This window comes from Gorilla gorilla, chromosome 2, assembly GCF_029281585.2.
Source record: "Gorilla gorilla gorilla isolate KB3781 chromosome 2, NHGRI_mGorGor1-v2.1_pri, whole genome shotgun sequence".
NCBI classification, from domain to species: domain Eukaryota; kingdom Metazoa; phylum Chordata; class Mammalia; order Primates; family Hominidae; genus Gorilla; species Gorilla gorilla.
In genome coordinates, this window is record NC_086017.1 from 175,539,897 (window position 1) to 175,801,151 (window position 261,255).

General features: G+C 34.6%; 1 long non-coding RNA gene across 4 annotated transcripts; it reads left to right on the plus strand.

Annotated features, from left to right (window-relative positions):
* Positions 1-13,903: 13,903 nt before the first annotated feature.
* Positions 13,904-185,671, plus strand: LOC129532553 (uncharacterized). Of its 4 annotated transcripts, XR_010132709.1 has the most exons (7): positions 13,904-13,986; positions 78,462-78,517; positions 99,248-99,355; positions 144,397-144,487; positions 171,547-171,783; positions 173,368-173,444; positions 184,931-185,671. It is a non-coding gene; the product is annotated as an uncharacterized lncRNA (long non-coding RNA). The 4 variants fall into 4 exon arrangements; XR_010132708.1 differs by lacking the exons at positions 13,904-13,986; positions 78,462-78,517 and adding an exon at positions 14,447-14,765; XR_008678314.2 differs by lacking the exons at positions 13,904-13,986; positions 78,462-78,517; positions 144,397-144,487 and adding an exon at positions 14,561-14,765.
* Positions 185,672-261,255: the final 75,584 nt, after the last annotated feature.

Genomic DNA, 261,255 nt, shown 5'->3' on the forward strand with positions numbered 1-261,255 from the left:
CTCCAGTTAATTCTTTTTATAACTCTATGTTATGTCTGTTAATAACCAACTACCAAATCACACCAGGAATAAAACTGTAATCAAATTTAGACATTCTGATGCTTGTGATAGCAAGGAGATAGCTGCCTTTGGGAAACTCTGAAGTGTCTTAATAAGGTGTTAGGAATAGCTTATTTTAGGATTTGGCTTTGTGTTAAGTGATTTTAGGGAAGGATTAAGGAATTGAGGGTCAGTCTGGGTGTGTAATTATTCAGAGGCAGAGATAATTCTATGATTGAGTGTCTTAAAGAAACTTGCTGATGAAGCTGGAATAATAGAAGGAGACTGAAATTCTAATCGCTTAGGAAGCATAAGTAATCCAAGTTAGCATGAAAATATATGTTTGGTCATTTATATAGTTTGCACTGTGACCTTGCTTTTAATTTGTGCTCAGGCATGATGACTCCCTTAATCATTGTCACTAGTGACCTTATCTGAGGTTGGTGATCTGTGAGAATGATTAGGTTCATCAGAAGTACACCAAGACCTAGCTGTTCCTGTTATACAAGGTCCTGGCTGTCAGCAGCTGCTTTTCTATTGAAAGTGTGCGACTATTATTCTAATAGTTTTAAGTTAAACACTGAGGCTTAAAGAAGCACTGAAATTTTAATTCTATTAGCAATCTGATAACTTCATTTTGGTTTTTCATTTAAGAGAGAATATCAACATTTCAAATAATTACAGAAAATTTATAAATTTGTTATCTTAGACTTTAAAATTGTATATTTATATACATACACATGTGTATATATATATATATACACACACACGTGTATATACGTATATATACACACACACGTGTATATACGTATATATACACACGCACCTGTGTATATACGTATATATACACACAAAATGTCATGCATCATTTAATGATGGGGATACTTTTAGAGAAATGCATTGTTAGGTAATTTAGTGCTGTGGGAACATCATAGAGTATACTTCTAGAAACCTAGGTGGTTATAGCCTACTACAGGCCTATAGCCTATTGTTCCTAGGTTACAAACCTTTACAGCACATTACTGTACTGAATACTGTAAACATTTGTAACACAATTGTAAATATTTGCATATCTAAATACATCTAAGCATAGAACAGATACAGTAAAAATAAAGTATTATAATCTTATGGGACTACCATCTTATATGCAGTCTGATGTTGACTGAAACATTATTATGCAGCACATGAATATATACATATCCAGAGCTTCGAAATATAAGAAGTAGTAACTACTATAGTTTAAAGAAAAATGGACAAATTCATAATTATATTTAGATGTTGTAATATTTCTTTTCTAGTAACTGGTAGAACAAGTAAGAGAAAAATCAGTATGTATATAGGTGTCTTGAACTTCACTATCTATCAATTTGACCTAATTTATGTTTATAGAACACATCAATAACAACTGAATGAATATATGTTTTTCTCAAGAACACATGAAACATTCACCAAGGTAGACCATATTCTGGGCCATTAAACAAACTTTGGCAAATTTTAAATAACACAAATTATACAAAGTATCTTCTTAGTCAATAGCAAGTTTGAACAAAAGCCAATACAAAGATAACTAGAAAATCTCAAAGTAACTGGGAATTGTACTGCAAATTTCTACATAATCTATGGGTCAAAGAGTACATCTCAAAAGAAAATTTAAAAATTGAAGTGAATGAAAAGTTAAAATACAACATAATAAAATTTGTGGAATGTAGCAAAGACATATGTTACAGAGAAATGTATAACAGTGAATACTTATTTAAAAAGCAAGACTGAAATAAGTATGCTAAACTTTATCCTTCACGTACTAAAAAAATAATTAAATAGGAAGTTTAAGTAAGGTAATAAGAATAATTAGAATACATGTAAATAAAATTGTAAACAGAATAATAACAGAAAAATCAGTGAGACAAAAAGTAGTTCTTTAAGATCAATAAAATTGACAAATGTCTAGCCAAACTGACCGTGGTGGGAAAACTCTAATGACCCCCTAGATTTTTACCTCCTGGTGTTTACACCCTTGTATAATTCTCTCCTCTTTAGTGTGGATGGCACCTACAATTTGCTTCTAATCAATATGATCTTGCAAATGGGATAAGATTTCACTCCCATATTTACAGTAGGTTATGCAAATCTCTGTTTTGGTAGCAAAGATTCTCCTTGCTAACTTCATGAAATATGTGGCCACATTGAGGAAATCCATGTGGCAAGAAACTGTAGACATCCTCTTGGAGGTGCAGGCAGTCTCTAGAAGCTGAGAGCTGCCTTAACTGGAAGTCAGCAAGGAACTGGGGAACCTAAAACCTACAGTCACAAGACAATAAATTCTACCAACATCCTAAGTGAGCTTAGGAGAGGATTTTTCTCCACTTGAGCCTCCAGATAAGTACACAACCCAGTGATATGTTGATTGTAATCTTGTGAGATCTTAAGCAGAGGATCCACTTCAGCTATACTCAGAACCCTGACCCATGGCAACAGGGAATAATACGTGTGTGTTTTTTAAGCCTCCATATTTGTGACAAGTTTTTACAAAGGAATAGAACATTGATGCACTGAACAAGAGAAATAGAGAGAAGACATATATTACCATTACCAGGACTGCAAGAATGGATCACTATTGATGCTGACTTTAAAGTGATAATAAGCAATTACTATAAACAATTCTATGCCCATACACTTGACAACTTAGATTAGACTAAACTAACTCATTCCCTGAAAGACAGAAACAACTATAAAAATCCACTCAAGAAACAATAGATAATCTGAACAGCTCTACATCTACTAAAGAATCAGACTTGTAATAAAAAAACCTCCAGGACCATATGGCTTTATTGGCAATCCCACCAACCATTTAAGAAAGAAAAAAATAACCATTCTATACAATATTTTTAAGTAAGTAGAAGAGTAAAGAATATTTCACAACTCATTGTATGAGGCCAGCATTTTGCTAATACCAAAGACAGGCAAAGACATCATAAGGAAAAAAAAAACACCTCAAAAAACTGCAGATCAAGATCCCTGATGAACATAAAGATACAATAATTACTAAAATATTAAAATTGAAATCATCAGCATATATACTCACACACACATATATGCACACATATGTGTGTATATATACACATAACATGTATGTGTGTAAAATTATACATTATGACTATGTATAGTTTACCATAAGAATTCCAAGCTGTTTAACAATCAAAATCAATAGATATAATTCAAATATAATTTATTTACAAAAGTAAATAAGAAAAGCCATATGATAATCTCAATAAATGCAAAAAAGCATTTGACAGCTAGTCATGATAAATATTCTCCATAAACAATAAGTAGAAATGTAAAAACCCTAAACCTAAGTAATATAATCTAGACAATGAAGTATAACCCAGCAATTAATTAGAATTAATTATTGATTGATGCAATAATAAGGATTGATCTTAAATGCATTTTGCAAGGTATAAGAAATCAGATGCATAAGCTTACATATCATCTGGTGCCTTTATATGATTTTTGGGCAAAATCAAAATTATTGGGATGAAAAACATGTCAGTGTTTGCCAGGGATTGGATTACCAGGAAGTTGACTATAAAGGGACTGCACAAAGAAATGTTTAGTCTGATGAAACTTTTATGGATAGTGTAGTTTTGGTGGACGCATCTCTTTGTGGTGGACACACATTCTTTACATTTGTCAAAACCATAATAATTACATTTGTCATGTAGGCAAATTACATTTGTCATAACCAGTAATAAATGTTTATGCAAATATATATCTATATATCTATATATCTATATATATATCTCACAGTGGAATGTGGGAAGAGCCAGTATGGATTAAAAACTGTAGTAATTGTATTTAACTGTATTTCAAGTATATTAGATAATCTTTTTTTTTTTTTTTTTTGAATCAAATTTTTATTTATTTTATTTTATTTTTTTTATTTTTTATTTTTATTATACTTTAAGTTTTAGGGTACATGTGCACATTGTGCAGGTTAGTTACATATGTATACATGTGCCATGCTGGTTGTATATCTCCCAATGCTATCCCTCCCCCCTCCCCCCACCCCACAACAGTCCCCAGAGTGTGATACCAAAGTGGCTAGGGAAAAAGGAAGCTGAAATAAATAGCAGGAAAACAATGTTTTGGCAAGAGATTGTGAGGTGAAAGCAAAAACTAAAATGTACATAGAAGCTGTAGTATAGTTGATAATATCTTTCTCATTGTGGTACAGATTAGAAAACCTGACACTATGTATAAATTAGGGTTAAATAAATAAGTGCACACATTGTAGATAATGAGGTCCAGGTTTCTCAATGTCAAAGAAAAAGTTACAATAATAATTAAGTCAAGAAGGCTAGAATTAACCCTGTTTTGCTGGAATCGTCTAAGATATTAGTAAAACTCGTATTTTATATATATACATACGAAGACTAATACCAGTATATATGTATAAGTGAATTAGCATGTATTAACACACAATCTCTATATGTTGAGCATATCTATACATAATATATAATAGTTTCACATTTTATAATACTTAGTATACTAAGTATGGAAGTATATGTATCATATTATATATAATGTACATAACATATGAAATAGTGATATAAATACATATGTATGTATGTGTGTGTATGTACATATTTTCTAGCTTTTGTCTATTTAAAGGTACATGAAGTTATGACATCTGAGTAACTTTGATCACATCTACTACCTAGATCTTGGTTTCTAATACCATCCTCCAAGAAAGGAAGCCAACGTTAATTCCAGGACTGGTACAGAAAAATTATAAGATTAGCCTGGAACATTATCTACTACTACAATATGTAAGTGAAAAAAAAAGTGTCATATCAAAAGGACATAGAAGCCCACATAAAGGAGCAGAAACCATTTCAATAAATAAATAAATAATAATAGTACAGGCTTATAAACCAAAAAAAAATTGATGATGTTTATTGATACAAATACATGAGATAATATTTTTTAAATGTATAGAGCAGACAAATCTTTGAAGCTCTGAAAATGCTTTTCTAAAAATTTTTTACATTAATTTTTAGCATCCACCAATGGATTTAACTGGCAGCAATTATTACTCTGTTGTAATGGTTTTCTATCATAAAAGGAAAATAAATCTTGGAACCCAAAATCACTAAGCCATTACTAAGTTATGTTGATACCATGTATATGAGAAAGGCATTCTTCCAAAAAGTTCATAATTCCAGTCTAATAATAAAAAAAATCTCAGAAACCTGTACTGGGAGATGTTCTACTACATACATGACTGGTAATCTTCAAAATGGTGAAGAACATAAAAGACAAGGAATAAACTAGACAGTATCACAGAATGGAGGACTAAGACATAGCAACTAAGTGCAATGTAGATATATGCATGGATTAGATTCTGGACTTGAAAAAGAACATTTGTGGAAAAACGGGTCACTTCTGACTAAAATCTGTAGTTTAATTAGTAGTATTATGCCAACTTTCATTTCTCTTTTGATAAATGTATCAAAATAAATTTTTATACAAAGTATTTACATAATGGAGGTTGAGTTAAGGGTATGTGAGAACTCTCTGTAGTGTCTTTGCAGCTCTGCTGTAAGTATAGTAGGTTTGCAGTACCATTATAATTATTTGTCTTTATAAAAAAGTGTTGCTGAGTGAGATGAATATGTTTTCTAGTCATGTTGTTACTTATTTGCAAAATGCAGAGTCTCATAGTACCCCTAAAGCTTGTATGATTTAAGATAATATTCTCTTATATTGAATATACTGATTTTATTATAAACAATGTAAAGTAGCTTTCAGCGTAGGTCACTTCGTCTTCTGAGTTAGGAAGAGGTACCTTCAGCCCCAGGTCTCACACCCAGTTGTAATTCAAATGCCGGCATGAATATTTCCAGAAATTTTTAGGTCTTTGGATACTGATAGTACAGGTCAACAGCTAATAACCACCTAAAGAAAAGCTCAGTTGATTGGAATCTCTTTCCTCTACTGGAGCCATAAGTAGAGGGATAAAACTCTTAATAATCAGATGGTATAAAGTTCTGTACTATTACTGACTCTGAGTTTTCTTTTCCTATAGAGAAAATGAGGGTTTGGATGTGAAATTAGGTCTAGAGCTGGGCAGTCAAGCTCGTTGGTTTATATGGGACATGCAGGCTTTGGGTTAAGCATTACTGTTTTATGTAATAATTATATTTTGGTTATTAAAGATTAAGGTGCACAGCATTTTAATGAAAATCTATGTATTCATTTGTATTATTTTAGAGATTCTGGAGTAGAAACAATGTAGGATTTAAGTTAAAATAGTTTTAAGATTGAGACACATCTCTTTTGTTTAATATAGGGAGCCCTTTAGTAGGAACCTTACGCATTTCAGTTCCAGGTTTCTTATATGTAAACTGTGTGAAATAGTACCTAATGTAAAGTATTTTGGTAAATATTAATTGGTAGACTATTTTTGAATGTCAATCTATTTGATTTTATCTCATGTACTTCAGCTGTGGACTGAAGATTCATAATACACTTCACAAGATCAATGTACTAGAGTTCATTAGATTTTTCACAAAGCAACTGGAGCAACTGGGGCAGGGGGGTGACACCATCCCAAGCGGTGTATTAGAACATCAATCTTTAACTTATGTATCACTCTTTCTACAAGGAAAATTTGGTGAAACTATGGTGAAGTATATGTATTGGACTATCTAATTTCACTTGTGGTGGTGCTTTTTTTAATAAACTTTTTTAAATTTTTATTTTAGGTTCAGGGATACATGTGCAGGTTTGTTATATAGATAAAATGTGTGTCATGTGGGTTTGGTGTACAGATTATTTAGTAACCCAGGTAATAAGTATAGTACCCTTTAGGCAGTTTTTCTGATACTCTCTCTCCAACTCTCCATCATCAAGTAAGCCCCAATGTCAGTTGTTCCCCTCTTAGTGTCCATGTGTCCTCATTGTTTAACTCCCACTTATAAGTGAGAACATGAGGTATTTGGTTTTCTGTTCCTGCATTAATTTGCTTAGAATAATGGCTTCCACCTCCATGCATGTTACTGCAAAGGGCATAATCTTGTATTTTATTTATGGTTGCATAGTATTCCATGGTATATATGTACTAAATTTTTTAATCCAGTATATCAAAGATGAGAATTTAGATTGATTCCATGTCTTTGCTATTGTGAATATTGCTGTGATGAACATACACATGCATTGCGTGTTAATGGTAGAATAATTTCTATTTTCTTGGGTATATGCCCAATAATGGGTTTGCTGGGTCGAATGGTAATTCAGTTTTAAGCTCTGTGAGAAATAGCCACACTGCTTTCCACAATGGCTGAACTAATTTACACTCCCACCAGCAGTGCATAAGCATTCCGTTTTCTCTGCAACCTTGCCAGCATCTGTTATTGTTTGATTTTTTAATAGCCACTGTGACTGGTGTAAGATGATATCTTATGGAGATTTGGATTTGCATTTCTCTGGTGATTAGTGCTGTTCAGCATTTTTTCATATGCTTCTTAGGCACATGTGTGTCTTCTTTTGAAAGATACCTGTTGCTGTCCTTTGTCCACTTTTTAATGGGGTTGTTTTTTCTCTTAAATTTGTCTAAAATCCTTATGGATTCTGAATATTAGAGCTGTGTCAGATGCACAGTTTGCACATATTTTCTCCCATTCTGTAGGTTGTCTGTTTACTCTACTGATAGTTTATTTTGCCATGGAGAAGGTCTTTAGTTTAATTATGTTCCATTTGTCAATTTTTGTTTTTATTGTGATTGCTTTTGGTGTCTTGGTCATGAAATCTACCCTGTTTCCACAATGGTATGTTCTAGGTTTTCTTCCATGGTTTTAATAGGTTTAGGTTTTACATTTAAGTGTTTATTCCATCTTGAGATGATTTTTGTATATGGTATAAAGTAGTGGCCCAGTTTCAATCTTCTGCATATGGCCGCTGGCTATCCCAGCAATGTTTATTGAATAGGGAGTCCTTTTCCCATTGCTTGTTTTTGTCAGCTTTGTCAAAGATCAGATTTTTGTAAGTGTATAGCATTATTTCTGAGATCTCTATTCTGTTTCATTGATCTATACATCTGTTTTTGTATCTTCACCATGCTGTTTTAGTTACTATAGCCTTGTAGTATAGTTTGAAGTAAGGTAATATAATACCTCTAGCTTTGTTCTTTTTGCTTAAGATTGCCATGGCTATTCAGACTCTTTTTTGGTTTCATATGAATTTTTACTTTTTTTTTCTAGTTGTGTGAAGAATGTCATTAGGAATTTAATGCAAGTAGCATTGAATCTCTAAATTTTTTGGGCAGTATGGTCATTTTAAAAATATCAGTTCTTCCTATCTATGAGCATGGAATATTTTTCCTTTTGTTTCTGCCATCTCTGTTTTTCTTGAGGAGTGTTTTGCAATTCTCCTTGTAGAGATCTTTTACCTCCCTGGTTAGCTGTATTCCTAGGTGTGTGTGTGGCAGTTGTGAATGGGAATGCATGCCTGATTTGGCTCTCAGCTTGCATGTTGTTGGATATAGAAATGTTACTAATTTTTCTATATAGATTGTGTATACTGAAATTGCTGAAGTTGTTTATCAGATCAGGGAGCTTTCAGGCTGAGATTAGGGGTTTTTCTAAATATAGAATCAAGTCATCTGCAAACAGGGATAGTTTGACTCCCTCTCTTCCTATTTGGGTGCCTTTCATTTACTTATATTGCCCGATTGCTCTGGCTAGGACTTCCAATAATATGTTAAACAGGAGTGGTGAGAGGGCGCATTCTTGTCTTCTGCCAGTTTTCTACTGGAATGCTTCCAGCTTTTGCCCGTTCAGTATAAGGGCTATGGGCTTGTCATAGATGGCTCTTATTATTTTGAAATATGTTCCTTCACTACCTAGCTTACTGAGAGCTTTTAAAATTAAGAAATGCTAAATTTTTGAAAGCCTTTTCTGCATCTATTGAGATAATCATGTGGTTTTTGTTTTTAGTTCTGTTTATGTGATGAATAAGATTTATTGGTTTGCATATATTGAACCAACGTTGCATCCCAGGGATAAAACCTACTTGATTGCAGTGGATTAGCTTTTGATGTGCTGCAGGATTTAGTTTGCTAGTATTTTGTTGAGGATTTTTGAATCTATGTTCATCAAGGACATTGGCCTGAAGTTTTCTGTTAACGTTGCTGTGCCTCTGCCAGGTTTTGGTATCAGGATGGTGCTGGCTTCACAGAATGAGTTGAAGAGCAGTTCCTTCTACTAATCTTTTTGAAATAGTTTAGTAGAAATGGCACTAGCTGTTCTTTATACATATGGTAGAATTCAGTTCTGAATCTGTCTGGTCCTGGGCTTTTATTGGTTGACAAGCATTTTTACTAATTCAGTTTCAAAACTTGTTAATGGCTTGTTTGGGTATTCAATGTCTTCCTGGTTCAGTATTGTGAGGTGGTATGTGTCAGGAATTTATCTATTTCTTCCAGATTTTCTAATTTGTTTGTCTAGAAGTGTTCATAGTAGCCTCTGCTGGTTATCTGTGTTTATGTGGGGTTGGTGGTAATGTCCTCTTTGTCATTTTCAATTGTCTTTATTTGGATCTTCTCTCTTGTTTTATTAGTCTAGCTAGTGGTCTAACTACTTTAATAACTTTTTCAAAGAACCAAGTCCTAGATTCACTGATGTTTGGTTTGTTTTTTCCTGTCTCGATTACCTTCAGTTCAGGTCTAATTTTAGTTATTTCTTGTCTTCTGCTAGCTTTGGGGTTGATATGCTCTTGCTTTTTTAATTTTTCCAGTTGTGACGTTAGGTGGGTTAAATTGAGATCTTTTTAACTTTTTGATGTGGGCAATCAGTGCTATAAACTACCCTATTAACACTGCATAGGTGTGTCTCAGAGATTCTGTTATGTCATATCTTGGTTCTTATTAGTTTCAAATAACTTATTGATTTCTGCCTTAATTACATTGTTTAACCTAAGAGTCATTTAGGAGTTGGTCATTCAATTTCCATGTAATTGTGTGGTTTTGAGTTAATTTCTTAATCTTGAAATCTAATTTGATTGTGCTGTGGCCTGAGAAACTATTCATTATGATTTCAGTTCTTTTGCATTTGTTGAGGAGTGTTTTACTTGTGATTATGTAATCAATTTTAGAGTCAGTGCCATGTGGCAATAAGAAGAATGTACATTTTCTTGGTTTTAGGTGGAGGGTTCTGTAGATACCTATCAGGCCCACTTGATCCAGAGCTGAGTTCAAGTCCTGAATATCTTTGTTAATTTTCTGCCTCAATGATCTGTCTAATACTGTCAGGGAGGTGTTGAAATCTCCCAGTATTATTGTGTGAGAATCTATGTCTCCTCATAGATCTCTAAGAATATGCTTTATGAATCTGTGTGCTCCTGTATTGGATGAGTATATATTTAGAATAATTAGGTTTTCTTGTTGAATTGAACCCCTTACCATTGATATAGTTTGGCTCTGTATCCCCACCCAAATCTCATGTTGAATTATAATTCCCAATGTTGAAGGAGATACCTCTTGGAAGGTGATGGGATCATGGGGGTGGATTTTCCCCTTGCTATTCTCATGATAGTGAGTGAGTTCTCATGAGATCTGGTGGTTTATAGTCTGTGACACTTTCTCCTTCACTCTCTATCTCTCCTATCACCATGTGAAGGTGTCCTTGCTTCCCCTTTACCTTCCACCATGAGTAAGTATCCTAAGGCCTCTTCAGCTACACCTCCTGTACAGCCTGTGGAACTGTGAGCCAATTAAACCTCTTTTCTTCACAAATTACCGAGTCTCAGGTAGTTATTCATAGCAGTATGAGAACAGACTAATACAGAAAATTGGTACCAGAGAAGTAGGCTCTTTCTATCAAGATACCTGAAAATGTGGAAACAGCTTTGAAACTGGGTAACAGGTGGAGGTTGGAACAATTTGGAGGGCTCAGAAGAAGATAGGAATATGAGGGAAGGTTTGGAACTTTCTAGAGACTTGTTAAATGGTTTTGACCAAAATGCTGATAGTGATATGGACAGTAAAGTCCAGGCTGAGGTAGTCTTGAATGGATATAAAGAACTCTTTGGGAACTTGAGTAAAGGTCACTCTTGCTATGCTTTAGCAAAGAAACTGGTGGCCTTGTGACCCTGTTCTAGAGATCTGCAGAACTTTGAACTTGAGAGATGATTTAAGATACCTGGTGGAAAAGATTTCTAAACAGCAAAGCATTCAAAAGGTGATGTAGCATTCTAATAGCATACACTCATACAAACGAACGAAGAGATTAGCTGAAACTGGAACTTATATTTAAAAGGGAAGCAGAGCATAAAAGTTTGGAAAATTTGCAGTGTGACCATGTGATAGAAAAGGAAAACTTATTTTGGGGGGAGAAATTTAAGCCAGCTGCTAAAATTTGCATAAGTAAAGAAGAATCTAATGTTAATAGCTAAGACAATTGGGAAAATGCCTCCAACTCCAAAGTATTTCACAGATCTTTGCAGTAGCCCCTCCCATCACAGGTCTGAATGCCTAGGAGAGAAAAATGGTTTCCTGGGCCAGGATCAGGGCCCTGCCGCTCTGTGCAAGTTCATGACATGGTGCCCTCTGTCCCAGCCACTCCAGCTCCAGCTGTGGCTAAAAGGGGCAAAGGTACAGCTCAGGACGTTGTACCCTCAGAGGGTGTGAATCCCAAGGTTTGGTGGCTTCCACTTGGTGTTGGACCTGCAGGTGCACAGAAGGCAAGAGCTGATGTTTGAGGGCCTCTGCCTAGATTTCAGAGGATATATGGAATGCCTGGATGTCCATGCAGAAGTCTGTTGCAGAAGTGGAGCCCTCATGGAGAACCTCTTCTAGGGTAGCACAGAGGGGAAATATGGGATTGGAACTCCCACACAGAGTCCCCACTGGAGCACTGCCTAGTGGAGCTGTGAGAAGAAGGCCACCATCCTCCAGACCCCAGAATGGTGGAGCCACCAACAGCTTGCACTGTGAACCTGGAAAAGTCACAGGAACTCTATGCTAGCCCATGAAAGCAGCTCCACAAGCTGTACCCTGCAAGCTGCAGGATTGGAGCTACTCAAGGCTGTGAGAGCCCATTCGTTGAATCGGCATGCCCTAGATGTGAGACATGGAGTCAAAAGGGATTATTTTGGAATTTTAGATTTAATGACTTCCTAGTTTTTAGACTGGCATGGGACCTGAAGTCCCTTTGTTTTGACCAATTTTTTAAATTTGGAATGGGAGGATTTACCTAATGCCTGTACTTCCATTGTATGTTGGAAGTAACTAACTTGTTTTTTTTATTTTACAGGCTCATAGGTGGAAGGGACTTGCCATGTCTCAGATGAGATTTGGACTTGGACTTTTGAGTTAACGCTGGAATAAGTTAAGACTTTGGGGAACTGTTGGAAAGGCATGATTGTCTTTTGAGATGTGAGAAGGACATGAGATTTGGGAGGGACCAGGAGGACAGTAATATGGTTTTTCTCTGTGTCCCCACACAAATTTCATGTTGAATTGTAATTCCCAATGTCAGGAGATGAATGTAGTGGGAGGTGATTGGAGCATGGAGGCAGATTTCTCCCTGCTATTCTCATTATAGTGAGGAGTTATTTTGACATATGATGGTTTTAAAGTATTTGGCACTTTCTTTTTCACTGTTTTTCTCTTCTATTGCCATGTGAATATGCTCTTGCTTCCCCTTCACCTTCCATTATGATAGTAATTTTCCTGAGGCCTTCTCAGCCTCCTGTGTGGGCTGTGGAACTGTGAATAAATTAAACCTCTTTTCTTTATAAATGACCCAGTCTCAGGTAGTTCTTTATAGCAACGTGAGAATAGACTAATACAAACATTATGTCATGCCTTTCTTTTTTTTTTTTTTTAATCTTTTTTTGTTTAAAGTCTGTTTGGTCTGAAATTAGGATTATAACCTCTGATTTTGTCTGTTTTCCATTTGTTTGATAGATTATTTCCATCAAATTATTTTCAGCCTATGCATGTTATTTCATGGGAGATGGGTCTCTGGAAGATAGCATACAATTGAGTGTTGCTTCTTTATCTAGCTTGTCACTCTGTGTCTTTTAATTGGGGAATTTATCCCATTTACATTTAAGGTTAGTACTGATATGTGTGGATTTGATCCTTTCATTGTGTTCTTAGCTAGTTATTATACACCAACTGGTTTGTGTGGTTGCTTTACAGTATCACTGATCTGTGTACTTAAATTTGTTTTTGTAGTGGCTGATGATAATCTTTTCTTTTTGTATTTAGCAAAATACACCTCTTTTAAGGCAGATCTGGTGGCAATAAATTCCCTCAGCATTTGCTTGTCTGAAAAGAATCTTCTTTCTCCACTTATGAAGCTCAGTTTGGCTGCAATAAAATTCTTGTTTGAAAATTTTTCTTTAAGAATGTTGAATATAGGCACCCAATCTCTTCTGGCTTGTAGAGTTTCTGCTGAAAGTTCCACTGTTAGGTTGATGGAGTTTCCTTAGTAGGTGGCTTGTCCCTTCTCTTTAGCTGCCTTTAATAGTTTTTTTCTTTCATTTTGACCTTGAAGAATTTGATGATTATGTGTCTTAGGAATGGTCTTCTTATATAATAGCGTGCAGGCATTCTCTGCATTTCCTGAATTTGAATGTTGGCCTCTCTAGTGAGATTGAGAAAGCTTTCATGAACAATAACCTGAAATATGTTTTCCAAGTTGCTTGCTTCCTCCCTGTCTCCTTCACATAAACCAATGAGTTGTAGATTTGTTCTCTTTGCCTAATCTCCTATCTCTTGGAGATTTTGTTCATTCTTTTTATTTTTTTTTCTTCAATCTTGTCTGACTGGGTTATTTTAGAGAGCCAGCCTTTGAGCTTTGTGATTCTTTCCTTGGCTTGGTCTGTTGTGCTGTTAATATTCACATTATGCAATTCTTGGAGTGTGTTTTTCAGCTCTATCAGGTCAGTTTGTTCTTTTTTAAAAAATGTTTATTTTATTTAACAGCTCCTGTTTCATTTTATTATAATTCTTAGCTTCCTTGGATTGGGTTTCGACATTCTTCTGAATCTTGATGATCTTTGTCATTTTGGCCATTTCAGCCTGCTAAAGAACCCCTGGTGGGAAATTAGTGTGTTCATTTGGAGGAAAGAAGCCACGATGCCTTTTTGAGTTGTAAGAGTTCTTGTTTTTTTTCTTTCTCATCAGTGTGGGCTGGTGTTCCTTTAACTAGGGTATAAATTGATTACAGTCAGTAGATTTCTTTTCTGTGTGTTTTCAGAGGGCCAAGGCTTTGTTCAGAGTCTTTATTTGCAGTGAAATTTTTGTCCTGGGTTTCACAGGGAGGTATATTAGCAGAGTATTTGGTGTTGATGTTTTGGGCCGTGACCCAGTAGGTGGTGCTTAAGCATAATTTCCAGTAGGTAGGCTGTTGCTCAGTCATGTGGCTCTTCACAGTTGTATCTGTGCTCCCTCTTAGTGCTCTGAAATCTTGGGCTCCTCTCCCTCTTGATTGCTGGCTGAAAATCTTGGCTTGGCACTCCCAAGCTGCACACCACAGCTCTGGGACAATCTCAAGCTTTATATCCCTTCCCATCTTGGAGGAATCAGAGGAAGGAAAGTTAGCAGTGGTTGTGACAGAGGGTTTTTCACTTGTCTCTTGGAGCTCCACCTCAGAAAGACGCAGAGCTGCTATCAATCAGTGTGATTGGCCTAGGATGGGGCAGCTGTGCTGTGAGACCAAGTAAGTGGGGCCCTGCCTTGCAACAAATAGCGGGGGTGGGTGGGGCTTGGGGAGACAGACTGGCCTCTTTTCTTTAGGGTTACTACAGCTTGTTGGAGGTGTGGTTAAAGCACTCAGAGTCTTTGCTCCTTCCTCTGCCTGAGGGCAGAAACGGCAGTACCACTACAGGAACAGTGGCAGAGGGGCTTTCAGTTGCCTCTGGGAGCTGCACCTCAGAGAAACACAGAGCCACTGCTACTGGGAATGTTCAGCCAGGGGATGGGGCAGCTGCTCTGCTGGCCCGAGCTGCAGCCTCTGTTTGTTAGAGAGTGGGGGATCAAAGGCACACAGGGATGAGATACTGGGCTCCTCTTTCTGTGGTAACTGTGGTATGCTGGAAGCTTGGGTGAAGCCCTTGGGCTCTTTGTTTCTTTCCCAGACTAAGGACAACAGGGGCAACAGGGGGAAAACCATGGCTGTGGCAGTGGCAGAGGGGCTGTTGGTTGCCTCTGGGAGTCCCTCCCTAGGGAAACACAGAGTCACTACCAGTGAGTATGCTCATCACTGGTGGGGTGACTGCTCTGTGGTCCCAAGCCAGTGACCCTGCCTGTTGGACAGTCAAGGGTGGGGAACTCACTGGAAAGAGAGATTGGATTCCTCTCTGTATGATGGCTATGATGTGCTAGAGCGTGATGCTTTTGATCCTCCAGGAGACTGCTTAACTAAACATTTAATCTGGCTAAACTGGTAGTTCCAGCAGTGCGTTATTTAGGTAAATGGCCAAGAGGAAAGGAGGAAGTTGGGTTTTTTTGCTAACTCCATTCTTTTTTCTCCATCTTGTGCTACTTGGCAATGAATCCTCAAGATGCATCTGATTTCTTATATAAGTTGTAATATTTGTCAAATGGGAAAAGCTAGAGAGTCAAGACCCTTAACTCTTTTTGAATAGGAACTTGAAATTTTTGAGCTACAAGTGATGCATGGATGACAGTAATGTGTGGATGATGCACTCTGCTAGTTAGTGGTGACAGCACTGACATCTCTTCTGGGGAGGAAGAACCTCACAAGTGCTTTGATTATCTTTAATACTGGCTCAGTAGGTAGAGGAATCTCTTGCCTTTTTGCCTCTTCTGCCAATGTTAGATTACAAAAATGTAGTAGTATGTTTTGTTGGCAAAGTGAAAGCTGACTGTTTAAAGAAATGTTAATATTAATAACTGAAAACCTAACATCATTATGAAGTCATCAGTAAATTTTATTGCAAAAGCAATGACAGTGACCAATAACTATGGTGGTTGCTTTGGTATTCTGGGAGGAGGGCAACTGGGCTGCAATTCAGAAGTTAGAGTGGACTTAAGTTAGTCATGCTTAGAGATCTTGTGATGTGGAAAGAAAGCTCTAGAGAAAAGAGTCTGTCTAGCATGATTACTACCAGGTGAAGGCAACAAGAAAGCAGCCATTCTTTCATCTCCTCCAGCTGGGAACAGACTCCGATGTGGTAGAGGCTGTTAGCTATACCAGGAATGAAGCAGGAAAGTGAGGATGTAATTTTGGTTATTACTCCACAACAGGGATCAATAGAAGTTCAGGAATTTGCAGAGGATTACAAAAATGGGCAGAAATAGCTTATATATTTAAGACATATTAGACATTAAGAGAAATTGACACCTAAAGAGATTATTATAGTATGTTATTTAAAGTGGCAAAACTAGGCGTGGAGTATCATGGGACAATAGAGAAAAAGTTTCTTGCCTAACGTGTTAGGCAAGTGTTGGGCGATGTGTTAAAAGACAGGCTTTTTGATGAAAGTCTCAACAAGGAGATTAATATGAGCACAAGTACAGGTGTGAAATAGTATGCTGTATGTGTGAAGAATTTGGAGGAGTTCTGGATAGCTAGGCTGTGAAGTTTAAGACTAACAGCAGTAGACAATGATTCTGGAGAGAAAGAAAGTTGTGATCAGTGAGATATTCTCTATCTTGTTTGAATAAATGGACAATTTAGTATCATTATTTTATAAAACTGATTTATAATTTTTTAACACAAAACATTATTTCTTTTATATTTATTGAAGTCTTATTCCTCCAGTAGAGAAGTTTTTTTAATAGTATGATAACTTGATCTTATGTCCTCATTTTATCATGTAATCTTCAGTATTTTCCACTATTTGTCAGAAACTAAAGGATTAAATAACTGTCAATTTCTTAAAATGAAGCTGGAAATATTTCAAAAACCCAAGTCTGCTCCCTCAACTTATTTTATATTATTAAACTAACACCATTTCTGTTAGTAGACTGCTTGCTGAAAATCATCTGTCAGTGATATGTTCTAAAATCTGGATGCTCGTGATAAATTGACACAATTGAGTGTCAAACATGCCAACATTTCAGTGAGCAAAATGTACTGGAATATTATATGTGTCAATTTATTGCTTCTCTAGAAATAGATTGAAAATGAAGTGTTAGAAATAAAGAAGAAAGTGTTTATCTACACATTTGGCATGCTCAGTGTTTTTCTTTTCATCTTTTAAATTTCATAGTTTCCAAGAAGTGCAGAAATGTGAAAAGAATTATTTTTGTACAACTTGGAGTAATAAATATGCATGAGCACTTTTCCAATTATGTGAAAATTGCTTTTTGTAATTTATTTCAGATTTTGTATTAAAGTGTTATAATTACGAGATTACATGTGAATAAACTGGCTGTACATAAATGTTTTCCCATGTCAATTGAGAAATATAAGCATGTTGAGCAGAATTTTCACAAATTATATCTAGCATAATTTATGAAAAAATGCAGCACATATATTTATAAGCATAAAATATATGTATATTTCCAAAAATAGAAAACTCACTCACTTGAGTTTTGCACAACTTAAGTCAATTTGTACTGCATTTCTCTTTTCTCAAGTGGGGCTCCTTTAACTCCAAGGAGATAATAAAGAAAGATTAAAGTCAAAAATGTAATTCATTGGAATGATATGGATGTATCTCATGAGACCTGATGTCTTAATTGCAATGAGGCTTTTGAAAAGTCTGACTCCAGGAACTAGCAAGCCATGAGGAATCAAGGATATTGCTCTTTTTTTACTCACTCTTAATCTAGATCTTGTTCTCTCTCACTATCTCTGCTTCTCAGTATTCCTCTTTATCTAAAGTTATAAGATTTCTTTTTCTGCCTCTTTTGTCTTATCTGTTTCCATGTTCTCTATTTCAGGCCCAGCATTTCTCCTACAAGACTTTGTTGTTCACGGTCTTTGGGGAGTGGTTAGAAACATTAGGGTCCAGTTTAAATTCCAGAAAGGAACTCTCTCTTGTTGGCATGGCTGGTGAGATATCAATCACAGTTCAGTTCCCCATGATTCTGACAGAGGGCTATGTGGATGTAGGAGAGAGGCTTCTAAAAAAAATAGCTGATTATACATCAGTTATACATCCTTGAGAAGGAGATGTGGGACTGGGAAGAAAATGATCAAAGGAAAAATATTTGTCATTTCTTGAAAGTGTAATATTTCTTGGAATTCTTCATGTAAAGAGTGAGGTTGAAGGGGATATATATTTTTAGAGGCTGAAAGTAATTTTTTTTTTCTAGAATTTTCGGTTTATATGTTTTACATGCCAGGGTAGGGCTCATATGATTTCCCAACAGATCTTTCTGCATAATGATATTATAGAATACTATTTTTCCTCCCCTAATGGTGAAGAAAGATAAAACCATTTGGAATCTTATAGGCCTAAGTTTGAATATTGACTTTAATTTACCAGTGTTTGAATGTGAAAAATATTACATTCTCTGTGCTTATGCTTTCTAGTTTATAAAATGAGGAAAAGTAAACCTAACTCATAGGATTTGTATGTTGACTAAATAAACACTCTATCTCTATTATTATAGTACTTCACGTTTAGCAAGTGAGTACTGTGCACTCAATTTTCTTGGCATTCATTTATTTGATCTATTAAATAATACAACATAGGTACAGATCTAGCATATACTATCTACTGTATAAGCGCAAGCTATAATCAATTCCGATTTACCTGTGGTGATTTAATCTGTTTCTAAATTAATTCTGTTTTGAAGAATAGCAAATTTTTTAGAATAAATAAAGTTAGAAAAAAATTAGTGTATACACCTATGTATAAAAATATATTCCATTGCTTGGAGATGCCATTTTGCCAAAAGCTAATATGCTTCTGTTTACCAATCTGGTATGGAACCTAGTAACTAAAAAATAAGATGTCAAGCAATATATAAACTGGTTAATATTAAACAAAGGCTAACATTATATTAACGAGAAAAATGCATTATAAAAATAACTTAAATTTTAATATAGAATAGAATACAATTTAATATTAAATATAGTATTTTATAGCCTTTTCTATTTTGAAAAACAACAAAAATTGAAATAATCTTCATACATTCAGAAGGCAATGCTAGATAAATTTATTTAAAAATGATGTATTAAACACAAAGTAACTCATGAATATGAAAATCTTTTAATGGAATTTTTTAACAGAATGGTAAATTTGGTATATATTTTGGGTGGTTTGTCAAATTCATACAATTCATAGAAGAATATGGAATTTGAGGCAATTAAGTTATGGTAGGTCTCATTTATTACCTGCTAACAGTCATAAAACGTCATTTCTCTGACTTCCCAGGGGAGAGACATTGATGGATTCTAAGACAAATTTTCCTTTCTGAGGAAAAGAAAGGTGCAAGAACACCACCATTCCTTTCCTGTCTGGACCATTTGCATTTTATAACAAAATACAATTGTGTGAGAATATGATAATGCCAAGACCAGCAATATGAAAAAAACAAGCCCAGATACAAAATGTGTTCTATTAAAATCAGCAAAGATATTAAATGCAAGTCCACACATAGTCAAGTGAATGCTTGGAAATGTTGGAACAGCTTACATCCTTAATCAGGTTGAGATGTTAAAACAACCATGAAAAGACTACTGTCTGTTTCTCATGTGAAATAACTAATTTTTTTTATTGTGGTGAATAAACACAGCACAACTCTTGCCATCTTAACCACTTTTAAGTTCAGTGACATTAAATACATTCATAACGTTGTGCAACCCTAACTACCATCCATCTCCATAACTCTTTTTATCTTGTAAAACTAAAACTCTAGACTCATAAAAACAATAACTCCCCATTCTCCACTCTCCCCAGCCCCTGACTGTCAGCATTCTGGCTCTATGATTTTGGCTTTGCTGCGTACCTCATATAAGTGGAGTCGTACAGTATTGATCTTTTTGTGATTGGGTTATTTCACTTAGCATAATATCCTCAAGGTTCATCCACATTGCAGCATATGTCAGAATTTCTTTTCTTTTTAAGGCTGAATAATATTCTATGTATGTATATAGCACATTTTGCTAATCCACTCATCAGTTAATGGACACTTGGTTTGCTTTCACATTTTAACTGTTGTGAAATTCTGCTATGAACATGAGTATACAAATATCTCTTCAAGGCGCTGCTTTCAATTTTGGGGGGGATATAGCCAGAAGTGGAATTGCTACATGATATAGTAATCCTAGTTTTAATTTTTTTTAGGAACTGCCGTACTGTTTTCCACAGTGGCTGAACCATTTTACATTTCCACCAACGGTGCCCACACACACGAGTTCCAGTTGCCTTATATCCTTGCTGATATTTGCTACTTTCTGGCTTTTTGGTAGCAGTCATTCTAATGAGTGTGAGGTGGTATCTGATTGTAGTTTTGATTTGCAACATGATTAGTGATCTTGAGCATCTTGTCACGTACGTCCTGGACGTTTGTATACCTTCTTTGGAGAAATGTCTATTCAAGATATTTGCCCATTTTTTTAAGTGAGTTATTTGTTTTCTTGCTGAGTTTTAAGAGTTCTCTTCAAATTCTGAATATTAATACCTTATAGATATAAAATTCACAACTATTTTCTGTCATTTTGCTGGTTGCCTTTTTATTATGCTGGTAGTGTCTTTTGACAAATATTTTTTAAAAATGTCATAGGGCCGGGCGCGGTGGCTCACGCCTGTAATCCCAGCACTTTGGGAGGCCGAGACGGGCGGATCATGAGGTCAGGAGATCGAGACCATCCTGGCTAACATGGTAAAACCCCGTCTCTACTAATAATACCAAAAAAAAAAAAAAAAAAAATTAGCCGGGCGTGGTGGCAGGCGCCTGTAGTCCCAGCTACTCGGGAGGCTGAGGTAGGAGAATGGCATGAACCCGGGAGGCGGAGCTTGCAGTGAGTCGAGATTGTGCCACTGCACTACAGCCTGGGAGACAGAGTGAGACTCTGTCTCAAAAAAAAAAAAAAAGTTATAAATTCCAATTTGTCCAATTTTTCTTTTGTTGCATGTGTCTTTTGTGTCATATCTGTTAACTCATTTCCAAATCTAGTATTGTGAGGTTTTTGCCCTATGTTACTACCTAAGAGTTGTGTATGTTTTGGTCTTACATTTAAGTCTTTGATCTATTTTGAGTCAATTTTTGTATCTGGTTCTAGGTAAGGATCCAGTTTTATTACTTTGAAAGTGAGAATCCAGTTTTCCTGGTGCCATTTGTTGTAAAGATGGTCTTTCTTCCATTAAATGGTCTTGGCACCCTTGTCAAAACCCATATGACCATATATGAGAAGGCTTATTTCTGGGATACCTATTCTATCCCATTGGTGTGTGCATCTGTCTTTATGCTAGTTCTACACTATTTTGCAGTAAGTTTTGAAATAGAAAGTGTGAGTCCTCCAGCTTTGTTCTTCTTTTTCAAGATTGTCTCGGCTACTAGGGGTTGCTTGAGATTCCATATGAATTTAATGGTAAATTTTTCTATTCTACAAAAAATATAATTGGAATTTGATAGGAGTTGAATTGAAACTATATACCACTTTGGGCAATATTGATATCTTAAGCATTTTAAGTCTTGGCCGGGTGCGGTGTCTCACGCCTGTAATTCTAGCACTTTGGGAGGCTGAGGCAGGTGGATCACCTGAAGTCAGGAGTTTGAGACCAGCCTGTCCAACCTGGTGAAACCCTGTCTCTACTAAAAATACAAAAAATTAGCCACGCATGTTAGCAGGTGCCTGTAATACCAGCTATTCAGGAGACTGAGCTGGGAGAATCACTTGAACCCGGGACAGGGAGGCTGCAATGAGCTGAGATCACACCACTGCACTCCTGCCTTCCTAAGTTTTTGGGAATACTGATTTGGATAATAATAAAACTGGTCTTTCATGCAGCCAGTGCTATGTGAAAAACTTTTTTTCTGTTGCAATTCCTCTGTCTTGATAAGTCAGTTCTGTCTACCTATCCAGGCAAGGTGTGTCTGTTGAGTGGTAACACATGTGTTTTGTTTGTTTGTTTGTTTGTTTTTGGTAGAATTATTTTTATTCCTTTGGGTATATACCCAATAGTGGGACTGCTAGATCAAATGGTAATTCTGATTTAAATTATTTCAGAAATTGCCAAAGTGCTTTCCACAATAGCTGAACAAATTTACATTCCCAGGAGTGTATAAGTGTTTCTTTTTCTCTGCAACCTCACCAGAATCTGTTATTTTTTTACTTTTAAATAATAGCCATTCTGACTAGTGTGAGATGGTATGTCACTGTGGTTTTGATTTTTCATTTCTCTGATGGTTAGTGATGTTGAACATATGCTTGTTGGCCACAAGTATGTCATCTTTTAAAAAGTGTCTGTTCAGCCAGGCGCGGTGGCTCACACTTGTAATCCTAGCACTTTGGGAGGCCGAGGCAAGCGATTGCCTGAGGTTAGGAGTTTGAGACCAGCCTGACCAACATGGTGAAACCTTGTCTCTACTAAAATATAAAAATTAGTTGGGAGTAGTGGTGGGTGCCTGTAATCTCAGCTACTTGGGAGGCTGAGGCGGGATAATCGCTTGAACCCAGGAGGCAGAGGTTGCAGTGAGCCGAGATCGCACCACTGCCCTCCACCCTGGGTGAGAAGAGTGAAACTTTTTCTCAAAATAGTAAGTAAAAAAGTGTCTGTTCATGTCCTTTCCCCAATTTTTAATGGGACTGTTTGTTTTTTGCTTTTGAATCGTGTAAGTTTATTCTTTAAGCCACTATTAGTCATTGTTTTCATCACCTCATCTTCACCCCATTGATATGAGAGGGATATCCATCCTAGAGTTATGCAGCTGGCTGAACACTTGATACCCAACACTGAATAGATGATATAGACAACAGTCTATTAGTCACATAATCACAGTTCAGAGAGAAAGACACTGCATTTCATGCAGGGCCCCACAGAGAGTGTACTCAAGAACAGCGTGAACAACCAGGGGTTCTTGGAGGAAGGCTTGTAGTATCAAGGATTTGAGGTAATTCCTGGTTCCCATAGAGTGTGTGACTGGCTTGTTTGCATACCTATTTAAATGGCAGTAAACTGAAACCTGCTCTCTAGAGATAAATGAGAACTGCATTTGGTCTATTTGATAAGGAGGGCTGTTTGGCTAGGGGACTTTATCCACAGGAGCAGAGTATGGTAGACAACTCGTAGTTAGGCCATTTGAGATCCTCTCAATTTTCCCAGATGTAAAAGCAACATATAATATTAAACTGTAATTTTAGTCCTCATGCCATGGCCACATATTCTGTTACTTGCAAGTGAAAGTGCCCTAAGTAATAGACGTGCTGATGAAGTGGCTTAATTAGCTTTCATTGAACCTGGCTTTGAGAGTTTTACCAAAAAGGATATGAAGATGTAATTTGATGGAGAAGACATTTAAAGTGATAGTAAATACCCATATATGTCTTTTTGGCCACTCACCAAAAGTTCAGAAGATCATTTATTCAGTAATAAAAATAGATTATGTAGGCTTAGCTTAAATATTTAACAAAAAAGAACAATCTACCAACAAGAAAAACAGCCAATTATATTTTAGCAAAAATTACACTTGTACCACTTTTATACTTCTAGATGGTATTTGTAGACGGAAAAATGTGTTTTTAAATATTTTGCATAGTTTTAACTAAAGAACTTTGTAGTAAATTCATTTTTATTTTACTTTCACTTGCTTTATTTGACCAGGATTTAGGTATTATATTAAATAAAATTATATATTCTTGCTCTTATATCCTTTCTTCCACCACCCTATTATACAAATTCCTAGATAATTTAATTATGTAATAATTATTGTATCAGATGTTTTAGGTGTTTGGCTACAAGTTCCCCTACTACATTCTTTTAGGATTTCTCGTTTGTAATTTCCCCTCTTATTTTCCAGCTTCTAGTAAAAGGCCTAAAAATGGCTGCCATTGTATGTGACTCTATCTTTCCTTCTACAACTGCTTATGTGAATTTCTGACTTCCTGCATGTATCCAACCTAGAAACTCTATTTAAAATTTAAAGTTTTGCCTGTCAACTTGAATACTGTGCTTCTGAGTGACTCTTCTTGATATTGATAGCACTATCAATTTTACTCCCTGTCCCCCTGCTCGGTTCCAACCGCCTGCCACTCAGACCAGTGACTTAGTCCTCTACATTTCATGACCATTGCAGAGTTTAATTATTCAATTCTGGCTGAGCATTCCTTTACTCTCATTTTCTTAACAGCTGACCTGATGAGACTCTATCTATTTTTAGATCAACTGAATTCTGGTAGTTTCATCTTGATCTCGTGACTATTATTAGGTGAGGCAAGAAGGAGGAGAAAAAGAATACCATACAGCCAGATTATTCTTACTGCTTTTAGTGAGTGAATTCTTGAAAAAGTACTTTCATTGTTAATTTTGCCAAGGATATTTAATCTAATAATTGGAAGGACAAAACTAAGTAAAAAATTATTCATACAATATAAACAGTTTAGTGACTTCCAGTGTTTGCCAAGGAGTATATTAAATTCCTGTTAATACTGCAGAACTCATTATTTTAAATGGGCATACAGATTTGGAATTTACATGAAAATAGAAAAAGGAAATTTGGTCATCATTAATGTGGCTTGGGCAACCCTAACTACAATTAGTTTAAATATATAATTAAAATGCATTCTTTCTAATAAAACAAAAAGTATTTTAGCATCAAAGGCCAAATTTCAGCAGATATTGTAAAGTTTCAGAATGTTCAAATGAGGTATGCATATTCTGTTCTTTTATTGCATTTAAAATTTTGACTTCAAATCAAGCGTTTGAAGAGATTATATATATATAAACCTACATATATATATATGTGTGTCTCAAAATTATGAAAATAAAGATCAAACAAAGGTTGAACAATTTAAACTTTTTTTCTCTAAAACATATACATTCAGATGTAAATTCAGGGTAATTTTTTTTTTTTTAGAAAAATGATATATTTTATTTGTTACCATGTCCAAAATATCATCATTTCAATATGAAATTAGTGTTTTTTTAATTAAATCTTTTTTTCTTTTTCAACATATATCTTAGATTCTTGGGTACATGTGCAGGCTTGTTACAAAGGTATATTGTGTGATGCTGGGGTTTGGAGTACAATTGAACCTGTCACCCAGGAAGTGATCATAGTACCCAATAGGTAGTTTTTCAGCCCTTGTCTCCCTCTTCCCTTCTCCTGTTGTATTCTCCAATGTCTATTGTTCCCATCTTTATGTCCATGTGTACCCAATATTTACCTCCCACTTATAAGTGAGAGCATGTGGTATTTGGTTTTCAGGTTGTGCATTAGTTTACTTAGGATAATCACCTCCAGCTGTATTCAATGTTGCTGCAAATAACATACTTTCATTATTTTCTATGGTGCATATGTATCGCATTTTCTTTAATCCTCCACTGATGAGCACCTGAGTTGGTTTCATGTCTTTGCTATTGTGAATAGTGCTACGATGAGCATATGGATACCTGTATTTTCAGTATAGTAATTTATTTTCCTTTGAGTATATACCCAGTAATGAGATTACTGTGTCAAATGGTAGTTCAACCATGTTCTTTGAAAAATATCCAAACTGCTCTCCATAGTGGCTGCACTAATTTATACTCCCACCAGCAGTGTATAAGCATTCCATTTTCTCTGCAACCTAGCCAGCATCTATTATTGTTTGACTTTTTAACAAAGCCATTCTCACTGGTGTGAGATAGTATATCATTGTGATTTTGATTTGCATTTCTCTAATGATTATGATGCTGACCACTTTTTGGTATGTTTGTTGGCCACTTGGATGTCCTCATTTAAGAAGTGTCTGTTTGTATCTTTTGACCACTTTTAAATGGGGTTATTTGTTTTTTCATTGTTTATTTGTTTAGTTCCTTTTAGATTCTGGATAGTAGGCCTATGTCAGATGCATAGTTTGCAAATATTTTCTTCCATACTGTAGGTTGTCTGTTTACTCTGTCAATAGTTTCTCTTGCTGTGTGGAAGTTCTTTACTTTAATTAGGTCCTACTCATGAATTTTTGTTGTTGTTGCAATTGCTTTTGAAGAGGGCCATAAATTATTTTCCAAGGCTGATGTGAGAAAGTTATTTTCAAGGTTTTCTTCTGGAATTATATAGTTTGAGAATGTATACTTAAGTCTTTAATCTATCTTGAGTTAATTTTTCTATATGGTGGCAGGGGCCTGAATGTCACCCTGAATGTCTGGTTAACATTTTTAATAAATGATATTAATGCCTCACTAGCAAATACAAATAGACTAATAAATATTAAGTTGATATTTATAAACTGTTTTTTACTTTTCTGCCAATATTTTAGACATAGGAGTTTAAATTTTAAGAAGATATTAAAATATTATAAAATATTCCAGTTTTGCCAATACCTTGAAATTGATTAATCACATTATGAATGGTTTTGACATATAAACAAAGAAATTTTGTAAATGAACTCTTTTCTCCCTCCTCCAAAAATTTAAAAAATGCCAGATTGTTATAGAAACATGGTGTCTGATTCTCCTATAAGCACAAATGCTCTTTCACACTTGGGTGCTTGTTCAAGTCTAGAAACTTTGGCTCAACCTGCAGGCACAGGCTGCCGGAAGAAAAGGCTTAGAAGCCTGTGGTAGAAGTCAGCAAACTTAGGGTGACTGGAGAAGAATTGCCTACTCAGTTCCTTAATTGGTGGCCAATGAATGACAGTAACTTACTATAGTTATTCAGTTATACCAACATTGACAGGACTTTCCCACAGTTATCAAGCAAATAAAACACAATATTTTATGGAATTTTTGGCTTAGAATTATTAAATTTGATTAATTTTATAGATTTTTTCTCATCTTATTTTATCTTAAATTGAAATGTAAAGAAATCACAATATAATTTTTATCTATCAAATAATAATCTTGAGATATTTAGTTGGGTCTAATAAATTTAATGTACTGTTTATTTTTTTATTTGAATAGTTGCCCAATTTGAGCAATTATACTTTGTAAAGAAAATATGAAATCTTAGGAACAAAATATGTTGTCTTGTATCTTTCAGCATTTTATTTAAATAAAATTCCATTTACTTGGCAATCATACAAAGCTAAGCTATTTCGATTCACTTTCCCTCCGTTTATCACTTTATCCGTTTCTTTTTTGTTTCTTCATTTCTTCCTTCTTTCATCTATTTTTAATTGTTTTATTCACAATTTCAGATCATTTTACAAATAATCTTTAGATGCCAATATTGAAAGCAAATTCACAGTCTAGACATATTAGAAATTTACCTAGTAGAACTGTATTTGTTTCCACTAAATGGAATTAATGTACAGCAATATTCAGTCTTGTGCATTGGAAGAGAAACATATTCAGGAATTAATATTTAAATAGAATATCTGAATTGTGGCAGATTTTGCTGTTATTTTTATATTTTAGTGTTGTGGTAAACATGTATTATTTTCTTTACTTTAAAATTCTGGTTTTCTAAAAGTTGAAATAATGGTATAGAAAAATTTACCATTTGAAGTATAATGTCTATTTTCAATGTTATAGTTTCTATGAAACAGTGAAACCTTCAGATTAAAAATTTTGATCCAGGTGCTATGGCTCATGCCTGTAATCCCAGCACTTTGGGAGGCTGAGGCGGGTGGGTCACCTGAGGTCAGGAGTTCGAGACCAGCCTGGCCAACATGATGAAACCACATCTCTACTAAAAATACAAAAACTAGCTGGGTGTGGTGGTGGGTGCCTGTAATCTCAGCTACTCTGGAAGCTGATGCAGGAGAATTTCTTGAACCTAGGAGGCAAAGGTTGCAGTGAGCTGAGATCGCACCATTGCACTCCAGCATGGGGAACAAGAGTGAAACTCTGTTTTAAAAGATTTGATGTATATATTTCTTATATTGTTTTATAAGTAAACTAAACCAACATAAGCATATTTAGGCAAAATGGTTTTAAAATCATGTGCATAGATATGTTAATGCTATGAAAATTGATCGCTTGATTTATAAAAGCTTTCTGAAACTAAATGAAATTGAATTAAATTTATATTTAAGCAATATATTATAATATTTCATAATATTACATTTATTATGCAGTCATATTATAATTCAAGTGGGCATAGGGCAATTACATAGAGATTTGTACAATGGATTTGAGAAAGCAACAGAGCTTGAACAGGGTAGTAATTTTACTATTTGGACTCCATATTTTTCAGCTATCCCAACATACACATGTATCTATCAACTGAAAAATGTAGCTGGACAAAACTGTAATATTCTAAGGTTCTACAGCTCTGGCTGTAATACTAGTTATCATTCTCTTTGTTATTGACAACAAATATAGTCTCTGTCTCAGTTAAAGATTCCTTTCATTGCTGTCTGAATTTGTTGTTTATAATTTGTCTCTTTGGCTTAACTGGAGAGATTATTTCTCTCTCAAGGCCAATGCTATTTCTTACTACTTGTTTATGACATATCGCATTGGAATCAGATCCTCATCATATTGCTCAAGTGAGTCAGCAGATTGGCTTGTTTGGATGATTATGGAAGTGGGTAAAATATGGGATGGCATTTAATCTGGTAAAAATGGAGTTAAGAGTGGTGTAAAAGGAAACTAAATCCTGGGGCCCCAAAATCCTTAAGCTAAAGGGAGAAGTCAAGCTGGGAACTGCTCCCATTCTATTCGAAGTCACCCCTCTGCTCACTGAGATAAATGTGTGTCTGATTGCCTCATTTGGAGAGCCTAATCAGAAATGCAAAAGAATGCAGTGATTTTCATTTTATCTACTTATGACCTGGAAGCCCTCTCCCCACTTCAAGTTGTCTCACCTTTGCCTTGAGTTGTCCCACCTTTCCAGACTGAACCACTGTACATCTCAAACATACTAATTGATGTTTCATATCTCCCTAAAATGTATAAAATCAAGCTGTGCCCCTACCACCTTGGGCAGTTGTCCTCAGGACCTCCTGAGGCTGTGTCATGCGAGCCTGTCCTCAATATTGGCAAAATAAACTTTCTAAATTAACTGTGACCTGTCTTAGATTTTCTGGGTTTACATTTTGGTAACCACGAAGGGATTCTGAGTGGAGATGCCCATGACCTTTGACAAATCTTCTATTGCTTGAAACCAGGATGAGCTAACTTTATGGCTCAAACCAATAGGACAAATTGCTGAGGTCTGAGAGCACCCCCTTCATAGAATCCCTGATCTTCCAAAATTTGGTTGAGATCTAAAGTTCATCTTGCTGTACAACTCCTCCCACCCACCCTTATTTTTTTGAGATGGAGTCTTGCTCTGTTGCCCAGGCTGGAGTGCAGTGGCATGATCTTGGCTCACTGCAACCTCTGCCTGCTGGGTTCAAGTGATTCTCCTGCCTCAGCCTCCCAAGTAGCTGGGATTACAGGCACATGCCACCACGCCTGGCACATTTTTGTATTTTCAATAGATACAGAGTTTCACCATGTTGGCCAGGCTGGTCTTCAACTCCTGACCTCAAGTGATCCACCCGCCTTGGTCTCCCAAAATTCTAGAATTACAAGCCCTCCTCTTTTTTCTTGGAATTTTACTTACTTCCAACGATGAAGGCAAGATTTCCTGTTTCCATGATGATGGAAGGCAGGCAACTCCTTTAAAGAGTTTGAGCTCACTCCCAGCAGGGAAGACGAGTTTGAGTTTTTTGTTTGGAAAGATGAAATTTTGTAGGGATTAATTTTTGTTTTAATAAATTATAAGATATTTTAATTTTTTAACCCGAAGTTTAACTTTTATTGCATCTTGCTGTTTTTGGTTTTCTCTCCCCTTTTAAAGGGCTTGAAATATTAATGCTCTCCTTCAACTGATTTTCAGCTAATTATGTTTTTTTTTTCCTCAAGTTCTATTGGTTGTGGCCTGATGCTAACAATGTTTCCTTAAAGGTCTGAAGGAATTGAATTATTCCAGCATAATATTCTGTGCAGTGCATAAGGTCATTTATTTTGCCTTTTGGTAACTAGTCTAACAGATTTTATGTTTTATCAGAACAATTTCTAGATCACTAGTATTAACTTTTGGTTTGCTTAGGAAAAAAACTGAGATTTTTTAAAAAATTAATTAAGGTTATTACATCCATGTATCTTTATGTGCTTTTAAAGTACTTGTGACATTGAGTTACAGGGCTTTGACTTCTGGGTCTAAAAAGGATTCCAAGTCCTGCTAATTCTTAAACACTGATAGCAATTAAAGCCTCTTCTTCAGGCCTGGTAGAAGATGCCAATCAAAATAAACTGCATTCCTGAGACCAGGAATTAAAGCTATTCAATTCCTCAGGGACCAAGGACTATCATGGAAGAGGTGTGCTGTGAGATTGTAAGGGCAGATATTGAAAAAGAGAATAAGTTCAGCTTCTCTATAAGTTAATCATTAATGTCAAAGGCACACTGATGTAAGATCAGCATATGGGCCCCTGTTTCAGATTAACAAGTTTTTCTTTAAGCATTAACTGACTCCTTAATAAATGTTATAAGAGTTATAAAGGGCTTATGGAAGTTATACCATATAATCAAGAATAAAATTTTATCAGTTGTTTATAAAATTTTGAAAAACAAATTTAATTGTCTTCATGCTGCTTTTATTAGGCCTTATTGTTTTGAAAATTAAGTCTACTCTCTCAAAGAATGAAGGATTTCACCTTTTTTCAAAATCCTTGAGTTCTGACTTTGGCCAATTAAACGACTTATTTTACAAAGACCTGTGATATCAAGTGTTTTAAAGCTTTGATATTTGGCAAACTTTCCAAAGTCAAATTATAAATTATGTCTTTTTCTGATCTAATTAATCTTTTAAGATATTAGGTTTCCTAAAGCCCAAAAAATGACATACTTTGGTTTATTTGGTAGAAAAATTATATAGGAAACATTGTCAAATATAAAATGGTGTTTTATTTTCTTTGGGCTGTATTTGTATGAATGTTATTGGTATGTGTTCCAAAATTATGAAAAACTCCTATAAGTCTGACAAGACTTAATGTACATTATCACTAATAATTATAATTGTTATGTTAAATTATGTGTGCCACAGCAGTAACAAATTTTCTTGTCAACTGTGTCCTTGATTACGGCTGTCCTAAAACTTTTCATCGTCCACCTACAATTGTTGTCTTTTATTGGTCCTCTTTAGAAAGTGATTTTATAATCTGCTATAAAACTCTAACATATACTCTCAAATACAAGTTTCTGATAAGTTTGGAGATTGTGACATCAGAAGAGAAAAAAACTTTACAACTCATGAAGAACTGAAATGTTCATGAATATCAAGCAGAACAGGAATTAACTACAGGGACTGATCTAATAGAAGACTGAAGTAATCTTGTTGACTTTTTGCTTAAAACGTTGCTGATCCTTTGTTTTGTTTCTTCAGAGTCAAGTAAACTTCTTTTGAGCTATTGACAGCTTTTAATGATTTAGTATACACTTAGGAACAAAATTTAGAACATATTCATTTCTCTGTTCCTGATTTCTCCAGAATTTGGAAACTATTTGTGAGTATTCTTAACTTATGGCAACACAGTTATTCACATAAGTGCAATAAGAATCTGTTTTCATTTATAACGGGACACAATTGGAGAAACTGATTATTTTACCAAGGCTTTGACTGGAATGGTGTGCTTTCCTTTAAAGGATAAGACTTAACTTACAGAGCAAACAGAAGGCCCTTGAGAAAACTGGCCTAATACCTTGTCTACACCATCCCTGTACAGGGTTTCTGCACTGTGTTAAGTAAGGAATGTCACTTTCTGACAGGCCCAGGAGCCCCATATTTATCTTGGAACCTCAAGAGGAGAAGAATTCGCCCAACTAACAGGTTGATACAAATGTACAAATATGATGGTACAAGTTCATGGCTGGGATCAGCTTTTAAAAAATCTTATCTGAGACTCCTTCTATAAAACAAGGTTTCATCAAAGCCAATTTAAAAGCCTATGTAAAAAAAATAATTATTCTTGCTGCACCATATACGAATAATCAGGCAATGTAAAATAAAACAAATCAGTCCTACCATGATTTGTCTTTAGTCAAAATGGGAAACTGGAGAGAGAAAAAAAATGTTTTAAAAACTATAGTACATCTGTTTTAGATTCTAGTTTTACCTGTTTTTCAATTTTTATTGTTTTCTACAGTTTGGACCAAATTCAAATTTTTCTTGGCTACAAGAATTCAAAATAATGTTTTCAATTTTTTTCCTTCTTCCCCCCTCATTTTTCGTAATTTGGAGTCACTGAAACCCAACCTGTGCTTTTGTAATGCCCTGCAAACTGAAGCTAGACAAATGAACTTCAGAAGAAAATAACAGCAACCTGTTTACATACAGAAACCATTTCATACCTGCCTACTGATGTATGAACTTCAGAGTAGTGTCACCTATATTGATTTTCCAGGAATGTTCTTTTGTTTTTGTTTTTCTCCCTTCCTCCACTTAGTTTCTTTTTATAAGACATGAAACTTCACAACTTGCTAAAAATGAACTTTCCTAATAAACCATCCTAGAAATAAACCATCCTAGCCATGAAAGATCAGACAAACCTTGCAACCAGAGACTCATTTTCTCCTAAAATGCTTTCTTCAAATGATTTTTAAAAAGAGTATGGAGAAATGTGAAAGGAAAATAAATCTTGGGGACCCAAAATCACTAAGCTATAGGGAAAAGTCAAGCGGGGAACTGCTTAGGCAAACGTGCCTCCCATTTTATTCAATGTCACTCCTCTTCTCAATGAGATAAATGCATATTTGATTGCCTCATTTGGAGAGGCTAATCAGAAACTTAAAAGAATGCAACCATTTGTCTCTTATCTACCTATGATCTAGAAGCACCCTCCACACTTTGAGTTGTCCTGCCTTCTCCTCGAGTAGTCCCACCTTTCCAGACTGAACCAATGTACATCTTGTAGATAATTTATTTATGTCTCATATCTTCTTAAAATTTATAATACCAAGCTGTGCCCCTACTGCTGTAGGCACTTGTCAGCAGGATCTCCTGAGGCTGTGTCATGGGCGTGCATCCTCAACACTGACAAAATAAACTTTCTAAAATAACTGAGATTTTTCTCAGATTTTTGGGGGTCACAGTGGTGTGGTAGATTGTTTTCAAAATTTGTCACAAAATTTCTTTCATTTCCTTTAATCATATACTTAGTAATGAAAATTGCTATTGCCATTATCAAGAAGTAGAGTCTATTTTCCCTTAGTTTGAATGATGAGGATGGTTTCAGGCATGCTTTGACTAATGGAATGCAACAAGATTTTTGTAACTTTTGAACATGAAAACATCATGTTGTAAAGAAACTGGAGCAAAAGACCCTATGGAAAGACAGGTAGAGACATGCTCACCGTCTCAGTTGAACCTAGCCTCCAGCTGACAGGCAGATGAACGCAGCTACGTGAGTGAGCCCAGAGTGACCCCATTCAACCTAAAAATCATGAAAACCAATATACAGTTGTCATTTTAAGTTACACAGGTTTTTTTGGCTTGCTACGCAGCAACAGATAAATGGGAAAAGAGGACAGTAAGACACAAGGTACTTATCTAAGGTACAGTAGTGAAAGTGACAAAATCTAGAGGCTTGGTCAAATCAGGTAGAAAGGATGTTGATATAAGGAATCTTGAGGGTGCTTACATAGAAAAGTTCTATACATTCTTTAGAGATATATGGCTGTAAATAAGATTTCCATTCTTTTAGTAGGCATATATGGAGCAATCCTTAGGCGTTTGTGGGGCATTCCTTAGGCCTCTAGCAAGAATTACACAAAGGGTTGGAATTCAGGGTCTCAGTTTTAAAGAACCTAGACTGCTAACATATCTATTAGACCCATTAGGATGAGGTACGGGACACAAATCTAGTTCTTAGGTTTTATTAAGTGTGATGGGTACAAGATACTAGGTTGAGGCTCAGTGTTTACCCAAGATTTATGGAGTGAAGAATTCAGACAAGCATTTTTCTAACCCTGGGCTGTGAATCCAAAGATCCTGATCTACATTTCTACCAAAATGAATGCCTGAGACTCAGGCTTTTTTGTAAATATTTGATCAGTTCTCAAGGAAATCTTAGACCAAAAAGGAGATGGGCATGAGAGAGTAAAGAGGAGCAGTGACCCAGAGTCAGATAAAGGAAGGTAGAGACATGGAATATGCTCTTCTTATATAATCTATGTCTGATTTATGACTCTGAGTATTTTGTAAGGTATTCCAGTTTAAAAACTTAATCTCTTTTACTATTGTGTATCTTACAGAATGTTTTAAAATATCTTTTCATAAATTATAGATATTTTGGCTAAGATACCCTTTGAAGCCAATATCATCTCCTTTTAAAATGGAAAATGAGCCTCAAAAAAAAAAAAAAAAAGAACCTGAGATCAAAACACTGCAGCTCCTAGCAACAGTAGGAGCATGTGTTGCCAACACTATTAATATGTTCAATGAATATCAAAGTAAATAATGATTCAATTTTACCTTAATTGAAAAATAGTCACTAAAGCAATTGATGTACATATTTGTTATATACTACATATCTTCTAAAGATATCAGCGTATGTGATTTTAGCATGGTATTAATCTCATGAACACCAAAATAATATTTATTTTAATTATATGATTTCCTTTTAGATTTTTATAACATTAACAGTGAATCTAAAGTAATCTATCTAATTTATATCTGTACAGCTATATCTGCATAGCTATATCTATATAGCTACAGATAAATAGATTAGGTTGATAGATGAAAATGTATATACATAGACCTATATGTGTATGTAGAGAGACACTTACATACTATCAGAAGAACTTCAAATTATCAGTCAACTTAATTATTAGCTTCAGTTTTTTAAAGGCTATTTGTTTATAGCAGTTTTAAGTTCATAGCAAAATTGAGATGGTACTGACATATTTCTATGCCTTTATGCATGCATGGCATCCCACATTATCAACATCCCTCTCCAGAGTGGCATATTTGTTACAACTGATGACCCTACTTAGATATATTATTATCATCCAAAGTCCATAACTTGTATTACCGCTCATTCTTGGAATTGTACATTCTGGGGATTTGGAAAAATATATAAGGACATGTATCCACCATTACAGTTTTATACTGAGTATTTTAATGCCCTTAAATCCCTCTCTGATTTACATATTCCTCTTCCCCCCTCACTAGCCCCTGTCAACCACTATTCTTTTTACTGTTGCCATAGTTTTATCTTTTTCAGGATATCATTTATTGAAATCATAGCCTTTTCAGATTAGTTTTTTTCACTTAGTAATATGCATTTAAGTTTCCTGTACATATTTTCTTGGCTGGATCACTGATTCCTTTTTAGCATTGGATAATAATCTATTGTCTGGAGTTACCACAATATCTTTATCCATTCACCTACTGAAGGACATCTTGGTTTCTTCCAATATTTGGCAATTATGAATAAAGTGTCCATAAACATACTTGTGTAGATTTTTGCGTGGACGTAAGTTTTCAAATTCGTTGGATACATACCATGGAATATGACTGGTAGGTTGTGTGGTAAGAGCACATTTTGTTTGGTTTAGTAAGAAATCAACAAAATGTCTTTTAACATGGCTGTACCATTTTGCATCCTCAATGGCAGTGAATGAGAGTTCCTGTTGCTCCACTTGCTCACCAGTATTTGGTGCTATCAGCATTCTGGATTCTGGCCATTCTAATAGATATAATAGTATCTTATTGTTTCAATGTGCATTTTCTTTATAATATATATTAAGAAAATCTTTTCATATGTTTATTTGCCAACTGCAAGTCTTTTTTTTTTTTTGAGAGGTCTGTTAAGGTCTTTGGCCTATTTTTTTAATCCAATTGATTGTTTTATTATTGTTGAATTTAAATATTTATTTGTTTATTTTGGATAACTGTCCTTTATCAGGTATACCTTTTGCAAATTTTTTTTCAGTCATCAGCTTGTTTTATCATTCTCTTGATAGTGTCTTTTACAGAGAAAAAAATTTAATTTTAGTGAAGTTTAGATTATAAATTATATCTTTTATGGACCATACCTTTGATGTTGTATCTAAAATCCTCACCAAACTCAAGTTCTAAGTTTTTTCTTCTGTTATCTTCTAGTAGTTTTATAGTTTTGCATTTTATATTCAGGTCTGTGATCAATTTTGAGTTAATTTTTGTGGTGGGTGTAAATTTGTGTCTAGATTTTTTTTTTATTTTTTAATGTTGATGTCCAGTATTTCCAGCATTGTTGTTGAAAAGCTTGTGTTTTCTCAGTTATATATCCTTGGCTCATTTCTCAAAGATCAGTTGACTACATCTATATAGGTCTATTTCTGGATTTTCTATTGTATTCCATTGATATAGTTGTCTATTTTTTTACCACACAACATGTTCTTGATTATTTTAGCTTTGCAGTAAGTCATGAAATCAGGTAGCATTAGTCCTTTAATATTGTTCTTCTCCTTCAGTAACGTTTTGACTACTATACTTTGCTCATATTAACTTTATAATTAGTTTGTCAAAAGCCAAACAATCACATTTTGGAATTTTTATTGGGATTGTGATGAATCTATAGATTATGCCAGGAAGAATCGATGTCTTGACAATATTTAGTCTTCCTATCCATAAAAATGGAATATCTCTCCATTTTTTTTAGTTCTTTAATTTTTTTCCTTGGAGTGTTGTAGTTTTCTTCACATATATATTTTATAGATCTTATTAAATTTATATCTAAGTGTTTACTTTTTGAGTGCTATTATAAACAATAATGTGTCTTTAATTTTAAATCCCATTTGTTCATTGCCGATATATAGACAAGTGATTTAATTTTGCATATTGCTCTTGTATCCTGCAGCCTTCTTATAATCACTTATTTGTTCCAAGGGTTTTTTTTTAATAAATTATTTTAAATTTTCTCCAAAAGTAACCATGTCATCTGTGAATAATGACAGATTTATTACTTTCCAATCAACATACTTTTAATTCCTTTTTCTGATCTTATTAAAATAGTTAGGACTTCCAGTACAGTGTTGAAAATAAATGGTGAAAAGAGACATTCTTGATTTGCTCCTGTTATTAGTGGATTGGTTTGACTTTCTCATCATTAAGTATCAAGTTAGCTATAAAATTTATTGTAAATATTTTTTATCAGCTTCAAATATTTTTATCAATGCCATAAATGGGCATTGTTTTGTCAAATGCTTTTTCAGGATCTATTGATACAATCATGTGGTTTTTATTTTTTTGCTTTTGGTGTGATGGATTATGTTAATTGATTTTTGAATGCTAAACCAGCTTTACATACCTAGGACAAATCCCACTTGGTTGTGGTGTATAATATTTTATACATTGCTGGATGAAATCTGCTAATTTTTGAGATTTTTTGCATCTGTCTTCATGAGAAATATCGATCTGCAGTTTTCGTGTAATGTCTTTGATTTTTGTATTAGGATGATTCTGGCTTCACAGAATAAGTAAACATACCCCTCTGTTTCTACTTTCTGAAAGAGACTGTAGAGACATGGTATGGTTTGTGTCTTAAATGCTTGGTAGTATGCACCAATGAATTCATCTGAGCCTGGTGCTTTCTGTTTTTAATATTATCAATTATTGATTCAATTTCCTTAACAGTTATAGGCCTATACACTTTGTTCAATTCTTTTTGTGTAAGTTTTGTCAGATTGTATCTTTTAAGGAATTGGTTTATCTAGGTTATCAAGTTTGTGGGCATAGAAATGTTCATAATATTTCTTTATTAATGTTTTACTGTCTGTAGAATCTGTAGTGATGTTTTCTATTTCACTTACAATATTAGTAATTGTATCCTCTGTTTTTTTTTTGTAAAACTTGCTGAAGGCTTAATGATTTTATCGATCTTTTCAAACAACCAGCTTTTGTTTTTATTGATGTTCTCAATTGATTTTCTTCTTTCAGTTTGAGTTTTCTCTAACTTTTATTATTTTTTTTCTTCTTACCTTAAATTTAATTTGCTCTTCTTTTTCCTGTTTCCTATATGGCATTTTAGATGAGTGACTTAGACCTTTCTTCTTTTCTAACATATATATTCAATACAAAAACTTTTTTCTCTAAACATTGCTTTTAATGCATGTGAAAAATTCTAAGTTGCATTTTCATTTCTATTTAATGAAAATATTTTTAATTTATTTTGTGATTTCTTACCTGACCTATGTATTGGAGATGGTTTGTTTACTCTATACATAGCTGTGATTTTCTAGTAACTTTTTATTATTGATTTCTACTTCAATTGCATTGTAATCTGAGAGAAGACAATGTATAATTTCTAGTCTTTGAAGATTCTGAGCTATGTTATTTTCCTTCTCTAAAGAATCTATGTAAAATTTCTTGCAAGGTTGATCCACTTGCAATAAGCTTTCTCAATTTTTATTTTTCTATTTCTCTTTCAATTTTGAAGGATAATTTCACAGGGTACTGATTTTTAGGTTGCTTGGTTCTTTTATTCTCACTCTCTTTCTCTACACTAAATATTTTACTCTACTATCTTCTTGCTTGCATGGTTTCTAAGAAGAAGTTGAGTCCAATTTTTATTTTTCTTCCTATAGAGGCAATTTCTTTTCTGGTTTCTTTTAAGATATTTTTCTTTATTATTCATTTTTTTGTCATTTGAAAATGATACTCCTTGGTGCAGCATTTCATCTGCATAGTATTCTCTGAGCTTCCTGGATCTGTGGTATGGTTTATGATATTAATTCTCAGGCATTATTGCTTCAAATATTTATTCTGATTTTTTCCTCTTCTACTCTTTCTGGTAATCTCATTTTCTCTTTATATGTATGTTACATCTTTTGTAGTTGTACCACTGTTCTAAGATATTTCATTCTTTGTTCTTTTTGCTTCTCGATTTTGGAATTTTCCATTGAGATATTTTCAGCATAGGCATTTTTTCCTGAGCTGTATCCAGTCTATTAATAAGCTCATCAAAGGTGTTCTTCATTTATGTTACAGAGCTTTTAATCTCTTGCACTTATTATTGATTATTTCTTAGAATTTCTATCTCTCCGTTTACATTCCCCATCTATTTTTGCATGTTGTCTACTTTATCCATTAGAGTCCTTAGCATACTAATGACAGTGGTCTTAATTTCCCAGCCTGATAATTCTAACATCTTTTCTCATGTTTGGTTCTGATGTTTATTGTGTCTCTTCAATCTGTTTTTTGCCATTTAGTATTCCTTGTAATTTTTTCTTAACAGTTGTACATGATGTAATTGGGAAAAAACCTTCTGTAACTAGGCCTTTATTATTAGCTGGAAAAGTAGCTCTGTCCAGGGAAGCCTTCTACAGAGTTGTAATTGTTTCAGTCTTTTAGTAGGCCTATTCCTATGCCTCTGGATGGTGAACATCACAGGATTTCTCAGCCCTCCAACATCACGCTGCTGAAATTGTTCAGTATGGCTAAAGTGGACTAGAGTTGGATATTTCCCTCCCCTACACCTAGGTCAATTAGGCTATGAGAGAACTCTAGTAGGTTAAGCTCTGGTTAACTAGTTTCTCCTGAGGGAAGGCCTTATTAAGATCAGGGCACTCTGGTGTGTTTCAAAGTGGTTTCTGTTTTCCTCCCCTCCAGGATATTTTTCTCTGATATTTACTATGAGAACCCAGTCAAACTCCTAGAGGCAAAACTTGCAAAAATGTGGGGACCCCTATGACTGGGTCCTCCTGGAGTTTTTAACTTTTACACTTGTCCACACTGAATCTCCAGGAATTAATCCAGTATAGTTCAGGTTTTTCTATCCCAGCACTCCTTCCCAATTCTTCGTGGGGAGGGATCTGCTCTGATATGTTGTAATTCTCTGCGGCTACATGTCTGTCCTATTTTAGGGGCAGCAGTTTGTCCTTTGACTCACCTCTTACAGATCTAAGAAGATTTTTTGATTATTCAGTTTGTACAGCATTGTACTTGTGGTTAGGATAGAAATGACAACTTCCAAGCTTTGTTTTCCAAGTTTCTTGGTTGTGGTTTATTTCTCTGCTTTTTTTCCCTTATAAACCTACTTTGTAGGCTTGAGGTTATTTTAAGTTCCACTTTTTTTCTCTCTTTGGACACAGAACTCCCCTACAGGCTTCTTCATACTCTCCCATACTTATTTAATTATTTGATATTTATCATGTAAATGTATAACTGTTTGATGAAATGAAAAAAAATACCATCAGTGGAAGCAAAATTTATAATACTCAGATTTTGAAGGATAACAGATTATACTACATGAGAATTCTTGTTTATAGTGATGATGGCAGTGGCAGCCTGTCTGGAGCAACCACTGCCAAGACACCGGTGGCAGCAGGGGAGGTGTGGTCAAGGCTGTGCCCTCTATGGAGCCAGTGGGAGCTGAGAAGAGGCAGAAGCCCCACTGTCTTCCGAGTTGGCTGTGTGGGTGCCCCACCCTCCCAGGTGCAGCTGCAGGCACCTAGATTGACTTTGGAACAGGACATCCCTATGCTCTTGGTGGCCCAGGAAGCCCCCTCCTGTCCCCACAGGATTAGAAGTGCCTGCTCCCACTGCCTGGTCTCTCCCTGTTCCTGGCATCCACTCCAATTTTGGAACAAAGTTGAAGCCAACCATGGGCTCTGTTGTGACCCATCCAGGTATGTGCGTGCCTGAGGTGACGCAAACATACCAGCCCTCTGCCACCTTGGCCCCCTCTGGACTTTGGACACAACAAGCATAGGAGGGAGGCAAGAGGGGGTTGAGGGTGGCTTGGTGCAGGCTTCCAGGTGCCCTTCAGCACAAATAGCCTGGGTGCCATGAATGGCAGTTGATGGCATGAGGCAGAGAGGCTCCTGGGTGGAAAACAAGGGGTCTCTGGTGAAGCCCCACTTTCAAGCCAGGAACAGCGTAAAGAAGGGGGGCCAAGTTGCCAGAGTGAGAACTTAACGGTGTTTTTTCTGGGCCTGCCATGGACCAATCAGCACACAATTCCTCCCTTCTGAAGCCCATAAAAACTTTGAACTCAACCAGACTTGCAGAGACCACCTAATAACCTGCTTGCAGACCGGAGCTACCTACTCCATGTCTCTTCTCTGCTGAAGGCTGCAGAGACGACAGGAAGACCTGCCTGCAGATAAGAGCTAACCACTTCAGGTTTCCTGAGAGCTGTACTGTCGCTCAATAAAACACCTCTTTGCCTTGCTCACCTTCCAGTTGTCCAGGTACCTCATTCTTCCTGGATGCAGGACAAGAACTTGTGTCCCATTGAATGACAGGAATGAAAGAGATGTAACACAAACAGCACTGAAACACACCTTTCCCCACCCCCCCCCCCCCACCCCCATCACACTGCAGGCTATGAGAAGCAGAGAAGAGCTGTGGCCCTTTGGGGATCCCAGACCTAGGGGCTCCCCAAGCTTGGGTTGTGACACCTTCTTTAGGGCTCTGCAGTTTCTGGCATCTCCAAGCTTCTGAGTGCTACTGTGTTTCCTGGTGGCCACAGTGGAAGCCGCTTGCGGTACGCCTCGTCCTGCTGCAGCATCGCATGGAGCCATTGCCCGTGCCAGTGCCTGAAACTGCCCATCCCACTGCACCCAGCATGTCTGGCTGTGCTCGGTGGCTGGACCACACACTCGTTTACACACCCTTCACTGTTCTGTGCCTGGCTTGCCCTTGGCAGTCACAGGATCTGGGCTGGTAGTGCAAGTGGAGTGCAGCCTGCAGGGCCGAGTGGGCTGAACAAGCACAGCGGGCCTGAGCAAAATTCAGGTAAAGGCACCACTGGCCAAAGAGGTTTCCAGCTGCTGCAGCGACAACCCAAGGATGCTGTGACAGTGACATACCGTATATTCATTATCTAATTCTGCATAATAAACTTATCGCAGTTATAGTAGCTTAAAAAAAAACACATTGATTATCTGTAGGTTTCTATGGCCCAGAAATCTGGGCACAGCTTAGCTGGAGCCTCTTGCTTCAGGGTATTGCCAGTGGTGTTCACATAAGCATTCAGTTAATTCTTAGCCCCAGATATCCCACAACATTCATCTTGGATTCCTAAGGCCACTTGACAAAACACAGAGGCAAATGGATGAGCCATGAAATTAGGATTTGATCTGGCAAGTGAGCAGTAGTAAGATTCATTTATTAATTGTATCCTATTAATGGAGATGAATATTTCAATTTCTTTCAATTTCTAAATTAAGTTCATAATTAATTTTGAAAGATTTTTTTTAAATCAGAGATTTCATTAATTTGGAAAAGAATTATTTAGATTCATCCACTCAAGCTGTCATTTTACCAAAATTCTTCTGCATATGATGTTTGTAACTTTAAATAATGTATATGATGTTTTGTATGCATGTCTTTCCTCCCATACTAGATTCTACACCTCTTGCAAACTGAGTCCCAAAGTGTTCTGCACGTAACTGGTGCTCTTAAAAGTGGTAGAAAGAATGAAATAAATGTAATACAATGACTTCAGGCTATTGTATTAATGACTATTTGTAACTTTAATGTTTCAGTTTAAACATACATTGTGTTTAACAAACCATGTTTTACCTTCTTTAAACTGAGAAAATGCATTAACCTTTTTTTATTGCATGAACCTGGCACTTAATAGCACATTTCTGGCATTGTAAACAGTAGGATTAGTTTGTCATTTGAATGCCAATTTCAAGCTCCAAGTTTTCTTGTACTAAATGTGACAGCTTTGAATACACTTGTAGGTCTGTGATTCACTCACACCATGGGGATGCAATTTGGCATGTAGTAATTTCCACAGCAATAAACAAAATGAGATTCAGAAATGTAAAAGACACACACTGATAAAAATGGCATTAAAAACATCCATGCTAGTTAGTTTTAGTTTTTTGTTTTAAACTATACTCCAGAAATTTGGTTTCACCCATACAATAAACTTCCTTTTCTTATCGTTAAACTTGAGAAATATTTTGTCAAGTATTTAACAGAAAAAAATATATAAATGTTTAGGTATGACTAGGGATAAATATACTCTTGGCATCATATCAACTTTTCCCCTTGTTTTAGTTTGGCCTGTTTAATTAAGGTATAAATGATACTTTACATAAATCACTCTATCTTATAGGTGTTTTAATTCTTGGTAAAAATACAATCACATGAACAATAAATATATTAAAAATCTAGAAGAGTCAAAAATGACAAAAATGCCCCTGTATGAGCAAATAATCTTGTGGTTACATTGTGGCTATATTTAAATTCAGTAAGAGGAGAGCTACAAACATTTGACTGTGTACTTTGAACAACTTAATTACATTCTTTCTGTTTACAATATTTAGTGACTGTGCTGATGTTTGTCAAGCTTGTAATGATATTGTATTTTGAACAACATTAAAAGAACTTGTCAGAAATATTTTGAACTGAATATTGATGAATAGGATTTGAAAATCTGTAAGTTTTAAAAAGCTAACTTGTCCATTATCTGTATGTTGATTCATTAATTAATACATGTTTATTGAACCCTTAGAATGCTTCTCGTTTATAAAGTGTGTGGTAATTTTGGGAACACAAACATGTTAAGACAGAGGACTAATGGGAGAGAAGAGGCCGATAATGCTGGAGATAAGTTTGAGTTGGATTATGTTACACAGATGGCAATTGTTAGATGACATCCTGGAGGTAGCATCTCACAGCTCTCAGAAACTTTGGTTTTGTATCAGGCAGAACAAGATTAAATTACTCATCTGCCATCTATTAACCATTTTTGATATGTCAATTTACTTAATATCTCCAAGTCCTTACCTTTTCTTATACAAATGGTAAGAATTTTTTCACATCTGACCACTCTAAAATTTAAACATAGTATATTTGAGGGTTTACTATACACTAGAAACAACATTGCATAATTTTATTGAACATGATGGGGTTAATTGTGGTAATAGAAATGGCTATAATTTTGTCAGCAATGATTTTCCAGAGGGTAACTGAGAGTAGTTTTTTGAGGGTGTTCCAGATTACCTCTTGTCTTAGTCTGAGTTCTCTGAGAATCAAATACTGAGACTGGATTTAATGTACCAATATTTTATTAAGAAAATCATGATGGTCTGAATAATTATGCACCCCCCCCACCACCAAATTCATATGTTGAAAACTAATTCCCAGTGTGTTGATATTAACAAGTTGGGACATGGCTAGAACATGAGGGCATAGCTCCCATTAATGAGATTAGTGTCCTTATAAATTAAGCCCAAGAGAGCTTGTTTGCCCCCTCCACCATGTAAGGATGCAGCTCAAAAGTTCTCTCTATGAGGTACATGCTCTCATCAGCCACTAAATCTGCTGGTGCCTTGATCTTAGGTTTCCCAGCCGCCAGAACTATGGGAAATAAATGTTTGTAGTTTATAAGCCACCCTGTTTGTAGTATTTTTACTATAGCAACCTGAACAGACTTAGACAGAAATTGGCATGGAGAGTGGGGAAAAAGTGTGGAAAAAAAATGTGGAAGTGGCTTTCGAACAGGTCAATGGATGGAGATTGGAAAAGTTTTGAGACAGATGCTAGAAAAAGTCTATATTGCTGGAAATAGAATGTTAAGGGCAATTCTGGTGATGGCTCAGAAAAGGAGAGCTATAAGGAAAACTTATTTTCTTAGAGATTTTGTAGGTGGTCCTGACAGAATGTTCATAGATATATAGGCAATAAAGACCATCATGAGGAGGTCTTAGATAGAAATGAGTAACATGATATTGGATACTGTGGGAAGGGTGATACTTGTTATAAAGTGCCAAAGAACTTTACTGCATTACTTTTGTGGAGGGTAGAATTATGATTGATGAAATTGGATATTTGACTAAGAAATTTTATTTTTATTTTTAAAGACAGGGTCTCACTCTCACCCAGGCTGGAATGTAGTGGCACAATCATAATTCAAACTATAGGGTTCAAACTCCAGGGCTCAAGCAATCCTCCCACCCAAGCCTCCTGAGTAGCTAGGACTACAGGCATGCACCTGTATTTTTTTAGCCTCTTTTTAAAATAGAGATACAATCTTGATATGTTGCACAGGCTGGCCTTAAACTCCTGACTTCAAGCAATCTTTCTGCCTTGGCTTCCAAAAGAACTGGGATTATAGGCATGAGCCACTGTGCCTGGCTGACTGAGGAAATTTCTAATTTACATTTACTAATTACTAATGCATTTACAAGTAAGTAAATGTATAATATTTCCCAAGTAAGTCTTCATGCCTGTAATCCCAGTGCTTTTGTATGTGTGTATTAGTCAGGGTTCTTAAGAGAAATAGAACCAATAGGAGATAGATGGATAGATAGATAGATAGATAGATAGATAGATAGATAGATAGATAGATAGATAGATAGAATAGAGAGAGATATATAAGATAGATAGATAGATAGATAGATAGATAGATAGATAGATAGATAGATAGATAGATAGATAGATGACGGATGTGTTGACAGGGGATTTATTAGGAAATTGGCTTACGTGATTATGAAGTCTGAAAAGTCCCACAACAGGCCGTCTACAAGCCAGTGAACCAGAGAAGCCAGTAGCATGGCTCATTCAAGGTTGGAAAGAGCCATGCTTCGATGCTTATAGCGAAATGCAGAGAGAAACAACCTAAAGACAAATTTTAATCAAAATGGAAGCATATCTCAAATATTTGGCAAATTATCAGCCTGGCCATATGGTTAATAAATGAGAAGAGATGTTTGGCAGAGAATATTAGGGTGTGGCAAAGTGACTGATAAGAAAATTAGTATGGATAAGTAGAAGTCAGGTGCTATTCATCAAAAAAATGGGAGATTGACTCCAAAGGCATTTCAAAGGTTATTAGTGCTGCTTCTCACATCACAAACCATAGTGCCAGGAACTAGGGGACAAAATGATATCAAAAGAGGGTCCCTGGGCACCATGGGACCTTAGCACTTACTGACTAGTGCCACCTTAAGTATGTTTTCCCAGCATTCCAGCATAGAGCTTCTCAGCTATACAGGTGTGGCTTCAGCAGTCCTGCGTGCTGTGGACCACAGTGTTCACCCCTATAAAAACCCAGGTGGTAAATCTTGTTGGCATCCTCACAGTGCCATGTCTACAAATGCCCAGAATACCTGAGCTGGGAGCCCTTGATTTTGAATGGTTAGCCACCCAGAGCATTGGGTGATCCAGGCAAAGGGAAAGCTTTAGAGTTGGGCCACTGCAGAGAGCCCCCACTAGAGCAGTGCCCAGTAAAGATATTGAGACAGGGCTATCTGGAACTTTGGGGTCCAATCTCTGTCCTAGAGTCCTGAAAGCATGATATCAAGTAAGATTATTCTTGAGCCTGTAGATTTAATGTTTTCCCTGTTTGTTTTGGACTTACTTGGGAACTATTATACATTTACTTACTTGGGAACTGTTATACATTACTTACTTTGGGAACTGTTCTACATTTATTTTTTATTCTATTTTCCCCTTCTGGAATAGAAAGTTTATTCTATGTCTTTCCAACTACTGTACTTTGGAAGCACATAACTTTTTTGTTTTACAGGCTCAAGTCTGAAGGGAAGTTTACCCCAAGATGGCTTCTACCTTGAGCCTCACCCATATCTAATTTTAAATAAATCTCCGAACTTCAGACTTTTGAATTGGTGCTAGAATGAGTTAAGACTTTGAGGGCTGTTGAGATAAAACGAATGTGTTTTGCATGGAAGAAGGACATAAGTTTTGGGGGACCAGAGATAAAATGCTATGGTCTGAATATTTATGTCCTCTAAAAATATATTGAAAAGTAATCCCCAGCGTGATGGTAATAGAGGTCAGCCTTTGAGAGATGACTAGGTCATGAGGGCATACCCCTCCTAAACTGGATTAGTGTTTTTATAAAACAGGCCCAAAGGAGCTTATTTGTCCCTTTTAATATGTGAGCACACAATGAAAAGTTGCTGTGTATGAAGAAAAGTTCTTTGCTAGACACCCATTTTGTTGTCATCTTGATCTTGGAATTCTCAGCCCCAGAATTGTGAGAAATAGGTATTTTTTTTTTGTTATAAGCCCCAATTCATGATACTTTTGTTATAGCAACCTGAAAAGTCTGTAATAGTATGTGTGTGTATTGGTCACAGTTCTTCAGAGAAATAGAACCAGTAGGAGATAGATAGATAGATAGATAGATAGATAGATAGATAGATAGATAGATAGATAGATGACAGATGAGTTGACAAGGGATTTATTAGGAAACTGGCTCACTTGATCATGAAGGCTGAGAAGTTCCACAACAGGCCATCTGCAAGCTGGTGAATGAGAGAAACCAGTAGCATGGCTCATTCAAGGTTAAAAGGCCTGAGAACCAAATAAATCAATGATGCAATTCTCAGTTTACAACTGAAGGCTCATGAACCCCAAAAGGCCACTGGTGCAAGTCCCACAGTCCAACAGCTGGAGAATTTGGAGTTCCAATTTCCAAAGCAGGAGGAGAAGGGCATCCCATTTTAGAAGAGAGAGAAATAATTCACCTTTCCTTTGCCTTTTTGTTACATCTGGACCTCCAGGTGATTAGATGGTGCCTACCTGCACTGAAGGCAGATCTTTCCTACCATGTTCACTGAATCACACATCATTCTTTTCCAAAAACATCCTCATAGACATACTCAGAAATAATGCTTCATCGACTATCTAGAAGTCACCCTATCTAGTCAAGTCCACACCTAAAATTAACCATCACAGTGGAGAAAATGGGAAGAGAATGGGTGAAGCCTGGGAGACATATGAGACAGCATGCAAATCTGATCACAAGGAAGTGAGAAAGACAGCCTTAATATATAGGGAAAGTTCAGATGGTCTGCTGGCAGTCTCAGAGTCTAAGTCAGAGGAGTTTTATGTTTTTCAGGAAAAGGTCTGACTTAACTATTTTTACCATGCCTGGTCATTGAGGAAGAACCTTTGTAAACCTGACTGTGATGAATTTCAGAGTACAGCAGGTGATGCCATTGGTCAGCTATATTCTCCATAGTTGAAAGTCTGCAAGACCTGTTTCCTATATGGCCTCTCACCCAAAAGCAGTGTGTTGGATGGATTCAAATAAGCTATTTAGGAGGAGAAAAAAACATATTTCTTACTAATGATTTCCACTTTTCAGGGACCTTAGTAACTGGTTCCTTGAAAATTTAGTATTAAAATCTATTTCTCTTTGAGTCAATGCCAATACTATTTCCAACACATCACTCCATTTCAAAAAAAAATCCCTTATAGACTTATAATATGTTCCCATTTTAAGATTGTGTGTTTTTATTATTTATCTTTGCTATTTGAACTCCACAAAACCCATAAAGTTGATGATGGTCAAAATATCATTTGAGGAAACTGAAACTCAGTGAGCTCCTTGAAGGGATAAATGAAAGATCCAAACACCAGGGATTTGCCTTAACTCTAAGCCTGATGGTGATTCAAGTGGACCACTCTTATCTGATAGTTACAGTACCTGTGGAAAGTCTCGACAAGTAGGATGACAAAGATCAGGTCTGAAAGATATCCCCAAAGAAAAGATTATATTGTAACCTGAGTGGATGATGGGATAAAGAAGAGGAAAGAGTCAAAGACAGAGTTTTCAAGCCTGTGTGGCTGAAAGGATAAGATCACAAATAAGATCAAAGTAAATCATTCATATGTTTATGCCCCTTGGTGAGGTCAGTTTGAAAAATCATTATTTGGAAAGGAATTTTGTTGAAACCCTATGCCCTCAGCACAGTAAGTTTGAAAAGTTGTTATTTGGAGGAGATTTTATTGAAACTCCCAGAAAGAAGTCCTTTTAACCAGATTTCTTTTAGAAGCAAATATAGAGTGGATGTGGGTGAAGCTTTCTTTCCTAGGATTTTAGACCACTGTTACTTCATATTTGAAAATCAGGAAAATCACACAAAAATATTTTTATTGCTACACAAATTTATCACTTTAGTACGTTTGATGTCTAATAAGAAATCATATAAGAACAAAATTGTGAGCTATTCACACAATCTTTCCAGACTCATATGGAAAATGAGTCTACAGGACACAATGTTAACTACAAGTTCATACATAGTTATTTGCACATAATAAAAGTAGCAGAGAGTATAGAGATTATTTAAAGCTCTTCTGTTGTCAGCTTCCATTTAAAAGATGGAAATAGAACTTTATTTAGGATACCAGAACAACTAGACACAATTTAAATTTAGAGAGATATTCAAATAGGTCATAGAGACATTCTCATGACTGCTATGAAGCAGACAAGCTTGATAAATGGGCAAGGTTTGCAAATAAGTACCATTTTATTTATTTTATTTTATTTCACATTTTCTGTTAGGGAAAAAGCAGTAGCAGTAGAGAAGCTAAGTTTTGAAATTTCAAACTTTCCGTCGAGGTTTTACAAATATGTTGCCCATCTTTGTTCTGAATTGCACTGAGTTGAGTAAATTAAATAATAAAACAAAATAAACTCACATACTGCCAAATTCTGTGGAATTTCTTTCCAGCTGTTGTGTCTTTACTGAGTAATACATTATCAGTGTGATGGTGTATTTGTGGTGATAAATCACACTGTTCCATAATTAGACCATGTATCCTGGTAAAATATTAACTCAAAAACTCAGTAGTATGCTGAAGAAAAACATTTTAGAATTTCTGATTCTACGCGATTATTTTTAAAGTACATTGCACATACCATTGAGGTAAATTGTAAAATAAGGGCTCAACAATAACAAGAAATGTTCTCATACAAGCCTTCTACTTTATACCGGGAATACTTCAGAAATTTTAAAAACAGAAACTGCAATTTAGTCCTGGCTTAACAATATTTTCAGTTTTCTAAACTTGAATAATTATTCTGGAACTCAATTTTTCCACCTGTGAAGTGGAGGTAATAATGGTTACCTCAGGGTGTTATCATAAAAATACAATGAGTTTACCTGTGTGGGGGGACTTTGTACAAGAAGACGAAAAGGCAGCATCACCTTGTGCTTTATGGTTATGGCATGGGTTTACATATGGCTCTAAAACTTGCCAGCTCTATTACTTTAGGCAAATTAATTGACTTCAATGTGCCTCAGTTTTCTCATCGGTAAATAGAGTTACTATCCAAAATGTTTAGGCAGCCTAAGTGAGAAAACATTTGGAAATTTCTTAAAATAAGCCTGTTCAATATACATGCTTTCTAAATAAATGAATTAAAAAATGTGTCACAATGTATATTAGCCACCATAATGGTTAATTTTGCATGTTAACTTGACTGGACCACAGTGTGCCCAGATATTTGGCCAAATATCATTGTAAGTGTTTCTGTGCAAATATTTTTGAACGAATTTATCTTTTAATTGATAGAATGAGTAAATCAGATTGTTCTCCTTAATGTGACTGGGCCTCCTCCAATCAGCTGAAAGCCTGAATAGAACAAAAGGCTAACCCTCTTCAGAATAAGAGGGAACTCCTCTTGCCAGACTGCTTTCAAGCTAGGACATCTGTGTTTTTCTGCCTTTGCACTTGACCTAAAACATGAACTTTTCCCAAGTCTCAAGACCGCTGGCCTTTTGACTGAAATACCACCATTACCTGTCCTGGGTCTCCAGCTTGTGAACTGTAGATCTTGGAACTTATTAGCCTCCATAATCATGTGAGTTAATTCCTTATAATAAATCATTATATAGGGCCGGGCTTGGTAGCTCATGCCTCATACTTTATAGTATGACAGCTGGCACAAGAGGTCAGATCATTACCTTGTTTAACCTTGACTAGGAACATATGTCTCAGGTAATTCAAATTTTTCACCAATCTGTCCATGTACATAAAAGGGATGTAAGTATTGATTTGGGGGTTGAAAAATAAATTTTAGCAAATAAGCAAATTTGAAAATGCAGAATCCATGAATAAGGAGAATCCACTGCACTGCACTTTCGGAAGCCTAGGTGGGTGAATCACTGGAGGTCAGGAGTTTGAGACCAGCCTGGCCAACATGGTGAAACCCCATCTCTACTAAAAATACAAATAATTAGCTTAACATGGTGGTGGGCACCTTAATTCCAGCTACTCGTGAGGGGACGCTGAGGCAGGAGAATTGCTTGAACCAGGGAGGCAGAGGTTGTGGTGAGCCAAGATCACGCCACTGAACTCCAGCCTGGGCAACAGCGATGAAACTCTGCCTCAAAAAATAAAAATAAAAATAAATAAATCATATATATATCCAATTATATACATATCATTATATATAATTGATAGGGGTATGTATAGTTATATATATAATCTATAAATATAAATAGACATATATTTGAATATATATGTAAAGATTATATATAAAGATATATGTGTGTGTGTTTCTCTGGAGAACCCTGAAAAATGCAGTTAGATACATGTTCCCAACAAATAAACTGATAAACAATGATTTTTCTTATCATAAAATGTTGTGATATGTTAGAAAATGTGAAAAAATCAATACAAAGTTAAGCTGAATATGCGTGGTATCATAAAGCATGTAGTAAAAGTTACATTGTACAATTCTTACTGAGATTTTAAGATTTAAATCACTTCAAAATAACTCTACATTTATTATAGAATCAAGTAATTTGATAATTTAATTTTTGGTTTGTCATGTGTCCATATGTATTAAAATATCAGAGTAGAATGAAATTTATATACTCTTTCTTCAGTGTCTGCCTGAATTTTTATATGATATATAAAGAAAGCCATAGATATAATTATTAGGTAAATGTTTCATTTTTGTGAATTGATCAGTGATATTAGGTTTTATTAAATTTTTTACTGTGATACTTCTTATTTAAAAAATAAATAGATGTTTGAATATTTCCATAATTTTAGTGCCAACACAGTGAAATTTGGTGAGACACAGGAAAACGTAATGATGTAATAAATTTCAGCATCAGCATTTCCGCTTTAGGTCAAAGAAACTAATTTCTAATATGATTAATTCTCATTATTTGCTCTAGTTATGTTCTATAAAGTCATCACAAACACTGGGATAGCGAACACCAAATCATTGTTCACAGGGGAGATGCAGATTTAAGTTCTTGTGCACCTTTGGTCAAAATATTTTTATCAGTTAATCAATGCATAACCTTGTTTGTTGTGTTTTTTAAGACACCTTATTTTTAATATACACACACACACCATGTATGTGTACCTATGTAAATATAGAGCTTATTTTATGTACACACACACACACACAAATTGTTGAATCATTAATGTACTCATTGCTGCAACACTGTAACTCATGCCTGAACTGTTTCTTCATAAAGTCATGTCACAGCCTTTCTGCATTTAGAAATGCTAGACAGTACTTCAGCGCTATACTTGAGGTCCATTTTAAGTATCAAAATCACTAACAAAAATGTGAAAAACATGACATTAAATAGACCACACAAAGGACACTTTATAGTATGAGAGCTGGCACAAGAAGTCAGAGCATTGTCTTGTTTAACCTTGACTAGGAACATATGTATCAGGTAATTCAAATTTTTCAGCAATCTGTCTATGTACATAAAAGGGACGTAAGTATTGATTTGGGGGTTGAAAAATAAATTTTCGCCAAATAAAGCAAATTTGAAAATGCAGAATCCATGAATAAAGAGAATCCACTGCACTCTAATATTTGAAGTATTTTCAGTACTTCAGTATTTCTGTTAATAATTTGTATAGTTAACTAGGAGAGAGTTCTTTTTAACATTTTTATTTTTAATTATTTGGGGTACACATAGTTGTATATATTTATGGGGTACATGTGATGTTTTGATATATATATACAATGTATGTATCATACAATGTATTATATGTGTTGAGGCATACAGTAAGTAATGATAAAACTAGGATAGTTGGAATATCTGTCACCTAAAGCTTTATCATTTATCTGTGTTAGAGACATTCCAATTCCACTTTTTATTTAAATGTATACAATAAATTATCAACTATAGTCATCCTATTGTGCCACCATATAGTAGATCTTATTCATTCTACCTGTATTTTTGTTCCCATTACCCAACCTCACATTATCTCCAACTCAAACTGGTTCTTGTTTAGATTTCCTAGAGTATGAAGTTTAGAGGAAAAAAAAAATGAGTTAAAGTGTGCTCATAAGTAAGAAAATAGTGCAACTGTGGCATAATTTTAATGACACAGATGCAGATAAATTAATCAGAGGTGACACAACACAATAATTTACTAGAAGAATAATTCTGAACAAGTGAAATAGAGATTAAGTTTAAAATGACCAAAAAATATTATTGTGGTTTAAAATAAGTCGACTTTTGTGTCCAAGCATATTTCCAGCAGAATCTAAAAATCGGATGGTAGAGTAGGACAAAATTTTTCAAGTTTTATTCATATACAACTAGAGTGGTCAGTTTGATGTCAGTTATGAAAAAGCCTAGCTATGTCCTCTCCCATCAGGATCATACTGAAGCAAGCCTTGAGAACTATTACTAAGTCATGTAGTTTAAGTACAAAATCATTAAAGCAGTAGGCATAGGCAGATGTTTGTATGTTAATCACCAATGTTAAATTGAAAGAATTTGCCCCATTATTGTCAAATAACTAATAGGAAGGTTAGAATATTATAAAATGATGAGTTTTATAATTAGACACACCTGGCTTCAAAACCTCATAACCACTCCAGTGAAGGTGAATGATTTCAACTTCATTAATAAACTTCACTAAGTCTCACTTTCCTCCCAAGTAGTTGGATATATAGCAGAATGGTGACATTAGCCATTAGTTCTGAAGGAATATTACCTGTCTCAAAATTGTGGTTCTGCCACCTATGAGTTAGTGAGAGAAATTTATTATCTTTTCAAAATGCACCTTTCTGGTCTGTTTAAAGAATATAATGATGGGCTCACCCTGTATCAGTCCATATCCTTTGCAAATACAGAATTCATTCTAACCAGATTGGGCAAGAAGAATTCACCCTAAAAAGCTTTTGGAAACATTGAAAAGACTGAGAAGTAGACTCTACACTAGTCTGAACAGCAAGTAATTTACTATGGGACCACAGTTCTCAAACTGTGGCTATACAGAGATGCTAAATGATAACTTAAATTGTTGAGGCTACACAGTGACACGTATTGGTCATGGTGGAAATTATTCCTATTAAGTTGTTTTAACCTATATAATAGAGCGTAGTAACTGTGTTAAAGATTATACTGTACAGTCTGTATACAGACTGTACAACCGTGTATATAACACAGTGCTATGGAAATTGTGTCCCCTCAAAAGGCATTTGTTAAAATCCTAACCCCCAAAGCAATATCATTAAGATGGAGCACCACTGAAGATAATTAGGTCATAAAGGTGGAGTTTTCAGACATAGGATTAGTGTCTTTATGAAGGAGGTCCCTGAGAGCTCCTTTGTCTCGTTCACCATGTAAAGACTTGGTAAAAAGATGAGCATCTATAAACTAAGAAGCTGGCCCTCGCCAGACTTTGAATCTTTCCTCACCTTGATCCTGGACTTCCCAGACACCATAACTGTGAGAAATAAATTTATGTGTTTATAAGCCATCCAGTTTATGGTATTTTTGTTACAGCAGCATGAACAAACTAAGACACGTAGATTTTAGATTTTAAATTCCTACTGGCACTGTAAAAAAATAGTTGCCAAGAGACTAAAGGCACTATGAACTGAAAAATATTTGGGAACTTTTGTCATAGGGTTTGCAATAGCTCACAGAATCACTGGGAAGCATTAAAAAATAAAACTCTAGTCTGAGTTTTCAAGAATATTTACAAAGCCACACTGGTAAACTACCGAGGAAACTGCTGCTCCTCTCCCAAATTGGTAAGCTATCACTACCACTGTTGGCCCCAGAACCTATTCATCTATAATCCACAAGCCTTGACTCTCTCCCTAATAAACTGTGTTCTAAATTTAAGCTCCCCATGAATGCATCGGATTAGTGGACTTTAAATCATATTTAGCTCACACTATTTAAGTTTAATTAAAATTATATACAATGAAAACTTCAGTTTCTCACCCATACTAGCTCAATAGGTTCATTTAAAATTCTCCATAATCTTAGGTGGCTAGTGGCTACTGTACTGGACATGGTGCAGATATAGAACTTTTTCATCATCATGGAAAGTTCTGTTGGGCAATGCTGTTTGGTTGTACCATTAGCTATAACTGCTACAGTTTTATTTGGATTTTTTACTTATATTACATTTGTCATATTTTTTTCCTATGTTTCACATCTTAGGTCAGTCTAGAATAGAATATAATTCTATCAAGCCTTTTATATAAACTCAGATTTCTGTCTTCCTGATTCTAATTGCTCAAAAATCTTTTCTTCAGCTGCAGCTCTGACTTCACAATTTACTATTATAGATCAGGGTAGCTCAACATTAGCACTATTAACATTCTAGATTGCATAATTTTTGTCGTGGAGGCCTGTCCTTTGCAGAGACGGATATTTAACAGCATTCCTGGGCAATTCTCACTAGATTCTGGCAGCACCCTTCCCCAAATTGTAATAACCCAGATTTTTTTGAGATGTTGCCAATGCCATCTAGACAACAAAAGAGCCACTGGTATAGAAGGTCTATGCATATTGAACATAAGAAGTTCCCCTTGGATCAATCAGGCACTGAAAATTATCTATTTCAGTTACCAAAGAAGTGCTTTTTTAAAAAAATTCTCTTTCTGCTGGTTCTCTCTTCTCTCTTTCTTTCTCATGTTGTGGCCATTGTTTTTTTCTTTCTTTTTGCCAATGTACACAATTTTTAGGCTTTATACTGCAAAATATTTGCTTTGCTTAAGATATAGAAATCATGACACTGCTGTCACACAAGAAAGCTACCCCCTGGCTATACGATCTCAGGAACTTATTATTTTATAAATGCCTTCCTGTAACTTTTAATGATACATTTTTGTTCTTCCCGGAACAATCACAGCTGAGTCTGTAGAAATCGATCAAGATTTGTTAAGCAATAGAGCCTGATATTATACTTGCCACCTTTCAGCACTAAAAATATGTAATGAGGGAATGACTAAAATTGTAGATAAGCATCACATATAAGGCAGGCCAGAGGAGAATATAGTGAGCATCTAGTAGCATCTACAGATGACTGAAGGAGTTTTGGAACACTGAGTCTCAAACAAGTTGGTTATAATACAGAGCTTTTCAACCTCTATTACATATTAAAATCACTTAGTAAGCTTAGAAATTCTACCTAGACCTGCATCCACTCCCAAGATTCTGATTAAATATGTCTGGACTGGAGTTCCAGAAATATATTTTTAAGGCCCTCAGGCAATTCTAAAATATATTCAGGTTTGCTAATCTTTGCAATATAGACATCACCTCTGGAGGTTACAAAATATTGATTTGTGCGATGTGGGTTGGTTTCTATTTCAATAGACTTGGGATGTGTGCCCCAATAATAAAGGTTTATTTAATTCTTCCTATGATTATTTTATGTAATCACATTTATTAAGCACTTTCTTGGTAGAGAAAAGAAACGTAGAAGTGGAAATTTGTCTCTGTGTCAGGTTATTCAAAAGTGGGCAGGGCCCCAGTATATTGGCAGGAGGGTGGAGAAACTTGGATAATAGCAGGAGGATGATCAGTAGATGGGGCAAAAAGTAGAAGAAGGCTGCATTGGGAACCAGGGTCCAGGGCAGAACTCCAGGCCAGAAAATGAGATGGAATTAAGGGAGGACCAAAAAGGAAACTAGTAACTGGATAGAAAAGGTTCTCAGCGATTGTAACAGTAATAGAAGTTGATGATTTTCTTATGAAGAATAAGACGCAAAATTAAAAGAAGTACATGTACTAATAGGCAGCAGGGCAGAAGGCTCAGCCTTCAATTACTTTGATTTATGTCATCTCTTGATAGTAATCAGATTAAGCTTTGAGCCTGCAGGTGAGAATTAAATGATCAGTTTACAATACTGGGGGTCTTGGAATAAAATTGGGTAGAACAATAGACCGTGAACACTTTGCAGCTTTTGACATTCATGCTGCATGTATTTCTCTATTTCAAAACAGGATACTACATGTGTTTTTCAGGACCCAGATCACTTTTCATTTTGAAAATATGATGCTCATATTTTTTCACATTTTAATGAGAAGACAAGCTATTATAAATTTAGACAAAACTTGTAGATTAATTAAAGTCATTCCAATCGTAGCAAAATCATGACCTATTTACATCAGAGCACTTTTTATTTTCTTAAGTCTTCGACTAGAAACATTCAGAATCCACAAAACTCAAAGTCAATTTTGGAGTTGTTTCACATTTTCCAAAGTAGCAGTAAATATTTCCTCCCTTCAAATTGACTAATTGTACATATTAGTACATACAAGATAGGACAAAAATCTTAGAAAAAGTCTATTTACTCCTAACCAATAGCTAGTTATCAATTAAGGTCTACATTCAAAAAAACGTTTGAACAAACACATTCTGGTCACATAATAAGTGAACTGTAATCTTTATTTTAACTCAAGTTTATAACGTAATAGTCAACTCATTTCTTTTTATAAAGGTATTCTTCATATATCAAGGCTTTCACAGTTTCCAGAGCCATACAAATGTACACAGGTGTTTTATTTGATGACACACAGTTTAGGCGAGCACTTCGTCAGAGGTCCTGAGTTCAAAAGACTTGTAATTTTTCCTATTATTTTTCACGAGCTAAAGCTATTTTCCCAGAACTACTTAGTTGTTCAACTACTCAGCCTCTCCATGCTCACAGCCTTGACTTTTTTCTCTTTTTTCATAACTCCAATAACTTAAAGTATTGCACAAATGAGTAATAGTTAAGCGACATACATTTGATTCTAGCTATTAAAATTAATGACATACAGTCTCACTCTTATCTGACTAAAAAGCACTCTTTTCATCTTGCAAAGAGAAAATATCTTTCTGTCACTTGACAATTCGTATGAGAGCCCTGTTTTAATAGAAGCACAAGACGCATCCTTCCAGGTGTACATGCCTTTTTGAGAAATGATCAAATATAGTCAGCTATTAAATAGAAAATCAGCTCAAAGTTTTACAACTGTGCCTTTTAACATAAATGGCTTGAGCCTTTTACCCTTGCTGTTTGCTGTTCCTGAAAGGAGTCTGTACTTCTTTTCATGGCTGGGTTCCTCCGTGTTATTCATGTCATACAGACACACACATGTACACACAAAAAAATTGCTTCTCAGGTCCTAATCTGACTACCAAATTTATATTATATAATCTTTTTCTATTTTCTACAATCCATTGAAATTGTCTCACACTTGCATTTATTTGCTCATACTTTATTTTTTCTCTCTACTACAACTTTCCATCATAGGAATAAGGATTTTTTTTTTTTTTTTTGAGACGGAGTCTCGCTCTGTCACCCAGGCTGGAGTGCAGTGGTGCGATCTCGGCTCACTGCAAGCTCCGCCTCCCGGGTTGACGCCATTCTCCCGCCTCAGCCTCCCTAGTAGCTGGGACTACAGGCACCCGCCACTACGCCCGGCTAACTTTTTGTATTTTTAGTAGAGACGGGGTTTCACCGTGGTCTCGATCTCCTGACCTCGTGATCCGTCCGCCTCGGCCTCCCAAAGTGCTGGGATTACAGGCGTGAACCACCGCGCCCGGCCAGGAACAAGGATTTTATTTGTTCTTGTTCGCCACAAGTTTGCCAACCATCTTGCAGAGCACCAGGCACCTTAGAGACACTTAATATTTATTGAATAAATGTGAATAAGAGTATATTATCCAATTGTCTGAGTTTCAGTTTCCTCAGCTGGAAAATGGTGGTAAAGAAAATGTCTCTATCACATGATGGTTGTCAGGATTTAACAAGATATTACATCCAGGAAAAATGTTATTTGTCATTAATGATACATGTTGCAGAGTGAATGTTCAAGTGATTGTTCTCAGTGCACATGTAGAACTAGTTGCTCTCCACACAGTCATCATTAAACACTGTCCAGGAACGTTGTTTTTGAACATGAGGAGGTCTATAGACTACATATCAGAATCACCCTGGCTACTTTTCTCCATCTATGACTCAGTCTAAGAATGAAGAAAAGGAACTGTGTCTTTTAAACAAGACCGCTGGGCTACTTTATGTGCAGTAGAGTTTGAGAACCACTATCCTATATACCTTGATACCTGGACTAATGAATCTTCTAGGAATAGATTCTTTTGTAATACATTCAATCCTGTTAAATGGGAAAAAAACATCTTATCAATCATGAGCTTTGAGATTTGTACCTATTCATGAAACTTCTTTGTTCCCACTCAGGTGACAGTAAATCTGTGTAACTATTTTTTTTCACTGTACCTACTTATTTATGTATTTATTTTATTATACTTTAATTTCTAGGGTACATGTGCACAATGTGCAGGCTTGCTACATATGTATATATATGGCATGTTGGTGTGCTGCACCCATTAACTTGTCATTTACATTAGGCATATCTCCTAATGCTATCCCTCCCCCCGCCCCCACCCCACAACAGTTCCCGGTGTGTGGTGTTCCCCTTCCTATGTCCAAGTGTTCTCATTGTTCAATTCCCACCTATGAGTGAGAACATGTGGTGTTTGTTTTTTTGTCCTTGGGATAGTTTGCTGAGAATGATGGTTTCCAGCTTCATCCATATCCCTACAAAGGACATGAACTCATCTTTTTTATGGCTGCATAGTATTCCATGCTGTATATGTGCCACATTTACTTAATCCAGTCTATCACTGATGGACATTCAGGTTGGTTCCAAGTCTTTGCTATTGTGAATAATGCCACAATAAACATACATGTGCATGTGTCTTTATAGCAGCATGATTTATAATCCTTTGGGTATATACCCAGTAATGAGATGGCTGGGTCAAATGGCATTTCTAGTTCTGGATCCTTGAGGAATCACCACACTGACTTCCACAATGATTGAACTAGTTTACAGTCCCACCAACAAAAGAGCCTGCATTGCCAAGTCAATCCTAAGCCGAAAGAACAAAGCTGGAAGCATCACGCTACCTGACTTCAAACTATACTAAAAGGTTACAGTAACCAAAACAACTTGGTACTGGCACCAAAACAGAGATATAGACCAATGGAACAGAACAGAGCCCTCAGAAGTAATACCACACATCTACAGCCATCTGATCTTTGGCAAACCTGACAAAAACAAGAAATGGGGAAAGGATTCCCTATTTTATAAATGGTGCTGGGAAAACTGGCTAGCCATATGTAGAAAGCTGAAACTGAATCCCTTCCTTACACCTTATACAAAAATTAATTCGAGATGGATCAAAGACTTAAATGTTAGACCTAAAACGGTAAAAACCCTAGAAGAAAACCTAGGCAATACCATTCAGGACATAGGCATGGGCAAGGACTTCATGACTAAAACACCAAAAGCAATGGCAACAAAAGCCAAAATTGACAAATGGGATCTAATTAAACTAAGGAGCTTCTGCACAGCAAAAAATCTGTGTAACTCTTTAAACAATGTTGAAATCTTTGAAAATTACTTATTTTGAAACTACCATTTCTGTAGCTTTTTCATTGCTTATTCTTGCCTTAAACAGCAACCTTTTTCTCTGTTCAAACCCAGAATGATTTCTACCTTCTTTAAGGCTTTTTCCATATTAAAATAGTAACAAACAAAACAAAACAAAAATTCTCCTGTTCGTCTTTACACTTGACATTTTTTATTATTCTTTAACAAAAATAAGCATAAGAGTTAACATAGAAACATTATGCCTTTTATCTTTAATAATAACATAAATAAATAAATAAGCTTTTTTCCAAAGAAAAAGAACCACAGTCAACAACATATTGACAGACAAATAATTTGTTATGTGGAGGATGGATGTGGAGCGTTCTCATGCAATCAAATCAAGACTAATCCTTAGACAAATGAAATTTAACTTTTTTAAAGAGAATCTGGAAGACATTAGATTCTGTAAAAGAAAGAAATATATAGTTAAGAGTTAGAGGGCATGTAATATAAATGGTGATGGTCTCAAAAAGGAGAAACTATTTGTATTAAAGGCATCTGCATCATTTATTTCATAGCTAAACTTACTCTGTCACCTTACCCTGCCCAAAGAACATTTGTGCAAAATTTTGGAAATATTTTTGTCTTTTTCCCTCCTTTTTAACAATATATCAGTACTATATACACAACCCACCTAAATTTCACTTTCTAGAACACATCTCTAAGCCTTTTTTATTACCTATGATCATTCCCTTTCTTGGGGTGGGAATATCACTGAAACGCTGAAATTCATGAGCCTTATTAATGGAGTTCCAACTAAAGATAAAGTCACCACACTGCATAGTGTCTTCGCTACCACGTAGCAAGGCCCATCTAAGGTCTTTTGTGTTTTACTGGAGCTCAGTGACAATTTTATTTCTGAGAAAAAATCAAGAAATACAGTTATTATTAACATCAATTGTAATATATTAATATTACTCAGAGCTTATAATACATCAAGAAATATAGCTAAATTTTATACTTAATAATGACTGGGTATGCAAATACTATACAGCTTTGTGTCATATGCATCTTCTTGTATGTCTTACCTCTGGTGCATTTGATGCATAAAAATCATGTTTATTATTAGGCATAAAATCATTATGTGATATATATTTTGAATTTTGTACTTTTTAAAGTGCCCTACGTTAATAATTTATTAACCTTATGATTACAAACCCTGTTTAGTAACAAGAAAATGTAATTTTCTACCAAGAGCATAGATCTGGGACACTAATTAGACTTGCAGTTCCAAATTCAGGTTTGTTGTTTTTTGTTTTTCTCTTTTCACTCTGTCCCTAGTTGTTGGTTTGGTATTTCACTTAATCGGCAACATATGACTTGTTTTTGCTAATGTTTATTTTTTTGAAGAACATTTTCTTTTAATGTACAACTCTAATTATATAAGTTAAATAAGAGATATAAAGTACTGGTTTCCTTTTCTATATGATGAAAGAGCTATTTTTTTTCTGTTACCTATACTGCATGTATTTATAGTTTTAGTTTTTTTTAAAAAAAATTTGTTGCTCTTTCTCATTCCCTAAATTGAATATTATCATGGAAGATTGACCATAAACTATACATGAATGAAATCTCAATATCTTAGCAGGCTAATGAAACAATAACTTAATTTCCTCTGGAATAATTATTATATTACTTAACATGTTACTTAGAAACATATTCTCAGATTACACATATACTTATGCAATGTTTTTCTAAGTATTTCAAGTTGTATAACATAATTGTCAAACTATGTTAAATTGTCATTATGAGTTACATAATTGGGAATTGTAATTTTTGCATAGAAATGTGAGACTATCATAACAGAAATTTAATTTAGGCTAAAACATTCATCTCTTTTCCCATAAGATAGACTCAATAAATATGTTATGTTTTTAATTTGTTTGTGGTAATCAACAACTAAATTTGAGTAATAACAGAAATCAGTTTTTTTTAAAGACTAATGTTTTCAGTCTCAGCAATAGCATGGATATGCGAAGGTGATTTATGTAACAGCACTGCTTAGGTAATGTACAACCAGGAGTTACGAAGTAAACATGTTTCTCTGGCCACAGAAAAAAAAAAAAACACAATCCATATTCACCTATGTTCTACTTAGGAGAGGTCTTTCCTGTTTTCTGCCTGGATTTCTCTCAGTTCTATGCTCTGGGATGGTAGATGGTTCTTCCAGTTTCAGAAATAGATTTCCCCATTAAGTTAAAGTTTGTTATATCTTTTGTTTTTATTTATGCTGTATGATATCATTAATTACAGATCATAAGTTATATTGTTAGTTTTCCTCATTGATGCATGTATGTGTGTGTGTGTGTGTGTGTGTGTGTCTGTGTGTATGTTGGGAAGACATGCTGGAATACTCTGGTTTAACCCTGTTATCCTTGAGAAATCCAGAAGCCTTTTTCTCATTCTCCCTTGAGCCCAAACCAATCAGGCTTTTGGTATGATTACTTTGTTTTTATTGTTTTTCAAAATATTATTTTGGATTTAGGGAGTACATGTAATGATTTGTTACATTGATATTACATGCATAATGGTGAGGATTGGGCTTCTAGTAGACCCATAACTAAAATATCTAACATTATACTCAATATGTGATTTGTCAACCCTCCCCCTCCCCACCCTCTCCCTTTGTGGAGCCACCAATGTTCATTATCTTCATTTTATGTACATGTGTACTCCTTGTTTAGCTTCCACTTGTAAGTGAGAACATACGATATTTTATTTTCTGCTTCTGAGTTAGTTCATGTAGGATAATGGCCTCCAACTCTATCCACGTTGCTGCAAAGAAAATGATTTTATTCACTTTTATGGCTGCATAGTATTCCATAGTGTATATATACAATATTTTCTTTAGACAGTCAGCCTTTTGTGGACACTAAGTTGATTCCATGAGAAATTTGCAATTGTGAATAATGCTGTGATGAACATATGAATGCAGGTATCTTAAATATAATGATTTCCTTTCCTTTAGGTAGATATCCAGTAGTGGGATTGCTGGGTCAAATGGTAGTTCTATTTTTACTTCTTTGAGATATCTCTATACTGTTTTCCATAGAGGTTGAACTACTTTACACATCCACCAACTTGTATAAGCATGTCCTTTTCTCTGCATTCACACCAATACCTGCTGTTTTTTAACTTTCTATTAAAAGCCATCTGGGCTGGTTGCAGTGGCTGAAACCTGTAATCCCAACACTTTGGGAGGTCAAGGCAGGAGAATCCTTGAGCCCTGGAGCTCGAGACCAGCCTGGAGAACACAGTGAGAACCTGCTTCTACAAAAGAAAAATATACAAAATTAGCTGGGCATGGTTGCACACACCTGTAGTTCTAGCTACTTGAGAGGCTTAGGTGGGAGGATCACTTGAACCTGGGAGGCTGCAGTGAGCCATGATCATCCCATTGCACTCCAGCATGGGCAACAGAGTTATACCCTGTCTCAATAATACATATAATAATAAAATAGTCATCCTGTCTGGTATAAAATGATATCTCCTTGTGATTTTAATTTTCATTTCTCTGATGATTAGTGATGTTGAGCATTTTTATCATATATTTGTTGGCCATTTGTATTTCTTCTTTTGAGAAGTGTCTGTTTATGTCCTTTGCCCAGTTTTTAATGGGGTTGTTTGTTTTTTCTTTTTTTAATTTTTTTTATTATACTTTAAGTTTTAGGGTACATGTGCACAACATGCAGGTTTGTTACATATGTATACATGTGCCATGTTGGTGTGCTGCACCCATTAACTTGTCATTTAACATTAGGTATATCTCCTAACACTATCCCTCCCACCTCCCCCCACCCCACAACAGGCCCCAATGTGTGATGTTCCCCTTTCTGTGTCCCTGTGTTCTCATTGTTCAATTCCCACCTATGAGCGAGAGCATGCAGTGTTTGGTTTTTTGTCCTTGCGATGGTTTGCTGAGGATGATGGTTTCCAGCTTCATCCATATCCCTACAAAGGACATTAACTCATCCTTTTTTATGACTGCATAGTATTCCGTGTTGTATATGTGCCACATTTTCTTAATCCAGTCTATCGTTGTATATTTGGTTTGGTTCCAAGTCTTTGCTACTGTGAATAGTGCTGCAATAAACATATGTGTGCATGTGTCTTTATAGCAGCATGATTTATAATCCTTTGGGTATATACCCAGTAATGGGATTGCTGGGTCAAATGGTATTTCTAGTTCTAGATCCCTGAGGAATCACCACACTGACTTCCACAATGGTTGAACTAGTTTTTAGTCCCACCAACAGTGTAAAAGTGTTCCTATTTCTCCACATCCTCTCCAGCACCTGTTGTTACCTGACTTTTTAATGATCGCCATTCTGACTGGTGTATCATGGTATCTCATTGTGTTTTTGATTTGCATTTCTCTGATGGCAAGTGATGATGAGCATTTTTTCATGTGTCTTTTGGCTGCATAAATGTCTTCATTTGAGAAGTGTCTGTTCATATCCTTTGCCCACTTGTTGATGAGGTTTTTTGCTTTTTTCTTGTAAATTTGTTTGAGTTCATTGTAGATTCTGGATATTAACCCTTTGTGAGATGAGTAGATTGCAAACATTTTCTCCCATTCTGTAGGTTGCCTGTTCACTCTGATGGTAGTTTCTTTTGCTGTGCAGAAGCTCTTTAGTTTAATTAGATCCCATTTGTCAATTTTGGCTTTTGTTGCCATTGCTTTTGGTGTTTTAGACATGAAGTCCTTGTCCATGCCTATATCCTAAATGGTATTGCCTAGGTTTTCTTCTAGGGTTTTTATGGTTTTAGGTCTAACATTTAAGTCTTTAATCCATCTTGAATTAATTTTTGTATAAGGTGTAAGGGAGGGATCCAGTTTCAGCTTTCTACATATGGCTAGCCAGTTTTCCCAGCACCATTTATTAAATAGGGAATCCTTTCCCCATTTCTTGTTTTTGTCAGGTTTGTCAATGATCAGATAGTTGTAGATATGTGGCATTATTTCTGAGGGCTCTGTTCTGTTCCATTGGTCTATATCTCTGTTTTGGTACCAGTATCATGCTGTTTTGGTTACTGTAGCCTTGTAGTATAGTTTGAAGTCAGGTAGCGTGATGCCTCCAGCTTTGTTCTTTTGGCTTAGGATTGACTTGGCAATGCGGGCTCTTTTTTGGTTCCATGTGAACTTTAAAGTAGTTTTTTCGAATTCTGTGAAGAAAGTCATTGGTAGCTTGATGGGGATGGCATTGAATCTGTAAATTACCTTAGGCAGTATGGCCATTTTCATGATATTGATTCTTCCTACCCATGAGCATGGAATGTTCTTCCATTTGTTTGTATCCTCTTATATTTCCTTGAGCAGTGGTTTGTAGTTCTCCTTGAAGAGGTCCTTCACATCCCTTGTAAGTTGGATTGCTAGGTATTTTATTCTCTTTGAAGCAATTGTGAATGGGAGTTCACTCATGATTTGGCTCTCTGTCTGTTATTGGTGTATAAGAATGCTTGTGATTTTTGCACATTGATTTTGTATCCTGAGACTTTGCTGAAGTTGCTTATCAGCTTAAGGAGATTTTGGGCTGAGACAATGGGGTTTTCTAGATATACAATCATGTCATCTGTAAACAGGGACAATTTGACTTCCTCTTTTCCTAATTGAATACCTTTTATTTCCTTCTCCAGCCTGATTGCCCTGGCCAGAACTTCCAACACTATGTTGAATAGGAGTGGTGAGAGAGGGCATCCCTGTCTTGTGCCAGTTTGCAAAGGGAATGCTTCCAGTTTTTGCCCATTCAGTATGATATTGGCTGTGGGTTTGTCATAGATAGCTCTTATTGTTTTGAGATTCGTCCCATCAATACCTAATTTATTGAGAGTTTTTAGCATGAAGTGTTGTTGAATTTTGTCAAAGGCCTTTTCTGCATCTATTGAGATAATCATGTGGTTTTTGTAGTTGGTTCTGTTTATATGCTGGATTATTGGGTCCCCTGTAGATTATGGATATTAATCCTTTTCTGGAGGCATAGTTTGCAAATATTTTCTCCCATTCTGTGGGTTGTCTGTTTATACTGTTGATTCTTTTGCTGTGCAGAAGCTTTTTCAATTAATTAAGTCCCATTAACTTATTTTTGTTTTTGTTGCAATTGCTTTTGAGGTCATCATAAAGTGGCATAGGCCAATGACCAATATAGTCTTCCCTAGGTTTTAGTCTAGGATTTTCATCCTCAGACAAATGAAATTTCACATTTTCCTTTTAGGTCTTTAATCCTTCTTGAGTTAATTTTCATATAGTGAGAGACAGGGGTCCAGTTTCATTCTGTTACAAATGGTTACTCAGTATTCCCAGAACTATTTCTTGTTTAGGATATTCTTTCTTTGTTGTTTTTTTCAGTTACTTTATAAAAGATCAGGTTGGTTGTAGGTATGTATTTTTATTTCTGAGTTCTATATTCAGTTTTTTTTATGTATGTGTCCATTTTTTTACGAGTACCATCCTATTAGCCTTTTCTTGTGTTGCTATAAATAAATACCTGAGACTGCCTAATTTATAAAGTAACATGATTTATTTTGGGTCAGAGTTCTGCAGGCCATAAAGGAAGCATGGTACTGGCATCTGCTTCCTCTGAGTGTGTCAGGAAGCCTATAATCACAGTGAAAAGTGAAGAGGGAGCAGGTGTATAACATGGGAAGGGAAGGAGCAAAAGAAATGCCAGTGTTTTTAAAAATAAAAATAAAAACAAAATCAGCTTTCACATGAACTCATGGTGAGAACTCACTTCCCACTAGGTCCTACTACCAACATTCTGGATCACATTTCAACATGAGATTTGGAAACACACATCCAAACCATATCAACCATGCTGTTTTAGTTACTATATTCTTGTAATAACTTGGAGTCTTGCATATGATACTATAGCCTTGTATAATTTCAAGTCAGGGAGTGTGATGTCCCTGGATTTGTTCTTTTCGTTTCAGAGTGCTATGGCTATTCAGGCTCTTTTTATTTCTCCAGATAAAGTTTGGGATTGTTTTTTCTAATTCTGTGAAAAAATAGCATTGGTTATTTGATAAAAATTGTATTGAGTCTCTAGATTGCTTTCAGTAATATGATCATTTTAATGATATTGATTCTTCCTATCAATCAGCGCAGTATGTTCCTCCATTTTTTTGTATCTTCTACAGTTTATTTCATCAGTGTTTTGTAGCTTTCTATGTAGAAATCTTTTACTTCTTTTGTTAAATGTATTCCTAGGTATTCTATTTATTTGTGGCTATTGTAAATGGGATTTAGTTCTTAATTTGTTACTCAGCTTAAACATTATTGGTGTATAGAAACGCTACTGATTTTTACGCATAGGTTTAGTATCTTGGAACTTCATGGAAGTCATTTGTCAATCTAGGAGCTTTCTGGAGGAGTCTTTCGGGTTTTCTACATATATGATCATGTCAGCCGTGAACAGAGATAATTTGATTTCCTATTTTCCAGTTTGGATGTCTTTTATTTCTTTTTGCCTGGTTTCTTCGGTTAGTACTTCTAGTACTATGTTGAATAGGAATGATGAGAATGGATATCCTTATCTTGTTCCAGATATTAGGGAAAACACTTTCAACTTTTTCTCATTCATTATGACATTGGCTGTGTGTTTGTCATATATGGCTCTTATCATTTTGAGATATGTTTCTGTGTTGACTAATTTGTTGAGGGTTTTTATGAAGGCTTGTTAGATTTCATAGAAAGCTTTATCTACATCTGTTGAGATGAGAATATGGCTTTTGTTTTTAGTTATCTTTATTTGGTGAATTATGTTTATTAATTTGCATATCTTGACCCATCCTTGCATCCCTGGAATAAAGCCTACTTGATTGTGATAAATTATCTTTTCGATATACTGTTGGGTTAAGTCTGCTAGTATTTTGTTGAGTGTTTTTCATCCATGCTTATCAGGAATATTGGCCTGTAGATTGTGTGTGTGTGTGTGTGTGTGTGTGTGTGTGTGTGTGTCTTTGTTTGATTTTTAGTATCAAGGTAACAATGGATTCATAGAATGAGTTACAGAAAGATCTCTCCTCCTCAATTTTTTTGGAATAGTTTCAGTAAGATTGCTATCAGCTTTTCATTGTGTGTCTGGTAAAATTTGGCTGTAAATTTTTCCGGTCCTGAGCTTTTTTGTTGGAAGATTTTGTATTACTAATTCAATTTCGTTACTCATTATTGGTCTGTTCAGGGTTTCTATTTTCTCCTAGTTCAATCTTGGGGGGTTTCATTAATATGTTCCCAGGAATTTATCCATTTCCTCTAGGTTTTCTAGTTTATGCATATAGATATGTTCATAATGGATTCTGATGATCTTTTGCATTTCTATGGTATGGTATGGTATGGTATGGTATGGTATGGTATGGTATGGTATCAGTTGTAATATCATCTTTATCATTTCTGATTGTGCTTATTTGAATCTTCTCTCTTTTTTTTTATTGGTTAGTCTGCGTAGTAGTCTCTCAATTTTGTCCATCCTTTCAAAGAACCAACTTTTCATTTCATTCATCCTTTGTATCTTTTTTTAATCTCAATCTCATTTATTTCTGCTCTGATCTTTGTTCTGACCACTTTAGAAATATTCTCTTGTCAATAATACCTGTCACTTTCAAATTTCCACATCCAGTGAAAACTTCTAACCATGAATTCTGTACAGGGTAAAACTATCTTTTACGAATTAAGGAAAAATATAGGAATTCTCAGGTAAAGGAAAACTAATTATTTGAAGAAAACCTCTTAAAATTGGCTAAGGAAAATTTTTCAAATAGAAAGGAAATGATAAAATAAGGAATCTTGGACTATCAAATAGAAACAATGGAAAGAAGAATAAAAAGAATAGAAATATGGTACATGAAATAGACTATCTTGTTCTCCATGGGTTTTGTTCATCATATTCAATGACAGAAGCAAAAGTTTACCACCATCTAATACGCAAGATAATATTGTTTAAATGTAAGGCAAAAAGGAAAATCAAATGGAAGTAAAGTTTCCACACTTCACTGGAAGTGTTAAATGCTGATAACTGTAGGCTGCTATAAGTCATGTTTGTAAATTATACATAAGCCATGTAACACCTCACATCACCACATTAAAAATTCTACAAAGAGGTACACTCAAACCACTGTAAATGAATTAAAAATTCCTAAAAATATTCAAATAAGCTGCAGGAAGACAAAACAAATAAAGCAGAGAGATGGGAATCAGAGGAAATAGAAAACCAATAATAAGGTGGCAGAATTAGACATTAACATAACAATAATCACCTTAAATGTAAATGGTATAAGTACATCAATCAGAAAACAGAAATTCAAAGGGTGGATTTTAAACAAAATCAAAAATGTATTTTGCTTACCAGAAACTCACTTCAAACTCAACGATAAACGTAGATTGAAAGTAAAAGAATAAAAAAGATACATACATACAATCAATAAAATGTATTGGAGTGGCTACATTAATATCTAATAGACATTATAGCATTACCAGAAGGAGAAAAAAAATAAGTCAAAATGAGAAACTAGTTGAAACTATAATGAACAAAAATTTCCTAAATAAACAAAAATGATTGAAAATATTTGTTTGGAATATTTCATAGAGTATCAAGGAGGATGGATGATGAAAATTCACACCTGGATGTGTTATAAAATTTAAAATCATGAACCAAAATAATATAATAATATTCTGTGTATCTCTGTGTTGTCATAGAATTTTAGAAAAATAAAACAAGGAGATAGTTGTAAAATCTTAAGGAGAAGAAAAACTGATCACCTAAAAATAAACAACAGTCAAGTTATAATCAGATTTTCCTCTAGGACTCTAATTGCAAGCAGGCAATGGAGTAATATTTTATAAGGGTTGAAATAAAACTACTGTGTCCTGGGCTCAGGGTAAACAGCAGCTACATTGCTTGTTGCTTGCTAAATCTCAGAGGCATAAGGGTAGCAGGTGCTTGTTTTTCTTATTTCCTGATAACTTGTGGATAACTTCCTAATAACTTGATCCAAAGCTGAACTGAATGCACCAGATATCACCTTCTGTTATTATACCTTTTTATGGCATAGATGCTTGACATGAGATGACAGCAATTTAAAGCAACAACTTGGAAAAGGGTTTCTCAATCTTTGCAGAGTTGCTGTGGAAAGGAGGCCATGAATCCCAAGGGAAATTGGGATTGAGTACAACTTCTACCCCTGTGGTGAAGGCACAGCCCAGGTACAAAGCTAGCTTCTGGCCAGGCAACATCAAAGATATCAGATAAGAAAGCTTGCTTGTTTCCACAAATATTATACACAACAGAACTACCACTTGAAGATAAAAGTGAAATATTAAACATTTCTGGGAAGCAATCTTATAGTATTTAGCAGAATTAAATATTTAAATTTTTGTATTCTCATTAATCCACCAATACCATGCATTTCATATATATATCATAATTTGCCATAAACTGAGGTGTTTGAAAAAGTTGTTATGTGAAAACATCAGAACACCCTAATCAATCAATTAAAACATTTGAATTTCTTTTAAATTAAATAATAATTTTGATGTAGTTATTTTCAATTTCCAAATAAAACAAATTGCTATGGCCAAAATTTTACATTGCGGCTTTCTTATGAATTTAATCATCAACAAGGGAATGTTATTGTGTAAAAAACTACATTCAAATTAACAGTAATCATGCTTCATTTGATCAAACATTGGAAAATTTTCTGAAAGGTTATGTTGAAATGGGACTGCTGATCTTGCTAATTATGTTTTCTCTAAATTTATTAGTTTCATAAATATTGCCTAAATAATGTTAATCTTGTACCTGTTAAATTATACTTCTAATATTATTCAGATTAGTCTACCTCCTCTTTACTTTCTCACCTAATTATTAAGAAAATATGAGCATATAAAGAAGGGAGATGGTGTAATGAAATAAAAATATCTTCTGAATTAGTAATACTTGGCTAAGGGTCCAGTATGTGTAATGTGTAATTTTGAATGTGTTTTACCAGTTATCTCATGTGTGAAATGGGGATCATATGTAATTCAGAGAGTGATTACAAGGATTAACCAGAATAGGAGTCAACATACCTAATACAGTACACAGCTAGCAAAGGACTCCTCTACTCTCCTCACAAATCGCATCATGATGCCAAGACAGTTACACATGATTCAGATTCATTTTTTGACCTGAGTGTTAAAAAGTGAAACTTTTTAAACAAACACTATGAATTTGTATTAAAAATTATTAAGCTAAAATATTTGTTTTATAAATTGTATTATCAATTTGATGGCTTAGTAATTTTTTGTTTTCCACGTAAACAGTACATAAATCTGTTTCATGAAATACAAGTCAGATAGATAGCTTTGGTTTTCTAATTTTGATTAATTTTCTTTTTTATGTTTTTTCCCCTTTTTTCCTTCCTTCCTCTTCTTCTTCCTTCTTTGTCCCCTTCTTTCTTCTGTTTTCTCTCATTTTTTTCAGAAATATAAAGTAAGCCTGAAAATTCCCTTAATAACTATCTCTAAAATGTAAAACTTATAAGAAATTTGGGATTAACATTTATTATTTGCTGAGTTTTTTATGTGTCAAAATGTAGCAATCCTTGGTTATAGCAATGCTTAACTTTTGTACCACCTCTTACTCAGAGTTTCAAAATCCCTTTCATATATATTATCTCATTTATTTTATGATAATCCTATTTTCCTCCATGTGACAAATAAAGAAAATAAGCTTCAAAGATGTACAAAATAGTTTTTCAAAAGTTTTTAAATCAATTTTTCATACACTAGAAGCAAAGCTAAACTTAAGTCTTTGAATTATAATTTCACTACTTGTCAGAAATATTTCCTAGATATTATTTGATATTATTGAATTAATGATTTATTATATATTATTGCTATTATTTAATTTTCCTGTTTGAATACTTTTATACATTCTTTAAATTTTTTTAGAGTCCTGTATTTTATCTGTTTTAGGCAGATATAAAAATGTATCAAATTTTATATCTTGCTATTATTTGCAATATCATTAAAACTTTAATATGGCATCTGATTTTCTGAAGTGGTCATTTTATTTTCCTTACAATGTTATTAAATAATAGATTCTTTAGTTGCATTACAGTATTATGTAGGAAACCTTTGATGCTTGGGACAATTAGCCCATAATATGCAATGCATAGAAAGCATAAGACAACCAACCCATGAACATAAATATAAACTGTGTATTATAAAGTACATTATCTATAATAAGAAAATTGACCATAAAACTAATAACACATCATTAATCTCTGTTATTAAAGCATAACATCAATATTTTGAAAACTGCTAGTTTAAAGTAGGTATAAATTCAATGTGAATTATTACTATGCATTATTAATTCCACTCCAAACTTTTAAAGGGAAACGTACAATTTTCAATCTTCTATTTAAAATAACGTCTGAAAGAGTAAAATTAGATGATGTTTAAATTTCTTGGTAAGACATTAGGAAGTAAAGCTCTCCTCAGCAAATGTAAAAGAACAGAAATTATAACAAACTATCTCTCAGACCACAGTGCAATCAAACTAGAACTCAGGATTAAAAATCTCACTCAAAGCCGCTCAACTACATGGAAACTGAACAACCTGCTCCTGAATGACTACTGGGTACATAACGAAATGAAGGCAGAAATAAAGATGTTCTTTGAAACCAACGAGAACAAAGACACAACATACCAGAATCTCTGGGATGCATTCAAAGCAGTGTGTAGAGGGAAATTTATAGCACTAAATGCCCACGAGAGAAAGCAGGAAAGATCCAAAATTGACACCCTAACATCACAATTAAAAGAACTAGAAAAGCAAGAGCAAACACATTCAAAAGCTAGCAGAAGGCAAGAAATAACTAAAATCAGAGCAGAACTGAAGGAAATAGAGACACAAAAAACCCTTCAAAAAATCAATGAATCCAGGAGCTGGTTGTTTGAAAGGATCAACAAAATTGATAGACCTCTAGCAAGACTAATAAAGAAAAAAAGAGAGAAGAATCAAATAGACACAATAAAAAATGATAAAGGGGATATCACCACTGATCCCACAGAAATACAAACTACCATCAGAGAATACTACAAACACCTCTACGCAAATAAACTAGAAAATCTAGAAGAAATGGATACATTCCTCGACACATACACTCTCCCAAGACTAAACCAGGAAGAAGTTGAATCTCTGAATAGACCAATAACAGGAGCTGAAACTGTGGCAATAATCAATAGTTTACCAACCAAAAAGAGTCCAGGACCAGATGGATTCACAGCCGAATTCTACCAGAGGTACAAGGAGGAACTGTTACCATTCCTTCTGAAACTATTCCAATCAATAGAAAAAGAGGCAATCCTCCCTAACTCATTTTAGGAGGCCAGCATCATTCTGATACCAAAGCCGGGCAGAGACACAACCAAAAAAGAGAATTTTAGACCAATATCCTTGATGAACATTGATGCAAAAATCCTCAATAAAATACTGGCAAACCGAATCCAGCAGCACATCAAAAAGCTTATCCAGCATGATCAAGTGGGCTTCATCCCTGGGATGCAAGGCTGGTTCAATATATGCAAATCAATAAATGTAATCCAGCATATAAACAGAGCCAAAGACAAAAACCACATGATTATCTCAATAGATGCAGAAAAAGCCTTTGACAAAATTCAACAACCCTTCATGCTAAAAACTGTCAATAAATTAGGTATTGATGGGACGTATTTCAAAATAATAAGAGCTATCTATGACAAACCCACAGCCAATATCATACTGAATGGGCAAAAACTGGAAGCATTCCCTTTGAAAACTGGCACAAGACAGGGATGCCCTCTCTCACCACTCCTATTCAACATAGTGTTGGAAGTTCTGGCCAGGGCAATCAGGCAGGAGAAGGAAATAAAGGGTATTCAATTAGGAAAAGAGGAAGTCAAATTGTCCCTGTTTGCAGACGACATGATTGTTTATCTAGAAAACCCCATTGTCTCAGCCCAAAATCTCCTTAAGCTGATAAGCAACTTCAGCAAAGTCTCAGGATACAAAATCAATGTACGAAAATCACAAGCATTCTTATATACCAACAACAGACAAACAGAGAGCCAAATCATGAGTGAACTCCCATTCACAATTGCTTCAAAGAGAATAAAATACCTAGGAATCCAACTTACAAGGGATGTGAAGGACCTCTTCAAGGAGAACTGCAAACCACTGCTCAAGGAAATAAAAGAGGATACAAACAAATGGAAGAACATTCCATGCTCATGGGTAGGAAGAATCAATATCGTGAAAATGGCCATACTGCCCAAGGTCATTTACAGATTCAATGCCATCCCCATCAAGCTACCAATGACTTTCTTCACAGAATTGGAAAAAACTACTTTAAAGTTCATATGGAACCAAAAAAGAGCCCGCATTGCCAAGTCAATCCTAAGCCAAAAGAACAAAGCTGGAGGCATCACACTACCTGACTTCAAACTATACTACAAGGCTACAGTAACCAAAACAGCATGATACTGGTACCAAAACAGAGATATAGATCAATGGAACAGAACAGAGCCCTCAGAAATAATGCCGCATACCTACAACTATCTGATCTTTGACAAACCTGAGAAAAACAAGCAATGGGGAAAGGATTCCCTATTTAATAAATGGTGCTGGGAAAACTGGCTAGCCATATGTAGAAAGCTGAAACTGGATCCCTTCCTTACACCTTATACAAAAATCAATTCAAGATGGATTAAAGATTTAAACGTTAGACCTAAAACCATAAAAACCCTAGAAGAAAACCTAGGCAATACCATTCAGGACATAGGCATGGGCAAGGACTTCATGTCCAAAACACCAAAAGCAATGGCAACAAAAGACAAAATTGACAAATGGGATCTAATTAAACTAAAGAGCTTCTGCACAGCAAAAGAAACTACCATCAGAGTGAACAGGCAACCTACAACATGGGAGAAAATTTTCACAACCTACTCATCTGACAAAGGGTTAATATCCAGAATCTACAATGAACTCAAACAAATTTACAAGAAAAAAACAACCCCATCAAAAAGTGGGCGAAGGACATGAACAGACACTTCTCAAAAGAAGACATTTATGCAGCCAAAAAACACATGAAAAAATGCTCATCATCACTAGCCATCAGAGAAATGCAAATCAAAACCACTATGAGATATCATCTCACACCAGTTAGAATGGCAATCATTAAAAAGTCAGGAAACAACAGGTGCTGGAGAGGGTGTGGAGAAATAGGAACACTTTCACACTGTTGGTGGGACTGTAAACTAGTTCAACCATTGTGGAAGTCAGTGTGGCGATTCCTCAGGGATCTAGAACTAGAAATACCATTTGACCCAGCCATCCCATTACTGGGTATATACCCAAAGGACTATAAATCATGCTGCTATGAAGACACATGCACACGTATGTTTATTGCAGCATTATTCACAATAGCAAAGACTTGGAACCAACCCAAATGTCCAACAATGATAGACTGGATTAAGAAAATGTGGCACATATACACCATGGAATACTATGCAGCCATAAAAAATGATGAGTTCATGTCCTTTGTAGGGACATGGATGAAATTGGAAACCATCATTCTCAGTAAACTATCGCAAGAACAAAAAACCAAACACCGCATATTCTCACTCATAGGTGGGAATTGAACAATGAGATCACATGGACACAGGAAGGGGAATATCACACTCTGGGGACTGTTGTGGGGTGGGGGGAGGGGGGAGGGATAGCATTGGGAGATATACCTAATGCTAGATGACGAGTTAGTGGGTGCAGCGCACCAGCATGGCACATGTATACATATGTAACTAACCTGCACAATGTGCACATGTACCCTAAAACTTAAAGTATAATAATAATAAAAAAAAAAGACATTAGGCATCTAAATTTTGCAAAACTTGTAGAATATAAATGCAAATTAAAGCATTCTAAATGTAAGTATTTGTTGAGATTTAGGAAGTTTAGATCACTTATACTACTAATCGGTCTATTGTTAGCATGACACAACATCACTCTCAGGATTTCCCCTATTTTGTGAATCCTCAAGACAAGTTACAGTTTAAGGAGAAATTCAATATTATTGGGCTTTCACTTTTGAAAGTTATATAAAAAGATAAATATCTCATTTCTTATTCATATCACTTCATTATTTTTTCTTTATGAATTTTACGATTGATAGTTAGAATGTAAGAGCAGTGAATAGTCAGAGAAAAAGAGGATTGAAATGAATTTGCATTTAATAAGACAAAACAGCATTGACCAGTTTTAACTTTACTAGTAATTTATTTTAAAATCAGTTATTATCATTTTGTACTTACATGCTGAAGGCAATTTTGGGTGAGATATTTTGAAGACTTTACTATGTTTAAGTAACCATAAGCTAATCTAAATTAGTAGATATTTAATCATGGAAACAATATAGTAACATAAAAGGTTCTGGAAGACTGAGAGCTGAATGCAGTTTCTTCCCTTTTACTCTGAACTTCACAATTCCTCTATCTAGGACTCTATGGGGGTTCCATGGTATCGTGGAGTGGACTAAAGCTCTTGAGCAAATATTAAAGTGCATCTTATCTTGGAAAAAGCTGGATTCTCTGAAATAATTTGATTCATACATGAAATGTTAACACAATGAGTATGTGAATAAGTTGCCTGGGTCCTTCCTAAACCTGAAACCTTATGAGTAAGGAGACCCAGGTATATACTTCTCCTGGTGTGCCAGTTGGTGAATGGCAGCCTGTCTAATACTGTATCCCCATGCGTGCAGAGGTGGAAAATGCTTTTTATGTCATATGCACACAGTTTAGGTGGTGCTGCATCAACTGGACCAGAAGCCCAAAAAATAATTTTAAAAAATATAATAACAAAGATTTCAAGTAGCAAGACAAGAAGAGCACTTAAAGCAAAAATAACACAGACCAAGGAAAACAGAGCTGTTGGTGCTGACAAGTATCTACCAGAATAACAACAATAAAAAGCAAGTTATTATATTCAAGTGCAGTATACACATGGAAAACATTTATTTTAGAGCTAGAATGCATAAAAAATATAACTTCCCAAATGAACGATTTAGTAAATGAATTGAAGACATAATCACCGTTGAGATCAGAATTTGGCCTAAAATATCAAGTGAAACATTCAAAGCACAGAAGAAAAAAAAATATGATAAGTCAGGGACAAATAACACAATAGGAAAATATGGAAATGATATTGAAGAAGCAATTCACAGAGGAAAAAACCCAAATGGTTAATAAGCATAAGAAAAGACACTCAAACTAATTAGCAGTCAAAAATGCAAATTAAGATAACATTGAACAAATATTTCATACCCGTAAGACAGGATATTTTAAACATGGAGATGATACTTAATATAGACGAAGAATCAGAGAAAATGTATCATACATAACTATTGGTAATGTAAATGGCTATAGCAATTTTAAAAACAAAATTATTACTTCTATTAAGAAAATAAAAACATATATTGAACTCTGAGCCATCATTTCCACTTCTGAAAATCTGTTTCATAGGAATTTCTATGAGTTGAATGTCCCCACTAAACTCATGTTGAAATGTAATTGGCAATGTAATCATATTTGAAGATGGAGCCTTCAAGAGGTGATTAGGTCATGGTGGCTCTACTCTCATGAATGGATTAATGCCCTTAGCACAGTGTCCCTCATGCTTGCTGCTACCTTCTACTCTTCCACCATGGGATGATCCTTGCCCAACACCAGTGCCATGCTCTTGACTTCCCAGCCTCCAGACCCATAAGCCAAATCAACTTCTGTCCTGTATAAATTACCCAGTGTGTTGTATTCTGTTATAGCAGCAGAAAACAAAGAAAAAATGACTTTTAAAATATGTATACTTATAAAATACTTTGTTGAATTTAAAAAATATATTTTCTTTCAGAGGCCGAGGCAGGCAGATCACGAAGTCAGGAGATGGAGACCACCCTGGCTAACACGGTAAAGCCCCGTGTCTACTAAAAATACAAAAAATTAGCCAGCCGTGGTGGCAGGCACCTGTAGTCCCAGCTACTGAGGAGACTGACGCAGGAGAATGGCACGAACTTGGGAGGTGGAGCTTGCAGTGAGCCGAGACTGCCCCACTGTACTCCAGCCTGGGCGACAGAGCTAGACTCTGTCTCAAAATATATATATATTTTTTTTGAGGGTTTTTTTTTTTTAGTGCTTACTCCTGGAATTAAAGTATACATCCTATCAGAATCTACTGGAGATTGATACTGACTTAAATCTATAACTACACCTTTCCCTTTTTGTGCTACTAAAGTATTAAAGCATTATTGTCACCGACACTTCATATACAGTGTTATATGCTTTTTATGAGTATATAAAACATATACTATTTATTCCTTATATATAGTACATAACCCTTTGTTATTTTATATAATGATTATTTCATACTCACTTATATTTTCGAAGAATTTAAGAGAAGAAAGCAAAAAAAAAAAACCCATGTATTTACATGGTCTTCTATATACATTGCATGTTTATTGCTTCCAGTCATTTTCATTTTTTCCTGTGGATTTAACTTATAGTATGGCATCATTTCCTTGCTCCATTATAATTCCATGTCTTCCCTCGCATTTGCCATATTGCATTACATATTGCATAAAATATTATTATATGATTATAAGGCCTACAATACAATTTTAAATTATAATTTTATGTGATGGTTTTTAAGTCACTTAAGGAGAAGAAATAAGTTAGTATTTTTTAATGCTTATTTTTAATTTTGTGGGTACATAATAGGTATATAAATTTATGGGGTATGTGAGATGTTTTGATACAGACATGCAATGCATAATAATGACATCATGGATGATGGGGTATCCATCCCCCAAGCATTTATCCTTTGTGTTACAAACAATCCAGTTATAATCTTAGTTATTTTAAAATGTACAATTAAATTGTTATTGATGATAGCTGCTATGCTTTCAAATAGTAGGTCTTATTCCTTCTTTCTAACTATGATTTTTGGAAACATTAACCCTCTTGCATCCCTCCCCTACTCCTTCTTCAACTACCTTTTCCAGCCCCTGGTAACCATCCTGCTACTGTCTGTCTCCAAGAGTTCAGTTATTTTGATTTTTAGATTCCCCAAATAAGTGAGACCATGAATGTTTGTCTTTTTGTTCCTGGCTTATTTTCCTTAACCTAATGATCTCCAGTGTCACTCATGTTGCTGCAAATGACAGAATCTCATTCTTGTTTTATGGCCAAAAATTACTTAATTGTGTATATCTACAATATTTTCTTTCTTTATTTATTTGTTAATAAACACTTAGGTTGCTTCCAAATCTTTACTATTGTGAACAGTGCTGCAACAAACTTGGGATTGCAGATATCCCTTTCATATACTGATTTCCTTTCTTTTGGGCATATACCAAGCAGTGGTATTGCTGAATCATATGGTAGCACTATTTTTAGTTTTAGGAGGAACCTTTAAACTATTCTTTATAGTGGTTGTACTAATTTACATTCTCACCAAAAGTAAACGAGGGTTTCCTTTCTCCACATCCTCACCAGCATTTATTATTGCTATAAGCTATAAGCCATTTTCAGCTATAAGCCATTTTCACTGGGGTGAGATAATATATCATTGTAGTTTCGATTTGCATTTCTCTGATGATCAGTGATCCCAAGCACCTTTGCATATTCTTCTTTGCCATTTGTATGTCTTCTTTTGAGAAATGTCTATTTGGATCTTTTGCCCATTTTTTGAATGAGTTATTAGATTTTTTCATATAGAGTCATTTAAGCTCCTTATAAATCCTGGTTATTAATCCCTTGTCATATGAGTAATTTGCAAATATTTTCTCCCATTCTGTAAATTTTCTCTTCACTTTGTTGATTGTGTCCTTCACTGTATAGAAGTTTTTTAACTTGATATGATGTAATCTGCCCATTTTGCCTTGCTTCCCTGAGCTTCAGAAACATTACTCAAGAAATGTTTGCCCACACCAATGTCCTGGAGAATTTCCCCAATGTATTTTTGGAATTTCATAGTTTGAGGTGTTAGATTTAAGTTTTTAACCATTTTGATTTCACTTTTATATATAACAAGAGATAGGGGGTCTAGTTTAATTCTTCTGCATATGGATATCCAGTTTTCCCAGCACCATTTATTGAATACGCTGTCTTCCCATGTATGTTCTTGGCATTTTTTGTGAAAAATTAGTTCACAGTAAGTGTGTGGATTTGCTTCTGGGCCTCTGTTCTGTTCTTTTGGTGTACATGCCTGTTTTTTTGCCAGTACCATGCTGATTTGGTTATAATAGTTCTGTAGTATAATTTTAAGTCAGGTAATGTGATTCCTTCAGTTTTGTTATTTTTGCTTAGGGTAGCTTTGGCTATTCTGGGTCTTTCGTGGTTCCATATAAATTTTAGGACATTTTTTTTTTCTATTTCCATGAAGAATGTCATTGGTATTTTGATAGGGATTGCATTAAATCCGTAGATTGCTTTGGGAAGTATGTACTTTTTAACAATGTTGATTCTTCCTATTCATGAACATGGAATCTTTTTCCATTTCTTGATGTCCTATTCAATTACTTTCATTAGTGTTTTATAGTTTCTAATTATAGAACTCTTTCACTTCTTTGTTTAAGTTAATTCTTACATATTCAATTTTATTTGTGGCTATTCTTAAGGGGATTTTTTTAAATTTCTTTTTTAGATTGTTCACTATTGGTACATAGAAATGTTACTGATTTTTGTAGGTTTATTTTGTGTTCTGAAACTTTACTGAACTTGTTTATCAGAGAATTGATAAACAATTCTAATAGTATTTTTGTTGGAGTGTTTAGGTTTTTCCAAATATAAGAGTATATAGTAAACAAACAAGGATAATTTTGTCACAGGATCCTCAGGGTGTTGCTTTGCTAGCTGTACACCTCTGTGGCTGGTGGTGCCTTCTGTCCGAATATTGCTCACGCCCACTGGGCTTCTTCCACCCACTCAGCCTGGCAGGTTGTGCTCAGCCCACACTACCAGCTCGGAACCCATGCCTGCCAAAGGCAAGCCTGGTGCAGAGCAGTGAGGAGTGTGTAAGCAAGTGAGTGTGGGGTCCAGCCACTACACACAGCCAGGCACTTTGGCTGCTGTGGTGGGGCAAAGAGCTCCATGTGCTGGCTCTGTGTGAGGTTGCGGCTGGACCAGACATATCACAAGTGGCTTCTGCTGTGGGCACCAGTGTCTGGATAAGGGGAGCGCAGTGGCACTCAAAAGCTCGAAGACACCAGAAACCGTGAAGCCCAAAGAGGGTGTTGCAGCCCTGGCTCAGGGAACCCCTATGTCTGGGCTCCCCACAGGGTTGCAGCTCTTCTCTCCTTCTCATTGCCCACAATGTGATGAGTGGGGAGGCATGTTTCTGCCCTGTTTGTGCTAGAACTCTTTCAGTCCTGCTATTCAGTGGGTACCCAGTTCTTGTCCCATGTCCTGGAAGATTCCACCCAGAACTGACAGCTGAGCCCATATACTTCAGGCCATCCTTGGCTTGAAGGTGGGGCTTCACTGGAGACTTGTCCCTTTCTGTCCAGGAGCCTGTCTTCCTCCTGCTGCCATCAATCGTGTTGTCCATGATGCCCAGGCTGCTCATGAAGAGGGGTGCCTTTTGGCCTACATGAGCTGCCATCAGCACTCCCCTTTGTCTCCCTCCCATGCTCGTTGGTGTCCAAAGCCCAAAGGGGGCCAAGGTGGCAGGGGGCTGGCATGCCAGCACCACCCTGAGCACCCACAAACCTGGACAGATTAGGACAGTGCCTGGGATTGGCCTCAACTTTGCTCCGAAATCAGAGTGAGTGCTGGGAGCAGGGAGAGGCCAGGCAGTGAGAGCAGGTACTTCTGAACCTAGAGGAGCAAGAGGGCAGCTTCCTGGGCTCCCAAGAGTTCAGGGATGCCCGGGTTTGCAGCTTCAGCTGGGTGGGGCTCCTGCCCCACAACTCAGAAGGAGGTAGAACTCTCACCCAAGCAGCTCTGAAGGGTTCTGGGCTCCTGCCTGTTCTTAGCTCCTGCTGGCTCCATGGAGCATGCAGCCCTGGCTGTGCCTCCCCTGCTGCCACTGGCATCTTCACAGTGGTTGTTCCAGATGGGATGCTGCTGCTATCACTTTTACTTCTTCCTTTCCAATTTGGATGCCTTTTATTTATCTCTCTTGTCTGTTTGCTCTGGCTAGGAATTCCAGTACGATATTGAATAACAATGCTGACATTAGGCATCTTTGTTTTGTTCCAGATATTAGAGAAAAGACTTTCAGTTTTTCTCTATTCAGTATTATACTAGGTATGGGTCTGTTGTATATGGCTTTTAGTATATTCCTTCTATACCCAGTTTATTGATGATTTTATCATGAAAGGATGTTGAACTTTATCAAATACTTTTTCAGCATCAGTTGAAATGATCATATAGTTTGTGTCCTTTATTCTGTTGATATGACGTATCATGTTAATTGATTTGTGTATATCGAACTATCCTTGCAAACCAGGATAAAACCCACTTGGTCATGATAAATAATCTTTGTAATGTATTGTTGAATTTTCTTTCTAGTATTTTGTTCAGAATTTTTGCATTAATTTTCATCAGGGATATTAACCTATAGTTTGTCTTCTGGTTTTGGTATCACAGTAATACTGGTCTTGAAGAATGAGTTTGGAAATATTCCCTACTCTATACATTTTGAACAGTTTGAGTAGGACTGATATTATTTCTTCTTTGAATGTTTGGCAGAATTCAGCAGTGAAGACATTGGGTCCTGGGCTTTTCTTTACAGGGACACTTTTTATTACAGTTTTCATCTCATTACTTGTTATTGGTCTGTTCAGGTTTTGGATTTCCTCCTGGTTCAATATTGGTAGATTGTATGTGTCTAGGAATTTGTCCATTTCTTCTATATTTTCCAGTGTATTGGCATATAGTTGTTCATAGTAGCTACTAACGATCCTTTGAATTTCTACAGTCTCAGTTCTAATGTCTCCTTTTTCTTCTCTTATTTTGTTTATTTGATCTTCTCTCTTATTTTCCTTGTTAGCCTGGCTAAAGTTTTGTCAATTTTGTTTAACTCTTCAAAAAACTAACTTTTTAAAATTGGTGTTTTGTATTATTTTCTTCATTTCAATTTTGTTTATTTATGCTTTGATCCTTATTATTTCTTTTCTTCTACTAATTTTTAGTTCGGTTTGCTCTGTTTTTCTAGTTCTTAAAGATGCATCATTAGATTGTTTATTTGAAGTTTTTCTTCTTTTTAGATGTAAGCACTTATATAGCTATAAACTTTCCTCTTAGTATTGCTTTTGCTGTATCTGATAGGTTTTGGTGTGTTGTCTTTCCACTATCATTTGTTTCAATAATTTTAAAATATTTTTTAATTTTTTTCATTGACCCACTTATCATTCAGGAGCATATTGTTTAATTTCCATGTACCTGTACAGATTCCAGAATTCCTCTTGTTATTGATTTCTAGTTTTATTTGATTGTGGTCAGAGAAGATTCTTGATGTTATTCCAAAGTTTTGAATGTTTTAAGACTTGTTTTTGATGTAACATATGATCTATCCTTGAGAATGACCCATGCGCTGAGGAGAAGAATGTGTACTCTGCTGCCATTGGATAAAACGTCCTATAAATATCTTTTAGATCCATTTGGTCTGTAGTGCAGACTAAGTCCAATGTTTCTTTGTTGAGATTCTGTCTGAAAGATGTGTCCAGTGTTGAAAGTGGGTGTTGAAGTCTATATTTTTGTATTGGAGTCTCTCTCTTTAGCTCTAATATTTTCCTTATATAACTGGGTGCTGCAATGTTGGGTGCAGGCATATTTAAAATTGTTATATCCTCTTGTTGAATTGACTATTTAACATTATATATGGACTTTCTTTGTGTCTTATAGTTTTTGTCTTGACCTCTATTTTGTCTGATATATGTATAGCAACTCCTATTCTGTTTTGATTTGCATTGGCATGGGATATATTTTTTTCATCCCTATATTTTCAGTTTATGTGTGCCTTTATAGGTTACCTGTGTTTCTTGTAGGCAACAGGTCAATATGTCTCGCTTTTCTTTTTTAATCCACTCAGCCAATCCTGCAGTTTTGTTATTTGTTTTCTGATTGTTTTGTGTTCATCTCTTCCTTTTTTATTTTCTTTTTATCTTTCCCCACTGAAGGTGATTTTCTCTGGTAATATAATTTAGTTTTTTTCTTTTTATCTTTTGTGTGTCAGTCATTTTTTTTTAATTTGAGGTTATCATAAGGCTTGCAGATGCTATCTTATTACTCATTGTTTTAAGCTGACAACTTAAAACTGTTTGCAGAAGCAAGCAAGCAAAAAGGAAACTAATAAAAACACTAGGTCTTAACTTAGTACCCCTGCCTTGCTTTTTAACTTTTAGTTGTTTCTCTTTATATCTCATTGTACTCTCTCTGTCTTGAAAAGTTGTTGTAGTTATTATCTTTTATTAGTCTTTCTACTTGGGATAAAAGTAATTTACGCATCACAGTAATACAGTTATAATATTCTGTGTTTTTCTGTGTACTTACTGTTATAAGTGAGTTTTGTACCTTCAGGTGGTTATTTGTTGTTCATTAATGTCTCTTCTTAATGATTGAAATACCTCCTTTAGCATTTCTTGTAGGATGGGTCTGGTGCTGATGAAATCCCTCAGCTTTTGTTTTTCTGGGAAAGTCTTTATTTCTCCTTCATGTTTGAAACATATTGTAAACAGATATACTATTCTGGGGTAGAAGAGTTTTTATTTTCCTTCATTACTTTAAATATGTCATGCAACTCTCTCCTGGCCTATAAGGTTGCCACTGAAAAGTCTGCTGCCAGACTTTGGATCTCCATTGTATGTTGTTTGTTTCTTTTCTTTTGTTGCTTTTAGAATCCTTTCTTTTTCCTTGATCTTTGGGAGTTTGATTATTAAATGCCTTGAGGTAGTCTTTGAGTTAAATCTGCTTGTGTTCTATAACCTTCTTGTACTTGGATATTGATATCTTTCTCTAAGTTTGAGAAGTTCTCTGTTATCCATTTGAATAAACTTTCTATTCCTATGTCTTTCTCTACTTCTTTTCTAAGGCCAGTAACTCTTAGATTTGCCCTAATGAGGCTATTCTCTAGTTACTGTAGGCATGCTTCATTTTTTAAAAAAAATTTGTCTCCTCTGACTGTGTATTTTTACATTGCCTGTCTTCAAGCTCACTAAGTTTTTCTTCTGCTTGATCAGTTATGTTACTGAAAGACTCTGATGCATTCTTCAGGATGTCTATTGCATTTTTCTGCTTCAGAATTTCTGCTTGATTCTTTTAAATTGTTTATAACTCTTTGTTAAATTTGTCTGATAGAATTCTTGAATTTCCTTGAGTTTACTCAAGATAGCTATTTGTAATTATCTGTCTGAAAGGTCAGATAGCTCTCTTTCTCAAGGATTGGTCCCTCATGCCTTACTTAGTTCATTTAGAGAGGTCATTTTTTTCCTGGATTGTCTTGATGCTTGTAGATGTTTGCCTGTGTCTTGGCATTGCAGAGTTAGGTACCTATTTTAGTCTTTGTAATCTGGGCTCATTTGTATTTGTCCATCTTGGGAAGGTTTTTCAGATATTAAAAAGGACTTAGATGTTGTGATCGAAGCTGTATTTGCTATTGGGGGCACTCCAAGCCCAGTAATGCTGAGGTTCTTGCAAACTCTTACAAACACCTTCTTGATGGGCTTGGATGTGAAAGAATTATCTGAATTACTAGACTGAGACTCTTTTCTCTACCCTTACTTTCTTCCAAACAAATGGAGTCTGTGTTCTGATCCACCTGAAACTGGGGGTGGAGTGATACAATTGCACCCTTGTGGCCACCACCACTATGATTGCTAGGTCAAACCTAAAGCCAGCACAGACCTGGCTCTTGGCCAAGGCCTACTCTAACCACTCCATGGCTACTGCCTGTGTTTTATCAAGGTCCTGGGGCTCTGTAATCAGCAGGTGGCAAAGCCAGTTAAGCCTATGTTCCTCCCTTCAGGGTGGTGAGTTTCCCCAGGCCCCTGGAAGTCCAGAGGTACTATCCAGGAGCCAGGGAGTAGAATCAAAAACCTTAGAAGTCTGCTTGGTTTTCTACTGTACTATGGCTGGCGTAGCCTTCAGTCCACTAGATGCAGTTCTTTTCACTCTTCCCTTCGCTTTCCAAAGGCAAAGGAGTCTCACCCATGGCCACCACCACCACAGCCCTTGAGGAGTATTGCCAGACTATTACTGATGTTCCCTTAAGGCTCGAGGGCTCTTCTATCGGCTTGTGGTGAGTGCTTCCTGGCTTTGAACTCATCCTTCAGGGCACTGGGCTCCCCTTGGGCACAGGACAGGTCCAAAAATGCCAACAAGAAACAAGTCCTGGAATGGAGGACCACAGGAGCTTGTTTAGTGCTGTACCCCACTGTGGTCAACCTGATACTTAAAGCCAGCAAGTCTTAGGCACTCACTCAAAGCCCTTGATGTAGTACGTGGGTACTGCTGCTTGTTGTTCAGGGTCCAAGGGCTCCTCAGTGAGCAGGTGATGAGTGATGCCAGGACTGGATTCTTCCCTTCAAGGAAGCGTGTCCCTTTCTGGCCTGGGGTGTGTCTAGTAACGTCATCTGGGAGCTACGGTCTGGAAAGGGGACCTGAGGACTCTCATTACTGCCTTATGCTACTGTGTCTGATCTGCTATCCAATATTAAATACATAGTCTGCCCTGCCCTTCCTGCTCCTTTTCTCAGGTGGAAAGAAGGGGTCTTCTTTGGAGCTGCAAACTGTGCGCCTGGGATTAGGAGAGGGGTGATGCCAGCACTCCGTTAGTTACCCCAGCTGGTGTCTCATAGGCTACATGACCCATAGTCCACTTGCTCTGGGCCCAGTTCAACACTCAGACTTGCCCAGGTGTTGTAGACCTTGTGGCCTAAACAGCCTTTCAAGTTTATGTAGAGCTCTTTTAGCTCATGGCAGTGAGGCTTGAAAAAACTCAAGTTTGGACCACTTTCCTCTCAGACTAAGGCTGATTTAAATGCTCCCTTAGTGGGTAGGCATCAGCTGAGTTTGGTCCAGTTATTTTTTCTGCTATAAAGGACAGCACTGAGATCAATGCCTCACAATTACTGCACTCCTCCTCCCCTTGTACACTGAAACACTCTTCACACAATGTTGCCACTGTCAGGGGGTGGGAGAAGAGTGGCATCAGTGATTCAAGATTGTTTTTCTCAATCTCTTCGGTGTCCCTTTCAGCAATACTAAATTAAAACCAGTATTGTGAGTGTTCACTTGATTGTTGGTACTTATGAAGGTGTTTTCTGTGTAGATAGTTGTTAACGTGGTGTCCTTGCACAGGGCACAATCCAGGGAATTTTTTTTCCACCATCTTTTTTTCCCAAATTTGTGTTGTCCTTTATAATTACCTACTTTATTCTCTATACCAGTGCCCTGTGTGCCTTTACATGGCTTTGATTTACTTTCTAATATTGTCACAGAATCCTCGGGGTGTCGCTTTTCTGACTGGAAAGCTCTGTGGCTGGTGGTGCCTTTGCCTGAGTTTTGCTTGGGCCTGCTGGGATCATTGGCCTGGCAGGCTGCACTCAGCTTGTGCTATTGGTCCAGATCCCATGCCTGCCAAGGGCTACCCAGGTGAGGAGTGGCAAGGGGTATATGAGTGAGTGAGTGTGGGGTCCAGCCACTGCACACAGCCAGGCACACCATCTGCAGCCAGGTGGGCAGCTCCAGGCACCAACATGGGAGCTGACTCCCTGTGAGGTTGTGGTTGGACCAAGCATACCACAAGCAGCTTCCATGACTGGAACCAGGGAACACAGTGGCTCCCAGAAGCTTGGAGACACCAGGAACTGCAAAGCCCCAAAGAGGGTGTCACAGCCCTGGCTTGGAGATCTCTGAGGTATGGGCTCCCTGAAAAGCCACAGCCCTTTTCTCTTCCCTCCTTCTCATCACCCGCAGTGGGCAAGTGAGGGGTGTGTTTCAGTCCTGTTTATGTTACAACTCTTTCAACCCTGCCATTCAGTGAATCCTAAGTTCTTGTCTCATATCTAGGACAAGTGGAGGGTGAGCAAGGCGAAGAGGTGCTTTATTGAGCAACAGAACAGCTCAGAGGAGACCCACAGTGGGTAGCTCCACTCCACAGGCAGGACGTCCCAGTGTGTCCGGCTCTCAGCAGTGAGGAGACCCACAGTGGGTAGCTCCTCTCCACATGCAGATCATCCAATGTCTTCCTATCTCTCAGCTGAGAGGAGACCCACAGTGGGTAGCTCTTCTCCACAGGCAGGTTATATGCTGTCTTCCCAGCTCTCAGCTGAGAGAAGACCCATGATGGGTAGCTCTTCTCTTCAGGCAGGCCATTCTGACATCTGCCTGAGTCTTGCTGAGTCCAGGGTTTTTATGGGCATCAGAGAGGAGTAAGTGCATGCTGCTTGGTCCATAGGTGGCCGTGGGCAGCCTGGGAAAAGCACCATGAGTTCTCATTCCAGGCCATAGAACTGGCTTCCCAGCCGTGATGCCTCAGGCCATCCCAGGCCTGAAGATAGGGCTGTATCAGGGACCTGCCCCTTTCCACTCAGGAGCCTGTCTGCCTCCCACTGCCATCAGCCTGACATCCCCAGTGCCCAGGCTGTTTGTGCTGAGGGGGCGGGCCCGCACCAAGCTGTGTTCAGCACCCCCTTGGCCTCCCTCCCATGCTTGTTGGTGCCCAAAGTCCAGAGAGGGCCAAGGTGGTACAGTGCTGGTGTGTTAGTACTGCCATGGGTGCACACACACCTGGCTGGGTCATGACAGTGCCTGGGCTTGGCCTCAACTTTGCTCCAAAATCAGAGTGGGCACCAGCAGTGGAGAGAGGCCAGGCAGTGGGAGCAGGTATTTCCCAGCCTGTAGGCACAGGGTGGGCTTTCTGGGCCCCCGAGAGAGCAGAGATGCTGGGTTCACAGCCTAGACTGGGCAGCTGCAGGGCTCCCACCCCTTCAACTCAGAGGGGGCCAGGGCTTCTGCTTGTTCCTGGCTCCCACCGGCTTCAAGGATTGTGCTGCCCTGACTGCACCCCACCCCTGCTGCATCTGGAGTCTTTGCAGCAGCCACTCCAGAAGGGCCGCTGCTGCCATCAGTATCACTTCCTTTAACCCTGAAGAAGTAGCTTTATTTAATAATTATTTTAAGGAAGATGTGCTAGCAATAAATTCTCAATAACAAAATTATCTGTTTACTTTAAAATGTCTTTATTTGCCTTCATTTTAAATAATACTTTTGTTGGATATAAAATTATTAGTTGTCATTTATTTATTTTCTAAATTTTGGATATATTTGACCTCCATTAATTCTGATGAAAGGTATTTTTTTTGTTTTGTTTTATATTGGTCCCTTTGTACATGTTAAAGTTGTTTATCTCTTGCTACTTTTAGGTACAATTGCTCATTGTCTTTCAATGGACAATGATGTATCTAGTGGTGGTTTACTTTGTGTTTATTATACTGGGAGTTACTTGAACTTCTTGGAAATATAGATTAATATTTCATCAAATTTGGGGAGTTTTGATCCATAATTTCTTCAAATATATCTTCCGCTTATTCCTCTCTCTTCACTAATTCTGAGAAACCTATTATGTATATGTTGATACTTATGGCCACAGATCTCTGAGCTTTTGGGTTTATTTTATTCATGTACTTTTTTGTGTGTGTGATGGAGTCTTGCACTGTCTCCCAGGCTGGAGTGCAGTGGGACAATCTCAGCCCACTGCAACCTCCCCCTCCAGGGTTCAAGTAATTCTCCTACCTCAACCTCCCGAGTATCTAGGATTACAGGCACACACCACCATGCACAGGTAATTGCTGTATTTTTAGTAGAGATGGGGCTTTGTCAAGTTGGCCAGGCTGTTCTCCAACGTCTGATCTCAGGTGATCCGCCCACCTTGGCCTCCCAACATGCTGGGATTAGAGGAGTAAGCCACCACTCCCATCCAATTCATGTACTTTTATTCTACAGAAAGTATAGAAAACTTTGTACACATTGTTGATCTATCTTCAAGTTCACTGATTCTTTATGTGCCAGTTAATATCTGCTGATGAGTCATTCTAATTGAGCATCTCATTTCATTTTTTGTGCACTATCTCCAGAATTTCCATTTGGTCCTTTCTTATATTTCCTTATCTCTTTATTGATATTCTATGTTCGATGAGTAATTGTCATCTTTCTTCCATTTAATTCTCATACTTTCCTTTGGTTCTTTGGACATGTTTATGACATTTACTTTGAAGATTTTGTCTGCTAAATTCAACATGTAGATCCCTCAAAAGGCAGTTTCTATTGATTACTGTATTTCTTATATATGGAGCACTCTTTTTTTTTTGCATGTCCAATAATTTCTTATTAAAAGTCAGCTTTTTATATAATACATTGCAACGTCCATGGATTCTACTCCTCACCCCCATGCATACAATTATAAGAATACTTGTTGCTATTTTTGTTTGTTTTTAATTTGTGTAGTAACTTTCCTGGACTGTATCTGGAAGTCAGTTTCTTTTGAAGTTTGCAACTTCTAATGTTTCCACTAAGATTTTTCTTTAATTTTGATGTTTATTTTTAAGTCTATATGTTTAGGGGTTACTCATGGGTCATTATAACTTAATGGTCTGTCATTGTGTGTTCAAGGATTTTACTTAGAGATGCTGGGCAAGTAGGGCTTCCATCCTTATCTGATGAATTTCTGTGTATGTGTTTGGGAATGGTTCAAAGTTCAGGCAGGTGACAGGTCTGCCCTAGTTTATTCTGGATACACAAATGCACATTTAGCCTCACATTTAGCCAATGATGACTAACTCACTAGGGCCAGCTCCAGTAAATGTGCAGCCTTGTACATGCATGCATGCAGCTTTTCTGACCAGCCCAATAAATGGGATTTCAGCAAGATTCTCTGGCAATCTTATATCTCAGATATTCCTGTTAAATTTCAGGCTTATTTTCCTTTCTGTTGCTTCCCTCTGCCTACTTAATAACACAAGATAATCTGCAAAATAAGCCTTCCCTCATTTTTGTCACTGAAATCACTTATTTTCATCAGCACCTCTGCACATGGAATGTACATGGTTTGCTCCAGTAAAGTTGGCCTGCTCCATCAGGGAAAAAACTATTCCATTCTCTGTGGGCTGCGCTACCCTACTCTCCTGGGTAGAACTTCTTTGTCAAAGAGCTGGGGCTGAAAGCTAGAACTAGGAGTAGTTCCCTCGGTAATATGCCACAACCACTCACTGTTTTTAAATAAATGTTTCTTGATTTGGTATATGCCTTTGGTCAATGATACAGTCTCTTTAAATGGTTGTTTTGGACAACTTTGTCAGATTTTACATTTGTTTTTGGTAAGAGGATTTGCCAAGGTTCTCACTGAGGCACTCCCTTAGTCCTGCTGGCAGTCATTTTTGTTATTCAGTAAGTGGGTCAGTGCAACACACTCAAATGTGCCTGTAACATCCAAATAACCTCATTGAGTGAGGTTTTGTCAGTGATTTATAATGATAGGAGCAATATAGTGGTAGTCATGGCACAACAACTTGCACTTCATTTTGTAGGGAGTGATTCCAAAAATGAAATCTCTTAGAAATTGCACCAAGGTGGTGATGATAAGATGATTAATCTCTAATTATCTGCCAGACATATCAAGATTCATGATGTTCAATCAGTTTTCAATATAATAGATCAGCATTTTATTTTGTTGTACATCCAAGCAATTATAATTTCTAAAACTACATCATGAAAGAGAGCAAAAGAGTTGACAAGAGGCAAGAGAAGGAAGGTTTACCCCTGTTTTTGCTAGAAAAAGTAAATGGCTTCTGGTAGATTCTACAAATAGAGAAAAAAGTATTTGTCAGTTCAATAGATTTACATCAGGTAGATGAAACTGTATTGATTTGTTCCAGAAAAAATTATATATCTGGAACAGAAATTAAAATTAGAATCACCATCTGATTATGTTCACAATAATACACAATTAATCTCCAGTATTCATATGCCTTCTGATTAGGCCAAGCTGAAGTTAAACAGGCATGTGATAGAAATCACTACTTTTAATATTTTAAATAACTGGTGATTGTGGAAGTGAGACTAATCTTAGGAATTTCCCCATTATGTGATGCTATATATTTTATTTACTATTCTGGCTATTAGGAAAAGTTCTTAAGACTTTCCTTTAACCCTTCTGCTATAATAGTCCTTATTTCAAATGTTAAGTAATCAATTAGGAAATTCTGCCATTTTTCACATATTCCAATTTCAGTTAGTCATTCAGGACCATGGGGAATAAACACAGATCACATAAAAATATATTTAAGTCAAACTTTTATTTATTGCTTGAGCTTCATAAAGCTTTACTTTGGTAGATCACAGTGTCATCTTCCAAACTCTGGATTTTTTTCTTTTTCTGGCATAATTGCCTAGTAAATTACCTCAGGAATTTAAGAGAAGACCTGGAAAAAGTTTTACAGTAAATATTTGTGATAATGTTACAAGGCAATTTCTGAATTGGTCCCAGTGATTCTTTCAATCAATAGCTGAGTCTATGACTTGGTTAAAACATTTATTTTGGCCATTCGAGGCACTGCATCTCAAATTATTGACTCATTTTGTGTTCCTACTAAACATACCTAATACATTTGAAAGCTTCTCAAGTATTTTCTAGAAACATGGCCATCAATTAGCTACCATACCTCTGAAGTCAAAACCGTCAGGTTGACACTTCATCCCTGTAGTCCATTACAGTAATTGTGTAAACCATATTTCTGGTAATTAAGTACTGTCACTTAGCTTATGACACTCTGGAAGCTCATCAGTTCCATTGAAATTAGAGAGCAGGTGTCAATCACGGTGTTTCCTCTATCATTCCTGGACTACAGAGTTCAGTTTTCACAGACCTTTGCAAGGATGATGATACTCACCTCAATTATATGAACTTGCAGGGAGGAAGATACCTGCTTCCTCAAGAAATATAGCTCAGAGGTGTTTCTTCAGGAAAAGTAAAGCTACTTCAGGGTCAAATATGAGCAGTTGTATTTCTCAGCCCTCAATAAAGTTGGTGCAAAAGCAATTTTTTATCTAGCTATATAAATAGACACAAGTTGCTTCTATTTTTTTAATAGCTGTAAGAAGTTCTATGAGGATAGTTAAGGCAAAGCTTCATTAGCAAGATTTACATTTTATTTTAAGATACTGTTCTCTTTCCTCCATAACTTCATTGTAGATCAATTTATTTTTTAGTTGGCTATGAGGTAAATAATCAAGTTTATATTTTATATGAATAAACAGTTAATTATCTTCTAGATAAATTATAGTTTCATAGTATTTCTTATAATTATCAGTGCCTTTATCATCCTATGAATGCTATCCACAAAGCAGGAGCAGTAAGTTACCCCACATTAAAAGCAGTGAAAGCAGAGAGGACACATATTTTATTAAGTAGCAATCCAAAAAATAGATAATAATGAAAATTTATAAAGCATTCATGCATAGTAATGCATACATTTATTATTTAATAATGCAAACATGTTGGCCTTATATTATTTTGTCATGAATTCGTAGGGATTAATAACTGAGTTATTGAAGCACTAGCTGGTTCTTTCTCCATTCAGATACTTGTAACAAACTATGATTATCTGAAGTCTTACTCTTCATGAATATATAAAATTTTATTTATTTTGATGATCCAATAAAATACCTTATCTGACAAAATACATATCTATATACACTAATATATCAGTCTTTGACATATATGCTTGAAATAAGAAAATTTGGTTAAAAAGATAATTCAGTTAGTTATATTATTGAAAATATGTTAATCCATTCTCTTATTATGTAGTAACAAATCACACACACACACACCCATCAAGAGCTCTATCACTATGGCTATAGTTCCTGTTAATATATCTATAATAATATGTTATTTATTCATTAATTTTATTTCCTGTTATAATTAAATATTGCAATGTATTACTTAGTCATAGTTTTATTTCTTATTATAAGTAAATAAATTAGTTACAAATGACTATTCTGAGAGCTGAAAATCATTCACTAGCTTGCCACATACAGAAAAGTTAGTGAAGCAATTGCAATATTCATATCTATGAATCGGAAAATTAACGTATCCATGAGCAGAGGGATTTTTGTGTACTTTGTCTAATGTTGTACCTCAATTGTCCAGAACAGCACCTGGAATATTATACTTATTCAATAAATAGATGTCTAGGGTGTATACATGATGAATAAATGTGGCTTTTTTATTTTTAAAAAAATTTTGAAACCTCAAACTTAGAAAAGCTTCGAGTGCAATACAAACAATAAATATTTTTTCCTGAACATTTTGAGAGTAATTTCCTAACATAATGCTTTGTCATTCCTGAATAGTTTAGTATGTATTTTCTACAATGATGATCTCTCACATAGTCACTGTACAACCATCAAACTTTAAAAATTAACACTGATATATTACTAATATCTAATCCTCTTACTCCCTTCAGCTTTTACTCATTGTCCTTATATTATCCTTTATAGCTCAAATATTAGTTCATAATAATGTTACACTTTGTTAAAATGTCACCTTAGTTTCTTTGAATCAGAGATAGTTTTTTTAGCAGGTTCTTAATATATGTGACATTGACGCTTAAATATTACAAGGCACTAATTTTATAGAATGTTCTTTAGTTTGGACTTTGTCTTATTTCTTTGTGAATAGATTCAGGTTATTCATCTTTAGCAGAAACAACACAGAAGCGCCATTTTATTCTCATAGCAATCTATCTGATGGTATGTGATCTTGATTTATCTGATTACTATTGTTAAATTTAAAAATTTAAAATAATGTCTGCCAGGTTTCCTTTTGTAATATTACATTTTCCCCTCTGCAATTAATAAATTATTTAAATGTGTGTGAGAGGGTGTAATTTGAGACTCTGTAAATATTCCATTCCCTTTCAAATTTCAGTGTATATGTTTATTTGCTCATATCATCATGAAGTCATGATTTTGCATTTCGTTCAGTAGATTATCATCTGTTCATATCTGTATTAATTTCTGAGGGCTGCTGAACAAAGTACTTAAAACTAGGTGGTTTCAAACAAGAGAAATTTATTTTCTCATAATTTTGGAAGTTAGAAGTCCAAAATCAAGCCAGAAGAAGAGCCATGATTATTCTAAAGGTAAAGGAAAATCTTTCTTGCTTTTTTTTTTTTTTTTAAATTCAGTTTTTATTTTAGCTTCAGGGGGTATTTGTGCAGGTTTGTTACAAGGGAATATTACATGATGCTGAGGTTTGGGCTTCTGTTGATCCTGTCACCCAAATAGTGAACAGAGTACCTTCAATAGTGAACAGAGTACCTTCAGAAAGTTTTTCATACCTTGCCACCCTCCCTTCTTCCCTCCTATTTGAGTCTCCAGTGTCTCTTTATCCTGTCTTATGTCCATGTGTACCCAAGGTTTAGCTCCCACTTACAAGTGAAAACATGTAGTATTTGGTTTTCTGTTTCTGCATTCACTTAGGGTGATGGCCTCCAGTTGCATCCATGTTGCTGCAAAGTAGATGATTTTATTCTTCCTTACAGCTGTGGAGTATTCCATGGTGTACATGAACCACATTTTCTTTATTCAGTCCACCATTGATGGGGACCTGGGTTGATTCCATGTCTTTACTCTTGTGATTAGCACAACAATGAACATATGAGTGCATATGTCTTTTTGATAGAAGGATTTATTTTCTTTTGGGTATATACATAGCAATAAGATTCCTGGGTCGAAAGGTAGTTCTATTTTTAGTTGTTTGAGAAATCTCCATTCTGTTTTCCATAAAGGTTATACTAATTTACATCCCACCAACAGTATATAAGCATTCCTTTTTCTCTGCAGCCTTGCCAGCATCTGTTATTTTTTTGACTTTTTAACAGTAGCCACTGTGACTAGTATGAGATGGTATCAAAATGTGGTTTTGATTTGCATCTCTGATGATTAGTGATGTTGAGCATTTTTTTATGTTTGTTGGCCATCTTCTCAGTTATTCCTTCCTTCTGGTTGCTCTTAACAACCCTTGGTCTTCCTTGGCTTGTAACTACACTATTCCAATCTCAAGTTTCATCATCATATGCTTTTCTTCATTGTGTTTATCTCTTTGTGTTAACTTCTCTCCTTATAAGGACTCCACTAATCGAATTTAAGGCGCACCTTAATCTTGTTGACCTCAACTTAACCTAACTAGCTATGTCAGCAAAGACCCTATTTCCAAGTAAGTTTGCATTCTGAGGTTCCAGGAGGACATACAGTTTGGAAGGGGGATGCTATTCAACCCACCACACTATAATAATTTTTTATGGCGTTCAAATGTTCTAGATTTTGGCCAGTAGGGGCCTGTCACGCTGAATTTTGCACTCTACGACATGTTCCTATTACATTTTGAACACTTTCTTACTTTTTGGTATAAGATAAAGCAGTGTGGTCTTTTGCTGCTCTTATTGTCCTGGTTCTGGAATCTATAATTTCTTCAAGTATATCTGGTTCCTGTTTGTAGACCTTGGTATTTAGAAACTGAGATCTGACACTGGACATATTCATTGCAATTGAGTTTTGGCTGCTTCTAGATTCACTCAGTGGAATAAAAGTTATGAAATGTGTGTGCGTATGTGTGCATGTGTGTACACATGCAGACTCTCTCCTCACTTAGTCTGAGCTCAGATTCCTCACCACTACCTCCTTCAGGCTGCCATAAAGCAGGGACACTTTTCATCATGTAGCTGGGCCATGTCACCATGTAGAAGCTCTCTTAACCATGCAGGGACTCTAACATGCAAGCCATGCTACCATCCCTTGTTCTTCAGGCATGCCTTTCTCACCCTCCTTGGACTCTAACACCTTTCCTTGGGTCACAATAGCTTTCTTTTCTCCCTTGGCACAGACAACTACTTTGCTCAGCCTCACCTGATGGCTACTGGATTGAATTGTTTAAGAAAGGCAGAAGAGGAGGGAAAGAAAGGGAAATTCCCCTTTGTTTTTAATAATGTCACTGTTTTATATTTTATTTATGAAAATTTTAAGTGAACAAACTTAGCTTTGTAAATTCCCTTGATTTCATCTTTGTTTTCTATTTTCTTATTTCTTTTTAGTTTGTTTGCTTGTTTGTTTTTCAGTTAAATTCTGAGGTTGTAAAGTTAAATCATTAATTTTTAGCCTTTATTCTTATTAATATATGCATTTAGAAATAGATATTTCCCTCTAACTACCACTTCCTACAAATCACATAATTTGTATTGTAATTTGATATTTCTAAATGTTTTATTAATTGTATTAAGATGTATTTTTTTACTATGGAGATTTTTTGTTGTGTCTGAAGTTTTAGGATGTTATTTTCTTCTTTTTCTTATTCACTTCTTGCTTCAATGTATGGTGTTCACCCAACCTGTTCTAAATGGTATTATTAGAAATTTGTTTTATGGAGTTTATGAATTTATACAAATAATTAATGAAAGAATAGATATGTTCTAACTGTTGGGGTCAGACTTCTATATAAACCTATTAGATGAGGTAAATTAATTCTTTAAATTTACTGCATATTTCTTCTATGATTTAATTATCAATAATTTAAAAAGATTTTGTTCACATTTCTCACATAATAAAGGCTTGTCAATGTTTTCTTCTAATTTACTCAAATTTTACTTTATTTTATTGTTATTTACTACTTCTATCCCTACTAATGTTTTATATTTTAAAGTTTATTTTATTTGAATATACAGATTTTTTTTGGGTAATATTTATTATATATTCCTTATCCCAGACTTTGATTTTAATTTATTTTGTATTTTCTATTTATATTTAATGAAAAACAAATAACTAAATTTCTTATAAGCAAATTTGGTAACATCTGTCTTTTTTTTTTTTTTTGGTGTTTTGCTATTGAAGTTGGATGGCTTTTCAAAAAGTAAACACACTTTTGTCACCATTATCAAGATATAGAAATATTACCTGTGTCTTCATCACCATTCCCTGCCTCCTACTGCCTCTCCAAGGATAGCCAATACTCTGGTTTTTAACATTATAGATTATTTTTGCCTTTGTTTCAACATTATATAAACAATTTCAAACAGTGCATACTTTGTTTCTGACATCTTTCCTTCTAGGTTATGTTTGCAAAATTCATACACATAATTGTATATACTTATTGATTCATGTTACTGATGAATGGTATTTCAGTGTATGAATACACCACAATGAATTTATCCACTTTATTTTTGATGGACATCTGGGCAGTGTTGACTTTAGTACTCTGGAAGAAAATGAAAATTAAAACAGTAACAATCAACTTTATCTGTTTTCAGGAAAATGCAAATTAAAACTAACATTATATCATTACATATTCACCAGCATGAATAATGAATGAATGAATAAATAAATAGAAGAGAGACAGTAGTATGTACTACTACAAAGAGTATATACTGATACAACTGCTTTGGAAAATTGCTTAGCACTATACTATTTACTAGAGTTGAATGTAATCATATCCTATGACCCAGCAGTTGTACTCATATTTCACAGAAAGGTATACTTATATTCCTCAAAACACATTTATAAGAACACATATTTTATGATTTGCATATGCTTTTACTATTTTATTTTATCAGTTCTTTTTTTTTTTTTTTCTTTTTTTTTTTGAGACAGATTCTCCTGCTGTTGCCCAGACTGGAGCGCAGTGGCACGATCTTGGCTCACTGCAATCACCACCTCCCGAGTTCAATTAATTCTCCTGCATCAGGCTCCTGAGTAGCTGTGAGTACAGGCATGCATCACCATGCAAGGCTAATTTTTGTATTTTTAGTAGAAATGCGGTTTCACTGTGTTGGCCACGTAAGTTAAGTCTCAAATTCCTGACCTCAAGTGAGCCAGCCACCTCGGCCTCCCAAAGCGCTGAGATTACAGGTGTAAGCCACTGTACCCGACCACCATGATTTCTTGTGTCTGAAACCAATTGCTGGGGTAAATTCTTTAGGTTTCATTATCTGTAGATAGTTTTTACAGTCAGAGACCAATGTTTTTGTCTTCTGACTCCGTTGTTGCTTTCAAAAAGTCCACTATCATTCTAATTGTTGTTTTGCTGTACATAACTTCTTCTTTCTCTCTGGCTATTTTAAAATAGTTGCTTTGTCTTTGGTGTTCCACATTATTTATAAGTGGCTATATATTATTTTCATTATTTTTGGATAGAGTGTGCATCCTTGATCTGCAGATTCACATATTAAACAAGTTCTTAAAAAACTATTATTTCTTAAACATTGCCTCTCCTTCATTCTCTCTTGAGGACTTACAGTCAAGGTATTCTTTTTAATGTTCTTTTAAATATTTTCCAATTCATTTATTTCATATGGTGTTCTTTAGTTGTTTCTTCCAGTTCATTACTTTCCTCTTCAAGACTGCTTATATAACACTTAATTCCTAGTAATACCTCATTATCACTTAGCAACTGTGTATTTTATGTATTTAAATATTTTATGCATTTGTTATAAAACCTGTATCTGATAATTCCAAAATATGCAGTTTATAGTGAGGATCTAGGACTGTTGGTTGTTTTGGCTGACTGGCATAAATAATAAACCAATTATTTCTAGGCATAATTATTACCAGCATAAATCTTATGTTTATTGACTATGATTTTCAACTTATTGCTTTATCACAATCTGTGGATAGCCTGTGGACCAAGTTGGAAAAGTTTTCCTCCAAAACAGATGTACTTTGGCTTTTGCTAGTAAGAATTGCACCAATAATCTCAGATCACTTCAGTTCCTCTTAGGAGTATCAGCTCATTATCGGCGTTTGCATCTTTGTTTCCTCTGCGAATCACACAGGGCTGAGTGTCCTGTTAGTCAGGATATTGTCAATATTTGCAATTGAGGTAATGCTACTTCTCATTGACTGCAGTGATGTTTATAGTTTCCTGCCAATTATTTGCTTCCATCCCAAAATGTGTGTGAGTGTGAGTGTGTTTGTGTGAAAAGAAGTCAGTCTATGGAGAATTCTACTTTTAACACTAATAATGCCTCAAAATGTTTGGGCAAAATTTTCCCCCAAAATAAGCCACATTAATCTGTTTTTTTTTAAATGCATGAAAAATAAATTTGAATCAATTAAATATTTATTGTGTGTAGATTCAAAGTCAATAAGAGAACAGGTGATATGTGCTTATTACTAAACCTGTGAAGACTGTCCATGAAGAATGACACATTGGTAAATAGTGCTCCAGCTCATGCTAATTTCTCTCTCCTTGAGCACCTATTATATATAACATGTGTCCTATTTATTCTGATAATTAGTCAATTTTACCTGTACTCCTTTATTTATATTGACCATTTTTATTTTTGTGTTATATACAAGTGCATTTCAGGGATAGTGATTTAGATTACATTTAAATGGCCCAGATCTTATTGTAATTCATTTCATAAATAGTATAAATAATTATTCAGTTGACTATAACATGAATATTTTTCTGACAAATATGTCTTTCTACTAGAGTTTGCAATTATAGACACCTGTAATCATCTGTTTCCCCTAGAACTTCCATACTAAAATGGATATTTGAGGTGGAATAGCAATTAAATTCATTTTGCATTTACTAATGAGACATGGCATTCCTTATGGCTAGCATGTTGATAACATAAATATTCCTTTGTTTTCTGAATGAATAATCTTTTACAGCCTAGAAACTGGATGCTGTCCTTGGCTTGACTGTATCATGCATTGCTGGCAAACAATAAGCAGTATCTCATAAAAATCTCATCATTTTGATCTATGCCTTTTATCTCTATACTAATTGTATTACCTAATATATTGATTTATCTTCTTCAGAATAACATGCAGACATCAGCTGGGGAATACTCTAATTTTTAGAACTAGCACTCCTATTTTCTGAAGTCTGTGATGTTTTGTTTTGTATCACATATTTCATGGTTTATAATATTCTGAATCCTGAAATTGTCCTAGACTATTTCATGTGAAATATTTTAAAATACATTTAAATTGTAAAGTATTCCATTTTCATTCTGAAGAGACTAAATTTCTAATTTTTAAAAGGCAGTTTATCAGCTCACTTAAATCAAATCTAAAGAGAAACATTCGTTTTATCTTCCAGATTTAAACACAAATTTTTAAACCCATTATTACTTATGCACAGTGTAAAAGTTTTTCTCATCTGAATATCCTGTTAATCAAATTTATTGTGCTAATAGACACAGACATGGTGGTTGGAATAATATGATTACTCAATATGTAGATATCTAAGGGCCTATTTAAAATGTAAGATGTTTTTCATAGATGAGTTTTCATTGTACGTGTTTTAAAGCCTTTTTAGAATAAACTTTAAGCTAATAGAAAGTCGCCAACGTATCTCCAGATTTTGTCTAATAAATTTTTGAAAATATTTTAAATCATATTTCTTATGACAAGTTTTCTGCAAATGATGTAGTTCATTTTCCTAATCTAAAAGAAAATTCAGGGAGCGTTTTTCCATTTTTTAAAATTATCCTAGTTAGACATACGTAATGAAAAAATATTCTACTTAACTGTCACAGATGGGATCAGCATCTTTAAGGGCTGTGCAGTAGTTCAGAAAGAAATTGTAAAACAAAACATGATCCAAAGACCATGTGATTATTGTGCTTGTTAATTTATCAATATTAATGGAGAAAAAGTTTTGTGTGAACTACTCGCTTGAATTGTATGTTTTTCCATTTTCCATTACATACTTCTAGTAATTATTCTTCTGTAGCCTAATATGAAATTGATATAATTAAAACAATAATTTAAAAAATCTAAGCATTTGTGCATCTGCTACTTCTGTCCCAGACATTTGGCAAATTGTTATGTTTCTCAGGACCTCTGTTACTCATAGGTAAAAGAGTACTCACTGCTTATTGCAAATGAAAAGAGAAAATTTGCTAATTATTTTATAATGTCAATCAAATTAATAAATTTGTTAATATTAAATAAAAACTATGAAGAATATTGTCTTTTACAGATTATAGCCAGTTTAAAAATATGTTTGTGGCAACAGTGCAAATGATACACAATAGTTAGGGAGAATATTCGTTTCATGAATATTTGTATAAGTACTTAAAACTATGCAAATGCTAATGTTGAAATGGAATCCAGAAAGGTAAATGAGAAGAAGAAACAGTATGACTATGCTTAGTAAATTTATGTGTATGTATCAGTGGCATTGTATCTTTTGTGGCATAAAAGATGTGGGGTTTCAATCATACAAATGAATGAGTAAATGTCAAACTAGAAAGGTAAAATCTTTTATCTGAGTCAATTGCACAGTGTACGAATTGTTTGATTGTAAAGATAAGCCTCCAATTATTAAGAATGAGACATTTACATTTTAATAATTCCCAAATTACTCTAGAAATTTTGCTTTTCTTGTATGACATATAACAGAACATTCTTGAGCAGATGAAGATGTTGTTTTAGTCTTCTAATAATTAAGTTAACACAAAATAAATAAAGCCATTTTTAGCCACAGCATTCAACAGAAGTCCTGGATCTGTTTGGTAAGTTTAAGATGATGATGGTGAAAACATTTAGAGCATTTTCCTACTGTCATACAACAAGCTATTTTGGAACTATCTAGGCATCTAAAGGACTTCCAAAGAGCTTTTAGAGTTTTAGAATTTCCTATTCTGTTCTATTCTATTCTATTCTATTCTATTCTATTCTATTCTATTCTATCCTATTCTATTATTTTATTGTATTCTATTCACAAACCACTTTATAAAATTTTCCATAATCTGGATTTGGCAATTTTTATTATATTATGTACTTGAGCCTTAGTTTGATGAACTGCTGCCAATTTCTGCCAGCTCACATATAGGATGACCCTTAGTGTATTTCATGCTGATTCTATTTCTTTTTTTTATTATTAAACTTTAAGTTGTGGGATACATGTGCAGAACGTAAAGGCTCGTTACATGGGTATACACAGGCCATGGTGGTTTGCTGCAACCATCAACCTGTCATCTACATTAGGTATGTCTCCTAATGCTATCCCTCCCCTAGCCCTCCACCCACCAACAGGCCCCGGAGTGTGATGTTCCCCTCCCTGTGTCCAGGTGTTCTCATTGTTCAACTCCCACTTCTGAGTGAGAACATGCAGTGTTTGGTCTTCTGTTCTTGTGTTACTTTGCTGAGAATGATGGTTTCCAGCTTCAGCCATGTCCCTGCAAAGGACATGAATTCTGTTTCTTTATTATGCTTTGTTACCAGCCCAGTGCTTTGGTGCCAGTCCTGAGTTTATGTAAGTAGTAGTAATATATATATATATAAAATATATATATATTTACATATACACACATACACACATATATAAGTTTAAAATATTTAGATATTTTATATCTATATTTTATAATATAGATATATTTTATATGTCTACTATAATAAGTATAAAATGTTTGTGTGTATACATATATATATATATATATATATATATATATATACACCATATATAGGAATATATCTACTCATAAGTGCAAGGGAAAAGAGCATTCTATAGTTATTGGTCAAGAGTTCACCCAATTAGAAAAAGGATTTTTATTATGTCAGTTTCATTAAGTTATACTGAAACATCTATATTAAACATTGATCTAATTTATTATTTTCAAAGGCAAATTTGCTCTTTCAAGGAAAACAACAAATGTAGCCACAATTATCTGAGATTTGTTATTAATGCATGATTTTATTCCTTATTCTTAAAATATTGGTTCATTTTTGGAAGTGAATTACTGCTCAGTTTTCTCCCCTATTTAAAAATTAATTTTCATTGAATTATTTTATTTAACTATAAACTTTGTGTTGTGTCTTTAACTCATTTTTTTCCTTTGCAGAGGAGGAAAACTTAAAAGAATAAAAAGAACTTCCTTACTTCATGTGGCTTTTTAACATTTCTTCTCTAATAAGGATGATTCATATCAGTCATTTTTTGGATAGCATTGCATGGCTAGAGAACAGATGGCATAGCTATTAGCCATGATTAAGGGCTTTATTCACAAAGCATTTGTGGATTATTTCTGCATTTTTTTTTTTTACTTTCTGGCATTGTGCCCTCAATTTGCACAGTGGTAGTTCTGATATAGCAGAAAGTTCTGTTTGCCATTATCATTTGTTGAAACTCACATTTAAAAAATTTGAGTCTATGAGCTGGGAAAAAAATAAAATAGAAACACCAACAATTTAATTAAAAAAACTAAAAACCTAGATACCTAAAAAATATGAAGCTCTGAACTTTACAAAAGCAACATATTACTACAGAGGAGATCACATTAATACTTAAAACTACTTTCCTTTATTCTTAATTGGTGAGGATTCAGATGACAGGTTTTCTTATTTGTGATATATATATGCATACAGGCACACACACACATGCACACACACACACACACACACACACACGTTACCCTATCCACTAGAGCTAACTCTTTAGAAATTGTCTTATCTTACTCAAGGTATTACACATAATTTTAAAACTCTCTAAACAGAAAGTTTCAAGGAAATGAAAGAGATGAGATGAGTACTGGGGAAGAGAGTAAGATACAAATGGAAGCTGAAAGTGTCAATATAAACCTCACCTGATTAAATGATCTATGCCAAGACCACAACGTATTTTGTGGTTTTATGTATGTAATATTTTCATCTTCTTCTTAACGTTGGTGTTACATATTCAACATCCAGAGTAATTAACTATAAATTAACTTTGTATGTTAACCAGGTTCCTCATAGCCTCTAGCAATGCTATCGAACACTAAATCTTTAATAAATACTTTAACTTATCTTGCATAATTACAAATATTCTTTTCACAAAACAAGTGTTGCTTTATCTTTAGAGCACATATTAACACATTGCTTTCAAAACACAGACAAGATAGATACAAACAGAAAAATCTGGTATGAAGAGTCAACCTTCTGTCCTACCAACCCCCATTGCCATTCACTCCTTAAAGTTTAATTATTTTAAAAGCCTCTATTTTAAGTTGGTGTGTGGCTTACTTTCATAACTCTAATTCATATACTAATAAATCAATTTTGCTTTATCAGTTAAGGTAAGATAACATTGATATCCCATTCTAAAAAATGACATTTTTGCTGCCTTATTTAACTCCCATTCAGCTCTCTTTCTTTCTTCCTTCAATTTTTATAATTATATTGCTATTTTAATGTATTCAATTTTAAAATTTTATATTCCACATCTTCATCCATATCATGACTCATCATGAAACTTGAGGGTATGAGATATACTCTTTTTCCATCCTTTCTCTCCCCTTCTACATCACCGTCTCTGTCAATGTTTTCTCATATTTTCATTTTCAGAGATAAAAATATTTGTATTGCATTTTATCATCTTAATAGAGCCTCAGTTGAGCCTATAAGGCTAAATTTAAATAATTTTTAAATTACTATGTAAAAAGTACTCTGTGAGGCACTGCCTTGATCTTCATTTTTAGCTGTTTGTAATGAAGCTAGGAGACGGCCCTCAGCTATCAGATTTCTTTTGGAATTCCTTCAACTGAGGAAAACTGCCTTGCTTTTCCAGGACAGCTCTAAACCAGGGACTGAATGAAATGCTGTAGTAAAATGCTTCATTACCTTATCCCAATTTGGGACGGCTTTGTGGGACAGAGTTCAGAGCTCCCCATCTGCTTCCTGTGAAACTCAACGTGCTGTGACACCTGGTACCAGAAGCGATTGGAGAAAGCAACTACTCAGATTGTATTTTGGCAGTGTTCCTGACACCTCTTCAGCATGAGAACCAGATAACTAGTGGTAGCTAGGGCACAGGTATCTTGACACAAAAAGGCAATTGTTAAAATTTTCACTCATAATGAACTAAGGAGGCACATCTGAAAGAAAAATGCACTAGACTGTGCAATGTATCAAGATTTTCAGAATTACGTGGCAGGGGAAAAATGTAACTGTAAGGACAGTAGAATTGTAGAACTATTGTTAAGATCACTTGATGTTCAAGAAAAGGACAACAAAAAGATGAGAGAGAACAGTAAATTGCTTATTTAAAGCCAATTGTGAAAGCCACAGGGCCTCACTTGTCTCATTTAAAGACTTTCTCATCTGCATGTGGCAGGCAGATAAAAGATAAGATCAAGACTAGGAATTTATTGTAAGAGTAACCAAATTTCAAACAAGCTTAAAAGTCCAACCAAAGAAGATCTGTTATGCCAAAATCAGATCTCTAGTCAGAAAGAATAGAATCTTGACTCATGATGTAGAAATATCTAGGTTGATGCACCCAAATCTTGAAGCTCTTGATTCCTCTGAACTACCTGTCCATTAATCTACTCTTCATTAATGACAGCATTTCATCACCCTCTACCCTTACTTCCATACACATCTTGTTTAAATAAAAAGAATATAACTCTTTTCTGAAAGATAATAGGTCCCCACTCATAATATGCCTCTACCTTCCCTTCTTCCTGGACATTAGGCTATTAAGTATAATTAAGTCTTAACCGAATCCTGGCAGAAGCATGGTGATCCTGATGGAAGAAAAGGAACCATAACATGAAGAAACTGCAAGACCTAGCCAAGATGTACTGTTAGGGTCCTGGAGAGTGCACATATTTTTGACTTCCGAGAGTCTTGAAATAGAGGGACTGAAGCATACATTTGGATACATTATGATTTATTAACATAGCAGAACTCTTCCAGGATACAGGATTTAACATACTGAGAAAGACACTGAGAGATGGTATGAACATGATTCTGGGGAGGCTCCTAAATGTATAAAGAAATCCATTGGCCCCTTTAAGAGAGGTGAAATGCCAGAATTACAAAAATAAATGTTGGAAGAAGGAATTAAAATGCTCAGAGAAGTGGGCATATGAGATTGGATACAATCTGTAAGGCTAGAAAATGCCCAGGTGACTACATTCCCATGAATGACATGGAAAACACATCATTTCCCAAAGCAATAAGACCTATGCTGATGAGAGGGGCACCATCATCACTAAAACGTCAGTGGTAGCTTCTCTGAAACCTGGAGCTAGTGGTGGGAGATCCTGTTGCGCAACTGGGCTCACTAACAGCACTGTGGGTAATAGGAACTGCAGCAATAAATGTCACATTGAAATCAAATCCTCAAAAGCCATGTGGGCAAAGTCTTTGATTTTAAAACTTTGGTATGGCAAGTTGGAGAAACAGTCAAATTGGTCTGACACAAAATAATGGACCAAAACATATATAGGAACAAAATAGGATGATAACAACTGTGAGCGTATCTCGAGTTCTACCATTAAAGAATTCAAAGGGTCAGGTTGCAGTGGCTCACGCCTGTAATCCCAACACTTTGGGTGGCTGAGGCAGGTGGATCATGAAGTCAGGAGATTGAGACCAGCCTGGCCAACATGGTGAAACCCAGTCTCTACTAAAAATACAAAAATTAGCCAGATGTAGTGGCACATGCCTATAATCCCAGCTACTTGGGAGTCAGGAGAATCGCATCAACCCAGGAAGCAGCGGTTGCAATGGGCTGAGATCATGCCACTGTATTCCAGCCTAGGTGTCAGAGTAAGACTCCATGTCAATCAATCAATCAATCAATCAATCAATCAATCAGAATTCAAGGGATGATCATGAGGCTGAGATAGTTGTTCCAATAAAAACTGCCTAGTTCTTTCTCAGTTTCTGAACTAGAACCCATTTTTATACACAGAACTCATTGCTTGAAAAAAAAGTCTGATCCCAAAAAGGAAGATTGTACTGAGAAGGCAGGTCTACTCAGTAATGAGTCTTATAATACATGTTAAAAAGTACATAAATATATGTATTCAGGTACCTCAAAAAAAAGGAGATACTCAAATATTTTAAGGACTATTGGACATAGAGTCAATGTTGTCACTTATGTCTGGAGATTAGAAGGGCCACTATGGCTCTAGGTTATATGAGAGTATATTGGAGCCAAATATAAATAGTTTTGGCTTGGATCTAGCTCACAGTGAGTGAGTTCATGGGATTTATGAAGATACAAGGTGCTCATTGCCCAGCCACTGAATTTCTCATTAGAGTAGGCATACATGTTGGTAGGCACAAAGCTCAGATCTGTAGACAGCAGAGTAAGAAATATTATAATGAACAAAGCCAAGGAGGAGCCTCCAATTCTTTACCTTTTTCCCTCTCCAAAACAGTAAATCAAAACATGAGGCCTGTACTACCTGATAATGTAGCTTGCTTGTGCCTTCTGTCATACCATATCATGAGGTTTGTCATTACAGGCCTTGTTTCACAGCGTATAATGGGGAAAATGGCAGAAATTGGTGACATATTTAAAGACTTAAAAATGCAAGTTGGTAGTCATCCCTATTTCAATTTAATTTACCAATTTGGTTCCTGAAAAAAAAAAACAAAAAAAACAGATGGATTCTGGATAATGACAGTGAACTATCTTAATTAGCCAAGCCGTAATCACAGGTACTGTGGCAGATATGGTATTTCTGCAGGTGCACATTTGCATTTTCAGGGGCAGAGTATGGAACTATTTAGTTAGCAAATGAGTTATTTTACATTCACATTAGAAAAGTGGATTTTATTTATTTTCAACAAACAAACATGCAAATAAGTAGTTGTTCTCTAGGGTTATGTTAATTATTTCACCTTCGCTTGTAATATGGTTCAAAGAGATCTGGACCTGTTTGACATTTTGTAGAATTTCATACTAATCCATTCTACCGATGTCATCATGATTAGTGGAGCAAGAAAAGGCTACCCCATTGATGACCTTGGTAAGGCATGTGAAATCCAGATCATGGAAGGAAAACTTTAGAAAATGAAAAGACTACATTAGGAAAACTTTTTGTGTTTGTGTGCCAATGGCCTGGGACATACTGGTCATCCCCTCCATAATAAAGGAAAATATATTGTATTTATTGAAGATGCCAAAACCAATAAGGGACAATAATGCCTAGTAGTCCTCTTCTGCATATTCTACTCCTAGGAATACTGCTCTGACTAATGCACATCGTGACAGAAAACTCTCCTAGCTTTAAATGAAGTCCAGAGAAGAAAGGGATGTGTAGAATGTTCAGTTTGTGATGCAAGCAGCTCTGCGGCTTGGAACATACAATCAGTAGACTCTGTGCCACAGAATGTTAGAGGTATAATACTATATTATGGTGGTAGAGGTGGTAAAATGCACTCTTTAGAGTTTATGAAGTGCCCCAATGGGAAAATTAGAACCCCGAACCGTATCTTTATCCAACAGTTTAAAGAAATACATACCTTTTAGGAAAATACCTCTTGGCTTGCCATTGGGCACCTGTAGAGACAGAACACCTCATAATTGACCATGTGTCCAGAAGAGTCATAAGTTGGGTTCTATAAAATTCAACAAGTCAGAGACAGACCCAGAAATAACCAATTTTAAGATGGACATAGGTTAGCCAGGATTGACTACAAGCAGGAACTGAAGGCACAAGCAAGCAACATCATCAGATTATACGGGCCTCATGTCATCCACCACTATTGCACAGCTCAGTTCAGACATATGGTAGTAAAAATTCCTGACTGGTTGGCTGATACTTTGATGCAAGCAAAAACAGGTTAATGACCACAGTAGAATTCCACTCAATGAAGATCTTGAAAGAAAGTAGTGAGAAAAAAATCTTCCTCGTGGTCAACGCATCAGCTTGTAGACCTATTCATACACTTTGGATGAAAAGAGGAGTGGAGCATAGTTCAAATATACACTCATGAGAAGTTGTTCATGGCCTGGCTGTCAAGAACAGGCAAACAGAAAGACAGGAAGGTTGGTGCGATAGGCAGAACAATAGTCTTTCAGAGGTCCACATCCTAGTCCTTGGAAACTGTAACTATGTTAGCTTACATGACTAGGATAATTTACAGATATGATTAAAGTTAACAACCTTGAGATGGGGAGATTATCCTGGACTATCCCAGTGGACCCAATCTAATCATATGAGTCTGTATAAGTGGAGAATCTTTCCCAGCTGTGTTCAGAGAACTAAAGAAATAACAGCATGAGAACAATTTGGACCAAAATTGCTGTTTTTTTTTTAATACTTTAAGTTCTAGGGTACATGTGCACAAAGTGCAGGTTTGTTACATATGTATGCATGTGCCATGTTGGTGTGCTGCACACATTAACTTGTCATTTACATTAGGTATCTCTCCTAATGCTATCCCTCCCCCCTCCCCCCACCCCACAAAGTCTGTGAATTTCTGTTATGGCAGCCTAACCTGACTAGGATACTGGGTTGGTAATTTTGTTTTACCATTAAGTGTGTTTAGATGTTGCATTTTTTTCTGGCTTTTATTATCTTTGAGGAGAAACCAGGCCTAATTCATATTAGTATTCTTCTTATGACTTTATTTAACAATTTTTACTTTAATTAATATCTTTGATTTTCTATAGTTTGATTAGGATTTGTCTATTGAATTGTGCTGAGCTTTTGGATTTCTACATTTATTTTATTCACCAAATTTGCAAGATTTAAGGCTCTTTTTCCTCAGTTTGTTTTGTTTTGTTTTGTGGGTTTTTTTTTCTTCTTTCTCTAGCTCTTCTATCTCATCTCTTGTTTTGGACCCCTAATCCACTTATGGTAGACCACTCGATATTATCTTATAGGTCACTATATCTTTTTTATTTATTTTTTCTCTTTATATAAGATAACTTTTATTAATCTCTTCGTATTCACTAAACTTTCTTCTGCTGTCTTCAATGTGCAGTTTAACTATTCTAGTACACTGAATTCATTTCAGATATTGGAATTTTCAATTATGAGATACTTATTTAGTTTTATATTTTTGTTTTCACTTCATAATTGAGATTCACTGTTTGTTCACTTATTATGATAGTATTTTCCTTTATATTCTTGCCCATATTAGTACTGGTTTATTTAATGTTTCTGATTGTTAAGTCTCACATTACCAAGTCTTATTCTATTACTTGTTTTTCTTTTCTCTCCCAAATATGGCTCACATTTTCCTGTTTCTTCTTATGTGTAGTAATTTTGGATTATATACTGAACAATGTAGATAACGCAATCCAGAGGCTTTCAGTTAGGTTTTCGTTCTCTGAAGTGTGTTGGCTGCTTTCTTTTTTCAGCAAGCAATCACATTATTTGTTGATACTTCTGAAATCATGAAGGCTTGGTTTTGCATTTTGATAGACTCCATCTATGTAAAGACTGAGGTTTTTACCAAGCACTCTAACTTGACTTCATTAATACTCTCTTTGAACTGTTGACCTCAACTGACCCTCCCACCTCAGCCTCCCAAAGTGCTGGAACTGCAGGTGTGATCCACTGTGCCCATCCTATTAAACAAATGGTGATGGGATAACTGGCTAGCCATATACAGAAAAATAAAACTAGACTGTTACTTTTCACTATTCATAAAAATTAACCCAAGATAGATTAGAGACTTATTAGAGACCTCAAACTTTAGAAAACCTAGGAAATGCCCTTCTCAACATTGGCCTTGGCAGAGTTTATGCCCAGGTCTCCAGAGCAATCACAACAAAAGTAAAAATTCACAAGTGAGACATAATTACACAAAAGATCTTCTATACAGCAAAAGAAGCTATCAACAGAGTAGACAGACAACCTATAAAATTGGAGATAATATTCACAAACTATGCATCCAACAAAGGTCAAATATCCAGACTCTATAAGAAATTTAAACAAATCAACAAGCAACAACAAACTCCATTAAACGTGGCCAAAATACATGAACAGACACTTCTCAAAAGAAGACATATAAGCAACCAACAAACATATGAAAACAATACTTATCAACAGTAATCATCAGAGAAATGAAAATCAAAACCACAATAAATACTATCTCACACCAGACAGAATGGATATTATTAAAATGTCAACAAATAACAGATGCTGGCAAGGCTGCTGAGAAAGGGAATGCCTATACATTGTTGGTGAGAATGTAAATTAGTTCAGCCACTGTGGAGAGCAGTTTGAAGATTTCTCCAAGAACCTAAAACAGAGCTACCATTTGATCCATCAATATCATTTCTGGGTATATACTCAAAGAAATATAGATCGTCATGCCCAAAAGACACATGCACTTGTATGTTAATCACTGTGCTATTTACAATAACAAAGACATGTAATTAACCTAGATGCTCATCAATGGTGTATTGCATGAAGAAAATATGTGGCATATATATACCATGAAATCCTTCACAGCCATAAAAAGAATACAATCATGTCCTCTGCAAAAAGGATGGATCTGGAGGCTGTAATCCTAAGTGAATTAATCCAGGAACAAAAGACCAAATACTGAATATTTGAACTTATAAGTGAGAGCTAAGCATTGAGCACCCATGAACATAAACATAGAAACAATAGACCCTATGGAATACAGAGTGGGGAAGGTGAGAAGGGAGCCTGGTTTGAAAAACTGCTATTGGGCACTATGCTCACTACCCGCATCCAACATGTCCATGCAACAATCTTACACATGTAACTCCTGTACCAAAAATAATAGCTGAACTTAAAAAAATAATAATAATAAATAGCAATAACAACAACTCTCTCTCTTGCATTGAGCAAAAATTGAAATCTCTGCACAGTTCTCTCAGCCATCCAGTTGGGTGCATTTTTTTTTTTTTTTTTTTTTTTGAGCTGCTTGGAGTCTTCCCATGCCTGCATAGTTTGGGAGTCAGTCAATGATTCAAAGACAATTTTGATGCAGCTACTTCACCTGTTGTGGCAGCCACAAATTCAGCCCTTCAGGCCAAAAATCTTTCTGCTTAAGTTCTATTTACATCACACCAAACAGACCAGTGAGTTCCCTCAATATAAAAAACATATAAGAATCGATTTTTTCCAGTATGCTTTTTTCAAGTGTCGAATTTTTCCAACTTCTATCTGCTTTTATTCACTCTCCAGAGATTTCAAATAGTAATTAAAAATTTATTTTCAGATTTATTTTATAATTGTTATTTGCAGGAGGTCAATTCAATAAAAGCCACTTTATCATTTTTAAAACTAGAACACCTACACTAATTTTTATTTGAATAAAAATTTTTATTAACACTTCAAACACGCATTTATGGTGATATAGCCTGGATATGTGTCCCTGCCCAAATCTCATATTGAAATGTAATCCCCAATGTTGGAGGTGGGGCCTGCTGGGAACTGATTGGATTATGGGGCAGATTTCTCAGGAATGTCTTAACACCGTCCCACTTGGTACTGTCTTTGGGATAGGGAGTGAATCCTCGTGTGATCTAATTGTTTAAAATGTGCAGCATCTCCCTCCTTGCTCTCTTTCTCTTCCTCTGGCCATGTGACGTGCCCGCTCCCCCTTCACCTTTCACCATGATTGTAGTTTCTGAGGCCTCTCCAGAAGCTGAGCAGATGCCAGCATCATGCTTCTTGTACAGCCTGCAGAAACATGAGCCATTAAGCTTATTTTCTTTATCAATTACCTAGTCTCCGGTGTTTCTTTATATCAGAATGAGAATGCACTAACACATTTAAGATTTCACATATTCCAGGCACTAAGATAAACTAATATTTTGGTTCTTAGATAAGGTAGACACAGCAGCAGCTCCCAAGGAGCTTATATATAATGAGAAAGATAAATCTGTGAAAAGATAATTAAAATATGATAAATGTTATAAAGAGTGAGAAATGACATCAGATGTCAGTACCTAATATAATATGATAGGGCGGAAAACTATGTTCTCAGCAGGTTAATTTCAAACTGAATGTAAGCTGTGACAAGTTAAAGTGTATGTGGCAAGTGGAAGGGAGATGTTTCTAAGTGGAGGAGGCAAAATGTGTGAAGATTTTATATGTAAAGTAGAATAAAAAATTCAAAGAAAAGTGGGAAAAAAGCATAATTTGGTTAGAGTGATAAGACTGAGGTTGATAATGGAATGAAATAGACCTGAGGATAGAAAAAAAGAGGAGAATTTATTTTCTTCAGAGGTAAAATAATTGCTCTGATTTGACTCACTTATTACTCTATTAGTCATCCATTACTTATGAAAATATCATGAAACTTTTGCACATTGATTTTGTATCCTGAGACTTTGCTGCAGTTGCTTATCAGCTTAAGGAGATTCCAGACACTTCTCAAAAGAAGACACTGATGCAGCCAACAGACACATGAAAAAATGCTCATCATCACTGATCATCAGAGAAATGCAAATCAAAACCACAATGAGATACCATCTCACACCAGTTAGAATGGCCATCATTAAAAAGTCAGGAGACAACAGGTGCTGGAGAGGATGTGGAGAAATAAACACTTTTACACTGTTGGTGGGACTGTAAACTAGTTCAACCATTGTGGAAGACAGTGTGGCGATTCCTCAAGCATCTAGAACTAGACATACCATTTGACCCAGCCATCCCATTACTGGGTATATACCCAAAAGATTATAAATCATGCTGCTATAAAGACACATGCACACATATATTTATTGCGGCACTATTCACAATAGCAAAGATTTGGAACCAACCCAAATGTCCATCAATGATATACTGGATTAAGAAAATGTGGCACGTATATACCATGGACTACTATGCAGCCATAAAAAAGGATGAGTTCATGTCCTTTGTAGGGATATGGATGAAGCTGGAAACCATCATTCTCAGCAAACTATCGCAAAGACAAAAAACCAAACATCGCATCTACTCACTCATAGGTGAGAATTGAACAATGAGAACACTTGGACCCAGGGTGGGGAACATCACACACCGGGGCCTGTCGTGGGGTTGGGGGAGGAGGGAGGGATAGCATTAGGAGATATACCTAATGTAAATGACTAGTTAATGGGTGCAGCACACCAACATGGCACATGTATACATATGTAACAAACCTACATGTTGTGCACATGTACCCTAAAACTTAAAGTATAATAATAAAAAAAGGAAATATCATGAAACTGAATAAAATACTTGACCAAATGACAACTTTAAGTTATCTGTGAGATGACAATGAGAATATATAGCATTTTAAAATTTATGATATTATCAGATATTCTTCTGAGTGTACTGTATGTATGCATATTAACTTGTTCAATCTGTATCACCCTCTAAGGATGTAACATTATTATTCCAAATTTGAAGTTAAAGAAACTGAGATTTTAAGTAATCAAGTTCATTGGCATAATTGAAAGGTTAAAATAAGAAAAGTCATTTCAAAATTAAAATATTGTCAAATAACAAAATCAATACAAACTTGATGTTTTTTTTCTGTTGAATGAATTTCATACAAAGTAGACTTAATACAAGAAATTTTTTATGCAGGTTTTGAAAGACTGAACATTTTTAGGACAAGTACCAAGATTTGAACCCTATTAGTCTGGCTGACTTTCAGTGTGTGAACTTATACCTACGTCACCACAGCTACCTTTTATGTGTTTGGTTTACCACTTCTTTTAAAAAAAAATTAAATTATATTAAATTTAAATACTATTTTCAAATGCTTACTTTTTACTTGAGAATGACTCTGCTCTTTGATTTCTTGCATTTTTCTGGAAGCTCTCCCCAAATTAAAATGACAACTCTATATTTTCCAAAATCATTGTTTTCCTGATTTCAAAATTGAATAATCCTAAACTACTTCTGCTGCCCACCAAGGAACTTAAAGTTAATAGCTAATTACTTTGCAATAGCACCTGCTGATTACATATGAACGCTGTGATGCAAGACACCAACAAGTGCTTATTAAGAACACTGCCAAAGGTTTTGGCTTGCTCTTTTTAATATTTTTTTTGACTCTATATCTTCATTCTTCCAAGTAGAAACCCTATACTCCATTAAAATTCACCAATAATTGAAAGAACATAGCTTTCATCTCATAAAAATGACAATGATTTTTAGATAAATTTATTTATCTGTGTTACTATTTTTTAATGAGATCCAATGTTCTCTCTAAACAATCACTGCACGCAAATAATTGAGTGGGTTTTTTGTTTTCATTGCTGTTAACAGGCCTCTCAAGCTTCCTTGCCATTTTGTGTGCACTGCTTTCCAGCAGCTTTCCTATATGCCTGTACTGTTTGTTTATACTCTCCCTTTGTGGCTTGTCCTGATTTCCTGTATCAGGCTCAATCCTATTTTTCTATTGAGTTACTTAGTTCTGGACTAAGCCAATTTGATGCCTTGATTTCTTTTTACACTTTCTACATAATTAGCTAATTTTCCCATGTGCCTGTGAAAGTGGCTGCTTAAGGAACATGAAGCGTACTTGAATTTCTCCAGCTCTTAATCTATTCTTATTATTTTAAGGTTAATATAAAATTTGTCTAAGTTCATTTTGTTCTTATTTTTTCCTTTTTGTTAAGCTAGTAGATTGTTATCATTTTTTCCTTTGTTCCTAAATAATAGATTTAGAACGCTATGTATGTGCTACTTATTTATTTCTGCCCCAATCACTCTTTTTAAATCTGTTCTGTGCTTGAGACGAAAACAGGAAAACTGCATGTCCCCAACATTGTTACTACCTAGTTTCTTATTCAGTTCAGGATGGGAGGCACTGAGGAAAGATTGAAGCAAATAATGAAGCAAGAATGTACTTGCTTCTTTTCCACCTCTGGTAGACATCCCCTAGAAGCTAAAGATAGGTACAGCTGCAGTCTGGGCTCACATGGGCACTCCAAAAATCACCATCCCATGTTTCCCTAAGGGTCAGTAGATAGTTCCTCATGGCATCTGAGGACATGTGTGGTCCCCTCATCTAAGCAACTATATTCTGAAAGCACCAATACTTTTATTTTTCCTCTTGTTATAGGGTTTGTAGCTACATCTTCATTACCACTTTCTCCACTTAAAAAGAAAAAAAAATAAGCCTTTCATAATCTGAGTAAATAATTGATTCCTTTCATTAAATCTACTTTGTTTAAAATGCCTCTGGTAGTAGAATTTAAAGTTCACTTTGATTTTTTTTGTTTGTTTTTACATTTCACTTTTATTGATTTTACTATCTTGAAATATTTTCATTCTGAATTTTTTTTCTCATTGTTACCTTTCAATTATGCCCATGAATATTTATTAATGATTTTTCTACCTGGAATTAGAAACGTTGGCATGTTGCATGAATGAGAATAGTAAAAATATAATAATTTAAAAAATAACTGCCCTTTTTTAGAGAATACTATATGCTAAGTATAATCTCTTTTTAGAAATATTATTCCATTTAATCTTCATAACAACCTTCTGCAATTATTATTTCTCAGTGTTAAGGACAAAGGAATTGTGGTCAGAAGTAAAGTGAATTAAGTTCACAGCACTAAGGATTGGTAGAAACTGCTTTTAACCACTGATGTGTTCACTTGAACCCTCTGCTTTTCACCACCAGGAGGAAATGCTAGCAGACTTGCAACTTCCAACCAATAATTGTTAAGCCTCCAATAAGACACAAACATATCCTCATGCTTCTATTTCAGAGTATGGCCTTTTAAGTAGCATTTTGAAATACTAACATGTTCCAATGAAAGCTTGAAATTTGTAACATCAATTTTCTCAGACACATTTCTACTTTAGATAAAAATGGTAAAACTTAAACATGCAAATGAAATTTAATATTACATTATCACAGCTCAAGAATTATGGTTTGAAATTTTAAAAATATGAAACTCTTACCCTCAAATTTCTGAACCACTTCTGTGGAACATTGTTTGTTTAATTTAGAAGGCATTTTTAAATGTTTAAACATTTATCAACAAAATAAACATTTACATTACAATATAGCCAGGATAAACATTCCAAATAATTGAGGGGTTAAACAGATGAAGAGTGGTTTAAATGTAATAGTAAGCATTTTATTTAATTTACAAGCATTATAGACTTATTGAAAATAGAATTTTTAGAAATATTTTAAGGATTAGTTTAAACAAATTGCAAAAAGAGAATTTTAATAATTTAAAAATCCATATGCATATATAAAAAATTGCCAATACATATTGAAGTGAAAAATTCTACAAGTAAACTATAAATGGTAGCCTGTAATGCAATTGCATTAGGTCACTTTTCTACAGTTCTAAGCAGTCTTGATTTTCTATTAACTGTGTAAGAAGACGTTACAATCAAAACAAGTAAAAGGTAGGGTTATAATCTTCTAGAAATAAGGAGGTGCAATTAGTTTAGAAGTATATTTAAAAGTGTACTTAAGTGTAGTAAAGTTCTCTGTTATGATCAGAATTAGTAGAGAAGCAGCAATTACTAGAACATAAATGGTAGCTTTTTGTGTATTGTAATAGACCAATAATTTGCCCTTAATTTTGACGTTTATAAAATGATGGAATATAAAAATTACTCCCACATTATTCCACATTGGATCAAAAATTAAAAGCATAAAACTTTACGTGATGGCCAATAACTAATTTATTGATGATTTTTACTTTAAAAAATGAAGCAAAATATTGATCTGGAGTGCCTAAATATTTGATGCCATAAATCCAAAGAAACATCAGTGAATCAGATTATTTTATACCAAGACTTTTCTCTAGTTTTCCATTCAGCTCTTTGGGGAGCTGTATGTATTCACTGGAGATACTAATATACTATTCCAAAGGACAGGTGTAATGTTTCAGTGTTCCTTCATTCATTGCTAAAGTTAATTCCTTATTTGCAACTGGATAATATTTATACATTATGAAAATCTGGCTCAATAAATATTAGAGGATTGAGAATATTTACTTCCTAATATAAGTATTAACTCCAAAGTATAACATGCTCTCTACAAAGTCTTCACACTATTTTATTTCTCCTCTCTTTCTCTGCTGTAGGTAGGAACATAAGCAAAGTTCAGTCATAACTTACCATGTCCCCAGGTTAACGGGAAAATCAATAGATACAACTAATGTTAAGAACATTTAAATGCAGCCACTACCTTTGATAGGATTCTTACACAATGTCTACAACAAAAAAATACTTGAATACAATCGTGTGTTGCTTAATGACAGAGATATGTTCTGATAAATGTGTTATTAGGTGATTTTATCAAAGTGTGAACATCATAGAGCGCATTTATGCATACCTAGATGGTATAGCGTACTACATACCTAGGCTATATGGTGTAGCCTATTGCTTTTAGGCTACAAACCTGTACAGCATGTTACTGTGCTGAATGCTGTAGGCAATTGTAATGCAATGGTAAGTATTTGTGTATCTAAACATATAAAAAGTATTATGTTGTGCTAGGATGTTACAATGGCTACAGCATCAGTGATAGGAATTTTTCAGCTCCATTATAATCTTATGAGACCACCTTGGCATATGTGGTCCATCATTGGCCAAAAGATGGTTATGAGGCACATGACTGTATTAATATAAATCCCAAAAGCTAGCTTATATTTTACCAAATCAAACTTACATAATACATCACATTGTAGAGTTTACAATTTCTGATACACAGGGAGTTGGCAACAGTGAACTGACCAGAGGTTTTGAAGGCAGTGTTTATTGACTTTTCTCCTCATCCTTGGTGTGTATTATCCATCTACACTTTGCCATGTAAAAATATAGTACTTGTCTCTCAAGCTCAGCTATTAATTCTTAAAATATGTCTAACTTTGTTGCTACGACAAAGACATTAATCTATCCTTCTTTTCCCTTCTCTCTCTCTTTTCCAAAATGCAAAACTAAAGTCATTAATTTCTCTATCTAAACAGCAGGCTTTATACCAGGAAAACAACCAAACAAACAAGCAAAAAACAAACAAACAACAACAAACCACGAGAAACAGAAACACTTGAGTAATAAGAAAACTTCAAAGATGCATTGGGGAAAATGAGAAGAAAAGTTACCAGATTCAACCATACGTTTTGCAAATTCATAAATAACTCCTCACTCACAGTGATGCAAGTCGCCAGCATTGACGGCTTCCTTCCACTGACCTCCACAAAGGATATCAAAAAGTCTACTAATATGTGTCTATACATCTGCTCTGTCTGGAAGTGGCGATCAGAAAAGTAACAACATTTCACTCACTAGTTTCCTTCAAAAGATAAAGAAGTTCTCTGCTGGCATCATCACGATGCATGCATTGCTACCGGGTCAATCTTCGTCTTCTGTAATAGTGTGATCACTATTGACACCTGAATTGCTTCTCAAGTTATACCTTCACTTTTTTCCAGGAGTACGATTCTTAGCAGGAGGCTACTGTTGTGACTACCACTTCCCCAGGATTTAATTTATCTGTATAGTTGTCCAGCAGTGTATGGGTTGATGAATCCTGCATACAGCCTTCACAGATAATTGCTGCCTAACACCTGTTCGCTAATACATTTGCTCTCAATTCTTGGCATTTCTCCTTGAACTTCCCACTTACACATTATGCTTGAGATTACTATGGTTCTTGAGCCTCAGAAAAGTACACACAGTGCTTCTATCCTTTTCCCTTAAAACCAAGTTTGTTTTCATGGAGCCTTATCATACTAGATTTATTTAGGCACTTGACCTAAATCTTGCCTCCTTCTGGCTTGTCATGTATTGCCTTTCTAATGTCTCCAATTTTCAACATATAAGATAAGAATTTTAATTACTACTATCAAGACATTTTTCACCTTTAAAATTGCTCCATATTTCTGTAAACATTTTCATATATATTTCCTCTGCTACCTTTACCATCTCTCTGCTTATCTTCACTTCATTCCACTCTTTCTTTCTTCTTATCTTACTGAATAGTGCATATTCTGCACATTGGTTTTTATTCCATTCTCTGGCAGTACATTCTTCTTCATTTCTATTGAAGGGGTCAGGAAACATTTTCTATAAAGGACAAGATAATACATATTTTAGGTTTTGCAAGCCATGCCAAATAGTCTATGTCACAAATCTTAAACTTTGCCTGTGAGTGCAAAATTAGCCAGACAGTATTTAAATGGATGACCATGGCTGTGTTCCAATAAAACTTTATTTACAAACATAGATGACAAATTGTAGTTTCCTGGCCCGTACTCTATACCATATGCTTCTATTTGAAGGGGAAGAATAAATACACTTTCAGGATATTTGATTAGTGTAATGAAACATTACTAGAGCACCAATCACGTTTTTCCCCAATGAACAAAATCCTCTCTTTGCTAGGACTTTTTGGATTCTTCTTTAAAATAAACAAACTAAAACAAGGACAGCAACAAAAATAAATGTTCAGTTGTATAACAGGGATCAAAGTAATCATAGTTCAAGTTCATTAAAGTCCCAAAATGACCTGCAACCATCATACAATCGTGGAAAAAGAACATGTGACATCTAATTTTTCAATGGGAAAAATAAATCTGTCAAACAATTGCTCTGGTAACACCAGTTCTGTATCCAAAGCATCATTATCTCTTGAAAAATTTATTTAAGTATGAAAATAATCTTTTATTCTTCCACACGCTATTTTTTCCTATTTATTTGTTTGCCTAATTGCTACCTTGCTGGCTTTCAATTTCTCCACCATCATTGTACTGACATTTAAGCAGCAGCAGTCTTCCAAGACTTAAAGGGCTTTTGAATTACTCTGCATTTAAAGAGTGATGGTAGGTAAATCTTACAAGGAAGAAAAACAAGCAAAACAAAGCAAGATAATCACCTCACACTGAAACCAATTCCCCCAATCTATTTATTTATTTAGAACAAAGATTAATTCGCATGATATCATGATTAGATTTATGCTGACAATTTATAGAAGCTATCTACCTTCTCCATATTTGCTATTTGGTTTAGTGTGTAGTTAAATGCTGTAAATGCTACCAAATTTAAAAGGTAGGAAATAGTAGTTTATGAATAACAGCTGTATTGGCTGGCTTTTATACTAAATTAAATAAAAATTCCTCAAAGTAGATTTGTTTTTCCAGTTCTTTACTCCAAGTGCCTTATACATAGTAGCATTCAGAATGTATTAATTGAAGTAATAAGTCAAAAACTTTATGGAGTAAATTTTTATTAAATATGCATCTCCTTTGATGTAGTTTGTGATTGTATAATATAATCTGAAGACTCTTGCTAACTTTCTCCACCCTATTGCATAAAAGTAAACAATGATGCCATCTTACTATTCCACATGACTTGCATATCCAGTTATTAGTAGAGATGCTATTCTTTTGAGTGTTATGTGAAGAAACTAAGAGCATTTTCTACAGAGTTAACTGATAAATTGCACAGGTACTTTCTAGAAGTAAAGAAGATTTCAGGCTAGTATTTTATATCCAAATTATTATGTAACACTATATGTCACAGTAATTCAATATTCTTTAAAAATGAAAATCCTTAATTGAGTAGAGATAAATTTTACTCTAGATATAGAAAGGAGAGCAGCAGTGACAAATCCTGGGTAGCTGCTATTCATGGCATGCCTTAGAGTATTTTAAGAATGACTGGAGTAATACAAATTAAAAAGAGATACCAAAATCTTTTCACTACAAAATGTTTCCTGTGGTGTGATGGTTTTATCTAATTAATAATATTATTAAGGAAACCTGGGAGAATTTTAAGTAAATCCCAATGTACAGATATTGAAGTTCAGGAAATCACTAATTTAGATCTATTCTTATTTGTGTTTCAAAGTTTTAGGTATACTTTTAAGAAAATATCTTGATATTCGGTCTGAAGGGTAGGGCTTTTTAGAGGAAATTTAGTATTCTAACAAGATGCTTTTTAGAGGAAATTTAGTATTCTAACAAGACATTTGTCTTTGTTTAAGGTCATCCTTACAACTTTGAAGAGAGAACATGCTGACAATTTATGAAGCAAATGTCGTCTAACTACCCATAGAATAGGGCAAACTTACATTACCTGTCAAAGCTACACTGAGTAATGGCAGGAAAAGACAACAGTACAGAGAGTGTATCTATACTCTTGTCATTATTTTCCCTTATGCTGAATATGCCACTAGAGAGTTAGAAAGAATCAGACTACTTCCCTGAATGGAAAATTAACAATGATGACTCTAACAAAGATGTGTAGGTTGCTATTTCAATTATTTTGAAAAAAACAACCATAGTCTTAAGGTATATCAATTTATTCATTAATCACATAATCTAATTGGAAAAAAATGCACTGAAGCACATCTTCAGTATAAGGACAGTTATTACAAATGCCCAGAACAGTATTTGGATTGCTATAAATGACCAATAAATAAATTTGATTTAATTGAACAACTGAATCTACTTAAAGTTGAATGGGTTGCCTTGAGTGTTGGTAAGGTTTTTTGTTACTACAATTATCTTATTATTGGAGGTATTAACAGAAATTCTGGGTGACTATCTTTAATATATGAAATGTTCACTGAGTGTGAATTTGAACTAGATTGCCTGTCCAATCGTTTCTTATTCTGAGAATTGCAGTGCTAGTAAGAGCCTAATAATTATGATGACTCATGAAAAGTTAATCAGACGAGATATTATGCTCTCAATATACGGACAGAATGATAATACAGAGAGAATGTGTGTGTACATATATGTACCCATTTTACTTATGATGACATTAATATCTATATAGTTAAGCATAACTTTCATATACCATTAGATAGTAAAGAATAGATAATTAAGTTCACTTACAGATTATTAAAAACTGACTCTCTATGAATCAAAACTATTTGAATTAGATGATTCCTTAGGAAGCACGTATTCCAATTGTGTAATGTTGTGATGGAGGAAATGATGTGCAGAGGACATGTGCCATGTTCAAGTCTCCACTCTAATACTGACCACTGGTTCAGTGCTATTTCCTTTTTAAATAGTATTTTACTAATGTGTCCAATACATTTTTATTACCTACTCTCGATTCTGTGTTTTGGATTTTGAATGAGTAGATCTTTTCATTTTTGGAAACCATATTTTTCACTTAAAATATCACACACTGGCATAAGTATATTTTTATTTTGATGAAATGAAGTAAGAGGAAATAGTGAATAAATAAAAAGGATTATTATTCATAAGTTTAAATAAATGGAAAATGAATATCCAATAATAATCTTGAGCTACTTGAATTCAGCAGTATAAGAGGCCAACTTGCAGATTACAAACGTGACTAGATTCAGCAAGTTTGCAGGTATGAAAAATTTTAGTGATTACATGACAGTGGAAGAAATGTTAACATCCATTAAAATTATGTGTGAAACAAATTCTAATAGCTAAATGGACATTGCATTTAAGGTACAACAAATCACAATTCCTCAAAACCAATGCAGGAAAAGAAGAAATATTAATTTGTTAAGCATCAAGTTGTGAATATTGCCAGACCAAACATGAATGGAATCTCTTTATCTACTGCCTAAATTAACCAAACAAGGTTGGCTGTGTATCTAATAAGGTTTCACAAATCTTATTGAAGTTTATTATATTGGAAAGTGACATTTCAAGGTTGTAACAATTTGGAACTGACTCAACCCTTTGATCTCATCTGTGACTTATCTGGATTCCACACTATCTTTAGCTTGACTATATTACAGATATCCTGATGATCTCTTAACACTCCCTAGTCAGGAAGAATTTTCTCTTAAACTTTTAAAAATTTTGTCACAGAGGCATCTCTCTGTCTCTCTCTCTCTCTCTCTCTCTGGTTTATTCGTATATGAGATGGACCGACATAGCATGCTAAAGATCAGTCACAAGAGGCAGTGGTATAAGTGGTTGCCAAATCAGCATCAAAATGAAGTACAGCTATGTTAACAAACACAAAAGAAGTAAAACCATACTGAGATTTATATGTAAAAACTGAAACAAACCAATGGGGAATTGAAAAGAAAGTTTCCCTAGAGGAATAATTCTAACTTACATTTATGTACTTTTGCAGCATTTATTTACTGCCTCTGGGGCTCCACTTCCCAACAGGTATGTGACTCCAAAGCATAGTTAGTGGGTCAAGGCTATTAAAAGGGCTAAGGCTGACCAACACCTGCTGCTTGCCACTTCAAATTCTCCTGATTGTGGCTACTGTAGTGCGAAGCTCCATGCACATTTAAACCAATGTTGCAGAGATGCAACCTCATCTCAGGCCTCAGTGTGTGCCTCTGCCTTCTTGTAGCAGGCCCTCTCTCAAGTGCCCCTGAGCAGCATGAAAATCCACTAAGTACCCATGACATGTGCAATTTGGAAGTGGGTGCTCCTAGCCCATGGGGATACTCTTGACCAATGGAGAGCAGAAGCCAATAAATAAACAAGTACTACCTCCTTTTGTACACCAGGTGGAAAGTTTGTGCCTTGGCCTCAGTAGCTCTCAGTAGTGGCCATCATGACAAAACGCATCCTTCTTTCTGTGTCCATCATTTCCACTCCCTGTTTTCACTTTCCAAATAAACTATCTCTATCTGCAACTCTTTTTCTCGGGGTCTCCTTTGGGGTATCCCAGTCTAAGACAGCCAATATTTATCCCCCTACATCCTTAAGTGTGGTTAAGTTGTTCTGCAGTTGACTAGAGCCCCCTTGTCAATCATCTACTGATGAAAGCAGACCCAACTCTTTACACCAGTGTATTGTGTAGACAATATAATTTTTCAAGCATACTATGTGTATTAGTTTGTTTTCAAGCTGCTGATAAAGACATACCCAAGACTGGGTAATTTACAAAGAAAAAAGAGGTTTAACGGGCTCACAGTCCTAAGTGGCTGGGGAGGCCTCACAATCATGGCAGAAGGTAAAAAAGCACATCTCACATGGTGGCAGGCAAGAGAGAATGAGAGCCAAGCAAAAGGGGAAACCCCTTACAAAACCATCAGATCTCATGAGACTTAGTTCCACAAGAACAGTATGGGGGAAACTGCCCCTATGATTCAGTTATCTCCCACCAGGTCCCTCCCATAACATGTGGAAATTATGGGAGCTACAATTCAAGATGAGATTTGGGTGGGAAAACAACCAAACCATATCACCATGACATGAAAAGTTTCAAAGTTTCTGATAAACTAAACATATGATGACTTGCTATTATTTATAAAACTCATAATTTACAAATAACTAAGCAAACCACAATTTATATAATTTCATTTCTGAAAATAAAATGCTCTTGGTTATTACTCTATCCAATTAAATCCATTACTAATTTAGAGGGTGATGTGGCTAACAGAATAAGAAAAAAATAAATTGAATGTACAAGGAACATAATGACAAGGCATGAACATGAACAAGGGCACAAACCACAATGTAATTGTGAAACATTTTGAAGTTTAGCTGAAATGTGATTTAGTATTACCTAGTCATTACCATGTAGAAAAACTCATCTGTAGTTTTTGCATTGTATTTTGCATCATATTTTAAATTGTATTTTAAAATGAAAACACTCATTATTCTTATAGGAAAAGAGCAAAACCCTATGGCATAACCACATTATACCTTTCTATCTTGCTTTCACTTTTTATATGAACTAATGGTTTGAAAAGGTGACTCTCAAATACTCTAGAACTGCTACTGACTTTCTTTAAAGTGATGTCTTCTTATAATATACATGAAGTCCTATGAAAGTTTTCTTTCAATGTATGAGTTGTAGGACAATGCATTCATACTCTATGAAAGGATGACATTTTCACATAAGAAAGAGGTATACACATAGGTAGTTACCCCTTCCTATACCTATCAATAAATTTTAACTAAATATTTTTAAAATAGATATTTTTGGCTAAAAAAGCGTATGAAAAGCACACAGTAGTTGTTTTTAAATTTATAAGATTTTATGAATAAATTTATAAATATTCACTTTTTTCTTCCCTTCCCCTTTTCCCCTGCATCATTTTAAAAACACTAGACTATAATCCTTTTGATCTAAATTATGTTGCCAATAGAAACATATATATGTCATGTTTCATTATATTTACAACCTGGTTTCCTATGACTCATTCTGCTGTCTCTAGGATGGGTATATATATATGCGTATTCACTTATAATTAAAGGTGAAAAAACATATATTTAATGCAAATATCTGTTACAACAAGCAGTTTTCATAAAGATACAGTAAATAATTTAGACTTTTCAAATAATATATACTATTTTGCAGCTACTCAACTCTGCTATTGCAGTATGAAAGCAGCCATAGATAATATATAAGCAAATAAGTGCGCCTGTGTTCCAATAAAACTTTACTTACAGACACTGAAATGTGAATTTTGCATAATTTTCACAAGTCAACATATGATTGTTTGATTTTTTTTTTCAGACGTTTACAAGTGTAAAAATCATGGGCCATGCAAAAATTGGAGAAAGACAGAATTTGGTCCATGGGCCATAAGTTGTTGACTACTGTGCAATATGATAAATATAGATACAGATACACACGCATTTGTGTGTGTGTGGCAGGGGGGAGAGAGAAAGGAACTAAAAATCTAGGAATAATACTATATTTTAATCACAGTCGCATTTCTAGTGAATTCCTATAGCTTAGTGCATTACCTAACATCTAACAAATACATAGTAATGTGTTGACTATATATAAAAGAAGGAAATAACAAACTGTTGTATTGTTAATTACATCAGTGTTTGCCAGGCACTGTGGCTCACTCCTGTAATCCCAGCACTTTGGGAGGCCGAGGTGGGTGAATCACCTTAGGTCGGGAGTTCGAGACCAGCCTGACCAACATGGAGAAACCCCATCTCTACTAAAAATATAAAATTAGCCGGGTGTGGTGGCGCATGCCTGTAATCTCGGCTACTCAGGAGGCTGAGGCAGGAGAATTGCTTGAACCCAGGAGGCGGAGGTTGCGGTGAGCCGACATGGTGCCATTGCACTCCAGCCTGGGCAACAAGAGTGAAACTCCATCTCAAAAAAAAAAAAAATCACTAAGCTAGAAAAGAAATTATTAGGTACAACTGTTAACCATAAGAAATTATTAGTAAAGAATCAAACCATTGAAGATAGCTAACTCTGGCAGAGTTGGGTTTTTTAGTTTTTTTTGTTTTTTTTTTTTTTGAGGCGGAGTCTTCCTCTGTCACCCAGACTGGGGTGCAGTGGCACAATCTCTGCTCACTGCAAGCTCTGCCTCCCGGGTCCACGCTATTCTCCTGCCTCAGCCTCCCAAATAGCTGAGACTACAGGCGCCCACCACCACGCCCAGCTAATTTTCTTGTGTTTTTAGTAGAGACGGGGTTTCACCGTGTTAGCCAGGATGGTTTCGATCTCCTGACCTCGTGATCTGTCGGCCTTGGCCTCCCAAAGTGCTGGGATTACAGGCATGAGCCACCGCGCCCGGCCCAGAGTTTTTAAATTAAAAGAAAAAAACCATATTACTTTAACTTATCTACTTTTGTATACCATCTTTGACATGGCTTTTATACATCCAAATACTTGTATTTTGAGCATTTCTAAGTGAGCATTCTAGGATAAGAACATTTTTAATTGAGCATCTTTATATTTATGGCTAATATAAATCCAAACATTCTCTTCTTTTTGCATTTAAATTTTTTTCTCCATCTTACCTATTTGTTATCATTTATGTTTTTATTTTGGTTTATTTAGTTTTATTCTTTCAATATTCTTTTTGAACATGGTGACCCAAGCTGATTGCAATATTCTACATCGTAGTACAAACAACAAAAAGATATTAACTTAGTCTTTCTGCATTACTGTCATATAATTTCATTATTTTGTTTTATATTGAATTTTTTTCTCAGAAACATTCTATGCTTTACCTGCTACTTAGATAAAATCTCAAATGTCCCAATATATTTATTACTAACATGCTTTCTTCAGCCTCTATATTTACTTTTTTAGGGTAATTTTTTTTTAAATTTTTGTTTCTCTTTTTGTTGTTTTGCTTTTTGGTGTCTAAGTATATGGTAACTAGTAAGCAATAGGAAATGATCCACAACATTCAGATGCGTGGTTAATTTCCTTTACTTTCTTTCTCAAATTAAATTCATTTCGGAGACCCACTGGCTAGAGTGGCAGAAAGCCTGATAGCTTTCTCTTTAACACCTCATCCACTCCCCATTTTCATCTTAAGATTATTTCTTATAATCCATTTCCAAATAATCTTCACATTCCAAAAGATATCCAATCATTTCCATATGCAAGCAAAGATGGCTTTGGTTTTCAATCAACCCATGGCTACTCTTACATATAGCTGTCAAAATGTGTTGCTGTTGAGCACTAAACTTTCCTAGTCTGACTGCTGCAGTCAAGATCCTGATGCAGTTCTATCTTGCTTGACCTGATCTAGGCAGAGTCTAGAGCAATCTTTCACATGAAACTGATTCCAGTGGCAACTCCACTCATTGCTTGTCAGTGTCCACTTAGATTGTTCCCTGAGTTCCCAGGGAGATATTCCTTAGGTTTCAGTTCTTTCAAATGCATAATCCTCTAAGCTGCTTGGCACCTCAGAAGTGTATGTTTAGCTGTTCACCTTGCAAATTTACAACAGTTACTGTTTTTACAAGCTTGGTTATCAAACTAAGGATCAGGAAGCTTTCTCTTTCTTATTATGAAACTCAAAGTGCTCTTTCACCTTGCCTCCTTTCCCAAAATGGTAGAGATCAACTGACTTCTTCGTGAGGCTGAACGCTATCAAAGATTCCAAAAAGAGAAAAAGGTAACTTTCCAGGACTTATTTACTGCAAGTAGAAAAGAACAAAACAGCAGACAAGGAAGAAATATGCATAAATTGAGTTCTGTTTCACTAAATTGTCCACTATATTAATTGTTAATAAGTGATGATTGAATGATTGAAATTTCTAAAAGTAAAATTTACTGTTAGATTTCAGACCATCTATATTTAAGAATTAAATGTGAGACATTAAATATATCATATAAATTATATATTTAAATGTATATATAATATACATTATATATTTAATGTCTCACATTTAATTATATAAATTACGTGTGTGTGTGTGTGTGTGTGTGTATATATATATATATATATAGAATTTTACAAAACTACAGGGAAAAATTTCCATGTCAGAAATTCCTACAGTTATAGTGAGAACTGCTGTGAAGCTAGACTGTTTTTCAGAAGTATACCTTGTGACAACTGCAGAAATGAAACTTTTTATTAGCATTCATAAAAGCTATAGAAAGTTTTAATTGAGTTGTATGACTTATTCCAAAGCACACTTATTTAAATATATCTGTCAATAAGTTACTAAAATAATTATGAATACATTTAATTAAAAAAAATTAATTTTTATGGGCACATAGTATATGGATATATATATGGGGTACATGAAATATTTTGATACAGGCATGCAGTGCATAATAATCACATCAGGGTAACATCTAACTTTATAGACTTTTAATTCACATTTATAAGCTTCATACTTTTTTGTGCTTTCTTATATTCAGTTTCCATTTGGTGTATGATGAAGACTTATTCTTATTTCCTAACTTCCATTTTTCACAGCTTTTTATTGACATGTATGTAAAACAGAAAAGTGCACAGAAATAAATATACAGCCCAATGCATTTTCCCAAAAATGGAGACATCTGTATAATTAGCACTCAAATTAAGAAGAAAAATTATCTGCTTCTTGGAAGAGGTCTCATGCTCCTTTCACTCAATAACCCCCCTCCCATTGAAGATGCTCACTTTCTTTACTTCTAACCTATAAAATAGTTTAAGCTGTTTTATACTTTATGTAAATAGAATCATGCAGTGTGATCATTTAAGTTTGGATTCTTTCACGTAATTTTATGTTTATAAAATCTATCTCTATTTTTTTCAGGCAGTGTTATATCATTTGTGCTCATTGTTGCATAGTATTCCACTTCATTAATATACGTAATTTATTTGTTCCTTCTAATAATTGTACACAAATTAGCTGAAACTTTAGGGTTAATAAAAATAGTGCTGCTACAAATATTTCAGTACATGTTATTTGGTGAATATATACAGGCATAACTATTGGGCGTATACCTAAGAATAAACTGCTAGGTCATATGGTATTTATTTGTCAATATTTAGCAGTTACCACCAAACACTTTTTAAAAGTGTTTGTACCAACATATTTTCCTATCAGTATTACATGAGAGTGTTGGTTGGCTCACATTATTTTCTGCTTTCCCATTACCTTGAAGTGCATGCAGTGGTATCAGGTTGTGGTCTTAATTTGCATTTATCTGAAGACTAATGAAATTGCACAATTTTTCGGATGTTCATTGGCCATTTGGATATCTGCTTTTATCAAGCTATCTATTCAAGTGTTTTGTGCATTTCTTTCCATCAAGTTATCTGTGTTTTTATTAATTTGTGGCTCTGTATATGTATATAATGAGTTCTTTGAAGGATGTATATGTTGTTAATATTTTCTCCCAATTAGTAGATTACCATTTTCTTCTCTTAATGGTGTATTTTGTTAAATGTAAGTTTATTAATTTTAATAAAGTTTATTTTAGCTTTCTTCCATCATTGTCATAAATTTTGTATTGTTCCAAAAAAGTCTGCTCTTCCAAGGTCACTGAGAGTTTCTCCTATATTTTCCGTTAAAAGTTTTATTGTTTTACTTGTTTAAAATTTCAGTCCATCCTAAAATGACTTCTGTGTATGATGTGAGGGTAGTGGGTCAAGAGACTTTCAAAAATACCATCTTCTTCTCTTTTTTCTGAGACGGAGTTTCACTCTTGTCACCCAGGCTGGCATGCAATAATGCGATCTTGACTCACTGAAACCTCTGCCTCCCAGGTTCAAGCGATTCTCCTGCCTCAGCCTCCCAAGTAGCTGAGATTACAGGTGCCCGCCACCAAGCCCAGCTAATTTTTGTATTTTTTTTTTTAGTATAGACGGGATTTCACAATGTTGGCCAGGCTGGTCTCGAACTCCCGACCTCAGGTGATCTGCCCAGTTCGGTCTCCCAAAGTGCTGGGATTACAGGCTTGAACCACTGCGCTCAGCCCATCTTCTCCTTTTTACACTGCATTATTGCCTTTGGGATAAATCAGGTGACCACAGAAGTATGGTATGTTTTTGGACTCTTTCTTCTGTTCTATTGGCCACTTTGTCTCTCCTTAAACTAGCAAAATATTATCATAACAATGATATATTCTGATGTTATTTTATATAAGAAAATGATACTTATAAATTAATGATTGTAATGAAGTAGAAAGAATTCTATATTTAAAATGTAAAAAAGTTTATTGTACATAGTTTTTAACTTTTATATAGACCACTATGTAAGTATAGATTATTTTAAAGTCATAAAATGTAGATTAAAAATGCTATTCTAAAGCAAACCGTTAAGTATACAATGTTCTGTTTTTAACTTAATCTTTTAGAAATGACTTACGTTCTGTAATTTTTGACATGAGATATTACAGGTTTATGTTGTCCTTTCCCTTTCTCAATTTTAGAAGTAGCCATTTCTTCAAGGAGATCTGGTTCCTTTTAGTGGGAAACAAATTCAGAAACCAAGATTTCAGCACTTACTTTATTGCTGCTTGGTACTCTGTGGCCTTTTTACTGGACAAAATGAGGACAAAGATGTGTGTGTTTGTGTGTGTGTGTGCGTTTATGTGTGTGTGTAGCCGTATACTATGTAGATGAACACATGTGTACATAATTATGAATGATACATATGTATGTGTGTGTAAATATGTATGTAATATATAAATATCTATATATCTATTTTAAATATATTATACATGTACATATGTGTGTGTCTATATTAGTTTACACTAATAACTTCAATTCTATCCCATCACCATAATCTTCATTCTAGGTTCCCTCCTTTTCAAACTTGTAATTGTTTTATCTAATATTGAGAAATCTATCTACTAATTATTTCTCAATCCCCTATACATAACCAACATTCTGACACCAACAGCTTACACTATATTTGTCTTACTTCCTCACATGGACCTCAAGACTCACCAGGCCTCCTTCTATGCTTGTCTGTTTAATGGCTTTTTGATGACGTTATTAAAGAAGGGAGAAAGGAAGGAAATAAAGAGAAAAAAATCATATTTTTCTTCGAACAAATTTTGGAAGACAAATCTAATTTTGCTTCATGACACAATTAATGATGGAAGGAAAAATACGAAAAGGGAAAGAAACTGATGTAATCTATTTCTATTTCATGGAAAGGAATAATGTCTTTCTCCTGGTCTTCATTTTGTAATATTACTGTTGCTCTTGTTAACAGGCATCACAAGTATTATCAGTGGTCACATTTTAATCTTGATTTTATCCTATTTTATTAAAGACTATCACACATTTATCAGCATCCAAAGCTTAATTTATTAAAAGACAGACCATACTCTTATCTTTTATAAGATTCTGAAATAGAGGTTGAAAAATTGAAATCTATATATGGCTTAGTGTTATTTTCTTATGACCTGAAGCTGGAAATAATTACTAAGCTTCAAGCTTGTAAGAGCACACTGCACTTTTTTAAACAACTTGCTTTATTTCATTTCTAAAATCATCATCTTTGTCACTATTATTAGAAAATTAAGTTATTTATTCTTTCGGAAATTATATTAAAAAATGAATAGGACATTACTGAAACAGAGTACCGGACTTCAAAAAGCTTTTTTTCTGCTCAAGTCATGCAATTATTAGTTAGGTTGGTGCTAGCTGTGTAACAAATTGATTCCAAAGTATATCATGGTTCAAACATAATACTTTTTTAAACAAATTATTTTCCCAAGATGAGTTTCTCTAGTCAGCAACAGGATTTTCTCCCCATAATCACTTAGACTTACGGAGCTTCTCCAAGCTTCAAAATGTGGCTTACAAGTTCACCAACCACGATAGCCTCCTCTAGTTCAGCCAGAAGAAAGATAGATGGAGGGTATGTGGGACACTTCTATGGGATGAGCTTGGGAGTCACTGATCTCATTTGTTCTGCTCTTTTTCCACTGCCTAGAACTCTGTCACACAGCGACAAGTAAAAGCAAGGAAAGCTAGAAAATATAGTGTTGATGTATGCCCAAGGAAAGGGAAATGGATTCTGATGGATAGCTATCAACAGCTACCATAGCAATATGTTAAATGTATGAAAGGAAGACTTCTCTGGTTGAAACATGAAAGTTAACCCAGTACCAACCAGTAGACATTTCCCTCAGCCCCTTTAAAAAACAGCAAAAATAGCAACAAAAGCCTTCTCAAAACTCTTGGTTTTCTTAGAACGGTATTTGAAAATTATTGCATTAAAAATGTACACATTTACTCAGCAATCCCATTCAGGGAACACTGTCGTATAGAAATAAAAACGTAATTCAAAAACAATTTCATTACGAATGTACCCATTGATTCAGCAATCACATTTCTGGGACTCCATACTATAGAAATAAAAGTGTATTTTTAAAACTATTGCATTAAACATGTACTCATTGTCTCAGCAATTCAATTCCTGGCACTCTATATCAAAAAAAATAAAAGAATATCATATTAGAAAGCTCTGTTCTAAGTAATTTATTCTTTAGAATGTTTTATGTACCATTGTTTGTAGTAGCAAAGGCAAAAAATGAAATAAAAACAGAAAGAAAGTGAAAGTGCTTCAATAAGGAAGCATTAGGAGAAAAGTTGCATAAATATTTCAAGATTATGAAATAGTATATGGCTATTCCTTAGAACTAAATGTCATATGGGTATCAGAATTTCTACACTGTGCCTTCACCATAATATAAGTGATAAAAGTAAGATATTTATCATTACATATGTGCCTGTTTTCCTAAAATAATGAGAAAATAACCAATGTTTCTAAGTGCAGAGGGCATGTTTCTGGGAGTATTTTATATATATATATAATTTATATATATAATTTATATATATATGATAAAATGTATGTTTAACCTTTTGTAGTCAACACTTTTTTGATTGAGGTCAGGTGAATACCGAATTAGGAAACATAAAGACCACATGTTAATATAACTCAGTGTAAAGACAGCACTGAAAAAATAATAGATGAGATTTCAATGGGTGCATAAGCCTATATATATAATAAAATAAGTGGAGATATTCACTACAATTATGATGATGTATGTATTAGAGTAATGCAATCGGTGGTAGGGTTTACTTTTTTTTAAACTTTATGCAGTCACTGATAAATATGGAAATGCTCCTACAAAGCCTTATCTATACATTTTATTTTCTTTTTTAATACCATTAATACAAACATTGCTGGGTTATAAAGAACCAGAAATAACATTCAAATCCTCTCATTTAAATTTCCCTGAAAAATTCCTATGCTTTTCATTGCTTTGAAGTAAGAACTTCTGATGCTTCCTACATTAAATCTCTCTTTGAATCTATTAAGTTTTAAGAACATGGTTTTTATATATAAATATACATATTTACATGTATATTTATACATAGATGTAGATACATATATATGTATGTCTTGCATTAGTTGATTGGTTCAAATAATTGAAATAGTTTACATAAATATGGCTATGGGATATATCACATAATTGGCTAAAACATAAGACATATATATGTAAAGAATATTTTAGACGTGGGTTTGTAGCAATAAGTATTGTGTCAATACTCCATTTGCAGAAGATTTTCAAAGAACCTAATGGGCCGGGTGCGGTGGCTCACGCCTGTAATCCCAGCACTTTGTGAGGCTGAAGCGGGCTGATCACGAGGTCAGGAGACTGAGACCATCCTGGCTAACACGGTGAAACCCGGTCTCTACTAAAAATACAAAAAAATTAGCCGGGCGTGGCGGCGGGCACCTGTAGGCCCAGCTACTCGGGAGGCTGAGGCAGGAGAATGGCATGAACCCGGGAGGCGGAGCTTGCAGTGAGCTTAAATCGCGCCACTGTACTCCAGCTTGGGCGACAGAGCGAGACTCCGTCTCAAAAAAAAAAAAAAAAAAAAAAAAAAAAAAAAAAAAAAAAACCTAATGGACTCAAGGGAAGATTTTAATTTTTCACTGTTTGTCAATATGAAGAGAATGGTGTGTATAGCCTCTTCACATCCTAAATAATTTAGATGAATATTCTGACCTTCAATGAGGGTCTCTCATCACACTTCCATTTGCATATTTTAGAAAATTTTATTTGCATTTTGGTTTCTTTTCATTCAGTTGTTCCCTAGATTGAAAAGAGATACTTACAACAATCTATAACAGAATCTCATGACTTGATAATCCAAGTCACTCTCAGAGGACTCAAATCTATCTATCTATCTATCTATCTATCTATCTATCTATCTATCTATCTATCATCTATCTATCATCTATCTATCTAGTCTTCAAACCTAGGAGTTTTCCACTTTTAATCCAGCCATTTTAATTGAGTCAGAGAAATTTTGAGGATTGCATTGCATAATCCTGGTTAGGATTCCCCTGGTTAAGATGTCACGGAAGAGTGGTCTCAAAGTCCCAAGCTGTTTAATATTTAAAGAGCCTGATAGGAGGGGTTCTTTTTACCCTGAAATAACAATTTCTCAAAAGAAGACATAGAATAACAAATAGGTATATATTTTAAATGCTTGACATCACCAATTATCAGGAAAATGCACATCAAAACCACGAAGATACATCATCTCACCTCAATTAAAAAGGTTATTTTTAAAAAGTCAGGCAGTAATGCATGCTGGCAAGGATGTGGAGAAAGGCGAGCACACTTTCACTGTTAGTGCGAATGTAAATTAGTACAATCACTATGAAAAAACAATACGGAGACTCCTCAGAAAACTAAAAATAGAACTACCATATGATCCAGAAATCCTACTTCTGGAGATATAGTCAAAAAAAGAAATCAGTGTATCAATGAGATATCTGCACCTCCATGTTTATTACAGCACTATCCACAATAGCGAATACATGGAATCAACCTAAGTGTCCTTCAACAGATAAATGGATAAAGAAAATGTGGTATATGCACACAATGAAATATTATTCAGCCATAAAAAAATGAATTCCTGTCATTTGCAGCAGCATGGATGGAATGGAGGACATTATGTTAAGTGAAATAAGCCAGACACAGAAAGACAAATATTGCATGTTCTCACTTACATGTGGAATCTAAAATAATTGAGTTCATGAAGGTAACAAATAGAATGGTGGTGTTCAGAGCCTGGAAAGGGTAGTGGAGAGGGGCAATAAAGAAGGGTTAGTTAATGGGTGGAAAAAAATGCAATTAGAGAGAAGGAATAAGATTTAATGTTCAATAACAAAATAGGGCAACTACAGCTAACAATAATTTATTGTATATTTCAAAATAACTGGAAGAGAAGATCTGGGATGTTCCCAACACAAAGAAATGATAAATGTTTGAGGTGATGGATATACCAAATATCCAGATTTATTCATTACACATACATGTATGAATAGATCACATGTACTTCATAAATATGTACAACTATTATGTATCCATAAAAATGAAAATAAAATAAATTAATAGCGTAGATGCCTTATTATTGCTCCTGTAGATCTAAATGTCCTAAGGATAGATCAGGGAAAAAAAAATGTCACTAGGAAAGAGCTGTAAATCATGCTGGGGTAGTCACTGCAAGGTGTATAGGAAAACACTCATCTTTTTCTCAGTTGTAGCTGTGGTCTTAGAGAAAACACTTGAAATTTAAGCGTCCAAAATAATGTGAAATGTAAATTAGAGATAATCCCAGTAAACATAGAAAAATGTTTTGAGAGTTCACTGTATCTTAGTGGAATGGCAACAACAAAAATAATGTCATATTAGCTAAGATGAGACTGATCTACCTCAGACAGAATCCTAGTGGCAGTGGGATTACATATTTGTTTTGGTGCTGCAACTTTGGATTGTCCCTTAATCCAGCTTCACAGAGTCTGTAATGGGGATGACAGCAACATATCATAAATAAAGTGTAGAAGCAATAACTGGTAATTCCAAACATTCTGGGAAACACCTTGCTAAAGTCCCATTGCAATGTCACATAGGAGGCAATAACAGAGCCACCACAACGTGAGGCACAGCAAAGAGAAAAGACATTCACATTAATTTGGAAGCAAACATCTGGGCATGATTTCTTATCATGTTACTTATCATGTTTCTCTACTTGACAGAAAAATGAAATTCATATTGCCCGTAATTTTATAAGAATTAAATGAGTTAATTCATGATATTCCTTTATAAGACTTTTGCAAGAGCGTTGGAGACAAGGGAAGAAAATATGTGTGATACCCTGAAGAAAAAGATTTGTATAGAAAATGACATGACTTACCTGCTCATCCTGCTGACTCTTGGTCAAGAGCAGCAAACCCTTTCTATACCTGGAACGTTAAAACATCATTGATCCTGCTCTCTGAGAATCGCATCATCAAACAGCAGGGAAATATATTTAATGGTTAGAAAGCAGCTAAATCTTACTCTAAGATAGATGAAAAGAACTTCTTAGATTCAAATTGAGTGGCTCTACCTATGCATTAAAATAATGATTTACCATTGTTAAATGAAATGGCTGACAAAGAAAGGAAGAAATTTGTTTTTTCTCTAAGGTTTCTTTTATCCAGGTGCTAGTGGATACCATAACCAATTAGATCTCATTTTCTATTTATATGAAGCAAATAGAGTTAAAAACAATGTTGTTTAGGGATGTTTTATATGGCAAAAGAAAGAATGAGAGACAAAGAAAAGATGAAGAATTATAATGTATATTAATAAAAATGAAAATACATAAAATATTCATAATTATTTTAAAATAATTCAAAAATACAAGAATCTTTCATGAAAATAACTAATAACAGATCTGAAACTTCACTTATCACTTACTTCAAAAAGCCTTCAATGGAAACTCCTTATAAATTAAATTAATTTTTAATATTCCTTTTGTATTTTTGTAGAGATAGTATTGTACACATTTGCTTTTTTTCTTCCAAAACGTGAACTTTACAAATGAGAGATGAGGTTACAAAACTCACGAACTAATGTCTACACGTATTCGTCTGTACCCATTTCCTGACTTACAGAGATCTAACATACATACTTATTAACAAAACTTACCCTACTAATTCAGCCTCTCCTGGCATGATCTCATCTGTTATTCTCACAAAAAAGAACCATCCTTTGTTTAGTAAATCCCTTTTCCACTCCCCTAGAGGATTGAAACATTGGTGTCATCAATTACTCCTCTTATTCCAACCCTCGTGAAATAACCACATTCTGTTGATTCTATTCATAACAGTATTTTAATCTACGCTTCCTTCCATTCCCATGGTCACCACCTTGGATCAAACATATTCTCCCATTACGGTGCGTCTTGGTTTAAGAATTCAAACTCTTTGATCCTTAGGTTTGAATCTCTACTCTACCACTTAATAAATTTTGATACTGGGGAAATTCTCTAACCATAATGGGATTTATTTTTCTAATATTTGGAAAAATACAGCAATTATTATCTACAAAACAGGGATAATAGAGCATATTATATATATACAATAATTTATACTTATATTCTAGGTTGGCTAATAAACATAAAGTACATATTATTTATTGTTATATCCAAATTTAACTTTCTGCCGCCATTCTTTTTTGAAACCATGCTATCAACTTGATCTTTTGAAACTACCCGATAACTCAAATTTGCCTTTATTCTAATGTGACACATAAATAAAATCACAATTCCTTAGTTTAGCTTTTAAAGACTTCTGTATATCCCAAATTTATAGCTTTATACTTTGTCATGTATTTGTTTAATATTTGTTGATCAATAACTATATAAAGTTTTGGGTCAGATTTGCAGAGGACCCAAAAAACCTTCCATTGCTTCTCTTCAATTTTTTTATATTCCATCTAAATCCTTTGCTGGCTCAGAATTTCTTGCTTTTACATCCTCCTTAAATCCTATGGACCTATTAAAATCCAAACAAATACAATGACCATCACTCTCACAACATGTTATCTGGGGAAAATATTTTTTGCATCCTGCACACTCTTACAAATATCACAGATCTCTATACTATTGTTAAGCACAAATCAGTTTACCCTATAAGACTGCAGGGTCTAGATTTAGGGCCCATGAATTTCTGTCATATTGCCTTTGAAGAGTCCATGTTTACTTCCTTCTTGGCATTTATATAGTTCTGCAATGTTCTTATTAATTGTTTTTTTTCTCTTTCCCTCACTAGAATGTAAGTTTTATAAAGATAATAAACTTGACTATCATATTCCCCAGCATTTTACTCATGCTAAACATAAATCCTCACCCATCCTCCTGCCAAAATAGTTGCTAACATATAGTTATCAAACTAATTGAAGACCTATACTTTATTTTTTACTAGATAAATAAATAACTTTTGGCTAAGAAACTTTTGGCACTCCCAAAGCCATACATCAAGAATGTCTGTCTTGTTTTTCACCACTCCCACTCCCACTACTGGTCCCATCCATAGTTAGATAACATAAATTCCTTGAGAAAGTCTCAAGGGTTTGACAATTTTTATTATATTTTCACTTACCTTTTTGTACTTTTTATTTAAAATAGTTTTAAAATAGGCCAAGGTGGGAGGATTGCATGAAACCAGGAGTTTGAGGTTACAGTGAGCTGTGATGACACTGTTGTGCTCCAGCCTGAGCAACAGAGCAAGACCCTGTCTCAAAAAAAAAAAAAAAGTTATAGATTTACAGAAGACTTGCAATGATAGCAAAGAACTCCTATATACCTTACACTCATCTTCCTCTAACCATAATCATGGTATATTAATCAATACTGAGAATTTAATAGTAATACAATCCTATTATTAACTAAACTACTTATTCCACCAAGTTTTCCACTAATGTCTTGTTTTTACTCCAAGACACAGTTTATACCACATTGCATTTAGTAATAATGTCTCCTTAGTGTCCTTCAAATCTTTGGTAGTTGCCTGATCCTTTCTGGTTTGTCATGCCCTTGGCACTGTTGAAGAATATTGGTCATATATTTTGTAGAACATCTACCAATTAGGGTTTTTCTAATTTTTTTCTCATTAAAAATTTAGATTCGACTGGGGTTATAGATTTTTGGGAAAGATACACAAAAAGAGAAAGATTTACTGTTAAGTGGAATCAAATAACCTGTACCCCCACTGAAAGCATTCCAAAGAGGCAGAATATACTGCTTGGCCAAAACAATGAAGCAGTCACCAAACCTGGCAACTGAATGACAGTTTCAATGCAGATGGCAGAAGGAAAAACTTGGCAACTCTGGTGTAGGTTTAACTCAGAAAACAAGGGCAAGATATGAAGAGACAATATAACAATGGTGTTAAGTTTTAAAAATCCATTAGTTCTATAAAGAAATAATTTTACAACAGACCAAGTTTCAAAGCATTGTAAAACTTCATTTCATTAATATTTAAATTGATTTTCCACTAATGTCTTTCCTCAAATATTTAATTCTAGAATATTACTAGAAAATAAATTAAGTTTTAAAATATGTTTTTAGTTCACATTATTTTGGTCACTTGTAAAACATTTTCATAATTTTCTGAGTTGCAAGCGTTCATGACAAACTAAGTTAATACGCCCTGCAGCTGCTAATACTTTTTCTTGATTTGTTTACTTTCACTGCATGTCAAATTTGGGAAATACAGACAACACTAATTCAGTGTTGAATTAGACAACAATAATACAGACAACACTCAGCTCATATTTCAAAGTAGTTCAAATGAATTCAGAATTAGCTTGAAATATGTAGTGATAAATGTAATTGAATATTACATCCTATGGCTTCAAAATTAAAGACATGTTTCTAAGGCTAATTTTCCATGTTGTTTTAAATAATAAATTATTATTTTTACTTCCAGAAAAGATAGTTTCAAATGATACTCAAGAAATATTTTGTTTCTGATTTATCTAAAATGTTTTAAATTATCAAATCAATTTAAATACTGATCATCACAAATTTATTTCTGTCTGTAATATGCAAATATTCATTTTTCTGTTCTAACCATAATTTTGTCTAGCGAAAAGTTATTGAACTTCAAATTGTAATGTAATCAATTTTACCACTCCACAAATTGTCAAATTAAGGTGCTTGCTCTTTGAGTGTTCTCCATTTCAATAAATTAAATTCCAGTTCCAGTATATAATTTTCTGTAAATATATAACACATATATAATTTTAATTCATTATTTAATAATAAATATTTAAAAACTCAGATTTACAGTTGCAATATAACAATTCTGACTTTGTGGCTAGGAAACCTCACCTACAAAACACGTATAATATCACCTCTTCAACTTCAAATCATGTTTTCTACAGCCTTTGCTGTCTTAACTTAGCATTTTTGTAGCAATTACAAAAAATAAAAGATAAAATCAAGATTAGAATCTTTGAGTGAGTTCCTTTACACACAAACAATTTTTTAACTCCTGCTATTTTTACATATGCTATTTTAAAATTTGAAAACATTTATTTGGTTTTTATTAGAGTTTTGTTGACACTGAACTTACCTCTAGCTACACAGTTTTACTTTAACTGAGCAATATAAATATATTATAACCAAATTATATGTGCAACATTATATTATGTAATAATTTAAATAATTTTTAGGTAATTATTATCGAATTCTTATACATATATGTATAAATATGCATATGAGTCAGATATTAGAATTAAATACTTTTTTATTCTTTTCTACATGACAATTTTAATTTTCCTCCTCAGGAGCTAATAGATGTTGTAATGAACACCTCTTAATAATAAATAATTTAGTCTGGTTGCAGTGGGTCACGGCTGTAATTCCAGCAGTTTGGGAGGCCGAGGCGGGAGGATCATGAGGTCAGGAGATCAAGACCATCCTGGCTAACATGATGAAACCCTGTCTCTACTAAAAATACAAAAAATTAGCCGGGCGTGGTGGCGGGCGCCTGTAGTCCCAGCTACTCCGGAGGCTGAGGCAGGAGAATGGCGTGAACCCAGGAGGCGGAGCTTGCAGTGAGCTGAGATTGCGCCACTGCACTCCAGCCTGGGCGACAGAGCCAGACTCCGTCTCAAAAAAAAAAAAAAAAAAAATACAAAAATTAGCTGGGCATGGTGGTGGGCGTCTGTAATCCCAGCTACTAGGGAGGCTGAGGCAAGAGAATCGCTTGAACCCGGGAGGCAGAGGTTGCAGTGAGCAGAGATCTCGCCACTGCACTCCAGCCTGGGTGACAGAGAGAGACTCCATATCAAAAAAATATAAATAAATAAATAAATAAATAAATAATGACAAATATGTTAGTAATACAAAGGAATTATTTTATACTATATTTTTAATCCAATGGCCCTCCTTGCCTAGAGAGTCAGCAACTTTTAGAACCAGTTAAACAGCACACAGGTGAAAGTAAGCACAGAGAATAACTTCTAGACTTAGTAACTATTTTTTGAGATTAAGAAAAAAATCTGTGACTCATGAATGGAATATTTTTGGCTGTTGTTTTACTTAAAATTGTGTTAGCCATAAACAACAGAAAATCAGTTTAAGGAGCTCTCAGTAATAAATGTTATGTTATTTCACAAAACAATAATTAGAGAGTGTTTAATTCAGGGTGAACTGATAAGGCAGTTCTCATAATGTGGATCTGAAATATTTTCCTGATAATACTCAGATATTATTTGCCTATTTCTCTCATGAGTGTACAGTGACATTTTCTAGGAGTTACATTATGTGTGATATCACAACTGGACTGAATGCAAAAAATGATATAAGAATCCACCCTCTGCTATTAAGCCAAATATTAAAGAGATTAGAACACAATGTAAAGTTATGCTTCCTCTCACACAGTTATCTTTATTTTGTTTTGTTTTATTTTATTTTATTTTATTTTATGTTATTTTATTTTATTTTTGAGATGGAGTCTCGTTCTATCACTCAGGCTGGAGTACAGTGGCATGATCTAGGCTCACTGCAACCTCCACCTCCTGAGTTCAAGCGATTCACCTGCTTCAACCTCACGAGTAGCTGGAACTATTAGGCACGTGCCACTATGCACAGCTTTTTTTTTTTTTTTTTTTTTTTTTTACTAGAGATGCGGTTTTACCATGTTGGCAGGATGGTCTCGAACTCCTGACCTCAGTGATCCACCCTCCTCGGCCTCCCAAAGCGCTGGGATTACAGGTATGAGCCACCCTGCCTGGCCACAATTATCTTATTTTGAAAAAATATAGTTATCACTCATAAAAAAACATGTTATTCATGATAGCACGTAATAAATATATTGACATCAAATGAATTAATATACAGATGTTTTATTTTCTTTTTTAAAAAATTCTAATACAGCAAATATTGACAGATATAATCCACATAAACAGAAGCTCTTTGGAATCCTCAGTAATTTTTAAGACTGTAAAGAATTCCTGAGTCTCCAGAACTTGAGAGCCGCTGGTTGAATGATATATATCATGGGGATCCAGGTGCTTTTAATCTCCTACTTCTGTCATTATCACAGATGTTAATAATTTCTCTCCTCCACCCTTCTCTACAGTTAGATGACTGCTGCAGTAATTCTAGGTATCACATGCAGTTATGTGACACAGCAAAGAAGACAGGCAATTACTCCCAAGTGCTTCCTTTTATAAGGAAGACAAACCTTATTCATGACTCCCACAGAATTTATTTCATATCCCACTGGCTGGAAAAAAAATACATGTCTCTGTTAAAACAGTCATTCTAAGAAGAATGACATCACTCTGCCTAGCTAAGACCAGTTGTGACCCAACCTTGAGGAGAGAGGGAGAGCCACTTGCTAGATTCTTTGGCCAAGCAGAGGGTAAACATTCAAAATAGAAAGGACCTCTGAACACAGGAAAGAATCATAGCTTGAGAAAGGATTTTGATATAGTCACTGTGTCATTTGCATCTGCTGTGCTGGATTTACTTTCAAAAATTTAGGCAAGTATTAGATACTGTAACCATCTCACGTGTGGCACTGGTCATAGTCTTTTGCCATTTAATCATATTCAGAGATTACTGGGGTTTAAAGTTGAAAACGTTTTAAAAATTAGTATTTGAATATTAATTAAAGTAATAAATATAACAGGCTAAATGATTTTTTTAAAGTAACTTGAGACAATAGTTTGGTGGTAAGCACATTAATACAAAGAAGTGAAGATTTAAAATAAAGGAACGCCATAGGTCTCAAAGAACATTCAGTGTATTTATTAGGGATTATTATATGCTTCCTTCAAAAATGCATATATTTTTAAGCATATTAAAAATAAATTATACATTTGAAAGTGTGTACAGAGAGGACACTACAAATAGCACCAATTTTATGCCTATATATAGTTGTTAATTTATTATCTTGTACTTGGGTTCATTCTGGACCTTCTAATAGCAATGGACTGTGATGAGATGTTTTGGCTACTTAACCTAGGACTATGCTAAATTTCTGTGACTGTCTTCATGTAAAGTTTCTGATATTCATTTTCTAACTTATAAAATAATTAACTTAAGGAAAAGAAATGACAGCAGAGATAACTCAGATGCTAAACACTGCTTCGGTAGATGTACTCTTAATTGTTTGCAAGAATTATACTCACTTAAATTGGTTGGCCTTGTGATTCACTTTTTTTTCAGAGATTTGAAGACTATGTATGCTAAAGAAATGATATTTTAGACATCTATTACAAACTGACATGAATGACAAGTGTGTGCATATTTAATCACTTTGTCCATTTTAGGTGTGGGCACACTTTTGCCTGGTAAGTATTTTTAAATATAAATATTTGATATTGCTCTGAAAAGGTTATGGTCTCAATTTTAGTTTTAGAATAAAGATTCCAAATTCATCTATATTGCTGTTATAACATCCTCAAAATGTTTGCAAAATTTAAATTAAATTATTTGGAAATGAATTAGTATCATTTCAGACACATTTGCATATGTACTTGTCATATAATTTTTTAGGGGGAAGCTTGATTTTTCATCTTTCAAGTGAATTATACACAATGTTAAGGGTTTTTTATTGGTAGCTATTATATATTTTCTTTTGTAAATCATATGCATGTAACACTGAGGCATTACAATATATAATGATAAATATAAAGCATTTATTTTTATCTTCAAATTAAATACCAATTTCTACAACTGGAAATATTTTAGAGTACTTTCAAGCATAAGCATACTTTTGTTCCAATTTTTAGACAAGAACTGACATATAATAACCTCAGACTGATATCTCTATATGTGTGTGAGTTATTTTAGTTGTTTATTTTGTTTTTGTCTTTATTTATTTTGGTTGTGTTGATAAGTTATTTGACCATAAACAAACAACACATTTGATTTAAAATGAAAATCTGACATCCAATTTGCAACCTTCTGTGAGCTAGTACATTACCAGATAAATCAATTCTATCATTGAATTGAATAGCAATTATAAGAATGTAGTTAAGTCAGCCAATTCAGTTGTATTTGGTGAAGCAATTTATGGTATTGCCCATAAATGTGAAGTTCCAATTTATGTTAAATGATGTCCTCCAGTGTCTCCTGTGGAGAAGTTGCTTTGCTGATGGCAAGTTCATATCACCCGTATCTCTAGGGGAAGTAGTTCAGTATGGTGATGCATTAAAGGAAAATTAAAATTAAATTTCAGTTGTCTTATAATAGCTTTTTATAATTATTTGACAACCTAGTTAACACCACCAACATATTTTCTCTTCTAAAAACCTAACAGGTGTTTGCTGGATTTTCATCTGTTACGAATCAGTACTGATTCCAACTGGACATGTTCCATTCAATAGATGGATATTTTTTATATTTGTAGATATCCTGCACCTGTTCAAAGAGTATCAGCTCCAAACCTGTCTTCTGTTCCAAACCTGTCTGGCTGTTATGTTCTTGACACCTGGCCCATCTGATCCACATCATTGTCTGTATAGAACAGATTTATTATACACATACTGTTGCACCTGTCTCAAATTATCTAAATCTGTGTCTGTCTGGAATATTGTCAGTTATAGAGGGATTGTGGAAAAATAGTTTTACCGATGCTGAATCATATTTTTCCTTTATGACAAAATGATACTTCAATTCTCTAAAAACTTCATCAAAGTAAATTCTAAGTATGTAAGTATATTGCCATTAGAAACAAACTGAAAATTTAGTACTTGAATGTTTTGCTATTTGCCGACTAAAATAGGCAGATTTTAAAGGCCAGAAGATTGAGACTCTGTTCATTACATATGCTGAGAATATGCTGACTTCATTATCCTTAGTAAATGTGACTTTATTATCCTTAGTAAATTAGGGAAGGTAGTTACCACTTGCGGGGTGCGGGAAGGGGTGGGAAGAAAGTATGTATTTTCATGGTCCATGGCAATTTAAGTTAGCTAATATTAATTTATCTGAAAAGGAAAGAATTGAGGAAATGTGCAGAATCAAAAGAAGAAAAACTAGGAGAGGGAGTTCCTAGTTCTACCTGAAAATTGCATTTGTGACAGGGTATGGTGGCTCACGCCTCTAATCCCAGCACGCTGGGAGGCCGAGTCGGGCCTATCACCAGAGGTCACGAGTTAGAGACTAGCCAGGCCAACATGATGAAACCCTGTCTGTACTGAAAGTACAAAATTAGCTGGCCGAGGTGGCTCACTCCTGTTATCCCAGCTACTCGGGAGGCTGAGGCACAAGAATTGCTGTGAACACGAAAGGCTGAGGTTGCGGTGAAGTGAGATCTCACCATTGCACTCCAGCGTGGGCAACAAAGTGAGACTCCATCTCAAAAAAAAAAAAAAAAAAGCATCATTTTTTTTCTTTAATGAGAATCTAAAAATTTTTAATAATTGTCTATCTCATCACATTGTTGGGGTGACTCCTTATTTTGCTATAAAAATTAGGGGAATTGGAAATACATTTTAGGTCCATGTATTTTTAGTTTTCCTGTAAGTCAAAAGATAATTCTGGTTTATAATAATATCACACACACACAAAAGTGATTTTAAAAGACCCAAATTGTATTCTTACAAATTAGACTAGTTTTTTTTTAAAAATAGGTATTTTATCATGCAATCCAGACGTTCAGTTCCAAGAAGATAACAACCATGGCATAATTTTAAGTCTTCCAAATTTCTTCTTGATAACTAGACAAAGCAAGTAGGTGAAACAAAAAATACAGAAATGAAAGCTAAATTAGAATTAACACAGAGCAAATATAGACTTCATAAAGCCCTGTAAGAAAAATAGAGACTAGAATAGAAAAATATTGAAAAGTTCAAGATATAGAGAAAAGCATGAAAATACTTCAAGAGAAAATGGTATAAGCAGAAGATAAAGTTATTCAGCACATGTTTAATTTGAGCTCCCACAAAAGTACTCCATCTTCCCCCCAAAATCAAAAAATAAATTAAAAAATATATAGACCTATGTCAAGAGAATCTTATTTCAGAAATATTCTCAATGATAGAGCATACTATTTACGTGGAAAAACTGAATAAGAATTATTGACACTGAGAACTATCATAGAAACACTATTAGACTTCACAAAGAAAAAGATTTCTGAGAACCTAGGCATGAATACCAATTTTCTTATATTAAAAAAAAATCAGGCTGTCATCAAAACTCTGAAGAGTAACATTGCATACCAAACATATTGGTTACAAACAGAAAGAAAATATGAATCAAGTATTTTTCTCTATCCAACTAAAAGAAATTTTAGTACATAAAATAAAGACTAAAAGCATCTAAAACAAAACAAAACAACAACAAAATCCTCTTGTATTAATGTATTCAGGCAGTGTTCCTAAGAAACAAAGAAAGAACTTCAAACAAACAAGATATTGAAGATTTTGCAACAGGTCATTTGTGCACATTGAATATATATAAATACAAAATTAAGATTAAAAATAGAGATAACTGCAATAGGATATTATGTAAATACAAATGATCTGACAGTGTAAGAGTATAGAACTGACAGATATTTGATAAAAAAGGCAGGGTGTATGTCAGATAGATGCAAAAAAAATTCATTTCATGCCAAAAAGTTAAATAGTTCAATTATACTTACCACACTAAACAGAACAAAGAAAATACCCTAATTAAAATAATATTAGTGATAATATTTTAATAGAGTGAGAGAAGGTAAATAGAGTAAAAGGTTGTTTGCTAATCATATTTATTCTTATTTTAAGCAGCCAAGAAATCTTACTAAATTCCAAAAACATACCAAAACAAAATAAAAATGATAAAGAAATAAATCTCATAGTAATTTTTTGCATATGTAGTGGAATTAAACATTATGACAAAATTGAGATCAAATATCTATCTTATCTATATAAATACGTCAAATTCTCCCTTTAAAATACAAATTTTTAATATTTGTTAACAATGTAAAATTCAGCAAAAATAAAAAGATAAAAAAATCAAACTAAATTATTTTGGGTGTTTAAAAATAAAAAAAAAAGCATGGCTGAGCACAGTGTTTCATGCCTATAATACGCATACCTTGGGGTGCTGAGGCAGGATTGCTTGAGGCCAGGAGGTCTAGACTACCCTGGGCAACATAGTGAGACCTACATCTATTTTTTAAAATGAAAAACAGTAAATAAGTAAATTTTAGAGAAACATTGGGAATGATAAACTTGACAAATGCAAATAAAAGAAAAATAAGCCATGATCTTCATATCTAAAAAAACAGAATTTATGTCAAAAATAAGAGAAAAAGAGCTACTTCATGCTCTCTAAAAGTCCCATAAAAATATAAGAATTATTATCTGTGCGTAATAACCTGCAGAACTTTGCAAATCAGAAATTATAGCAGATAAAATAATTGACAAAATCATCCTAAAAAGGGAAACTATAATAATCTTATATGACAAACAAATGTTAATGTCCCTAATATAGAAAGAGCTCCTACAAAATAAAAAAAGATATATACCAACGATATGATAGGTAAAAATATATAAATTCAATATATAGGAAAAGAAATGCAAACATCCCTGAACATATAAAGAGGTGCTTAATCTCACTCTTAAGGAGATACGTAACACTACAATAAGACTATTTGTCATCTATCATATTACAAAAAACCAAAAACTTAAGTAGAAAATAGTTTTTAAATGTTTACAGAAATGGCATACTATTGGCAGTAATATAAAATTGTGCAAATTTTTTGAAGGCAAATTCGACACTATTTAGCAAATCACATATCTACTTACTCCTTGACTTGTTTATAGGAATCTAAACATATTCAGGCAAAACTACTAACTGAAATGCACAAAATTTCTTCATTATTAGTGTCATTATTAGTAATAGCATATATTAGAAATAATTCAAATATTCATTAAGGAATTGATTGAAATAACAATAACACATTTATAAATGAGTTACTATACACACATGAAAGGATATTGAAAATATATCTATGTAGTGATATGGAGTGTTTTCCAAAACATATTGTCAAGTGAGAACATCTCTCTTGCTACACATGGATAGATAGTTACAGATGACTGAGATAGACAAATGACAGCAGAAGTTACTTTTTTGTCATAGAAGGCATTTATCTAATGCTTCCAACTTCCAGGAAATAGCCCGAAGGTTAAATTACAATGAACTATTGTCAATTTCAGATCTCCACACAGTAGTAGCTACCCATTCCCCACTTCCAGCCCTGTGGCAGGTAGCTCTACACATGTTTCTGGAGCACACAGCCAGAGTGGGCAAAAAGGGCTCTAAATGTCAAACATTCAGGGTTTGCGTTCTGATTACTGATTGTTGCTTCTAATCACAGAGGTACAAAGAGGTGAGCAGCCATTGTTGCTGTACCTGTCCCATTGTTACAAGCTTCCTTCTTCTCCAGCTGAAGTGACTTCCAGAAGATTTAAAGGGATTGTATTCTTTTTTCCCTACTCTTCAATTTTCTTTCTTTCTCATTTTGAGAGCCAGACATTAAAAGCTAGAATATGGGCCGGGCGCAGTGGCTCCCACCTGTAATCCCAGCACTTTGGGAGGCCGAGGCGGGTGGATCACGAGGTCAGGAGGTCAAGACCATCCTGGCTAACACGGTGAAACCCCATCTCTACTAAAAATATAAAAATTAGCCTGGCGTGGTGGCGGGTGCCTGTAATCTCAGGTACTCGGGAGGCTGAGGCAGGAGAATCGCTTACACCTGGGAGGCGGAGGTTGCAGTGAGCCGAGGTCGCGCCATTGCACTCCAGCCTGGGCATCAAAGTGAGACTCCACCAAAAAAAAAAAAAAAAAAAAAAAAGCTAGACTATGAAACAGTAAGTTTATATATAGGGAAAATTAGAAATGACCACACATGGCCAGGGAAACACAAGGCTCAAAAGAACTGGGAAGACCTTAAGTTTACACTTCAAGCTGATGCTTGGCACAGGCACAGCTCACAACAATCAAAAAACAAAAACAATAAACAAAAGTCATAACCAAAAAAACCCCAAAGCCTACCCTGGGTAATGGAAGAATCTGATTTTCAGAATTACAAATGATCAGATTTATGTTTCTAATCTTCAACAAAATAAATAATAAGACTGACAAAGAAGAAGAAATGTACTGCCCATTCAAAAGAAAAATAAATAAATAAACTGACAAGAACTGCTCATGAAAAGGACCTGCTGGCATATCTATTAGGCAAATATTTTAAAGCAGTCTTTTAAAAGATGCTCAAAGTACTAAAGAAACATGTTTAGAAAGTTAAGAAAATAATATATGAACGAAACAGACATAATAATAAAGAGGAAAAAACCTAAAAGAAAGGAAATTTTGCATCTGAAAAGTACAGTAACTACAAGGAAAAATTAGAGAAATTCAAAGGCAAATTTGAGAAAGCAAAATACAGAACTTTATGATAGGTCAGTGGAAATTATTGAGCCTGAGGAGCAGAAAGAAGAAAACAATTTGAAGAAAATCAAACAGATCCTAAAGAACCTATGGGACACCATCAAGCTGACTAACATATGGATTGTGGAATTGCTAGGAGGAGAAGATAGAAAAAAGAAAGGCACAGAGAGACTATCTGAAAATGTAAACACTGAAAACTTCCCAGATTTGATGAAAGACATTAATAAAAACATCCAAGAGACGCAACATATGCCAACTAACATGAACTCAAAGAGACACACACCGAGTCACATTATAATCAAACTTCTGAAAGACAGAGACATTCTTGAAGGCAGCAAGAGAGAAGTGACATGTCACATACAAGAAATCCTTTAAAATATTATAAGCATATTTTTTTATCAGAAACTTTGGAGGCCAGAAGGTAGTGGGCCAACATGTTCGAAGCGCAAATAATAAAACCATCAATCAAGAATATCCTACGTTCAACAAAATCATCATTTGAAAGTAAGGTAGAGATTACGACTTTCTCAGATAAACAAAAGCTGAAGCAGTTCATTACTACTAGACCTGTCTTGAAAGAAATACTCAAGCGGGTTTTACAGAATGAAATGAAAGGAGAAAAAGGACAGTGGTATAGCCAACAAGTAATCTCTGTCTTGGAAATATAAAAGCACTTATAGCACTACATAAAGAACAGTAATTAATCGCAGTACGCAAAGAACAGTAATGATTAAATGAGACAACTCAAAGCACTTACAGCATGCCATAAAGTACTTTACTATTACATCATGACAATCTTTTTTGTTTGTTTTTGTTTTTGAGAGGGAGCTTTGCTCTTGTTGCCCAGGCTGGAGTGCAATGGCACGATCTTGGCTCATTGCAACTTCTGCCTCCCAGGTTCAAGCGATTACCCTGCCTCAGCCTCCCGAGTAGCTGGGATTATAGGGGCCCACCACCATGCATGGCTAATTTTTGTATTTTTAGTAGAGACGGGATTTCACCATGGTGGCCAGGCTGGTCTCAAACTCCTGACCTCATGATCTTCCCGCCTCGGCCTCCCAAAGTGCTGGGATTACAGGCGTGAGCCACTGCGCCTGGCCCATGACAATCTCTTTTACCTCTCTATTTAACTATTTACCATTTCATATTGTTGGCATCATGACAATTTTCATAATTAGATTTAATTACCTAATAATATATTGTAAGAATATCTACAGATTTATAAATATATATAAGAATATTACTTAAAGAGACTTTACTTTTTAGAAGAGTTTTAGGTTCATAAGAACATAATTTTGTGGCTCTATAAAAGTCATGTGTAAAAAAATTTTATCTATTTATATAATTCAGACCCTTAAAGTAGCAAATTACAGCTCATTACTTTTTTCTCCATCATAAACAATCATATAATAAATATTCTAAAACAAGTATTTCTGTGATTTTCCCTTTTTTTCATAGAATACATACATATGGTATGCCTTGGTCAAAAGTTTTGGCATTAAATTTGTTTTGAATTTTTTGTCAAATATTCTTTCATAAATCAATCTATACTTACACTTATAGTATCATCCTTTTTTATCCCTCTAAATTGGTTGCTGAAAATTGGTAAGTTGGATATGCTTTTGTATGTTTATGGGTCACTGGTATTTCTTTTTGGTAGCTTTCTTTTGGGGTGCTTCATGCATTCATTTTAACTGTGAAAGATATTTAACATATAAATACAATTATACTGAAAGTTTAGATCTTGTACTATTTGTTAACTATAAGTCATTGATCATCATTTTGAAGATTTTTCATAAAGTTGAAGAGAGACAAATTAATATTCATTTGTACATATTTAATCATCATTTAGTGCATAGAGTTACTTTTAACATATATGATAAAATTTTTAATGTAATGATTCTACTTAATAAGCATTTATTTTTAAATATCTAAATATATATTTCCAGCTTTGTAGAAAGAAAAGTAGTCACAATTTTACAAGAATTCAGATTCAGTCAACACTGGGAGAATGCTTGTCTTCGACTTCACTGGGAACTTTAATAAAACACACTAGAAATCAGAAATGGCATGTTTATAAAGCTGATACTCTTACATTTCTACAAAGGAAGTGGAGTTTTGTGTGCTTTTTTTTTTTTTTTCAACGGAGTCTTGCTCTGTTGCCAGGCTGGAGTGCAGTGGCTCGATCTCGGCTCACTGCAGTCTCCAACAATTCTCCTGCGTCAGCCTCCTGAGTATCTGGGACTACAGGTGCACGCCACAATGCCCAGCTAATTTTTGTATTTTTAGTAGAAGCAGGGTTTCACCATGTTGGTCAGGATGCTTTCGATCTCTTGACTTCGTGAACCGCCTGCCTCCAGTGAAAATATTCGTGACTCTAGAGGAGAAAAAGTTCGGTGGTATAGCCAAGAAACAATTTCCGTCTTGTAAATATAAATAAATATAATGAATATTTCAAAGAATCGACAAGCAAGACAGAAATGAAATCCCAGTTTGTACAAATTAAAATGTTGATGCCTGAAGTGATACAACTAGAGACATCACCACATTACTATTTGAAAAAAAAAAGTATTTTTTTCAAAGCAAAAATTATTCAGCAGAAATTTAATTTCAAGAAATACTTTAAATAACCCTCTGAGAAAAACAAGAGTTTGATTACTTAAGTCATGCCAATAATTAGTTTAATTAATCATCCCAATTTATTTGGTTAAACCTGAATTGTTCTTTTCTTTGAATTTTATTTTAAATTATACCTTAAGATTGACTGTCAAACTCATTTTATGGACTGATCTAAAAATATGTATTTAATATAAAATTAGTGTATCTCTTCTACATTTTTAGTGAATACATTTGTTTTCAATTTAAAAAACTATAATCACTTTTTCTTATGCTATTTTTGCTTTTATAAATTATCACATCTTCTTCCAATAAGTCTCACAATTGGCATAGTCATTTGTTAACTTCTGGAAATTAGTGAGTCTTGGAAATTAAAGCATATGATATAAGTGAAACAGATGAGTCAATAAAATCCTGTCAAAACCATCGGGCTTATTGATTATCTCTCTAGATAAGAAAGGTGGATTAATTCCTACCTACATGTGCCTTCACTTGTCTACTGGGGTTCCATGGTGCACTAGTCCATGGACTAGTAAGTGTCATACAATAAACTTCTTCACCTTTATGAAAATGTTCTAAATTTTTATTTTCCAGTGTGGTAGTCTCTAGACAGATGGGACTATTGAGTGTTAGGAACATAGTTAGAGAGGCTGGGTGCAGTGACAAATGCCTATATTCCCAGCATTCTGGGAGACCAAGGTGGGAGGACTGCTTGAGCCCAGGAGTTCGAGACCAGCCTGGGCATCATAGTGAGACCTCATCTCTACAAAAAAATTTAAAATAATAATAATAATAATAAAAACTAGCCAGGTGTTGTGATGTGTGCCTGTGGTCTCAGCTACTCAGGAGATTGAGGTGGGAGGTTCCTTTGAGCCCAGGAGGTCAAGGATGCATTCACTGAGTGGAGGCACCACTGCAATCCAGCCTGGGCAACAGAGAGAAAGAGAGACCCTCTCTCAAACAAAGAGGAAAAAAAAAAAAAAAAAAAGAAAATGTGGCTAGTAAGACTGATCATTATATATATATATATATATATATATATATATAAATTTCAGAGGTACATGTGCAGGCAGGTTTGTTACATAGATACACTTGGGCCATCAGGATTTGTTGTGCAGATTATTTCATCACCCATTTATTAAGCCTCGTAGCCATTACTTTTTTTTCCAGATCCTCTCCCTCCTCCCACCCTCTACCCTCTGAAAGTACCCACTGTGTGTTGTTCTCCTCTATGTGTCCATGTGTCCTCATCTTTTAGCTCCCACTTATAAGTGAGACCATGAGTATTTGGTTTTCTTTTCCTGTGTTAGTTTGCTAAGCATAATGGCCTATAGATTCAATCATATTGCTTCAAAGGACATAATCTATCTTTGTTATGGCTGCATATTCTATGGTGTATATGCATGACATTTTCTTTATTCAGTCCACCATTGATGGACATTTAGGGTGATTCCATGTCTTTGTTACTGTAAAAAGTGCTGCAATGAACATATGCATGCATATGTCTTTATAAAAGAATGATTTTTATTCCTTTGGATGTACACCCAGTAATAGGATTGCTGGGTTGAATGATAGTTCTGTTTTTAGGTATCAGAGGAATCACCACACCGTTCTCCACAATAGTTGAAATAATTTACACTTCCACCAACAGTTTATAAGTGTCCTCTTTCTGTGCAACCTCACCAACACATTATTGTTTTACTTTTTAATAAATAAATAAAACACTGACTGGTGTGAGATGGTATCTCATGGTGATTTTGATTTGCATTTCGCTAATGATCAGTGATGTTGAGCATTTTTTAATAGGATTGTTGCCCACATGTATGTCTTTTTATGAAAAGTGTCTGTTCTGTTCATGTCCTTTGCCACTTTTTTTTTTTTTTTTTGAGACACAGTCTTGCTCTGTCACCCAGGGTGGAGTGCAATGGCTCCACCTCGCTCACTGCAACTTTCGCCTCCCAGATTCACACCATTCTCCTGCCTCAGCCTCCTGAGTAGCTGGGACTACAGACGCCCACCACCACACCCGGCTAATTTTTTGTATTTTTAGTGGAGACGGGGTTTCACCGTGTTAGCCAGGATGGTCTCGATCTCCTGATCTCGTGATCCACCCGCCTCGGCCTCCCAAAGTACTGGGATTACAGGTGTAAGCCACTGTGCCTGGCTGTATTGCCTATTTTTTAATGAGATTGTTTGATTTTTTTCTTGCAAATGTGTTTAAGTTCCTTATGGATACTGGATATTAGACTGTTATCAGAGGCTAGTTTACAAAAATTTTCTTCCATTCTGTCAGTTGTCCATCTGTTCATAGTTTCTTTTGCTATGCAGAAGCTCTTTAGTTTAATTAGATCCCATTTGTCAACTTTTGCTTAATGTGTTTAAGTTCCTAATGGATACTGGATATTAGACTGTTATCAGAGGCTAGTTTACAAAAAATTTTTTCCATTCTGTCAGTTGTCCATTTGTTCATAGTTTCTTTTGCTACGCAGAAGCTCTTTAGTTTAATTAGATTGCATTTGTCAATTTTTGCTTTTGTTGTAATTGCTCCTGGAATGTTCATCATGAAATTTTTACTCATTTGTATGTCCAGTATGGTATTGCCTAGGTTGTCATCCAGAGTTTTTATAGTTTTGGGTTTTACATTTAAGTCTTTAATCCATCTTGAGTTAGTTTTTGTCTGTGATATAAAGAAGGGGTCCAGTTTCAATCTTTTGCATATGGCTTGCCAGTTATTCCAGCATCATTTGTTGAATAGGGAATCCTTTTTCCCATTGCTTGTTTTTGTCAGCTTTGTCAAAGAACAGATGGTTTTAGGTGTGTGGCCTTATTTCTGGGCTCTCTGTTCTGTTCCATTAGTCTATATGACTGTTTTTGTACCAGTACCATGCTGTTTTGGTTACTGTAGCTCTACAGTATAGTTTGAAATCAGGTAATCTGATGCCTCCAGCTTTGTTCGTTTTGCCTAGGATCGGCTTGGTTATTCAGCTCATTTTTGTTCCATATGAATTTTAAAATAGGGGTTTTTTTCCAGTTCTGTGAGGAATTTATTGGTTGTTTGATAGGAATAGCATTGAATCTACAAATTGTTTTAAGCAGTTTGGGCATTTTAACAATATTGATTCTTCCTATCATGAGCATAGAATGTTTTTCCATTTGTTTTTTTGTTTTTCCGTTTGATTTTTTGAGCAGTTTTTTAGCTCTCCTTGCAGACATCTTTCATCTCCCTGGTTAGCTATATTCCTGGGTATTTCTTTCTTTCTGTATTAATTGTGAATGGTATTGAATTCCTGATTTGTCTCTTGACTTGGCTGTTGTCAATGTATAGGAATGCTAGTAATTTTTGTGCATTGATTTTGTTGATAAACTAATTTTTAATTTTAATTTTATTTTAATTAATTTAAATTGAAATAGCCTATCTTAGGGTATCATAAAAACTGAGCCTGAGACAATGGTTTGCAAGAAGTTAGTTTGTTTGGTAATGTTATACCAGGGAGTGAGGTTGAAGGAAAAGGAAAATGAGATGAAGAAGAAAAGGTTAATAGATGAATGCATTATCAAGTTGGCCACAGATTATAGCAATTCATGTTCAGTTCTTCAGGACTTCTGAGGAGCTTTGTGACATATATTTCAAAACTGTCTAGTCAGAAAATTAAAGGGACAAGCATTTGTCCTTTGCTCTTATTCCCCATTGATCCAGAAATTCACAGGCATTGACTTCTCCACAGTTTGAAGTTCTGTGTGCGTAAGGGCTAAGTGGGTTTACTGGGCACATCTCTCTCAGGTGCATAAGAAAATTACATAATAAGAAGGAAAGTGATGGATATGGGCCCCAGATGAGGTGCTTTTATGAAGTTGGTGCAAGCCTATGAGGACCTGGTCACCACAGCACTGGACTGACAGGAGCTAAGAGCTAGCCGAAAAGATTCCTATGCAAAATTATAAATGTTTTAAGTAAGCGCATAAAGCAGGAATGGTCTCTGACCTTGTAGAAATTATAATAAAGTGAAGTAGATAAAAAAATAAGGACATAATTAGAAATTTTGATGAGTGTTGTTGAGGGAATAAACAAGGTATACGGATAAAGCACAGTATAAAGAGAGCTAATTCTGCAGAGTGATTAGTGAAAGCCTCTCTTAAAAAGATGCTGTTAAAGCTGAAACATGTTGGATGAGGAGGAAGCCACAGAGAAAAAGCTGTGCAATCAATCAGGAAAAATATGAAGAAAATCACATTTTTAAAATATTCCCTTTTTAGTGTTTTTCCAAAAAGAAATCCTCAACCCACTCAACGAATGGAAAATGAGTCATGATAGCCAACCTATCAACTTAACTAATGGTGTCACCAAAAAGAATGATCCTTTGTAGATTTATACAGTTGTTAAATCTAGACTCATATTCTGCTTTTCAATGGTAGGCAATAACAGGCAACTTCTTTTTCTCTAAATGAAAATATATAAACCTATCACTGAAAAATAAAAAGTAGTTGAAGCCATAATTTTTGCTTTCAACATTGGTAACAGCAAGTGTGTTTAAAATAGTAAATTGTTCACTGGAAAACAACAACAAAACATAAAAGAAGAGAAAAAAAGACATTTTAAAGAAAAACAGTCAATAAATTTACCTGTATATTAGAGAAATCAAACTGGAGGGGTCACTTTTGATCACTGATGCATGAAAATTTGACAGATTTCAAAATAGAATCTGACAGCACTGAAACAACATTACTAAATTTTGGTGACTAAATTAATTTCATTCTCCTTAGGAGTGTAGATTAACTTTATTTTCTAATATCTTAGTGTGGGAAATTTAATGCACTTACTTGAGGAAATTAAAGCAAAGGTAGAAAACAGCATGTTTGAGCCAAGCCGATTAACCGCCACTTGCTAAGTAATAAATCATAGATTTAGACTTTAATTTTTTTAAAATATGTTTTATGGGACCCCAGGTTCTTCCCAGTGAACCTCAAACCCTTAGAATATTTTATTTTGCAGGAAGAGTTGTCTTTAACTGTTTGCATACAATTACTTACTTAACATTCAAATTTCAATCAAATGTATTCTTCCAACTGTAATTTGCACTCTCAGTTTTATTCTACAGTGGTCACCTTTTAGCAAATATAATTACTATGGAACAGTATGGTTATTTATTTATATAATCCTCACAACTTCATTTAGTAGACACCAGTTTTACAGAAGAGTGAATATGAGGCTTAGAGATGTCAAGAAACCTCTCTACCTTGTTTTCTTGTGTCCTTTAGAGACTATAACAGTGTCTGACACGAAACAAGAGCTTAAAAAGAGTTGTTGTCAGTAACTTGCTGACTAACCAACTCACTTTCATGTGTCATTTTGTAAATTTTAAAGAGAAACTCTTGACTTTAGCTCCCTCCCACACTACACCCAAAACAGAATCTATATCTTTACTATTCTTCACCTTCTAATAGTTTAGTCATGCCCTGAATAAACACTGATTTCTTCAAACCAAAAACTTCCAAAGCATTCTTCAATGTTTCCTATTTTTATGCCTTATATCTAATCTATCGTGTCTTCAGTAGTTTCTTCTTCTAAAATATATTTAAAATCTGTTTCTTCTCCAACTCTATTGCCACCACTGTCCAAGCCAACATATTTAATCTCAAACAGCATTAATAATCTTTCATGATCACATTCCTTCAAAGTCCACTCCTGTCAATACTCCAAACATCTACCAGGCTATTCTTTTATAAAACAGTGAAAAGATCTTGAAAATTTCCATAACTTATAATTAAATTTTCACTATAGCCAGCTAATTTTCAGTTGGTATCCAAGAATAATTTCAACTTAATGTAATCATCTTCCAGGTCCTTTCTGCTCACTGCACAGGCAAAATCAATCCACTAAGATCACAGTGTTGTAGTAGAGAAAGAATTTAACTGATGCAAGGCCAGTCCCCAAGGGAAAACTGGAGTTATTACTCAAATCAGTCTTCCCAAAGGCTCCAAAGTTAGGAGTTTTTATGTACACTCTGGAAAGCAGGGGACTAGGGAATGGGTACTGCTACTTGGTTGAAGATGAAATCATGGAGGTGTGGAAAACCATTTGCATCTGCCTCTGGGTGTGGCCACGGGATCAGTTGAGTCCTGAGTCAGGAGTCTGGGTGAGGTCACTCTAAAAAATATCTCACACAAAAAAATCTTAGGTTCTACAGTAGTGATGTTATCCATAAAAGCAATTGGGAAGGTCACAAATCTTGTGACCTCTGGCCACATGGCCCCTGAGCAGTAAGGAACTATAGAAACTGCATGTATCTCATAACGTCTCTTCAGTCTTACAAAGCACTTTCAGCTGCAGGAAGAGGGAGGGAATTAGTTTTTGATAGGGATTATTATTATTGTTGTTTCAAAGTTAAACTATAAACTAAATTTCTCCCAAAGTTAGCTTGGCCTATTTATAGGAATAACCAAGGACAGCTTGGAGGTCAGAAGCAAGCTAGGGTCAACTCTGTCAGATTTCTCTTACTGTCATAATTTTGCAAGGGCAATTTCATTAGCATGTTTAAAATGTAACACAGAACATTACCCCCAAATCAGTTCAAGCCTTTATTCTTACCTTTTCTGTAATATCTACTTAGATCATAATAAAAATTATAAGTCATTCTTCATAGAGCTACTCCCTCTTTCCCTTCATGGTTTTATTTCTCTCCGAAGCATTGATCACCTATCAATATACTAAGTGTTGTTCTTATCTTTTGCATTTACTGTCAGTTTTCTCTCATGTAAAACGTAAACTCCATAGAGAATATTCCCAAATGCCTAGAATAGTTCCTGGCACATAATAGGTTCTCAATAAACATTAATTGAATAATTGGGTAGATTAATCAATCATTCATGATTGGTCTACAAGACGCTGCAATATTTTTTGCACTTTTTCTCTCTCCAACCTAATCTCGTGACACTGTCATTTTTATTTTCTATAGTCACCCTGTGTGTTTCCTGTGCCTAAAATATTCTTCTCCGTGCTTCTTCACGTGGATTTTTTCATCCCTTAGGATTCAATTTAGAACTCCCCACCTCAGAGAAATATTCTTATCCCAACCCATTTAAAGTAACTTTTTATTCAGCAACATTAACAATTTCTAGGCAACATTCAACCAGTGCCTTTCATAGCACATTTAAATCTCTAGGTTTTTGTTGTTGTTGTTCCTGTACCTAATTCTTATTTCTTTAATAAAATATGCGCTCCTTATGGGTATAGCTATATTGTTTCTCATTTTATCCCCCGTAATCAACCAAGTGCCTGAAGCACAACTGCAATGAAATTGTTGGGAAAAGACAAATGGGACTTTCACATTTCATTCCATTATCTCTATATCATGGTGATGCAGGAATTTTTCTCTACCCCTGGGTTGGACTTCCAACAGGGGATTGTAACAGCTGCATTCAACCTCTTATGGGAAGGAGAGAGTGAGCAAGTGAGCATGGGATCTGGCTGGCCATTTTGGGCACTGGCAAGAGCAGGCTCTGTGCGGACTCCATTGTGGAGCCCAAGTGGGGCTTGACTCCATAGTCCGCAGGTCTTGATATAGGTGGATACTGCACCCTGGGTGTGTTTGTGTCACAGTTGAGAAATCCAGAGAACATGACGTTCCCAATCTTTTAACCATGGCGCTAGCAAATTTAGCTGACCTTTCCCTGGAAGGAGACATTATCTTTATTATTCTGGTGTGGAAACACATCTGCCATTTCCCTCAGAGGGGATGTTATTTGCCATTTGCTATACAAATATCCTTGAAAACATAGTCCAGAACATAGACTGATATAAGACTTGCAGAAGTAGATAAAAAGCATTGTTTTCGTTATAAAGATACATTTCCTGTAGCCAACGAGCTCACAGTATAGTGATGTGAAAGACGTAAAAACGAACAGAAGCTCATGATCATGTGTTTTCCCACGTTTCATGTGACTTTAAATTTTGTACTTTCTAAAAATTAAGACAGTATTTCTGTATTCAAAACTACCTCTATCTTTATAGTTTCTTCCCTTGAGGTTATCTCTAGGTGTTTCTCTGCATTGTAGGAGTTTTAAGTTTTTAGATATATAATTTGTTTTATATTTAGAAAAGTCATAAAAATGTGTATATAACTTGTGAATTTCAACTGGAAAATAAATTCATTCAGAGAATAGAAACAAAACCAGGAAGGGGGACAGCAGTTTTATTTGTAAAACTTGTAATTAAAAATTAATGTCAGCATGTAGGTGAACTGTATATTCAAAAATACAGTAACTTAATGAGTCATTCTCTGATACATAATGAACATTAGCAAAGATAATATAAGACCTTAAAAAGGCCTGTACCTAACAAGTTAGAGAATATCTAGAAAACATATTGAATGGGGAGAGAGCTATGTATTTGTTACATTTTAATTAAATCTTTAATCAAAACAAAGATAAATGATCAGGTATGTGGCTTTCGAAATCTTTAAAGGCATGTGAAGGAGATTAGAACGTGACATCTGAAAATATGCTGCTCTAGCAAATTGACTATTTTGAGTTAAAGCCATTTGAAAAACAGCAGATGTAAGAAGAGTACTCTGATCCTCTTTCTTTTAAAATAAGAAATAAAATTTCCATATGAAAGCTCCCTTTTCTATGCCAGGAGGATAAAAGAAAAAATTGTTACCGGTCTGACGCAGTGGCTCACACCTGTAATCCCAGCACTTTGAGAGGCTGAGGCAGGTGGATCACCTGAGGTCAGGAGTTGGAGACCAGCCTGGCCAACATGGATAAACCCCATCTCTACTACAGGGGAATCTCTTGAACCTGGGAGGTGGAGGTTGCAGTGAGCTGAGATCACACCACTGCACTTCACCCTGGGTGACAGAGAGAGACTTGTCTCAGAAAAAAAGGAAAACAGGAAAATATATATATATATATTTACCATAAAGGAATAGAGGTTAAAACTGGAAACTTCCTGTACAACCTTTTTTTTTTAAATAATTGTCTTCGTTGGTCTCCCCACATATTTTAGTTGCATTCCCATACACACACACACAAAAATTACTTCACATTGGTCAACTTAGAATTTTAAAAAAATAGCTCTTGCTACTGCTTTGAATGTTTACTTATTTACCAAGGCTCCAAGATCATCTAAAACTTTCATTAAATAAATTTGAATGGTTTCTGTCTGTGAATCTATCTTACAGCAAGTTGATTCTCAGGCCCAGCTAGGGCTTAAGAGAGTAATTAGAAAGTTTTGCTTACTCTACACATGTATTCTTTTATCTTTAGATTTAATAAGGGAGAAATAAAACAATAAAAATGATTTAGGTTTGCTTGTTTTTGTTCTTTTAATATTTACTTTGGCATAAATATTTGGCTAATGTACTTAACTTGGTATACCCAATAATACATAATAATCTTTCTTAGTACCAGTGAGATATATTATTTTTCTTAATATCTGATGCTACATTCTTATATCATAACTTGAACTTAGGTGAAAAAAATGAAAGAAATATACTCATAAAGAAAACTGATGCATTAAAATATAAAAACTATTCCTGGTAGCCAGGAAGTGACTTCTAACCTTTCAGTACTATAATATGTATGTGTATATTTATACACATATTTGTTATTTCTGTTGTTGTTTTGAAACAGAGTCTTACTCTGTCACCGAAGCTGCAGTGCAGTGGCGCAATCACAGCTCACTGCAGCCTCGACTTCCCAGGTTCATGTATACCTGCCACCTCAACCTCCTGAGTAGCTAGAACAACAGGCAGGCACACACCACCACACACAGCTAATTTTTTCTATTTTTTGTAGAGATGGAGTTTTGCCATGTTGCCCAGGTTGGCCTTAAACTCGCGGGCTAAAGGGATCTGCCTGCCTAGGCCTCCCAAAATGCTGGGATTACGGGTGTGAGACACTGCACTCAGACTCTAAGTATAATTTTTAAAACACTTTGATCTCATGTAACATAATAAAAAGATTCAAATAGGTAACTTTGGGAAAAAGTCAGAAATATTTCTAAACAATTACTTTCTAATAGGATTATAATTATTTGTTGCTGCTTATTTTGAAAAATTTCAAATATAAAGAATTTGGGAGAATAATTTAATGGGCTCCCATTTACTCATCAATGACACTAGCTTTATCTGTATACCTAATGACTTCCCTCCTGATTTACTTTATAATAAATCCCACAGATAATTTCATTTTATCTATATATATTTCATAAGCATAATTTTAATGTGTTGTTTTAATTGAAAAACTTTACAATTTTAAAAGTTAAAAAAAGGAAACAGGATGAATGTAGTTAAGATTGTCCAAAATCAAGTATTCCTTAAAATTATATTATAAATATTAATCAGAAAATGCATCTGTGAACACATTGGATTTTTCATTACACTATAAGCAAATAAATACTTGCTAAACCAACAGATATCATAGAATTTGAAAAGTATTTAAGGGAAAAAACATACAAACAGTAAAATAGCTTGAACTAGTGGTCTAGACTACCTACCCAATGGAATTTTTTGTTATATGCCATTTCATAATTAATCGAAATGGTTTATAATTCTAGATGGGGCCACAAGATCAATTGAGTCATGAGTCAGAAGTCCAGGTGGATTCACTCTGGAAAACATCTCAAGAAAACAATCTTAGATTCTACAATAATGATGTTATTTATAGAAGCAGTTAGAATGGTCACACATCTTGTGACCTCTGGCCACATAACCCCTGAGCAGTAAGGGATTACAGAAACTACTCAGTTTGGTTTTAGGAATCACTACTATCATCCTTGTTTTAAGATTAAACTATAAACTAAATTCCTCCCAAAGTTTGCTTGGCCTACTATGCCCAGGAATGACCAAGGACGGTTTGGAGGTCAGAAGCATGATGGAGTCAACTATGTCAGACCTATCTCACTGTCATAATTTGTCAAAGGGATTTTTTTTCTTTCTTTTTATTTATTATTATTATTATTTATTATTTATTTTTTGAGACAGTCTCACTCTGTTGTCCAGGCTGGAGTGCGGTGGCGTGACCTCAGCTCACTGCAGCCTTCATCTCCGGGATTCAAGTGATTCTCCTGTCTCAGCCTCCCAAGTAGCTGAGATTACAGGCATGCGCCACCACGTCCAGTTAATTTTTGTATTTTTAGTAGAAATGGGGTTTCACCATGTTGGCCAGACTGATCTTGAACTCCTGACCTCAAGTGATCCACCCTCCTCAGCCTCCCAAAGGGTTGGGATTACAGGTGTGAGCCACTGCGCCTGGCCTGCAAAAGCATTTTCAGTAGCTACCCAGATACTTCCTTTGGCTTAGGACATTTTCCTAGGCTGATAATTCAACCTTCTGTGAAATGTAGTAGTTTTAGTAAGACCATTCCAAAAGACAAAGGGTTGCAACTGCTGAAAGTACTATTGCTTACACTCTGTAAAGCATGATTTTTCATTTAGATAAATTAATTTTATGCATTTTAAAAAAGATAGAACATAGTTTCCTTTTGTCAAGTACACAATAAGGAGTTGGTTACTTATGTGATAGCCCATTAGCAGAACATAGCAAATAATTAAATGATGCCAGTTTTAGATCAATGATATCAGATCTTCAAGTAGAAAATTTATTATTTTGCATGGTTTTATTTCTAGGCTTTCTATTCTTTTCCATTGATCAGTATGTCTATCTTCATGCCAGTGCTGTGCTGTTTTAATTCCTATATCTTTGTTTTATATTTTGAAATCAGGAAGTATGCTGCCTCTATTTGCTGTCTTTTTTGGTTCCATGTAAAATTTAGAATTGTTTTTTCTATTTCTGTAAAAAAAGCCAATAGAATTTTGATAAAAATTGCATTGAATCCATATGTGGCTTTGGGCAGTATGGTTATTTTAACAGTATTAAGTCTTCCAATCCATGAACATAAAATGTCTTTCCATTTTTTGTGTGTCTTCTGTAACTTTTTTCATCAATGTTTTGTAGTTTTCGGTGTAAAAGTCTTTCACTTTTTTAGTTAAGTTTATTCCCAAGTATTTTATTCTTCTTAGTGCTATTATAAATAAAATTGTTTTCTTATTTTCCTTTTAATTATGCTCTATTATAATACATATAAGATCATGTCATCTGTAAACAGGGACAATTTTATTTTCTGCTTTCTGATTTGGATGACTTTTATGTCTTTTTCCTAATTCACAGATCAGAATGTCCAATACCATGTTTAATAGAAGTGGAAAAGTGGACATCCTTGCCTTATTCCTGGTCTTACTGAAAAAGCTTTCAGTTTTTAGCGGTAAAAACTGAAAGATTTTTCACAAACTATGATGAATGTTAAGTATGTTAAATATAATGTTAGTTATGGGCTTTTCATATAAAGCCTTTATTATGTTGAGGTAATTTTCCCATATTCCTAATGTGTTGGGAGTTTTTGTCAAATGCTTAATTTTAATAAGCATTAAAATTATTAATGCTTGTTAATAATTTTAAATGTTTTTTCTGCATCTATTGAGGCAATCTGTTAATGCTGTATATCACATTTATACATTTGGTTATGTTGAACCACATTTGCATCTTAGGGACAAAACATGCCTGGACATTATTGCTGGACGTTATGTAAGATCCTTTTAATGTACTGATGAATTTGGTTGCTAGTACTTTGTTGGATTTTTGCATCTATGTTCATCAGGATTATTGGCCTGTAATTTTATGTTCTGGTGTCTTTGTCTGGTTTTGGTATCAGGGTGGTCCTGGCCTCCTAAAATGAATGTGGAAATGTTTCTTTCTCTTTATGTTTTTGAAAAAAATTGAGAGGGTATGACATTATTTCTTTTTTAAATGTTTGACAGAATTTACCAGTAAAGCCATCTGATCTTAGATTTTTACTTATTGGGATGTTTTTCATTACTGATTCAATCTCCATACTCATTATAAGCCTCTTCAGACTTTCTATTTCTCCATGATTTAGCCTTTCTAGGTCGTCGAATTCTAGGAATTTGTTCATTTCTTCTAGATTTTCTAGTTTTTGTTGTTAGATAATTATTCATATTTGTCTCTCAAGATCCTCTCTATTTCTGTGGCACTAACTGTAATGCCTCCTCTTTCATGTCTGATTTTATTCATTTGAGTCTTCTCTCTTTTTTAGTCTAGCTAAAGTTTCGTCAATTTTATTTATTTTAAAAATTGACTCTTAATTATGAGTTTTGTTGATTTTTCCTATTGTTTCTGTAGTCTCTATTTTATTTATTTATGCCCCCATCTTTATTATTTGATTCCTTCTGATAGCTTTGCATTTAGTTTGTTCTCTTTTTCTCCTTCCTTGAGATACAAAGTTAGGTTGTTTATTTGAAATATTTCTTCATTTTAGTATAGATATTTATTGCCAAAATTGTTATGCTTAGTACTGCTTTTGCTGCATCCCATAAGTTTTAACATATTGAGTTTTAATTTTTGTTTCTTAAAATATTTTATGATTTCCCTTTTGATTTCTTCTTTGACACAGAGATTGTTCAAATATATGTTGTATAATTTCCACATATTTGTGAATTCTTCAGTTTTTCTTCTGCTGTTGGTTTTTAGTTTTATTCCATTGTGATTAGAAGATACTCGGTATGTTTCAACCTTCTTACATTTGTTAAGACTTGTTTTGCAACTTAATATGTGATTTATCTTGGAGAATATATATTTCGCCGTTGTTGGCTTGAATGTTTTGAATAGGTCTGCTAGGTACCTGTGATCTATAGTTATTCAAGTCTACTGTTTTTTAGATAATCTTCTGTCTCTTTGTTCTACCTATTATTGAAAGTGAGATCTTGAAGTCTACTATTATTGCTATGTTTAGTCAAGCCAGTCACAGAAGGAAAAATACGTTATTACCCCACTTATATAAGTTACCTAAAATAGTCAAACTCTTAGATGCAAAGAATAGAATGGTGGTTACCAGGGGCTGGAGGAGGGACAAAGGGATATTTACTAATCAATGGGTATAAAATTTCAATTACTCTAGCTGACTAAGTTATAAGAATCCTCTGTACAACATCATGCCTATAGATAACCATATTGTACTGCACAATTAAAATCTGTTAAGAGGCCAAATCTCATGTTAATTGTTTTTACATGATAAGATTAAAACACATACACACACACCAAAAATAATATTGGCCATCTCTAGGTCACATTGAATCTTCTCAGTTGCCAGGTTTTGTCCAGCTTTGTGCTGGCCAAATTTGCAACATTACAATAACAATTTGTAGGTAATATGTTCCCCGTAATCATGACTATTTTTTATTAAGCACTTTTTACTGATACTCAGGGATATTATATTGCTTTTGATTCACCATTGTTAAATTACACTAAATTTGGCCTAAGCCTGCTTTTGTATTTTCATTGCCTGCATATCAAACTGTAACCTAACATAGTATGCAAACAAACTCCACGCTAACCAAGGAGCACATTCTTTGAACAACTAGCTGGGCCTAAGCCAATCACAGCAGCCAAACTTCTGCCAATCGCAGGCTCCCAACTTATGAGACCATGTCCATATAAGGAAAGGGCCCAGCTGTAATCAATCAAGCTGTTTTTGTGTGTTTCTTTCTTTTTCTATCTATAAATACGACCTGCTAACATTAGTGGGTCGAGAGCTCTGAATTTCAGCTGGTTCAAGCTTCTACCTAATTCATGAATCATTCTGGGATCACATAAACTCTGCTAAATTTGTTTATCTAAAGTCTTGTAACAGTTTGGTGTGTCAGTATTTAGATCCAAAGTAGACCTCCATCAACCCTAGGAGCATCAAGTGACCAAGCAAAGGTAACCTCCGGGGATCATTGTGTCCATTAATCTCTTACAGCAATTAGGGTTATGGATGAGTTCTCTCTCATATTAGAGCTTCCCAATTTTGTGTGTTAGGTTCTCCAGCTTTTCACGACTGAGTCTACTTATCAGATCCAATCTGGATGTTTTCATCAATTAGTAAGTTTTGTAGTGTTGTACTGGACACATTTTTTTTAATATGTCTGTCTATGTCTGAATGTATGGTGTTTATGTGTGATTTCAAAAATCTTATTATATTGTCAAAGTACATTGTTAAAGAGCTTTATTTAATTGGCTTTAAAAATAGATACACTAATTGTTCTTTCAGAAAAATAATTACTAACCCAAATTCTTTTTAAGTTCACATGACTTAGGTGATCTTTGATCAATAAAAATATTGTTGGTGTAATGCAAGCAGGCATGTCATCAGAGTTGTCAGCATTAAGTATGATGCAGACCAATAAGTTGTATCTTTATTAGATGTTTAAAATAATAAAACTATAATTTCAAGTTAAGAACAAATGTGCAAGCTGAAGTATAATATCCATTATTTCATATATATCAAGGACAGCAACAAAACATGAAAAAAATCTTGTTTCTAGCTCTTTAGGTTGATTACTTTTGTGATGACTATATAAGATGCATATGCAGTAAAAGTAGTTAGCAAGGAAATAACTTGGGTGTCATGCTTTGTTTTGGGTTATGACACGTGTACTTAAAAATAGCCTTACAAATCTCTTTGGAAACTTACACCATTGGAGGTCTACTAAGTTAAATTAAATGATAGATATTCATTAAGCATCTAGATTATTTACAAATATAATGCCAAAACATTAATTGCTGAACGGGTTTATGTTTCTGCATTTCTGCCACATTGTTTTTAATATGGTATAGAGAAACTGAATATATTTGGGATTGTTAATAAACATGAAAACTTACACTTTGAGGAAACACATAATTCCAGAAATTATAAAAGTTCATTAATCTACAAAATCCTGACTCATTATTGCTAAGAATTAAGATTCTAATTAATATATGGTAATTAAAACTAGAAATAAAAAAGGAAACAACTTCTTAGATGAGAAACAGAAGACATGATTTTGGTAAGTGAAGCTTAAATCAAAGATGTGTTTTTTAAGGGAAAAAATAGTAATTTTTGTCCTAGAGTATAATGGTTATTTCAAAATGAGGAAAAGCAAAAATGAAAGACAGATAACCAAAAGGATAAAAGAAGATTATGGAAGTTTATGAAAGATGAATATTGTAAAAGAAACTTTACATGTGATCAACTTTAGAAGGCAATTATTAGTAAGTATTTCTAAAACTTTAAGATTAATATCAAAAGTACACTCATGTAAAACTAGAATTTGGTCCTCTCTGTTAACAAAAAAGATTTTCTTAGGGTATTGAACTGCTCTTAATATGAAATTGTGGAAGGTTTTCCTTTACCTTTTGAGAAACTGGCCTAGGAAACAAAGATTTAGTATTTTACCAAGATATCTTGCACTTAATGTTGTCATTATTTGATTTTTTATCACTTAAGAAAAAAAAAGTCTTCTCTATTAAAAAGTTAATTTTTTTCCCCTAAAACTATGTTACTTACTGTATTTGCCTTTGAATTATTTGGATTATCACTCTGGTTAAATACATAATTATTTTGTGAGAAAATATGCTTGCTTATGGAATATTCCTGGAGAAATTTCCAGTGATAGAGGTGCTCATTTTACTGGATGAGCTGCAAAATAGTCAAGTATTTCAAACACAATGGCATCCAGGGATCTAAATGAATAAATTAAATTGGCCAAAGGTATTACCAATTGATGGCAATCAGATCCAATCCCACTGGGGAACATTAATTGACCCCTTACAAATAGTCATTGGAAGGCCTATGCCCCTAATAATAGAACTTCATGTATCTCACATTCATGAATTGTGACATGACTCAATATTGCCAGGCTTTAAAGCATGTTGCCCAATTATATTTTCACCAGGTAAAAGCCCTTCATGACCCAACAACAATCTAACCATGTACAACCTAGAACCTGAAGATTGGGTCTTTGGAAATTACACCACAAAAAGACTGCTTTCGAAGTTTGTTGGAAGAGACCATACCAAGTTCTACCCACGTGGCAGTATAACTTAAGGGCCTCGAGGCTTAGATCCACTTTTGTCAATCTAACAGAACCCCTTCAGAATCTTGGGACTGTAAACCCACTGAAGACCTCAAGGTAAAACTAACAAGAGTGGTTTTTCCTCAAAACCAGGTGACAGCCTAGACAGCTTTCCTAAGATTACAGATCAAGAATTCTGTCCTCTGCCATCATAAAATCTCTTTCCCCTGTCTTCTTTGCCTGTTTCTTTTCCGTTTATGTATGCAAGATAATTAAGATTTCCTAATCAATAACTTCCACAGGGAACGTAACTGAATGTTAGCTATGTCATGATAAACTTAAATCCTTACATGCTATTAGAGATTATTTGGTTTATCCTGTAACAAATTTTACTGATATTCCAAGTGGAATGCATGTTTTTTTCTATAGGATTACACTTTCTATAGATTACACTTTTAGTTTCAGGCATTCAGATGCAGTAGGAAAAACGTATAATGAGGGTTTTACAGTTAAATTATGCCAGAAATTAAAAAAGAAAGCAAAAAAAAAAAAGAGGATAATTGAAAATTTAGAGGCAAATGTATCACCTTATTCCCTTAATGGTCAGTAGCCTCCAACGAGGTAATCATATAATAATGGTGCCTCAGATAAATATTACTAGTGCTTCCCTGCTTGTGACCCCTAATGCACAAGGCATTTCCCAGGGACCTGTCTGTTGTGCCCCACTAGGATATACTTTATCTCTACAGGATTTAATGCTCAACGTGTTGGCAACTTCATGTACCCATAAGTGGAAAATTAGAGGCCAACGTGGATTAGAAATTCTAATAGTACCACTGTCACACCAAAGCAAATTGGAAACTGAACACCTCTTAATTTGCACTATGGAATAAAAAGGAATTTGCCAGCAGGCATAAATTCCTGCAAATGGGCATATTTTGGGAGAATGCTCCTTCTCTGGCTAAATGTAAATAAGGTTAGGATTAAAGATCTGTTTCAAACATTAGCTAATATACTGACTACACTGCAAAAGCTACAGTTGCCCAGCAAACTTCTTTTGCTAAAATTATTTTAGATCAAACAATTGCTTTAACCTATCTGTTGGCTGAAGAGGAGGTGTGTGCCATAGCTAACACCTCCTACTGCACTTGGATAAACATGCCTGCTTTGGTTAAAACTCAGCAAGATACCTGGCTAAAACAAGTAGATTCCTCTTTTGGCTCATTTTTGATGTATTTGATTTTCATCAGTTTGGTTTACAGGAGCTCCTTCTAAAGAGTATACTTTAGTCTCCTAGTATTATTCACCTAATAGCTATCATAATAGTGTACCTGGAATTTCATATCTTCTCAAGAGTCTTGAATGTTCATATGCAGCCATCCCTTATACATCAAATTGTCTCACTATGGTTAGAAAAGTGAAACTGTGATGAGAACGTAAAGAAACATTCAGCTGACTTATCAAGAATTGTGACTTCCATACTGAGACAAAGAAGTCAATTATGATGATAACAGAGAGTGCTATCAATGCCCAGGATTTTGGTCCTCCTTTCAATTTTGAAAGGGAAATGTTAAATTAAACTAAATTTAGTCTGAGGCTTCCTTTGTACTTTGTGTTCTTACATAACAAATTGCAATCTAAATTAGTATGTAAACAAACTGCAACCTAACTTAAGAATATATTCTGTATCTGTATCTTCAGCCCATGGCAGACATCCAGCTGATCGCACCGTGTCCACATAAGGCAAATGCTGAGCTGTAATCCATCAAGCTGTTTCCGTAAGTCATTTTCTTGTTCTGTCTGCAAATACTGCCTGACCACATTGCTTGATGTGGTTTTGTGAAACTCTTTTGGTCCGGGGTACTATTTGATTCAGGACTCGTTTGTGCTGGAATAAACTCTGCTAACTTTAATTTGTCTAAATTTTTTAAAACACCATACACAGCTCTTGGTTTCACGTAATCCAGAAATTCCTAGTTTAACATATCCAAATAAAGGTCATCTCAGTTGTAAGGAAAGGGTTTCCGATTAATTTATAGTAACCATGCCAATTTTATTTTTTGTTATTGTGATAACCATACTAAATTTCTCTCAAGAACGCATCTTAAATATACAAAAATTTCAAAAGAAACATAATGCAAGATTGCAATAATGCTTTCCTTAATATCTGGGTGAAAAAAATATGTCATGATGAAATTTTTGGCCACATTTATCTTAAACACTAGGATTTTTAATTTAATCGAAAACTGTGTTACTTAAGAATTTCCCTACCATTAACTTTCAAAATCAGTGATCGTTGGGGAGTAGGAGAATCAGATTTCCAGAGTTACTATATTAAACCTCTTCAACAAATAATGCTGGGCAAACTAGATATCCACATGCAAAAGAATGAAGTTGGACCCTTACATTGTACCTATAAAAGTAGCAACTAAAGGGAACAATAGACCTAAACTTAAGAGTTAACACTATAAAACTCTTAGAAGAAAATATGGGGAAAAGCTTCACTGCATTGAGTTCGGCAATGTTTTCTTGGATGTGACACCAAAAACACATAGAAAAGCAAAAATAATAAATTGGATTTAAATTAAAAAATGTATGTGCATCAAAGGATGTTATCAACACAATAAAAAACTATCCTAGAGAATGGCAGAATATATTTTGCATATATCTGATGAAGGATTGATATCCAGGATGTACAAAGAACTCCTACAACTAAACAATAAACAATCCAATTTAAAAAGATGGGCCAAGAACTTGAATAAACATTTCTCCAAAGAAGATATACAAATGGCCAATAAGCACATAAAAAGATGCCCAACATATTAGTTGTTAGGGATACACAGATCCATATTATAATATTGCTTTATACCTACAACAGTGGTTGTTAAAAAATATATATAATAAGTGTTAGCAAAGATGTAGGGAATTGAAAACCTTGTGTATTGCTAGTGGGAATGTGAAATATTGCAGCCTTTGTGGAAAACAGTTCAGCAGTTCCTTAAAAATTAATTTAAATGAACCATCAGTTCTACTCATGGGTATATACATAAAAGAATTGAACACAGGGACTCAAAATCATACTTGTGTATCAATGTCCATAGCAACATTATTCACAACAGCCAAAGGTGGAAATAATCCAAATGTTCATCAATAGATGAATGGATAAACAGATGTGCTATGTATGTACATTGGAATATTACCCACAATAACAGAAATAAATTTCTGATACATGCTACAATGTAAATAAACTTTGAAACATTATGTTAATTAGAACAAGGGAGTCACAAAATGACAAATATTGTATGATTCTATCTATCTGAGGTATCTAGAATAGGCAAATGCATAGACACAGAAAACAGAATATAGCTTACTAGGGCTGGGAAGAGGAAAGCATAGAGAGTCATTGCTTAATGGTTTATGGAGTTTCTGTGTCAGATGATAAGACAGTTTTGGAAATCGATAGTGGTTATGGTTACACAGCGTTGTGACTGTTCTTAATAACAGCGAATTACACACTTAAAATATTTAAAATAACAATGTTATATTATTTATACTATACCCCAGTGAAAACTAATAAGAGTTTATATTTAGCATGGGATGATGTAGTATAGGTTTTATGAGGCAAATGATACTTTTTAAAGGTAGTACTTAACAACATGATGAAGCCTCAGAGTCCTATGCCATGGTAATAATTATATCATTAACTTAGCATAATGTTTTCTTGGATGTGACACCAAAAACACATAGAAAAGCAAAAATAATAAATCAGATTTAAATTAAAAAATTCATGTGCATCAAAAGATGTTATCAATGCAGTAAAAAACTATCCTAGAGAATGGCAGAATGTATCTTGCATATATCTGATAAAGGATTGATATCCAGGATGTATAAAGAACTCCTGCAACTAAACAACAAACAACCCAATTTAAAAAGATGGGCAAAGAACTTGAATAAACATTTCTCCAAAGAAGACATACAAATGGCCAATAAGCACATAAAAAGATGCCCAACATATTAGTTATTAGGGATACACAGATCAATATTATAATATTACTTTATACCTACAACAGTGATTATTAAAAAAAGAATACAATAAGTGTTAGCAAAAGAATACAATAAGATGTAGGGAACTGAAAACCTTGTGTATTGCTAGTGGGAACGTGAAATATTGCAGCCTCTGTGAAAAACAGTTCAGCAGTTCCTCAAAAATTAAATTAAATGATTACCTTTTAAAGGTAGTGCTTAACAACATGATGAAGCCTCAGAGTCCTATGCCACAGTAATAATTATAGCCAAAGATTTTAAGTTATTAAGTATATTTGATAATAGCTGGTAATATTACATATGTTAAAGTAGTGAAAAAATTCCACATAAAATATTATTTTTGAGCCAGTTCACATAAGTATCTTGGGAATATGAACCTAAAATCTATATATTTGCCTTATAATTGATGTAAGAACAATAAAAGATGATATGCAGCAGAGATTTCTCAAATGATCCAAGAGTATTAGGAGTGTAATCTTCACATATATATAAAAATAAATCCTGAAAAGTGATGTTATTCAAACATAATTATTTCCTGCCTTACAGTTGAGCTTATATTTAAAAAAATTCCTAGAAAATTATAATTTTAAGCATGAGTGGCTTGATTTTTCTCATTATATTTTTTCAATATGATATATTCACAAGATAATCAGCTCATATAAAGAAATGTCTTTCTAATAATACTTTTCACCACTTCAATTATCCACTATTCAGTCTATTGTCACTAAGATGAATTATTCTAAATTTTACTTTTTAAAATATATTTGAGGTATGAATATTACCTATCAGACATACAATACAAATCTATGATAATACAAACCTGGAAATCTTAATTACTGCAGAATTTACTTATTATACCAGAAGAGTTTTTATGTCTTTCTCTGTATGTCACCTTAAGCTTACAAAAGTAGAATAAATAGTAATAGACTTCAATTTTAACAATCAAATGAATATCACTTGATTTTAATTTTATACAGTCACAAAGTTTCTTGGCTTTTAAATTTTCTTTAAAGAAAAGTTTTATAAAATTTGATATTGAGTTTTTAGGTATAGAATCATCTATCTATCATCTATCTATCTATCTATCTATCTATCTATCTATCTATCTATCTAATCTATTTATCTACAGATGGAGTTTAGTCTGTTGCCAGGCTGGAGTGCAGAGGCATAATCTCGGCTCACTACAACCTCCGCCTCCCAGGTTCAAGCGATTCTCCTGCCTCAGCCACCTGAGTAGCTGGGACTACAGCCACGCGCCGCCACGCCTGGCTAATTTTTGTATTTTTAGTAGAGACAGGGTTTCACCATATTAGCCAGGATGGTCTCTATCTCCTGACCTCGTGATCCACCGCCTCGGCCTCCCAAAGTGCCAGGATTACAGGCGTGAGCCACCGTGCCCGGGCATAATCTTAGATATTTTTAAATTAGTAAATGATTGGTTTTTCTATTGTGTTAGGCAAAATTTTAGAATGGCACCCCAACAATGTCCTGACCTTATCCTCAGATCCTACAAATAAGAAATTGATCTTAGGACAGGAACAGTGGCTCACTCTGTAATCCTAACAATTTGGGAGGTTAAGGCAGGAGGATCATTTCTGCTCAGGAGTTTGAGACAAGCCTGGACAGCATAGTGAGACCTCTCTCCGGAAAAAAATAAAAAACTTAGCTGGGCATGGTGGTGCATGCTTGTAGTCCCAGCTACTTGGGAGGTGGAGGCAGGAGGATCACTTTTGCCCAGGAGGTCGAGGCTGCAGTGAGCTGTGACTGTGCCTCTGCATTCCAGCCTGAGTGACAAAGTGAGACCTTGTCACACACACACACACACACACACACACACAATAAACCTTAAAATGAGGATATAATGTATGAAGAACTGATTTAATTACATGAATCATTTTAAAAATAGAGAGCCTTCTCCAACTGATGGCAAAAAGGGAAGTCTGAGAAATGCCAATTGTGAGAAAGACTTAATACACAATTCCTGTATATTATCTGATCATTTATTTTACTGTGTAGCTTATTTAAAAATTAAGTATGAGTTAGTCAGATTGTCTCATCTGTCTAAACCAATTCCTGATTTGAAGATGGAGGCGGCCACATGAGAAGAAGGCTGTGGCCCCTGGGAACAGTGAGTGGCCTGTACCTGACAGCCAGCAAGGCTACAGAGATTCCAGACTCACCACTGTGAAGGGTGGCAGAATATACCACTCCGTAATATAGATTACTTTGAGCTAAAGGCACTTGACAAACATTAGATGCAATAAAGCCATTCTAATCTCCCTTTTTCTTCCTGCAAAAAAGGAAATAAAAATTCGCATGTGGGGAGGCTGAGGCAGGAGAATTGCTTGAACCCAGGAGGCGGAGGTTGCAGTGAGTCGAGATCATGCCATTGCACTCCAGCCCGGGTGACAGAGCGAGATTCTGTCAAAAAAAAACAAAAAAACAAACAACAAAAAACAAAAAAAACTCCCATGTGAAGGTGCCCTCGCTGCCTATACTAGGAGAAAAGAAACATAACCAAGAGTCATAATCAAGAGAATTCTGCACAAGTAGATCATGTAAAGATAATTCTTATATGTCTTTTATCTCCCTACAGCATTTAATTTTCCACAATTGCCTGTCTTTGTTTCGCCTAATATAAAAACATTTAGGTTTTGCTACTTCTTTGGGTCCTCATTTCTTTATCAGGGCTCCTGTGTCACATAAAACTTATATAAATGTGTATGTTTTTCTCCTGTTAATCTGTTTTATGTCCATTTAATTCTCAAGCCCAGCCAAAAACCTAAAAGGATAGAGATAAAATTTTGCCTCCTGTACAGCTGTTAAAATTAGATTTTGCTAACCACATGACTTAGCTTAAAGTGGATTCTTTCAGTTTCCAGACAAGTGCCTATTTGTAGGTTAGGTATTGTGAGATATTGTCCAGACAAACCAGCCAAACCCACCTGAACATCTGACCTACAGACCTGTGAGATAATAAATAAATGTTTACTAAGCTAAAAAGTTTATGTTAATGCATTATGTAGCAATAGAAAATTAATACACATGCTTTCAAAAACTGTACATAACTTTGCTTTTGTGATTATTAAACTTATAGTTCATTCAAGGAGCAAAAGTCATATGCCTCATCAGTTCTAGGAAATAAGGTAAACAAGATTGTCCTCTGAAATCAAAATTGTGAACTAAAGAGAAAGATGCCCAATTTGCCTTAAATCAGTGGATTATAAATTTTTGGACATGATTCCAATTTAATAAAACTATGAAATCCTTTTCTCAGAGAAGAAAAGAAATTTGCATTTATAGGCACACTTTGTGTGGAATATCAAGATTGATTATAAGACACTGTATCTAACAGGACAACTCCAGTACCCATAGAGCATAAACATAAAATAGTTTAACATATCAACCTAATCAGAAAAAAAATCTTAATCGTTTAGAATAAGAGGTAAATTTCACACACATTTTGCAGGGTCATAGGCACAAAGGGATGCAATGCCAACTAACTAACTCACTGTCCTGAAGCAGTTCCCTGATGCCCTATGTAAGTATCTGGCAAACTTTGCTATATTATCTCCAACTGTTAGAGCCTGTTGGATTTTTACTTTCATTTGTTAAACTATGTCTCTTTTATCTGAGCATTAACTAAGCCTCTGATTACTTGTTCTACTGGGTAGCTTATTTTAAAATTAAGTATGAGTTAGTCAGATTGTCTCACCTATCTAATATCCTGGGAGTGATACCTCATATCATATCTTTTAAATTTTATTCTAAATCTTTCTTAGCTTTACTGACATAAATTAACATTACCCAGCTGAAACAGCTTTAGGATGGTGATGAGATTGAGTTTCTTGTTCTGCAAGCCAAACGTCAATCTGGACAATGATTAATTCATTAAGATACAAGTATGCGTGGCCAGAAGGTCTCCTGCAGATGACACCCTCACTTCCTTTTGTGGGTCTTAATTGAACTTGTCCACATTTAAAAAATAATTTCACAGGCTTAGTATTAACAATCTTTTTTTAAAAAATTTAATGTAGGAGTTAAATTAAATTTCATTATAGCACATTGTTCATAGCTGAGGTTAAAAAGGCCAGTAATAAATTAGTGCTTAGAATGGTCAACATTCAGGGTACTAATTTACAACTTTTTGTCAAAACAACTTATGTTATTTCCTTTGACACCACTGGAAACCTTTCAATTAACTACCAACTACAGGAACTGAGAACTCATTGGAAAATTAATGAAAATTACTTTTCTATTTTTTATTGTGCTTCCTTCACTCTTTTCTTTCCTAAAAAGTATATAATCATAAAAAGTAAGACATAACTGAAATGTCTGAATAAATTACTTCAAGTGTCAATACCTAAAAATTTGAGGGCTTTGAGATATATACTTTGTAGTTCACGTTTTTTTCAGATAGAACTCCAGTTGAATTTGTACTATTTTGCATTGTTAATAATATGGCATTATTTCATTAGTTATCTTTAAATGTCGGTGCAACATAGGGTTATAAAATATTCCACTAAGGTAACATAATTTTCCGTCATCACTAGTGTGTTGTTTCTAAGAGTTTTCTAAGAGTAATAACAAACAGTAATTGTTTTCTATGATTTTATATTTTTAAAATGTCCTTTTTATTCAGATATTTGTATTGTGAAATTTTCTGAGTCTATTTCCTTTTTTGTTTTCTTCATGATATTTTTGAAGGATGGAATTTTAAATTTTGATGATATCTAAATCTTTTTATTTGTTTTTGTTTTTGTTTTTGTTTTTTTTTGTCTTTTATGGTTTGCATTTTTTTATCCTGTCCTAAAAATGCTTTGCCTAACTCATGGCCACAATGATATTTTCCTTTCTTTTTTTTTCCCCCTGAACTTTAATAGTTTTAGCTTTTGTGTTTAGGTAAATAATCTATTTTTTAATTGCATATAATGTAATTTATATATTTCCATTTTCCTCTCATGTATTAATGTTATATTTATAACTAGAAATAAAAAGCAACAATTTGTATTTGTGTAAAAAATTCTGTACAAATAATTATTTATAAGTTACTGAGTCAAAATTGTTTCAAAATGGTTGAAAACACCAGAACTTCCCTAAATGTATTTAACAGCACACTCTTTTCAGGGAATAGCATTTTGAAAATCCTTTGAACAATAATAAATTTAAATCCTAGTGGAGTTATATTAAAAATTATGGGAGAAATTTTGCTGTAGATAAAGGAACAGTGCAGTATCTTTCTAGTAAGATTGCTTCAAAGTCCTCCAAATTTAAGAGATTTATCAAGGAAGTGCCTAGCAGCTATTACTGTTATCAAAGTAATCAGTCCATTTACTAATGTTCTGAGGGCGAAATAACCATTGAATTTTAATGATAACATCAAGCTAAATTCCTGCAAAAGACATACAAGATTGAGAGCATTTTATCTTATTTTGATATGAAGAACTACCTATTCCATTGGTCCTGTATCTCTTTAAGGAAACAATTAACAAAGTATACAATTGCTACATCAATTTTAATATTTCTAGATCATTTCAAATACATAAAATATGGCATTTCTGATAGAAAAATGCCTAGATTTTATTTATGGATATCCCCCCCCTCCCTCAAATTATGCTGTATGTATGAATATTAATCCTCATTACTCCAGTGTAACTATGCACTTGTATTTTCTTCCATTCTTTAGAAATCACCAGATCTACTCCTTGGATGATAAAGCAATGCAAATTGCAGAAATTAGAGTTGAAATCAAATGGTTGAAATGAACCCTGCTTTGATCACTTTTTGGCTAAATTGGAGAATTCATTAAGTGTTTAGATCTCAGTTAATGTGTAGGAAAAAATGTCTTTCTTTTAGGTTTGCAGAGTGGCTTACACATATAATGTTTAAATCTGTGTATAATGCTAGCCACAAAATCTGTAATCAGAAAATATATTTCCTTTTTCTTCTTTATTGATAACAAAAGGAATGAAGAAATTATAGGTCTTTAGAGATATCAGTGTCTTCCAATCATGTGATCTGATGGAAAGAAAGAAAATCAGTATTATCTGAGTGTCAGGGATATAGTAATTGCTTTCACCTATCTTGTTGTATTCTCATGATAGCTTATTGGGTGTAACCAACTACGTGTTTGTGTTTCCTCACAAATGTTAATCCCCATTATGATGATATTAGAAGTGGGACTTTTAAGAGGTAATTAGGTAATAAAGGTGGAGCCTTCATAAGTGAAATTAGTGCCATTATAAGAAGGACCACAGAGAGCTCTCTTATTCTCTTTCTGCCATGTGAGGATGCCAACAGAGATAGTAGCTTCTAAGATGGAAGAAGAATCTTACCAGAATTGAGCCTGGTCTTGGACTTCCAGCCTCCAGAACCGTGATAAATATTAGGTTAGCGCAAAAGTAATTGTGGTTTTGCCATTTTAATGACCAACCTAATAAGCTTCTGTTGTTTATAAACAACCTAGTAAGTCTCTGTTGTTTATAAACCACTCAGTCTATCGTAATTTGTTGTAACAGCTCAAACTGACTAAGGCATTGAGTTTTATTGTTAATAGTTTTATAAAATAAAGATCTCAATTGGAAATGTAGACTTGTCCAATCTGTACCATTAGGTTAACAGATCAAAGAGTGGAAACTAAAATTCAGACCTGGTTATAGATTCTACCATCTTCCCATCAAAACATACTGTTCTCAAGTTTGTGTAGAGCAACAGTTGTTGAAGTATAAGACTCGTGGCATTGTTCTATATACTTAGAAATACTAGTGTTTATATTTAGATATAAAATTGTACTTTAGACAATTTAGTAAAAGATATTAAACAATAGACCTGTTTCCCTACATATAAATTAATAATACACTACATTAATTTAACACTATATATATACTTTTAATTAACTGATATCCAGGTAATGGCAGTATTTTCCTTTAGCAATTAAAAAATGGGTTCTGAATTTCTTTTCTTGGAAATTTAAATATATTACATTAAGATGTTAAGACATCTCCTTTAAACTAGGGTTACTTCAAAAATTGGTTTATCAATGTGTTAGTGATAATTAGAATTTTTTAATATTATAAAAATAAGAGCTTTTCTAATGAATGAAAGCTAGAAAAAAATTGAACTTTGACCTCAAAGGACAAATCATCTTGTAATTACTAAATTCTGAATATTATATCTATTTTATATGCTCAGCACTATTTTTGTACTTTCAAAATATTTATTAAGGGAACTCAGATTGCGTTTAATGGCTTTCCTTGCTAATACCTTTATTCAAGGCTCACCATAAGCAAAATTAGACAAAAGTCTAATTGAATCATAAGTTGTTTTTTTTTATTTTCAACTGAATCTTTCCTTCCCTCTTTCCCTCCTTCTCTCTCTTCTTTGTTCTCCACCCCCACTCTCCCCACCACAAGGCATATTCTAGTTCAAACACTAGAACTAAATAGAAGTAAAGTTTCATGACATTCGTAAGAGCCATAAAAGAGTATGTCACCTCCAGTCTGTAGCATACAATGTATCTAATAGACACAAGTAGTCACCATATGTTTTAAACTGAAAATAAGAACTTAAAATTGGGCAAAGTTTGGGAACATGATTTGTAGGTAGATACAGTAGAGTTAGTTTTAGGTGCCAACAACACAAAATATTCCTGTCTTTCAGTGATTTATGGTGACAATGTGACAGCATTCATAAAATGAGGATAATAATAAATCTCTTGTTTGGTTGCTGCATGGATTAAGAGAAATAACATTTCCTGCCTTCACAGAGTATGGCATATGACAACTGTCTAATCCATGGTTAGATAAAGGTTAAAATGCACTATGCTCATTTTCTTTTGCCACTAGGGATGGACAAGAGACTTAGTTTTTGTCAATGGGATTTAAAGGAGAAGATTTGTGCTATTATTAAAATCTTCTGAGACCAGGCGCGGTGGCTCATGCCTGTAATCCTAGCACTTTGGGAGGCCAAGGAGGGTAGATTTCCTGATCTCAGGAGTATGGGACCAGCCTAGGGAACATGGTGCAACCCCGTCTCTACTAAAAAAAAAAATACAAAAAATTAGCCGGTCATGGTGGCAGGCACCTGTAATCCAAGCTACTTGGGGGGCTGAGGCAGGAGAATTACTTGAACATGGGAGGCAGAGGTTGCATGAGCTGAGATTGTGCCACTGCACTCCAGCCTGTGTGACAGAGTGAGATTCCATCTCAAAAAAAAAAAAAAATCTTCTCAATAGGAAAGCATTTCCAATCAGGATTTACGGAAAATGTGATTTAATTCTTGGAGACATAATGTTAAGATTGTCAGCTGAAACATCACTATGTTAAAGTAGAAAAAGATATTTAAGCATTTGCATGAATTTTTTGTTTTTTTAAATGTGCGTCTTTTCTTAATCTTGCAAATAAATGTTAACATATTTTTTAAAAAACTTAAGTAGAAAATACATTGTTTGATGAAATGATCATTTTAATCCCAAGAAAAGAAAAATTATAAAGCCTGTTCTAAAGGGCAGTAATAGTGTAAGCTGTATCAGTAATAGGAAAAGGTTACTTTTTAATTAGAAAGTTGGATGTTCAGGTAATGAAAATAAATTAAAGTTTTCTTATGGTATGCATTGCATTTAGAGCATATACAGAATTGTTTTTAATCTTTAGCCAAGCATAATAATTTTGATGACTATGGCTATTAGCTCTAGATTATAGTAGCATCCAGCTGAGAGGCATTATAGTTATTACTATTATCCCATAGAAATTTTTTTTGTGTATTTTACTTGGTAAGTTTTAAGTTTGTGGAAGTAAATATTACCTTCAAGGAGTTAATGTGGGTACAATTTTACTGATACTGAACAGACTTAGTGTATGGTTTAGTAAGACCAAAAGTTAATAAACTAATTCTAATTAGAATAAAAATCAGTTTGTAGAGACTTTACTGAGGCTTTTATGACACTGTCGTGATCATTATTGTTTCCCATTGTGAGTGGTTGGTGTCATTATCTATTAATTGTGAAATATTTTTAGTATCATCTCTGTTATGGAATGAGTTATGTTTTCTCACGATTTATATACTAAAGCTGTAACTTCCAATGTAACTGTATTTGAAGACAGGTCTTTTAAGGAGGTAATTAAGGTTAAGTGAGGTCATAAGAATTGGTCCCTAATCCAAAAAGACTGATGTCCTTATAATAAGAGGAAGAGACACCAGAGATTTCTCCTTCTTTCTGCAGGCATAGAGAAAAGGCCATGTGAGTACACAGACAGAAGGTGTCTGCCTACAAGACAAAGAGGGAAAACTTACCTGAAACCAAACCTGATGGATATTGAACTTCTAAGCTCCAGAACTGTGAGAAAATTAATTTTATGTGCTTTAAGACACTCAATTTGTGGTATTCTGTTATGGCAGCCTATGTTAGTCAATTTGCATTACCATAAAGCAACACCTGAGAGTGGGTAAATTATAAAGAAAAGAAGTTGAATCGGCTCATGGTTCTTCAGGCAGTACAGAAGCGTAGTGCTGGCAATTGCCCCTGGCAAGGGGCTCAGGAAGCTTACAAACACGGCAGAAGGCAAAGGGAAGCCAACATATCACTTGTAAGCTCAGGAAGCTTACAAACATGGCAGAAGGCAAAGGGAAGCCAACATATCACATGTAAGCTCAGGAAGCTTACAAACATGGCAGAAGGCAAAGGGAAGCCAACATATCACGTGGCGAGAAAGAGAAGCGGTAGGTCACAGACTCTTTTAAACAACCAGACCTCACGTGAACTGAGGGGAAACTCACTTTCACCAAGGAGATGGTGCTAAACCACTAATGAGGGATCTGTCCCATGAGCCAATCACCTCCCACCAAGACCTACCTCCAATTTTGGAAATTATATTTCAACATGAGATTTGGAGGGGACAAACATCCAAATCATATCCCAGCCTGAGCAGACTAACAGAGTCTCTGAATAAATCTATGGAAATGACTAGAGTATTATTTTGTTGAGTGATTTCTTCTTGTATTAGGATTGGTCTCCTTGAAATTATTATTCTCATATCTGTTATAATACAATACTGAGAATGATACTAATTATACTCTAAACTTAGATATTTAAGAGGGTTGGATTTGACTGATTGCTCTGATGTTGCTAACATAGTCAAAGACTTTTCAAAACTAAAGTGTAATATTATGTCATGCAACCTTGAGAAAATTACAATGGACAAAGCAGAACTATAATTCACAATTCATCTCCCAAACAAATCGTGACACCCCTTCTTTCCAATCCACTGAAATATGCCTAAAATGAGAAAAAAGGGAAATGTTAAAAACAACAACAACAACAACAAAGAAAAAACAGAAAACGGCAACATTCAGGCAAAAAAGAATGTGAGGACTATGATGCTGGCATGCTAAACTTAATTAATAATAAATGAGAGAGTTTGGAGTGATTATATGTGAATGAGTTTCAATCCTGATATCTTTTCCCTTCATTTTTTCACCTCAAAGACCTAGTCCATCCACATATTTTATTACTATCATCAGCCTTCCAGAGCCTCTGCCAAGATGTCTGCTGCCTGGAGCCCATGGTTATATGTCCCAATTAGTCATAGCCCAGGGTCAAATGTGTCATTCCAGAGAGCCAACAATTCATAGCTGATTTACGTTTCCTTGTCAAAATGCTTAAACCACATATTTTAGAGCACTAACTAGAAAAACTAGGAAATAAAAACTTGAAAAATGTCAACGGGAAATGACTTTTTCCTCGGTTAGCATCTGCAATATACTTATCTTAAATATTTTCTGCCTTTTGACCATCTTCCATGGTCGATATTTATATTATAATTTGTCATTATCGAAAATTGATCCCTGTATCAATTTCTGCTTATTTTTAGACAATATTGAAAATGACCCTGGATTTTGTTTTTTAAGCTAAAAAATTCTGGTTCACACACGAAACTTCCAAAAAATAATTGTTTTCCTGTATCTTGAAGAAAACAAATTATGTGCTTCAAGAACTCAAGTTATTTTTAATCATGTTTTTAAAAACATGATTATGTAGTATCCATTTCTGTCATATTATTGTCAAACAGAAAACACTTACATCATTCGACCACCTTAGGGTGCTTTCCATTGGAATCTCTATAGCACCACTGATTTTTTTTTGAAATGGGTCCTCACTCTGTCACCCAGGTTGGAGTGCAGTGGTGTGATCATAGCTTACTGTGGCCTGGGACTTTTAGGCTCAAGTGATCCTCCTGCCTCAGTCTCCCAGGTAGCTGGGATTACAGGCACCAGCCACCATGCCAGGCCTGGTTAGTCATTTGTATATAGCATGTGTCAAATTCATATAAATGTTTTGTTATTGCTATAACTACTCCAAAGGTTTTTATAATTTACATACACCCTGTTGTACTTACTGTCTCTTGGTCGCTGCGTTACATCTTGAGATAATACTTGTGAATGAGACAGCTGCCTGGAGGTGAAAAACAAACCTCCTAGTCAAAAGATATGCTTCACATAATTGTTTATAAAGTAAAAAATTAAAGATAACTGAATGCTTATCAATATTGAGCTGTTTTATATCTATACCAGAAAGTATAAGGCAATACTTTAAAAAATGTGTAAAACCTTTTAAACTCACATAAAAAAATTTAGAGACATGTTAACTGACAAAAGGAAGACGAACATTTTGTTTTGCTTTATCTCATTTATGGAAAAAACCGACAAATCAAAACTCCCTTGTGTGTGTGTATGTGTGTGTGTGTGTGTGTGTACATGTGAACATGCCCATGTGTAATTATAAATATATAGAAAAAAGAACTAGATATCTTAACTTCTCACTAAAAAAAATACCTTCTGTACAGGAGAATGGTTTGGAAATTGAGACTAATCAAGGAGTAACATTAATTTTATCTGTACTATTTAATTTTTTATTATCAAGATTATATCCATGTGTTACTATTGTAAATAAAAAAGCATGAAAGACAAACTTCAATGAATAAAATAGTTAATAAAGTGTAGATATAACTTAAATTTAATCAGCAATTACAAGAGCAGCTAGCAAAATTCTTTCAAATACTAGATAATTATTTCTTTAAGCTGAAGGAAATACAACTACATTCAAAAAGCTAGTCAGTTATTAGGTAAAATTTCTTAGAAGAAAAATACACATAGTGAAAATCTGGTAAGTATAAATTTTGATAATAAAGAAAGAGATTTGCACACAACCAGCCTGTAAAAACAAAAAACAAAACCCCAAAACAAACAAAAAAGTCGCCCAAAACAGTAACAACAATGTATTATCTTTATTTCCAAAGAAGAAAACAATCAATGTACATCTCACCTTCCCTGTGAAATAGATAAAAGGCTGATGATAAGCAAATAAAGCAAAACAACATACAAAATAACATAAGTGCTGTTAAGAGTTAGACACATGTCAAATAAAATTTGGAAAAAAGGCAGTAAAGTAAAAATAATTAACAATAAAATTAAATATTCAAAACAATAAGCATCTAAAAATTTCAGATTGTAGAAATAAACTGTAGAAAGACATTGTGAAGAAAAATAAAAGTATTTTCTCGTTTTATTTCATATATAAGAAATTGCTTAAAAGATAGAATGTTATCACTGATGATTAAAATAGAAAATGAAGAATAATATTTTAGCAACTTTAAGAATAGCAAAATATGTATGTAGAGTTTATGAGAAGTATTTAAAAATATATTCAAATAAATTATGATCTATAGAGACATAGATAAACTAATGAAAATCAAAAGGTGTAAAAAAAAAGACATTCTACACACTATGATACAAGTAACATCTGATGAATTAGCCATGCTGATAACTGCCAATTTATTAAATTTTTCTATTAAAAATACATTTTGTATTAAAAATAAATTTTATGGTATCATTGATTGTAATCTTAGATCTCAAAATGACTAGAGTGTAATTTATGTGGTTATTTACATATGTATATAGACATACATAAACTAAACATACACATATCCTTTTATGTAATTGAAAAATGAAAAATAGATGTATTTATGTAAGTGAATATACATGTAAAAGTATATATATTGGTCTGTCTGAGTTTAATAAATGCTATATATATATATAATCTGTTTATGTCTGAATTTAACTCCTACTTTGAGACTTATTCTACTGATGTCATAAACCTAATCTGTCAGTTTTAGTGAAGTCTTTTCAAGTTTTCGTCAGTCAGTGCAGGCATCTAGCTCACTTACCAGAGTTGTTTTTAACCTGTCTGTGCTGATTTTTCTAATACATTTATGCTTTCAAAAAGTCTCTGATTTTTAGTAGATCATGGCAGCTTCTCTTTTAAACCACACATGAAGCTCTCTTAGGCCTAATCCCTTTCCACTGGCTACTTCTATACCTCTCCTGACCTTATGAGAGTCATTTGGTTGCTTCTCAGTCAAAGTGAACACAGGAAAACTTGGTGAGGGGATATGGGGCCAAGTATTCCTGCCCAAATAACAAGTGGAGCCATATCTTCGACTACTGCTTGTATGCTATACACTTTAGTTCCTCCTTCGTAACAGCAACAGATTGGCCCTCTTCTCTTAGATTCTTCAAACACAGTTGTGTTTTCAATATGTATTTTCTTCTCTGCTATGATAAAATTTAAATTTACAAAGTCCCTGCTTTAAGATACATAGAAGTTCAAGAGAGTATAACTCTTGATTTCTAACTAATTCTTTTCACTCCCCCAGCTAAGAGAATCTTCATCTTCTATTATCAGAAGGGAAGAACTCCCAGCTTTCACATATTTTCTCCTCACATATTTATTTATTTAGCGAATATTTTACACTTTGATTATAAGAGTCTTTCCTTGAGATAATGCTGTATTTAGGGCAAAAACATATAAAATCGAGGACTGTAAAAGAGAAAACAGGCCGGGCGCGGTGGCTCACACCTGTAATCCCAGCACTTTGGGAGGCTGAGGCGGGCAGATCACAAGGTCAGAAGATCGAGACCATCCTGGCTAACACGGTGAAATGCCGTCTCTACTAAAAATACAAAAAAAAAAAAAACAAAAAGAAAGAAAAAGAGGAAACAAAAGATAGTTAATACAACAAAGTATTATCATTTGCATAATACTCTTTAAAATCAAAAAGAGATTGAAAAATTACAATTAATATAGAAAAATATAATGCATATTTATGTGTCTGACCAAAAATAAGGAAAATTTAGGACTTGAAATGAATTCATAAGTTGAAATATCAAATATGTAATTATATGTCATTCTTTCATATATGTTCATTATTATATTTAAGATAATGCTAAAAATTCATAATCCCAATGCAATGTCCTTTCAAAATTATATTAAATTGTGAAACTTTATAATAATATGCATAGTTATCACCAATAATCTCTGAACAGAAGGCAATCAAATTAAAGATAAAATAAAAAATGTGTAACATTGCTTTAGAAAAAATAACACCCATTCCCCCCAAAAAATCAATTTAGGAATGAAGTTCAAATTGTATAGGCAATTTTGTAGAAATATAATTATGCAGAACTTTTGGAAGATGAAGATATATTAATGTGTTGTAATAATAGGAGCTAATTGTTCTGGTTAGTGAGAGATTTGAGTCATTAAATAAGGAGCTGTAAAATATCTCTGTGCCTCAATGTACAGATGAACTCTCTTGTTAGGACAAAAGGCAAATGTGGGGTGAGTGGCTTTTTTAACACCTTATTGTGGCAGGGACTTAAGCGTACTCACCATAGGGACTCTAAGGAAAAAAAAACATTAATAAATAAATAGTAAGTCCTCCAGATGGTGCTCAGCTCAGTCAACTCAACATATATGTATCGTAGAGCTGTTCTCCGAGAATAGGCGAGGAAATTTCATATCTTATAGAATTATTTCTTAAAAAAACACACGAGAATATTGTTTTCCTCTTCAAGCTTATGTGGTCCTATTTATTCAATTACTTAACTAGCAGGAAAGATTCTATATTGTTTCTAATTTCTGAGACACAGTGGCCAAAAATGTCCAAAAGTTGTTTTCAATTTGACGTTTACTTCATATTACTATTCATTGAATTCTCACATCATGCTTTAAAAATAATTCATATGTAACATGTTGAATCACATCCTTCTGTCTTTAACTGGCCTCATGAATCTTTAAGTCCTAATTCTTGGTTGTTTTAATGTATATGTGAATACCACTATAATGTTAATTAACACCTCTATGTTTTCCTCTCTATATACTTCTACATATTTTCTCCATACATGTTTCCTTTTTCTTTGGTTTTATAACATCTGATAAAAAATTGAGTTTAATAAAGGCCAAAGTCTTAAATATAGCACTCTTGAGCATTTTATTTCATAGTTTTAAATTAACACAAATACACAATGTATTTTTCTTTTTGAAAATAAAATTTGAGATAAAAATATTTAATGTATTGCTTAAGATTCTCATGTGTCTGAGATGACACATTTGTAACAATGCTATCTAATCATTAAAATACCTATTATTGATAGATGATGGATCAATTATGAAGAAAAATATGTGCACATAGAATGGGTGTTTCATTTTAGATCATTAATTAGTTTTTGATTGCTATAAAACAAATTACCATAAATTTCACATCTCAAATCAACATAAATTTATTATCTCATGTGTTTTTTGTGACAGGATTTGAATACATATTAGTTGGCTCTCACCAAGGTGAAAGCAAGATTTCAGTAGGGATTTGATCTCATCTGAGGCTCCTGTCTTCTTTCAAGCTCACATGGTTGTTAGCAGAATGTTTCTTCTTGTGGCTCTGTGACTGAGGTCTAGTTTTCTTGTTGGCTGTCACCTAAAAACCACTCTCAGCTCCAATATCTTGCCATGCAACCCTCTCAATAGGCCCTCATACATAGCAGTTTGCTTCTTTTTGAGTACAGTAGGAGAGTATCTGTCTTACACTACACCTTCGTTTAGAGAACTCACCTGATTAGGTCAAATACATTCAGAAAATTTTCTTATTTTATTAACACAAAGTCAACTGATTAATAAGCTAATCAAAAGAGTGAGGTTTCATCTTTTTTCTAGCTCAGCCTATTTACTCAAGAAGAAAAAATTTCATAGAAATGTACATGGAGTAAGTAGAAAATGTTGGAAACTATTTTAGGTTGAATTGCATCTCTCCAAAATTTATATGTTACCGTCCTAAATCATAGTACCTTTGTCCTGAGACAGAGTATTTCAAGAGATAGTTCAGTTAAAATGAAATCATTAGGCTTGGCCCTAGTTCGGTAGGAATGATGTACTTATAAGAAGGGGAAATTTGGACACATACACACACAGAGGAAAGATAGCGTGAAGACGCAGGGAGAAGACCACTATCTGCCAGTGATTGGATTCAGGACATGCTACCCCATAATATGGTACTTTGGCATTTGGGAAAACAGTGGAAGCAGTAAGATACATTCACCTTCTCTTCATTCTTTTTCCTGAAGCAACCCATAAAACCTAGGAGGGTCGCTCTCCAATCTTCTCCTTTCCTTCTTCCCTGAAAACCTTCATGTGGCAGGTGTCCTGCCCTACCTAGGGGAAAGGAATGACACACAGTGATGCTAAGAAGAATCTGAACAAACAGGCTTTGCCAATTTATTACCAATAGATCGTACCCTTCTGTCCTCCAATCCTATCTCTGCACATCCGTCCATAAAAATACACATATTTCTCCATTTTTTTGAGTCTTCATTTTTGATGGCTCCCATGTCATATAAAATTGATATTAAATAAATTTGTATGCTTTTCTCTGGTTAATCTGCCTTTTGTTATGGGGGTGTCAGCCATCAGCCTTGTGATTGGTGAGGAAAAGATATTATTTTTATCCCCTACGGTTTCTGGTACCCAAACCGGGGAAGCTCAGACACCCACTCACTCTGCAGCCTGCAGATGAGATCCTGTGACAACTGAGAAAAAGCTGACAGAAAAGTAAGAATTTTTACCCAGGTCAGCCCTCCCAGATCTCTGATGGTGGTGTCCAGTTGAAACAGAAAATTTCTTCTTTCCCTTCCTTACCAAATTCAGAGTAGCAGGATAAAATCATTTGTTTGAAAGGTCACTCTGGTGTAAATTTGGTTTTAGAAGATCCATTAGTTACTGATTTTCTTCTCTCCCAGGGATGGTTATCTCTTTCCTGTTCATCTAATTTTATGTCCTGTGAGCTTGGCTTTATAACCAGTGAGATTATTCTTTCTGATCTCTCCCAGCTAGAGGGTGCAAGTATTGTTTTGTGTCAGGCAGCCAGTAGAATATGCTGGGAGTCCAAGAATTTTTTGTTTGGCAGTGCCAGCTCTCAAGAGAGTTTGTTATCTCAACCCTTCTTGCTTGGTTAGTTGTTCACCCTAGTAATCTGTGACCAGAGGCATTCTATGTTTTATAGGAGATGAGAGATGTCATTTTACAGGCAACAAAGATTTTTTCTTTCTTTTTGCTTTCTTTGGAAGTGGTTTTAAATCTTGGGAGGGCTGCATCTATTTTCTGCACCCAGTTTGTTTTCTGTTTTCTTTTTTCTTTCTTTTTTTTTATTTTTCCTTGAGAGAGGGTTTCACTCTGTCACCCAAGCTGGAGTGCAATGACGCCATTATGGCTCACTGCAGCCTGAAACTCCTGGGCTCAAGTGATCCTCCCACCTCAGTCTCCAGAGTAGTTGGGATCACAGGCATGCACCACCACACCTGGCTAATTTTTATTTTTAGTAGAGGTGGTCCCTCGCTATCTTGCTGGGGCTGTTCATGAACTCCTGGGCTCAAGTGATCCTCCCACTTTGGCCCCGCAAAGTTCTGGGATTACAGGTATGAGCCACCACACCCTGCCTTGCATCCTATTTGAAAGACATCTCTTTTGTCCAAGGATAAGTTATTAAAGGCTTATTGGTTTGGGTTCTGAGTCACTTCACAGGTACTGTTGGTTTAAAAGAAAAAGAAAGGGGCCCTGTGTGGTGGCTCATTCCCGTAATCCCAGCACTTTGGTAGCCCAAGGCAGGCAGATCACTTGAGGCCAGGAGTTGGAGACCAGACTGGGCAACATGGTGAAACCCTCTCTGTACTAACAATGCAAAAATTAGTCCGGCATGCTAGCGTGTGCCTGTAATCCCAGATATTCAGGAGGCTGAGGCAGGAGAATTGCTTGAACCTGGCAGGCAGAGATTACAGAGACCTGAGATTGCACCATTGCACTCCAGCCTGGGGGACAGAGTGAAACTCTGTCTCCAAAAAAAGGTAAAAAAGAGATCAATACTTCTAGAAATATCTGTTGTTTGTCCTGACTGAAACTTGATGATAAAATATTTGAGAAACTTATTTTTAAGAGCTCTGTGGTCAGAAGTTGGCCTAACTGAAAGCTGATATTTAAATTCAGGCTATGCATATATCAAATATATCATATTTATACTGTATACAACATATATAAAAGATTATATTACATATAATGTATATAATATAAAAATGTATTCAGAAATTCAGAATTGTCTTTAAATACCATGAATATATAATTTTCTACTCAGATTTATAGGTAAATAAACCTTATGTTTCTGTTGGATTCTGCTTTTCCATGAACTCTTCTCAGTGGACTAAAATCCTATTTTCAAACCCCTGCTAACTGTATGCTCTGCCTTTTCTTATTTGTTTACTATTTTTTTTTTCTTGGAATGTTTTTTGCCAATAATAATGTAAAAATTCATTGGCCTCTTTGAGAAACTTAAGATCTCCCCATACTGGCTCCTCTAGGACCTCTTCTTTCCATTTATTTCTGCTTTCTCTTCTTTTTTGATTTCTTGGATTTTTCCCTTCAGTTTTTTTTTTTCTTTTTGAATCCTTGATATATCCCTTTTCAATCCTCTATCTCCCCTTTCAAGCCACTACCTCCCCCATCTCTCTGTCCACGCCTGACAAACATTTTTCCACTCCAGCCTCTCAGTCCCTTGAGTCCCTTGTTCTCAAGGGTCTCAAGCTCCCCTCCAAAGTAACCACTTGAAGATAGAAATAAAATAAGACTATCTGGAAATAAATATTTTGTCTATTTATAAGGGCTTTGGAGAAAAACAGCTGCTAGATCTCTTCTAGTCACTTGCCTAAAAGCTAGCCCACCACCTCAGGAAGATTGACCTCTGCTAATATGCAAAAATCATCTGAAACTCCCTCTTAGAGAAATGTAGATTCTTTCTGTGTGCATCCGATATGTTAATTTTCTATCCTGTCTCTTCTAAACATGGTAGTTATCTTTTGGGAATTAAAAACTTCAGGAGATTACTGTCTCTCTCTCTCACACACACACATACACACACACACACAAACACACAGTTTGGAAATTGGGCAAATGAAAAAGTTTAAAAGTCTTTTCCAGAAATAATAAAATGTTTTTTTCCATGTAAGCAGGTAATCTTAAGTTGTCCAATTTTTGTCAGAAATACAATTTGATAAAAATGTAAGTTGAGATTAGCCAGTGAGCTCATATTTCCATGTTTTACTGACTCACGACTAAAATTTTAAAATGGAAGCTATGATATTTGTATCTGTCTGTATATTTGTATATGTTTTTGTATTTATGTTTGTAGGTTATTTCTGTGTGTGATTTTCTCTACCACTTGATGGTATTATTAATTTATAGAATCTCATAAATAAGTTCTACTCGAATTTGCCTTGAGATAAATGAGTGCTTATGTAAATTAAGTATTCCTAAAACTTTCAGACATATGGAGACTAACCCAAGTTTTTTGTTGTTTTTTTTTTAACTTGACCTAATATGAAATAAACTTTGATAGATAAAACTAGTTTAAATATTACTGGTAAAATAAAAACAAGAATGTGTTAATAATTGTCATTAAATACAATGCAGATATACATTTTTTTCTACCCAGGTTTACTAGTCAAACATGCCTACGCTATCTCTACCAGATGTTTAAGGTTACAAAACTATAATTACAACCTAAGAGCAAATATGCAATAAAAATGAATTGACTGATGAATAGAAGTTTAAAAAAAGGGAGGGGGGGGAACCATGTTTAACTTCCTTTGCTTCTGTGATATTTGTGATACTTGCTTGACTTGTCTACTAGAAAAACAAGATAACGGTTAGCTTTGACTAGTGTCTAATGGAATTTTGATGAAGAATTCAATCATAATTGTTAAGAACAAGGGTATTAAATAGGATATAACTAGGATAAATGTTTATAAATAAACTTTTCACATATCATTATGTTTATAAGTAGTTGAAAAATCTTTTTGGTAACTGTAATCCTAATGTTATGCTAAGTTAAATTAAGTAATAGGTAATAATTAAATGTCTGGGTCGCTTCAGTTCTATGTAGTACTGAAACATTAACTGCTGAACCTGAGTTTATCTGCTTTTGGGCTCTTAAATTGTATAGAAAGATAAAATATGTTGAGTCTGTTAATAAACATGAAAAATTATACTATGAAGAAGGACGTGTTTCTACAAATTATGAAATAGTGTTCATCTATACATTGTTGGTATAATAAGTAACAGTTTCTTTTCAGTTTTCACTGGAAATTAAGTTTACTAAAGGTTAAAAATTATAATTAACATATAGAATTAAAACCACTGCAAATTATAAAGGAGACAATTATATATGCTAACTGTGTAAGAAAAATGAGATACATTTTTGACAAGAGAAGTTATAAGTCATGAGGATTTTTGTTGTTGTTAAGAGAAAAAGGAATAATTCTGTATTTGTATTAGTCGGTTCTCTGGAGGGACAGAACTAATAGTATAGATGTATATATAAAGGAGAGTTTATTAAAGGGGAGTATTGACTCACACAATCACAAGGTGAGGTCCTACAATAGGTCGCAAGCTGAGGAGTAAGGAAGCCAGTTCGAGTCCCAAAGCTGAGGAAGTTGAAGTCCAATGTTGAAGGGCAGGAAGCTTCCAGCACGGGAGAAAGGTGTAAGCCGGAAGAATAAACCAGTCTAATCTTTCCACGTTCTTCTGCTTGCTTTTATTCTGACCGCACTGGCAGCTGATTATATTGTGCCTACCCAGATTGAGAGTGGGTCTGCCTTTCCCAATCCACTGACTGAAATGTTAATCTCCTTTGGCAACATCCTCACAGGCACACTCAGGATACTTTGTATCCTTCAATCCAATCAAGTTGACACTCATTATTAACCATTATAGTATTAAAGTAGAATAACTGGTTATTCCACAATAAGAAAGAGAAAAATGTAGAGAAAAAAAGAAAGATGTACAAAAAAAAGTTTCTTAGAAAAAGTTTTGAAAAAGAAATCTTATCTTGTGCAGTCATGGCTGGCTAAGATTGGATGCATGTATTTATTTTTTAATAGTCCTAGTATTAATAGTATACTGATGCAAAACTAAAATTTGTTTTCTTTTCTCAAAATGAAGAAGTTTTTTGTTGTTTGGATTTCTTATTTGTGCTGGTGGTCTGTTCTTAATTAAAAAATTATAGAAAAATTGTTTTTCAGCCTCGTAAGTAATCTGCCTCAGAAACAAATATTTTGTGTTTCATTAAGATAATTTTCTGTGCTTTACATTGTCCTCATTAGGTATTTAATTACTTAAGAAAAGTGAGTCTTCTCAATATTAAAAAAGCTATGTCTATATGTAACTGAGTAATTTTTTATATTTGCTTTCAATTTCTTTTATCACTTTGGTATTATTTCAGAGTGACCTATAATCCATTTACTCAAGTATTTTAATTCTTTGACATTTTTGACAACTTACCAAAATCAAATTATAAAATAAGTCTTTTTGATCTTGCACTAATTTTTAGACTTTTCAGATGGGCCCCTGAAACATCTGAAAACAATTTATTGTCTCTCCTTATAAAAGAGGGATTTTAAAGTAATTAGGTTTATTTGATATGCCCTACATAGGAGTCATTGTCAAATATTAAGTGATGTTAAACTTTCTTTAAGTTATATTTGTTATTGATATGATTATTTCAAAAAACGGATATAATTTCCACAAATGTATATGGCCTTGTATAATGTCGTCAGTAATAATTTTGGTTATTATCTCAAAATGTTGTATGCCACAGAAATAATAAAATTTAATTGTCAGTTGCATCATTATTATAATATACTCTCATCAGATCTTACCCATGAATATTTTAAGTCTTTTGCCATCCATAGCCAATTATTGTTTTACTCAAATTATTTTATGAAAGTGTTTGCAATCAGTTACATTCCCAAATGGCTTCTTTTTTCAATGAGATAAGAAAAAGACTCTGACAATTTATCTAGAATGCAAGTTTCCAATAACTTTAAATCATACCACTGGACTAAGTAAGAATTTCCAGAACTCTAATGAAGAAACTGAAGAGTTTTTGAAAGTATTTATCAGATTAAGTGGAACAAGAACTGATTACATGGGGCTGAATGAAGTGAAGGGTATAAATGTTTTTGTGAGTTTTTGTTTGAAACATTGCTGGTTCTTTAATGTTTTGTTTTCCAGATTTAAGGAAATGTATTGTTTATTTTTCTTAAGCTATCTATGGCTTACAAAATTTTTGAAAAGTATATCATGGTGAACAAAACTTCACCAATTATTTTTTCCCTACCCGATTCCTCCAGAATTTGAAAACTACTCATCAGTATTATAAATTTTATGGCAATATATAGTTATTTGCATAAGTTTAATAAGAATCTGTTATCCTTGTAATGGAACAAATTTGGAAACTCTAGTTATAGTACCAAGGCTTTAACTGGAATGTTACATTTTCAGATATAACCAGACAACTTTAAATAACTTTGGTTGACTTTATTAAGTCAATAAAGCCTCTCAGAAAAAACAAAAACAAAAACAAACAAGCAAACAGAAAAAGGCCTGGTATTCTGCTATTCTGCATACATGGTTCCCATGCAGGTGAGTAAAGAATGTGTTCCTAGCAAGCCCAGGAACATCAGAATATTTGGAATATTTGGGAACCTCAAAAGAGTGGAATTCAGTCAAGTCTATAGGAATTTCAGAAGTAATCAAATGGTTAACACTTGTCTTGGCTTCTTAGCCACGCAAAGCTTTTAAATTTCGAATCTGAGATTCCTTATTCAAAGTTCTTGAAAAGCAGACTGAAATGACTATGCGATCAATCACTTGCTGCGTTTATGTAACTAATTGGGCCATGTTTAATGAGAGTAGAATTATTTTGCAAATAAATAAATTTTACCCTAATTATTTTTGAAAAAATTTAATATGGTTCTGGAAAGAAAAAATATGTTTTATGAAAAACTATAACAAACTCTTGTGGGCATTAGATCCTCATTCTGTTTATTCTTTTGGAGGTTCTGTTATTTACCTATGATCTGAACTGAATCCTGAATTCTTCTAGTTTTCTTTCATATCTGGTTACCACTACACAAATTAATAATACTTTCAATTTTTCTCCAATCCTTCTTGGTTGAAATCCTTAAAATTAAAACTTGCCTATTTCTGAAGCCCTGCAAGTAAAACTGGATATCTCTATATAGACTTCAGATAAATCTACAATACCTTATACATGGACAAACTTCGTCCTATCACTCAGGAAGCCCATCAAAACACCCAAGGCTAACTGTATTCCAGGAAAACCTGTCAAATTGCCGTTGCCTGACTTCACTGTACCTGAGATGTTTAGAGCTCAACTTCTAGAAATCTCAACTGGCTACCCTCTGAACTCACAAACTGAATTTATAGTTTGTTCTAACCATTAATATTTGCTTTTCTTTTCTTTCCATCAGAATGCCTCTTGTTAAATACTTGACTGATAATTACCACTTAGAAACCTAACTTTCGTGGGAGCCCACCTGCAACACTACCTTCTTAAATGAGACACATCTGTTAACCGTCCAACTGGACGGAGACACTAGTTCAATGTTTTATGGGATAATCCACAAAGTAGTCTCTGGACTGTGAAACTTCTTTGGGAAGTGTTATACAGGAGGATAACGGGGTTCATGACAAGCTAACCCAACACATGCCATCTTGCCATCTAAGAAGACAGCAGAAGGAGGAAGTCCATAGCCGCCGCCTTCTTGCCTTTTCTTGAAGCAAGCCATATAACCTAGGTCACTCTGACTTTCTCCCTGTCTTCTCCCCTGAGAACCCTCACGGTGTTAAAAATGACAAAAGTCCTGACCTATACCCACAGGAAAGGAATGTCCATCTAGGGATGCCAAGAATATTCTGAACATACAGATCTTGCTGACCCTCTCTCCTTGTTTATCACCATTAAATCATATCCCTTTGTCTTTAAATTATACTTCTGCACAACTATTCATAAAAATATACCTATTTACATATTTATTCAGTTTTTGATTTCTCAAGCCTCTCATGTCATGTAACAATTATGTTAAGTAAATGTATATGTTTTTCTCTTGTTGATCTCTTTTTTGATCTCTTTAGTTATGAACCTTGGAATCGGCGAGGGAAAGATTATTTATCGACCCTACAAAAATGAAAGTGAAAAGAGAAATCCTGATTTCACATATCTAGCTTCCAGAATTGTGAGGAAACAAATATCTATTAAGCCACCCAGTCTCTGGTACTTTGTTATCACAGTACTGTAATATAGGAAACAACTTAGAAATATGCCTGTCACAGGCTAGAAACATTTTAACAATGAAAATTCATTCCTTTATTCTTGAAACAAACAGCAACTACAGCTTACATATATGTCAATTTGAAGTTGGTTTGATATAAGTACTCTGTTAAACTGGTATTTCAGCAAACTATGGTTTCAATAGTTTAATCATAAATAAATAATATCAAAAAACTTTGTTAAATACATTCCAAAGGAAACTCTCTACTTTTATATGCTTTCCTTTTAAGGATTTCCCCAGAAGGTATTTGTCATGTGAATGAAATTATTTAAGTATCTGTGATTCAAACAGAAATATTATTTTATTAATATGTCATAACTTTCTGGAACAATATTGAGGAATTTTAGAGGAGGAAATAAAAACTAACACAACAAGTATTTTAATAATAATGGAAAATGTTTGTTTAAAAGCAACATTTCAGAAGCCTATAAGTGTTAAACATTAAAGCAAACATCTTATTTTATCATTATATTAAATATAAAATGTTTTCTTTTGTCACTCTTTAATGTTCAAATAAACTTTTAGAGAGTTACACCTGACAACTTTTATCTCCTTAATCCTTTTTGTCACTAAGTTCTTGCAAATTATGATTAAATAGAACATAGATTTTTCTGAAATCTCCTATGGCAACTGCACATTTGCCTTAAACTGTTTTAGATGAAAAAATAATTTTTCAACGTATTATACATTTCTTTGACTTTTTAATATAGTAAAAAGAACATGATTTTATTTTGTGCTTTAAAAATATAAACATGATACTTAGTCATGGTTCTTAGTGCAAATGCCAGAATTCATCTCTGAAGAGAAATTTATTTATAGTTATTTTATAAGGTCAGTTTATTGCATTATTTGTAAATTGTCTTTTGGATAAAACACACCCAGATTTCGATGTGATTTACTTGAGCATAATAGACCACAGCCACAATCTGTATTTTTTTCTCCAAGAAAAGGCAATTTTATTAATCATATTATAAAGGTTATAAAGTTTCAGGCCAATAAAGAATAATTTAACTTTCTTAGGCTCTTATGTTGATGAGTAAGAAAGGAAAACATTTGGATACCTTAACTTCTATGATTAGAGGCAAGATATAAATAATGCTTATTGTGGGCCAGGCGCAGTGGCTCACACCTGTAATCCCAGCACTATGGGAGGCTGAGGCGGGTGGATCACGAGGTCAGGAGATCCAGACCATCCTGGCTAACAAGGTGAAACCCTGTCTCTACCAAAAAATACAAAAATTAGCCGGGCGTGGTGGTGGGCGCCTGTAGTCCTAGCTACTTGGGAGACTGAGGCAGGAGAATGGCATGAACCTGGGAGGTGGAGCTTGCAGTGAGCCAAGATGGCGCCACTGTGCTCCAGCCTGGGCGACAGAGCGAGACTCCGTCTCAAAAAAAAAAAAAAAAAACTTATTGTGGGGATACTTTATCAGCAGAGAGTGTCTGTTTTGTGATAGCCAATGAAAACACAACAAACGTCTAATATAAAACGGTATCACTAATTAATGCAATGAATAAAGCAAATAACTTTTCCATTTAACATTAATTCACTAAGCAGTTGCTAAGGAGTTTCTATTCACACAGATATATCAAAGATGTGTGTCTCGTATAGAATCAAAATCAAAGTTTGATGGTTTTTTTTATTGTTCTTAATAGAGAAAAAATCCATTAGGAACTTAGCACCTTATTTATATGATACATACTGTATAACTTGCCACTTTTGTGACATAGTTTCTACAAAAATCCCAAACAACTAGTCAAGCTCTCATTAATTTTTTAAATTGTTTTTACTTCTTATGTATGCAGCTGAATAATACAGTAGAGCAGAAAAAAATATTGTGACCATATTACCCTTGACATACCTAGTCTGCAATAATATTTTACTAGGTGGGTTTAGTGCACTCTTCCTTGATTATCACAAACAAGTGATCCAATATATCTTCACACTATTGTATACATAATGTCAGTTGCTGATAATGAAGATAGTTTTTGCAGGAATGATGAGTTTGTTGCAAATTGTACTGTTTTAAACTTAATGTTTAAGACTAAAAAGTCATAAATTTATTGGCAAATAGCTTACTTGTACCATATGATAAATAAAATCTGCATATTCTAATTTTAATGAATCTATTATTTTTAACTTTAAAGGAAGTTGTTCATTGAGAGGTGGCCATATACTTCTGCCAAGGTGAAAATACCAATGATATTACTAATATATGCCCATGATTCTGTTTCTAGAAATAAAAACATCAAGTACACATTTACTCATTTATCTTCCTGCTTTTTTTCTATAAAGTGTTCTTTTGTGCCCCAAATACCCCTTTCACCTCCAGAATTTCTGCCTCAAAAAAACTATAGCACCGTACAGTGCGAAGAAAATTGAGAACAGAGTCAGGAAAATCACAGAACTGTGAAAAACAACTTTGTAACTCAGAAGATGGCTTCTGGAGCTGGATAACCTGGAAAGAAATTCTGGATCTTCCAGGGAATGCATGTATGACCCTGGGCACGATACATAACCCACGTATGCCTCTCCTTTAGTTTCTTCATCTGTATAATGAATATTCCCATAGGTGGATTATGGATACTACATCAGTTAATATATGCAAAGTGCATAGAACAGTCCCAGGCCCACAATAAGCCTCCATAGAAGTATGTTAACATCATCCTGTCTGTGCAACTCAGGTTTCTTTAATAAAAAATGGTTAGAGGTCTTTTTAACCTTTAAAACATCAAGACTTGGCTTGGAGCGGTGGCTCACGCCTGTAATGCCAGCAATTTGGGTAGCGGTGGCGGGAGAATTGCCTGAGCTCAGGAGTTCGTGACCAGCCTGCACAACACTGTGAAACCCTGTCTCTACTAAAATACAAAAAATTAGCCGGGCATACTGGCAGGCGCCTGTAGTCCCAGCTACTGAGCAGGCTGATGCAGGAGAATTGTTTGAACCCAGGAGGAGGAGGTTGCAGTGAGCTGAGATCATGCCACTGCACTCCAGCCTCAGCAACAGAGCGAGACTCTATATAAAAAAATAAATAAATAAATAATAAGACTTTTGGTCAAAAGAGTTAGATATGTCTGCCTTAGAAAAAAAATCACTGAATTTTTTCATAGCTAAACAAATGACAATAAGCATAATATGGACTACAGTGCTTCTTAACCTTGGATTACAATAGAATTCAAAGTTATATTAAAAATGTTAATATCTGTGCTCATGCCAGATAAAATATGAGAATCTAGGGGTGGGGCTGAAGTCTGACCATAATATTAAGGCTACTAAAGACTACTCATGTGCTGATCTAAAAGGATATGGAATTTTTCATTTGTTCTACTTTACATTTTAATATCTCCTATTGCATTTTGTTGAGAGATAAAAATACCTTTATATAAAATGCTAGGATGTTGATGATAAATTGACAATAAATAAAATTAAATAATTATAAGCAACAGCAACAAAAACAATTTTTCTCACTATCCAGTGAGATATCTATTTTCTCAGTCTTCTGTAACCTTCTCCCAGAAATTCCGAGGTAATTTTTTACCTATTAACATTCACTAAGGTTCTTTTACTTGGCTTTATCACTATCAATCATTGAAATTATTTCTTTATAATCTAATTCATAGATCAAACTTTTGTTTTTACTTTTATTAAATTAATCATTTATCAGTATATTTGTGTTTTAGGTCAATATTTCTTTCTTTCTTTCTTTCTTTTTTTTTTTTTTGAGACGGTGTCTCGCTCTTTCACCCAGGCCGGACTGCAGTGGCGCTATCTCGGCTCACTGAAAGCTCCGCCTCCCGGATTCACGCTGTTCTCCTGCCTCAGCCTCCCAAGTAGCTGGGACTACAGGCGCCCACCACCGCGCCTGGCTAATTTTTTGTATTTTTAGTAGAGATGGGGTTTCACCATGTTAGCCAGGATGGTCTCGATCTCCTGACCTCGTGATCCGCCTGTCTCGGCCTCCCAAAGTGCTGGGATTACAGGCGTGAGCCACTGCACCTGGCCAACATTTCTTTTTTTTATTATTATGCTTTAAGTTTTAGGGTACATGTGCAGAACGTGCAGGTTTGTTACATATGTATACATGTGCCATGTTGGTGTGCTGCACCCATTAACTCGCCATTTAACATGAGGTATATCTCCTAATGCAGTCCTTCCCCCCCCCCCCACCCCACAACAGGCCCCAGTGTGTGATGTTCCCCTTCCTGTGTCCATGTGTTCTCATTGTTCAATTCCCACCTATGAGTGAGAACATGCGGTGTTTGCTTTTTTGTCCTCGAGATAGTTTGCTAGGAATGATGATTTCCAGCTTCATCCATGGCCCTACAAAAGACATGAACTCATCATTTTTTATGGCTGCATAGTATTCCATGGTGTATATGTGCCACATTTTCTTATTCCAGTCTATCATTGTTGGACATTTGGGTTGGTTCCAAGTCTTTGCTATTGTGAATAGTGCCACAATAAACATACGTGTGCATGTGTCTTTATAGCAGCATGATTTATAAACCTTTGGGTATATACCCAGTACTGGGATGGCTGGGTCAAATGGTATTTCCAGTTATAGATCCCTGAGGAATCACCACACTGACTTCCACAATTGTTGGACTAGTTTACAGTCCCACCAACAGTGTAAAAGTGTTCCTATTTCTCCACATCCTCTCCAGCACCTGTTGTTTCCTGACTTTTTAATGATTGCCATTGTAACTGGTGTGAGATGGTATCTCATTGTGGTTTTGATTTGCATTTCTCTGATGGCCAGTGATGATGAGCACTTTTTCATGTGTCTTTTGGCTGCATAAATGTCTTCTTTCGAGAAGTGTCTGTTCATATCCTTTGCCCACTTGTTGATGGGGTTGTTTGTTCAACATTTCAAATAACCTCATTGAAATTGTGACTGGAGATCCCTGGCATTGCCAATTTAATATTTTCAACACTGAATTATCTTCCCTTCACAAAAGACTGAAAAAGTCTAGATTTCTCAGTTTCTAGTAGCAGTATACTGTTCCTTCAAAGTAGAATGTGAGGTTTATCTTTTAATCACCCTCCTCCCTCATGTTTCTTAAATTTCCAAATTAAGTTACAAAATATGTAATATTTTATTTACTAACTGATTTGTTTATTCATTTTTTATTCATTATGTCTATGCTGCCCTATTTGTATAGTCTGGGAATTTTGGAAATTGACCATGGAACTCACTTACTGAAACATGTCCAGTGATTCTTTGTTTACCTAAAGCTAAATTAGTCAATAGTGACATTCAAATAGTTTCCCTCTACAAGCAGCATGATGACTAAGCTAATTGCCCAAAGAATCTATTTATAAGCCTTTCAGCACCTTAAAAAATTTTTTTAATTCAACTAAAAATACAGCTGAATGTAATCATATCCTTAAGTGACAGTTTTTTTTTTCAATTTTATATTAAAATATATCTGAGGGCTGGGATTAAATTTTATTCAACTTTGTATTCTCTCAAAGGCCTTAGTAAGAATAAGATTTAATTTATTCAGCAAAATGTATTGAATTTATGTTAGTACATAATGCCTGTGGAATCTAAAATACACAGGCAAAATATAGTTGCTAAATCAATTTTAAAATTTCTCAGGGGAAAATACAACTCATAACATTTCAAGATGTGATACTCATGCTTAAAATATCATTGCTGCATTCCAATTTGTAAACTAAATAAAGCCTATTCTGTGTAAGCATGAAGAGGACAACTTGTAAGTAATAGAATTAGAATGGATTTGTGGTTTAGCGTTCTTTCCAGCATAACACAGTTGGCCCCATTTCCCAACCCCTTTGTCATGTGAACTAATTTTACTAATCAGGCTGTAGAAGTACAGCATAGCCAAGGAAGATTTTGTTGAAATAGTGTTTTAAATACCACCTTGATTTAGTCCATGCCACCGTAGCATTTACACTTCCTTAGTCTATTCTAACTCAAGAAATGGTATGCATTTTTTAAAACAAAACTTTCTGTTTATAAAGAGAAACTATAGTCTGAAATCTGCCTCAAAATGTTTTGTGTTATGCAGAGTAGGAAATAATTAAAAAGAGAACGTCTTCCAATGGGAATTTTATTCATTCATTTGAAAGTACTTAGCACAAAGTTTGGAGCAGCAATGCCACTGGCCTCCCCTTCCACTCATTGCCCAGCACATGTGTTAAGTAATGATTTTTATGCGTAAGTCTTCCTATCCTGCTTAAGCTGATTCAAAATATTAAGAGGCTTTACACTTTTTCTGTCTTTGCAATATCTCTGCAGCAATTCTGGATCATGACCTGGACTGTTGAAAACCATAAAAATAAAAAATATATATATAACCATTTCATTTTATACAGTTTTGTGGAGGAGCAGGTGGCTGATAAAAAGCCCCACTCCTTAGTGTTGAGGCAAAAGCAGCAGTTGACGAGCAAAGAGTACCCTTTCCTGTGGAGTTTAAATTAAATTCGGATTTGTTTCAGCAGGGCCTTAATAGAAGCTCTATGACTGGGATGCTTTGGCTTAGCTGATATCTCCATATGCTTTTGCTATGTCGAAGCCCATTTAGTCATTTCGTACACTCAAATAGATAGTATTAGTGATAACCAACTGCTATATGTATTAAATGTATGATCATTATTTGTGACCTTGTGCCACAGTTCTTATATATGCAAGTTGTAAGAAAAGCATATTAATATTGCTGTCATCCCCTTTTGTATTTATGGCCAGTATTTACTCTTCACTATTTTACTTTTCCAATCACAACTGCCAATCCTATTGCTCCATATCAAGCTAAATTTACACTCCCTGAAGAATCTCTTTCTGTCTGTAATCAAGAAAACTTAGCCTCTGGAAGACCTGCCATTGTGAAAAGGATTTAGCAGCCACTACTAGCACAGTGGTGCATTACTGGTAGGAACATTAATAAATGTTTCTTTGAGTTGCCATAGAAGGATAGAAGAAAAGGTAGAGGAGGATAAAAATTAGGCAGATAAGAAATTAGAATTGTTGGTCTTTTGACACTTAAAAGCGTAAATGTATTAATATGCAGTGATGTTTGTATCTGTTAAGTAAAAATCAATTTTCTACAAAATATAATATATATAGTCTCAGCTATTTTTGTGTTTATGTGTTTTTATGGCGATCTGAATAGATAGATAAACACCAAAGTGATAAGGCAGTTTATCAATGGTTGTAGGGAATTACTGATATTGTTTTTCTAAATTAAGACGCATTTTCTAATCACGATTTAACCAATTTTTTAAAAAAAGGAAAAAAATTATGAAAAAAGGAAAATAAGGAATATCCTTAACAATAAGAAAGTGTCCTGGATAAATGTGGCATAATTTGCTAAAGAATTCAACAGCTTCGAATTTTCTGAAAGAACCAAGCCTCATCTAACTGTGTTCATTGTAAAAATATAGTGATTCTTAGCCAAATTAAGAGTTCTCGAATTTGAAGAAAACTTGTCCTCATGGTGTAAATGGGGCACAATGCCCCTTCTATTTTGAGTAATGGAAAATAAACAATGTCGAGAAAATGGTACCTAAGAAAATAATACCCAGTTATCATGTCAAAACTAAGTAGTCTGGAAGTACTTTGAAAACCAGAAATAGATCAATGAGTATAGTCAAGCTAGACCCACAAGTAGATTGTTTTCCTAGTGTCTTTTCCAGTCTTCCTAGTGCCCAGTATCAAACAACTGATATATGTGGACTGATGGCAGAATATATGCATTCAATTCTTATCAAACATAATGTATTCTTATCAGTTTCCCTATAAGGAGAGCTCAACTCACATACATTAGGTTAGAAGAAAGAAGAGTCTTCCAAGTGGTAGAGTTGATCATTTTAAAAGTAGCCAAGCAAGTAATCCTCCTAAGAGTAAAAGTATTCATTCCACCAAACTGGGATGGTGGGGTGGGGTGGCTGGGGGGAAAGAAAATTAAAGAGTATTCTGTAAGGAATACATTATTTCTAGTGATAACTATTTTCTTAAATATGGAGGGAAAGACAACCAGACATGAAATAATCGTTCTTTGTGAAAATAGAATAATAGGAAGGATTAGGTAGAATTTTAGTGAATGATCTTTTCTTAGTGCGTCCTTCTATCTAATATACTTCTCTCTTGATTCATATGGTAGTGATAGATTTCTATGAACAATGCCTTTGAGCAGGGTATAAATAACCTTAAGCTGATTTTCTGAATACGTCTCCAAATTGATAACAAAAACCACAATCTTTGAAGCCAAGTTGTTTGCAAAACCTGAGCATTTTGAGATACATACATGCATGCATACACATAATTATCTTAAAAAATTACCCACCTCTATCAAAATGTAATCATTGGTAAAGCCTTTTATTTGTTTTCTATTACTATTGTAACAAATCGCCACAGACTTAATAGCTTAAAAACAGCACAAATGTGTGACTATTTGGGGCATCTTACAGTTCCGGAGGTCAGAAGTCTGGATGGGTCTTACCAGGCTAAAATCAAGGTGTCGCCGGGCTGTTTTCTTCCTGGAGGCCCCATGAGATGGTCTGTTTTCTTGCCTTTTCTAGCTTCTAGAGGCTGCCTACCTTCCTTAGCTTGCATTTGGATTTGAAGCATGTCTATCCCTAGTGCAACTGTTTGTAATAGTGTTTCAGGGTTTGGTTCACCTTCTGTTTCAGAATTAATCAAGTTTATTTCATTACCTTTAATTTTCCATTCTTCGCAGCTTTTTTATTTTTATTCTTGCCTCTGTTATGAATATTTTATAGCTAAATGATAAACTCAAGTGAAAGAAAGACTATTTCACACCTACACTGCTGAAAATTAAACAGGCATTCTTTGCACACATTTTAACATCTTTAGTGTGTGGCCTTGCACCTTTAGTTTCCTATGAAAATCTCCTTTTATGAACTATAAGTAGTTATGATTACATAAACTAAAGTCAGAACATTTTAAATGGCTCAAAGCAACAGCAGGGCAAACCTATTTACATTTTGAAATATGTATATTATATATATGTACATGCATACAAATATACATTCACACATATACACTTAAATTATAATGGTATTTACAAACATCATGGTTTAAGTGAAAGGATAATGTATAATTATGTATGATAGCAGAAATGTGAAAATGTCTATAATAGAAGTTATTGACATTTACATAATGAATGTATACAAAAATGGATTTAAAAGCCATAGAAATAAAATAGTCATAAAATTATTTTCATAATATACATAATGAAGTATTTTCAAGAGATTATTCCTCGTGTCTATCTTAAACTTGGGTAAATAACAGAATGGTGTTTAAGCAAATATCGCTCTCTTTATGGATTGTTACTCAAAGAGTAAATGTTTGAGTGTGTGATACTCCATTCTCCATGATGTGCTTATTTCACATTGTACGCCTGTATCAAAACATCTCGTGTACCCCATAAATATATACACATACTATGTACCCACAAAAATTTAAAAAATAATTTAAAAAAATTAAAAATAGACAGATAATGATGATATTCCTGAAGATAACTTAAGACTGTAAGTCTGCCTCAACTAATCATATTATTTTATATTATCTGGAAACTATTAATATATCTAGTTTAGAACGTAGTCCCTTTTGTCTCACATGATCAATGATTGAAAAGGAATCTTTGAAAATATATAAATACTGAGTAATTTAGTAATTAACAGGTAATTTTTATACACAAGTATATTTGTTATGGGCAAGAGAAGCATAAGTCCTAGTATACATTGAAGGATTTATATTCTTATAAGAATATAAAATAATATAAATATAAAAAGAATATTAGAAAAATGATTTAAATATATCCTTCTTCTTATATTCCTTTTCTTATATTTTATCTTTCTTGTTTTATATTTTATCAAGCTTCTCTCAATTTTCATAAATCCAAAGCCATCACATTTTATCTGGTTCAGCTGCATTATTTCTTCTAACTAAATTCCTTTAATAGGATGAGTTTGCTTGGGAATGCAGAAGTCTGATTATGCATAGTGAAGCTGCCACTTTGACTACTACAAAGAATTCACCTGTGTACCCTGCCACACTTATTTTATTTTAAGCAAATTAGATCAATTGTGTCAAAAGCACTTGATAGGTTAAGTCAGGTGAAAACTGAGACTTCATCATTGGAAGTTAGTACTAATAGTGAAATAAAATTTTCAGTAGCAACAGATATGGCAAAGGCCTGATTGGATTGGTTTGAGTAAAAACAGAAAGTGAACAACAGGAAATAGTATGGATAGAAAATTCTTTAAGATTATTTTTCTAAAAAGGGAGAAGAAAGTGGGGTTTAGCAGAAGACGGAATATGTGTTTAGGGTAAGTTTTGTGTGTCAGCTTGTTAATTTATATAAACTCTGAAAACAACAACTTTTTGTATGATTATGGACTGATCCAATGAAGTATGAGTACCAAAACTAATAAAAATGGCGTTGTTGAAAAGATGAGAGGGTCTGGGTTTTCATGCACGTAAGAAAAGACTGAATTTAGGGCATCCAAGAGGAAAAAAAATATATATAGGAAATGGTTGTGATAAGGAAGTTTTATAGGATCTCTTTTTGTGGCTTTTGTTTTGCAAGTGAGTTAGGAAAAAAGACAATCAGCTGAGAGTATGGAAAGAAAATTTTAGAGGGTTGGAAAGAGAAAAAGAATGAAATAGTTATCTACGAGAGTGAGAGAAAAAATAGAATAAAAGCAGGTTGTAGTTATCCTTGGCAGTCATCTGAGATCACGTAAGTTTAGTAGTTATGAGTTTGAAGGGAATCCTGTCTGCATTGTTGTGTCTTTTCCTTCAGCTAAGTTCAGCTGAACTTAGGTTTCGAGGTCTATGTAGCAACAGTGCAACTGAGGCTAAAAAAATGATTGTGAAAATGGACCCTGCATAGAACAGGAAGGGAGACTGATTTAGGCTGGAGGTAGGAGGCCTGATCCCTAATTGGCTTTGAATTGTGAAAAATGCTTAGGAATTAGCTCTGCAAAGTGGGGGATATTCCAGGTTGATGGTTGTTGAGATGAAACAGATGAAGCGATTATGAACAATGAATTGGAAGGAAAGAAGGTTGTCAAATAACCATCTAAAGAGTCTGGCCTTAGGAGTCAATTAGAATTGAGGAGTTTTGGACCTAAGAGGCCAGGTGGTAGATGTGTCATCCTTAAGAACAACATAGAAAAATTATAGGATTTAGAGTGGAAAGAAAAAGCATGAACTGGCACTATAGCCCAGGCTGGAGTACAGTGGTGTGATCACAGCTCACTGCAACCTCCATCTCCTGGGTTCAAGTGATTCTCCTGTCTCAGCCTCCCTAGTTGCTAGCTGGGATTACAGGCACGTGCCATCACACCCGGCTATTTTTGGATTTTTAGTAGAGACGAAGTTTCACCATGTTGGTCAGACTGGTCTCTAACTCCTGACCTCAAGTGATCCACCTGCCTAGGCCCCCCAAAGAGTTGGGATTACAGGCATAAGCCACCACTTCAGGCCAAGTCTTTAATGAAAAAGAGATTGAGTAGCTGGCAGAAAATAGTTATAAACCAGGGGATTCTATAGTATTACAGTACAAACCTCTACATTACCACCTCATAGAGGGTGAGAAGAATGTCTAGAGATGGCATTAAGTCTTTTGTTTTTTCACTGCATGCTATCAGTTGCTGCTAGTTTTCCTACTTCCTAAATATTTGGAACTCCCCCTCACTTTTGTTCTTTCATTTCATACTTCAAATTTAAGATTTGATCCTACTTATTTTACTCCATAGTCACTGTAAAAACAACTATTTATTCCCTATCACTCCTTCTCTTTAGCAATTTTTTACTCTTCTTACTCCAAATAATTCTATTACTCCCTAATACATAAAGTGAAATATTCCAAGCTCCTTAATATATCTCATAAGACCCTTCATAATATGTCTTCAGCCTATATTTCCAGCTTGATTTCATGTAATTCCTTGCTTTGTACTTTAAGCTTCTGCAATAATAGTTCTAATATTCTTCATTAGACCATATAGGCTTCTCTTGTAACACATTTGCTTATTGCTGCACTTGACATACAGAAGGTCACATAATTATTTACTTTTCTATCAATCTGTAAATTCTTTGAACGGAGATTATATATGTATATGACTAGCATACTGCCTGGAATAGAATCACACTCAAAACCTGTTTATTTGATTGGATTGGATCTAGTTTAAATCAAATTACTATAATTAATATAGACATATATTATAATTTATATAAATATATTGATATAAAGAAATACCTGAGACTGGGTAATGTAGAAAAAAACCAAAAAACAAAAAAACAGGTTTCATAGGCTGATATGGTTTGGCTGTGTCCCAACACAGTCTCATCTTGATTTGTAATTCCCTTATATTAGGGTTCTAAAGCGGGACAGAGATAATATGATAGATATATACCTATATAAAAAGGGGAATTTATTAAGTAGTATTAACTCAAACAATCACAAGAGCTGAGGAGCAAGGAAACCGGTCTGAGTCCCAAAGCTGAAGAACCTGGAGTTCGATGTTTGAGCGCAGGAAGCATCCAGCACAGGAGAAATATGTAGGCTGGAAGGCTAAGCCAGTCTAGGCTTTTCATGTTTTTCTGCCTGCTTTATATTCTCTGGCAGCTGATTAGATGGTGCCCACTCAGGTTAAGGGTGGTGATATTAAGGCCACTGTTGCTTCCTCAGGGAATGCAGGATTAATCTCCTCTGACAAAGGTGGAAAGGCTGATGGCAGCCTGGGTCGGGGAGGGGATGTTGCCACCACTGGGGAAAAGGAGGCTGTTTCCTCTGGCAAAAAAGGCTAAACAGAATTTAGGAGCTTGGTGTCTTCAGCTTCATCAGGGTCCTCCCACACATCCCCATCACAGATTACAGGGTCCCATTTTTTTCCCCAAGCAATGCTCTCTTTTTAACAGTAGCCACCTAGTGAGGCTGAGCATTCACCTGATATGGTTTGGCTGTGTCTCCACCCAAATCTCATTTTGAATTCCCATATGTTGTGGAAGGAACCTAGTGGGAGGTAATTGAATCATGGGGGCAAGTCTTTCCCAGGCTGTTCTCATCATAGTGAATTAGTTTCATGAGATCTGACTGCATCATAAGGGGGAGTTTCCCTGCCCAATCTTTCTCTTTGCCTGCTGCCATCTACGTAAGACATTACTTGCTCCTCCTTGCCTTCTGCCATGATTGTGAGGCTTCCCCAGCCATGTGGAACTGTAAGTCCAATTAAACCTCTTTCTATTGTAAATTGCCGAGTCTTGGATATTGTGTTTTTATAATCAGCATGAAAATGAACTAATGCAGTGAACTGGTACCAGTAGAGTGTGGGACTGCTGAAAAGATACCTGAACACATGAAAGCAACTTTGGAACTGGGTGACAGGCAGAGGTTGCAACAGCTTGGAGGGCTCAGAAGAAGACAGGAAAATGTGAGAAAGTTTGAAACTTCCTAGAAACTTGTTGAATGGCTTTGACCAAAATCCTGATAGTGGTATGGACAATAAGGTCCAGGTTGAGGTGGTCTCAGGTGGAGATGAGGAACTTGTTGGTAACTAGAGCAAAGGTGACTCGTTATGTTTTAGCAAAGAGGCTGGCAGCATTTTGCCCCTGCCCTAGAGATTTGTGGAACTCACAAGTTGAGAGAGATGATTTAGGGTATCTGGAGGAAGAAATTTCTAAGCAGCAAATCATTGAAGAGGTGACTTGGGTGCTGTTAAAGGCATTCAACTTTATAAGGGAAGCAGAGCATAAAAGTTTGGACAATTTGCAGCCTGACAATGCGATAGAAAAGAAAAAGCTGTTTTCTGGGGAGAAATTCAAGCAGGCTATACAAATTTGCATGAGAAATAAGGAGCTGAATGTTGATCCCCAAGACAATGGGGAAAATGTCTCCAGGGCACGTCAGAGGTCTTCACAGCGGTCCCTCCCATCACAGTCCTGGAGACCTAGAAGGAAATGGTTTCCTGGGCCAGGCCCAGGGTCCCCATGCTGTATATGGCCTAGGGACTTCATGCTCTGTGTCCCAGCAGTTCCAACTATGGCTGAAAGGGGGCAACGTAGATCTCGAGCCATGGCTTCAGAGGGTGCAAATCTCAAGCCTTGGGAGCTTCCATGTGGTGTTGAGCCTGTGAGTGCATGAAGTCAAGAATTGAGGTTTGGTGACGTCTGCTTAGATTTCAGAGGATGTATGGAAACTCCTGGATGTCCAGGTAGAAGTTTTTTTTCAGGGGTGGAGCTCTCATGGAGAACCTCTGCTAGGGCAGTGAAGAAGAGAAATGTGGGGTTGGAGCCCCCCCTCCAACAGAGTACCTACTGGGGCACCACCTAGTGGAGCTGTGAGAAGAAGGCCACCATCCTCCAGACCTCAGAATGGTAGATCCACCAACAGCTTGCACCATGCACCTGTAAAAGCCACAGACTCTCAATGCCCAGCCTGTGAAAGCAGCTGGGAGGGAGATTGTACACTGCAAAGCCACAGGCGTAGGGCTGCCCAAGACCAGGGGAACCCACCCTTGCTTCAGCGTGACTTGGATGTGGGAAATGGCGTCAAAGGAGATTATCTGGGAGCTTTAAGATTTGACTGCCCCACTGGATTTCGAACTGCATGGGGCCTGTAGGCCTTTGCTGTGGCCAAGTTCTCCTATTTGGAATGGCTATTTTACACAATTCGTGTACCCCTACTGTATCTAGGAAGTAACTAACTTGGTTTTGATTTTCCAGGTTCATAGGCAGAAGGGACTTGGCTTATCTCAGATGAGACATTGGACTACGGACTTTTGAGTAATTGCTGAAATGAGTTAAGACTTTGGGGGGCTGTTGGGAAGGTATGATTAGTTTTGAAATGTGAAGACATGAGATTCAGAGGGGCCAGGAGTGGAATGATATGGTTTGGCTGTTTCCCCACCCAAATCTCATCTCAAATTCTCACGTGTTGTGAGAGGAACCTGGTGGGAGGTAACTGAATCATGGGCCAGGTCTTTCCCTTGCTGTTCTCATGATAGCAAATAAGTCTCATGAGATCTGATAGTATCATAAGGGGGAGTTTCCCTGCCCAATCTCTCTCTTTGCCTGCTGCCATCCACATAAGACGTTACTTGCTCCTTCTTGCCTTCTGCCATGATTGTGAGGCTTTGCCAGCCATGTGGAACTATAAGTCCAATTAAAGCTCTTTCTATTGTAAATTGCCCAGTCTGGGGCACGCTTTTATCAGTAGTGTGAAAACAAACTAATACAGGTGGGTCTGCCTTCCCCAGCCCACTGACTCAAATGTTAATCACCTCTGGCAACACCCTCACAAACATACCCAGGATCAATACTTTGCATCCTTCAATCTAATCAAGTTGACACTCAGTATGAACCATCATACTCCCTAATCCCCACGTGTCATCCTTTAGATCAAGGGTGGAGGTATTTGGATCATGGGTGTGGTTTCCCCCATGCTGTCCTCATGATAGTGAGTTTCAAGAGATCCGATGGTTTTATAAGCATCTGCCATTTCCGCTGCTTGCGCTCACTCCGTCCTGCTGCCCTGTGAAGAAGGTGCCTACTTCTCCTTTGCCTTCTGCTATGATTGTAAGTTTCTTGAAGCCTCCCCAGCCATGCAGAACCATGAGTCAATTTAAAACCTCTTTCTTTCGTAAATTACCCAGTCTCAGGTATTTTTTCATAGCAGCATGAGAATGGGCCAATACATTGGCTCACAGTTCTGCAGGCTGTACTGGAAACATGGCTTCTAGTGAGGCCTTAGGAAGCTTCTACTTATGGCAGAAGGTGAAGCGGAAGCTTGCATGTCCCATGGTGAAAACAGCAGCAAGAAAGAGTGAGTCCAGGGAGAGGTGCCACACACACTTTCAAATTACCAGAAGTCCCGAGAACTCACTATTATGAAGACAGCACCAAGCCATGAGGAATCTGCCCCCATGATTCAAACACCTCCCACCAGACCCCACCTCCAGAATTGTGGGTTACAATTCAACATCAGACTTGGGCAGGAACAAATATCCTAGCTATATCAGTAGATATGAAGTCGTTTGTGAGAACGAAGGAGGAAGATAACAACTCTGTCTTCAGAACTGAGGTAGCCTGCAAGTAGCACTAATGTTTACAACCAGACCTTGAGGGATAGGTAGGATTTTAGTTGTTGTACGGTTAAAAACAGAATATTCCAAAAATGAAAATCACCTGAACAAAGACATAGAGGTAAAGTAGGTGACATGGTGGCAGGACTATTTATGGTCTGTATTGTGGGAATATAGAGCCTAGAATTTCCCAGCAGTGTAGAGTAAGAGATACAGCTAGGTAAAATAAGAGCATGAGGATAGATTTAGAGACAATAACAATTAAGTTTGCATTTATTTATATATTTATGGATGAAGTTTAACTTATTTCTGGTAATTTTTTAAAAAGCTTCGGTGTGGTCAAACATTTCTAACTACAGTAATGGCATTATCAGATGGGTGTCTGTTTTTAAGCACAATCACAGGTAACCATGTGAAGTTTGCCATTAGATTTATAACCACAGATGGCAAACCCTGTATTTTGGACCAGACAACTTTCACAAGTAATGTGATGGATACGTATATGCCGAGAGATTTCTGACTAAATTTTCAGTCTTTTTTTCTTCCATGTCGTTGGTCAGATTGAATTTTAGCAACTGTAATGTGCCAATGAACCCTGGCATTTAAGTTAATAGGGTAAAAATGAAGACACAGCGTGCTCTCTGAATAGTTGTAACAGCCTGCTGGATCATCAATCATGAAGCAGCTCATGCTAGGAATAAACAACAAAGAAAAATACAAACAATAGTTGGTAAGAAAGGGGTGTCGCTGCATTTAAGCAGGCATAGGAATATATTTGTAACATTAAAATGTCAGAAAATAGCATATGTATACTCATAGAATATTTGAAAGGCTGTGTTATGAATGTTTGTATTATAAGGGTAATAATATACAATATTTAAAAAAATTAATTTCCTAGCTCACCATTACGTTAATAAAATAAAAAGTAAGTTGAACATTTCTGTAAAATTAAATTTAACAATTCCATTTATGTTCAAATGATTTCATTATTTTACGATGTCACTCTGGTATGTTGAGCAATATTTCTATGAGACTCTTGTTTCAAATTAAGTCTTGTTTCAGAAAGAAAATTATATGATCTTATTTAACAGAAATATACTTAGTAGAAATGCCTTTTCAAATCCTTTCTAATATTAAAAATAGTTTAAAACGTATTTCCTTTAGAGGATCCAAAATAATTATTTGTATTAATAAGAAGTTTAAAATATAGTTAGCTTTCTCAGTAGAGAAATAATATTTTTTGTGCCATTAGGTTAAGTCCAGTTTCAAACTCTCACATCCTTAGGAAAATATTGTCTTATTTTTCTTATATATTTATCTAACATAATAGAGAACTAACCATTTTCAAAAGGAAATCATTCAAGTAAAATAAGAGGAATCTAAAACACACGTAACTTTAATTATCAAATAAGATATAGCACCTGAATTACATGTGAATATTGTAAGTTAATGATAATAATACCGTAAGTTTTTCTTGTAATATTTCTCTACCAAGTCAAGAAATGTTCATTTGTTAATTTTTATTCACTCACTCATTTATTCATTCAACAAAACTTACCTTTGGGAAAATAGTAGGGATGTAACACACACAATGGTAAAGCAATTACAGGGGTTTCCACTATAAATATGAAAAGAAGGTAAATATGCTTCATTTATATGATGGTGTTATTAGATTATGTTGGGGAAATGTCTGCCTTATCCATTACTGCAAACATATAGCAATGGTTGATGAATTAAAACAACACAGTGCTACATTTAAAAACGAGGATATCTGTGATTTAAAATTCAAAGCATTGAACAAGGCAGAAATTATAGGCTGCTGAGGTCTGTCTTCCAAAAGCAAGTAGATATGGCAAGAAGTGTAGAACAACGGAAATTCAAAGTTATTTATATCAGTGGGAGACAGATAAAAAGAGCTTGATACAGAATACCTGCATCCAGAAATGGGAAGGGGTTCCCCTACTCAAGAACACATCTAAAGAAAAATTCAAACTAAGGGCTATTTGAGCAATGACTTATTTGGAGCTACAAATGTGGACAAGAGTACAACACACTATATCCAAAATTTGGCAAATTTACTGATGGCTTGCTCATTGGATCTAATTTATTTTCAATATTCCCATCCCTCTAAGAAAAGGGAGATAGTTAAAGTCCTTCAATATATTTCAAAAGTGGTAACTCTACAGAAACTAAAAATAAGAAAATACGAAACTACTAGACAAACAATTGTCAATGCAGAAAAGACAGGACAAAAAGGAGAGAAAATAAGTGTTCCACCCCTAGTAAAGCTGAAAATCAAAATTCATGAAGATTTTGAGGAAACAGGTGACTAAATCTATTACCAAAACAGGAATTGAAATATAATTTTGACAAAAATAATAACGGATATAAGTGAAAATAAAACTTGAAATAAGCATGGTTAGCTTACTAAAACAAAAACATGACAACTAAAATAAGCAAAAAAAATGGAATCAAACACCACCACAAATTTCCAAGATGTTATAAAACAATGATAGTAAGTAATAAAATAAATAAGAATGGATATAAAAACTATTGGCCGGGCGTGGTGGCTCATGCTTGTAATCTCAGCATTTCGGGAGGCCGAGGTGGGCAGATCACCTGAGGTCAGGAGTTTGAGACCAGCCTGACCAACATGGTGAAGCCCCATCTCTACTAAAAATAAAAAAATTTACTGAGCATGGTGTCGCACACCTGTAATCCTTGGGATTTAAGTTGAACTATATTTCTATGCCATCAACAATATTTTTGTTTCCATTTTTCGACTCCATATTTTTGAACTGTTATTTAGAATGTCTATATTTGAATAGTGAATAAGATTGAGATTCTCTCTCTATATCTGTATTTATTTGGAGCCTAATTAGCTTAGGACAATCAAGGATAAATCTGTAGTTTAAGAAAGCCAGGGATGATGACTTATACCAGGGAAATCACAGTCTAAAGCCACCATGGACATCTCATGAAAAACTGGAAAACATAAAGTAATTATGAGACTTTGGAGAAAGTTTGAATTTATGTAAAATTTAATTGAAGTGTTTTGATTGGCTCAAATCAAAGTAGGGCTGTTTGTAAAGAGACTTTACAAACTTGGGAGGCTGAGGCAGGAGAAACTCTTGAACCCGGGAGGCTGAGATTGCAGTGAGCCAAAATCATGCCATTGCACTCTAGCCTGGGTGACAGAGCGAGACTCTGTCTAAAAACAACAACAACAACAAACTATCAATTACTTATCATGAAAATGAAAATGAGTCACTGAAAAACGAAAATAATATATCTGTATGTGTGTGTGTATATATGTGTGCGTTTATGTATTCTTTTTGTTTTTCAGTGATCGTTCTTCATTTTAATCATATTTATATATTTATGTATATTTCACTCTGTTTATGTATATGTTTGTGCATAACTAAAATTCAGTTGCTAACAATGGGTAGGGAGGGGTAGAGGAGATTAGGATTAGGAGATATTAGCAACATCTGTAACATTATGTTCCTTAAAGAAAAGCAAATATGAAGCATAATTAGCAAAATGACAATACTTTTTGAAGCGTGTTAGTAGGACCACAGGTGGTTTTATTTTATTAGATTATCTTCTACACATATCTATATTCTTGAAACTATAACATTGAAAACAAACAATAGAAAGCACGTTGTTAACAATGTGGATGATTACACTTTTCTAAAGTGGGACATCAATATAACTGAAGTTTTGCAGACAATTAAATATTTGGTATTAAAACAGGCAGGAACAGTAAAAGTATAAAATTATTATATGTGTGTTTATGTCTGTATGAAACTGTTAGTCTCTGAATTTATAATATCTCATTAGTTTATAATGTAAATGTATTATTACCAATGTACGTATGTGTTGATGTATAGATGTATGCATGTTTGTATACATGTATATATACAAATATATATGAGAAGTGGAGAGAGAGACAGATAATCAGCTACAAATGGGAAAGCATAAATCTGCTCTTGCATTAATCAGGCTGGAATGACAGGTGAAGATAAAGCTAGCTACTGAGTTAACAAGAAACTTTTTTTTTTTGGCCAAGATCAATCTGCAACTTTAAAGAATCATAGCATACCTTTGAGTGACTACTTCTTTCTTATTTATAGCAAAATTTTGTTCTCTATTTCCAAAATGGAAAACTACCAGAAACTCTGTTGTTTAAAATTACATCAGTATAAATGCACTATCTTAGTCTTACCTGGTGGATCTACTTGGGGCTTTGACACAGAGAAGCTGTCTTGATTTCCAGTCCTGTTGGGGAACGTCAGATAAGGGGTTTATGAACACAGCATTTCACATTCATCATTAGTTTATAGTTTTCAAAGAAAGAGAAGTCTGGGTTCCCCTTGCAGTCCCATGTTCACATTGACCCCTTTACAAACAGCCCTACTTTGATCTGAGCCAATCAAAACACTTCAATTAAATTTTACATAAATTCAAACTTTCTCCAAAGTCTCATAATTACTTTATGTTTTCCAGTTTTTCATGAGATGTCCATGGTGGCTTTAGACTGTGATTTCCCTGGTATAAGTCATCATCCCTGTCTTTCTTAAACTACAGATTTATCCCTGATTGTCCTAAGCTAATTAGGCCCCAGATAAACACAGAGATAGAGAGATAATCTCAATCTCATTCACTATTCAAATATAGACATTCTAAATAATAGTTCAAAAATATGGAGTCAAAAAATGGAAACAAATATTGTTGATGGCATAGAAATATATTTCAACTTCAAAAATCTGACAATGTAATACATCAAATTAATTGACATTAAAACAATTACCTCAATACATGCTGAAAAGCACTTAATATAATTCAGTACACATTCATGGCATTAAAGACAGGTTCTTAGCAAACTGTGAATCAAAATGAACTTTATTAACATAACTAAGGCCATCTAATATATACAGAAACAATCACTAATAATAAAGATACTATGGAATAAATTCCTACTAAATTTGAGAGCAAGACATATTTCATGGTTTCTATGATGTATTGTCCTGAACAATGCAATTAAATAATAGAAAAGTAAATGTTAAAAACATAAATATAAAAAGGAGAATAAACTCTAATTTTTATATGAGAACTTTTAAAATGTTAGTATAAGATGGACAAGTGAACTTTTCAGGATACAAGATCAACATTTAAAATTTGATAATTTCTATTTACCAGCAATTCAAAATGTATCATCAACAAAATGTTTTATTCTCATTTTTATGTTAGTGGTTTGTTTTTTTTTTTTTTGAGTCGGGGCTTCACTCTTGTTCCCCAGGCTGGAGTGCAATGGCGCGATCTTGGCTCACTGCAACCTCCGCCTCCCGCGTTCAAGTGATTCTCCTGCCTCAGCCTCCTGAGTAGCTGGGATTGCAGGTATCTGCCACCATGCCTGGCTAACTTTTTGTATTTTTAGTAGACACAAGGTTTCACCATGTTGGCCAGACTGGTCTTGAACTCCTAACCTCAAGTGATCCCCCCACCTCGGCCTCCCAAAGTACTGGGATTACAGGCGTGAGCCACCGCGCCTGACCTGGCCTTTGTTTGTGTTTTTAACATTTACTTTTCAATTGTCTCATTGCCTTGGTCATCACAATACATAATAGAAACCATGAAATACGGCTCCCATGTTTTCTTTTTAAAGGAACTCAAGAAGCCTATCCTAACTGTAACATAAAAGTAAATGGCTAAGAATAGGCAGGACAATTTGCAGAATAAAATACGGAAATTTCTCTGTCAAATTTCGAGACATGCTATAAGCTTAGTAATTCAAACTATGTTATTATGAAATAAACGTAGAGAAATAGATCACAGATACAGAATAAAGAACCTAGAAGCAGACCCACACATTTAGAGGAATTCCGTCTGTGACAGAGATGATTTTACAAATCAGTAGAAAGAGAATAGTTTATCTAATAAATAGTTCTGAAACAATAGGTTATTAAGATAAAAGATGATATACTTCTGAGGCCTTTTAATATTTACCTGGTTTTGTTTAGAAACAAAATATTTCACTTTTGTGTTCATTTACGAACAACTTTCTTAAGCCTTATGATATAGTTTCAATGCATCTTTAATGAAGGAAGTACAGTGACTGGGACATCTGAAGTCTATATTTAATACCCAGAACCATTTTGAATTATTCTAAGTTTGGAATCATGCCTGTGTTTCAAGTTTCCAAGAGTCTGATCTCCAGATGGTGAGATCATAGGACATTACTATATTTTGCATTAGAATTTTAGAGTCTTTTACAGTAGCTCTTTATTAAATCAAGGAACTGTAAGTTTGCTCTCACAGAATATTGTAAACAATAATTTTTTCCAAAGAGTGACGTGAAGCCTAGGCAGGTATAATTATTTGCACTATTTGACTCAAGTGTGTGTGAGAGACAGTAAATAGTTCTATTCTTCTGGATCTATTTCATTATTTTCCAAACTAAATTACACATACTATTTTTAAATCAGTTTGTACCTAAAATTTGCAAAGAAAAAAATAAGTGCGTCCTACACATTTTGCGAGGGTAGAAAAAAGGTAAAGTGGGTAAGGAAAGAAGACTGTCTTTTAAATTTAAGGTTAGAATTGCTGAAAATAGGGCTACGTCTTAAGGAATTGCAGGGTGGAGTGTCTGGATGCAGATCAGCAGCAATTCTGCCATCTGGAAGCTTTAATTCCCTGCAGCTAGACACTTTTAAAAAGCTGCTCATCTCTTACGGTAAACTTAGCCTTTCTGCTGTCCTGGCAACTATGTACTTGGTGCTCAGGCTGCCTCTGGCTATTAAGTCATTCTTGTCACATTATCTCCTCCCCCAGACTGGAGCCCATGGAGTGAGGCTTGGGCTAGGTGCAGCACGCAGCAAACCTGCATCAAGGACAGATATAGCTGAACAACTCACTGGCTGCCTTTCCTGAAGATGTGGGGAGCAAGGTAGAAGTAGCGTTTTGGGGAAAAACCACAGTTATGCTCAGGAAAACCTTGCAATCAAGCTTTCATATACAAAGAACAGGGGAAAGGGGAGAGGGCAGAGGGACAGAGACTGAAAACCTAATTATCAAAGAAAGAAATTGAGACTGGGAAACAAAAACAAACAAAAAAAAATTTAGTGCTTAAACACAAATCGTAGGGCAAAATCTTAAACTTAACATCATAGCTTTAAGTGCCTTTAATAAAGTACCCATGGTGTCAGGCATGGAGAAAAAGTGAACTATTTATAAAGTAGAGGCATTGTCTGGACAATTTAATTCATTCCTCAAGATACTTGACTTGAAAAATATTTAAAGAGCCTCTTTCATTTATTTTATTTACAAAAAATGCTCTCTTTATAGACAGCTAGATAGATGTTGATATAGATATATAAAACGTATAGTCATCTCTAACCAGGGAATTGGTTACAGGACTCCTATGGATAACAAAATTTATGAATGTTCAAGTTTTTACATAAACCTTAAATCATCTCTAGATTACTTGTAGCACCAAATACAATGTAAATGCTATGTAAATTTATTTTAAAACATTTAGTTTTTTATATTTTTTATTGTTGTTTGATATTTCATTTTTTTATAAATATTTTTCATCTGTGGTTAAATTTGTGAGTGTAAAATCTGCAAATACAGAAAGCAGACTGTGTACATAAATGGATGATAACAATGGCAAACTCACTGTTTATTGATATAATGATATAATGAAATATATCAATTATAATGAAATAAACAACAGATAAGGAGAGAATTTTACAAAGATGTTTTTATAAAAGCTGTGACTTGAAATAAAGCTGGTTCCTTTAGGGATTCACATGAGTAAATGCTTTCCGGTTGTCAATAAGCAGTTAGAATCTGGTTAAAAACAAAAGAATAACCACAATAAAGCATGAGAATCAAGGTACTTCAAAAATTGCTAGCTCCACCATAGAAAGTCACATATAATAAGTGTATATCACATTTATTTATATAATTAAGGACATAAAAAGTTTTGAACTATGGGGAAGTTTTATTTTTAGAAGACAGTGTTTTAAGTATTTTAATTAATCTGTTCCTTACATTCATCAGGATTATTAATTGCAAGCATCAGATATTGGTTTTGGCCAATTTAAACAGAAAGGGAATTCAGATAAAAATGTTGATAGCTCACACAGGTTATGGGGGATCTCTGGAATCAACTTCAGAGGCTATGTAGCCAAAGGTAACGTCAAAAGTTAGTTATATCACATAATAAATGCACCAATGCTCCTTTGCTAATAATGTCCTTGTGTTAGTCCATTTCATTCTGTTATAATAGAATACCATATATTGGGTAATTTATTAAAAAATTATTTCTTACAGTTGTGTAGCATGAGAATTCCAACATAGGGACACCCAAATCTGATGAGATCCTTCTTGTTGCATCATTCTGTGGTACAAGGCTAAAGGATAAGAGAGCCAGAGAGCAAGATGAAGCCAAACTTGCTTTTATAAAAAGCCCACTGCTGTGGTGACTACACTCATGTGATAAAAACATAAATTCATTCATGAGGGCAGCTCCCTCATGACCTATTCACCTCTTTTTAGGCCCCACCTCCCAACACTGTTGCATTGGGCATTAAGTTTCCAGTGCTTGAATTTGGGGGGATACATTCAGACCATAGCTGTCATTTAGTACAAATGCTTCAATATGAATCTCTGATTCCACCAGCTCTGCACACTGAGAGCATTGCTCAAACCATTTCCAGTGCTGCCACCCGAATGTAGATGTAGCTGCCTTCCCTGGTGCAGACCTCAGGAGAACAGCTTCCTCACACTTACTAGTTTTTGTATTTCCAACTCCAAAAGGTGCAAGTGAATGAAGAGGTCTACGTCATATGCCAGCACCTTGACTGCTGGTGTGCCTAAGATAACAAGTAACAAGCAATTACTTGGGAAACGGACTATACCTTATTACTTGTGGTAATTCATGCTCAATGGCTCTACAGCCTCTTAATTGTATACATGGATATGATATAGAGTATACTTTTCTTTATAGGATGTATCAGTTTTACTCAAAAACACTCCTATCTTGTAAGAGTTTAATGTTCTCAAATTTGATACAATATTCTCAGAGATTCTGTTTACCTCCTAGTTCCAATTTTCTTGCTGGCCTTTTACATATTACTACTATGCTCAGGAATATTTTAACACATAGTTCAAGTATTCACAATGGATTTGTGCCATACACTTTTAATTAGAATGAATATATTTTATTGGAGCCAAACATTTCACTTTAGTTTGATGGAGAAATTTACAACCGTCAGTCAAGTCATTTACTAAAATATCATCTAATAGGCCAGACACTGCAGCCCAGCTATTCAGGAAGCTGAGACAGGTGGGGGAATTTCATGAGCCCCATAGTTCAAGTCCAGCCTAAGCAACATAGCAAGACCTCTGTATCAAAAACAAAACAAAACAAAACAAAACAAAAACCTGCTATGGCTAGATAACTATGAAGCTTTGGAGTGATATAAACATTATTTTTGATTTAAAACTTAAAAACAAAAACACAGTCAATTTCTCATTTCTGAGTTTGATCTCTTTCTCTTATTTGATTCCATTCCTAATATTTTTAGCCTGTGAAAAACAGCAGCATTATTCTAGCAAATATTAACATTTCTATCAAGTACATAGTCTCACTAAGTAAAAATTGGCTGATAGATATGAATTATTACAATGAAAAATTCATTGAAACGTGCTATTTGTCTTAATTGTATAGGTCAAAGAATGCTACGTGGATTCAATAAATGTATAAACCAAATACAGACAGATTAATGCCTTTATTTCTCAACATTCGGATAATTGAACGTAGTATCCCACACATTTCTCTTAGACCCACGCAGCTTTTTAATTCATTGTTATTATCAAAACAACAGTATCATTAGAACAAAGTTCAGGTAAATGGTTTAAAATTTTAATAAAAAATTAAGAGTATACCGTAATAGTGATTCTATACCTCATAGAATTTAGTCTGGGATTAACTGTCTGCATAGACACTGGTAAGAGGAACCATTATTGTGGCCCTCACACTCTAGGTAAACCTGTATATCACAAGCACATATATGAAATAAATACGTTGAAGAAAATATAGATGACACTTAAATTCAGTGCTGCGCTCAAGAACATCATATATTGGAACATTCTCTGTCATTACCAACATGCAGATCCACATCCTCAAAGCCAAAGGTGATAATCCCAAAGCATGAAGGTCTGTGGATTCTGCTGCTACTGAACCTGGAATCAGACACTGCTTGTGAATGTGGAGGATCTGAATTACAGAAACAGGTAAAAGATAAATCCATTATCAAATAATTTTTCTCAGTTTCAGGGATAAAAATAGATTATTGCAAAACAAAAACAAAAGCAAAAACAAACTGATGTAATTTTAAAATGAATGTTTTCAGCCACAGTTATTTCAAATATGTTTTATTCTAGTCCTCCCCACCTCCTTCAATAACTCCAAATACACACACACTAGTGCTGTTGTACCTGATTTTCTGTTCAATTTTTTTTTTCAATACAGTTGGTCCTCTGTATCCATGGGTTTTCAATCCATGGTCAACTGAATGCTCGAATGCAAAATTCAGGGATACCGAGGTTCAACTGTATCACTTCTCAGTTGAGATTAATGTCCATTTTCTTGCTTATTTCTGTGTTCCAGTTTGTCTGAAGGAATTGAGAATCTTTTGTACAGTGTGGCTGAGAAACATTTTGCCCTATTTTATAAATCACGTTATTCTGAAAATTGGATAGATAGATCTAGATAAAACATTCAAGATACATGGTCCCAATTCTTAGCATAGCCATCTATAGAGACACTGAACATTAGAATTGTAAGTAAAGCCATTTCAGTTTTATCAAGATATTTTTAAAGACTTGTAATTATGTTTTTATAAATTCACTTTTAAATATTCAATTTTAATTATTTAGATTAAAAAACTATGACTCAACTATAATGTATATTTTCCTTTCAATATTAATATAACATTTGAAGAAAAACATGTATAATAGTTTAATTTTTTAATTTTAAATTTATTTTACATTCAATTTTTATATTTAAAACATAATTATATCTTGATTTTGACTTTTTTAGGGAATTATTGTTAATAGTCATTTTGACTAAATAAATGCAAAAAATATATAATATTTTATTAATAATGCAGATTTTTATTTTATTACTTATCCAAGTAACAAAGATAAGCATACTGTTTTCCTCAGCTTGACTAAACTATAGACATGTTTCTTCCCATCTCTAGACCTTGCTCTCACCCTGACCATTACAATATGTAAATCCAAATAAAGTAATCTCAGAGGCCTCTTCCTTCTCTTTTCTTGAAGTATTTACTTTTAAAAACTTGCCATTATAAATTTTCTCTGCCCCTATGAGATGTAAATCTTTGTATAAAGCCTCTGGCCAATTTTATAATCCAGGACTGTCTTTTTCAAGAACATGACAGCCATGCCTTTGAAATATAATTATGAAAGAAGATAGAACCCTTATCTCTTACTCTCTGTGAGTAGGAGCCTATCTTCTGTGGATACTTTTATCTTACTAATAAAACTATTTTCTACTATGACAATATGAGAAAGTTTTCTTTTAATAAACACACATGTCCTACAATCCCTCCCTATTCCCCATCCTAACTTAGCTCTTTAAAACTCTCCAGGCCTCTATTTCAGTGGAATGGAATTTAGGTTGCAGTCTCCCTCTCCTAATGTATTAGCCTTGAATACATTCTTCCTTGCCTGTTTAACTTTGCCCCATGTAATTTTTGCTTTGACACAGGTATCAGCAGAATCAAAATAATTAAATATACTTATCTTTGATAAATTCATGTTTTAAGTCATAATACAACTGCATATTTTTAAATTTTGTATAATTAACATATTTACCAAGGCAGAAGGAATGTTTTAATAATTTGGTGCATTACTTATATTTTGAAATATGTGGACATATGGTATGAAGTCTTCCTCGGCTCTGCAAATACCAAAATGTGGTTGAATCCTAAAATCTCTATGAGCTCTTAAGTTAGCCTCTGGATGTCTTTATAACAATGGCCATTAGAAAAGAAAATATATATATACACACACATATACATACACATATATGTACATATATATACATACATATATGTGTATATATATACATATATACATACACTTCTCTCTATATATACATACACATAAATGTGTATGTACACATCATTGTACATACACATATATGTGATGTAATGATGTACACATCATTAAACCTTGATAAAGTTTAGAATTCACACTATTTGTATTCACAACACATGCAAAATAAAGTGAAAATCAATATACATATATACATATGTGTATATATATAGATATAGAAAGTCGATATACATATATACATATATGTGTATGTATATATATATGTAAGAACAATTTAAGATAAATATGAGAAATTTATGTGCGGAAGTAAATTTTGTATAAAGATGGTGTGGGAAATGATACCTACTAATCTTGATTAAATTCTGATTTATCCAAGGGCCATGGATGGTTGTACAGACTTTTACAGCTGATGAGGAGACCTATTATGACTGTTTCTCTTGTCTTCACATAAAAACACCTTCAAAAATAAAGCATTTTGTTTTTTTCTAAAAACATAATAGTTTCAATTAAAAAAGGTATTCCTGAAAATACCATATTAACCAGTTTGAATAATTTGAATGGTGCCTTTTCCTAATAAGTCGTTATGTTCTTAACAACACTGAAATATTCTTCTGTCAAAGTCAATTCTCCTCATGTCCAACATCTACTAATATCAGTTTTGCTCTTAAAATGTATTACTATCATCCAAATATTCCATCTCCAAACATCTTTACATTTAAGGAAAATAAAAAAAAGGAAGAGGGTGTCATAGAATATTCAGGCAACTATCATAATGGAATGTGATATGTTATATAACAGAGATAGTTATTAGTAGTTTCTTTCATATAAATTGCCTTTAAAAATTGCACGTAATCAACCAGGTGCAGTAGCTCAAAGCTATACTCACAGCTTTTTGGGAGACTGAGGGAGGATCACTTGAGGCCAGGAGTTTAAGACCAGCCTGGGCAACACAGTGAGATCCCCTTCTCTTCATAACATTTTTTTAAAGATAAAATTATTGATAATAATCATTGCTCAATATGCATTTTTAAACAAAATTGAAGCAATTAGTGTAGTTTACAAATGTAAGATATGAAATTGTACATATTTTGGACTTCATCTGGACTTCATCATTTCATATTTATAAACTATTAAAAGAGAAACCTGGAAATCAAGTTATCTTATATTGTTTTATGAAAAAAAGGACTCCATTCAAGCAGGTATTATTACTTATGTATCGTTTCCCTACGAAAATAGGTTTTACACTGTTCTTTATTATACTTATTGAATATCGTTGTGTGTATGTGATATCGCACATTCGTATAGAGCCTTCTGGTCCATAAATAATTTATGAAGCTATATAACATGTTGCATTTCAAATATTATCTATTTGGGTAATGTATTTTAGAGACAATGTTAATAGGAAAATGATGCATCATATAAACATTTCTTAAGTAACCATTTTAAAAATGATTTAGGAGCTCAAAACACTTTCCTAAAAGTTGTATTCCTGTAGGGTTCTAACATAATGTACCAGGTTAGAGACTTCAATGGCCTGAGTAAATCTTGGAAAATTTATCATTAAACATAAGAGGACTGATGACATTATAAAAACAGTATTAACCTTATCCAAGCCTTACACAGAGATAAATTTTTTGTAAAACCTTTTTTAAGAACAAATATGATTCCAGCAAGATTATAATAATATCTTCAACTTTCTCCTAATTTTATTCTCTTCCCACAAATCAGTCTCATGAAGTATCTCTTTGTCATAGTCCTGACTGGTCCACTGAAAAAGTGCAGAATAAATATATTTTTATCATGCATTATGATTAGCTAAATTTCATTTAGAATATGTGACCTCCCTATGTTTAATATAGCATCATTGCATCATTAAACCTCGATAAAGTTTAGAATTCACACTATTTGTATTCACAACATATGCAAAATAAAGTGAAAATCAATGCACATGTTACAGTTTAATAATCTTAAATAAAAACATATAATGACAAATATATGTATAGGAATATTAACCAATTTTGAAGAAAATTTTAAAATAGACAATAAATAGCTGATCTCATGTCCTGGTTGATCTATTTTGAAGGAAATATGTAAGAAGAGGAGACAAAATATAGTGTGAGAATTAAGCACACTTAATCCAGAATTTATGTAGGTTGTATGACTTCTCTCAATTTTTTCCCAAATCTGTAATATACAAATAATAATGATTTTGCTTTAGTAGTTTTTTTGTGAGAATAAAAAAAAAATACATGAAAAACACTAGGAAACAGCATGGTGAGACTATTATTAATATGTTATAGGTATTTAATAATGTTTTAGTGTTAACAAAAGCATGACAGGTAATATAAAATAGAAAACAATTACATAATAGTGTCTATTATTTATAGTATCCTTTGTTGGATTAATACTAATTATTGTCTTTGATCTCAAAATGAAGAAATGAACATTTTTATTCCATATGTTTTTAATGGTGATGTTTTGATATAAGCTTTATATTTCATGGCATTTTGAATTGTTCTTCATTTCCTTTAAGTAAAGTTGAAAATAATTTAATGTAAAATTCTTCCTAATGGTGCCTACTTGCCAAAAGGATTCCCCTTATTAGTAACGTAGGAACACATGCCACATCTGCACAACGAAAAGTGAGTTAAGGAAAACAGGAAATGTATATGACTTGCTGAAGCTGAAAGCCCCCTCAATTTCATGACCATTTGAGCATGAAAATTGCTTAAAAATATTTATCGTTTCAAGTGAATAGATTTCACTCAGGGATGCAAATTGAGGACCAGGGGAGGTTAAAACTTACGAAAGTTCATAATTTACAGACTCTGGGCTAGAATTGAAAAATATATTTTCTGTGAATATTTATTCTCTAATATATAATTCAATAAACAATCAAGAAATTTGGGAAAGGACATTAAAAAAAACCTAACCCCTAAATAACTACCTTACAGTCATGTTCATATTTACCATCTATCGAATTAATTATGCAAGTTTCATTCTTCATGTCACTGACACTTAAAATTTGTACGCACATGTGTGCACATACAAGCATACATATACTCATCATTAAATAATTACCATGTACATAGCCAGAGTTAATAGTAGTGAAATCGAATGGAGGAAAATTAAGGGATGCGGGGAATATGAACTCAAAATATTTTGGATTTGTTCTCAAAATATGAAGTCAGTTATTGGGAAAAAGGTAATGGGCAGCCTCATTACCAGTGATAATTATCCAAAAGAATAGTGTCACTTGGCAGGGCGTGGTGGCTGACACCTGTAATCCCAGCACTTTGCGAGGCTGAGGCGAGCAGATCTCCCGAGGTCCAGAATTCGAGACCAGCCTGACCAACATGGAGAAACCCCGTCTCTACTAAAAACACAAAATTAGCCGGGCGTGGTGCACATCCCTGTAATCCCAGCTACTCAGAAGGCTGAAGCACGAGAATCGCTTGAACCCAGGAGGTGGAATTTGCAGTGAGCCGAGATCACGCCATTGTACTCCAGCCTGGGCTACAAGAGCGAAACTTCTTCAAAAAAAATTAATAATAATAATCATGTCTCCAATAAGCAAATTGAAAAGAATCCATAGCTCAAAAGGCAAATGTCTTGAGGACTATCTCATAGTCTTTTCAAAAAAATATAAACAGAGATGGGAAAAGATGTACATAAAAGGCTCATCTGAGGTAAACATGGCAGAACTTGTGTATCAAGTAATTTCCAAATTACAAAGATTATGATAGTGGTGGTAGTGAGGAGACTTTCAATAAGTTTCTTCTGGTTATTAACTTCTAATTAAGAGTTGACATTGATGTAACAAACAACTCTGTAGTGCTAGACGTGGAAGAAGTCCAGGCAATGGACTTTGCCTCCACTAATGAAACCATAGTGGGGAAAATCAAGAGTGGCACATGGAATTCATGGATATAATTCCTCAAATGATAAACAAAACATTTACTTTACGTTTCTTATGAAACTCTTAGGAAGCCAAGATCATTAATGACAAACCATATTGGTACATATCAAGACTATTTATATCTAACTGCAGAAAAGACAGTGTTTTCCTGTGATTAGATCAAGATACATGTTTATTTGGTGACATCTTTTGTATATTAAGAGCCCTGCTAAATAAAGAGTAAAAGTAAAAGGGCCTTATTTTATTATATAATAATAACTCACTGCTTCTAGATTAGGGAATAAATGGAATCCAGAATTGTAAATTCCATGACAATAATGAAAGATATGAATGATTGACTCCTTTACATTTCAGTGATAAAGTTTCAAGAGTTATAGTTGTCTTAATTTCTGATCATATGTTACTGATCAAAAAGTTGTTAAAAGAATAAAAAATGTGAAGCGATCACCCCCAAACCCATGGTGACCCAACAGTGACCTCTGCTATCTAATATTATCACTGCCAAATCTATTGACTTAGGAAGATAAGCCCAATATATTGCACTAATCTTGATAAGTTGTATTTTCATTTTACTTAGTTCAAAATATTTTTTAAATTTCTCTTCAGATTTATTGTTCAAACCATGGGTTACTTAGAATTATGTTGTTTACCTTCCAGATATTTGGGGATTTTTCCAGCTGTTTTTCTGGTTTCCTATTCTATTTGATTCCTCTGTGATATGAGAAGATACTTTGTATAATTTCTATCCTACTAAATGTGTTACTTTGTGTTTTATGACAAAGAATATGGTCTTTTTTGATGAATGTTCCAACTCATCTTGATGATCCTTTGGATTTCTGCTGAATCGTCTGTAATGTCTCATGTTTCATCTCTGGTTTATTTGAACCTTCTCTCATTTTGTTCTTAGTCAGTTTTCTTTGTCTTTTACAAAAGTGACTTTTCCTTCTATTCATCTTTTGTGTTTTCTTTGACTCAATTTCATTTATTTCTGCTCTTCTGTCATTTCTTTTTCCTATAAATTTTGTGTTCGGTTTGCTGTTGTGTTTTTCTAGTCTTAATATACATCAGTAGGTTGTTTATTTGAAGTTTTCTACTTTTTTATTCCTTTATCTTTATGAATTATCTTCCTTAACCATTATTATGCAAAAATTACAAACATTCCTATAGACCAATAATAGACAAATAGAAAGCCAAATCATGAGTGAACTCCCATTCACAATTGCTACAAAGAGAATAAAATACCTAGGGATACAACTTACAAGGGATGTGAAGGACCTCTTCAAGGAAAACTACAAACCATGGCTCAAGGAAATAAGAGAGGACACAAACAAATGGAAAAACATTCCATGTTCATGGATAGGAAGAATCAATATCATGAAAACGGCCATACTGCTCAAAGTAATTTATAGATTCAATGCAATCCCCATCAAGCTACCATTGACTTTCTTCACAGAATTAGAAAAAAAGTACTTAAAATTTCATATGGAATCAAAAAAGAGCCCATATAGCCAAAACAATCCTAAGCAAAAAGAACAAAGCTGGGGGCATCACGCTACCTGACTTCCAACTATGCTAAAAGGCTACAGTAACCAAAAGAGCATGGTACTGGTACCAAAACAGATATATAGGCCAATGGAACAGAATAGCGGCCTCAGAGATAATACCACATATTTACAACCATCTGATATTTGACAAACCTGACAAAAACAAGCAGTGGGGAAAGGATTCCCTAATTTAACAAATGGTGTTGGGAAAACTGGCTATCCATATGCAGAAAACTGAAACTGGACGCCTTCCTTATACCTTATACAAAAATTAACTCAAGATGGATTAAAGACTTAAATGTAAGATCTAAAACCATAAAAATCCTGGAAGAAAACCTAGGCAATATCATTCAGGATATAGGCATGGGCAAAGACTTCATGAATAAAACATCAAAAGCAATGACAATAAAAGCCAAAATTGACAAATGGGATCTAATTAAACTAAAGAGCTTCTGCACAGCAAAAGAAACTATCACCAGAGTGAATAGGCAACCTACACAATGGGAAAAAAATTTTGCAATCTATCCATCTGACAAAGAACTAATATCCAGAATCTAAAAGGAAATTAACAAATTTACAAGAAAATATGAACAACCCCATCAAAATATGGGCAAAGGATATGTACAGACATTTCTCAAAAGAAGACATTTATGCGGCTAGCAAACATATGAAAAAAGGTCATCATCTCTGGTCATTAGAGAAATACAAATCAAAACCACAGTGAGATAGCATCTCATGCCAGTTAGAATGGCGATCATTAAAAAGTCAGGAAAAAACAGATGCTGGAGAGGATGTGGAGAAATAGGAATGCTTTTACACTGTTGGTGGGAGTGTAAATTAGTTCAGCCATTGTGGAAAACAGTGTGGCAATGCCTCAAGGGTCTAGAACCAGAAATACCCTTTGACCCAGAAATCCCATTACTGGATATATACCCAAAGGATTATAAATGATTCCACTATAAAGACACACACACACATATGTTTATTGTGGCACTGTTTACAATAGCAAAGACTTGAAAACAACCCAAATGCCCATCAAAGATAGACCAGATAAAGAAAACGTAGCACATATAAACCATGGAATACTATTCAGCCATAAAAAAGGGTGAGCTCATGTCCTTTTCAGGGACATGGATGAAGCTGGAAACCATCATTCTCAGCAAACTAACACAGGAACAGAAAACCCAACACTGCATGTTCTCCCACATAAGTGGGAGTTGAACAATGAGAACACATGGACAAAGGGAGGGGAACACCACACACCGGGGCCTGTCAGGGGTTGGGGAGCTAGGAGAGGGATAGCATTAAGATAAATACTTAATGTAGATGATGTGTTGATGGGTGCAGCAAACCACCATGTCATGTGTATACCTATATAACAAGCCTTTATGTTCTGCACATGTATCCCAGAATTTAAAGTATATTAAAAAAAATAATTTACTGACCATTTCATATGATTTTATGTTGTTTCTTTAATCAGTTTTGTTTCCTTATTAAATCTTTTGGTATTTGCCATCAAATCTATAATGTAAATTTTGTACATTTTTAACAAATATAAGCCTACCTTCATATAACAATATCAATTTATGTGTAGTGCAGATGCCTTATAGCAGAGTGTGAGGGCTTATTTAATGGGTCAATTTGACTAGGCTAAGGGATGCTCCGATCGCTGGTAAAATGTTGTTTCTTGGTGTGTCTCTGATAGTATTTCCAGAAGAGATTGGTATTTGATTCAGTAGACTGAGTAAACATCACTCTCACCAATGTAGGTAGGCATTATCCCATTTTTTCAGGGCCTGAATAGAAAAAAAAAAAAATCAAGGGTGAATTTTTTCTCTCTGCTTGAGCTGGCACATTCATTTTCTTTTACCGTTGGAAATCAGGACCTTCAGGTTCTCAGACCTTCAGACTCAGACTGGGACTCACACCATTAACTCCTCTGGTTCTCAAGCCTTGGTCTTGGACTGAAACTATATCAACAACTTTCTTGGGCCTCCAGCTTGTGGACAGCATATCATGAGACTTCTCCATCTTGATAATACACGAGCCAATCCTTCATAATAAATCTATTTCTCTCTCTCTTCCTCTCTCTCTATGTATAGATAGATAGATAGATAGATAGATAGATAGATAGATAGATAGATAGATATGCATATTTTATGGTTTCCCCCACAGAGTACCTTCAGTGATACACAGAATATTTTTAATTTCCCGCATCTTTTGTGATACTGCTGTCATTCACTTCATTTTGCCATGTGCTATAATCATTCAGTACACATATTTTATTAGTAAATATTACTTTAAACATATTTTAGATCAATTACAAATAAAACCAATAAATTACATTATTTAACCCGCATTTTTTCTATCTCTGATGCTCTTCTTTTTAAATGTAGATCAAAATGACTGATTATACCGTTTTACTTCTGCTGGAACAGTGTTTGTTAGCATTTATTGCCAGGCAGGTCTGCTGGTAATTAATTCTCTCAGTTTAATTTGTCTAAGAAAGTCCTTATATCTCCTTCATTTTTTAAGAATAGTTTAGCTTGGTATAGAATTCTAGATTGTGTTGTTTCTTCTTTCAAGACTTTAAAAAATTTATTCCACTCACTTTTGGCTTGCACGGCTTCTGACAACAATTGAGGTATAATATGTATGCTTTTTTATCATTAATTAAGTTGTTCTCACCCCTCTGAATTCTTTCAGGATTTTCTCTTTGACTTTATGTTTTTCAGGTTGACTATTATACGCCTAGATTTTTTTTGTTTGTGTGTGTTTGTGTATTTTTTCTTCTCATGTGCTCCACTCTGTTCTCTATTTTTTTATATTTGAATTGTGCATATGTTACATCTTTTGAAATTGTCCTGCATTTCCTGAATGTTCTATTCTGGTAGTTTTTCTTTCTTTTTTCTTTTTTTCTTTTTTGTATTTGCAATTCAGCTGGGGAAATTTTGGTTGAACTAAGCTCACCAATTATTTGTTTGACTGTGTTATGTCCAATAATGAGGCCATTGAAAGCCTTCTTCAATCACTTTACTGTGTTTTTCAATTCTTGCATTTCCTTATGATTTTTTCTTATAGATTCCATTTCTTGGCTTAAATTGCACATCTTGTCTTTTCATCTACTTTTTTCATTATAGTCCTTAACATGTTCATCATAGCTATTTTATATTCTTTGTCTGATAAGTCCAACATATGTCAGGTTCTGATCATTTCTGTATTATAGATAGACTGTGTTTTTGCTGCTTTTTGTCATGTCCTGTATTTTTTTTTCTTAAAACCTGAATATGTTACATTGGGGACTAAGAACAAACATAAGGTAAAAAGGTCTTTAGCATGAAGATTTACAGTAACCTTAGTAGGAGTCAGGCTGTGTTTAATGTTTCCTATATGTAGTTATAAGGGCTTGAGCTTTCAACTTCCTCTAGTGTCCTTATTTTTGTCTCCTTTCTCCAATTTAGACTTTATTAATCAATTCTACTCGGCAAGAATCTGTGCTTTAGATCATATTTGGCTGGTATTAGACTGGAGCCCAGTTAGTGTGATGTTAAAGTGTGAAGGAAGGGAATATTCTTTTATCTTCTATTTAAATTTCAGTGTTTTATAAGCCTCTGTCTCTGCGCTATGACTGTCACAAATATTTCCTCAGTTGTAAAGCTTTGTTTCTCATGCCCATTAGCTCCTTCCTTAGCTATAACATTCTCAATCTATTTCCTTTAATCCCAAACCTTTTTGACTATGTTTCTCCACTCCCTTAGATGAAATGACATAAATATATGTGACTGGATTGGAAGAATACACCTTCCCCCACTGGGATAAAGCTCTGTAAAATTATTTTTAACCTGGAGTACAAGCCTTTAAAAAAAACACACACACACAAGTTTTAGGTTTATTTTACAATCACTACTTTCCCCTTATTCCTGACAAAGACATGACATTTTTTGTCAGGTTGAAAAAATGTTAAGTGAAAAATGTTAAGGTTCTTGGAGGTAAAACTCACAAAAGTGAAAGTAACCCCGAAGAGCAGGTACCCCACAAATTTCTCACTCTCACACTAGTTTAAAATCAGCCTCCAATAATTCATCAAAACTACCATTTAAGTGCTCTCTGTACCTTCTGCTCCAGGTAAGCAGATCTTGATTATGTCCCTGTGAGACTTTGTGTCTCCAAATTTTGTAATGCTGGTTTACCTGACGACTTAAACATAATTGATTTTCAATTTATCTCCCTTTCTTGGTTGTAAGGATGGGAACGACAATGTCCAAGTTCTTCGTCTGTCAGAGCTGAAGCTGGACATTCTCTTTAAGTCCAGGTTTTCTTTCAGTTTCTTGGGCTTTGAAATAACATGTAACCATATGCATTTTACATTCATTAAGACTTCCTACTTGTTCAATGTCAAAAGGTTCTGATACTATATAGATGATCATGTTACTAAAGTTAGACCCCGCCATTATTTAATGTGTAGCTCATTTGTCCACAGTAGAGTGTGACCCTCTTCTTTCCCAGCGGGGGATCCTGCATTTTTATTGAAGAAGAAGCTAGTCCACCTTGCCTTCATACTTTCATTTCATCTGTAAGTTAGTAATAAAAAATCATCTACTTCTTTTTAAGATGAATGTCTGTGTATAAAGGGTATTGTTGGAGCTCTAATTCAACTTATAAAAAAAACTGAATGTGACTCTTGAATTCTGCTTTTTTGAAAAAAATAAATATTTAATTTATCCACACCTTGAATTAATTGCTAGTGATTTTGTATGGAAACAGAAAGTTTAAAATTTAAAACATGGCATCTAAATTTAAAAACTACTTTGCAGTTATAAACACTCGACTGAATAATAATAATGGTAGTAACATTAATTTATTCATGAATAAATAATAAATATCAAAATTTACAATTTACTCCCACATAATAAAGAAAATAAAAATTTGATTTAAAAATATTATGAATACAGAAAACATACCTATTCAATTAAGAAAGAAGAGGCCAAGGAGCGGTGGCTCACGCCTGTAATCCCAGCACTTTGGGAGGCCGAGGTGGACAGATCATGAGGTCAAGAGATCGAGAGCATCCTGGCTAACACGTTGAAACCCTGTCATTACTAAAAATCCAAAAATTAGCCAGGCATGGTAGCACACACCTGTAGTCCCAGCTACTCGGGAGGCTGAGGCAGGAGAATCGCTTGAACCTGGGAGACGGAGCTTGCATTGAGCCGAGATTGCACCACTGCACTTTGGCCTGGGCGACAGAGTGATACTCTGACTCAAAATAAATAAATAAAATAATAAATAAAAATAAAAATAAAATATAAAAGACATTCTTATAAGAGAGAACAGAATACCAAGGAGATAAAAATTATTAGAAATATAACATAAGAAAGCTTTTTGAGATAAAAATGATGAATATTTTTAAATTTATCAAGCTAATTGAGAAATACATTTCAGGCAAAATTATTGAAAAAAAAGGTATCTACTTTTATATATAGCCAAATTTAATGGTCAAGTTTTAGAATAAAAATACAATCACGGAAGAAAAATCCATTTTTATTTTATGTACAAAATAATAGGTATCCTACTTGCCCTTGTTCTTCACTCCCAACATGCGAATAACAGACTAAACTAAAGCAATGTTTACTGAGATTTAATAGAGAAAGTTTGGCATTAAGACATTTATATCTTTACTAGATACTAATTCGTTTGTGAAGAAACAAAAAAAATTTGTAGCTATTTCAATATGCAGAAAGAGATGCCACAGAAACTTATGTAATCACTGATAGGTTCTTTCTGCCTACTGCACTGACAAGAATCAGCCCACTGACACCATGGTGTTGCAGTAAAGAAAGAATTTAATTCGAATTTTGTTTAATCAAAAGTAATTTTATCCATGGACTGAATCACAAGGGGCCAGATCCTTCTTTGAAATAAAAAAAACAAAAGACAGAGAAAGAAGGTAAGCTCTGTATGTATCTTGCCTATCAATCAACCAAACAGAGTTCCCTGCCTTTTATTATTTTTGAGCAATTTTGTAGTTCTGTAAGTTGTAGATTGTTGATAGCAGTGCCAGTTGAATTGTTCTTTCACAAAGATACGCAAATTAATTATTTATATTGAAGGAAATATAATTCCGGACCCTCAACGTAGTTTTGCATTTATTTGTAAATTCATATCAGCAATCTTTACTTCCCGCTCTCTAACCTGTCCCAACTCCTCTCCATGTCTGTGGGTGTAGATGTAAAACTGAATTATCTTTGGAATCCATTGTAACATCTTGCTGGCTTTCTAAACAATTGTTAAATAAAATCATTGGCAAGTTTTTTTTATTTGTATCAGAGCCATAATTATATTTTCGTTAAAAATTTACTCTTTTAGAGTTTACTCCTAGGGAGATGTTTCCTATTGAAATAGTAGACAACCAAAGTTATGTATATTTAAAAAGTTTCCCATGAAGCATAGGAATACAAGTATTATATGAGAATAAAAATTATTTATCTTAAAGTACTAGAATTCAAAGGATATAGTATAAAATTGTGGAAAAAGTAAGGAATCTAAGTTCTTTAAACTGAGAAAAGCATTCTTTTATTTAAAAATGGGCTTTTTTATGAACATTAATTAACAATGTTAGTTAATATTATCAGTTGTAGAAAAAACTTCAATGTAGAAAACTCAAACTAACCTCACACAAATAATAAAAAATTTAAGTCAGGTCTTGACTTAAAAGTATGAGGAAAAAAATTTATAGATAAATTTGGGCCTTACAAAAGTTTTGTTTTAATTCTAAATTTTTAAATAGATTTTCCTTGTATTTTTGGTCTTTTCATTCTGATTATACTGTTTCAATTAAGAATGTAAATGTGGGCAAAGTAATTTTTCCAAAACAAATCTTAAATAGAATTTTTAAATAAATAAATTTTTATATAAAACAAAAATTATGTTCATTAAGCTTTAGAAACCTGTCAAACCCTCAATAAAATACTTGCTATGTAAGTTCAAACTACAGTTTATGATAAAATAGCTCTATCTGGTTTGGCCAGATGTCTACCTTTGAAAAAAGAACAGCAAAGGAAATAATCTAAAAATTATGAAAAATTAAAATTAAAGAATATGGGTTAGAAGTAATGGTAGCATAGCAACAGAGAGATACTGCTCTTAGACACATTCTTAAGTCTTCAAGTACCATTTTATTCAGTAAGCTGAGAATTATAAAATGCTTCATGTAGTGACAATCTGAAAGAATTAATTTTGGAAAAAGTAACATGTAGCTAAAATATCCTTGAAGTGTACTTAGTCATATGATTTTCAACTAAATTCAGCAAATTAAAATCATAATGAGCTCTAACTTCATCCTTATTAGAATAGCTATAATTATGAGTGTGTGTGTGTGTGTGCGTGTGTGTGTAAATTACACCAAATGCTGGCAAGGACTCACAACAAGACCTTAGTAGCAAAGAACATACATAGTACCTGGTCTTGCTTTCTTCGTACCACTCTTCAATAAAAGGACAAAATTTCCTTGGGAAAACGGCTTATTTTAGGGCCCTGAAGCACATTTTAGGGTCAAAAAGTGATAAATTGCTAAAAGAAATAACATGTAAGTAAAAAATACAAGCAGCAACTTGAGTGTCCCCAGTGATCAAAGCTGAAACAATTTAAGTAATAAAATACATATAGTGTTGGATTCAAACCCTAAGAAAGAAAGAAATATTCATAAGTCCACAATGACATAAACGATTGAATAAATGTATACATTCAGGAGAAATAAAAAAATTCTTACAAATGAATTCCAAATAATAATCATAGGAGGAATGAAGAAAATAAAAATTCACCACTAGAACTCCATAATAAAAGTTGCTGCGGGCAGGACCGACTGATAACTGTTAAGAAGAAATAGGATATTTGCATATTCTCAGACTCTCTCATCAGCAAACTAATTAATTAATATGATAATTTTAGCACATGTCCACAAATTCTTTGAAAATTCTTCCCCATGAAGATAGAAGTTAATTCTTATCTTCTTAAATGTAAACTGGATTTGGTGACTCACTGTTTATGAATAGATTGTGGAAAGGAAAACAATACTAACGAAAACAGTGAAAAAACTTGGCAGACACTACCTTAACCAAATGATCAAATTTAACGTTTCCAGTATTAATAGTGATATCATGCAACTTCTGATATGGGTCGCGAGAAGGGCACTTTACCTGTGTTACATTATTTTCCAAAATCTATATACCTAGTTCAATCTTGACAAAACATCAGGCAAACCCAAACTGAAAGACATTCTACAAGATATCTGATCAGTGATCTTCAGTTATAAAAGACAAGACTGAGAAATTCTCAAAAATTAGAAGATGACGAGTTAGTGGGTGCAGCGCACCAGCATGGCACATGTATACATATGTAACTAACCTGCACATTGTGCACATGTACCCTAAAACTTAAAGTATAATAATTTAAAAAAAATCATTACCATTATTCATGAAATTAAAAAATCTTCCAAAAAAAATTAGAGGACAATAAGAAGATATGATGATTAAATACAGTATTGTGTCCTAGATTGGATCACAGATATATCAAAGGATAACAGTGGGAAAACTGCTGAAATCTAAATGAAGTCCTAGTTTGTACCTTAACATTGTACCATTATTAATTTCTTGTTTTGACAAAGAATCCATGGTTATGCAAAATGTTAACCTCAGGAAAAACTGGGTGAAGTGAGTAGAGAAACTCTCTGTAATCTCTTTGCAACTCTTTAAACCAACCAAATGTTATTTCAAAATAAAAAGTTCAAATGTGAAAAGAAGTCTACTTACATCCTGACAAATTAAATAGGCCTTTTTCTTACATTTGCCTGTCACCCCTCTTTATAGCTAAATAGTGTTTTAGTAGTTAACTCTCACCATAAACATAAATGTTCTCTTAAATTACTTGGTTCAAAGGCATTTGTTTATAGAATGCATGATGTCTATATAGGGATAGATATTGTTCCCTACATATTTTTCTTGCCATTTTCCAGCATGTATAAACGTGAAGCCTGGAAAACATATCACCTGGGTAAGCAACATAACATACTTTCTTTCTGTGCATAAGAGAAAGCAATATCAAGTACAGAACGCTAATACTGGTTTACTTAAATGTGTGATACTTTAATGCATACTGTGAAATAACTTGTGTTACCTCAAAATTTCATTTATTATTCAGTATGGAAAGTACAAATCTAGAATAAAACAATATGCATGTAATTTACATGAGGACATGCAGGTGTTAACAATATTTTTAAAGTAATTTCAGTAATGTCTACTAACTAAGTTAAAGAGATCTTTCATGGTGATTGGTGGGATTATGAACATTTCTTGTTCAACAGTTACACCTGACCATAACATAAACAGAAAAGCACTGGAGTGGCTTAACATTAGTTTTATTATCACCATATTGTTTAGCATATACTGAGAAGAAATGAAAAGGAACATTTCTATTTAATTTGTTAGAAAGTTTAATATTAATAATTGAGTATGTTTGCACAGTAAATGAAGATAAATCCTCTTTTAGGTAATGCATTTCCTATCTCTGATGTTCAATGTAGAATGAAAAACTAAATTATGTGCTCAAAAACACAGAACTCTTAAATGCACACGTTTCATCTCTGATCACTGTGATAAAATAATGAGGCCTTTATTTCCACTTAAATAACTTTAGGGAGAGGAAAAGGGATGAGAATATATTTGGTAAACATTAAGATGAATCATTAAAAGAAAAACACTTTAAAACAAAACAATAGCATATATATATATATATATATATATATATATATATATCCGATTTCCATCAGTTTGATGGGGTGTTGAGAGAGTTTTCTGAACAAGACAGAAAATCCTTTGGAATGGAGACTGGTTAAGAAGTATGATTTGTTTACTAGTAATAAGGGCCTGAGAGAGAGAAGCAAGGAAAGACACATATGGACACCTGTGTGGATCAAGACTTAAGTTCTTGTGGATTTAGTAATGGAAAAATCTCCAAGCAGCTACAAGAGACTTTGAATGTGATTAACTGTGGGACTTAGTGTGAAACTAGCATCTGTGGAAAACCTGGGCATGTTTCATATGTATGCTGCTTTCTTATAAACAATCCCTGTACTAAAATATTGGATTTTTGCAGGGGGAGTAATGTGAAATTTAGTAAGCTGTATTTCTCAAATACTTTATTGTTTTACTGTGCTTTTTAAAAACTTACTGATTCAATCAAAATATTATTGCCTAATAGTCATGAACCACTGTGCTTATCACTGAGGATTCAATTGTGCCCAAAAGAGACACGATCTCAGCCACTGCAGAACTCACAGTCTAATTAACAACATAAATTAAAAAGAAATACAAATTAATTCTGTGTTTATAAAATTAATACAGTTTTTGAAAGAGACAAGCAGAAAATTAGGTCTACAACACTGAAGAGGTTGAGTTGGAAAGCCTTCTCTGTGAAGGTGTTAATTAAACTAAGACAAGAAAAGCGAAAAGAACTCATAATTCAAAAATTTCTCCAGACAGAGACAATAGCATGTTCAAAAGCCCCGTAGTAAAAGAGCCTAGAAATTGTCAGAAAGAAAAGAAAGACAATGCATATGAATTGTGATAGGCAAGGGGAGAGAGCTGGAAAGGAATTCCACTAATAAATTCATTAATTAGTTATTTCATTCAATGAATAAATATTAATTTACTAGTAAAACAATTTTGGAAAAAAAATGTATGTAGCATGCACCTTTGAAAAACTTAGAATCAGTGAGAAAGAAACAGTAACATTTCATCATGCAAACAAATATAAATGCATCTGATCCCAGGCAAGCACTATGAAGCTCTGGGCTTTACAATGAGAATATTGACCTAGTCAGGGGTGTTAAAGAAGATGAGTGCGGAAGTGAAATTTATCCTGAAATCTTAAAATGAATACAAGTTAGCTTGATTGAGAGAGAAGGAAAATATTCTCTAAATAAAAAATATAGCTGTACAATTATCTTGTGACCGGAGGAAGTATAAGCTCAAGGAAATGAAAAGAGGCCAATGTGGCTACAAAGAAAAGAGCAAAGGGAGCTTGTGTGACCAGGATGAAGAGAAAGGCTGTGACCAGAGCATCATGGCTTGTAGCCCCTGCAAAAGAGTTGTATCCTGATCATAAGAACAAGGGGTCATCTTTAAGCAGGAGAGATTCACATGCACTGATTAAAGTTCAATAAAATTCAGTACATAGTACAGAAAGGAGATAAGAGGGGTCCAGCCTGGCTGTTGTCAGAACCTTCGGGAGCTCTTGCAGCCTCACTTCTGCAAGAGGATGGTGTACTGTGCTGGGGTTGCAACAGCGGACTTGGAGAAAGGTGGTAAGATTCAAGGTAAATAAATCTAAGGGTGGAATAGGTCGGCATAAAAGATGACATACATGATTCTAATACACATTGGTGAATGATAGTAGCATCCACTGAGATGGCCAAGTACAGTGGCTGGCAGCATGTCTGAAAAGAGAAATTAAAAGTTCCATTTTGAGTTGCCTGTGAGAAATACAATTGGAAACATTTCAGCTCACTTATTCAGTTCATGTAAGTCTCTGGCTGAATGCCTCCTCCTCAGAAAGTCCTTCCCTGATGACTATCTAAAATTACCCTCGTAGCTAGTAGTTCTGTCACTCCAACTACTCTATGGCAGTTTCTGAATTAATGTTATAAATTTATTTCTGATTGTAATTTTCCTCCAGTAGAGGTTAAGCTCCATGTGGGTAGAGAAATTGTATGACTTTTTAAATATAAAAGTACCTAGCAGAGTGATGGGTACATGGTAGGTAATAAATATGCCAGTGAATAGATGAATGTATGGATGAATAAAGGAATGACAAGAAAGAGCAATCAGATATATAAATCTACCACTCCTGTATAGAGCAATATCCTCTCCTATGAAGAGGTAGAAAAATAATTGACAGAACTGAACCACACAACAATGATTGCAATGTCTGGAGGTGCTTACACCAAAAGAGTAAATAAAGGAGATGCATGTTGTTACTACACCTACAAATTAATTTCTTATAAAAAGAAATACTGGTTTAGTCCTAATTGAAATAGCACCATTATTTCTAAAATGTGGGTGTATATTTTATGATATAGTAATATTTATGAGTTGATCTCAAATGACTTTCTTAAACCCCAGGTGTGAGTCAAATAACCCTCTTAAACTCCAGATGGTGGATTTCTATTTAGGGAGAGTATTATAAGGGGAACGTAATTCCTTATTTCTAAATAGATGTCTTAAAATTGAAGACTACAATGTGATACAAATACAATCAATACTAATGTTTTACTAAATAAACAATAAAACAAATTTGGTACAGACATTTTGGGTCAAAATTCTGTCATTTGATTGTAAGAAAATTTATTTTATTAGTGGCAATAAAGTTAAAATAGGATAGCTATCTTCACAATGATAATTAAGGATTGTGTAGCTAAAGTAGTTTATTCATCTGTATTGTTGCACTACACACTATTGGCCAATTTTTTGCATTTATTTCCAGTAAACAAGAATTATAACAAAATGACATAAGTGCTATAACTGAATTTTCTATGACAAAAACATCAGAGGAAACAAGAAGAGATCACACTGACCCTACCTAGCAGACTACAAAAGTGTTACTGTGAGCAGAATATTGGGAAATCAATAGGAATCTACTAAAATGGAAGAGTGTAAAGAGAGAACAAAAGGGAACAGAAAAGAGCTTGTGAAAACTCAGGGAGACATAAAACACCAGACACACTCAGAATGTCTTCACATATTTACCACTGTATAGGTGTGTTTGGAGGAATGGTTGGTCATGTGTCTAAGCAAATGGGAAGGAACTGCTTAGGGAGGGACTGGCATAGTCTGCAAAGTACCACGGACTTTATGCTTTATGAGACGTAGTGCCATTTAAGGATTTTAAATGGTTTGACAGCATTTGTATTTTAGAAAGGTCACCTCTAATTTGATTTGAAGAAAGGTATCTAGATGAACAAAGAAAGATACTGTTTAAACCTCTCTTTAAATATTACCGTAGAAGCATTACCAACGGCAGAGGAAAGTAAATCATACCTGCGGGAACTGGTATGGGAATCCAAAAATCCCCACTGGTTGTGAAAAGAAATGGGGAGTTCAGCGCTTTAAAAAATAAATGTAGGTAAATATACCAATCTACTTTGTAAAAATTATATTTGTAATTATTCACTAATTATACCACTTCATTCTCATCTGTAAAAAATTATTCTGAGAAAAGTAGACTCAGAAAAAAATCTTAGTTCTCACTTGGCACCCCAGTCTGTAACCACTGGAGAAGAGAAAATTCAATTTAAAAAGCAGAACAGCAAACATAATTTTACAGATAGAAGAGCTATGTTTAACAGAAAAGTTTTGTATGGCATATGCAAATAATTGAAACAAAACAACACAAAAAAAGGAAAATAGCAAAAGCAAAAATGTTTGTTACCCAATTAGAATATGAAAAATTGTACAAGAAAACTTTATGTGACTTGAACCCTGTATTAATAAATCCTTCTGCTATATGTGGAAAAATTATATTTTAGAGTTATGTTCCTTGAAGTTTTTAATTTGCCCATATTTTTAAAGCCATCTTTTAAAAATTCACATGTAAAACAATCTTTCTGTCTGCTGATTGTGTATTAATAATAATAAAACATACTTGAATTTTAATTTATATCACAAGAAATGTTATTTTTTAACATTGAAGAGGATACAATCCCAGCTCAATATCTCTGCTGCCAATTTTATTCTAAATTTTAAAGTGTGTCTAGCAAAAACACTTATTATACTCCATTTTGTCAACATTTCTCTTTCCTGAAAAATACAAAATATATTGAAATTTAGTAATAAATATAGTTTCATTTTTTGCCATACTCTTCTTCTATACTACTAGGAGTTTTTAGCTCCTCCATGAGATTTAATCTAAAAATTCATACACTGTCTGATTTCTCAGGCCTGAAATTCTACTATGTTAGGATATATCTATATATGTATTTCATGTATTAAAATACATTTGGGTAAATATCTGCTTGGCTGAGAAAGACAGCCCCAATATAGAGTAGTGTGAATAAATATCACCAAGTATAAATTGATGCTATCTCTGTCATCAAAACTTTTCTTCAGAATTATTCTGGTGTTCTTGAGGAATAACATGGCTTTTGCTTTCTAAACACCAAATACTCCACATTCCACACATCTTATACTCTGTTATCTTTAGGCCTGTGGACAACAGTGGAAGGGGTGGAGATTGCACAGTCAGGTATTACCAAATTCAGCTTCACATTTATCCTAAAGCAATGTCCAGGTCAAGAAGTCAAGCCACAAGATACCATCTGATTTTGTTGCCACACTTATTCCTTGTGGCAATTTTCATTTCAGGGATTTCTTTTCTCCCTAGGAATCCAGGTTTATTCCAGAACATACCCAAGGATTCAGTTTCCTAAAAGAGATGTATTAAAATCTATCAGGAAATGATAGTTATATACATAAATAATTGTAATAAGAGATAACGACTAATTATGTCACAGGTAGTTGTCAAAGTGTTGTAGGAAAAAAGACTTATTTTTTATGAGAACAAAGAAAGGAGAAATAAAATTTTCCTAGAAAAATTAGGACTTTTTAAAAGAAAATGCCATCTGACCCCCTTTTAATTAAAAAAGGAAAGAAAAGCAATACAGGCAGCAAGAACAGCAAGACCAAAGTTATGTACTTAGAGATGTTTGGAAGAATGTTCAGAGAGATAGCTCTCAAATTGTGCTCCCCAGTATAGATTATCAGCATCATATAGGAATTTACTAGAAATGCAAAATCTTGGCCCAGCGCGGTGGTCACGCCTGTAATCCCAGCACTTTGGGAGGCCGAGGCGGGCGGATCACGAGGTCAGGAGATCGAGACCATCCTGGGTAACATGATGAAACTCCGTCTCTACTACAAATACAAATTAGCCGGGTGTGGTGGCGGGCACCTGTAGTCCCAGCCACTGGGGAGGCTGAGGCAGGAGAATGGCGTGAACCTGGGAGGTGGAGCTTGGAGTGAGCCCAGATCATGCCACTGCACTCCAGCCTGGGCAACAGAGCAAGACTCTGTCTCAAAAAGCAAAAACAAACAAACAAAAAAAAACAAAAAAAAGAAAAGAAATGCAAAATCTTGAGCCCAGTCTAGACCAACGAGGTAAAAAAATTCGGGGATCAGACTAGTAATCTCTGCATTAACATGGTCCCCAGATAATTCTGAAGCATATGAAAACTTGAACACTAGAAAGTAAACCTTAGGAAACACAACAAGTAACTGTTTCATATAGCTCAAATGTACAAAGATAAGTGTTAAAAATAGGTTTCAGTTTTATTCAGTAAGCATTTACTAGATGACAGGTAAAGATAACTTTGGTGCCATTATAGACATTTAATCAGGTTGGTGAAGAAATGAGACCACCCGTAAGGGGAAGAATAAAGCTTGAGCAGAACAGTCGTAGGAAAGATGGATAGTAGGAGTTAGACAAAAGATAAAATGGAGATTTAGAATTTCCTAGGTAATGTGTAATCTTTCAAAATGATTTTCTGGAGTCAGAGTGTTAAACCAGAGAAAATACAGTACAGAACATTGTAAGCATCTGAACATATTAATGGTGTGTGTTGTGGAGTGGGAAGGATTGTATTTGCTTGAAAAGAATTTGTGCTACCCTATAAAGCACCTACTAATAGCAATGTGCATTATGCAATGTGGAGAAAACGAATCAGTTACAGTCTTGTGTTCTTTGTCTTCTTCCAATCTGGATTGATGGAATATGGAGGTTCTTCACTACAGCGTCATATCTCATGTCTGTTTCTGAAATATTAAATGTAGCATCAGTCTTCTTTTAGTAGAAACTAATGTTTGCCTATCTATACAACCAATAAATATAAAGTATTTCTGTTAAAATAGATATATTTGAAATTTATATATAATATATATTATATACAAATTTATATACTATTAAATTTTAAATTAAATTCAATTTTATATATACATATATTTAAACATATTCTCCAATGCAGAAATGGAAGTGCCAACTGGTAAGATGAGATAGGTGAGATAAAGAAAATAAAGCAATAAATCACTCTGCCATCTAAAATAATATAATTTTTGAAATATATTTTTATAAAACTGACATTTTTTGTCACTATTTAATCTCAAACAAAACAAGTCAGTCTGTTTCTTAAGCTCATTTTTATTTTTTCTTGCAATATCAGTCTTTGACAGAGCATTTTGGTGTCATCCAAATATTTTCATTTTCAGTGTTTTGATAACATAATGTTAAAAACATACTTGCACCCCATAAATATAACGATTCTGGTCACAAAAAGATTGTAACTTTATTTAATTTTTCTTTATACACTTCACATACATTTGTAAGGAACTTTAGAAAAACCCTTTAAAGATGGCTGCTTCAGCTGGAAAGTATGTTCTTTTTGCCCTTCCTCTTCAGTTCCTACCCAATATGTAGGTAAGATCGCCAGAGCTTCAGCAACCATCTGAAAAATGAGATCACACTGGAGATCAAAGCCATGATGGCAAAAAGTAAATATAGAAATTAACTGACCTGTAATGTTATGGTGCTTCTTTACAAGCCTTAGATTGTCAATGTGAGTCTCTAACAATGAAAACAAAAGCATTTAAATCACTGTTTTTGGCTTATTTCACTTATCACAGTATCCTCTAGGTTCATCTATATTGTCACAAATCGCAGCATTTTTCCTTCTTTTCTAAAGTCTAAACAACATTCCACTGTGTATGTACACTACATTTTCTTTAACCGTCTATCTGTTTATGGGCATTTGGTTTGTTTCCATATTATCGCCAGTGTGAGTGCTGCTTCAATAAACGTGGGGATACAGATATCTCTTCCAGCGTCTGATTTCAATTATTTTATAATAGAAATGTACTCAGTAGTGGGATTGCTGGATCACATGGCAAGTCTATTTTTAATTTTCAAAGAAACTCAGATACTGTCTTTTACAGTGGCTGTATTATCCTACATTTTCACCAATAGTATACAAGAGTTTCAATTTCTCTACATCCTTGCCACATTAATTTTTTTATTATAGTAATCCTACCAGATGAGTATAGTTAACAATACAGATTTGTTCACTGAAAAATGTGTTAAGAGAATAGATTTCATGTTAGGTGTTCTTACCATACACACACAGGTACACAGAAAGAACAGAAGAAAAATTTTGGAGGTGATGCATATGTTTAGTTACTTGATTGTGGTAATGGTGTAATGGATGTATGCATAGGTCTAAAATAATTAAAATGCATATATTATAATATGTGTAATTTTTGTATATCAATTATACCTTCAAAAAGCTTAACATTTTCAAGTAAATTGAAATCTAACCCCCCCACACCAAATTCCAAAACACTGTTACTAGGGTTTTCAATTACAGGAAGCCATATAATTCTGTGATATATTAACCATCAAGTTTCTGGACCACGTATTTGTTTCCATTTTTTTCCTCATTTAAATCATACTAGTGGGATATTATTATATTTAAGCACAATATAGTATTGTTCTTTTTCGTTAACTTTTACATTGTAAATATCTTTCTATGCCATATTATTCCATACCTTTGTTTTCAGTCTCATACATTTGCTGTAATTTATTAAACCAATCACCCACTGTAGAATAGTTATTTTTTTCTTATTTTTCCTCTATTGTAAACAAGAAGATGTAAAAACACTAGATTTTCAAATTCTAGTCAGCATTATGTACTATTGAAAAGTGATAATTAATTGAAATTCATTTGACCAAATAGGGTTTAATGCCAGGCAACTTTGTCCTCACAAGAACACAGTGTTTGTGAAGGATTCTCTAAAGTCGGGCCCAATCTAATTAGGGGGCAGTAAGAGTGCCAGGCATGAGTAACTGACAATCATGGTCATATGATATGAAGGCTCAATCATGTTCATGACTATACAAAGGCTCATTTTGTTCTTACAGAGCTCCACAAAACATGGAAGAAACAGAAATGCCTATTTAGATGGGAACGTTGAGACACAGAAATTTGCTGTCTCCTGTCCAATTGCTTACAATATCAAGTGTCTTTTGCAGCTAAAGTAGCCATATTTTGCATAGGACATATGACATCTTATGTTTGTTTTGAGTTTGAGTGTAATGAATAAATCACTTTGCCTATCTTTCAGAAAAGAATCAGTTTTAGATTCTTCCATCACTACATTTGCTGCCTCATACATTTAATATGATGCTCCAAAATGAGAAAACTGACAAGCAAGCAGAACAGACATAATTGCCTGAGATTTAACTTCAGAAAGCAAAACTAAGTTTCCAAAATATCAAAAATATTTTGTGTTGTTTTATTTGTTGTTATATTAATACATGATTTGGTTTTATTGAAATAAAATAATAAATTTTGTATGTTCAAGTATCATTTTTCTTCTGCCTTTATCAAATTTCTAAATTGCTTGCAGGTGCAGCTAAATTCACAACAAATTCCTTTCCTTGAGGTTATTCTAATGGCTCCAATAAGAGAAAAAAAATCTTCCTCCTATTACACTGTATTAATGACTACTAATACCACTGATTTATTAATAGATATCAGAAATCATTGCTGTGTGTTATTTTGCACGAATGGTTTGTAATTATTTATTTATTTATTTACTTTTTGAGGGACAGGGGTCTCTCTGTGTTTCCCAGGCTGAACTGGAACTCCTGGGCTTAAGCAATTCTCCTATCTTAGCCTCCCAAGTAGCTGGGACTACAGGAGTACACCACCACTGCACCTGAAAATTCTTACACTTTTTAATCCTAAATAGTGTTGTATTTAGATTTGAGGCACTTGAAAAAATCTTTATGACTGATAAGGTGTATGTAAATAAAGAACTCAGAACTCAGGGCTTAGCAGGGATATAAGTTTTCAAGGTCTTTAAAATCTAAAAACCACCACTCTCTTTTTAACATTTTGCTCTCTCCCTTTAACGAACTTAACTCAATTTTTTTATAATTTATTTATTTAAGATTAATTTCATCTCCTCCATCACACAGTAAAACCCATAAAGGCACAGGGTCTTTATTATCATAGACCCAGTGACTAGCCTAGTGCTTGGTACAAAGAGGGATGTAAGTATATATACATATATATAAAACAGTATAAATGATTGACGGAATAAAGGGTAAAACTACAGTGAGCTAATGCAGAAGAGAAGAAATAAAATAAATGTCATGGAGCAAAGATGACACAAAGTTTGTGTTTATGTGTACCTTAGTAGAATGTCACTAAAGCTGAATTTTCCAAGATTGAAGATTTAAAAATATTAATTTTGTATTAACTTGTATTTTTACTTTTGTATTATTTTCCCCAAAGTAGAATGTTCTTGGAACATAACTATATATCTTTTTATACTCCTTTTAATCAGGGTGAGACATACAGTCAAAGAAGTTTCTCAATAAATGCCTATTAAATAATTAAATACATTTTTTCTACTGAATAATTAAATGAATATAATCTTTTCCCTAAAAGTATTATTGTTTATTGTGTTTATACATATAGTTTCTATTGCTCTTGACTAAATTTTAATCTTAAATAATTTATTTGGTAAATCAAGCAAATTTTGATATGTGCATGTTTTCACAGGATATATACTAGTGCCCTTTTATTTGCCTTATTCTTTCAACAAGTAATAGCCAAACTTGGAATGAAATGGCATATTCTCAGTTAGCATTTACAATTTAAAATTGTTTAATGCTGATTGACAAGATTTTTTGCAAGGACAATGTTATTGTCACCATGCTCTGACTGGCAACTCAATATTACTTTTAATAACTTATCAAATACTATGGAACTTGATATGGTTTGCAATTGTAATAAGAAAAATGTTATCTTTTAACCTTATTGTTTTCATCTTTACAGGGCACAAATCTGAGAAGATGAAAGAAACTATTAATACAAAATGGTTACGTGAAAAGTTCTAATAGCTCCAACATTTTCTTTTAGAGTTGATGACTACCTACCTATATATACTTAGTAGTATTTTCTAATAATATCACTGTTATACTATATTATTCATTAACTACCATCTAGGTGTTATTTGGTTCACGTCACATCCAAGTCTAAAAAGGCAAGCCCACAAAACTCTGAGTTTCTCTTAAATAACTAGTAGAATGATCTCATGAAAAAATTAACCTATGATCTCACACTAGATGGTAATCCAAAGAGACAAAGTAACTGACCATCACATTACATTCTTACATGGGTTTCTCCAGTGCATTTACTCTGGACAGAGGTTGTGCAATGGATCCACTAAACTTCCTATGAAAATAATTGACTGTTAGAAACACTTCCTTATGCGTTTCTTACATTTTGAAGAAGCTACTTGTAAACCTCTTTTGGAGTTTGACAAATCCTCAAATCATAAAAATAAATCAATTTGTCATCAAGTTTCTTTGTACTGACATATTAATGGAATATAATACATTAGCAGCAATAAAAGTTATTCTTCATAGTTTTGTGATTCAGCTTTGCCATATGAACCAGGATAATAATGGCAATGAAAAGCCTTCAGACTTCACTACTAGAGAACAACGAAAAAGAAAACTGACATAAAATTACTATAACTCTTAAGATCTATAGCAGTAGTTTATGGCAGTATTATGAGTATGGCACTTTAAGATATTAACATATTTTTAAAGCGTCTTTATAATACTATAGCCAAACTTAAAGAGTGGAGGGGAATGAAACATCAATGAAAGAAGAAAAATTGTTTCCTTCACAGTCACTTGATTTTTTTTTCCCACAAATGATAAAAACAAAGTGTATCTCCATCAAATTTTATAGACCCAATTTTGAGTAAAATATTTCTCCCAATAACTTAAAAGTAAAGTAGGAGTTTGAGGCTTCTGGATGAATTTGGATTGAGAAGCTAAATAATCTAGATGTTTACAAAAGTTGATAGGAAAATGTTACTTGAAGTTGATCCTGTTCTATAAACAAACAAACAAATGAAAGACTAAATAATCTTAAAGTACTAAATTGAAGAGACCTATGTATTTCCTAGAAATATACTAGAAATATGAGCCACACAGTAGGCATTTGGCTCAATCTCTATTTAAACTGGCATTAGTAGTATCAAGTTCTATATAGTGTTAAACTGTCTGGATACAGGAACAAACTAACTGGAATCAAATCCTGCTTCTGTTGCAAATGGCAGAATAACTTTAAACTCCTTAAGTCTCAGTTTCCTTTTCTGTACTGGGATAAAATGATTAAAAAACAACCAACACTACTGAGCCAATTTTTTATTCATAAAAAAATTATTGGATACCATATAGTGGCAGATACTGTTCAAGTAACAGAACAGAGAAAAAGACGCTTGCCCTCTTGCAACTTTCATGGATTGCTGTGATTATTAAGAATTCAGATAAGCCGGGCAAGGTGGCTCACGCCTGTAATCCCAGCACTTTGGGAGGCCAAGGCAGACAGATCACCTGAGATCAGGAGTTAAAAACCATCCTGGCCAACATGGCGAAACCCCATCTCTACTAACAATACAAAAATTAGCCGGGCATGGTGGTGGGTGCTTGTAATCCCAGCTACTCGGGAGGCCGAGGCAGGAGAATCGCTTGAACCCAGGAGGCGGAGGTTGCAGTGAGCCGAGGTTGCGCCACTGCACTTCGGCCTGGGTGACACAGCCAGACTCCATCTCAAAAAAAAAAAAAAAGAATTCTGATAATGTGCTTAACACTGCACCAATAATTGTGTTATTGCAAAAGAGAAACTCCTGTGATAAAAATTGTGATGATTCATATTATTATTTCAGTGAATAGTGATCTAACATAAAATCCTTTTTCATCATGATGTCGTGTGATTTGATGTAATGCAGAATTGATCCACACTTGATGGCCGATCATAATAGTACCTTTCATACTTTCTCACATAATATGTGTGACTTTGATGATAAATAAAATGTGATTTGAGTTCATATTTGCTGATAATTGGCCACAATCTGGCAACCTAAAGAAATGTATTTAATCATTTTATTTAGACAGGTCTGGAAGTTAAGTATATTTTCTGAAAGTTTGCTTATCTTAATTTACAAAAAGCTTTCAGAACCAAAGTGTATTTTTTTAATTGGGTTAACAAAAAAGACATAAATTACAGTCTTCGTGTAGCTCTTTATATTGGCTAATTGATAATAAATGCACACTTACAGCTACAGAATATATTTTTTGCATGGAATCTATGGGAAGTAATAAAGAGTTACTTACACATACTAGGATTATATTGAGGGGATAAAATGTAAATGCAATGAAAGAATGAACTTAATTCCATCTCAATGACAAAAGAACTAAAAAAAAGCTCTTGTTTATTATTAGAATTCTAAATTCTTGCTCAGTGGGTTCTATTAAACTTTATTTCCTCCTTCATTAGTTTCATTTTATTATTTATTTCTCTCAACTGTTAACTTTCTGAACAGATAAATATATCATTGCGTTTGTATATATTATTTACCTTTGGGTGATGTAACAAATTAGCACAAACTTGGTGGCTTAAAGTAAAACAATTTATTAATTTAGGTTTCAGTAGGTTAGACGTCTGATGTGAACCCACTTAATAAAATTCAGGGTGTCAACTAGGCTGCATTCCTTCTGGAGGCTTAGAAAAGAATGATTTGCCTGCCTTTTTCCACTTCTAGAAGCCACTCACATTCCTTATTTAGTGACCATTCTTCCATCGTCAAAGCCAACAACGGTGGGTAGAATCATTCTCAGAATGCCATCTCTCTGGTTCCCTGAAGCCAAAAAAGGTTCTCTGCCTTTAAGAATCCATGTGATTAGATTTGACTGAACTGGGTAATCCAGGTTCTTCTTCCTGTTTTAAGGTATTTATCTTAACTACAACCGTAAAAATCTCTTTTGCCATGTCCTGAAGATTAGGGTATGGGTATGTCTAGGGGCCATTATTTGCTGACCACAGTGTGTGAAATAAGTAAGTACAATAAGAAATCACAAAAAAACAGTTAAGTGTAAGAAAAATTATTTTTCAAGAGAACATTTTGTATTAATTTTTCAAATAAAATAGCAAAGATTTCATGAAGAATATAGTGTTTGTTAGAAATTAAACATTTTATGCTCAAAACTTTCAGGTGACTTTATAATCCTTTTATTAGTATAGATTAATTTTTTTATCATGATTATTTTCTCATTTATTCAGTCTCTGTTCCTTCTATTTATACACAGGGAAACTTGGAATAAGAAACAAATACATTGGATTTTGTGAATGTGTTATATAGGGAATATCTGTCATAATCATTGAAAAGTGGACCATATCACATCTGACACATACATCCTTACACTGCTACAGGCATAGAATTATTTTAATGTTTTAATGAAGGAAAACACCTTGAAATGCACAATAGCATAGAGAATGCTTTAAGAAGCAGATAAAAGACTGATTTCGTTTTTTTTCAGTCTTTCCATTCTTCCAATATTTCTGTCCGTGAAAACATTGTCTCCTATTTTGGTGGTATTTTATTTTATTATTATTTTTTTTAATTGAGTCTCATTCTGTCACCCAGGCTGGAGTACATTGGCGCCATCTCGGCTCACTGCAAGCTCCACCTCCCAGGTTCACGCCATTCTCCTGCCTCAGCCTCCCGAGTAGCTGGGACTACAGGCACCCGCCACCACTCCCGGCTAATTTTTTTTGTGTTTCTAGTAGAGACTTGGTTTCACCGTGTTAGCCAGAATGAATCTCGATCTCCTGGCCTCGTGATCCGCCCGCCTCGGCCTCCCAAAGTGCTGGGATTACAGGCGTGAGCCACCGCGCCTGGGCCCTATTTTGGTATCTTCTTAATAAGGTAGTTCATTCTACTCAGGGTCATTCAAACACCTCGGATCCACCTGGGGCCAAAAGGGAAGTCAAAGCCTGGTTGTTTACTGGATTTAACTGCAATTTTACGTCCCTGACTTCTCAAAAACACCTGACAGCATACAGAATACTTTCAAATTCCCTAGAAGAGAAATCATTCTTTTTTTCTTCTCCTTTCTCTTGTTTTCATGTATTATAGTTTTAATTTTTTTTCACCAAACACTAATTTATCTTTAGCCCTTTTTTATCTCCTACCACGTACTTTTCTGACACCTGCTCCCCTCCATCAATTATCTTGCTACTACAGAAACAGAGCATTCAGGTGTACTTTATATTGATTGAAAATATTTTCACATTGAAAATAAATTCCTATTGGTGTTAAGATCTTTATGACTTCTTGCCTTTTAAGTTGTTCTGTTACTCTAGGAATTTAACTTCATCTTTTCCCTTAGGATCACCATCTTTTAGATTTCACGGACTCTTTGACATAATTAGGTTGATCTTTAATAAGTTCTAGTTTAATAGCTCAAGTGAGCCCACATTAATTCCACTTTGTTTCTGGTCTATTTGTGCAAATGATAATTCCCTTTCTTTCATCAATGTCATCTCTACACTGACTCCTAGCTCCACGTACTGAGAGTCTCCATCTGAGTTCTGCCTAAACTCATAAGTTAGTCTCTGATAACCTTTCTCCTAAACCTCTCAAACACCAACAGGCTGATTGCTGGATTCTCACAACTTGCCTCTTTAAATTGCTCTCTCCTTTTGGAATTTTGCAGTGGCTTCAATAATCACTTACTTCATGTCACTATACTCAGAATGTTCAGGGGACCACCTGTGTGCTTGTGTTTCTCTTATTACCTGCCCTCTAGCCTGAATCATGGATAGTTTCATGTTAAAAGCTTATCATTTATAATTAAGCAAATAATTAAACCAATATTGTTGATAAAATATTTTCACAAATATTTAGAAGAGTTTTATAAAAATGTAGTTATATAGCCCCTGTAATTACTCAGATATTTTGCAGATTTGCAATAAGCAGAAAATAGAATCTTGTTCTCAACGAGTTGATAGTCTGGAAAAGAAAAGAGATGTTAATGGAATAATCATTATAATGGATATAAAATGACAAACGAGATAAATGTTCTGCAGGAAAAATCACTGGGCTCTATGAATGCATTATAAGAAAGTCCTGTATTATACAAAAGAATCAGAGAAATCTTTTTGAAAAAGTAACACCTGAGCCAAAGAAAAGGTGTGAATAGTGGCTGAACATTCAAATGGTGGGGGTGCTGGGATTTGGAGAGAGTCTTTCTGGTAGATAAAAAGACCACATGTGGCCAGGCGCGATGGCTGATGCCTGTAATCCCAGCACTTTGGGAGGCCGAGGCGGGTGCATTACGAAGCCAAGGGATTGAGACCATCCTGGCAAACATGGTGAAACCCCGTCTCTACTAAAAATACAAAAGTTTGCTGGGCCTGGTGGCGTGTGCCTGTGGTCCCAGGTACTCGGGGTGCTGAGGCAAGAGAATTGCTTGAACCCGGGCTTAGGTTGGGTTGCAGTGAGCCGAGATTGTGCCACTAAGCCTGGCGACAGAGCGAGACTCTGTCTCAAAAAAACAAAAACAAAAACAAAAACAAAACAAAAACAAAAAAACAGCACATGCTCGGTGATGGAAGAGTGCATGCCAAGTCTGAGGGACAAAACAAAATGCCACTGTGCCAGAGTTTGTTAAACCAGGGGAGTGCTACATGATGAAGCTCCAGAGAGAGGCAGGGACAAGATAACACACAGCTTTATAGGTCATGTTGAACAATAATAGATTTTAAGCAGCATGAGTGACATCACAAGTTTGCAAAGATCATCCTAACTGGAATGTGAGGAATAGACTGGAGAAGGACCAACTTGGATGAGGAATAGCACTTAGATTATGGCAGAATTCAACTGAGGAACAATCATAGATTGGAGCATTCTGCACGCAGCCTTAAAGACTGGCTAGTTACATGACAAATGTGCCAGAATTAAATATGGAAAATGTACTCAATACTCCATAGTTCCCATTTTGAATAACTTGTATTTATAGCATTTTGCACACAATAAAGCACATACAATAATGCTTATGTGTGTACCCATGTATGTTCCTTTTAATCATCAGAAACATCTTGTGAGGTAGCTATTTCTTCATTTTTTTTCAAGTCAAGATATTTTCAGAAAGTTAAATGTCTTGTCAAAGCCTACACAAATGGTAAATAGTAGAATCAGCCCTCCTGAACCGTTACTTTCACTTCTTTCTCTTTCTACTTCATTGCATCCATTATATTTAAACCTCTTCTCTTCCTTAAACAAACAAACAAACAAACTATATGCAGTATAGGAGAGTTAACAGCTTTCTGCATATTCTCAGCTGCAGTTGCCAACTCTTCTACAGTTTCCTTAGCATCTTAATCTGCTAAACACTTAACGACAATTACTGATGACAACAAACGCAGAATACAATGTTGAGCCTTCTTAGTAGTTCAGTTTCTCCTCTTTGCATATGTTAATGAATAATTTTAATTCTACATGATCAACAATTTAAAAGCATGCTTGTAGCTCAAGCAATTTGGAAGTGTACTTTAGAATCTATAAATACATTTTGGACAGATATGATCTGGTGCTAATCCTGAGGATATGACAGAAGGCAAACACCAGTCAGCATCATTTAAGAGTTATTTTCTTCATTAAATTTTCTTCCCAAAATGGTGGGTAATTCTAATTTTTTAAATGTCTAAAAAAGGCTCAGCGCTCCTATCAGCTATGGAATTATACAATCTTACATTTAAATTTGTTACATAGTTATGTGGAAAAGGGAGTAACTCGTGTGCAATAAGCTAAAGTTGCTGACACAGTACTCATAATAGGTTCTTTCCCAGAGGTTTTATTGCAGTTATATAAAAAAATTCATTTATGATGTTCAAAAAAACTTTTTTGGGGGTTACATTTTTGAGAGATGTAGCAGGAAAATATTAGTTACTGTTTATAATAACTTAAGCAACAAACATTTGTGCAACTACAAACACTGTGATAGTTTGCATTTTCTTACTTGTTCAAAATACAGAATTTTAAACTTCCTAATGTAAAAATTATTTTAAGTTCTGTAGGAACAAAATTATATCACTACTGAAAACAGAGGCCTTGTTTCTTATTATTACAGTCATACCTTTTCTTTTTCTGACATTTTATTGATGTATACATAAAATATTCTTCAATACAATCGCTTTGTAATGCTAGTAATTTGAGGAAAATTAAATTTTACAGGTTTCTTTATGCTTCTGTCATATTCATCTTCCTTCTTCATAATTATTTCAGACTTGCCAGTAAGCTTTCTGTTATTTTTGCCTCTCGAGAAGC